General features: G+C 41.8%; 1 protein-coding gene across 5 annotated transcripts; it reads left to right on the top strand.

Moving 5' to 3' along the window:
- Window positions 1-142,452: 142,452 nt before the first annotated feature.
- Window positions 142,453-250,498, top strand: SYK (spleen associated tyrosine kinase). Of its 5 annotated transcripts, XM_059889078.1 has the most exons (15): window positions 142,453-142,580; window positions 148,277-176,125; window positions 192,656-193,084; window positions 195,382-195,542; window positions 212,118-212,253; window positions 215,502-215,583; window positions 215,966-216,009; window positions 217,678-217,746; window positions 226,778-226,865; window positions 228,574-228,751; window positions 232,481-232,690; window positions 233,549-233,738; window positions 243,234-243,374; window positions 244,513-244,625; window positions 247,874-250,498. In XM_059889078.1, the coding sequence occupies exons 3-15, from the start codon at window positions 192,683-192,685 to the stop codon at window positions 247,944-247,946; spliced, it is 1,887 nt and encodes a 628-aa protein (XP_059745061.1). In that variant the 5' UTR covers window positions 142,453-142,580; window positions 148,277-176,125; window positions 192,656-192,682; the 3' UTR covers window positions 247,947-250,498. The 5 variants fall into 5 exon arrangements, with proteins under 5 accessions (XP_059745061.1, XP_005210492.1, NP_001032542.1 ...); XM_005210435.5 differs by lacking the exon at window positions 148,277-176,125; XM_059889080.1 differs by lacking the exons at window positions 142,453-142,580; window positions 148,277-176,125 and adding an exon at window positions 142,638-142,725.
- The last annotated feature ends 30,816 nt before the right edge of the window (window positions 250,499-281,314 follow it).

Below are 281,314 nucleotides of genomic sequence, written 5' to 3'. Positions count from 1 at the left end.
ATTCTAATTTAACAGGCTCCTCTAGCAAAACCACCATAGGCAATCCGGGGCTAAAATTGTCTTTACACCAAGTAGTTTCACATTAGTATTTCAGGGAAATAACCAAGTATATTTTCTGAATTGGTAAACCGTGTTGTCAAAGAAGCATTGATCAAAAACAGGTGAATCAGCAAGAATTAGGTTTATGGCTAGCAATTCTGTGCTGAAACTTTTAAAGAAATGCTCTCCTATAACATGATCCATATTAAATGTAAACTACACTTAAGGAAGATTTCTTCTCGCTATTGTAACCCGCTCTTTTTTAATACCAAAATTTTCTAAAAGAATTGGATATTTTCATATTCTTTAAACTTGATTTAGCTTAAATAATCCCATTTATCAGTACTAAGACTGTTTAGAATTTACAGTTTCAGTCAGCATTACCCTATGATGCTTATTTCCAAAGTAAATTTCTACCTTGCTACTCACAGGAAATATATGGGTTTTTTAAATCTTACTTTAGTGTGATAAATATAATCAGGAAATTTTTTTCAGCTTGCCAGTCCACCCTAATTCTGATCTTAAAGCTATGGTCACTGGATTATGAATAAAATACCATTTTTGTCATGTAAGGCCACTATCAGCAAATCAACTCCTATCTTAAAGGTATAAGGATATAACTCTCTTCCCAGTTTCCTCTTCATTACAAAGGAGTGGATAGCTATTAGGAAAGCCATCCTAAACCTGGAGGAGGGCTCAGAGACCCAGAGACCCTGTGTGTCTGCCTCCATTTCTAGAATCTGCAAGAACCATTAAATCAAGGTGTTTTCCATGACAATTCCGAAATGTAGGTTATCAATTAAATGAAAAAAAAAAATGGAAGTTGAGGGCTGAATAGAGAAGGGTGAAAGATATAAAAAGGTAAAAATACTGAAGGCCAAAAGCCAATTCTGGCACCAAACTAGTAGGGAGAAAGAATCTGGAGGTGGTGAAGGAAGCCAATTTGATTCTGCAAACTCCACACTGCGGTGGAATCCTGCATTTCGCCACATATAATCATTATTTGTTTTGAGAATGTGAAGCAAGGGTTCCAGAGGGCCCATTTAAACAAGGAACAATACACTTCGAATGATGGCCCTGCTGTCTTGTCACTCTCCACAACCCCTGACTTTTCATCAGCCAGAAGAAACAGATTGCTCCCAGGATTACAGCCTCAGGATCTGATGAAATAAGATCCTTAGAGTTCTAGGCCTGTTGGAGGTGGGATGCTCTAAGCCAGTTTCTCTCAAACTCTAACACACATCAGAATCATCTGGTTGGGGGGAGCTTGTTAAACAGCCAGCTGGTCCACACCCCAGGTGTTCTGATTCAGCACTGCTGGGTTGGGTCCCAAAATGCATGATTCTAACAAGTTCCCTGGTGTCCCTGAGGCTGCCTACAACTGGGACCCACTGAGCTCAGCCACCCATCAGGTAATGCAGAGACTGATAACAAGTGGTAATGTGCTCAGGGACAAGAAGTGTAACATTCCTCTATTTTCTAAAGCACATCGAAACTCACTCAGCCCAATGTCCCTTACTCTGAGGAAACCTGGTTCTTCTCTACAGAGTCACACATGCACCCAAGGATCTTTTGGGGGTTTTAAAAAAAAACCTTTCCAGCTGTGTTCCCACTTTGCCCTTCTATGTAGGACTCAGCACAGGTAAACTAGGCCTCTATGCAAATTAGAAAAAAGACCCTGCTCTGGGCAGACTTGATCACTCTCCCCCTAAGACAGTACGTGGCTTGAGGGACAGAGGATGCTTTGTGCAAAGAATGTGCCGGGGACAGGTGCAACCCACTCCAGGTCCCCAGCTGAATGAGTGCGTCACCTGTTGAACCCTAGCCCCACTCTTGCCACCTATTGGTCAGTTTAGTACATTACTCAAACTGCACAAGCAATCACATCAATTTTACTTCCCTGGAGCCAGCATGGTCCAGGTGAGGGCTGGCAGCTCCGTTTAGGACCTGGGTCTACAGATCCAGAGTGCCAGATGCCATCAAGGAAGAGGTAGAGCCACATTCTAACAATGGGGTCCTGAGCTGAGGGATAAGGTGGGAGGCACTTCAGCTTGCAGTTGAGCAAGCAAATGGACTGAAAAGACAGCTTTGGGCTATGTTATGTGTCTTGTCTCACTTTCAATCTGTTTTCTCTAACACAATGGTTCTGGACAGCAGCATCAGAATCACCTGGGAAGTTTTTAGAAATGGACATTTTAGCTCCCTTTACTGTATCAAACTCTGAAGGTGGGGCTCAGCAACCTGTGTCTTAGCAAACAATCCAGGTGATCTGGTGATTTTGATGATGCAGACTTTGAAACACATCAAACTAAAGTGTTGCATTTGTGTGTGTGTGTGTATTTTTAACAAATGCCATGTCAACATATCTCCTTAAAATTTGTTGAAAGGGGAGCAATGCGCCCCCTCCCCAGATATTTCTGCTTCTTCAGATTCCCCCAGAAACCCACATAAGAGTGGGCTACAGGACTCCACTGACCAGAAGACACCCCCTTTCCCAGCAATCTTACCAGCAGTTGGGACGTCCATCTCTAAGGCTGGCTCTCTTCACCTCAAACTCCTGCCTCTATCTTCTCCCCTATAAAGTCAGGCAAACTAGCCACTGAAAATGCCAGGCCCTCCAAACTGTGACCTTAGCACTGAAATGCAAAAAGCTTTGCACATCTATGTGGAGAAAAGAAACACAGGCCCATGAACATAAGGAAGAAGAAAATAAATTTGACTTTGATTTTTGTTCATGAGTCCCCTAGCCTCAAAATAAGACTTTTGAAATTTGAAAAAAGGTCCCCCATTGAGAGCCACCCTGGATTAGTCATTGTATGTATGCTATCCTCCCTCCAGACCCTTTTGGGGGAAAGTCCCAGGAAGGAAATCAGCTGACAGCCTTCAACGGCAACACTCCAGCCACAGGGGAAGGAGGCTTCAGTCTCGAGTGGTGGTCATGGTGGTGGGTGGCAACACCCTCTTCAGAAGCTGAGGATGATGTGGAGAAAATGAAATCAATTTGTCATGAATGAAGAATTTCAGAGGCAGAACTTTTTACAGAGAATAAAAGTTCTATATTATTCCACTAGTTTTAATTATACTTCTGCATTTTTACTCATCCCTTCAGGCTCTGTACAACTGTATAAGATGCTTTTCAAGTGTAGGGAGATTTTGCCCCTCTCCTTCCTTGCCTCCCTCCATACTGTGTACAACCCAGTAAGGACAAGGCACCATGCTTGCTATCTGTTATTAATCTTTTCAGCTTACCCAGGCTACACAGATACTAATGCTGACATCTGTTTTCTGTAATCTCAGAGAATTTCACATCCCTGCCTTATCTAAGGTTGACCTAGTTCTCTTGGTCTACTAAAATATTAGTGAACACATACAGATGATTCTGTCCACAAAATGCAACCCTGTGCACTGCTCTGCACATCCCAGGATCCAGGCCATCAAACCCCTTGCCTTCCCTCCTCCCTAATCTTCCATTCTAGCTGATGGAACATTTGTGTCTTCTTCATCAAGTTCCTCTAAATCCTACACTGCTTTGTGGAAGAGTCTGCCACCCCCTTTTCCCTGTTTAAAAACTGATTGTTCTCCAGTCTCTACTTTTCCTGTAGCATCTCAAACAGAGACTGTTTTCTTTTTTCTCTCTGCTCCATTATCTCCTTGATCTCAGTGCATCATATCTTCTGAGCCTATCTTCCTATCTGGCTGCAAAACCCTGCCTTCTTTTACACTGTACCATCTTCACTTCATCTTGCTGTGCTTTGGGTCTGATGGCCTTTCTCTTTACCCGATCCAGTGCCACTTGAAAGATTCATCCTGCTCTCTGCTCTCTTCTTTCCATGGTCTCTTTGTTCCCAGTGACTCCCCTCCCACCCCATCCCAGTCATCTCCACTGATGGCCACAGCCTGCTCTCTGCGATCATGATACATTACAGGACAGTGAGATATTGGTTTCAAACATCCCCTTTTCCAGCCACTCCTCCTCCTGAACAGGCCAGTTTCTATACTGTGCTCAGGATTATTTTCTTCCTAAGCATTTGTCTCTTTCATATCATCATTTCTCCCTTTTCTATCTGTATAATACATAGTAGAAATATGTATTTTGTCCCTCTCACTTTTGTCCCCTTTGAAAAGTCAAAAAGACTGAAGATATCATTGAATGAGTCTGAGCTTCTAAGCTGTCTCCCCTCATCTATGCTTTTGATCTCTAGTCTTTTCCACAAGCAGCCAGGAAGATTGGAGCAAATACAGCCTAGAGGGGCATCCCAGAGTTTTTAGAATCAAGCCCAACATTTATGTTGGCTCACAAGGCTCTCATGATCCAGCTGCTTGCTGCGTTTCCAATTTCATTTCATGCCCTACATCCCGCTGCTGTGAAGTGCCAGCCAAACTGGCCTTCTTTCAATTTCTCAAATACACTGAGGCTTTCCTCCCATGAAGGCCGCTGCATGTATTCTGCACATCAGCTCCGTGAGCTTATTTTTCCATGGTCATTCCACTACATTTGTTGCCTCAAATCTAGTCCTAAATACGTTGTCTGGAGAGAGATCTTCCTTGCCTCCTCTGTTTAAACTTGCATCACCTCCTGTTGTGTGTTGAATTGTGCCCCTCCAAAAAGAAACATGAAGTTCTAATTTCCAGTAACTCAAAATGTCACTTTTTTTGGAAATAGGTTTGTTGCCAAAATAACTGGTTAGGTTAAAATGAGGTCATACAAGAGTAGAGATCAAACAAGTCAATCTTAAAGGACATCAACCCTGAATACTCATTGGTAGGACTGATACTGAAGCTGAACTTCCAATACTTTGGCCACCAGATGCAAACACCCAACTTATTGGAAAAGACCCGGGTGCTGGGGAAAATTTCAGGTAGAATGAAAAGAGAGTGACAGAGGATGAGATGGTTGGATGGCACCATAGATTCAATGGGCATGAACTTAGGTAAACTTCAGGAGATGGAGAGGGACAGGGAAACCTGGCGTGCTGCAGTCCATGGGGTCGTGAAGAATTGGACACAACAACCAGAGCAGAATGGCCCTTACTTTAATATGGTTGGCATCCTTCTAAGAAGAGAAGAGATATACAGGGAGAAAATAGCTATGCAATGATGGAGATAGAGATTGGAGAGACACACATACAAGTCAAGGAATGCCAAGGGTCACCAGAAAACACCAGATGCTAGAAAAGGCAAGAAGAGATTCTCCCTGAGAACAACTTGAAGCTTCTAGAACTGTGAACTGTAGCTTCTAGTCTTCTAGCCTCCAGAATTCTGAGACAACAAATCGCTGTTTCTTTAAGCCCCTCAGTATGTGGTACCTTGTGGCCACCGCAGCAAACTAATACACTTCCCATCATCCAGTCCTTAGATTCTGCTTCCTGTAGAGTCTAGATCATGATTAATTCACATTTTCTATTTATTTATTAGCTCTTTATATACTTACTTATTTTTGTCTTCCCTTTCTATAAAATGTAAATGAATGCAGGCATCATAATTACCTCATCCATCATTGTCCCAGTAACATTGGGTTAAAAAAATCTGAGGGTGAAGTACATAAAAACTACCCCCTCCCCACCCAAGTTCTAAACCAAGTAAGATTATATAGGAGTCAAAAAACGAGCAAAATGGTAAACTGGGAAGCTTCAGACCTTTGTTCACCCAGGGAAATATCAAGTAAAAGCCAACAGACCGAGTGAAGTAGCTCTGTTGGAGCTCTAAAAACCAGTCAAGAATATGCAGTAACCAAGTGAATACGCAATCAAGAAAAAGTCACATTCAAATTGGTAGGAAATTATCTTGGTGTTTCTGCTTACTCTGTCCCAGTCTGGAGTCAGAAGAAGGCACAGTGTGGTCCAATGGAAGGCCAATTCCTAGTCCCTCACTTGAGTCAAAGGAAAAAAAGTGAAATGTATTTGCAACATTCTATCTCATCTGGCAGCTACCCAAAGGACAAGGTTTGCCTTGTCTGATTCAGAAATCACATAGGACTGATGATGAAGGCATTCACAGTATGCCACCCCTAAGTATGCCACTTTTGTATATGAATTATTTTGAGCTGAAGGCAATAAGGAACCAACAAACTCAGGAAAACCTCTTTACCTCCCCCTTACCTGCCTAAAGTAGGTAACCTAAAGTAGACAGAAAGTCTAAATTTCCTTATTGGAAAGGAAATCCGCAAAGGAAATTTCCATTAGAAAAGATATCTATACCAGATAGAGAGCTATTTCCAAAAATAACTTTATTATCCTTAGAGAATCTTATCAGCATAATAAAACAACATTAATTTTAAATACATTTTCTTTCCTTATCTTCCTAAAATTTGCCTTCCTTACACCTAGAAGTTCCAAACCCTTACTCTTCTTATCTTAGGGTGGTATGTTAACCTCAGTCATCTGGCTGCCTCTTTGAGTCTCATATTTTTGTGAGACTCCTATTCATATATAGGTAATTAAAGTTGTTTTTCCTCCTTTAAATCTGCCTAATATCAATTTAACTTATAGATACAGAACCTAATAGAGTAGAAAGAAAATCTCTTCTTTCTCTATAGTGGCAATATTTGTATATCAGGTGCCAAAACATGTGGAAACCTCAGGAAGACCATAGATTACAGATAGAAGAACACAACAGAATGTCTAGTGCAATGAGAAGAAGCAGGGGTGACACTCTTTAGGACATTAAGACATTTAAAAACAGTCATGTATATGGGGAAACAATGGGGGAAAGCACAGAGAGGGAAAGTTCCAGAGAAGGTGCATGCCCACAAAAGCCTAGGAAGACGTTATGCCTTTATGTCAGGCTGATTAGCAAAGGCCTTCCCCTGCATAGAATCAATCTGCAAAGACAGGGAAAGTAGGCTGTTTTTTTTTTTTTTTTTCCCAAATGTCCAATTTTCAAAAAGAAATATACAAACCACAATAAGAAATAGGTAAATGTGGCCCATTCAGAGGAATAAAATGAATCTCCAAAAATGAACCCTAAAGAAATTTAGGCTTTAGACTTACTAGACAAAGACTTTAAAACTCCTACCTTAAAATTCTCAAAGAACTAAACTATAATGTGGACAAAGAACAAAAGGAAATCAGAAAACGATATATGAACAAAATAAAAATATCAAACCCTTGACAATTTATGAACAAACTCAACAAAGTTATAGGATACAAAATCAATATGCAAAATTAAGTTGCATTTCTATTCAGTAACAGTAAACAACCTATTAAGGAAATGAAAACAATTATATTTACAATAATGTCTGAAAGAATAAATTATATATGAATACTCTTATCCAAGGAAACAAATATCTGTAGACGGAAAACTATGAAATATTTCTGACAGAAATTAAAGAAGACACAAATAAAATAGAAAGACCTCATATGTTCATGGATTGGAAGACAATATTAAGATGCCAATACTACTCAAAGGGATTCATGAATTTAATGTACTTCTAATAAAATTATAGCAATGCTTTTACAGAAATAGAGAAATCATTTTAAAAATTCAAGTGGATCTCAAGATACCCTGAATAGATAAATCAATCTTGAAGGTCTCATACTTCTTAAATTCAAAACTTACTACAAAGCTATGATAATCAGAACAGTATGATACTGGCATAAATAGAGACATAGCAATGAAATAGAATAGAGAGCCCAAAGTAAACCCTCATATATATGATCAAATGATTTTAAACAAAAATAACAAGATCATTTGATGGATAAAGACAGTCTTTTTAACAAATGATATTTTGTTGTACATATTGAAAACTATGTACAACATAGTTGTACATTGAAAATTTGTACATACATATTGAAAACTATGAAGTTTGACCCTGGCCTTAATACAAAAAATTAACTCAAAAAGGACTTTAAAAGTCTAAGCATGAGAGGTAAAACATATAAAATTTTAGGAGAAAATATAAGGGGAGAGTGTCATGACACTGGATTTGTCAATGACACCAATAGATATGACATCAAAAGCATAGATAAAAAGTTAAAAATAGACAAGTTGATCATATGAGAATTCAAATATCCTGGGCATAAAACAAATAAACAATCAATAGGGTGAAAGGCAACTCAATGAATGGGAGAAAATATTTTACAAGTAATATTATCTGATAAGGAGTTAATACCCAGAATGCTAACAAACAAACCAACAACAACAACAAAAAAAAAACTCCTACAAGTCAATAACAATAAGAAAATATGTGAGGAATATATGGAGAACAATTTATGGGACTATAAAGCCCATAGCAACTGCTAGAGGAAACAGTATTATGGAACCTTAAACAATTTAGTATAATTCCAAATTGGCAAAGGAGTACATCAAGGCTGTATATTGTTACCCTGCTTATTTAACTTGTATACAGAGTACATTCTGAGAAATGCTGGGCTGGATGAAGCACAAGCTGGAATCAAGATTGCTGGGAGAAACATCAATAACCTCAGATATGCAGATGATACCACCCTTATGGCAGAAAGTGAAGAGGAACTAAAAAGCCTCTTGATGAAAGTGAAAGAGGAGAATGAAAAACTTGGCTTAAAGCTCAACATTCAGAAAACAAAGATCATGGCATCTGGTCCCATCACTTCATGGGAAATAGATGGGGAAACAGTGGAAACAGTGGCAGACTTTATTTTTGAGGGCTCCAAAATCACTGCAGATGGTGATTGCAGCCATTAAATTAAAAGATTCTTTCTCCTTGGAAGGAAAGTTATGACCAACCTAGACAGCATATTAAAAAGCAGAGACATTACTTTGCCAACAAATGTCCATCTAGACAAGGCTATGGTCTTTCCAGTAGTCATGTATGGATGTGAGAGTTGGACTATAAGAAAGCTGAGTGCCGAAGACTTGATGCTTTTGAACTGGGTGTTGGAGAAGACTCTTGAGAGTCTCTTGGACTGCAAGGAGATCCAAGCAGTCCATCCTAAAGGAGATCAGTCCTGGGTATTCATTGGAAGGACTGATGTTGAAGCTGAAACTCCAATACTTTGGCCACCTAATGCGAAGAGCTGACCCATTTGAAAAGACCCTGATGCTGGGAAAGATTGAGGGCAGGAGGAGAAAGGAACGACAGAGGATGAGATGGCTGGATGGCATCACCAACTCAATGGACATGGGTTTGAGTAGACTCTGGGAGTTGGTGATAGACAGGGAGGCCTGGCGTGCTGTGGTCCATGGGGTCGCAAAGAGTTGGACATGACTGAGTGACTAAACTGAACTGAACTGAATATAGAATTATTGTATGACCCCACAATTCCACTTCTGGATAAATATCCAAAATATTTGAAAGCAGGGTCTCATACAAATATTTGTACATCAATGTTCACAGAAACATTATTCATAATAGCTGAAGGAGCAAGTACCAAAATTTCAATGATGAATTATTGGATAAACAAAATATGATATACACATAACATGTAATATTATTCATTCCTAAAGAGTAATACATTCTGACACATGTTATAGCATTGGTAAATCTCAAGGATATTGCATTAAGTGGAATAAGTCAGACACAAATATACAAATTATATAATTCTAATTATATGAAGTACCTGGGGATCATCAAATTCATAGAAATGGGGACTGATAGCATCAAAATGATGTCATGGGACATTTTCAACTTCAGTCCTCATCACAAGAAAATCAACTAGAAACTGCCCACCAATAGGACCCTGATGTGAAAATCCTGGGAACCCAGGCATGAGGCTGGAATACCCCACTGTAAAACAGAGGCCAAGACAAAGCGAGTTAGAAAAGTTAAAGGGATAGTCTACACTCTGACTGAGTCACCAACCTGGGTGTAGTAAAGAAGCTCCCATGGGCCAACAGTTTCTCCAGTGGAAAACAGAGTACCCATTGTGGACATTCAGCATTGTAGGATGCTCCCCAGGAGTTCCATTTGGATTTCATCTCATGACAATTACTGGGAAAACTTACCAAGCTTGACCTCTGAGGATCATATAGAAATGTAGAAAGGGGCAGTGTTTATAGCAATGAATGCACTCAGATCTTGGCTTCTGCTTTCAGTGACACCCAATTAGACATCTCATCTGGTGGCCAGTGGCTTTATCTTGATATGGAACTTAGTTCAGATTTCTGCCTGATTTGGATCCTCAGCCAGTGAGATGTACTGGCATGGAGCTTATTTCATGGTCTCATCCAGGTAGGGAGGCACATTTGTACTCCCATCCAATGCCTCATCATTGCCTCCTGTTGCACTATGGCAATGCACCATAAAACATAGCTACAGAGTCTCGGCAGCTGTAGAGCACATCCTAAGGCCTGCCTAGGCAGGGGAGCATATTTGCACTCCTACCCAACTGCTGAGTCTAGCCAGCAATCCTGCCCCTCCAGGATATCTGACAGCCACAGAGTCCATTCTACTGTCCACCTGTAGAGAGGCAAATTAGCAGCCCTACCCAAGTGCCCAACTGTTAAGCATACCCCCAGATCCTACATAACCAGGAAACTTAATGAGTGACTCTGAGCAGCATCAGATCTTAGTCTTTGGTATCATCGGGCATGGAGCCCAGCTCTTCTTGATTCTCAACACAGCCTGTGTTCTTACCTACAAAATAGTTTGGGACTTTAATACTGTAGTCTCAACAATGGAAAGCTCATCCAGACAGAGAATCAATAAAGAAATAGTCGATTTGACCAAGACTATGGGCTTCCCAAGTAATGCTAGTGGTGAAGAAACAACCTTCCAATGCAGGAGATGTAAGACATGCAAATTTGCTCCATGGGTCAGAACGATCTGGAGAAGGAAATGGCAACTGGCTCCAGTATTCTTGCCTAGAAAGATTCAATGGGCAGAGAAGCCTTGTGAGCTACAGTATACGGGGCTGCAGAGTCAGACACGACTAAGCAAATGCGTGCACACACACACACACGCACACACACAGATCACATGATCCTAAAAGACATACACTGAGCATTCCATCCAGCAACAAAGACACACACATTTTCCTCAAGCACGCATGAAACATTTTCTAAAAGTGATCATATATTTGGTCACAAACCAAATCTCAACAAATTCAAGAAGATATAAATATCTTTTTCTGAACACATTGTCATGAAACTAGAAATCAGTAAGAAGAGGAAAGCAAAAAAAATCACAAATATGTGGAAATTAACACATTCCTGAATATCCAATGGACCCAGAACAAAAGGAAAAGAATATATTAAAATATATATCTTGAGACATGAAAATGAAACATACCACAAGTTGTGGTATAAAACAAAACCAGTTATAAGAGGAAAGTTTAGAGTTGATAAATGTAAACACCAAGAAAAAAGAAAAATCTCGAGTAAGCAACTTAACTGTCCACCTTAAGGAACTAGAAAAAGAACAAAGCATGAGCAAAGTTCAAAGAAGGAAGAGATAATAATTAGAGAAGAAATAAATAAAATAGATGATAGAAAAACAATAGACAAGATTAATATACTAAAATTTGATTCTTTGTGAAGATAAACAAAAATGACCAATCTTAACTAGAATAACCAAGAAAAAAGAAAAGACTCAATAGGAAAAAATTATAAATGAAAATAGAAACATTATAATAGATAACACAGAAATACAAAAGGCCATAAAATACTACTATAAGCAATTAAAAGATGGCAAATTAGACCTAGAAAAAAATGGATAAATTCCTAGAAACATATAGCCTACCAAGACTGAATCATGAAGAAAGAGAAAATCTGAACAGACCAATAATCAGTTAAGAGTATTGAATCAATAATCAAAAACCTTCCAAAAGTTCAGGACTGGATGGTTTCATTGGCGAATTGTACCAAAAATTTAAAGAAGAATCAATACCACCCCTCTAACTCTTCAAAAATTGAAGAGAAGGTAACACTCCTAAACTCATTTCATAAGGACATTACTTTAATACCAAAGCCAGATAAAGACATTATGAGAAAACTACAGGCCAATACTTCCAATGAATTTACATACAAAAATTCTCAAAAAAATACAAGAAGACCAAATTCAGCACATTCAAAGGATCATATACTATGATCTTGTGGGATTCATCCTGTGATGAATAAATTATTCAATATACCCAAATCAATAAATGTAATATGTCACATTAGTAGATTAAAAAATAAAAATCATATGATGATATCAATATATACATTAAAAATTTAACAAATCCAATATCCTTTCTTGATTAAAAAAAAGCTCAACAAAATTGGTATAAAAGGAATGTACCTTGACATAATAAGGTCATATTTGACAAACCTACAGCTGTCATCCTCAACAGTGAATGGTTGGAAGATTTCCCTTCAAAGTCAGGAACAAGACCAAGACCAGAGTGCTCACTCTCACTTCTATTAAATATAGAACTGGTATAATACCTAACTAAAGAAATTAGGCAAGAAAAATAATTTAAAGGTGCTCAAATAAAAAAGGAAAAAGTAGAATTATCTGTTTGCAGATTAACATGAACTTATATATAGAAAACCCTATCAACTACATTAAAAAAACTATTAAAAGTAATAAATTCAGTAAAGTTAAAACAAAATCAACATAAAAAAAAGTCAATTGCATTCCTGTTGCTGTTGTTGTTCAGTCTCTAAGTCACGTCTAAGTCTTTGCATCCCCATGAACTGCAACATGACCGGCTTCCCCATTCTTCACTATCTCCTGGAGTTTTCTCAAACCCATGTTTGTTGATTTGGTAATACCATCCAACCATCTCATCCTCTGTCACCCTCTTCTCATCCTGCCCTCAATCTTTCCAGCACCAAGGTCATTTCCAAGGAGTCGACTCCAGTACTTTGGTCACCTCACATCTGTTGGAAGGGCAGTTATCAAAGAGAAGTAACAAGTCCAGGCAAAGATGTGGAAGAAACAGAACCCTAGTGCACTGTAGTACTGTAAGGAATGTAAATTTCTATAGTCACTGTAGAAATTAGTGTGCTCTTTTCTAAAAAAGTTAATAGAACTACTATACAATACAGCAATTCCACTTCTGGGTGTATACATGAAGGAAATTAAATCACCATCTTGAAGAAATATCTGCACCCCCCTGTACTCTGCAGTATTATTTACAATAGTCAAGACATGAAAACAAGAATTCACCAATGGATAAATGATAAAGAAATCTTTAAAAGAAAAGTTACAGAAGATAAAGACCCACTCTTTAACATAGTCTTTGGCAAAGCAAAAGTTTTTAATTTTTGTTAACTTCAATTTACCAAATTTTCTTTTATGGATTAGGCTTTCAGTATTAAGTTTAGGAATTCTTTGCCTACTATCACATCTTAGAGATTTCCTCCTGTTTCTTGAAAAAGTTTTAATAGTTTTACATCTAAGTCCTTCATACATTTTGAGTACATTTTTGCATAATGTGTGGGACATAGTTCATGGGTTTTTTTTGTTTTTTGTTTTTTTTTGTGGGGGAGAGGTCAATGGATATTCGATTATACAACATCTTTTTTTTTTAATGTTCTCTTTTTTCATTTGATTTGTTTTTACAAGATGTATTAAAATGTCAACCAGACATATTCATGTGAGTGTTTTCTGGATTCTCTATTCTATTCTATCCCTCTACCCAATCCCATAATATGATTAGAGTAACTATAAATAAGCCTGTATCTTAACCCCTATAGTCCTTTTTATCAAAATCACTTGAGTTATTTTTATAGTTTGTCATTTTATATAAAATTTAAAGTAATCATGTCTATGTCTAATAATAAATGTAGCTGGAATTGTGACTGAAATTTTACTATGTCGGTAGATAATTTGGGGGAGATTGACTTCTTATTTATGTTGAGTCTGTATGGACAAAAGATGCTTCTCTATTTATTTGAGGTTTTTTTTTCTTTCAGCATGGTATAGCTTTCAGCATATAAGTTCTGTTTTGCTAGATTTACACCTTAGAATTTAAATTTCTTGTAATTATTATTGATGTTTTAATTGTGGTATCAATGTGTTATTGTTAATATAGAAATACAATTGATTGTTTTATGCTTGTCTTATATCCTGTGATGTTGCTGAATTCAACTATTAGTTCTAGATATTTTTTCTGGTCAATTCTTGTGACATTCTATGCAAGTGAAAAAAAGTTTTATTTTTTTCCTTCCTGATCTTTATGTCTTTTGTTTTCTTTTCTGGCTTTATTGCATGAGCTAAAACTCTAGTGCTATGTTGAATAGCAGATGTGAGAAAAGACATACTTATGAGAAAACATTATCTTTAACCATTAAACCTAATGTTATCCCTAGCTATTTTGTAGGTGCTGTTTATCAACTTGAAGAGGTTTTCCTCTATTCCTGTTTTTCTGGTTGTTTTTTATCATGAATGAATGTTGAATTTTATTGAACACTTTTTCTGCATTGATTGACATAATCATATTCTTTTCTTTCTTTTTAATATAGTGAATTACATTGACTAATTTTTGAATAGTGAATTACTTTCACATGTCTAATAAAAGCAGAAATTTTCCGGGGAAGCATAAGTTTTCAAAGCTCTTTGGGAGTAAATTTGAAAAACTAGTTTTCTGGTAAAATATTTTAAAATTAAAACTCACCCTAATTGAAATATTAAAACTTCCTTACCAGTTATCAAGGGGTAAAAATAGATGAAGCTCAAAATCTACCTCACTTTTTGTAAGGGTAAAACTATACTCTTCTGTGTTTCTCCTTTATTCTCACACTACTACCATACTTATATCACTTCTGACACCCAGTGCGAGTTTTACCCATTCTAAGCAATTCTGCCACACCAGCTGGTTATCTTACCATTTAACTCAGCTCTGAAACTATTTATCTTGAGATAGTATCAGAACCTACAGTTAAAAACTCAGACTCACGAGACTGTCCCCATCCCCTTTCAGACATCAATTGCAAGTAGTAAGTCCCTGCATTACCCATAACCCCTGTCTAATATGGCTATGAATTGGAAGTTCCTGTGACCACCCTCTTTCCCTGGATTTGATTATTTGCTAGAAAAGCTCAAAGGTCTCAGGAAAATACTTACAGTTACCAGATCATTATATAATAAAGGATATCATAATGGATACAGTTGAACAGTCAGATAAAGAGGCACATACAGTGAGGTCTGAAAGAGTTCTGGGCATAGGAGTTTCTGTCCCTGTGGAGTTGGGATATGCCTTCCTGGTACATGGATTTGTTCACAGTTTGGAAGCTCTCTCAACTCGAAGCTTTGAGACTTTTGTGGAGGCTTCATTGCATAAGCATGATCAATCAGCTCAATCCCAGTCTTCATTCCCCATCTTAAAGGATGCGGGTGAGGCTGCAAGTTCCACACTTCTAAATATGGCTTGATCTTCGGTGACCAGCTCCCAACCTGAAGTTATCTAGGAACCCACCTAGAGCCACCTCCTTAGAACAAAAGACACCCAAGAAATTCCAAGGAATTTAAGAACTCTGTCAGGAACTACAGTCAAAGACCAAATATTAGAACAAAAGACAGTCCTGGTACACTTATCATACAGTAAATACTAACCATTTAGGGACCTCTGTGACAGAAACTGGGGACAGAGACCAATATATATATTTTTCTATAATTTCACACTCTTTGAGGGTGAAGGGCTCAGATATCTTCACAGGTAAATTTTTTCAAACTTCTAAGAAATAGTTAATGCTAACATTTAAATTTTTAAGCTGAAAAATTATACAAATTTTGTACAAATATGGCTCACTTTCTAATATGATGCAGATAGAATAAAAAATAATATGGGAAAATTACAGACAAATTTCACTTATGCATGTCTATGTAAAAATGTCAAGCAAAATATTCAAAATCAAAGATAATTGAATGAATACAATCACATTAACTAATCAAAGTAGTAAAATAATATGATGATTTTATTATATGCCTAAAAGGCACTGAACAAAATCCCACAGTATTTTGGAATAATAAATACACAAATAAACATTACTAGAAGAGTTCCCATAAGACAAGAATGCAAATCCTCAGTATCATTTTACATTTTTCTGGACTAGTTTACTTTGGTAGATGAGAAATGGATGCAAAGAATAAAACTATTAAAAATGGAGGCAAAACAATCACTAATGGTAAATAATATGATTGTTTATCCAGAAACCCATGGGGGTTAACTAAAAAACAAAAAAATAGAATGCAGTAAATTGGTTGGATTCAAAATAAAAATACCATTAACTTTCTTACATACAAATCATAAGAAAATTAGGAATTGCAGTGAAATAAAATAGTTACTATACAATACCATTTACAAAAAGAATGAAGATATTTTAAATCTCATATGACTGAATTTATAGGTATTTTCAGGAAACAATTGGCTCAAACTGCACCACTTTACTGGGAGCAGGGAGAGGGAGGGAAGGAAGGAAGGAAGGAAGGAAGGAGAGCCTCAGGTAAAAAGACGCATTTAAAAGAATTATTAACCTAATATAAAAGCATTTATTTTCTCTAAGTTAATATAAAATTTGACAATTCCAACTTAATATACTTTTTAATTTAATACAATTATAAAAAATTCTCATAGGAAATTGCTCTTTCCCTGGATTCACAAACCATTTTAATATAGAATCTGCCAGCTGTTTACTCCACTATGTATTCTCCCCACTTTCCTTAGTAATAAAACCTATTTTATTCTGGACAACAATGTACATTGGCAGATTAGGACATTTGCCAGACCCTTTTGCAGCTTGGAATCCACAAGCAACACGTTCTGGAAAATGGCATCTTTCAAGTATTTTTTTTTTTAACTTTACAATATTGTATTGGTTTTGCCATATATCGAAAAGAATCCACCATAGGTATACATGTGTTCCCCATCCTGAACCCTCCTCCTTCCTCCCTCCCCATACCGTCCCTCTGGGTCGTCCCGGTGCACCAGCCCCAAGCATCCAGTATCGTGCATCGAACCTGAACTGGCGACTCCTTTCATATATGATATTATACATATTTCAATGCCATTCTCCCAAATCATCCCACCCTCTCCCTCTGCCAGGGTCCAAAAGACTGTTCTATACATCAGTGTCTCTTTTGCTGTCTCGTATACAGGGTTATTGTTACCATCTTTCTAAATTCCATATATATGCATTAGTATACTGTATTGATGTTTTTCTTTCTGGCTTACTTCACTCTGTATGATAGGCTCCAGTTTTATCCACCTCATTAGAACTGATTCATATGTATTCTTTTTAATGGCTGAGTAATACTCCATTGTGTATATGTACCACAGCTTTCTTATCCATTCATCTGCTGATGGACATCTAGGTTGCTTCCATGTCCTGGCTATTATAAACAGCACTGCAATGAACATTGGGGTACACGTGTCTCTTTCCCTTCTGGTTTCCTCGGTGTGTATGCCCAGCAGTGGGATTTCTGGATCATAAGGCAGTTTTATTTCCAGTTTTTTAAGGAATCTCCACACTGTTCTCCATAGTGGCTGTACTAGTTTGCATTCCCACCAACAGTGTAAGAGGGTTCCCTTTTCTCCACACCCTCTCCAGCATTTATTGCTTGTAGATCTCAAGTATTTTGTATGACTTTCTGCCTTGGAAAACAGCCATCCCGTGTACTTTCCCTTCTTTGTCCTGCATCCTGCTGACCTGAACACGTGTATACTGTTGGGAACACTAGAGACCATGAAGATCTGGAAAACACTCTGGATGCCAGAATGCATAAAAGGAGTTATGGGTCCCATATCATCAAAGAAAAAAGCACTCAGCTTAGGATAGTCTTGCAGTTAAGGTTCATTTTGTATGTTCACTTGAGAGAAACAAATTACTCTTTCTTTAAGTTACTGTATTTTCATGTTTCTGTTATACTCAGCCAAACCTAGTAATACTAACTGATACAGGATTCATGGAAATCAATAAGAAATTGGAAAGTGAAATCAAATAATTCAAATAACAACATAGATAGTTTCTTCAGTTGTGTCCTAGAAAAAGTACAGTAAGATACATGCAAAAAGATGTTCTTTGCAGTATTATTTGTAAAATCAAACATAACATCTGGAAAGAATCAAAATATCCATCAACAGGAAACTGGATATACCACTGATAATTGTATATGATAGAACATTGCATAGAAGCTGAAAAAATAGATTATAAATATAGTGCTAATGTCAAGGGTTCCCTAAGATTTTTTTTTCAATAAAAAATCAAGCTTTCAAAGTTTTCGTTGCTTTGAGGGCAAAATCACAGAATCCATCTACTTGAGCAAGTGCTAGATGATGTTAGATAAAATATTTTGAACTATCAATATTAAAATTGCATGAATGATGTAGAAGAAAAATAAAGGAGCTCTTTTGGAGTCAAAGAGCAAGAGGAAAGTGCAAATCTGTCACATAGATTTTCACTGGTGCTAGAACTAACAAGGGCTCTGCTAATTCCTGCTGACCCTGAGCTGAGGTTTTATTGGGCATTTTTACTGCATTTAGGGGATGGGGAAAACCTTGAGCTCTCACAGCCTGATTAGGAATGCTCACCAACCAAAGACTTCTTGAAAACCATTCCAGATTCAACATGAAATAAAACATCTTAAATAGAGAAATACTGTGGATATGTACTAGTCTTAGAGTAGGACATGAAAGAATTAAAAAAAAAAAAAAAAAGGATCTTATCTGAGAATTCTTAATGCAGTTGCACTTGTAAGTTTGGGGCTTGTCTTCATACTATGCTGCTGCTGCTAAGTTGCTTCAGTTGTGTCCGACTCTGTGCGACCCCATAGACAGCAGCCCACCAGGCTTCCCTGTCCCTGGGATTCTCCGGGCAAGAACATTGAAGTGGGTTGTCATTTCCTTCTCCAATGCATGAAAGTGAAAAGTGAAAGTGAAGTCGTTCAGTCGTGTCCAACTCTTCACAACCCCATGAACTGCAGCCTACCAGGCTCCTCCATCCATGGGATTTTCCAGGCAAGAGTACTGGAGTAGGTTGCCATTGCATTCATACTATAGGCTTGCCTAATAAACCTAAAGCAAAAAATGAACTTACAGTGGTTGCCGGTTACTGGTATTCCAGGTGACTAGTAATACATTAAACCCCTCTAGCAGAAAGCAATTTTTTAAATTTAAATTTATTTATCTTAATCAGAGGCTAATTACTTTACAATACTGTACATCAACATGAATTTGCCACGGGTGTACACTTGTTCCCAGTCCTGAACCCCCCTCCCACCTCCTTCCCCATACCATCCCTCTGGGTTATCCCAATGACCCCAAGGTCTAAGGAATTTCTGTAGATGGAGTGCCACATAACACAGAATGAAACGAGAAGGGATTAAGCACACATATAAACAGGGATTCAAGAAGACGATTGAGCAGCAGCAACATTACAGAACCGTATCAGCAAAGATTGAAGATATTGAAATGATTAGATATGGAATATCCCAGGAAAAATATCAACAACCTAACATATGCAGATGATACCATCCTAAAGGGACTGAAGAGCCTCTTAATGAAGGTGAAAGAGGAGAGGGGAAAAGCTGGCTTAAAACTCAGCATTCAGAAAAATGAAGGTCTTGACATCCGGTCCCATCACTTCATGGCCAATAGATGGGGAAAACATGAAAATAGTGACAGATTTACTTTTCCTGGGCTCGAAAATCACTACAGATGGTGACTGCAACAATGAAATTAAAAAACACTGGCTCCTTGGAAGAAAAGCTATGATGAACCTGGATGTCATATTAAAAAGCAGAGACATCACTTTGCTGACAAAGGTCCATATAGATAAAGCTATGGTGTTTCCAGGAGCCATGTATGGATGTGAGAGTTACCATAATTAAGACTGAGCACCAAAGAACCGATGCTTTCAAACTGGTGCTGGAGAAGACTCTTGAGAGTCCCTTGGACAGCATAGAGATGAAAACAGTCAATCTTAAAGGACATCAACCCTGAATATTCATTGGAAGAACTGATGCTGAAGCTGAAACTCTAATACTTTGGCCAACTTATGTGAAGAGCTGACTCATTGGAAAAAAAAAAAACAAACCCTGATGCTTGAAAAGATTGAAGGCAGGAGGGGGCAACAGAGGATGAGATGATTGTATGGCATCACTAACTCCATGGACATGAGTTTAAACAAACTCAGGGTGATAGTGAAGGACAGGAGAGCCTGGCATGCTGCAGTTGATGGGGTCACAGAGTCAGACACAACTTAGCGACTGAACAACAATGACATTCTATATTTAGTGAATTAAAAGAACACATTGAAATCTTATTTTAAAAAAGACACCATCAAAATCAACCATGGGCTAAAACAACAGATTAGATGAAGCCAAATGAAGCCAGAAAAAGACCAAGTGAACTGAAGAAACCAATTTTTCAGGATGATAAGAATGCACAAAGCGGTGGAGAACAAAGAAAATAATAAACTTGAATAATCTAAACAAACATTGACTCTTTTAACAACAGCTTCTAACTTATGTAGATTAAAAATTCAACATAAAAGATAATAAATAACAGTAGTTTATAAATCAAGGGGAAAGATAATGAGAGTTAAAGTTTCCAAGATTCTTACATTGTTTAGGACGATGGTCAATATAATGGTTAACTTTAGAACTTAGAAAATTTCTAGGTAAATCACTGAAAAAAATAAAAGCACTGTTTATAAATTGCAAATCAGGAGAGGGAGAAAAAAATAGAAACAGAAGGAAAATTAAATCAATTTGAAAGGGGGAAAAAAAGAAAGACTAGAAAAATAATGAGATAAATAGGCAAAATATAAATGAGTCTAAACATATATGGGAAAAGCACAGTGTGAAACTAGAGATCACATTTTGATGAATAAGGCAAAGAACTCAGAAAGAGATGAGTGAAGTTTGGAAAGGAAGAAATGTATTATTATCTGTGAATAATATGACTATTTAAATAGAAAATCTAACAGATTCTGTGGATAAATTATTCATATTGTTTTGTGAGTTTACAATGATTTCAAAATATAAAATTAATGTACAGAAATAAATTTAATATATTTTAGCACAAACACTTGGAGATGCAATGCTTGCAAAAATATCATTTACAGTAGAAATCAATAAGTAGGAATAAATCTAGCAGAATATTAGCAAGACATTTTTAGAGAAAAGAAGAAATTGTTATCATTAAAGTATAAAGATAATTTAGCATGGCAAATGTAATAGAAAAACATCTGCTCCTGCTTTATTGAATATGCCAAAGCCTTTGACTGTGTAGATCACAACACACTGGAAAATACTTCAAGACATGGGAATACCAGACCACCTGACCTGCCTCCTGAAAAATCTGTATACAGGTCAACAAGCAACAGTTAGAACTGGACACGGAACAGCAAACTGGTTCCAAATTGGGAAAGGAGTATGTCAAGGCTGTATATCATCACCCTGCTTATTTAACTTCTATGCAGAGACATCATGTGAAATGCCAGGCTGGAGGAAGCACAAACTGTAATCAAGATTGCTGGGAGAAATATCAGTAACATCAGATATGCAGATGACACCACACTTACGGCAGAAAGTGAAGAGGAAGTAAAGAGCTTCTTGATGAAAGTGAAAGAAGAGAGTAAAAAAAAAAAATGGCTTAAAACTCAACATTCAGAAAACTAAGATCATGGCATCTGGTGCCATCACTTCATGGCAAATAGATGGGGAAACAATGGAAACAGTGAAAGACTTTATTTTGGGGGCTCTGAAATCACTGTGGATGGTGACTGCAACCATGAAATCAAAAGTCACTTGCTCGTTGGAAGAAAAGCTATGATCAACCTAGCAGCATACTAAAAAGCAGAGCCATTACTTTGCCAACAAAGGTCCATCTAGTCAAAGCTATGGTTTTTCCAGTAGTCATGTATAGATGTGAGAGGTGAACTATAAAGAAAGCTGAACACCGAAAAACTGATGCTTTTGAACTTTGGTGTTGGAGAAGACTCTTGAGTGTCCCTCGGACTGCAAGATGATCAAGCCAGTCAGTACTAAAGGAATCAGTCCTGAATATTCATTGGAGTGATGCTGAAGCTGAAGGTCCATTACTTTGGCCACCTGATGCAAAGAACTGTCATTAGGAAAAAACCCTGATGCTGGGAAAGACTGAAAGCCAGAGGAGAAGGACATGACAGAAGATGAGATGCTTGAATGGCATCACCGACTCAATGGACATGAGTGTAAGCAAGCTCTGGGAATTGGTGATGGACAGGGAAGCCTGGCATGCTCCAGTCCATGGAGCACATGGGGTCACAAAGAGTCGGACACGACTGTGCAACTGAACTGAATATATGTGTTATATTTTATATTAAATTGTTATTTATATCACTAAATCATTATTATATCATGAAATATTTGTATCACTAAATTATAGAAACTAAAATATACATTCGAGCGTGCTAAGTCTGTTCAGTTTGGTTTGGTTCAGTCACTCAGTTGTGTCTGACTCTTTAAGACCCCAAGAATCACAGCACGCCAGGCCTCCCTGTCCATCACCAACTCCCGGAGTTCACTCAGACTCACGTCCATCGAGTCAGTGATGCCATCCAGCCATCTCAACCTCTGTCGTCCCCTTCTCCTCTTGCCCCCAATCCCTCCCAGCATCAGAGTCTTTTCCAATGAGTCAACTCTTCGCATGAGGTGGCCAAAGTACTAGAGTTTCAGCTTTAGCATCATTCCTTCCAAAGAAATCCCAGGGCTGATCTCCTTCAGAATGGACTGGTTGGACCTCCTTGCAGTCCAAGGGACTCTCAAGAGTCTTCTCCAACACCACAGTTCAAAAGCCTCAATTCTTCGGTGCTCAGCTTTCTTCACAGTCCAACTCTCACATCCATGCATGACCACAGGAAAAACCATAACCTTGACTAGACGGACCTTTGTTGGCAAAGTAATGTCTCTGCTTTTGAATATGCTATCTAGGTTGGACATAACTTTCCTTCCAAGGAGTAAGCGTCTTTTAATTTCATGGCTAGTCACCATCTGCAGTGATTTTGGAGCCCAGAAAAATAAAGTCTGACACTGTTTACACTCTTTCCCCATCTATTTCCCATGAAGTGATGGGACCAGATGCCATGATCTTCGTTTTCTGAATGTTCAGCTTTAAGCAAACTTTTTCACTCTACTCTTTCACTTTCATCAAGAGGCTTTTGAGTTCCTCTTCACTTTCTGCCATAAGGGTGCTGTCATCTGCATATCTGAGGTCACTGATATTTCTCCTGGCAATCTTGATTCCAGCTTGTGCTTCTTCCAGCTCAGCATTTCTCATGATGTACTCTGCATATAAGTTAAATAAGCAGGGTGACAATATACAGCCTTGACGTACTCCTTTTCCTATTTGGAACCAGTCTGTTGTTCCATGTCCAGTTCTAACTGTTGCTTCCTGACCTGCATATAGGTTTCTCAAGATGCAGGTCAGGTGGTCTGGTATTCCCATCTCTTTCAAAATTTTCCATAGTTTATTGTGATCCACACAGTCAAAGGCTTTGGCATAGTCAATAAAGCAGAAATAGATGTTTTTCTGGAACTCTCTTGCTTTTTCGATGATCCAGCGGATGTTGGCAATTTGATCCCTGGTTCCTCTGCCTTTTCTAAAACCAGCTTGAACATCAGGAAGCTCACGGTTCACATATTGCTGAAACCTGGCTTGGAGAATTTTGAGCATTACTTTACTAGTGTGTGAGATGAGTGCAATTGTGCAGTAGTTTGAGCATTCTTTGGCATTGCCTTCCTTTGGGATTGGAATGAAAACTGACCTTTTCCAGTCCTGTGGCCACTGCTGAGTTTTCCAAATTTGCTGGCATCTTGAGTGCAGCACTATCACAGCATCATCCTTCAGGATTTGAAATAGTTCAACTGGAATTCCATCACCTCCACTAGCTTTGTTCATAGTGATGCTTCCTAAGGCCCAGTTGACTTCACATTCCAGGATGTCTGGCTCTAGGTGAGTGATCACACAATCATGATTATCTTGGTTGTGAAGATCTTTTTTGTACAGTTCTTCTATGTAGTCTTGCCACCTCTTCTTAATATCTTCTGCTTCTGTCAGGTCCATACCATTTCTGTCCTTTATCGAGCCCATCTTTGCATGAAATGTTCCCTTGGTATCTCTAATTTTCTTGAAGAGATCTCTAGTCTTTCCCATTCTGTTGTTTTCCTCTATTTCTTTGCATTGATCACTGAGGAAGGCTTTCTTATGTCTCTTAAGTCTCTTCATTCATGTCTAACTCTTTGCAACCCTATGGACTGTAACCCACCAGGTTCTTCTGTCCATGGGAGTCTCCAGGCAAGAGTACTGGAATGGGTTGCCATGCCCTCCTTCAGGGATCTTGCCCACTAAGGGATCAAATACATGTCTCTTAAGTCTCCTGCACTGGTAGGCAGGTTCTTTACCACTAGCATCACCTAGGAAGCCCAAAACAAAATTTTTGAAAGATAGTAAAGAAAAAAACCTATCACTTCACTGAAAGATAGTAAATAAAAGCTATATAATTAACCATTGTTGGAAAGGAATATTAGCTTGGTGCAAATAATTGCAGTTTTTACATTGTTGAAATTTGCCATTTGATATTGGGATACATTCTTAAGTAAATGTGGTTATATTATACATCATTTTAATGCACATTTCTCATTTTATATTTTTTTCTAATGACATTACTTGCTGCTTATTTCAGAGAAGGCAGTGGCACCCCACTCCAGTACTTTTGCCTGGAAAATCCCATGGATGAAGGAGCCTGGTGGGCTGCAGTCCATGGGGTCGCTAAGAGTCAGACACGACTGAGCGACTTCTCTTTCACTTTTCACTGTCATGTATTGGAGAAGGAAATAGCAACCCACTCCAGTGTTCTTGCCTGGAGAATCCCAGGGACGGGGGAGCCTGGCGGGCTGCCATCTATGGGGTCGCACAGAGTCGGACACGACTGAAGAGACTTAGCAGCAGCAGCAGCTGCTTATTTTATTTTTATTTTACTTTTATTTAAACTATGGAAATGATGTTAGATAAAAAGCAAATTCGAATGTTTTTCTTGAGTTCAAAATGGGTCATAAGGCAACACAGACAACTCACAACATCAACAACACATTTGACTCAGGAACTGCTAATGAACATGCAGTGCAGTGGTGGTTCAAGAAGTTTTGCAAAGTAGATGAGAGCCTTGAAGATGAAGAGAGTAGTGGCCGACATCAGAAGTTGACAATGGCCAACTGAGAGCCATCATCGAAGCTGATCCTCTTACAACTATACAAGAAGTTGCAAATAACTCAATGTTGACCATTCTATAATCGTTCAGCATTTGAAGCAAACTGGAAAGGTGAAAAAGCTCAATAAGTGGGTGCCTCATGAGTTGACTGAAAATTTAAAAAAAAAAATTTTTTTTTCATTTTGAAGTATCATCTCTTATTCTAGACAACAACAACGAACCATTTCTTGATTGGATTGTGATTTCCAAGGAAAAGTGGATTTTATATGACAACCAGAGATGACCAGCTCAGTGGTTGGACTGAAAAGAAGTTCCAAAGCACTTCCAAAGCCAAACTTGTGCCAAGAAAAAAAATGTCATCATCACTATTTAGTGGTCGGCCGCCTGTCTTATCTACTACAATTTTCTGAATCTCAGTGAAACCTTATATCTAAGAAGTAGGCTCAGCAAATTGATGAGTTGCACTGAAAACCACAAAGCCTGCAACCAGCATTGGTCAACAGAAAGGATTGATTCTTCTTCATGACAATACCCAGTCTTGTGTCACACAACCAACACTTCAAAAGCTGAACCAATTGGGCTACGAAGTTTTGCCTCATCCCCCATATTTGCCTGAACTCTCACCAACCAACTACCACTCTTCAAGCCTCTCAACAACTTTTTGCAGGGAAAACACTTCCACAACCAGCAGAATGCAGAAAAATGTTTTCTAAGAGTTCACAAAATCCTGAAGCATGGATTTTTATGCTACAGGAATAAACAAACTAATTTCTCATTGGCAAAAATGTGTTGACTGTAAAGGTCCTTATTTTGATTAATAAAAATGTGTGTGAGCCTAGTTATAATGATTTAAAATTTATGGTATGAAATCACAATTACATTTGCACCATGATACTTTGCATGATACTTTGTTGGTTTAAAACTCAACATTCAAAAAACTAAGATCATGGCAGCTGGTCCCATCACTTCATGGCAAATAGATGGGGAAACAATGGAAACAGTGGCTGACTTTTTTCTGTGCTCCTAAATCACTGGAGATAGTGACTGTAGCCATGAAATTAAAAGACACTTACTCCTTAGAAAAAAAGCTATGACCAACCTAGACAGCATATTAAAAAGCAGAGACATTACTTTACCAGCAAAGGTCCATTTAGTCAAAGCTATGGTTTTTCCATTAGTCATGTATGATGTGGGAGTTGGACTATAAAGAAAGCTGAACACCGAAGAACTGATGCTTTCGAAGACTCTTGAGAGTCCCTTGGACTTCAAGGAGATCAAACCAGTCAATTCTAAAGGAAATCAGTCCTGAATATTCATTGGAAGGACTGATGCTGAAGCTGAAGCTCCAATACTTTGACCACCTGATGCGAAGAACTGACTCACTGGAAAAGACCCTGATGCTGTCAAAGATTGAAGGCAGGAGGAGAAGAAGATGACAGGATGAGATGGTTGGATGACATCACCAACTCAATGGACATGAGTCTGGGAGTTGGTGAGGGACAGGGAAGCCTGGCATGCTGCAGTCCATGGGGTCGCAAAGAGTCGGACACGATTGAGCAAATGAACTGGACTGAACATATTTAAAACTAAAGCCAAAACTCTTCTCCTTCATACATCCATTCTTCATATCCCACACTATTCTTTAATAATTCAAATTTCCCCTGACTCAGAACATCTTCCCTAGATTTTCTCAAATTAACTTTGATTCACTGTTAAAAGTATTTATCTGATTCTAGTAAGAAAATGAATGGATAAAAAATACAAAGCCTATCTTCTTTATTGTCTGAGCCACCAGGGAATCATTTATTAGATATTCCTTCTGAAAAACCAAGGGCTTCCCTGATAGCTCAGTTGGTAGAGAATCCACCTGCAATGCAGGAGACCCTGGTTCAGTCCCTGAGTTGGGAAGATCTGCTGGAGAAGGGATAGGCTACCCACTCCAATATTCTTGGGTTTCCTTTGTGTCTCAGCTTGTAAAGAATCTGCCTGCAATGCAGGAGACATGGGTTTGATCCCTGGGTTGGGAATTACATGGACAATATAGTCCACGGGGTCACAAAGAGTTGGACATGACTGAGCAACTTTCACTTTCACTTTTTAGAAAACCAAATGATTAATTCCAATAATCACTGCTCCCAATTAGACCAACCTAAAGAAGCACTTGACAAAAAGCATCTGGAATTAGTCAACACAGAATGCATAATCTTCCACCGGGATACCACAAAACCCCATGTTTCATTGATGACCAAGCAAAAATTATTACATTTTGGGAGGGAAGTTCTAATTCACTGACTCTATTCACCAGAAATTGCACCTTTGGATTTCCATTTATTTTGGTCTTTCCAAAATTCTCTTAATGGAAAAAATTTCAATTCCCTGGAAGACTAAAAAGGCACCTAGAACAGTTCTTTGCTCAAAAAGATAAAAAGTTTTTGGGAAGATGGAATTCTGAAGTTGCCTGGAAAATGACAAAGGTAGTGGAACAAAATGCTGTATATGATGCTCAGTGAAGTGGTTGATGAAAATGAAAAGCATGTCTTTTATTTCTACTTTAAAACTGAAGAAACTTTTTGGCCAACCCAATGCATAATAATACATACACACATATAATGATACACACATATACATATATAATAATACATATACATACATAATGATTCACATACATACATAATGATGCACACACATATATAAATGCATAATGTTACACAATATATACATATATGATACACACAAACATAATGATATAAACACATATACATAATAATACACCCATATACATACATAATAGTATACATATTTAATGATACACATACATATTCACACACATTTTGGCCTCCAGTATATTTCACTCTTAGACAGTCACCATTTCTAGAGAAACCTACACATCCATATGAACATATCCTGATGACTGTACTAATTTTATTTTCAGGACCAAAGACAAACCACATTTCAGCTGGCCAGCTACACTATCCTTCCAAGAGGCCAATATCTCCTAAGTGAATTCTTGCAAAGATTGCAAGCATTTAAAAATTGCACTAGAAATAGAAACAGAGTCATCCTTGCAGTAAAACAAATATAGAGATGAATTCCATAGGCACTGTGCAGACAGCAGGAAAATGTTGTTTCAGGAACAGTAACCAGCCTCCTTGGAGTTAGTTATTGCTTCTCAGACTGTGGTCATCTAAGTCCTCTGTCACTGACACAGATTGTTGGCAGATCAGATCTACCATGCTAGTGGGTTTCACCTGGTGGGTCAAGGCTCCTACCTCTACCTGTGGTACTGGCTCTTACCTGGTGGGATAGGGTGGGTTCTCACCTGGGGAGTCAGAGCTCATGGGAATACTGAACCCTTCCCACTGTGCCACTTAATAGTCATCAACAGGAAAGATTTATTTTTACTAAAACTAAGCCTACACATTGCTTGACAAACTATTACACTGCAGATTTTGTGATATGCATTGTATGGTCAGTGTAATGGAGAAAGAATCTTTTCTCTTGTATTTTTCAAGTGAATGTCTAAAGAAAAAAATCTGTAGCCTTTGGGTCCTAGCTCAATGAATCAAAAGATATAGCTGCCTTCAAGAAATGGGTAGTAATAACCTGGGAAAAGTTCTTGCCTAATTTCTAGTCTTGAAGCTGATTTTCTTGAGTTTCTAGACAGATGATTATCTCAAAAGCCAAGAATTGATTGGATTGTTTGTTCTGATGCTGTTAAGTATCATGAGCTGTTTGTAAATTTTGGAGGCTAATCCTTTGTTGGTCACATTATTTGCAAATTATTTTCTCCCTGCATGATCCAAAGGATACATGCACCCCAATCTTCATCACAGCACTGTTTACAATAGCCAAGACATGGAAGCAACCTGAATGTCCATCAACAGAGGACTGGATAAAGAAAATGTGGTACACATATACAGTGGAATATTACTCAGCCATTAAAGAGAATTAAATAATGCCATTTGCAGTAACATGGATGGACCTAGAGAGGGTCATACTGAGTGAAGTCAGACAGAGAAGGAGAAATATTGTATGATATTCCTTACATGTGAAATCTAAAAAGAAATGATACAAATGAACTTATTTACAAAATAGAAAGAAACTCCCAGACTTAGAGAATGAACATATAACTGCCAGGGGAAAGGAATAGTTAGGGAGTTTGGGATGGATATGTATACACTGCTATATTTAAAATGGATAACCAATAAGGACCTACTGTATTGCATAGGGAATTCTGCCCAATGTTATGTGGCAGCCTGGATGGGAAGGGTTTTGGGGGAGAATGGATATCCGTATTATGGCTGAGTCCTTTTGCTCTTCAACTGAAGCTATCACAATGTAGTTAGTTGGCTATTTGTTGTTACTGTTGTTTAGTCACTAAGTCATGTTCAACTCTTTGCCACCCCATGGGCTATAACCCACCAGGCTCCTCTGTCCTTGGAATTTCCCAGCAAGAATATTGGAGTGGGTTGCCATTTCCTTCTCCAGGGGTTCTTCCTGACCCAGGGATCAAAACCACATCTCCTGCTTTGCAGGCAGATTCTTTACCACTGAGCCATCTGGAAAGACCCCTATTAAAAATAAAAAGTTTTTTTAAAAAATCCAAGAATAGAGACAAAAAAGAGACTTCTAACTGTTAAAGTTATCTTTCATCTTGAAAGCACAGTTTGTAGGTCTGAGTTTAGAGCTTCTTATATGACTTTCTTCCTTGGGGAAAAAAGAACTCAGGATACAATGTAAGGGAGCCTTCATGTTGCAAGAAGTAAAATGGAAAAACTCTGATTCGAGGAGGTAAAGAAAGGGATGTATATATGATATTATACATGTTTCAACGAGTCGCCAGTCCAGGTTCGATGCACAATACTGGATGCTTGGGGCTGGTGCACTGGGATGACCCAGAGGAATGGTATAGGGAGGGAGGAGGGAGGAGGGTTCAGGATGGGGAACACATGTATACCTGTGGTGGATTCATTTTGATATATGGAAAAACCAATAAAATATTGTAAAGTTAAAATAAAATGAAATTAAAAAAAAAAAAAGAAAGGGATGTAGAGAGAGTGAGAAAACCAAGATGGAAAAAGCCAGATGGCTTTACGGATTTATGCAGGATCTTTGTGCAAGATGTTGAATATAGGAAAAATCCAATGTTGATGGATTTGGGCAGACAGGCTCCTCTGGGAACATTCACAATCCCCTTGACCATGTTCAGCTGTCCTGAGGGTGGTACAGCAACTGAGAAGGGGCTGCATTTGTATGACAGAGGGAGCAGAGGATTTCAGGGTGGTGAGCAAGAATAGGGACAAAATCAGGGCTTGGAGAGAGAGGGTTGCTTTCTCAGTGACTTTAGCAGACTCCCTCGTCTTCAACAAGTATAAATGCAAATTTAAAAGTTGAAATGGGTTGTGGAAGACAACATGGGAATCCTGAGCAATGCAGCAATCTGAGCAAGCCTCCATTATCCCCACCCCAAGTGTTTAGGAAGTAGCTCAACACTAGGAGAATGCCAGCAGAGCCTGGAGGGAACCCAGGAGCCCTGAGTTCTCCTCTGTATGAAGGGGAGAGATTTGGGAAAGGCTTTATTCTCTCCTCTGTCAGGGGAGAGTTGGTGGGGGAGGGCATGATCATTTTTCTCCCCTGACCCAAGAAGGCTCTCACAGTAGGGGTCCGCCTGTCTGGCAGTGCCCTGTGGTCCTTCCTCCACCTCCTGTATCCCCTTCCACAGTGCTGGCAGGAGAAGCCATGCCCCCTCCTCAGCAGAGAGGACTGCACTTTCATCCCCACTGGGTCTCCCCAGCAGAAGGTTCTGATCTGTCCACTGTTTCCAGCTTTGTCACTGCTTGAGAAAACCTAACTGCATTAAAAGCCACAGACAGGCAAAGTAAGAAATTTAAAAAAAAATTTGAGGAGAAACTAGGAGGGTTGGATGAGAACATTTATATTAACCCCAATCCTGCTCGGGGCCTTTTCCTCTCTTTTTCCTCCTCCTCTCTTCCCTGAACCAATACTAAATTAACAACCTGGTAACCATCTTTTCATAATTTTCTCTTTATTATATGCAAACAAGTATATATAGATATATATGTATATATATAATATGTATATAATATTTGAAAAAATGAAAACATGTAAAAATGAAAGAAATATATATCTCTGCAACTGTCTCTTTAGTCTAATAATACATTGTGGAAACATGCAGCTATTTATTGATTGTACCCCCAAACCTGTCTCCCTTGCAATTCATGCTTAGACTAGGAATGAAAGAGAGCATTACTTCTAACCACAAATAGCCATGCTGATCACTCTTTTAGGTGACGTTCTGCCAATCTGAATGTCAGTGACCCATTATTGGTACTTGAATTTTGCCTGCTGGTTTTTGGTGGAGCTGAGCACCCTGCCAAGGTTAGCAGATCACCCAGCTTTTTTCTTCTGTGCCCACTGGTCCACTAGCCTGTCTCTCCATGCCGCCTTCTCTGAGCTTCAACCCCAGTGATCATTGTTTGGAGGGTTTTAAATAGAGGAGATGTGTGATCTGCTCTATATCTTTTAAAGATGTCCCCAGCTGATGTGAAAAGACAGAACTATATGGGCAAGAGTAGAAACAAGGGCACCCATTCGGCAGGTTTGGTAGTTACACTTGCAGAAGGGAAGGCGGCTTGGACTAGTGTGAGGATTTTAATGGAAGTGTTAAACATTTCATGAAGTCTAGCATTTGTCACTGGATTGTTTTCCTTGTTTTTCCTATAACTTTTACTAAGAATGATTGCCAGATTTTATCTTTCAGTGTCAACATGATCTCATGGCTTTTATTTTTTAATTGGATGTCAAAAGTTGACTATTACTGAACTATCCTTGAAGTTATTTTATGAGTTGCTTTTAAAAACACTACAAGATTCTATTTTGCAACATTTTATTCATAATTGGGATTGACATATTTCTTTTTTAAAGTGTATTATTGTAAAATAACTTATAACAATAGTTTCTCTGGTAAACTGAGTGACTTTACAACTTCTTTTCTCTTCTGTGGCCTGGAATACTTTAAAGATCATTGGAATTATCAATTACTTAACGGTTAGGTAGAATTTAGTTGTGAAGTCATATGTCCATCGTGTCTTTTTAGAAAAGCAATGCGCTTCAATCATATTTTCAATTTTTATATGAAGAATATTATGTTTTCTTCTTCTAATTTGCATTTTGATGGGAAATTGTAAGTTGTATTACCAAGAAGTTGTACGTAGTATTCTCTTGTAATTGGTTTGATCATCTGTGTCTATGACAACACTCCCTTTTCTAATCTTGTCCGACATTTATACCTCCACCCTGTGTTCACTCATTAGGCTTATGAAAATTTTGTCTGTTTTGTTGGTCTTTTTAAAAAATTAACTTTCAATAAAAACAACCAAAAAAAAAAATGAAGGCATGTCACCAGCATGTTGTATGGAAAGAAAAATACTAACTTTCAGAAGTATGGGTACCATTCATTGGGATATTCATTGGAAAGACTGATATTCTTTGGGAGGACTGATGCTGAAGCTGAAACTACAAGACTTTGGCCACCTGATGCAAAGAACTGACTCATTGGAAAAGATCTTGATGCTGGAAAAGATTGAAGGCTAGAGGAGAAGGGGACAACAGAGGATGAGATGGTTGGGTGGTATCACTGACTCGATGGTGATGGATTTGGTGATGGACAGGGAAGCCTAGCATGCTGCAGTCCATGGGGTTGGAAGGAGTTGGTCACACGACTGAGCAACTGAACTGACTTAATAAACCATAGAGGAAAATAATAGGAAAAAGAATGTGTGTGTGTGTGTGTGTGTGTGTGTGTAATGAATCACTATATAGCAGAAATTAACATAACATTGAAACTCAACTATGTGTGCATGCCAAGTTGCCTCAATCATGTCCAACTCTCTGTGACTCCATGGACTACAGCCCTCTGTGCTCCTCTGTCTATGGGATTCTCCAGGCAAGAATACTAGAGTGGGTTTTTCCAGGAAATCTTCCCGACCCAGGTATCGAACATGTATCTCTTAAGTCTCCTGCATTGGCAGACATGGTCTTTACCACCAGTGCCACTTGGAAAGCCTGAAAATCAACTATACCTCAATAAAACAAATTTTAAAAATAATTAAAATTCTGAGCCTCTAGGAGAGGCACATGCAGAGCTGATGCTCTGTCTTTGTTATGATTTTACTCTCTTACCTAACTGAAAAATTCTAACCTGACTTGATATATCAAAAATTAGGAAAAGAAGTCAGTTCAGGGCTGCCCTGATGGCTCAGTGATAAAGAATCTGCCTGCCAATGCAGGAGACACGGGTTTGATCCCTGGTCTGGGAAGATTCCACATGCCGCAGAGCAACTAAGCCTGTGCATCACAAGTACTGATCCTGTGCTTTAGAGGCCAGGAGCCGCAAGTACTGAACCCATGTGCCGCAGTTACTGAAGCCTGAGCGCCTAGAGCCTGTGTTCCACAAGAAAAGCCACTGCAACGAGAAGCCGGTGCACTCCAGCTAGAGAGTAGCCCCCACTCACCTCAACTAGAGAAAAAGCCCTTGCAGCAATGAAGACCCAGCACGCTCATACATAAATAAACAAAAAGAAATTTCCAATTCACCAGTCATTTTTGCTGAAATAACTAAGTTCAGGCTACCATTAACACAGTAATAACAGAACAAAAGAATGATAAATGACTGTTACTGTTGAGCTGTACTCTTTCAAAAGGACAGTCTCTACAAGTTTCTCAATGTTGCATGCAGGAAAGGTTTCTAAAGAACAAAGAAGTGCTACAGGATGCCAGCAGACATTTATTTAAATGTCATTTATGCACTGGGTAATGAGAATTGAAGGAGTTCCATTTGAGATAATAAACCAATTTTTGCAAGAGAAGATGAAATAATTAATTATTCAAGGGCAATGGCTTCTCCTTCAACTTCATTTTCACAGACCACATTTACCCTTAGCTGTTTAAATAAGAAAACAGGCTGCACTCTACATTAACAAGTATCTGCTTAAAGAAGAAACCAACCTTAGTTAATGCAGGAACCCTGTCTGTGATTTTTCCATAAACTTTGCTAGTCTCGAGCACTATATCCAGGCAAGGCAAGATCCCTTCTCTCCCATTGTTAGGATGATGGTAGCCAGATGGGCTGTAGTTCCAGAAAGGTCTGAGTAACAGATAAACAGAGTTGGACCCCTCAGATTCAGCAAAGGGAAGCTTCCCACCAGAGAGATTATAGGTTTGCTTTCAAATAGTCCCCTTAGGAAAATGTTGCTGAATGGGAGACTTCTGGGACTTGAACTTGGTAAAAATTCATTTTGGCTCTTGCAACATCCTTCTAGGTTTTCTGGGAGCTAAGGGGAAACATTCATACACATATCTGGTGAAGCCCTATGTTATAATAAGGATACTGTCAAACTTTAAGGAGCAGATGATGTCAAGTATATTCTACTTTGCCAGCTGGTCTTGCCATTTACCTCCTCTAGGTCTTAATGTTCCAAAGAGTTATACTAGGTGGTTTCTGTGTTCTCTTTCAGTTATAAATTTAGGAATTTGGGATGATGTAAAATAGAGGACTTCCAGTTCAACATGACAGATTAGATGCATGTGTGTGTGTGTGTGTTTATTATAAGGAACTAGCTTATATGATTATGGAGGCTGACAAGTCTCAAGACATCCAGGAAAGCCTTCTTTCTGAAAGAACTTCTAGTCTGAAAGTTGGCAGGTTCAAGACCCATGAGGAATCTCTGTTTCTATTTGAGTTAAAAGGCAGGAAAAAGTCAGTGTCCAAGTTCAAAGACGCTCAGGCAGGAAAAATTCCCTCTTAGTCAGGGGATGGTTGACCTTTTGTTTTAGGTCGTCAATTGATGAAGGCCCATCTATTACTGGGTGGGACAAATCTGCTTTACTCAGTCTACCAATTTATGTGTTAATCTCATTTATAAATATTTTCTCAGCAACATTTTTATTTGGTCAACAATGCCTGACCAAATATCTGGGCACCCTGTGGCTCAGTCAAGTTAAAAATTAAAATTAACTGTTACACCCATCAAAGGCATCAAGAAATTCTAAGAAAGGATAGGAGTGTGAGGAGTTAGGTATGGATGATCTAGGGCTGATAGAATTTTATAGGAGGAGACTGGAATAGAAGGAAGAGAAGGTTCTTTCTGTGGTGACCCCTAGGGTCAGGTGGCACGGAGAATATGAATGGAGAGGAATAGCCTAAATCAAAACAGTTAGTTTAAAAAACACTCTCTTTAGATGGGTTGAAATGATAGTTTCCTCCATATTGGGTTGGAGTCGTGAGCTAAACCTAGAGATGAAAACAAATTAACAATCAATGCAGAAATGAAATTATTTTTGCGGAAGAGGACTGGTGTCAGAGTTTGTGCTCCAGAGTAGCATCCTCCTGGACTCAGCACCTGGAGAGGAGCCCAGGTTGCTTCTGTGATCCCTCCTGATACCCAATACAGTAAAGCCTGGCAGTTAACTCTCCCTGCCCACAGCCATAGAGCTGGGGCCAGCTCCCTCATCCATGGAGGAAGCTGAGGAAGATGGAGGAAACCCACAGGAAATACTTTTATTGATCAACCAAAGCTTCCATTAATGAAAATGATATCTTTGTAGAAAAAGAATCCAGTGGTCAACCTAGGGGCACTAGACACTGGAAGATGTGATACTCTGTTGTTTATGCCCTAATAAGGTATAGCACAGTCACTTAGGTGAGGCATAAACATGCCCACCTCTATCCAAGGTGGAAAGTTAACTCTCGACACTCCCATTAACTCAAAGGATAAGATCTGTAATAACACATTAGATTTGGGGGATTTCAGGCATTTGTATTAATACAAGGAGAGCTGCTCACTGAACTCTCATTATATTTTTTCCTGTAAACAACTTTATTTTTTAATTAATTTTTATTTCACTTTAATGATATTTCACTTATTTTTCTGTTTACTGTGAGAGGAGAGCAGAGAACCCTAGCACAAGATCAGTCATCTCCTTTCCCTTTTAGTTCAGTTGAGCCACTTTTTCATCGTCCCCTTTAACATAGAAGTTATTTTCATTCCTGCCATTAAGGCTTTTTACTCTACTTTACCTTGTGATCAATCCACATCCTTCTCATTCCTCAGAGCGCTTTTCCTAGGATGCCATTTCTGACCATACCCATTCTGGTATACCCAACAGTCCTGGGCATCTCTACATTGAACTATCTCAGATGCCCTTCTGTTCACCACAGAAAGTTCCCTATGCCTCCTGGACAACCAGATTCTCAAGGACAAGAGAAATGTTTCAGATTATTTTGTGTCCTTCCCAGGTTGTCAACCTCAGCAGTCAATAGAAATTGATTAGAGGACAGACAAGAAATTCAGGCAAGGTTTTACTGGGGCCCCTGTTGCACCAGTGGGGAATGAGAACAAGGAACACGGTCCCTTGCTTGCTTGCTTGCTCCCTGAGTGGGTGCAAGCTGGCTTCTTATATAGAATGAGGTTGAGTGTGGCTTCAGGGCTCAGACCAAAGGGATGGTTTAGGTGTTTTGCTCAGCCTTTGGTGGAGTTGAGTACAGAGGTCATGTGCAGTATTTTGCTTTTACTCCCAGCTCTTCAGAAGTGGCAACTGAGCTTTTTTGGTCTTTTTTGTGTCTTGTCCAGAATTTGCCCCAACTGCACATGTACACAATTATTTTAGGTCCTTTATAGTTCTTTTGTATTTTGTTGCTCAAGAAGACACTTTTCCAAATGCAAACCTTTAAACACTGCAGCAAAGTGTCCTAGGTTCCTGCCTATCTAGGACTGTACACAGTTATGGCCAGTTCTTGGGAGGCCTTGATTCCACAGATAGAGTGAGAATGTGCCCTGTGCCCTTCTCTGTTCTCATATTCCTACCTGCTCAGGAATGACCACTGTCCTGAATTTGCCTAAAATTATCCTACTTCTCTTTATACTTGAACTAAGTTAGTATCCCAAAATGATAGGATTCTTTCAACATTTTCAACATTCTATAATATCCGACCATTTATGTTCTTTTCAACTCCCTTTTCTCACATGCTAGTGAAATAATGTTCAAAATTCTCAAAGCCAGGATTCAGCAATACATGAACCATGAACTTCCAGATGTTCAAGCTGGTTTTAGAAAAGGCAGAGGAACCAGAGATCAAATTGCCAACATCCGCTGGATCATCAAAAAAGCAAGAGAGCTCCAGAAAAACATCTATTTCTGCTTTATTGACTATGCCAAAGCCTTTGACTGTGTGGGTCACCATAAACTGTGGAAAATTCTGAAAGAGATGGGAATACCAGACCACCTGACTTGCCTCTTGAGAAACCTGTATGCAGGTCAGGAAGCAACAGTTAGAACAGGACATGGAACAACAAGCTGTTTCCAAATAGGAAAAGGAGGATGTCAAGGTTGTATATTGTCACCCTGCTTATTTAACTTCTATGCAGAGTACATCATGATAAACGCTGGGCTGGAAGAAGCACAAGCTGGAATGAAGATTGCTGGGAGAAATATCAATAACCTCAGATATGCAGATGACACCACCCTTATGGCAGAGAGTGAAGAAGAACTAAAGAGCCTCTTGATGAAAGTGAAAAGAGGCGAGTGAGAAAGTTAGTTTAAAGCTCAACATTCAGAAAACTAAGATCATGGCATCTTGTCCCATCACTTCATGGCAAATAGATGGGGAAACAGTGGAAACAGTGGCTGACTTTATTTTTCTGGGATCCAAAATCACTGGAGATGGTGATTGCAGCCATGAAATTAAAAGACACTTATTCCTTGGAAGGAAAGTTCTGACCAACCTAGATAGCATATTAAAAAGCAGAGACATTACTTTGCCAACAAATGTCCATCTAGTCAAGGCTATGGTTTTTCCAGTGGTCATGTATGGATGTGAGAGTTGGACTATAAAAAAAGCTGAGCGCTGAAGAATTGATGCTTTTGAACTGTGGTGTTGGAGAAGACTCTTGAGAGTCCCTTGGACTGCAAGGAGATCCAACCAGTCCATCCTAAAGGAGATCAGTCCTGGGTGTTCATTGGAAGGAATGATGTTGAAGCTGAAACTCCAATACTTTGGCCACCTGATGCAAAGAGCTGACTCATTTGAAAAGACCCTGATGTTGGGAAAGATTGAGGGCAGGAGGAGAAGGGGACAACAGAGGATAAGATGGTTGGATGGCATCACCGACTCAATGGACATGGGTTTGGGTGGACTCCAGGAATTGGTGATGGACAGGGAGGCCTGGCGTGCTGCAGTATGGGGTCGCAAAGAGTCGGACATGACTGAGCAACTGAACTGAAATGAACTCCCTTTTCTCACTCATCATTGTAATTGTGAGATTTATCTGAAAATATCTTCAGATAATTCATTTTTGCTTCTGAGTAATGTTAGTTTCTTTCTACTTATATTGTTTCTATTTATTACTACTTTTCACATTCAGTTCAGTTCAGTTCAGTTCAATCGCTCAGTCATGTCCAACTCTTCACGACCCCATGAATTGCAGCATGCCAGGCCTCCCTGTCCATCACCCACTTCCGGAGTTCACCCAGACTCACGTCCATTGATGGACGTGTGATGCCATCCAATCATCTCATCCTCTGTTGTCCCCTTCTCCTCCCACCCCCAATCCCTCCCAGCATCAGAGTCTTTTCCAATGAGTCAACTCTTCACATGAGGTGGCCAAAGTACTGGAGTTTCAGCTTTAGCATCATTCCTTCCAAAGAAATCCCAGGGCTCATCTCCTTCAGAATGGGCTGGTTGGATCTCCTTGCAGTCCAAGGGACTCTCAAGAGTCTTCTCCAACACCACAGTTCAAAAGCATCATTCTTTGGCACTCAGCCTTCTTCACAGTCCAACTCTCACATCCATACATGACCACAGGAAAAACCATAGCCTTGACTAGACGAACCTTTGTTGGCAAAGTAATGTCTCTGCTTTTGAATATGCTATCTAGGTTGGTCAGAACTTTCCGTCCAAGGAGGAAGTGTCTTTTAATTTCATGGCTGCAGTCACCATCTGCAGTGATTTTGGAGCCCCCAAAAATAAAGTCTGACACTGTTTCCACTGTTTCCCCATCTATTTCCCATGAATTGATGGGACCGGATGCCATGATCTTCGTTTTCTGAATGTTGAGCTTTAAGCAAACTTTTTCACTCTCCACTTTCACTTTCATCAAGAGGCTTTTTAGTTCCTCTTCACTTTCTGCCATAAGGGTGGTGTCATCTGCATATCTGAGGTTATTGACATTTCTCCCGGCAATCTTGATTCCAGCTTGTGTTTCTTCCAGTCCAGCGTTTCTCATGATGTTTTCTGCATAGAAGTTAAATAAGCAGGGTGACAATATACAGCCTTGACATACTCCTTTTCCTATTTGGAACCAGTCTGTTGTTCCATGTCCAGTGCTAACTGTTGCTTCCTGACCTGCATACAGATTTCTCAAGAGGCAGATCAGGTGGTCTAATATTCCCATCTCTTTCAGAATTTTCCACAGTTTATTGTGATCCACACAGTCAAAGGTTTGGCATAGTCAGTAAAGCAGAAATAGATGTTTTTCTGGAACTCCCCTGCTTTTTCCATGATCCAGCGGATGTTGGCAATTTAATCTCTGGTTCCTCTGCCTTTTCTAAAACCAGCTTGAACATCAGAAAGTTCACGGTTCACATATTGCTGAAGCCTGGCTTGGAGAATTTTGAGCATTACTTTGCTAGCGTGTGAGATGAGTGCAATTGTGCGGTAGTTTGAGCGTTCTTTGGCATTGCCTTCCTTTGGGATTGGAATGAAAACTGACCTTTTCCAGTCCTGTGGCCACCGCTGAGTTTTCCAAGTTTGCTGGCATATTGAGTGCAGCACTTTCACAGCATCATTTTTCAGGATTTGGAATAGCTCGACTGGAATTCCATCACCTCCGCTAGCTTTGCTCGTAATGATGCTTTCTAAGGCCCACTTGACTTCACATTCCAGGACGTCTGGCTCTAGGTCAGTGATCACATCATCGTAATTATCTGGGTCATGAAGATCTTTTTTGTATAGTTCTTCTGTGTATTCTTGCCATCTCTTCTTAATATCTTCTGCTTCTGTTAGGTCCATACCATTTCTGTCCTTTATTGAGCCCATCTTTGCATGAAATGTTCCCTTGGTATCTCTAATTTTCTTGAAGAGATCTCTAGTCTTTCCCATTCTGTTGTTTTCCTCTATTTCTTTGCATTGATTGCTGAGGAAGGCTTTCTTACCTCTTCTTGCTCTTCTTTGGAACTCTGCATTCAGATGCTTATATCTTTCCTTTTCTCCTTTGCTTTTCTCTTCTCTTCTTTTCACAGCTATTTGTAAGGCCTCCCTAGACAGACATTTTGCTTTTTTGCATTTCTTTTCCATGGGGATGGTCTTGATCCCTGTCTCCTGTACAATGTCACAAACTTCATTGCATAGTTCATCAGGCACTCTATTTATCAGATCTAGGCCCTTAAATCTATTTCTCACTTCCACTGTATAATCATAAGGGATTTGATTTAGGTCATACCTGAATGGTCTAGTGGTTTTCCTTACTTTCTTCAATTTAAGTCTGAATTTGGCAATAAGGAGTTCATGGTCTGAGCCACAGTCAGCTCCTGGTCTTGTTTTTGCTGACTGTATAGAGCTTCTCCATCTTTGGCTGCAAAGAATATAATCAATCTGATTTCATTGTTGACCATCTGGTGATGTCCATGTATAGAGTCTTCTCTTGTGTTGTTGGAATAGGGTGTTTGTTATGACCAGTGCATTTTCTTGGCAAAACTCTATTCGTCTTTGTCCTGCTTCATTCTGTATTCCAAGGCCAAATTTGCCTGTTACTCCAGGTGTTTCTTGACTTCCTACTTTTGCATTCCAGTCCCTTATAATGAAAAGGACATCTTTTTTGGGTGTTAGTTCTAAAAGGTCTTGTAGGTCTTCATAGAACCATTCAATTTCAGCTTCTTCAGTGTTACTGGTTGGGGCATAACTTGGATTACTCTGATATTGAATGGTTTGCCTTGGAAACGAACAGAGATCATTCTGTCATTTTTGAGATTGCATCCAAGTACTGCATTTTGGACTCTTTTGTTGACCATGATGGCCACTCCATTTCTTCTGAGGGATTCCTGCCCGCAGCAGTAGATATAATGGTCATCTGAGTTAAATTCACCCATTCCAGTCCATTTGAGTTCACTGATTCTTAGAATGTCGATATTCACTCTTGCCATCTCTTGTTTGACCACTTCCAATTTGCCTTGATTCACGGACCTGACATTCCAGGTTCCTATGCAATATTCCTCTTTACAGCATCGGACCTTGTTTCTATCACCAGTCACATCCACAGCTGGGTATTCTTTTTGCTTTGGCTCCGTCCCTTCATTCTTTCTGGAGTTATTTCTCCACTGATCTCCAGTAGCATATTGGGCACCTACTGACCTGGGGAGTTCCTCTTTCAGTGTCCTATCTTTTTGCCTTTTCATACTGTTCATGGGGTTCTCAAGGCAAGAATACTGAAGTGGTTTGCCATTCCCTTCTCCAGTGGACCACATTCTGTCAGATCTCTCCACCATGACCTGCCCATCTTGGGTTGCCCCACGGGCATGGCTTAGTTTCATTGAGTTAGACAAGGCTGCGGTCCTAGTGTGATTAGATTGACTAGTTTTCTGTAAGTATGGTTTCGGTGTGTCTGCCCTCTGATGCCCTCTTGCAACACCTACCATCTTACTTGACTATGTTAAAATTTTTCTAAATTAAGCTATAATTCACATATGGCATCATATTCAAATTCACAATGTAATGATTCCATATTTGCAAATATTGCCAATTACCCATGAAAAGCCTAGGTGACATCCATTCCCATACATAGTATCAAAATTTGTTTTTTGTGACAAGAACTTTTAATATTTACTCTCTTAGCAGTTTTCAAATATATAACACAGTATTATTAGCTATAGTCACCATGCTATGTATTACCATACATGTTGTACATCCAGAGGACCTATTCAATTTATAACTGAAGGTTTGTAACTTTTGGCCACCTTCATCCAACTCTATCACCTCCCACTTCTGGCAACGACCAATATTTTCTCTGTATTCATTAATATAATAACAAGTCCTAATATTTAGCAGGGCAAAAACACCCTTGTATTTTTATTATTTTTTCCCAAATTGCCTTAAGACTTCACTGTGCATTTTGTTTATCAATTTAAGAATCTGTCATGCAAGTTTTTTGTGGACTTTGAATTTATGGATGAATTTTGGGGAAAATAAACTCCTGACAGTGCCTCTATCTTTCAATATGGTATATTTATTGCTCAATGGTTTAGACCTTCTGATGCTTTTTTAATAAAGACATTTTCTCTGTAGAGTTTCCTCAATACTTTACATGCTTCAATGCTATAGTAAATGGCAACTTTTATATTAAAATTTCAGATGGTTGTTTATATATAGAAGTGCCCAGTTGCTTCAGTCATGTCTGACTCTTGGGGACCCCATGGACTGTAACCCGCCAGGCTCCTCTGTCCGTGGTGTTCTCCAGGCAAGAATACTGGAGTGGGTTGCCATTTACTCCTCCAATAAATAGAAGTACATTCAGCCTATATTTACTGATTTTTGTATTCAGTTTTTTTCCTTTGATTCTCATATATATAAATCATAATTTTATTTTGTATGATAATAATACACATATATAAAGTTGGCTGTAGATTTATATATGTTTATATATATGTATTTATGCTTTAATGTTATTAAAGAATAACATTTTAAAATTATTTTATATAAAGTATGTTTTTAAATTGATTTCAAATATATGATTGCCGATTTTAATAAAAAATAAAAACACATGTTACTGTCTATTTCTGAAATGCATGCTTTTTTAACTGTTTTACACACACATACATGTATATTTATTTTTAACTTTTGAACAGAAGAAGATGCATAATCATCTCCCATGAAAATAGTCAAGAAAAAAAGATGAAAGAAATGTCAAAATTTTAAAATGGTGCTCCTGGCTGGAGGGTTCTTGCTGTCTCCTTTGTTCCACCATCAAAGGCCAGTTGCTACGTGGTAACTGTCAAAAGCAGTCAGAAGGGAAATCAGAGAAACTACTGGTGAAGTTTATCATTTTAACAAAATGATCTACAGTCACATCTAAAGCCTTGTTGGAGGTCTTTGCGTCATTTTGTGCAATTTCTCTTTGGTGGAGGGTCATTTTCTACTTCATTCTCTAGACCTACTCGAGAGGGGGTCCAGAACCTGTCACCTGTGGAAAGTCTGTTCTTAACACAAGTTCTCTCTTTTCTTAAGAACACATATGGAAAGAACTTTCAATTCAACTCCTCCTCTAAAAACAGATCACATTCGGAGATGTTAGTGAGAATGGTTGTTGGAATTCTGTTTCAAGACTATGCTGCATGCTAACAGGAAAAATGAAGGGAGTACTAAATTACTTGAAGACTATTTAAGCCCACAACGACAGAAATGTGTTTTCTGTCTAAGTTTAGTTCCTCTCTAGAATGTGTGTGAATATGAAAAGAGACACATGCCCTCTTCACAGTTGAACTGAGGTAAACATGCTGTTCCACAAGATGCTATTTAAGCCAACAGCACCCAGACTCATTTTTTTAAATGCTTTTTTCTGCAAGTTTCTGTGTGAAACCATAGTTGAGTCAGTTTTGAGCTGGAGAGGAAAAGCAAGTGGCCATTTTCTGTGAAGCTGTGCCCTTGTGCATGAAAGAGGGTCTTGGCAGGATATCCAGCTTGTGGTGTGACCTCATCCAGCAGTCACTGCTGTGGACGGACAGAAGTTCCTGGGCATACATCAGGGGAAGGAGAGAGAGTAGAGACCTCCAGTCTTCTGGGATGCAAGGTCAGTGCTGGATCTCAGATATGGCCAGGGAGCCTGGGCAAGGTAAAAATGATAAGAAAGCTCTGCAGCCCCTCCTGTACTTGGGTTCCTCTTCTGGTCCCCTCAGCCACTGCATGAAGGAGCAGCAGGCAAATGCAGGAACGTGCTGCAAGGTAGGAGGAGTGGCCAAGTGGAAGGAAGTCTTCCCTGCTTCTTATGACTCTTTAGTTCCCTGGACCGGCAGCCATCTCCACAACTTCCACCAATCAACCCACCCCACCCATCATCCAACTGCAATCTGGCTTCCTTCAGACTATGATGTGACTTTACCCAACTTTGTTCACCTGCTATGAGCCTAACTCTCTTTACTGGGCTCAGTAGAAACTAGGAGGCTATCTGATCATATATATTTATTAATGTGTGTATAGAACTTTCTTGTAGCATTGAGGGGTTTTGTAAAAAGAAAGGTTCATAGATAGGAATATAAGAAAGTTCTGTTTTTGAGGGTATTATGTTCTTTTTTCTACCTGGATAGCCTTGATGGATTGTAGCAGTCCCCAACATTTTTGGCACCAGGAACTGGTTTTGTGGAAGACAATTTTCCACTGACCAGGGTCAGTGGGGGGATGGCCTTGCAATGATTCAAGTGCATTACATTTATTGTGCACTTTATTTCTATTATTATTACATCAGCTCTACCTCAGTTCAGCAGGCATTCAATTCTGGAGTTTGAGGACCCCAAGGCGATGGCACCCCACTCCAGTGTTCTTGCCTGGAAAATCCCATGGACAGAGGAGCCTGGTAGGCTGCAGTCCATTGGGTCGCCAAGAGTCGGACACGACTGAGTGACTTCACTCTCACTTTTCACTTTCATGCATTGGAGAAGGAAATGGCAACCCACTCCAGTGTTCTTGCCTGGAGAATCCCTGGGATGGGGGAGCCTGGTGGGCTGCTGTCTATGGGGTTACACAGAGTCGAACATGACTGAAATGACTTAGCAGCAGCAGCATAGAGAAATCACATATATAAACATTTGCCATGAGACACTCACTGTGTAACCTGCTTTGATGTGTTGATTGATTTATTCTTTCCAAGAAGCTTGAGCAATTGTATTTTTCTTTGCTTTTTAAAGTTAAAGAAAAGCACTGGTGTGTTGTTATGCATATAGAAGTATCATTCTCTTATCCAGAAATGACCTGGACTAACATTCAGCATACTTCCTTGCACACCATTCCTGTTGACCTTATAGGTCTGAAATGGTTATTCATGTGCTGGGGTAAATTACTGGTCCTCTTCCTTTCTCAGTCCACCCACGTGTTCTCCCGTCTGCTATGAGACACCATGAATTTACTGGAGGAAAGACATTCCATATGTGTAGCTCAATGGAGATGACCTACTCTAAAGATAAGCAGGCATGGACACATGACCCAGCCTACCCAGTCAGACCATGGATTCAATCTGGAGACACCTGTCCGGATACACATCAGAAAGGCCAAATTAGGACCCCCCTCATCTTTACTTGAAGGTGGTAACAGGTCAGTTCAGGTATGAGGAATACGTGCCTTAAAACTGATTTCAAATAGTGGTTCTTATATCCAGATGTAAGAGTGGAGGTTTCCAGCTCTGTCTAGTATTGTTGGCTCTTTTTCATACTTCCTTCCATTTGTAAAGTAGCTCCATGTCTAGGTGATTAATATTTATATAGGACAAATTTGACACTTAGAAGTGTTGATCTGATGATATGCTTTTGTATAAAATGCACACTCCATGTTATAAACAAATAATACTAAAAGATGTAGGAATAGCTCCTGTGGATCATGTGATTTTTCAATAATTTTATAACATATATGCAGACATTCAAAGTCTTTGGAATTATTTGATATTGATACAATTAACTTTAGGCTTAGGGCTATCCACCACTGTCTGTCCATCTATTTCATTTATTCTCATCATCTCTCATCTTTATCATTATGACACTATTGCCCAGGTATGCATAATTAAGGCTTTCACCTTCAAGTCTATGCTTTAATGTGATTTCAGTGAGACCCACCCCGCTTCTTGTTTAAAATTGCAATTGCACTTCCCTGGCAGTCCAGTGGTTGAAACTCTGTGCTTACAAGGCAGGGGGTGTAGGTTCAATCTCTAATGGGGACACTAAGACCCCACATGTTGGAACAGCCATAAATAAATAGATGAAATTGCAACCTCTCCTTCTGTGCACCATCCCACAAATCCTACTGCACTTTTTCCTATGGCAATAATCACTGCCCCCTATATTATGTTATTTAGTTATTAATCACGGTATCATTTGTTATGGCTTCCTTCTCAAGAATATAAGCTCCTGTTCTGTATTATTCTACAAGGTAAGCCAAGGGTTTAAATCAGTGTCTGGTACATAACAGGTGCTTATTAAATGTCATACATTAATCTTTCAAGTTTTATTTATCTGCTGTCTTTTCTGTGCAAATGGCATTATATGTATGTTCAAGATTTAGTAGTGACCTTAATAGCTGCAAGGAGATCCAACTGAGATCTCCTTCAGTCCATTCTGAAGGAGATCAGTCCTGGGATTTCTTTGGAAGGAATGATGCTAAAGCTGAAACTCCAGTACTTTGGCCACCTCATGCAAAGAGTTGACTTATTGGAAAGGACTCTGATGCTGGGCGGGATTAGGGGCAGGAGGAGAAGGGGACGACAGAGGATGAGATGGCTGGATGGCATCACTGACTCGATGGATGTGAGTCCGAGTAAACTCCAGAAATTGGTTATGGACAGGGAGGCCTGGCGTGCTGCAATTCATGGGGTCACAAAGAGTCAGACACAACTGAGTGACTGAACTGAACTGAACTGAACTGAATAACTAGTTCCTGTGATGGTTGATTTTTTTTTTTTTTTTTAATAGATAATTTTTTACCGCCGCTCGCTGCCGCTGGCCGGCCGAGCAGCAGCCCTGTTGCCCCGAGCCGCGCCACGACCCGGAACCGCACCCCGCGCAGCGGAAGTCCCCGACCGGGAAGCAGCCGTTGGCTGGGGACGTAGTGCGCCGATGGTTGATTTTCACAAAGAGATTATATGTAATGTAAGTGTTCTGAAATAAAAATTACCTATTGGGTAAACATTCTCATAAGGACACAAATATGCTATATTAACTTTCAACTTAAAAAAGAAGTCCTTGACCTACTATCTCCTTTGGGTTACCATCTTATCTTTCCATTTTTTCTTATAAACCAGGATTCTCAAAGCAATTCTATATTCCTGCTGTCTCCACTCTCTCTCCTCTATTCACTAGTCAAAAGTTTTAGTCTGGTTTTGCCCACCACCACAAGCTAAGTGTGACTGTATCTAACGGGTTTTTCTCAGGTTCTCTTCCTCCCCAGATCCCAGTGCTGCATCTTGGAAGGCTCTATCTTCTGATTCCCTTGATGCTACACTCTGTTTGTTTTCCCTACCAGCTCATGGACTAACCCCGCTTCTCCATTGTCTGTGTTATCTTATCCTACCTTACATGACCTCTCCATATTCAGGCTCCTCACAGTGTGATTCTGAGTCTTCTAATCTCTTTTCTGTACTCTATTTCTTGGTAATTTCCAAAGATTTAAGTGCCATCCTTGTATCAATGACCCTAAAATATGTATCATTAAAGAGCTCTCTACTGGAATCCATGCTAGCATTTGCTCTCCATATGCCACACAATGTTGAAATATTTAACAAGAATCCTTGAGTTTTGTCCCCCCATTATTCATGCTCACTCCTTCTTCAGCTTTTAAGCCCAAATGCAAAAGTGTAAGTCACTCAGTCATATCTGACTCTTTGCAACTACATGGACTGTAGTTGGCCAGGCTCCTCTGTCTATGGAATTCTCCAGGCAAAAATATTTGAGTGAGTTGCCACTCCCTTCTCCAGGGTATCTTCCCAACCCAGGGACTGAATCTGGGTGTCCTGAATTGAAGGAAGATTCTTTACTGTCTGAGCCACCAGGGAAGCCCTCTTAAGCCCAAACCCTAGTGTTAATACCTGTTAAAGTGAAAACCCAAGGCCCCAAATGGCATCAGTTGTGCTGGCACCCATGACACCAAACCTAGACTTGATACTTGATCTAATTGCAGTTTTGATCTTCCTGATAAATGGAATTTTAATCAGTTAGCCTGGAATTTTCTGGTCAGTGATGTCATCTGCATAATAAGAAACCTGGCATTCCTTCCCCCACCCCCCACACCCCCAGCCCCACCCTCACCTCCACAAACAAGATGCATTGACCTGAAACAATGCATTCCTTTATTTTGCTCTTCCTTGCCTCACCTTCCTTTGGACTATAGAAACTTTCCCTTTCTTACAACTCTTCAGAATATCTCTGTTCTTAATAGATGGGATGCTAACCAATTTATGAATCTCTTAAGAAAACCAAGCATATCTCCAACTTTCCACGGCTGAACTTTTGTTCTTTAACATATCCATACCTAACACAGAGATAAGGACCTCAACTGTATTTCTAATAAATGCTTGGATCTGCTCAGGTTCCTCTGTCTCCACCACCCCACCTGAGTCTATATCATCCTCTCCTTCAGCTCTCCTGACATCCCTTCTTTAGTCCCTGCCTTTTTGCCTTTCTCCAATCCGTATTCCACCAGTTCCTTGAAAAATAAACACCAGGTGTTATGATTCTACCAACTAAAATACTTCTAAAGGCCAGCTTAAAACTAAATATTGAAAAAGTTTTAAAAATACTAAAAAAATCTATGATAATGGCATCTGGCCCCATTACTTCATGACAAATAGAGGGGGAAAAGGTAGAAGTAGTGACAGATTTCCTCTTGTAGTCTAAAATCACTGCAGGTGGTGACTGCAGCCATGAAATCAGAAGACATTTGCCTCTTGACAGGAAAGCTATGACAAACCTAGACAGTGTGTTGAAAAGCAGAGACATTTCTCTGCCAGCAAAGGTCTGTATAGTCATGGCTATGGTCTTCCCAGTGGCCACAGATGGTTGTGAAAACTGAACCTTAAAGAAGTGGAGTGCCGAAGAATCAATGCCTTACAACTGTGGTGCTGAAGAAAACTCCTAAGAGTCCCTTGGACAGTAAGGAGATCAAACCAGTAAATCTTAAGGGAAATCAACCCCGAATACTCCTTGGAAAGACTGATATTGAAGCTGAAACTCCAGTATTTTGGTTATCTGATGGGAACAGCTGATTCATTGGAGAGGTGACCTAGGTTTAAATGCCACACCACTTAGACCTAGATTTAAATGCCACACCACTCCATGCAGGGCTTTCTATATCAGCATGCATTTATGTCTCCCTTTTATCCCACAGATTACAATCTGTAATTGTTTCATCTGCTTATTGGTTTTGTACTGCTAAGCTTCATCTCTGGAATGTCAACTCCAAAGGACTGGGGCAGAGTTCCTGTCATCTATGTCTGCAGCTTCAGAACAGTGTCTTACACAGACAGGGGGCTTTCTCAATATTTATCAAATGAGTACATTTTCCAAGCACATCACTGTCAGGATACTAAGCAAAGTTCCATGCTGAACTTTGCATTTTAGAAATGATCTGAAATAGTTTAATATTTTAAGAGATAGCTATAGCTGCAGCAATTATAATAGCTCTCCCTATCATGAAAGGACACTAAACTTTTAGATGGTGAAAAGTAATGAACATAATTTAAGGTTGGAAAGTAAAAATAAATAAATAAACACAGCCAAGCAACAAGCAATCAGTGAGCTGAGTTCAGTTACTTGTGGTGGGATTTGTGATCATGCTATTCAGAACTGTTACTGCCTCCTACACTAGCCATGATTTATGACTTTCCACAAATACACAGAGTATGTTTCATAATTATTAAAATTATATAAGCACTGAGGTTAAAATGTGTGATATAAAAAAGATCGAAACCAGTCTCTTGGTTGATATTAATATATTCATACAATGGAGTATTATTCAATCTTAAGAAGGAAGAAAATCCTAACATAGGCTACAACATAGATGAAACTTGAGGACAAAATGCTAAGCAAAGAAGCCAAATACAAAAAGACAAAAACAGTGTGATTCTACTTGTATGAGGTATGTATTTTAGACAAATTCATGGACACAGAAAGGTTGTCAGGGACTGTGGGGTGGGCGTAGCGGGGATCTGGGGAGTTGTTGTTCATTGGGGATAAAGTTTTAGTTTAGCCAAACTAAAACTGGTAATGATGTTGGTATAACACTGTGAAAATAATGTGGCTGAACTGTACACTGAAATATTGTCAAAAAGGTCAATTTTATTTTATATAAATTTTTATCATAGTTTCAAAAAGAAATCTCTGACCTCATTCTTTGATCCATACTCTCATTTTCCCTTGTCTCCTTGCCCTCATTCCCTTAATCTTATTTGGCCTTATTGTATAATATATATTTATGTGACTCAGCTTAAATCTTTTCTGGAACTAAGCATGGAATACTTTTTTTTTTAATTGCACTGATGTGATGTCAGACTTGATGGCAGGGTTCAATGAAGCTGGTTACAACAGCTGCCAGCCCCTCTGGAGGGGCTTTTTAACCTCTGTCATGCCAGCGTCAGTCACTGTGTGTGTAGTTCAGACTAAACCTCAATACAGGTTTGTTGATTAATAAATCAATAGTAGGACAGTCTCTCAGAGAAGGCGATGGCACCCCATTCCAGTACTCTTGCCTGGAAAATCCCATGGACGGAGAGCCTGGTAGGCTGCAGTCCAAGGAGTCGCTAAGAGTCGGACACGACTGATCGACTTCACTTTCACTTTTCACTTTTCACTTTCATGCATTGGAGGAGGAAATGGCAACCCACTCCAGTGTTCTTGCCTGGAGAATCCCAGGGATGGGGGAGCCTGGTGGGCTGCCGTCTATGGGGTCACAGAGTCGGACACGACTGAAGCGACTTAGCAGCAGCAGCAGCAGCAGGACAGTCTCTTAAGACATGAATGATGATTAGGAGATTCAGATGATTAGAAAAATATAGTAAGTAGTTAATACAGGTGATGGCAACTGAAGTTATTTTCCCGTCATAAGTAATTAGGCCTGGACAGCTTCAGGTAGAGAGGGATGGCTGCAGAGAGTGTATGTTGCTATGCTGACCATGATGCCAAGAGACCCTGAGAGAGCCTCCCACCCTGATGCTCAGCCTGGCTTCTTCCTTAGCAGGGATCCCTTCAACTCTTTCTCCTCTCTCAGGGCTGAGCTCCATGCAGGAGCCAAAAAGCCCAACCATTGCTCTCAGTGTGAATACGGCCCTTACTGTGCATCAGGCCCCTCAGAACTCGGCATCTTTATAACAGTGTGTGCCCCTGATAATTTGGTTTCCTCCCTGTGTTTGCTCTGTGAACACTGAGAAGCCTCAGAAAAGAGTCACTGGAGCATAGAATGGCTTTTGTTGTTGTTGCTGTTTAGTTACTAAGTCATGTAAAACTCATTAGAGACCCCATGGACAGTAGCCCACCAGGCTTCCCTGTCCATGAAATTTCCCAGGCAAGAATGCTAGAATGGGATGCCATTTCCTTCTCCAGGGGCTCTTCCCCAGTTAAGGATGGAATCTGCATCTCCTGCATTGGAAGGCGAATTCTTTACCACTGAGCCACCAAGGAAGCCCAGAATGGCTTTTATTTGGTATAAACGTGATATCTGGATATAAAATCATCCTTCATCCTTTTTTCATTAGTTATGGCAATTAATTCTGCAGTACTTGGCTAACAAATGCAATGATTAAATAAGAATGTGGGCACTGAAGTTGTGCAGCAGTTCTACATGGCTGCCCAGCTAATCCAGAAGATAAAGAAAGTACAACCTGGAAAATATTTTTACCTCCTTATTTAAATTTATTCCTAACTATTTTACTGCTTTTGATCCTTGTATCTGAGGGAAAGTCTCAACTAGAGGACTTGCCCTGGAGCCCAGGAGCTTCTGCCCATGGTTCACTCCCAACAACCTACATAAGGTGGAGGGTTCCCTACCAGGAGAGGGCCAGAGCAATCATGAGGAGGTCATAGCCTGATCTTTACAAGAGGCAAAATTGGGAAGTTTTCTACAGTTGAAAATAAATAAGATGTTATTTAGCTGTCTTTGCTTTCTACTTTTTCTGTTGAAAAATTGCTTAGAGATTAGTGGCTGTAGGCTTTCTGAATAGATTATCTAAAAGACATCACTGGCATGTCCAAGTGGCTCCTCTGATTTGCACTTTCTTTTCAACCACGATGTACCTCTGGCGACCACGCTATTGTTGCTGCCAAACTCTGCCAAGCAAAGGAGATGTGAAGAAGATGTTCAAGGCCTACATTCTTAGGGTGTCAGTCATCAGCAAGCTCAACTAAGATACTTTAGAAGTGTGACATCCTCTTTAAGGTGATGAACATGCAAATATAAGCTGGGAAAACTAAGATACAGAGAAAACGATGGATACCAAGATAGGAAGTTACTCAGGGCTGGAGGGTGGAGGATGGGGCTAAAAGGAGAGTTGCACTAATTTTTCTTACAAATTTATTGAGGAATAATTGATATACATCACTGAATAAGTTTAAGGCATACAGCATAATGGTTTGATTTGCATATGTTTTGAAATGATTACTTACCACAGTAGGCTTACTTAACATTCATCCTCTCATAAAGCTACAATAAAATAAAAGAAAAAAAAATTCTCTTTGAGGTGAGAATACTTGGGTTCTACTCTTGTAACAGCTTTCCTATATATCATACAGCAGTGTTAACTATAGTAATCATTGTGTACATTATATCCTTGCCACTTATTTGTCTTATAACTGGAAGCTCATACCTTTTGACCACCTACCTTCAATTCCCCCTCTACCCACCCTCATTTCTGGTAACCATCAAACCTATATGAGTTTGATGTTTTCTGTTTGTTTATCTGTTTGTTTTTAGCTTCCACTTATAAATGAGGTCATACAGTATTTGTCTTTTTCTAACTTTTTTCTCTTAGAATAATGTCCACAAGTTTCATCTATGGTCTCACAGTTGGCAAGATTGTATTCTGTTTTATGGCTAAGTATTATTCCACTGTATGTATTTGTACCACATCTTCTTTATACATCCATCTCTTGAAAAACACTTAGATTGGGTCCACATCTTGATTATTGTAAATAATGCTGCAACAAACATGGTACAAATGTCTTTTCATGTTAGTGTTTTTGCTTTCTTTGAATATATTTCTAGAATTATTGCTGAATCATATGGTAGTTTCATTTTTAATTTTTTGAGGAACTTCAATATTGTTTTCCATAGTGGCAGTACCAATTCACAATTCCATCAGTAGTACATAAGGGTTCCCTTTGTCCACATCCACACCTGCATTTGTTATCACTTGTCTTTTTGATGATGGCCTTTACAACTGTCATGAGGTAATATCTCACTATTGTTTCACTTTGAATTTCCCTAATAACTATTGATGCTCATGCTCAGGTACTTCAGTCATGTCCAAATTTTTGTGATCCCATGGACTGTATCCTGCCAGTCTCCTCTGTCCTTGGGATTCTCTAGGCAAGAATACTGGAGTGGGTTGCCATTTCCTACTCCAAATGGCTATTGATATCGAACATCTTTTCATGTACCTATTGGCTATTTGTATATCTTCTTTGGAAAAATGTCTATTCAGATTCTTTGCCTATTTTCCAATTGGATTAGAGTTTCCCAGGTGGTACAGTGGTAAAGAATCCACCTGTCAATGCAGGAGATGCAAGAGATATGGGTTTGATCCCTGGGTTGGGAAGATGCCCTGTGTTTTCATGTTAAGCTCATTCCTGAAAGCCTGCTGGGCCCTGGTGGGAATCATAACATCTCCCTCATGGACACACTGGATATTCCCATACCAGGAAGTCCACAGTGTAGAGGAGTTCTCCCGATGGCAGTTATAAAGCTATAATTTGTGTTCATTTTTGCTTCTCAAGAGAGGTTATAAGGAATAAAATTCATCATCAACTGTGATTTGGTATTCCAAGTTCTGGTTCTCAGATTGGCCAGCTGGGAAGACATTCATGGACTCGAGAAACTCTCTTGACCTCAAGCTTCCTTCTGTCTTCCTCAGAGAACTTTTATAAAGAAAGATATCAGCTCTTAGCTAGGGACTTGAGAAATCTCCTGGCTTATCTGAGTTAGTGGGTGTTCAACAGCACAGGCCAGGGGTCTCACTGCCCTGCCTTCTGTAGGTGTCCCCTCAACTCTTCTGGAAGGAGGATCCTGGTACAACCCCAAGCCCAATCCACTGTGGGAGGTCCTCAGGATATCAAGAGGAGTTCTGTGACAGCATTTCTTCTGCAGGCTCTGAAAGAGAAACCTGCTCTTGTGCACACAGGGAGCTTCCACAGGCACCTTTGTGGTGGGAAGCTATGGTCTTGCCATGTGACCTGCATCGACAGCATTACAAGCCTCACACTGGAACTTGGTAGGAACGCAAGTTGTCAGGCTTACTCACATCTACTGAATCAGAAACAGAGAGTTAATTCCTAGGCAGATTGATAAGAAGTCCAGGGTCCCCAAGGAGCAGAAAGGGATCTGGGGCTCTTGAAGTGGAGATTGGGGGTCTGGAATTCTCAAGGAGGAGAAAAGGACAATTATTTTTTTCCCCTCTACATTCCTGCTGCTGCTGCTGCTAAGTCGCTTCAGTTGTGTCTGACTCTGTGCGACCCCACAGACGGCAGCCCACCAGGCTCCCCCGTCCCTGGGATTCTCCAGGCAAGAACACTGGCGTGGGTTGCCATTTCCTTCTCCAATGTGTGAAAGTGAAAAGTGAAAGTGAAGTCGCTCAGTCGTGTCCGACTCCTAGCGACCCCATTGACTGCAGCCTACCAGGCTTCTGAGTCCATGGGATTCTCCAGGCAAGAGTACTGGAGTGGGGTGCCATTGCTACATTCCTTAGTCTTAGTCAATTACACAACTCAGTTTAAACTCTGTAGTAAGGATTATACAACAACAATGTATCTGGCTGGAGCACAGTTTCCTTCCTGAAAACCTTCTGACTAATCCTGATATTTTAGAATGTACATTATGGGAGTGGGTCTAGAGGATCTTTCTATCGTTAAATTCTAATCTTGTTATCCTAAAATGTAAATTGTGGGAGTGAGTCTAGTAAAATTTTCACAAACTTGAGACATTCTTTTGATTCATTGTAATAACTAATTAAAAGGTAAATAACTCCATTGCTAACACTAGCAAGGGGGTACTCTTTCTGCCCCTTTCTAATGCCTATGTCAGAGGCTTTCTCAATCCCTTTTATACTTTAATAAAACTCTCCTGCACAAAAAGCTCTGAGTGATCAAGCCTTGTCTCTGGCCTCGGATTGAATTCTTCTCTTCCTGAGGTCAAGAATCCTGGCATCTTTTCGTGAGTCAGCAACAACCTTTCAAAACTCTGGGATAGGGCCCAGCACTCAGTGTTTCAGCAAGTCCTCCAAGTGATTCTGATGCGTGCTCAGGGTTGAGCGCCACTGTGTGGGGTGGCAGGAAGAGGTGGAGACCCCAGGGAGGTGAAGAGACAGAGAAGGAGAAAGATGAGGTAATAACCAACCTTACATGCTCAAATGAGGCTGAGTCTGTGTAGACTAAAACTCCATAGAGCAAAATCAAAGTATGTTTTCATGCCATCCCTTAGTTTCTTGGTCAATATACAATTTGTCAGGATAAGCACATATACCTGTGTACATTCTTGATGTTACTGGGTTGGGTTAATATCTGATTAGGAAGAAGGAACAAAACTGATTTCCCTTCATCACTAGGTGTCTGTCACCCTGCCTTACAGATAAGCTGGTCTTTGGTTGCATGCAGGACCTAGAGAATCGTTTCCACCAACTCACTCCACCATCTATCCTTGGTGGTTCAGACAGTAAAGAATCTGTCTGCAATGTGGAAGACCCAGGTTCGATCCCTGGGTTGGGAAGATCCCCTGGAGAAGGAAATGCAGCCCACTCCAGTATTCTTACCTGAGAATTCCATGGACAGAGGAGCCTGGGGGGCTACAGTCCATGGGGTCACAAAGAGTCAGACACAACTGATTGACTAACACACACACCTTCCTTTCATGGAAAAGGTGCTTTCTATGTGGCAAGCATGGTTCTAAACATTTTGTAGATACTAACTCACTTTTAGTCATTCAAGTGTATAACAATCCTATTTGTTTGACAATATTATGATTCCTGATTTATATTAGTAGATGAGGAATATGACTAAACTGCATCAATTCAGTCACTTGGTTAGAGTTGCAGAAAATTTCATTCCTAATAGATTGCTTTGGCCTTAGAGCCCTACTGCCCATATCTGCTGCATGCCGAGGGGTCAGTCACATTCACTACGTCATCTGTAAAAATGAGAAGACACAAAAAGATCTCCCTCACAGGCTTTCAGGTGAATTAAGTGGATTCAAACAATACCTGGGACTCAATGCATATTGACTACACTTAAGAAATCCAAGCACTTGTCTTGTTTTCAAGGATTCTATTTTCCTCATTGCTCTTCTACTCTTACAGTAAAATCTACAAATTATCTGACTTTCTTCATTCATATTTATCTGTGTCTACAGAGGAGACAAAAGCACCACACTCACACACACACGCACACTGTGCATATCATTTGCATATACTTTATATAAACTATGTTTAGTTGTCAATTTTCGGAAAATACTTCTTGGGTAGGAACTACACTGATGCCCTTGCCGTAAGTGTTACACTACAGAATAAATTAGTTTCTAGAGTTAAGGGAAGTTTTAAAACTTTCTAATTTATGAGGTATGCTTTGTGTTGAGAGAATATTCTGAATTAATTGACCAACTATATTTTCAATAACCACTGACTGATAACTGCTATCTAATTATTCTGCAAAAACCATGGGATTACAAAGTAAGAAGATAACTTCTCTAGTCATAAGACTAAAATTGTATAATCTTATCACATTACCCTGATGATGGGAAATTTTTTCCTTAAAAGACTGTTGTTTTTGTTGTTGAGTAATTGCCAAGTCCTGTCCAAATCTTTGTGACCCCATGTACTGTAGCCCACCAGTCTTCTCTGTCCATGAGATTTCCCAGGCAAAAATACTAGAGTAGATTGCCCTTTCCTTTTCCAAGGAATCTTCCAAACCCAGGGATCCAACCCACATATCTTGCAGTGGCAGGTGGATTCTTTATTGCCAAGCCACCAGGGAAATCCAATTTTAAGGACAATAAAAAGAAGTTGATGAATTTAATATGATGAATATTTATATTGAGTTGGAGTATAAATCTTAATGTAGCAGCATAACCAAAAGGAATAAACTATTTCAAAATATTACAGAGGTAAATATATAATTTACTGATAATTTCTATGATGTTGTTGTTCAGTCATTAAGTCATCTGTTTGTGACCACATGGACTGTAGCTCACCAGGATCCTCTGTTCTCCACTATCTCCTGGAGTGTGCTCAGATTCATGTCCATTCAGTCACTGATGCTAGCTAACCATCTCATCCTCTGCTGTCCCCTTCTCCTTTTGCCTTCAATCATTCGCATCATCAAGGACTTTTCCAATGAGTCAGCTCTTCGCATCAGGTGGCCAAAGTATTGGACCTTTAGCTTCAGCATCAGTCCTTCCAATGAATATTCAGGGTTGATTTCTTTTAGGATTGACGGGTTTGATCTCCTTGCTGTCCAAGGGACTCTCAAGAAGCTCCTCTAGCACCATAATTTGAAAGCATCAATTCTTTAGTGCCCAGCCCTCTTTATGGACCAACTCTCACATACATACATGACTACAGGAAAAATGATAGCTTTTACTATATGGACATTTATTATACAGCCAAGTGATATCTCTGCTTTTAAATATGCACCAACTTTATGGACCAACTCTCACATACATACATGACTACAGGAAAAATGATAGCTTTTACTATATGGACATTTACTATACAGCAAAGTGATATTTCTGCTTTTTTTTTTTTAATTTTATTTTATTTTTAAACTTTACAAATTGTATTAGTTTTGCCAAATATCAAAATGATTCCACCACAGGTATATATGTGTTCCCCATCCTGAACCCTCCTCCCTCCTCCCTCCCCATACCATCCCTCTGGGTCATTCCAGTGCACTAGCCCCAAGCATCCAGTATCGTGCATCAAACCTGAACTGTCAACTTGTTTCATACATGATATTATACATGTTTCAATGCCATTCTCCCAAATCTTCCCACCCTCTCCCTCTGCAACAGAGTCCGTAAGACTGTTCTATACATCAGTGTTTCTTTTGCTGTCTCGTACACAGGGTTATTGTTACCATCTTTCTAAATTTCATATATATGCATTAGTATATTGTATTGGTGTTTTTCTTTCTGGCTTACTTCTGCTTTTTAATATGCTATCTGTGTTTGTCATAGCTTTCCTTCCAAGGAGCAAGCGTCTTAATTTCATAGCTGTAGTCACCGTCCACAGTGATTCTGGAGTCCGAGAAAATAAAATATGTCACTGGTTCCACTTTTTCCCCTTCTGTTTTCCATGAAGTGATGGGACCAGATGCCATTATCTTGTTTTTTTTTAGCTAGCTTTTTCACTCTCCTCTTCCACCCTCAAAAGGCTCTTTAGTTCCTCTTCAATTTTTGCCATTAAAGTGGTATTATCTCCATATCAGAGGTTTTTGATATTTCTCCTGACAATCTTGGTTCCAGCTTGTGATTTTTCCAGCCTGACATCTGGCATGATATACTCTGCTACTGCTGCTGCTGCTGCTAAGTCGCTTCAGTCGTGTCTGACTCTGTGTGACCCCATAGACGGCAGCCCACCAGGCTCCCCTGTCCCTGGGATTCTCCAGGCAAGAACACTGGCGTGGGTTGCCATTTCCTTCTCCAATGCATGAAAGTAAAAAGTGAAAGTGAAGTCGCTCAGTCGTGTCCAACCCTCAGCGATCCCATGGATTGCAGCCTACCAGGCTCCTCCATCCATGGGATTTTCCAGGCAGGAGTACTGGAGTGGGGTGCCACAATATACAGCCTTGTTGTACTCCTTTCCCAAACGAACCAGTCAGTTATTTTATATCCAGTTCTAACTATCGCTCCTTGACCTGCATACAGGTTTCTCAGAAGACAGATAAGATGGTCTGGTACTCCATCTCTTTAAGAATTTTCCACAGTTTTTTTGTAATTCACATAGTGAAAAGCTTTAGCATAGTCAATGAAGTGGAAGTAGACATTTTTCTATAATCCCCTTGCTTTCTCTATGATCCGGCGAGTGTTGGCAATTTGATCTCTGGTTCCTCTGCCTCTTCAAACCCAACTTGTACATCTGGAGATTCTCAGTTCTCATACTGCTGAAGTCTAGCTTGAAGGAATTTGAGAATAACCTTGCTAGCAATATGAAATGAGCTCACTTGTGTGGTAAGTAGAACATTCTTTGGCATTGCCCTTCTTCGGGATTGGAATGAAAAAGACCTTTTCGGGTCCTGTGGCCACTGCCGAGTTTTCCCAAATTTGTTAGCATATTGAGTGCTACACTTTAACAGCATCATCTTTTAGGATTATTTGAAATAGCTCAGCTGGAATTCCATCACCTCCACCAGCTTTGTTCATTAGAATGCTTCCTAAGACTCACTAGACTTCACACTCCAGGATGTCCAGCTCTAAGTAAGTGACCACACCATCCTGGCTATCCAGGTCATTATGATCTTTCTTTTATAGTTTTCCTGTGTATTCTTGCCACCTCTTCTTAATATCTTCTGCTTCTGTTAGGTCCTTACCACTTCTGTCCTTCATCATGCCCATCCCTGAATGAAATGTTCCCTTGGTATCTCCAATTTTTTTGAACAGATCTCTAGTCTTTCCTATTCTATTATTGTGCTCTATTTCTTTGCATTATTCACTTAAGAGGGCTTTCTTATCTCTCCTTGCTATTCCCTGGAACTCAGCATTCATTGGGTATATCTTTCCTTTTATCCCTTGCCTTTTGCTTCTCTTCTTCCCTCAGCTTTGTAAAGCCTCCTCAGACAACCACTTTGCCTTCTTGCATTTCTTTTTCTTGGGGATGGTTTTGGTCACCATCTCATGTACAATTTTATGAGCCTCTGTCCTTAGTTCATCAGGCACTCTGTCCACCAGATCTAATCCCTTGAATCTATTCATCACCTCCACTGTATAATCATGAGTGATTTGATTTGGATCATATCTGAATGGCCTAGTGATTTTCCCTACTTTCTTCAGTTTAAGCCTGAATTTTTCTTTTTTTTTTAATATAAATTTATTTATTTTAATTGGAGGTTAATTACTTTACAATATTGTATTGGTTTTGCCATACATCAACATGAATCCGCCACAGGTGTACACATGTTCCCCATCTGGAACTGCCCCCTCCCTCCTCCCTCCCCATACCATCCCTCTGGGTCATCCCAGTGCACCAGCCCCAAGCATCCAGTATCGTGCATTGAACCTGGACTGGTGATTCGTTTCATATATGATATTATACAAGTTTCAATGCCATTCTCCCAAATCATCCCACCCTCTCCCTCTCCCACAGAATCCAAAAGACTGTTCTATACATCTGTGTCTCTTTTGCTGTCTCACATACAGGGTTATCATTACCATCTTTCTAAATTCCATATATATGTGTTAGTATACTGTATTGGTGTTTTTCTTTCTGGCTTACTTCACTCTGTATAATAGGCTCCAGTTTCATCCACCTCATTAGAACTGATTCTTATGTATTCTTTTTAATGGCTGCATAATACTCCATTGTGTATATGTACCACAGCTTTCTTATCCATTCTTCTGCTGATGGACATCCAGGTTGCTTCCATGTCCTGGCTATTATAAACAGTGCTGCGATGAACATTGGGGTACACGTATCTCTTTCATTTCTGGTTTCCTCGGTGTGTATGCCCAGCAGTGGGATTGCTGGGTCATATGGCAGCTGGAGGAATCAAGCTGCCTGACTTCAGGCTCTACTACAAAGCCACAGTCATCAAGACAATATGGTACTGGCACAAAGAGAGAAATATAGATCATTGGGACAAAATAGAAAGCCCAGAGATAAATCCATGCACCTATGGACACCTTATCTTTGACAAAGGAGGCAAGAATATACAATGGATTAAAGACAATCTCTTTAACAAGTGGTGCTGGGAAAACTGGTCAACCACTTGTAAAAGAATGAAACTAGAGCACTTTCTAACACCATACACAAAAATAAGCTCAAAATGGATTAAAGATCTAAATGTAAGACCAGAAACTATAAAACTCCTAGAGGAGAACATAGGCAAAACACTCGCCAACATAAATCACAGCAGGATCCTCTATGACCCATCTCCCAGAATATTGGAAATAAAAGCAAAAATAAACAAATGGGACCTAATTAACCTTAAAAGCTTCTGCACATCAAAGGAAACTATTAGCAAGGTGAAAAGACAGCCTTCAGAATGGGAGAAAATAATAGCAAATGAAGCAACTGACAAACAACTAATCTCAAAAATATACAAGCAACTTCTACAGCTCAACTCCAGAAAAATACACGACCCAATCAAAAAATGGGCCAAAGAACTAAATAGACATTTCTCCAAAGAAGACATACAGATGGCTAACAAACACATGAAAAGATGCTCAACATCACTCATTATCAGAGAAATGCAAGTCAAAACCACTATGAGGTACCATTTCACACCAGTCAGAATGGCTGCAATCCAAAAGTCTACAAATAATAAATGCTGGAGAGGGTGTGGAGAAAAGGGAACCGTCTTACACTGTTGGTGGGAATGCAAACTAGTACAGCCACTATGGAGAACAGTGTGGAGATTCCTTAAAAAACTGAAATTTTCAATAAGGAACTCAAGATCTGAGCCACAGTCAGCTCTTGGTCTTGTTTTTGCTGACTGTGTAGAGCTTCTCCATCTCTGGCAACAAAGAACATAATCAATCTGATTTCAATATTGACTGTCTGGTGATGTCCATGTGTAGAGTTGTCTCTTGGGCTCTTCAAAAAGGGTGATTCCTATGGCCAGCATGTTCTCCCGAAGAAATTCTGTTAGACTTTGCCATGCCTCATTTTGTACTTCAAGGTCGAACTTGCTTGTAACTCCAGGTGTCTCTTGATTTCCTACTTTTGCATTCCATTCCCCTATGATGAAAAGGACATCTTTTTTGGTATTAGTTCTAAAAGATATTGTAAGTCTTCATAGAATCAGTCAACTACAGCTTTTCTGGCACCAGTGATTGGGGAATAGACTTGGATTATTGTGATGCCATATGGTTTGCCTTTGAAATGAACAGAGATTGTTCTGTCATTTTTGAGATTGCACCCAAGTACTGCATATCAGACTGTTGTTTGTTTGTTTGTTTTTACTATGAGGGTTACTCCATTTCTTCTAAGTGATTCTCACCCATAGTAGTATATGTAATGGTCTTCTGAATTAAATTCTCCCATTCCCACCCATTTTAGTTCACTGATTCCTAAGATATCCATGTTCAGTCTTGCCTTCCCCTGCTTGACCATGTCCAATTTACCTTGACTCATGGATAACATTCCAGGTTCCTATGCAGTCTTTCTCTTTACATCATCAAACTTTACTTTCACCCCCAGACACATCCACAACTGAGCATCATTTGCAATTTGGCCCAGCTGCTTCATTCTTTCTGGAACCATCAGTAATTGCCATCTGCTCTTCTCCAGTAGCATATTGGACACCTTCCCACAGGGCAGGCTCATCTTCTGGTGTCATATCTTTTGGCCTTTTTGAGGTAAGAATATTGTAGTGGGTTGCCATTTCCTCCTCCAGTGGACCCCATTTTGCCAGAACTCTTCATTATGAGTTGTCAGTCTTTGGTGGCCCTACATGGCATGGCTCAGGGCTTCATTGAGTTATTCAAGCCCCTTCAACACAAGGCTGTGATCCGTGAAGAAGAAAGTTTCTACAGGAGACATGAAAAAGCTTTTTTTTAAGAAAGACCACACGTTGTGTGTGTACGATATGCTGATAAAATTATGTGCATAAATTTCTTCATCAAAAATTATAATATCACCCTAGGTGAATGCTTATTTTAATTTAACACCATCATTTGCATTTGCGAATAATCCAATTACATAAATTCACTGATTTGGTTTCATTCTTTAAACAAGTTTGGTTGTTTCAGTATGAAAATGGTTAATTTTACTGGTAATTCAGAAGCCAGTAAAAAAAAAAAAAAAAATCACAGCTTAGGTTTGATTAACAAACAAACCAAAATGTATTTATTTTTAACTCAAAAAAAAATGCTTTTATTAGTTTTAAACTTAAGCATGATGTATAGCTCAGGAGATTTGGATAAACTATTTCCATTCCAACAATGGTTTATACCTGAGATGAGTCTCTTCATACTCAGTCAAAAGCTTTTATGATTGTCTATTTTTAAATATATACACATATGTATGTATATACATTTATGTATATATGTGTATATATACATATATGATTTTCCTAGTTGTTAGGAGAGTCAGAAAACTAGGGGATATTCTACATTCCTAATTGGTTTGCACTTCCAATTAATATAAAGGATTGTTTCTGTCTGTGGTCTTGTTTCACCCACGTCTCAGAAACTGGTGTAGACAGGAAAAAGTATATGCTACCTCCATCTTGGGTTTAAGACCCATTGTAGCTTTTAACATAAAGTAACATTTTCATTTTAAAATATTTAAATTGTTGTATTTTGTAGCTGATTGGTTTGTGCTGCAGAGCTAAGGAAACAGAAATAGGAAACCATGGCCTGAGCTTTTCAATGTTAGAAACATTTTAACTTTATTTATAGTTTATCAGAGGGCTTCCCAGGTGGATCAGTAGTAAAGAATCTGCCTGCCAATGTAAGGGGTGCAGAAGTTGGGGATTCAGTCCCTGAGTCAGAAAGATTCCCTGGAGGGGGAAATGGCAAGCCACTCTAGGACTCTTGCCTGGGAAATCCCATAGACAGAGGAGCTTGGCAGGCTACAGTCCATGGGGTTACAATAGTAAGACATGACTCAGTGAGCACTCACGCACGAGCAACCATGGTTTATCTAGGTGACTGATTCTTCTAAAGAGAAAAAATGAGACCAATAAATAAACAAAAATATCTTATAGTTTACACAGGTGAATGTTTTATAATATGACTTTCTTTCCTTTTAAGCTCACACTTAAGAGAAGCAACTTGCCCACACCTAAGAGTAGTTTTAATAAGATAGTCATGAAATCAAAGAAATAGGTTCTATGTCCCTGTATTCCTAGAGTCTTCTAGAAACTTCTAGATCCTCTTGTTAATCTTCTCAAAACTTTACAAGGTTCTTGTTCTGCTTCTGAATCTTTTTACCTATACCCATTTCCCAGGTCTCTTTACCTGCCTTGAAGTTCATATATGGCAAAGGATCAGAGAAATTGATGTTTTTGAATGCCAACTGTGGGGAGAGAACAAATTAGCCAAGATGTCATGGTCATGGTCAGGCTGTCTTGTCCCATTTTTGTAAATAATGACTATGTAACAGCTGACTTCATTTACAACACTGTACATACATGTCACAAGATACTCACTTGGTCACAAGGTACTCACTTGGTAATGAGTTGCTTTGTGCAGTACACCTCCCAAAGCTTCACCACGAAAGCTCTGGCTGCTACAGCATTGGGGCTACATTGGAATGGCATCATGGTTATGTTATATGAGGTCATGTCATGGCTATGTTATTGTTATATTATGGTTATGTTGTGGGTGCTGCTATGACTGCTGTGTCAGCCAGGAGAGAGGCTGTGTTATGGCTGCCTTGCCAACCAGGAGAGAATAAATGTGTCTGCAGTTCCTACAGCTCCTCAAATCTCATTCTATCTTCTTAGCTCATGCCTTGCCTACCCTGGATTCAGTGAACAGTGTGGACAGTGTAAACAGCGAGACAATTGGCACTATGAACAGGATGAAAAGTAATACACCAACTGTACCAAAGTAAGACCAAATGGACTTTGAGGATGTTATAGTGCAATGATTAAGCTCTGCATCTTGCAAGCTGAGAAGATTTGGGCAATTACTTAATCTCACTGGCCTTGTTTTGCTCATCAGTAAAATGAGATGGCAATGGTAGCTTCCTCATATTGCCTTGGTGGAATTTAAATGAGGTAACAGATTCTTAGAACAATGTCTGGGCAGAGGATAAACTGGTAAGGATAGCTATTTCTCTCTTCATTCTTCTTGACTGCTGCCCGGAAGGAATTTCAAAAGCAGAAACAGTAAGCCTTCCTTCTGGGTGCCTCATTTTCTGACCAGGGTACAATGTACTTATACAGAACAAAAAAGGCAGTTAGATGCCACTGAAGGGCATGGGAGGAAGGAGACCATAAGGGAGCCAGTTCCCTTCCTCCTGAACCCTTGTCATCTTTCTCAAATGAACACTTGCTGAAGGCATAAATACCATGTCCTGATTTTTGCACTCACTTATAAATAAGGCTCTCAAAGCCACCTATAGAGAGGAGACATATTAGGACATCAAACGCTTCAGAGCATAAAACATTAACTGCAGGGAACTGCCAAATTCTCACATTCATAACTGAACCATATAAAATTAAAATATGAAAGAATCCAATTTGGGGCCATCTTTCCAGGTCCTAACACTTTTCACTGGTGTTATTGATCAACCACATTCTTCCTGTTAAAGGGACCAACCAACACACTATTACTGAGAATCATACAAATGGCTATTGAGTTTTGTAATTCATTTCCATCAATGTGGATTTTGAATGTTCTTCAGCTTTTAAAGAAATTTTTCTGTTTTTCAAAGCATTGTTGAAAAGGTTTGTCATTTTGGGCTATTAATACAACAGGGGCCCTTAGCAAAAACATTGACAAAATTTTAAATGAAGAATAAAATGGTAGGGGATGACATGGAGCAGGGCTTGTAGGGCGAGGTGGGGGATAAGGGCAGTGGTGTTGATGGTCAGCACAGACTGGCAGTGGCCGGGACTATAGGTGGGCAAAGTAAAGCCTGGCTCAAATACTCAAAATATTTCGAGCTGGAGTGGGGGCAGTCCTGCCATACCAGCCTGATCTGTGTCCCAGCTTGCCTCCATCTTTGATTTTAAAGCAGTTGCAAAGATTATCATAATGGTTGCTTATCTACTGAGGTCAGTTTTCTTGTGACAAACAAGATGTTATTTACATTAATTTTAGCTCTTCATTAGAAATTGCCGTGTAATTCCAAGGCAACATTATTGGTTCAGATGACAATGTGATTGCTGTGTGCATTCTCTGTGAAGAAACATGAAGGAAAAGGGTATGTGTGTCATAGATCATTAACAATACGTGAGGCAAAAGCAATCTACTTTGCACGTTTGCACGCAATCACTTATATGCCTTTGCAGCACTTTGTGTGCCTGTCTGTGTATGTGTCCTCTTGAAATTGTGCTTCTCTACCAGAGATTTCCACTTGTGTGTCCTTGCAAACCCTGCTCCAGCATAATGGTGTAGTGGCCTCAGGCAAAACATTTCCTCTGAGCTCAGTTTTCTAATTTGAGAAATAAGAACCAGAAGGATTCTAAAGGCCTTTCCAAATCCCAGAGTCCACGCTTTACTGGCTGCCCTGCCTGCCCACACAGCCATGTGAAAGCTGAAACTCGTGTCCCACAATCGTTAGGGAGAGCTGTCCAGTTATAAGCCTGTCTGCAATCTTAAAAGGTTTCGTTCGCAAATTGTAGCTTTGGCAAACCATTCCACCCAAAATTTGACAGATGATTCTATCCCTGAGGTTTCAGTAAGGAGAAAAATGGAGAAGCAAAGGTAGCTGAGTCTACAGCCTGAATCACAGAGCATCCAATGATTCCAATCCATAAATGGCAGTTTTTAAGGCAGAGCTTGGCACCTGCTCTTATCCTCAGTTCTGCCCCCTGGAAAAGGTGTAGGCACAGTCTTGTGACATCAGCCAGTCATCTGAATATATCTCTGCTCTGAAAGGGGATGTGACTTGGGACCACACATACTTAGTTCCTGGCAAGACATCAGTATAAGCCTTGCATCTCCTAATAAAAACCACCTATCCAATATATAACTTTTGTACCCACCAGGAGAGGCTAGTAGAATGTTGGCAGGAGCCCTCCATGAGGAAATGTGAATTCAGGATAGAAAGCAAAGTTTCCAGTTGAGCCCTCTGTACCACAGGAGATTTCTTCAAGTCACCTCCTTGATTTCCTCCACTCTGACCTGGCAGTGGAAGCCTAGGCCCTCTGCACTGCCCTACCCCACAGAGGGAAATTCATGTCCTTGTATCAGTAGTTATCTTGCCATTTTTTGTGCTGTCTCAAGTCTGACACACTGCATTTGGTGCACAAAGATGCAATGAGCTCTCCCACTTCCTCTTTACAGTCTTGCTTCGATGGCCACCTCCCCAGCATCCTCGGTGCCCACCTGGCTTTCTTGGGCATCCCTAGTGCACACCTGCTCTCAAGAGCGTCTCTCTTGACTGTCTTGGTTGACCATTGTGCTCGTAGCCTCCTGGGCTATAGACAGCTCACAGTTAGTTACTTTCATATTCAGTTTGAGCAATTTTTAAAGGGGAGGGGTTTATTTTTATCTTTTATCTTGATATTCTATTATATCTAGTTACATTTATTTACATGACAGATATGATTAGCCTTCTATCATTTTATAGGATTTTCATCTTAAAACTTCCATTTTCATGTCTTTGCACTTGATCTTTGCTTTATATATGAGTGCTCACCTGTGTCTGACTTCTGCATGTTGGAAATTCGTATGTCTACTGTCAGTTCTTCTCTTGCTTAATTGACTGTCCTTATAAAACTGATATAAGCCTCATTTTATTGCATTTTAATTCACGATAGGTCTGAAATATCCTCTGACTTTATAAACAATGAGGAAATTTTCCAAGAACTCTGCTAATTTTCTCTCCCCATCACTTCTGCATGTTTATCAATTGTATGATGATTTTTCCACCCTTCTATTTTGTAAAATTTACCCTTCATTCTGTAACCATAGTTCCCATACAGTTTAGCTTGAATTCTATCACCCTAGTCTTCTTACCACAATTTCCCAACTTATCTCTTGGTTTTCTGGAGTTCCCCATTCCTCTGCCATAAGGTCTTATGCTAGCTAATATTTTAATTTTGCTCTGTGAAAATATTTGGGTTATGTCATTTTGTGTATGTGTGAGTTACTGACAGTATATCTAGGGGTAATAATCTATGTCTAATTTTATTGAACATTGTCCTAAAACTCTTCTATAAAGTTTCCATTTTCTACATGAAATGTGTTGTGGAGAAAGTCTACAGCAGCCAACCTAAATCCCTGCATTTCAGGGGGTTTTGCTTCTGCAGGAAGGAGCAGGACCAGATATTTATCAGATTAAATTCTTTATTTAGAAGACAATAAACAGTTCATGTTCAGGGTTAATTATTCTGTGTTTGCCTTTCCTAGGACATGTCATGTCTTTTAAATACATAATTAGCTTATTTGTTTTAGAGAAGTGTTTTTCATTGCATGTATGTTTAGTCATCTTTTTCTAGGAAGACCTTTTATATCTACATCAGTATTCCTTTCCTTATCTTCCATATTTGTACACTTCTCTCCATATTGGAGGGCATGGTTTCAGTGGCAAGAAAAGTAATACTCACAGAAAATGAGTAAATATAATAAGACACATTCCTGTGCCAAAGTATTACATTCACTGTTATGCCCTCTTTCCTCTTCTTCTGTCTTCTTTCAGGGACTGCCAAGAATGCACCTTGCTCTTTGTATCCCATTCCAGTGCAGAGTATATCTATCAATGGCAGAAGAAGGTAAATCCAGAGAGGAGATCTCAGGTGGACAGGGTCTGGTCCTGCACAGCAGACCTTCCATATCCAATTTTCCCCATGTCCCCACTGTGTTCTCCAACTCATTGTAACTGAGGAGAGAGTGAAAGGGAGAACCTTCCTTTCCTCTCCCAGGGCATATCTGGGAGATTATTTCAACAATATCACAAATTCAAATTATTTAATCACTTGTGGTTTTTGAAGTACCCTTTCTGATAGGCAAGTAGCTAAAATTCCACCCTGTCTGCACAGCAGCTGTCGTTCTATCTCAGCAGGCAGGTGCATTACAGCCCACATGAGGGACGCCCATAGACTGCCTGACTCTGGTGACCACGGCAGGTAGGGGGGATTATGTTTCTGGGCCACATGGAACAACTCTTACACAAGACCACTCCTCAAAACTGAGAAAGGCAGCTGTTTTATCTAATACATACTGACAAACACACAGAGACAAGCAAAATGAGGAAACATAGGAATAAGTTTCAAAGCAAAGAACAAGGCAAATTCCCACCAAAAAGAACTTAATGAAATAAAGATAAGCAACCTAGCTGATGAAGAGTTAAAAGTAACAGTCATAAATATGCTTAGTGGTCTTGAAAGAATAAGTGAATATAGTGAGAACTTCAATAAAGATAGAAAATACCAAATAGAGGTTATAGTTGAATTAGAAAATACAGTGACAGTGAAAGTTGCTCAGTTCTGTCTGACTCTTTGTGACCCCATGGTCTATATGGTCCATGGAATTCTCCAGGCCAGAATACTGGAGTGGATAGCCTTTCCCTTCTCCAGGGGGTTTTCCCAACCCAGGGACCGAACCAGGGTCATCCTGCATTGCAGGTGGATTCTTTACCAATTGAGCTATCAGGGACACTCAGGGAAATTACAGTGGATGTGTTCAAAAGACTTTTTTTTAGTGAAAAGAAGTGAGGACAACTTCAGTTATCTCTGAGACAATATCAACTAGAAGTAGATTCATATTATGGGAGTCCCAGAAGTAAACATAGAGAAGAAGAGCCATAAAACTTACTTGAACAAATAATGGCTGAAAAATTCTCTAATCTGGGGAAGGAAACAGACAATCCAGGAGCATCAGAGAGTTACAAATAAGAGGAACCCAAAGAGAAACACACTAAGAAACATTAAACTTTAAAAGGTGAAGGTTAAAGAAAGAATCTTAAAAACAGCAAGAGAAAAATACAACACATATCCAAGTTTATTTATATACAAAGGAAATCCGATAAGTCTGTCAGCAGATTTTGCAAGAGAAAGTTTACAGACCAACAGGCCAGACAGGAGTGGCATGATATTTAAAGGGCTGACAAATACCACATGATCATCGCAATTGACACAGAAAGGCATTTGACAAAATTCAACATCCATTCATGATAGAAACTCTCACCAACATAGATATAGAGGGAACTTGCTTCAACATAATAAAAGTCATTTATAACAAATGCACAGCCAACATTATACTCAATGATGAAAAGCTGAAAGCTTTTCCATTAAATCTAGGAACAGATATTCATATTTATTATTTTATTTTCCTTGCTAATTATATTATTTGTTCTGTTGTTGCCTTTAGTTACTTGAGTCAGTCAGTAGTTAACTGACAATGAAGACTTGATTCCACCTTTTAATATTATGTTGAAAATTCTGTAAAGCAATATCCTTCAATTAAAAAAATAAATAAATTTTAAAAATATTATGTTGAAATAGATTTCCTATTGTATTTCCTGCTATTTTTTGCTTTATTAATTCTGAAGTCATATTGTTTGGTGCATAATCATTTATAACACCAGGGATTTAAAAAGTTTGTCTTTCCTAAATACTGCTTTTGGTCTTCTTTAACAATTTTTTGACTTGAATACAAAATTGTTGAACAGAATTGAAAACATCTCAGGCCATTGTTGTTTTCTTCTCATTCATCTTCTTCCTCCTCCTTTTCCTCCTCCTCCTCCTCATTATCACAATCCTTTTATTTTTCCATGATTTTCTTTTTGTACCAATTGTCTAGAATCTGTTTTTTACCTTCTTAATGATCAACCTCTTTCAGGAACAGGAGTGTACCAAAAGGTTGATCTATATACAAATAGATAGATAGACTGATCGGTATATATATAAGGGTTTCCTAGGTGGTGCAATTCATGGGGTCGCAAAGAGTCAGACACGACTGAGCAACTGAACTGAACTGAACTGACTGAGATGGACTGACCAGTATATATATAAGGGTTTTCCAGGTGGTGCTAGTGGTAAAGAATCTGCCTGCCAATGCAGGAGACATAAGAGATGCAGGTTCGATCCCTGGGTCAGGAAGATCCCTTGTAGTAGGAAGTGGCAACCCACTCCAGTATTCTTGCCTTGAAAATTCCTTGGAGAGAGGAGCCTGGCAGGCTATAGTCTATGGGACCTCAAAGAGTCAGATATAACTGAGTAACACAGCACAACATAGCACAACAAAAATATGCCTTATTTTTCAAATTGAAATATTTCTTTAATTGTGGTTTATTTAAATTATATTATTTTTATATTCTTTAATTGTAGTTTACTCCAGTAAATATTTTCTTTAATAATGATATTTTGAGATATTTTCTTTGTTTATGATATTTTCTTTAATTGTAAATATTTTCTTTAACTGTGAATTGAGATATTTTATTTAATTGTGGTTTTAATTGTGGTTAATTATGTTATTTTATATCATTTTGGTTATTTTGATATGGCCTAATTCAATCAATTTATTTGATGGTATACTGAAACTGCATATTCATTTTTGATCAATAGGCTGTATATTGTCACCCTGTTTATTTAACTTACATGCAGAGTACATCATGAGAAACGCTGGACTGGAAGAAACACAAACTGGAATCAAGACTGCCGGGAGAAATATCAATAACCTCAGATATGCAGATGACACCACCCTTATGGCAGAAAGTGAAGAGGAACTCAAAAGCCTCTTGATGAAAGTGAAAGTGGTGAGAGAAAAAGTTGGCTTAAAGCTCAACCTTCAGAAAACGAAGATCATGGCATCCGGTCCCACCACTTCATGGGAAATAGATGGGGAAACAGTGTAAACAGTGTCAGACTTTATTTTTCTGGGCTCCAAAATCACCACAGATGGTGAGTGCAGCCATGAAATTAAAAGACGCTTACTCCTTGGAAGGAAAGTTATGACCAACCTAGATAGCATATTCAAAAGCAGAGACATTACTTTGCCAACAAAGGTTCATCTAGTCAAGGCTATGGTTTTTCCTGTGGTCATGTACGGATGTGAGAGTTGGACTGTGAAGAAGGCTGAGCGCTGAAGAATTGATGCTTTTGAACTGTGGTGTTGGAGAAGACTCTTGAGAGTCCCTTGGACTGCAAGGAGGTCCAACCAGTCCATTCTGAAGGAGATCAGCCCTGGGATTTCTTTGGAGGGAATGATGCTAAAGCTGAAACTCCGGTACTTTGGCCACCTCATGCGAAGAGTTGACTCATTGGAAAAGACTCTGATGCTGGGAGGGATTGGGGGCAGGAGGAGAAGGGGCTGACAGAGGATGAGATGGCTGGATGGCATCACTGACTCGATGGACGTGAGTCTGAGTGAACTCCGGGAGTTGGTGATGGATAGGGAGGCCTGGCGTGCTGCGATTCATGGGGTCGCAAAGAGTCGGACACGACTGAGTGATTGATCTGATCTGATCTGATGTGTGTATATGCCGATATATAAATATGTTGTACTGTGTCTTCTGTGAAGTTAGAGGTTTGTATCCTGATTTCTTTTATTTTCTACTAATTATTTTTACAATTCTAATTAGTATAAAAAATGTGTGTGTCTTTAGTAAAATTTGAGGCTGCTGACTCTCTAGGAAAGATGAAGAAGCTAGCACAATTATACTTTTTTTTTAATCCTGTACTTTGCTATTTTAATTTGACTATTATTATTTTTGTCTCTGGTAGTTACCTTTCATGCATTGGAGAAGGACATGGCAACCCAATCCAGTGTTCTTGCCTTGAGAATCCCAGGGACGGGGGAGCCTGGTGGGCTGCCGTCTATGGGGTCACACAGAGTTGGACACGACTGAAGCGACTTAGCAGCAGCAGCAGCAGTTACCTTTAGAATACTGAATAAGATACCTAATTTTCTTCTGCTTTCACTTTCTATTAACATGGATGAGTAAAAGGATATATTGATATTAGATGATATCATCCTTCACCACCTTGGGGCTTGTGTTTATACTGACACTTATTTAATACTTTTAAAGCATATTCTTTGTACCTTTTTAGTTTTTTCATGTAAGTAAGTGAAGTGAACTGAAGTTGCTCAGTCGTGTTTCACTCTTTGCTACCCCATGGACTATAGCCTACCAGGCTCCTCCATCCCTGGGATTCTCCAGGCAGGAATACTGGAGTGGGTTGCCATTTCTTTCTCCAAAAGATCTTCCCAACCCAGTGATCGAACCCAGGTCTCCCATATTGCAGGCAGAAGCTTTACCATCTGAGCCACCTTCTCTTGATCCTCTCACATTTGTGCTTATCTGAGGAATAAGGCACTGATTGCACCTTATCTTGAATTGTGTTTCTATGAAAACTTGTATAGCAAACAGCCTTGGAAGATAAAGACTGGCTTGGGACATTAGGACGCAAGAACCAACACAATGGTAATTTCCAAGGGTTTTTTTCTCAGCCTTTTATGTCCCAGACTAGATGCTAAAGAAACCAGCAGCCAGAAACACCAACAAACAAAAGCCTCCGAACAATCTTGCTGTCTCTCTAGTCAAATGATCAGAAACATGGGCACCAAGCAAGCCAGAAAGTTTTCAGATAATCACTCTACTCCACCCAGACACCTCAGAAACTTCTGAACTCCCATACATAAACTCATCAGCAAAGTCTAGTCTAGTAGGAAGCCTAGATGTGTACTCTGGCGTGCAATAATGAAAAGTATCTCTTCTCCTTTCCTTCTGAGTGGTGTCAGAGGGGGCCAAGCACAGAGCCTAGACTTCCATCCCTACCCAGTAGTAATGAGGCACTTCTCTCTGCAATGTAAATAAAGGATATATCTGCAGCAGCAGCAAGGCAACCTAGTTCTCTCAGGAAGAGTGGTATCTTCAGAGGCCTGTGGCAGGGCCTGAACACCCACCTCCATCCAGCAGAAATGAGGCACCCCTGCACTCTTGGGGTACCAGTGGAGGCCAGCAGGGAACAAATAAATGAAAATTAAATTTAAAAAATAAATGAAATAATTTAAAAAAAAATGGAAAGCCTCTCCACAGAGATAAAAATATGAAGATAAGCCAAAAAGAATTTTTTTTTTATTTCATGCTTAAGTTTTGTGTCTTTTTTTTTTTCTCCTTCTTTTCCTTTTTTTTTTAAATTTTATTTTTAAACTTTACAGTATTGTATTGGTTTTGCCAAATATTGAAATGAATCCGCCACAGGTATACATGTGTTCCCCATCCTGAACCCTCCTCCCTCCTCCCTCCCCATACCATCCCTCTGGGTCGTCCCAGTGCACCAGACCCAAGCATCCAGTATCGTGCATCGAACCTGGACTGGCGACTCGTTTCATACATGATAGTATACATGTTTCAATGTCATTCTCCCAAATCTTCCCACTCTCTCCCTCTCCTACAGAGTCCATAAGACTGTTCTACACATCAGTGTCTCTTTTGCTGTCTCGTACACAGGGTTATTGTTACCATCTTTCTAAATTCCATATATATGCGTTAGTATACTGTACTGGTGTTTTTCTTTCTGGCTTACTTCACTCTGTATAATAGGCTCCAGTTTCATCCACCTCATTAGAACTGATTCAAATGTATTCTTTTTAATGGCTGAGTAATACTCCATTGTGTATATGTACCACAGCTTTCTTATCCATTCATCTGCTGATGGACATCTAGGTTGCTTCCATGTCCTAGCTATTATAAACAGTGTTGCGATGAACATTGGGGTACACGTGTCTCCTTCCCTTCTGGTTTCCTCGTGTGTATGCCCAGCAGTGGGATTGCTGGATCATAAGGCAGTTCTAGTTCCAGTTTTTTAAGGAATCTCCACACTGTTCTCCATAGTGGCTGTACTAGTTTGCATTCCCACCAACAGTGTAAGAGGGTTCCCTTTTCTCCACACCCTCTCCAGCATTTATTGCCTGTAGACTTTTGGATCGCAGACATTCTGACTGGCATGAAATGGTACCTCATAGTGGTTTTGATTTGCATTTCTCTGATAATGAGTGATGTTGAGCATCTTTTCATGTGTTTGTTAGCCATCTGTATGTCTTCTTTGGAGAAATGTCTATGTAGTTCTTTGGCATATTTTTTGATTGGGTCATTTATTTTTCTGGAGTTGAGCTGTAGGAGTTGCTTGTATATTTTTGAGATTAGTTGTTTGTCAGTTGCTTCATTTGCTATTATTTTCTCCCATTCTGAAGGCTGCCTTTTCACCTTGCTAATAGTTTCCTTTGTTGTGCAGAAGCTTTTAAGTTTAATTAGGTCCCATTTGTTTATTTTTGCTTTTATTTCCAATATTTTGGGAGGTGGGTCATAGAGGATCCTGCTGTGATGTATCTCGGAGAGTCTTTTGCCTATGTTCTCCTCTAGGAGTTTTATAGTTTCTGGTCTTACATTTAGATCTTTAATCCATTTTGAGTTTATTTTTGTGTATGGTGTTAGAAAGTGCTCTAGTTTCATTCTTTTACAAGTGGTTGACCAGTTTTCCCAGCACCACTTATTAAAGAGATTGTCTTTAATCCATTGTATATTCTTGCCTCCTTTGTCAAAGATAAGGTGTCCATATGTGCGTGGATTTATCTCTGGGCTTTCTATTTTGTTCCATTGATCTATATTTCTGTCTTTGTGCCAGTACCATACTGTCTTGATGACTGTGGCTTTGTAGTACAGCCTGAAGTCAGGTAGGTTGATTCCTCCAGTTCCATTCTTCTTTCTCAAGATAGCTTTGGCTATTCGAGGTTTTTTGTATTTCCATACAAATTGTGAAATTATTTGTTCTAGCTCTGTGAAGAATACCATTGGTAGCTTGATAGGGATTGCATTGAATCTATAAATTGCTTTGGGCAGTTCCAATCCATGAACATGGTATATTTCTCCATCTATTAGTGTCCTCTTTGATTTCTTTCACCAGTGTTTTATAGTTTTCTATATATAGGTCTTTAGTATATTTAGGTAGATATATTCCTAAGTATTTTATTCTTTCTGTTGCAATGGTGAATGGAATTGTTTCCTTAATTTCTCTTTCTGTTTTCTCATTATTAGTGTATAGGAATGCAAGGGATTTCTGTGTGTTGATTTTATATCCTGCAACTTTACTATAGTCATTGATTAGTTCTAGTAATTTTCTGGTGGAGTCTTTAGGGTTTTCTATGTAGAGGATCATGTCATCTGCAAATAGTGAGAGTTTTACTTCTTCTTTTCCAATTTGGATTCCTTTTATTTCTTTTTCTGCTCTGATTGCTGTGGCCAAAACTTCCAAAACCATGTTGAATAGTAATGGTGAAAGTGGGCACCCTTGTCTTGTTCCTGACTTTAGAGGATATGCTTTCAACTTTTCACCATTGAGGATAATGTTTGCTGTGGGTTTCTCATATATAGCTTTTATTATGTTGAGGTATGTTCCTTCTATTCCTGCTTTCTGGAGAGTTTTTATCACAAATGGGTGTTGAATTTTGTCAAAGGCTTTCTCTGCATCTATTGAGATAATCATATGGTTTTTGTTTTTCAATTTGTTAATGTGGTGTATTACATTGATTGATTTGCGGATATTGAAGAATCCTTGCATCCCTGGGATAAAGCCCACTTGGTCATGGTGTATGATCTTTTTAATGTGTTGTTGGATTCTGATTGCTAGAATTTTGTTAAGGATTTTTGCATCTATGTTTATCAGTGATATTGGCCTATAGTTTTCTTTTTTTGTGGGATCTTTGTCAGGTTTTGGTATTAGGGTGATGGTGGCCTCATAGAATGAGTTTGGAAGTTTACCTTCCTCTGCAATTTTCTGGAAGAGTTTGAGCAGGATAGGTGTTAGCTCTTCTCTAAATTTTTGGTAGAATTCAGCTGTGAAGCCATCTGGACCTGGGCTTTTGTTTGCTGGAAGATTTTTGATTACAGTTTCAATTTCCGTGCTTGCGATGGGTCTGTTAAGATTTTCTATTTCTTCCTGGTCCAGTTTTGGAAAGTTGTACTTTTCTAAGAATTTGTCCATTTCTTCCACGTTGTCCATTTTAGTGGCATATAATTGTTGATAGTAGTCTCTTATGATCCTTTGTATTTCTGTGTTGTCTGTTGTGATCTCTCCATTTTCAATTCTAATTTTATTGATTTGATTTTTCTCCCTTTGTTTCTTGATGAGTCTGGCTAATGGTTTGTCAATTTTATTTATCCTTTCAAAGAACCAGCTTTTGGCTTTGTTGATTTTTGCTATGATCTCTTTTGTTTCTTTTGCATTTTTTCCTGCCCTAATTTTTAAGATTTCTTTCCTTCTACTAACCCTAGGGTTCTTCATTTCTTCCTTTTCTAGTTGCTTTAGGTGTAGAGTTAGGTTACTTATTTGACTTGTTTCTTGTTTCTTGAGGTATGCCTGTATTGCTATGAACTTACCCCTTAGGACTGCTTTTACAGTGTCTCACAGGTTTTGGGTTGTTGTGTTTTCATTTTCATTCGTTTCTATGCAAATTTTGATTTCTTTTTTGATTTCTCCTGTGATTTGTTGGTTATTCAGAAGCATGTTGTTCAGCCTCCATATGTTGGAATTTTTAATAGTTTTTCTTCTGTAATTGAGATCTAATCTTACTGCATTGTTGTCAGAGAAGATGCTTGGAATGATTTCTATTTTTTTCAATTTACCAAGGCTAGCTTTATGGCCCAGGATGTGATCTATCCTGGAGAAGTTTCCATGTGTGCTTGAGAAAAAGGTGAAATTCATTGTTTTGGGATGAAATGTCCTATAGATATCAATTAGGTCTAACTGGTCTATTGTATCATTTAAAGTTTGTGCTTCCTTGTTAATTTTCTGTTTAGTTGATCTATCCATAGGTGTGAGTGGGGTATTAAAGTCTCCCACTATTATTGTGTTATTGTTAATTTCTCCTTTCATACTTGTTAGCATTTGTCTTACATATTGCGGTGCTCCCATGTTGGGTGCTTATATATTTATAATTGTTATATCTTCTTCTTGGATTGATCATTTGATCATTATGTAGTGACCGTCTTTGTCTCTTTTCACAGCCTTTGTTTTAAAGTCTATTTTATCTGATATGAATATTGCTACTCCTGCTTTCTTTTGGTCCCTATTTGCATGGAAAATCTTTTTCCAGCCCTTCACTTTCAGTCTGTATGTGTCCCCTGTTTTGAGGTGGGCCTCTTGTAGACAGCATATGTAGGAGTCTTATTTTCATATCCATTCAGCCAGTCTTTGTCTTTTGGTTGGGGCATTCAATGCATTTGCGTTTAAGGTAATTACTGATAAGTATGATCCCATTGCCATTTACTTTATTGTTTTGGGTTTGAATGTATACACCGCTTTTGTGTTTCCTGTCTAGAGAATATCTTTTAGTATTTGTTGGAGAGCTGGTTTGGTGGTGCTGAATTCTCTCAGCTTTTGCTTGTCTGTAAAGCTTTTGATTTCCCCTTCATATTTGAATGAGATCCTTGCTGGGTACAGTAATCTCGGCTGTAGGTTATTTTCTTTCATCACTTCACAAGTATGTCTTGCCATTCCCTCCTGGCTTGAAGAGTTTCTATTGAAGATCAGCTGTTATCCTTACGGGAATTCCCTTGTGTGTTATTTGTTGTTTTTCCCTTGCTGTTTTTAATATTTGTTCTTTGTGTTTGATCTTTGTTAATTTGATTAATATGTGTCTTGGGGTGTTTCGCCTTGGGTTTATCCTGTTTGGGACTCTGGGTTTCTTGGACTTGAGTGATTATTTCCTTCCCCGTTTTAGGGAAGTTTTCAACTATTATCTCCTCAAGTATTTTCTCATGGTCTTTCTTTTTGTCTTCTTCTTCTGGGACCCCTATGATTCGAATGTTGTAGCGTTTAATATTGTCCTGGAGGTCTCTGAGATTGTCCTCATTTCTTTTAATTCGTTTTTCTTTTTTTCCTCTCTGATTCATTTATTTCTACCATTCTATCTTCTAATTCACTAATCCTATCTTCTGCCTCTGTTATTCTACTATTTGTTGCCTCCAGAGTGTTTTTTGTTTCATTTATTGCATTATTCATTATATATTGACTCTTTTTTATTTCTTCTAGGTCCTTGTTAAACCTTTCTTGCATCTTCTCAATCTTTGTCTCCAAGCTATTTATCTGTGATTCCATTTTGATTTCAAGATTTTGGATCAATTTCACTATCATTATTCGGAATTCTTTATCAGGTAGATTCCCTATCTCTTCCTCTTTTGTTTGGTTTGGTGGGCATTTATCCTGTTCCTTTATCTGCTGGGTATTCCTCTGTCTCTTCATCTTGTTTAAATTGCTGAGTTTGGGGTGTCCTTTCTGTATTCTGGCAGTTTGTGGAGTTCTCTTTATTGTGGCATTTCCTTGCTGTGTGTGGGTTTGTACAGGTGGCTTGTCAAGGTTTCTTGGTTAGGGAAGCTTGTGTCGGTGTTCTGGTGGGTGGAGCTGTATTTCTTCTCTCTGGAGTGCAATGAAGTGTCCAGTAATAAGTTATGAGATGTCTATGGTTTTGGGGTGACTTTGGGCAGCCTGTGTCTTGGAGCTCAGGGCTGTGTTCCTTTGTTGCTGGAGAATTTGCTTGGTATGTCTTGCCCTGGAACTTGTTGGCCCTTGTGTGGTGCTTGGTTTCAGTGTAGGTATAGAGGTGTTTGATGAGCTCCTGTCAATTAATGTTCCCTGGAGTCAGAAGTTTCCTGGAGTCAGGGTTTGGACTTAAGCCTCCTGCTTCCAGTTATCAGTCCTATTTTTACAGTCATTTCAAAACTTCTCCTTCTATATAGCACCATTGATAAAGCATCTACGTTAAAGATGAAAAGTTTCTCCACCGTGAGGGTCACCCAGAGAGGTTCACAGCATTACATGGAGAAGAGAAGAGGGAGGAGGGAGTTAGAGGTGACCCGAATGAGATGAGGTGGAATCAATAGAGGAGAGAGTGGGCTAGCCAGTAATCACTTCCTTATGTGCATTTCACAACTGGACCGCTCAGAGATGTTCACGGAGTTATACAGAGAAGAGAAGAAGAAGGAAGGAGACAGAGGTGGCCTGGAGGATAAAAGGGGGGAATGAAAAGGAAGGAGACAGATGCAGCCAGTAATCAGTTCCCTAAGTGTTCTCCACCATCTGGAACACACAGAAATTCACAGAGTTGGGTAGAGTAGAGAGGGGTTAGAGAGGAGACACAGGTGACCTGGGGGAGAAAAATGAGAGTTCAGAGGGAGAGAGAGCAGTCAAGCCAGTAATCTTGCTCCCTAGTGAAAAATGAGTACTGAAGATTGGGTTCTTAAAGGTACAAAATTGGTAACAAATACATAAAAGCATAAATTAAAGATCTAGGGTAGAGTTTGGAATTTCAAAAATACAATGTTAAAGAAAAGAAGAAGGAAAAGAAAGAGAGAAAAAAAAACAAAGTCATAAAGATTATAAAGAAAATATAGGTACAAAATTGATAACAAATACCAAAAAGCAAAAGTTAAAAATCTAGAGTAGAGTTTGGAATTTCAAAAATACAATGTTAAAAAAAAAAAGAAGGAAAAAAAAAGAGAGAAACAAAAAAACAAACAAAAACAAACGAAGTCATAAAGATTATAAAGAAAGTTTAGGTACAAAATTGATAACAAATACCAAAAAGCAAAAGTTAAAAATCTAGAGTAGAGTTTGGAATTTCAAAAATACAATGTTAAAAAAAAAAGAAGGAAAAAAAAAAAGAGAGAAACAAAAAAACAATCAAAAACAAACGAAGTCATAAAGATTATAAAGAAAGTTTAGGTACAAAATTGATAACAAATACCAAAAAGCATAATTTAAAAATCTAGAGTAGAGTTTGGAATTTCAGATATACAATGTTATATAAAAGAAGAGAAAGAGAGAAAAAAGAAAGTCACAAAAATTGTATTAAAAAAAATATAGGTACAAAATTGATAACAAATACCAAAAACCTAAAATTAAAAATCTAGAGTGAGTTTGGAATTTCAAAAATGCAATGTTAAAGAAAAGAAGAAAAAAAAAAAAGTCAAAAAAAGTTAAAAAAGTTTAAAAAGTTAAAAATATATATATTATGAAGTTTGCTTTAAAAAAAATAGGGTCTTTTTTTTTTTTTTGCTAAGTAATAGCAGGTTATAAAAGTGAAAATTAAAGGAATAATAGAGGACTTAAAATTCTTTAAAAAATTTTAAAAAAAGAAAGAATGATCATAAAAATAGTAAAAATATATCTAGGACTTTCTCTAGTTTTGTTGTGGGTATTGTGGGTTCAGTTCATTTTCGGCTAGTTCCTTGGTCCGACTTACATTTCTCAAGATCTATAGGCCCCTTCCTATGCAGTCGGTACTAACCACAGGGTTTTAATCTATTGCTTGTAGCTTCCAAGGCGGTTCCCTCTGTTACAGATTCTTCTGTTTCCTGGTCTCTTCAGTGTCTGGTTTCCACCCTGACACAAAGGGGACGGTGGAGGACACTTTTTTTTTTTTTTAGGCTCACTTGTGCAGTCGCACTGTGGGGAGGAAGGGACGCTGCAAACAAATAACACTGGCGTGTGCTCTCAGTGCCTCAGCCACACTGGGTCTGCCCCCGCTCACAGCGCGTGTAGCCTCCCTGCCCACAATGCTCAGGCTCTAGGCTGCTCCGCTGGGAACCATCTGTGGCCAGCCCTGGGCTGTTTGCACCTTTCAGGTTCAGGCACTCGGGTAGTCCTCAGAGGCACAGACTCGGTTGGGCCTGTGTTTTGTGCCCTTCCCAGGTCCAAGCAGCTCAGGTGATGAGGTGTTTGGCGAGCACGATTGCTGCGACTTATCGCCTCCCCGCCACTCAGTTATCTGGGTGTACAACTGGCGCACCTTCTCAGGCAGATGTTGACTGTCCAGACCCCCAAGAAGTTTTAGTTAGCAAAGAAGCCTGCTTACAGTTTTATAGATAATGTCTCTCTGGGGCTGCAAATGCCCCCTTCCGGCTCTGGCTGCCTGTCACGGAGGGGTATGGTCTGTAGCCGGCTATCTCTGTTTAGTCCTTTGTTCCATGCGCGGGCCTGGCGGTGTCTTAGGTTAGGGCTGGCTTTTTGCGTGGTAGATATCCCACAGTCTGGCTTGCTAGCCCAAATTATTACGCTCAGATAGTGCTCGGGGTATTCAGGCCAGATCCTTACTCTAAGCGATGCAGCCCGCGCCGCGCCTCCCTGCCCAGCCCTTGCTTCTAGTGGCATGTGCAGGCGTCTGTGCTGCTTCTCCGCTGGGGGAGTTACCGTAGGGCTCGTAATCTGCGGTTTTTAATTGTTTATTTATTTTTCCTCCCTGTTATGTTGCCCTCTGTGCTTCCAAAGCTCGGCACAGATTCGGCAGTGAGAAGGTTTCCTGGTGTTTGGAAACTTCTCTCTTTTTAAGACTCCCTTCCCAGGACGGAACTCCGTCCCTCCCTCTTTTGTCTCTTTTTTTGTCTTTTATATTTTTTCCTACCTCCTTTCGAAGACTTGGGTTGCTTTTCTGGGTGCCTGATGTCCTCTGCCGGCATTCAGAAGTTGTTTTGTGGAATTTACTCGGCATTTAAATGTTCTTTTGATGAATTTGTGGGGGAGAAAGTGTTCTCCCCATCCTACTCCTCCACCATCTTAGCTCCTCCCCTCCAAAAAGAATTTTTAATCACTCTCACTTTTAGTGCTGTAATAATGGTGTTAGGAGAAAGGTCATGGTAAAGAAGAGTCATGGAAACCAAGGATAATTTTTTTCATAGAAAATAGTCAATAATATCTAAAAGATAGCAGTAAGTACATGAACTCTAATTCCTGGATATAGAGCTAAGCCACATGGGTAGGATAACATGTTTCTTAAAGATGGATATCATAAATATATATAATTGATATGGTCCATTTCACCAGCTTGAGATACAAATGTAAGCATTTCTCACTTATTTATGCATCCTTTTCTTAATACCATATGTTTCCATTAACAAGAAATTCAGTAGCTCCCTTTGGGGCCTTTCTCTGGTGCCCATTCCACTAGTCCAACAAATCTAAGGTTAATTTGGGTTTAGACCTACTCAGTTCAAAAGGGATAGAGACCAACTTCAAATTCCAAATTTACAGGGAGAACTGAGAAGTTCAACCAACCCACTAGCACTGCAGCTTCTGTTACTGAAAAAACTTGACTATCAGAGACCTACAACACTTGTGTACTGCTGTGGAGTCCTCACTGGCCCATACCCCTGTGGGGTGCCCTGCTTAGACTTCAAAGTTATAACTCTTCTAATTCATATCCATGTGGTCAGTATCCTATCAAAGCTTGCTAGAACATCAGAGTGGCTAGTGTTAAAAGCATACACATGATTGGTGGAAGCCTGCCTCTCAGAGTCTCATGCCTGCCCTCATTCCTAAAATTTCTTTCCTCCTAGAGTTGCACCTGGGGCATAGGAAGTGTTTCAAAAGCTTTGTATCTCCTGGTGGTATAAGTTAAAGTCTTAGACTTGTTATTATGTATTGTATGTTGTTGGGAGCCCTGTTAGGCATTACTGACAAAATGGAGGCACGGTCCCCAGCCCCCTGTCCTCATTCCGCAGGCACAGATCCCAGGATGAAGGAGTTAGGCCTTGTAATTCTGACTTGTCTTTTTCTCTCCTCGACTGAGTTGACTGAAAAGGAATATTAAGGTACTTATTGGTCTTGAGAGAAGTATGAGAAGGCACAAAGCCTTCTGCAGCATTGCTCAGAAAATAATTCATAAAGTTAATCATTGACATTTGTTCAAGGACTTTTACAAAAGAGTGTTACAGGATGAGCACATAAGCCGTAGCTAGAGGCCATGGGAGGGATTGATATCTGAAGCCTCTTTGTGAGGAGAATGTTTATGGCAAAGGAGTTTACTGAATTTAGGGCTTAGAAATAATTAAAATAGTTAGAAGTTAAAGATTTACGGAATGTTGTAAAGTTAGCATATTTTACTATAGCTTATAGAAGTTAGGAATTTTTAGAGACACTATAGCTAGAAGCCTTTTTAAGAGATAGTGAGCTCAGGATGTTAGGGGCAAACAGGATTTAGGAAGATAAGTAGTAAACTGAGGGATTGTAGCATGATTTACAATGTAATCACAAGCTAACTATAGGACACATTAGAGGAGGTAGATAATAGATGATAAGGCTGATTCCGAGAGAATCACTGAAGCAGGAACTCTGTTTGAAGAGCAACAATGATTTATGGAGATAATAAATCTGGGAGAGGGGGAACTGAAAATGTCAAATCTCTGGCCTAATGTTTTTGTAAAAGTATAAAAAAGAATCTTAAACTTGGAATAAACAGGCAGTCCATAGAAAAACGAGAGCCTGTCTCATCGCCGACACCGTCCATCTCTTCAGGTTGAATCCCTGGTTGCTGGAGTTGGACTCTGGCAGTATGTGATAGGCAGAATAATGGCCACCCAAAGATGGCCACCACACAGGCATCCTAGTCCCTGGAAACTGTGAATATGTTGTGCTATATAGCAAAGGATAGTTAAGTTTGCTAATCAGTCGATCTTAAAATAGAGAGATCATACTGAAATAGCTAGGTGAGCCCAATGTAATCACAAATATCCTTAAAAATAAAAAAGAGAAACAGAAAAGTTGGTGTGATTTTATGTGAAAAGTATTTATCCAATCATTTCTGGAAGAAGGGGTCATGATCCAAGAAATAGAGGTAGCCCACAGAAGCTGGAGAGAGCAAGGAAATGGATTATTCTCCCTAGAAACTCCAGGAAGGAATGTAGTTGTGCTGACTCCTTGATTTTAGCCTCATGAGTCTCATGTCAGACTCTGACCTACAGAGCTGTAATATAATATATGTGTGCCTTTTAAGGCCACTAAGTTTGTGGTAAATTGTTGTAGCAGTAGTATAAAACTTAACACACCTTATCTTTGCATAATGAAGAAGTCACAGAGGGCCTCTTTGAAGAACAGAGTGCTCCCAAAGTGCCTCACCACCTCTGCTCATAGAGAAGCAGCTGGCAGATAATCTAGACTAACAAAGGGCTCCCTTGTCTACAACTGGAAGTAAAGTGGCCATTCTTACCCATGAGCATAGCTTCCAGTCTTCATACATGTACATATGTTGCAAGAAAGGGGAACACTTCCGGGGTCGAAACTGGGCTCTTGTCTAACATCCAGAAATGAATTGTCCGAGGAGACACATGTGCTGACAAAGCAAGAGATTTTATTGGGAAAGGGCACCCAGGTGGAGAGCAGTAGGGTAAGGGAACCCAAGAGAACAGCTCTGTCACATGGCTTGCAGTCTCAGGATTTATGGTGATGGGATTAGTTTCTGGGTTGTCTTTAGCCAGTCATTCTGACTCAGGGTCCTTCCTGGTGATACATGCCTTGTTCAGCCAAGATGGATGCCAGAGAGAAGGATTCTGGGAGGTGTTCAGACATGTGGTGTCTCCTTTTGACCTTTCCCAAACTGTTCCAGTTGGTGGAGGCTTATTAGTTCTGTGTTCCTTACCAGAAGCTCCTGTCATAAAACTCATGCAAATGGTTACAATGGTGTCTGGCCAGGGTGGGCAGTTTCAATCAGTGTGCTTCCCCTAACACACACATGCTTATGTTGAGGTGGTTGTAGATGCTTTTTTTCCCCCAGTAAGCATTGAACAAATACTAAAAGAAAGAAAACTTTAGCATTGAAATCCCAAGTTTACAAATTTTATCTTCCTGCCAAACTCTAAAATTGAATTTTACTTAAAAGGATCCCATGCTATTGTCGGGCCTGCTTTCTCTGTGACACCTGCTAAACCACTTAAGGAGGAGTTAACATTTTACCCTAAAAACTTCTTTGTAAGAAGTCTTCAGAATTCACCAAGACAGTCTGCTCTTACACATTGTGCAACTTTGGTTTTCAAATCATTTCAGTAGGCAGATAGGAAGTATTTACTCAGCTAAAATTGAAAAATTTGCATAGTAAAGGGATAGAAGCCATGCTATTACCATAATAATACAGAATTGTTCTGCAAATATAAGCGGGGTTGTGAATATAGGAGTCTTCTTAGTCTGAAAGGGTAAGTTTATATACCCAATTAATATCGGAATTCATCAGACTTCTAAGGGAAAAGGGGGGAAGTTGTTTCTTACAAGAAATGTATTTTACCAGAGAAATTAAGGAACTGTTTTTCAAAAGTTTTGAATACAAAGACATAATTAATATTGATGAGCCCATGCCTTTGTTAGAAAGCAAAATGTAAGAAACATTAGGAAAAACTGGTGGCTATTAAACTGTTAGGTGGCATTTTGGGGGCTCCAGGAGGCTCTGGTCCTTTATGTCTCAGGGCAGAAAGAGTTCAGTGAGAGGCAAAATGATAGTTATACAAATAGGATGTGATTTATTCAATTTATTTATTTATTCAAACACTGATTTATTTGAATTGGATGCTTGCGAGGCTTACAAGTGAGTAGGTGAGAACTTAGATCTTAGTGGGCTACAGTTTTATAATCAAAGGAAAAGTGAAGAGGAGAAGACCACCTTCTTTCTCATTCTTTATTCGGGTGAAGGAGTTTGCTAGTCTCTACGTGGTCAAGCCAAGACAGTCATGGCACAATGAAAATGAACAAAACCTGGTAACATATGCTAAAAATGGTAAGCCATCTCAAGTTTTAGTATGAAGTGAAGTGAAGTCACTCAGTCGTGTCCAACTCTTTGCAACCCCATGGACTGTAGCCCACCAGGCTCCTCCATCCATGGAATTTTCCAGACAAGCGTACTGGAGTGGGTTGCCATTTCCTTCTCCAGGGGATCTTCCTGACCCAGGGATCGAACCCGGGTCTCCCGCATTGCAGGCAGATGCTTTTACCATCTGAGCCACCAGGTTTTAGTATAATGTCCCCTTTTCCTTATATTTTTGTTTTTAGTGTACTGAGAGGAGGGTGTCCTAGGAATAATTAACTTAGTGAAGTCACTGGGCAGGATATGGGTCTCATGCCATCGTTGTTTTATTGTTTGAGGTCATGTCTCATGATTCTGCTGCATGGTTTTGTTGCTAACCAAACCTGCTTGGTTTTGTGGTTAAGCAAACCTGCATTCTTATTTATTGTTCAGTCGGTCAGTCATCTAATTCTTTGTGACCCCATGGACTGCAGCATGCCAGGTGTCCGTGTCTTTCACTGTCTCCTGGAGTTTGCTCAGACTCATGTCCATTGAATCGATGATGCTATCTAACCATCTCATCTGCCACCCCATTCTCCTTTTGCCTTCAGTCTTTCCCAGCATCAGGATCTTATCAGTGAATAAGCTTTTTGCCTCAGGTAGCCAAAGTATTCTTGAGTGATCATTAACTTATAGGGGTCTCCATACTTTTTTCTCTACTTACAGTCTCCTAGTGGGATTAGCTATTTAATTATCTACTTTGTGCCTTTCTTGTTGCTGTTTAGCTGCTAAGTAATGTCTGACTCTTTTTTGACCCCATGAACTGTACCCTGTCAGGCTCCTTTGTCCATGAGATTTCCAAAGCAAGAATACTGGAGTGGGTTGCTATTTCCTTCTGCAGAGGATCTTCCCAATCCAGGAATCAAACCCACATCTCCTACATTGGCAGACAGGTTCTTTACCACTGAGTTTACTTTTCCCATTTACTCTGTCCCTATCAACTATGGGCATCACTAGAAGATCTGTGTGTTTTTTTAATTTATTGGAATAATTATGAGATACTTTTAAATGAGCATGAGTTGAGTAAAGAATGACCAGACAGAAGGTCTGAAGATTTCTCAGGGCTTCTATTTAAGGCATGTCCTCACCAGTCATTTCAGTGAGTGACCTAGAGGGGGAAAGTATAGAGAAGGAAGGGGGTATAGGAAGGGTATTATAGACAACAATTTTCAGAGAGATTTAATTTCAGAAAGAAAGAATAAGGAGACAGAAAGGCAATGTTGAGTCAGAGAAAAGGAGAAAGAAATGGAAAGAAAAAAATAAGACAAATGCAGAAAGTGAGAAAGATACTGGCACTCCTGGCTGGTGCTGCTCAGGGTGATGATGTCCTCTCCAATCCTGGCCTCTTGTCCAGCATGGATGTGAAGAACAGTCCATCAAAGCTTGTCATACTACTGCCTTGTCATCCACATTGAGGAATTGTCTGAAAAATGCTTAGAGAAGACTCAGTATGATGGGGATAGTGGCATAGGCCTCTTTCTTAATAGGAAATTCATGTCTCACCTTCCCTTACCAGTGAAATTTTCAGAGAGAAGAGACATCGCAGCCAGCACTTCTTTGGCCTCTGAGAGAGAGAGTTTTTCATACCTCATTCTTGGTTTACCTCTATGTGAGGCTGGGGTGTCCCAGACTGCTCATTATTTCACCAGCACTTGTATGTTCTTATTGATGCAAATAACCAGTAAACAATCTATAGTAAAAATACATGGGCATTTTATTCCAACCAAATGTAGCCTAAGAAGCATCCACTCAGCATCTCTGAGGGGACTGCTTTGAAAAGTAGGGGACAAGTAAATACTTATGAAATTTCTTTTGGCTGGGGAAATATATGTAGTCAAGCAAACATCCTGGTAAAACATTACTGCTAATCATGAAGAACAGATATCTCATGTTAATGAATTTAATGCCTTTCTTTTTTTAAATTAAACTTTTTATTTTGTATTGGCATACATTCGATTAACGATGTTGTGACAGTTTCAGGTGGACAGCAAAGAGATTCAACATATACATGTGTCCTTTTTCTTCCAAACCCCGCTCCCATCCAGGCTGCCACATAACACTGAGCAGAGTTCCATGTGCTATATAGTAGGTTCTTATTGGTTATCCATTTTAAATATAGCAGTGTGTACCCATCCATTCCAAACTCCCTAACTATCCCTTCCTCCTATCCTTCCCCCTGGCAACCATAAATTCATCCTCTAAGTCTGTTTCATAAAGAAGTACATTTGTATAAATTTTTTTTTAAGATTCTTCATATAAGGGATATCATACAATTCTTCTGCTTCTCTGTCTGACTTACCTCACTCAGTGTGACAATTTCTAGGTCTATCCATGTTGCCGAAAATGGCATTATTTCATTCTTTCTGAGTAACCTTGCATATATGTACCACATATTATTCCTTCATTCTTTGTCTGATGGACATTAGGTTGTGTCCATGTCTTGGCTATTGTAAACAGTGCTGCAATGAACATTGGGGTGCATGTATCATTTTGGATTATGTTTTTCTACAGATGCATACCCCTGAGTGGGAATGCAGGGTCATATGGTAGCTCTAATTTTTGTTTTTTAAGGAACCTCCATATGGTTCTCCTTAGTGACTCTACCAATTTACATGTGTAGGAAGGGTCCCTTCTCTCCACACCATCACCGGCATCTACTGTTTGTGGAATTTTTTTGATGATAGCCATTTTGACTATTGTGAAGTGATATCTCAGTGTAGTTTTGATTTGCATTTCTCTAATAATTAGTGATGCTGAACATCTTTTCATGTGCCTCTTGGTCATTCATATGTCTTCTTTGGAGAAATGTCTATTTAAGCCTTCTGCCCATTTTTTGACAGGGTTTTTTATTTTAATGATGTTGAGCTTTAAGAAATGTTTGTAAATTTTGGAGACTAATCCCTTGTCATTTGCTAATCCCTTGTCACAGTAAAAAAAAAATCCCTTATTTTCTTTCAGTCTATGGGTTGTCTTCTTGTTTTGTTACCTGCTTCTTTCACTGTGCAAAAGCTTTTGAGTTTAAGTAGGTCCAATTTGTTTAATTTTGCTTTTATTTTCACTATTCTGGAAGATGGATCAAAAATATATTGTGGCAATTTATGTCAGAGAATGTTTTGCCTAGGTTTTCCTCTCAGAGTTTTATATTGTTTGGTTTCACATTTTAGGTCTTTAATCCATTTTGAGCTTATTTTTGTGTATGGTGTTAAAGAATGATCTAATTTCACTTTTTTACTTGCAGCTGTCCAATTTTCCTAGCACTGTTTGTTGAAGAGACATTTGACCACAGGTGTGTGGGTTTATTTCTGGCCTGGCTATCCTGTCCCACTGAGCTACAATTCTATTTTTGTGCCAGTACCATACTATTTTGATCACTATAGTTTTGTAGTATAGTCTGCAGTCAGGGAAACTGATTCCTCCATATCCAATTTTCTGTCTCAAGGTTGTTTTCACTATTCAAGATCTTTTGTGTCTCATACAAATTTTAAGACATTTTGTTCTAGTTCTGTGAAAAATGTCATTGGTAATTTGATAAGGATTGCATTGAATCTATAGATTGCCTTCAAGGGTATAGTCATTTTGACAATATTTATTCTTCCCATCCAATAACATGGTATATCTTTCCATCTGTTTATGTACTATCATCAGTGTCTTATGGTTTTCAGAGTAAAGATCTGTTGTCTCTTTGGTTAGGTTTATCCCTAGGTATTTTATTCTTTCTTAATGTGATGGTACATGGAATTGTTTTTTAAGTTTCTCTTTCTGATTTTTTGTTGTTAGTGTATAGAAATGCAACAGATTTTGGTGTGTTGGTTTTGTAACCTGCAGCTTTAAAAAATTCATTGATGAGTTCTAGTGATTTTACCAGTTTTCTGGTAGTGTCTTTAGGATCTTCTACATACAGTATCAAGTCATCTGCAAACAGTGACATTTAACTTCTTATTTTTCTACTTGAATTACTTTTATTTCTTTTTCTTCCCTGATTGCTATAGCTAGGACTCCCACAGCTATGTTGAATAAAATTGGTGACTGTAGACATCATTGTCTTATTCCTGATTTTAGAGGAAATGCCTTCAGCTGTACACCATTGAGTGTGATATTAACTGTAGGTTTGTTGTAAATGGCTTTTATTATGTTGAGGTATGTTTTCTTTATGCCCACTTTCTGGAGAGTTTTTATCATAAATGGGTGCTGAATTTTGTCAAAACCTTTTTCTGCATCTATTGAGATGATCATATGATTTTTTTACTCTTCAATTTGTTGATGTGGGGTGCCACACTGATTAACTTGAGGATACTGAAAAATCCTTGCATTATTAGGATGAATCCCATTTGATTGTGATGTATGATCCTTTTAATATATGGTTGGATTTGGATTGCTAGTATTTTGTTGAGGATTTTTATATCTATGTTCATCAATGATATTGGCCTCTAATTTTCTTTTTCTGTGGTATCTTTGTATGGCTTTAGTATTAGGGTGATGATGGCCTCATAAAATGAGTTTAGAAGTATTCCTTCCTCTGTAATTTTTTGGAAGTGTTTCAGAAGGATAGATGTTAGCTCTTCTCTAAATACTTGGTAGAATTTGCCTGTAAAGCAATCAGGTCCTGGACTTTTGTTTGTTGGGAGTTTTTAAATCACAATTTCAATTTCAGTGCTTGTGACTGATCTGTTCATATTTTCTATTTCTTCTCAATTCGGTCTTGGGAGACTGTACCTTTCTAAGAATCTGTCCATTTCTTCCAGGTTGTCCATTTTATATGCATACAGTTGCTTGTAGTAATATCTTTTGATCCTTTGTATTTTTGTGGTGTCAGTTGTAATTTCTTTTTCATTTCTAATTTTATTGAGTTGAGTCCTCTCCACCTTTTCCTTGATGTGTCTGGCTAAAGGTTTATTAATTTTGTTTATCTTTTCAAAGAAGCAGCTTTTGTTTTCTTTTTCTCTATTTCTCTTATTTCTGCTCTGATATTTATGATTTCTTTACTCCTACTCATTTTGGGTTTTATTTGTTCTTTTTTCTCATTGTTTTAAGTGTAAATTTAATTTGTTTATTTGAGATTTTGCTTGTTTCTTGCTATAAACTTCCCTCTTAGAACTGCTATCACTGCATCCCATAGGTTTTGGATCATTGTGCTTTCATTTTCATTTGTCTCTAGATATTGTTTCAGTTCCCTATTTAATTTCTTCAGTGATCCATTGGTTAGCAGTATATTGTTAAGCCTCCACATGTAACCTGTTTATAGTTTTTTCTTGTAGTTTATTTCTAAACTTACAGCATTGTGTGGAAAAGATGCTTGATATTATTTCAATTTTCCTAAATTTACCAAGGCTCACCATGTGGCCCAGCATGTGTTCAATCCTGGTGAATGTTCTGTTTGCACTTGAGAAGAATGTGTGGTCTGCGGCTTTGGAGTAAGTCCTTCTGGTCTGATGTGTCATTAAAGCCTTGTGTTTCCTTATTAATTTTCTGTTTGGATGATCTGTCCATTGGTGAAACTGGGGTGTTAAAAGTCCCCCACTATATTGTGTTACTGTTAATTTCTCCATTTATGGTTGTTAACATTTCCCATGTATTGAGGTACTCCTATATTGGGTACAGGTTGTATTGTCACCCTGCTTATTTAAATTATATACAGAGTACATCATGAGAAACGCTGGGCTGGAAGAAGCACAAGCTGGAATCAAGATTGCCAGGAGAAATATCAATAACCTCAGATATGCAGATGATACCACCCTTATGGCAGAAAGTGAAGAGGAACTAAAAGCCTCTTGATGAAGGTGAAAGAGGAGACTGAAAAAGTTGGCTTAAAGCTCAACATTCAGAAAACTAAGATCATGGCATCTGGTCCCATCACTTCATGGGAAATAGATGGGGAAACAGTGGAAACAGTGTCAGACTTTATTTGGGGGGGCTCCAAAATCACTGCAGATGGTGACTGCAGCCATAAATTTAAAAGACGCTTACTCCTTGGAAGGAAAGTTATGACCAACATAGATTGCATATTCAAAAGCAGAGACGTTACTTTGCCAACAAAGGTCCGTCTAGTCAAGGCTATGGTTTTTCCAGTGGTCATATATGGATGTGAGAGTTGGACTGTGAAGAAAGCTGAGCGCCAAAGAATTGATGTTTTTGAACTGTGGTGTTGGAGAAGACTCTTGAGAATCCCTTGGACCGCAAGGACATCCAACCAGTCCATTCTGAAGGAGATCAGCCCTGGGATTTCTTTGGAAGGAATGATACTATCATTCCAGTACTTTGGCCACCTCATGTGAAGAGTTGACTCCTTGGAAAATACTCTGATGCTGGGCGGGATTGGGGGCAGGAGGAGAAGGGGATGACAGAGGATGAGATGGCTGGATGGCATCACAGACTCGATGGACGTGAGTCTGAGTGAACTCCGGGAGTTGGTGATGGACAGGGAGGCCTGGCGTGCTGTGATTCATGGGGTCACAAAGAGTCAGACACGACTGAGCAACTGAACTGAACTGAACTGATATTTACAACTGTTATATATTCTTAGATTGATATCTTGATCATTATGTAGTGTCCTTTGTCTCTTGTAACAGTCTTTGTTTTAAAATCTATTTTGTCTAATATGAATATTGTTACTCCAGCTTTATTTTGATTTCTGTTTTTGTGGAATAACTTCTACTATCCCCTCACTTTCAATCTGTGTGTGTTCCTAGGTCAAAATTGGGTGCCTTGTAGATAGCACACGTGCGAGTCTTGCTTTTGTATCCACTCAGCCAGTCAATGTCTTCTTGTTAGGGCATTAATCTGTTTACATTTAAGGTAATTATTGATATGTATGTTCCTATTGCCATTTTATTAATTTTTCTTTTTTTTTTTTTGGTAGCCTTTTTGTTCTCTCGTGCTTCCTGCCTACAGAAAGCATTTGTTGTAGGCTGGTTTAGTGTGGAATTCTCTTATTATTTGCTTGTATGTAAAGCTTTTGATATCTCCATCAATCTGAATGAAAGCCTCACTGCATAGAGTATTCTTGGTTCTAAGTTCTTCCCTTTCATCACTTTAAATATATCATGCCTGATCCTTCTGGCTTGCAGAGTTTCTGCTGAGAAATCAGCTATTAACCTTATGAGAGTTCCCTTATATATTATTTTTCTTTTTTCCCTTGTTGTTTTTAGCATTTTTTCTTTGTCTTTAATTTTTGTCAATTTGATATCTATGTGTCTTAGCATTTTCCTCCTTGGATTTATGCTGCTTGAGACTCTCTGTGCTTCCTGGACTTTCTTGACGGTTTCCTTTTTCACGTTAGGAAAAATTTCAGATTTCAGCTATTACCCATTTAAATATTTTCTCAGGTCCTTTCTCTCTCTCTTCTCCTTCTGGGATCCCTATAATGGAAATACTGGTGCATTTAATGTTGTCCGAGAGGTGTTTTAAAGCTGTCTTCATTATTTTAATTCTTTTCTCTTTATTCTATTCTGTGGTAGTGATTTCCACCATACTTTCTTTTGGGTCACTTTTCTATTCTTCTGCCTCAGTTATTCTGCTATTGATTCCTTCTAATATATTTTTCATTTCAATTATTGTGCTGTTCATCTCTGTTTGTTCTGTAGTTCTTCCAAGTCTTTGTTAAACATTCCTTACATCTTCTCAATTTTTGCCTCCATTGCTTCCATTCTTTTCCTGAGATCCCAGATCATCCTCACCATCATTATTCTGAATTCTTTTTGTGGTACGCTGCCTATCTCCACTTCATTTAGTTATTTTTCTGGTGTTTTACTTGTTTCTTCATCTGGGACATAATCGTCTGCATTTTCATTTTGATTAACTTTCTGTGATTGTGTTTTTCATTCTGGAGGCTGCAGGAATGTAGTTTTTCTTATTTCTGCTGTCTGTGTTCTGTCGATAAGGCTATCTAAGAGGTCTGTGTAAGCTTCCTGATGGGAAAAACTGTTGGTGGGTAGAACTAGGCCTTATTCTGGTGGACAAGGGCACTGGCAGCAGCACTCCTAAAAAATACCCATTGGCATAAACCCTCATGGAAGTTATTACCATTAGCCTTACCATAGAACCTGTAGCTCCAGGGCTGGGTTGCCTCAGGTCAAACAACTAACAGGCAAGGAGTGCAGCTCCATCCATCAGCAAACAAGTAGATTAAAGCTTTACTGACCACAGTTCAGTTCAGTCACTCAGTTGTGTCTGACTCTTTGCGACCCCATGAATTGCAGCACGCCAGGCCTCCCTGTCCATCACCATCTCCCAGAGTTCACCCAGACTCACGTCCATCGAGTCAGTGATGCCATCCAGCATCTCATCCTCTGTCGTCCCCTTCTCCTCCTGCCCCCAATCCCTCCCAGCATCAGAGTATTTTCCAAGGAGTCAACTCTTCACATGAGGTGGCCAAAGTACTGGAGCTTCAGCTTTAGCATCATTCCTTCCAAACAAATCCCAGGGCTGATCTCCTTCAGAATGGACTGGTTGGATCTCCTTGCAGCCCAAGGGACTCTCAAGAGTCTTCTCCAACATCACAGTTCAAAAGCATCAATTCTTCAGCTCTCAGCTTTTTTCACAGTCCAACTCTCACATCCATACATGACCACTGGAAAAACCATAGCCTTGACTAGACGGGCCTTTGTTGGCAAAGTAATGTCTCTGCTTTTGAATATGCTATCTAGGTTGGTCATAACTTTCCTTCCAAGGAATAAGCGTCTTTTAAATTCATGGCTGCAGTCACCAACTGCAGTGATTTTGGAGCCCCCCCAAATAAAGTCTGACACTGTTTCCACTGTTTCCCCATCTATTTCCCATGAAGTGATGGGACCAGATGCCATGATCTTAGTTTTCTGAATGTTGAGCTTTAAGCCAACTTTTTCACTCTCCACTTTGACTTTCATCAAGAGGCATTTTAGTTCCTCTTCACTTTCTGCCATAAGTGTGTTGTCATCTGCATATCCAAGGTTATTGATATTTCTCCCGGCAATCTTGATTCCAGCTTGTCCTTCTTCCAGCCCAGCGTTTCTCATGACGTACTCTGCATATAAGTTAAATAAGCAGGGTGACAATATACAGCCTTGACGTACTCCTTTTCCTATTTGGAACCAGTCTGTTGTTCCATGTCCAGTTCTAACTGTTGCTTCCTGACCTGGATACAGGTTTCTCAAGAGGCAGGTCAGGTGTTCTGGTATTCCCATCTCTTTCACAATTTTCCACAATTTATTGTGATCTACACAGACAAAGGCTTCGACATAGTCAATAAAGCAGAAATAGATGTTTTGCTGGAACTCTCTTGCTTTTTAGATGATCCAGCGGATGCTGGCAATTTGGTCTCTGGTTCCTCTGCCTTTTCTAAAGCCAGCTTGAACATCAGGAAGTTCACAGTTCATGTATTGCTGAAGCCTGGCTTGGAGAATTTTGAGCATTACTTTACTAACGTGTGAGATGAGTGCAATTGTGTGGTAGCTTGAGCACTCTTTGACATTGCCTTTCTTTGGGATTGGAATGAAAACTGACCTTTTCCAGTCCTGTGGCCACTGCTGAGATTTCCAAATTTGCTGGCATATTGAGAGCAGCACTTTCACAGCATCATCTTTCAGGATTTGAAATAGCTCCACTGGAATTCCATCACCTCTATTAGTTTTGTTCATAGTGATGCTTTCTAAGGCCCACTTTACTTCACATTCCAGGATGTCTGGCTCTAGGTGAGTGATCACACCATCGTGATTATATGAGTTGTGAAGATCTTTTTTGTACAGTTCTTCTGTGTATTCTTGCCATCTCTTCTTAATATCTTCTGCTTCTGTTAGGTCCATACCATTTCTGTCCTTTATCGAGCCCATCTTTACATGGAATGTTCCCTTAGTATCTCTAATTTTCTTGAAGAGATCTCTAGTCTTTCCCATTCTGTTGTTTTCCTCTATTTCTTTGCATTGATCGCTGAGGAAGGCTTTCTTATCTCTTCTTGCTATTCTTTGGAACTCTGCATTCAGATGTTTATATCTTTTTTTTTTTTTTTCCGTCTTTGCTTTTCACTTCTCTTCTCACAGCTATTTGTAAGGCCTCCTCAGACAGCCATTTTGCTTTTTTGCATTTCTTTTCCATCGGGATGGTCTTGATCCCTGCCTCCTATACAATGTCACAAACCTCCATCCATAGTTCATCAGGCACTCTATCTATCAGATCTGGTCCCTTAAATCTATTTCTCACTTCCACTGTATAATCATAAGGGATTTGATTTAGGTGATACCTGAATGGTCTAGTGGTTTTAGTGACCACAGCCCTGTTCAATCCCTGGGTTGGGAAGATTCTCTGGAGGAAGGCATGGCAACCCACTCCAGTATTCTTGCCTGGAGAATCCCCATGGACAGAGGGGCCTGGTGGACTATAGTTCATGGGGTTGCAAAGAGCTGGACAGGACCGAGTGACTAAGCATAGCACAGTACAGCACATAGGCATAATACACAGAAGAACTGTACAAGAAAGGCATTAATGACTAAGCACAGAACTTTTGGTGGTCTTTACACTTCCCATCATGGAGCCAGTGGAATGTAAAGCATCAGGACTCCACCTACACTGGGTCATGTGTAAGCCCCAGGCCCGCTCTTTGCTTGTGTGATATCTACCAAGGTTCTAAAACCTTAAATTTCAGTTCTTCCTCCATGAAATAGGAGTCATGGTGGTTTACAGGATTAAATAAAAGAACATATATAAACCACTCAAGACCAAATAGTGTATAACCTATGGACAAAACACCCAGAAGACTTAGTGGTGGTGCTGTATGAGTTTCCTATCGTTGCTGTAACAAGCTTTCAACAATTTGAAACAATACAAAAATTATCATCATACGGTTCTGAAAATCAGAGATCTGAAACAGGTCTCACTGGGCTAAAATCAACGTGTTGACAGAGTTGTGCTCTTTCTGGAGCCTCTAGGGAAGAATCTTTTTCCTTGTCTTTCTGGCTTCGTAATACCACTGTGTTCCTTGGTTCATATGACTCTGGCTCCCTCCTATTCTGACCTCTGTTTCCATCACATCTTCTCTACTCTGACCTTCCAGCCCCTCTCCTTCCTTTGTGAGGACACTTATGCTGACATTGAGCCTACCAGGATAATCCTCCTAATTTAAGATTTCCTTAACTTAATCCCCGGAGAAGGCAATGGCACCCCACTCCAGTACTCTTGCCTGGAAAATCCCATGGATGGAGGAGCCTTGGTAGGCTGCAGTCAATGGGGTCGCTGAGGGTCGGACACAACTGAGCAACTTCACTTTCACTTTTCACTTTCATGCATTGGAGAAGGAAATGGCAACCCACTCCAGGGTTCTTGCCTGGAGAATCCCAGGAACAGGGGAGCCTGGTGGGCTGCTGTCTCTGGGGTCACACAGAGTCGGACACGACTGAAGCGACTTAGCAGCAGCAGCAGCAACTTAGCAGTAACTTAATCCCATCTGCAAAATTTCTTTGTTATACAAAGTAATGTATTTCCAGGTTTTAAAAAATTGGTGTGGGTGTTGTTGGGCACCATTGTTCCAACTACCTCAAGTACTAGAACACAATGCAAGTGCTGTGAGTCTCAATCAAGCAAAAGCAAAGATGTGGTTGGAGAGACCTGAGAGGGAGCAGGAAGAGTGCAATCCTCTTGTCCTATGTGGGAGGGGGTGTGTCCAGAGATAGATCTAAATGGACCAAATAAGAGAGTCTGAATGCTACTTAAATATACTAGAAAGCTAATAGAGAAATTGGAATAATTCTTGTCAAAAATTAGAAGGTTGTGAGGACAAGTAAATAATAGGTTAGAAGTGAGCTAAAATATATAGTCATTTTGTGAAATCTAAAGGTATAATATGAACTTAAGAAATAGGGCAGGTAAAGCAATGGAAATAACCAGTGGCAGAATTTAAAATATTATTTTTTGTGTTACAATATCCATATTCTTTCTCTCAATACCTCTCCTCTCTCTCTCTCTTTAGTTTGCCTCTTTTTAGTTTTCTTTTGCTTGAGTGAAACATCTGGAGAGACAAAGCATCTTTTGAGGCCTGTGCTTATTGAAAATTCCCTTTGGCTCTCATAGAGCAAAGTTACATCTTCTGGAAATAGAAGCTCTGGTCTGCTGGCATTGCTCATCCAGTGTTATTTGCTATAATATGCTGTCCTTTTTCTTCAAATCCTGGTTGATGGACTCTCAGGTGGGTGGAGGGTTAAGCACATGTGCTCAGCCAACTGCATTCAACCAGACATTCTGGAGCTGTATCTGGGCAGGCCTATAATGTCTTCCCAAAACCAAGGGCATGAACCTTACAAAGAGCAGCTGGGTGAATTATTGCCCTTGACACCTTCATGTCATGTACCCTGGAAACATACCACAGCACCAGCTAAAGGAGGCAATCCCTGAGGGTGTGTATAAAAAAACTGCTATTTTTTGTACACTGATTTGATTTTTAAAAACTATGAGGCACAGATGTTTTGCTGGAGAAAGAACTGTGTAAAAGACATCAGTAGAGATGTTACTGGAAAGGGGTCATGCATGAATAAGAAAAAGAAGAACTTGGGAACCCTCTTCTGCCGGTGTCCAGCCCCGGTGGATCCAGGGAATTCGAAGCGAGGACGGCGTCGGCGAGGACCAGGAAACAACTGCTTAATTAAACGTTAATTAAGGATATAGAGTAATAGAATAAGGATAGCTCAGTAGGAAAATTCAGTGAAGAAAAGAGCCTGAATAATTCAGCCAGAAGGTGAGAGAAAGAACATGGGGAGACCCAGTTTCGGTGAACAAGGCCCGCACTTTATTTTCCAAAGTAGTTTTTATACCTTAAGTTATGCATAGAGGATAATGGGGGAAGGGGTAGAGTCATGCAGTAAGCCAGGCTTTCTTCCTGCAAACTTATCATATTCAAAAGTTTAGGTGATTTGCATCATCTTCTGGCCCAGAGGCCTGTTAACATTTTAAGACCCTTTCTTCAGAAAACTTATTTTTCTCTAAAGGTGATTAGTCAAGTGCCACCCTCAAAAGCATTAGATAAAGTTGCATTCCTACAGAGCAAAGGTGTGGTGAGCTATAACAAGAAAAAGAATTAACTCAAGGGTCCCAGGTTGCAAACATTAAAGCTACTACTTACACCAATTATATTAATCAATACACTGCCAGGGACACAGCAGGTAAGGGATATGGAGACTTAGCAGCAAACATTGGCCCAACAAGTGAAAAACCCTTCACCAATACAATTTCTAATCAATCTTTTAACTGCTCAAAGGATTCTGTATTAAGACAGTTTAAAACAGCTCATGCCTCTCACAGTTGGGAGGCTCTGAGCAATCACATGTGGCCGGAAAAACCTATTCAGGCAGGCTAGAGGATTTCCAAAGGAGTTTGTAGGTTGAAACACTGTCACACCCAGGAATTATTAACTGGAGCTGTAAGCTAACTCTTTTTTTCAGAGAGAGGTAGTGGGGGACAGCCCCCCATAAAGTCAGAGGTGTAGGTGAGAGCACAAAGCAGAAAGTAGGCAGACTCTGGTTTTGGGAGTAGATGCTCGAGAATTTCCAGGGGGACTCCTGAGGCTCGATCCCGCCTTTGCATATGCCGAGCCTCCTTCCTCATGACCTTTGCCATGGGCGGAGTTCCTCACGCTGGCTTCTGGCAGTGATAGAATTCCAGTTGAGCCATTCCAGATCCTGAAAGATGATGCTGTGGAAAGTGCTGCACTCAATATGCAGTATGCACTCAATGTGCAATATGCCGGCTCCCGGCACTCTTCTATCTTTGGTTTTGGTTCTGTCATTGGAAAGTATAAAACAAAAGGTAGCAGAAAAGTCGTTACAGGTTGGGGATCTGACACAAGGAGTCTGGGTTTGTGAAGTCCTGTAGGCACCACTCACACATTGTAATTCATGTAAGCAAAGCACTGATAATCATGCCTGGCACATAGGAAACAGTCAATTAAGCTATTAGAAGGACCCTCAGTTCATAGAATCAATTGATTAACCATTAGCATAAATAGAGTGCCCTCCTTCAAGCAGAAAAGCAGTCATCAAAGGGAGTCTGCCTTTCAGCTTTAAATCCAAGCAGAAGAGATTCTTCCTCACATAGACTGTAAACTGGGCCTAGCCCCAGGAAGGTGGGCACAGATGTGAGAATAGGGACAATGTGTACGGAGCAAGGCCACAGTCATTTGTGTTAGATGCGGACACTCAAACCCCTTACTGTCCTTCTTCCCCCAGAAGTAGACCTGGAGATAGAACCCCAGTTTATCCAGCAAGGATTAAAGGAGGGGTTTATCCAGCAAGTGTGGCAGGCAGTGCAGTGAGAAGGGGGACAGGAGACAGGAAGGGAAAAGGACAAGAAGGCAATCATTAAGGGGCCATGATCAGGTTAGCATCATTGCAAGCCATGGAGCGCCACCCAACCAGGAAACTGTGGAATCACATCTTAGAGGGGTGAGGAAGGTGGGCATTTATACACCAACCTGTCAATCATGGTGGAGGCACTGCCAGGATTACTAATTCCCAGCACTGAGACCATTTGGACATGGGCAGAGAGGCTCCTGAGTTTTAGGAGATGTTCTCAGGTCATGAAGAGATGCAGACAGGAGCGGGGGCAGAATCCACAAGCCAGACAAGTGTGTTGGTGATATATACCAACAGCTTCTGCAACATTTACATTTAAGGAGAAGGTTCTGGAACCCGCCAGAGATAGATCTAGGTAGAGATCATCCCATCCAGAAAGCAGCTTGGATATGCCAATCCTCACAAGAACTTGTTGTTCCTGATGTTGAGAGCAAGAATGGTGGGCGAGAAGAACACAGGTTTGGAAGACACACTGTCTGGAACAGAAGCTCTGCTCTGCCACCTGCTAGCTCTGGGCTCTTGAGTAAGTCACTTACTGTCTCTGTGCCTCACTTTCCCCCTCTGCCAAATGGGAATGATAATCAAAACTTCCTTGATAGAGTTGCTGCAAGGGTTCTCTTTTTAATTGGAAGATAATTGCTTTATAATCTTGTGTTAGTTTCTACTGACAACAACGTGAACCAGCTGTAAGTATACATATATCCTTTCCCTCTTGAGCCTCCCTCCTACCCTGTCCCATACCACCCTTCTAGCTCATCACAGAGCAGTGAGCTGAGCTCCTTGTGTTATACAGCAGTTGCTGTGAGGGTTTAATGTGTTCATATAGATAAAGCATTTAAAAAGTGCCCACAGTAAGTGCTCAAACATTTTTTATTGTATTATCCTTTGTGAATTGCTTATAAGTGCTTTGAAATAACAGGTGCTCAAAGATTTTAGCAATCATTTATCCACTATAATGCACCAAGAATTGATGGAGTAATTGCTGTGAAGAGAAGGCCTCCATTCTATATGAGCTGATCTCCAGAGAATAAGGGAAAGTATGTGGCCAATGAGCTGGCTCTAGAGGTCACTTAGACAGAGTAGCTTGTTACCTCACGAGCCCTTGCTAGTTTATGGTGATAGTCTGACCTTCCATTCAGAATGCTAGTAGCTTAAATATCTAAAAGAAGTAATCTAGAAAATAAAGTTCTAAGGTTGTGACATGTGCAAATTCTTTCCAGTTCCAGTTCAGTCGTGTCCGACTCTGCGACCCAATGAATCACAGCATGCCAGGCCTTCCTGTCCATCACCAATTCCCAGAGTTTACCCAAACTCATGTCCATCAAGTCGGTGATGCCATCCAGCCATCTCATCCTCTGTCGTTCCCTTCTCCTCCTGCCCCCAATCCCTCCCAGCATAAGGGTCTTTTCCAATGAATCAACTCTTCACATGAGGTGGCCAAATTCTTTAAATAGGTAATTTTCAAAACATCTGACCATATCTAATGCTAGGCAGCAGCGGACCCTGTGCTCTGTCATTTAGTGTCACGATCCGTTCCAGCAAAAGTGAGATGGCTTCTGTTAAAGATACAATAATAAAGTTTATACATAGAGATGAAAGAAAGCACAAAACCTTTATCACTTTTCTTTCATGCAAGGAATAAAAGGAAAATGCTATTTTTTTAATGCTTATCTGGTGCCTTCCAAAGAACAATGTTCAAATTGTGCCTCCTAATCAGGTAGGATTTCATCTGAATCTGTTGCTATGCGCTCCTCAACGTCCTCTCCAGGTAGATTCAGTGCTTTCCAGCTGAGACTGGTTTCTGTTAGAAGTGGTTAGTTTTCCACAATCCCACCCAATGGAAGGCAAGGGCACTGGCCTGGGACTACAGCACCCTCTGCTGGACGACAGAGGCCAAGTCAGGCAGGGAAATTCTCAAAAGTGTCATTCTTCATTTTAAATAAATCTTATAAACATTATACAGGAGGGTCACACTGGAATCAAATTTGAGGCTGTTACAGTTGGAAAAGCCTCCCACTCTTCAGAGGTAAACTTAGGTGGTCAGTGGTGTATTTGGAAACCAAGGGGCTGTAAGTGTTTCAAGGACAGCTGGATCTCAGCTCTGGTGGTCCCAGCTGTGCCATCTATAGCAAAATTGGTCAATCCCTCTAAGTCTGTTTTCTCATCTGTGGAATGGGATAATTGATAAGGATAGCTAAAAATTAAAGAAGAAAGTATATACAAAATAATTCGTTAGCAGAATGACACATATTATTTCAATAAAAGTTGGTTATCATCAACCTCCTCCTTTAAGATGGAGAAATTCGAAGGTCTTGACTGAGGCTTCCAAGGTTATGTGTCTGCTTAGGTATGGAGAAAGGGCAATTCTAGACTAGAACCTCCTACCTTCCCCCAGGTGTCCTGGACTCCAGTGAGCTCCTTTTGATTCACCCGACCTAGGTGCTGCTTCAGCGGACACTTGGACTTGACCCTTGCCTGAGCAATCACATCACCCCACAGAAGGAAGAAAATGTTGAAATGTTGCTTTCTCCCCCAGCAGAGAAGGTCACTGGTAGGCACTACAGGCTCGGTTCTGCAGAGAACAATGTGAAGTGAGCACAATTCCCAAAGTGGATGGAAAGTTCCCTATGACATGAGCAACTGGATTGGAGCAGCAGGATCCAAGACCAGAGACAATCAACTGACTGACCTTACCGAACTATCCGAATGTTCATTCATTAATTTTGTATTTATTCATTTGCAAGTATTTACTAGCACCACTTGTAAGCAAGCCTTCTCAGAACTCACAGAGCAAAAAGAAAAACAGAGTATGAAAATGGGGCTCGAGATGTGTTCTGAAACACCCTTGAGCACCTGGTTGGGCGGACTGGTTCCCCTTTTGTGTGGTTTGTCACACTCCCAAGACTGCGACTGAAACCCCTACCACGGTATTTCCATAAGATTCTGCAGAGTGAACAGTCCCTCCAGTAAACAAGTTTGAGAAGATGAAGGTTCACATTGCCTTAAAACAGTGTGCTACCAAAATAACATATGTGCTAACCAGGGCAATCAACACTATGGTTGTCCTTTTAGGAGATCCCGGTAAAGAATCTGCTTGCAATGCGAGAGACCTGGGTTCGATCCCTGGGTTAGAGGAGAGCATGGCAACCCACTCCAGTATTCTTATCTGGAGAATCCCCATGGATAGAGGAGCCCAGGGTCACAAAGAATCAGACACTACTGAGCAATTAAGCACAGCACAGCACACAGGCATGATACACAGAATAACTGTACAAGAAAGGCATTGATGACCCAGATAATCATGATGGTGTGATCACTCACCTAGAGCCAGACATTTCGGAGTGTGAAGTCAAGTGGGCCTAGGAAGCCCACTTCATAGTATGAACAAAGCTACTGGAGGTGGCGAAATTCAAGCTAAACTATTTCAAATCCTAAAAGATCCAAAAGATGCTGTTAATGTGCCGCATTCAATATGCCAGCAAATTTGGAAAACTCAGCAGTGGCCATAGGAATGGAAAGGATCAGTTTTCATTCCAATCCCAAAGAAGGGCAATGCCAAAGAATGTTCAAACTATCCCACAAGTGCACTCATTTCATACACTAGCAAAGTAATGTTCAAAATGCTTCAAGCCAGGCTTCAACAGTACATGAACCAGGAACTTCCAGATGTACAAGCTGGATTTAGAAAAGCAGAGGAACCAGAGATCAAAATGCTAACATCCATTGGGTCATAGAAAAAGCAAGGGGATTCCAGAAAAAAAAAATCTACTTCTGCTTCATTGACTACGCTAAAGACTTGGACTGTGTGGGTCACAACAAACTGTGGAAAGTTCTTAAAGAGATGGGAATACCAGACCACTTTGCATGCCTCCTGAGAATCCTGTATGCAGGTCAAGAAACAACAGTTAGAACCAGACATGGAACAATGGGCTGGTTCAAAACTGGGAAAAAAGTATGTCAAGGCTGTATATTGTCACCCTGCTTATTTAACTTATATGCAGAGTACATCATACAAAATGCCAGGTGAGATGAATCTCAAGTTGGAATCAAGCTTGCTTGGAGAAATATCAATAACCTCAGATATGCAGATGATACCACTCTAATGGCATAATGTGAAGAGGAACTAAAGAGCCTCTTGATGAAGATGAAAGAGGAGAGTAAAAAAGCTAGCTTAAAACTCAACATTCAATAAACTAAGATTATGGCACCCAGTTCCATTACTTCATGGCAAATAGATGGGGAAACAATGGAAACGTTGACAGACTTTATTTTCTTGGGCTTCGAAATCACTGTGGATGGTGACTGTAGCCATGAGATTATAAGATGCTTGCTCCTTTGTAGAAAAGCTATGAGAAACCTAGACAGCATATTAAAAAGAAGAGACATCACTTTGCTGACAAGGGCCCGTATAGTCAAAGCTATGGTTTTTCCATAGTCATGTATGCATGTGAGAACTGGACCGTAAAGAAGGCTGAGCACCAAAGAATTGAAGCTTTTGAACTGTGGTGTTTGAGAGTCCATTGGACTGCAAGGAGATCAAATGAGTCAATCCTAAAGGAAATCAACCTTGAATATTCATTGGAAAGACTGATGCTAAAGCTGAAGTTCCAATACTTTGGCCACCTGATGTGAAGCCCCTACTCACTGGAAAAGATCTTGATGCTGGGAAAGTTGAGGACAGGAGGAGAAGGGGGTGACAAAGGATGAGATGGTTGGATGGCATCACTGACTCTGTGGACGTGAGTTTGAACAACTATGAGAGACAGTGAAGGACATGGAAGCCTGGCGTGCTGCAGTCCATGGGGTCACAAAGAGTTGGACACGACTGAATGACTGAACAACAACAGGCATAGTTGAGCATCAGGCCCTTCGAGTCATTACACAAGGACAGATCTAAATCATTACTGCTAATGGGTTTGAATCGAAATTCCGCAAAAAACCCCAGCTGGGTCACATTAAATAGAATATTCAATCTTCCCTGTCTTTAAATTCTTATTGGGTCATAGGAATGATCATATTAATCTTGAAAAAATCTGGAAAAATTAGAGAAAGTTAATGTCAAGCTCCTAGTTTCCTAAATAGTATGGACGTTAAGTAAATGGTTATTATTTTAGTCATAGTAAGCATATTTATGGAGAAGGCAATGGCAACCCACTCCAGTACTTTTGCCTGGAAAATCCCATGGACGGAGGAGCCTGGTAGGCTGCAGTCCATGGGGTTGCAAAGAGTCAGACACAACTGAGCGACTTCACTTTCACTTTCATGCATTGGAGAAGGAAATGGCAACCCATTCCAGTGTTCTTGCCTGGAGAATCCCAGGGACGGGGGAGCCTGGTGGGCTGCCGTCTATGGGGTCACACAGAGTCGGACACGACTGAAGCGACTTAGCAGCAAGCATATTTATCCCTTGTAGTATCAAGAGTACCGTTCTTTCCTCTTTTCTAATATAGACTAAATATTTTTCATACAGAAACAGGAATCAGCATGCATGTTTTTACATGCACCAATATGCACATGTAAACTTACATATACACACTTCACATGTGTACTTTGTTTAGGTGTGAAATAATAACAAGGGCTATGTATACCCATTTTTGTATGTAAAATATTTATTCTACATTGGAAAAGAGGAAAGAATAGTACTCTTGATACTATAAGGGGTAAATATGCTTACTCAGCCAAATGAAAAATAAAAAGGACCCTGCTTTGAGTAATAAAGATAGTTATTTTCTCATCCTTTGAGGCAATGAAAAGACATATTTTAAGGAAAGCTGTGGAGATAGCCATTAAATTAAAATGTGATTTAAAATTTTGGGGAGTATGAAATAAGTGTTCCTACTCATTTGTTTTCTTAAGTATTTTGAAGAAATAAAAGAGGAATTATGTCTATGTAAGTATGTACTTTGATTTACTTACATTTTTGTAATGCAAGAAGTTATAACCATGCTGTAGAAATGCGCTGCTACTATCACATTAAGCAGTCATCACCTTTCCATCCCTAAAGAAGGTACTGTTCACTAGCCTCTGCTACTTTTGTATGAGCCAGTGAAAGTAGAAGGGAGTTCCAATGACAGCGACCCCACACACGAGGTTATAGGAGCAGATCTTCAAGTAGGAATCACAGAGAATCCCAAACAAGATGAACCCAAAGAGATACACACCAAGACATATTTAAAACGGTAAAAGTTAAAGAGATGAGTTTAAAGACAGCAAGAGAAAAACAAAGAGCCACATACAAGGTAACCCTTATAAGGTTGTAAGCTGATTTCACTGCAGAAACTTTACAGGCCAGAAGGGAGTGGCATGATATATTCAAAGTGCTAAAGGGGGGAAAACCTACAACCTAGGTTAATCTATTCAGCAAGATTATCATTCAGAAGTGAAGGATAGATAAAGAATTTCTAGGACAAGAAAAAACCAAGAGTTCATTAATACTAAAACAACCATATAAGAAGTGTTAAAGGGCCTTTTCTAAGTGGAAAAGAAAAGGCTATGACATAAAGTAAAGAATTTATAGGAAAGAAAAAGCCCACTAGTAAAATGTAAATATATAATAAAGGTTGTGTATCAACCAATTAAACAAACAACTATAAAGACTACAAGATAAAAATTGTAAAATTAACTATAACTACAATAAACATTAAGGGATGGACATAAGAGAGACAGAAGTCGCTCAGTCATGTCGGATTCTGTAACCCCATGGACTGTAGCCTACACAGGCTCCTCCATCCATGGGAATTTCCAGGCAAGAATACTGGAGTGGGTTGCCATTTCCTTCTTCAGGGGAACTTCCTGATCCAGGGATGGAACTCAGGTCTCCTGCATTGCAGGCAGATGCTTTACTGTCTGAGCCACCAGGGAAGATAAAGATATACAATATAATATCAAAAACACAAAACATGGAGGAGGGGAGTAAAAAATGCAGAACTTTTAAAATATGTTTGAACTTAAATGACTAGCAGTATAAAAAACAAGTACATATAGCTATAGGTCAACAAATACGAACTCCATGGTAATCACAAATCAAAACTTCAAATATATACATAAAAACCAAAGAGAAAGGAACACAAGCATACCACTAAAGAAAATCATCAAATCACAAGGAAAGAAACTAAAAAGAACAAAAGAACATAGAAGAACTATTTTAAAAAATCAGAAAATAACTAACAAAATGGTAATAAGTATATAATTATCCAAGATCACTTTAAATGCTAAAGACAATGTTTCTGTCAACAGACATAGGGTGTTGGACTCATAGAATGAGTTTAGAAGCATTTCTTCTGGAATTTTTTGTTTGGAATAAGTTTGAGAAGGACAGATTTTAACTCTTCTCTAACATCTGTGTTTGGTAGAATTTACCTGTGAAGCCGTATGATTCTGGACTTTTGTGTGTTGGGTTTATTATTATTACTGATTAAATTTCTTTACTGGTTATTGACCTGTATTTTCTATTTCTTCCGGGTTCAGTCATGGGGGATTGTACATTTCTAATAATTTGTCCACTTCTTCTAGGCTGTCCACTTTATTGGCATGTAGTTGTTGACAGCAGTTTCTTATGATCTTTTGTACTTCTACAATGTCAGTTGTAACTTCCTTTTTTCATTTCTGATATTATTAATTTGGGCCCTCTCCTTTTTTTTCTTAATGAAAAAAAAGTTTATCAATTTTGTTGATCCTTTCAAATAAGTAGCTCTTAGTCTCATTGAACTTGCAATTTTTTCCCCTTAGTCTTTATTTCATTGATTTATGCATGAACATAAGGGCAAAATCCTTGAACAAAATACTATCAAACCAAATGCAACAATACAGTAAAAGCATCATACATCATGATCAGTGGGAATTTATTCCAGGAATATGAGGATTTTTCAATATCTACAAATCAATCAATGTGATATATCACATTAACAAATTGAGTTTTAAAATCATATGAACATCTCCATAGATGCAGAAAAAAGTTTTTGACAAAATTCAACATTCATTTATGATTTTTAAAAACTCCAGAAAGCAAGTATAGAGAGAACATACCTCACCATAACAAAGGTCATATATGACAAACCCATAGGTAATATCATACTCAACAGTGAAAAACTGAAAGCATTTGCTCTGATGAGGAAAAGACAAGGATGTTCACTTTAATCACTTTCATGCAAAATAGAATTGGAAGTCCTAGCCATAGCAATTAGAAAAGGAAAAGAAATAAAAGGAATCTAAATTGGAAAGGAAGAAGTAAAACTATCACTGTTTGAACCTATACATAGAAAATTCTAAAGATGACACCAGAAAACAGAGCTCACCAATGAATTTGATAAAATTGCAAGATACAAACCTAATGTACAGAAATCTATTGCATTTCTATATACTAATAGTGAACTATCAGAAAGAGAAATTAAGGAAACAATCCAATTTACCATACCATCAAAAAGAATAAAATATCTAGAAATAAACCTACTTATGGAAGTAAAGTACCATTACTTGGAAAACTATGAGACACTGATATAACAAATCGAAGATGACACAAACTGGTGGAAAAGTATACTGTGTTCATGGATTGGAAGAATTAATATTGTTAAGATGACCATACTACCTAAGGCAATCTACAGATTTAATGTAATCTCTGCACTGTGCTGTCCTTAGTCACTTCAGTCATGTCTGACTCTTTGCACACTATGGACTGGAGCACACCAGTCTCCTCTGTCCATGGAATTTTCTAGAAACAATCCACTGGAGTGGGTTGTCATGCCCTCTTCCAGGTCATCTTCAAAACCCAGGGGTTGAACCTGCATCTCTTATGTCTCCTGCATTGGAAGGTGGGTTCATTACTACTAGCGCCACCTGGGAAGCTCAATGTCATCCCTCAGTTGAGTTCAGTTCAGTCACTCAGCTGTGTCTGACTCTGCCACCCCACGGACTGCAGCACACCAGGCTTCCCTGTCCATTACCAACTCCTGGAGCTTGCTCAAATTCATGTCCATTGAGTTGGTGATGTCATCTAACCATCTCATCCTCTGTCATCCCCTTCTCCTCCTGCCTTCAATCTTTCTCAGCATTAGGGTCTTTTCCAATGAGTCAGTTCTTTGCAGAGAGGGAAATGGCAACCCACTCCAGTACTCTTGCCTGGAAAATCCCATGGATGAAGGAGCCTGGTAGGCTACAGTCCATGGGGTCGTGAAGAGTCGGACACAACTGAGCGACTTCACTTTCATTTTCACTTTCTTGCATTAGAGAAGGAAATGGCAACCCACTCCAATGTTCTTGCCTGGAGAATCCCAGGGATGGAGGAGCCTGGTGGGCTGTTGTCTATGGGGTCGCACAGAGTTGGACACAACTGAAGCAACTTAGCAGCAACAGCAGCAGTTCTTTGCATCAGGTAGTCAAAGTAAATTGGAGCTTCAGCCTCAGCATCAGTCCTTCCAATTAATATTCAGGACTGATTTCCTTTAGGGTTGACTGATTTGATCTTCTTTCAGTCCAAGGGACTCTCAAGAGTCTTCTCCAATGTCACAGTTCAAAACCATCAATTTTTTGGCACTCAGCTTTCTTCATAGTTCAACTCTCACATCTATACATGACTACTGGAAAAACCACAGCTCTGACTAGATGAACCTTTGTTGGCAAAATAATATTTCTGCTTTTTAATATGCTGTCTAGGTTGGTCATAGCGTGTCTTCCAAGGAGCAAGTGTCTTTTAATTTCATGGCTGTAGTCACCATCTGCAGTGATTTTGGAGCCCCCAAAAATAAAGTCTCTCACTGTTTCCATTGTTTCCCCATCTATTTGCCATGAAATGATGGAACTGGATGCCATGATCTTTGCTTTTTGAATGTTGAGCTTTAAGCCAACTTTTTCACTCTCCTCTTTCACTTTCATCAAGAGGCTCTTTAGTTCTTCTTTGCTTTCTGCCTTAAGGGCGGTGTCATCTGCATATCTGAGGTTATTGATATTTCTCCTGGCAATCTTGATTCCAGCTTGTGCTTCATCCAGCCTGACATTTCACATGATGTACTCTGCATATAAGTTAAATAAGCAGGGTGACAATATACAGACTTGACGTACTACTTTCCCAATTTGGAACCAATCTGTTGTTCTATGTCCTGTCCTAACTGTTACTTCTTGACCTTCATACAGCTTTCTCAGGAGGCAGGTAAGATGGTCTGGTATTCCCATCTTTTTAAGAATTTTCCACAGTTTGTTGTGATCCACACAGTCAAAGGCTTTGGCGTAATCAATAAAGCAGAAGTAGATATTTTCCTGTTATTCTCTTGTTTTTTTGATGATCCAATGGATGCTGTCAATTGATCTCTGGTTCCTCTCCCTTTTCTAAATCCATCTTGAACATCTGGAAGTTCATGGTTCACATACTGTTGAAGCCTGGATTGGAGAATTTTGAGCATTACTTTGCTAGCATGTGTGACGAATGCAATTGTGCAGTAATTAGAACATTCTTTGGCATTGCCTTTCTTTGGGATTGGAATGAAAACTGACCTTTTCCAGTCCTGTGGCCACTGCTGAGTTTTCCAAATGTGCTGGCATATTGAGTGCAGCACTTTCACAGCATCATCTTTCAGGATTTGAAATAGCTCAACTGGAATTCCATCACCTCCACTAGCTTTGTTCATAGCGATGCTTCCTGAAGCCCACTTGACTTCACATTCCAGGATGTCTGGCTCTGGGTGAGTGATCACACCATCGTGGTTACCTGGGTCATGAAGATCTTTTATGTAATCCCTATCAAAATGCAAAAGAAATTGTTCACAAAATAAGAATAAATAATTTTAAATTTTGTATGGAACCAAAAATACAATCTTGAGAAAGAACAGATCTAGAGGAATCACACTCCCTGACTTCAGAATATGCAATTAAAATAGTATGATCAGATCAAATCAGTCGCTCAGTTGTGTCCGACTCTTTGCGACCCCATGAATCGCAGCACGCCAGGCTGGCATAAAAACATAGATCAATGGAATAGGATAGAAAACCCAAAGCTAAACCCATGCACTTATCGTCAACTAATACACAACAAAGGAGGCAAGAACATAAAGTGGAGAAAAGGTCATCAATAAGTGGTCCTGGGAAAACTGGACAGTTAAAAGTAGAAGAATGAAATTAGAACATTATCTAACCCCATAGTATTAGTATTAGTCGCTCAGTCGTGTCCGACTTTTTGCAACCCCATGGACTGTAGCTGGCCAGGCTCCTCTGTCCATGGGATTCTCTAGGCAAACATACTGGAGTGGGTTGCCATTTCCTCCTCCAGGGGACCTTCCCAACTGTACATAAAGGAGACGTCATTAATGTGCATTAGAGAGGATACCCCAGGTTAACTGTCATAGAAAACTGTCTCTTGAGCCTTTAAATTCTATACCAGTTACACTTCTGGTTGGCCAACTGTTTGTTTCTTTACTTAGGTTTTAAGGTGAATGACCTGGGGCTATTTGTTTCCATCAACCTGACTGTGAATCTAAAGGCACAGTTGAAATGTCTATTTTTCTTGCCATCCTCAGAAGAGATTGCTGCAGATCTACTCTATGATTCTCATTCTTTTCCACTTACAATACAAATAGCTTATTATTTTTTGCAACCTATGTCTTTTAATAAAGCAGCGCTTAAAAATTAAATAGAAGAATGTTCAGTTGCCATATAGGCTACAAAAATGATTTGCTGGTGGTGATTTTTAAGCTTGATTCTAAATAGATTTATGAAGAATGGCACTTGGAAGACGTGGTTCAATTTTTTCTACTTAAGGTATCTTGAAATTATAGGCTCACTCTCCCTAAAATTTCAAAAAGCGTAGAGCTGAGGCTCTTAAGGGTATAGCAGTGATAAAAGCTTTCATAGTCATTTCTCAAAAGCAATATTTCATAGTTTTCTGTCTCCAATGGTTCTCTAATATACTTGTAGAAGGAAGGCAACAGAAAACCAAGAATAAAAATAGCTGAGCTCTCCACAATTGGGCTTCCTGCTTACTTTCCCTGTTCAAAGAAAAGAGGAGACACCATCTCAATCGAGGCTTCATAGACAACTGGGCTTCTCCAGTGACAGTCAGCATTTGACGCCCCATATCCAACACCATATACAAAAATAAACTCAAAATGGATGAAAGACTAGAAACCATAAAACTACTGGAGAAAAACTTAGGCAGAACACGATTTGACATAATTTGTAGCAATGTTTTTTTTAAACATCTGTCTCCTTAGGCAAAGGAATCAAAAGCAAAATTTACCAAATGGGACCTAAAAGCTTTTGCACAACAAAGGAAATCATTGATGAAATGAAAAGACAGCCTACTGAATGGAAGAAAAGATTTGCAAATGATATCATTGGTAGCATTGATCAGATCAGATCAGATCAGTCACTCAGTCGTGTCCGACTCTTTGCGACCCCATGAATCGCAGCACACCAGGCCTCCCTGTCCATCACCAACTCCCAGAGTTCACTCAGACTCACATCCATCGAGTCAGTGACACCATCCAGCCATCTCGTCCTCTGTCGGCCCCTTCTCCTTCTGCCCCCAATCCCTCCCAGCATCAGAGTCTTTTCCAATGAGTCAACTCTTCACATGAGGTGGCCAAAGTACTGGAGTTTCAGCTTTAGCATCATTCCTTCCAAAGAAATTCCAGGGCTGGTCTCCTTCAGAATGGACTGGTTGGATCTCCTTGCAGTCCAAGGGACTCTCAAGAGTCTTCAACACCACAGTTCAAAAGCATCAGTTCTTTGGCGCTCAGCTTTCTTCACAGTCCAACTCTCACAACCATACATGACCACAGGAAAAACCATAGCCTTGACTAGACGAACCTTTGTTGGCAAAGTAATGTCTCTGCTTTTGAATATGCTGTCTAGGTTGGTCATAACTTTCCTTCCAAGGAGTAAGCATCTTTTAATTTCATGGCTGCAGTCACCATCTGCAGTGATTTTGGAGCCCCGAAAAATAAAGTCTGACCCTGTTTCCACTGTTTCCCCATCTATTTCCCATGAAGTGATGGGACCGGATGCCATGATCTTCATTTTCTGAATGTTGAGCTTTAAGCCAACTTTTTCACTCTCCACTTTCACTTTCATCAAGAGGCTTTTTAGTATTGATGGGGGGGTTAATATCCAAAAAACAAAACAAAACAAACAAACAAACAAAAAAAAACAATAAGCAAACAACCTGATTAAAAATAGACTGAAAAAATACATAGACATTTTCCCAAAGAGAATATTCAGATGGCCAACAGGCACAGAAAGAGATGGTCAATACTGTTAATCATTACAGCAATGCAAATTGAAGCCACAATGAGATATCACCTCACACTTGTCAGAATGGCTGTTATCAAAAAGAACACAAATAACAAATGTTGTAAAGGATTTGGAGAATAAGGAACACTCATTCACTGTTGGTGAGAATGTAAATTGGTGCATCCATTGTGGAAAACAGTATGCAAGTTTCTCAAAAACCCAAAGATCGAACTATCATATGATCGAGCAATTCTACTCCAGAGTATGTATCTGAAAAAAATGAAAACACTAATTAGAAAAGATATATTCACCCCTCAATGTTCCTAGCAGCATTATTTACAATTTCCAAGATATGGAAGCAACCTTAATGTTTATCAACAGACGAATGGATAAAGAAGATTTGGCATATATATATGTATATACACAATGGAATATTATTCCACCATAAAAAAGAATTAAATTTTGCCATTTTCAACAATATGGATGGATCTGGAGAGTATTAGGCTTAGTGAAATGTCAGACAGAGAAAGAAAAATACATGTTTTCACTCATATGTGGAATCTAAAAAATAAAACAAATGAATTTAAATAACAAAACAGAAAGAGGCTTTCAAATATAGATAAAATTTGTGGTTACCAGCAGGAAGAGGGATGGGGGAGTGGGGGAAGGGACAAGACACAGACAGTAGATTAAGAGGTACAAACTAGATAAATATAAGATACAAGATAGAAGGATGCAATGTACATCACAGGAATGTAGCCAACATTTTATAACTTTAAATAAACTTTAATCTATAAAAATATTGAATCGCTCTATTGTATACCTTAGAGATTCCCTGGATGAGGGTATGGCAACCCAACCCAGTATTGTTGCCTGGAGAATTCCATAGACAGAGGAATCTGGCAGGCTGCAGTCCATGGGGTTGCAGAATCAGACATGACTGAAGCAACTTAGCATGCATTGTATACCTTAAACTAACATAAAATTATAAATCAATTATGTATGTGTACATTAATTTTGAAAATAATAACAGAAGTGCCGTTATGCATATAAAATATGTTTAACAACCATTGGTTGTCAGAGTAACTAAAATCACAGTGAGATATCACTATACCCCTACAAGAATAGTTCAAGGATAGTCACGTGACATTAAGCATTGGCAAAGATGCAAAGCAACTGGAATTCTTTGCACAAATCTTTTACATAAAATGGTACAATCACTCTGGAAGTATTTGGCAGCTTCCCTTAACTAAACAAAATCCATGATTCACCAATCCCATTCTTGATTCTCTGAATTTTCTCAAGAAGAATAAAAACATAAATCCACAAAAAAAGAGACTCATACAATAATTTTCATAACAGCTTTATGTAGAACAACCAAAAACTGGAATCAGCTCAAATATTCACTAATAGGACAATGGACAAATAAATATATACCCAATAAAAATAAATGAACAAATAATATGGATTGATCTTCAGAAAATGACAATGAGGAAATGAAGCCAGACACACAAGAATACATTAAGCATATGATTTCTTTTAAATAAAGTTCAAGAACAGGGAAAACTAAGGTGACAGAAATGAGAATTTTTGACTCTGGGGGAACAGAGACTTGCTGCAATGGGGAAACTTCTTGAGAATGGGAAGTTCACTATGTCATCCTTGTGGTGGTGGTTACTTAAGTGTGTACATTTACACACACTTGTCAAAACTAATCAAAACATGCCTATGAGATTTGTATATTTATCATATGTGAATGATGCCTTAATTTTACAAATAGATGAGGGTCAACTCAGTGAAATTAAAGTTTTGCAATGCAATAGTTTCCTATGTCCATTAATTTAAAAATAACCCAACAAAGTCCCTCTTGTCATCAAAATTTTCCTATGGCCTCTTTTGTCTTTTCACAAAATCAAAGCGATTTCTATGATTTACAAGATGGACCTGATGTGGCCTCTGTCTTGTCCACAACTCAGCTATCACGCACCCTAATGCTCACTTCGTCCCAAACACCCTGGCTTAAACAGTCCAGGTCCTCTGCACTTCCCTTGTCTTCTCTTTAGAACACTCTTGCTCTACATCTTCCCATAGAGTATTAACTCATGAACCCCTTCATTTATTCATACCCCAGATGTCTTTGCTTCAGAGATACCTTCACTAACACAGCATTTATTCCTTCCCATTTTTTATAATTCTTCATAGCACTAATTTTACCTGGGATATAACTGCTTATGTATCAGTTAGCTTATTGGTCACTTATCTTCTCCTGGACTGTCAGCTTCTGGAGACAGAGACCTTGCCCGTCTTGTGTCTCAGGACTTAGAACTGCCTGGTGCACATTAGATGTGACGTATATACATACACACATGTCCAATAAGAAGAGTGGGCAGAGTCATGTAAGACAACTTCTCATGATTTGTACTTACAAGGTACTTATTTCCACTAGAAAGACAAGATCATATAAAGCTCAACTATCTGGCTTGGGTCATTTTTCTTGAAAAGTAAGAATATTGTTTCAATTATATCTCAAATTTAAATAGGTAAATAAAAGGGTAAAACAAACTTCAATTTTAAAAGAAAGAAAGAGGAAGAGAAGGGGCAATGGATAGATAAATAAATAAATTTGTAAGAATTAAACTAGGAAAGTTAGATAGTAAATTGTAAAGATATTGAATGTCACGCTAATTTGTCTTGCTGGCTAAATGCATGAATCCAATCAGTAGCAGTCTAATCAGCTACACGTTAATAATAGCATTCCTTTGTCAGCAGTACTCAGGACCTTTCTAAGGCCAAAGTTGCTGAATTTCACACAGAAATAGCCTGCTTTCAATAATGCTCCCAAATCTTGACAAATCTAGAAAATTTATTCCCCAGGCACATCTCTGAATTAGCTATGTGAAAATGGCAGTAATGTGACATGTAAATATGACTGTCATTCTAATTTGGGAGTTTCTTTGAACCCATAAGAAGAATGATAATAACCTCTCTCCCCTCAGCTCTTCTTTTACTATCCCAACATGCACCCTGGACCTCAGGGGCCATTTCTGGTTCCTACATCAGATGAAGGAAGATCACAATCCCTGGTGGCTGCTGTGCTCTGGACCTGTGTGTTTCTCCCAAGTTGAGTGGCAGCCTGCATGAATGATCACATGAAGGACTCAAGGAGTCACCATTGGTGACACTTGTCTTTTCTCATTTTGCTGGGATCCCCAAAACATCCTTAAAATTTGGTGGACTAATACAATGTCATTAGTCTGTGTTTTGAACTGTGAAAATGCATTACAGAGGTTCTGAAATAATTGTACCCTTACTCCAGAAAACTATTCTCTGGGTTGGAATGTATACTCTCTGGTCCCTGGAACATTAAAGATGAAATTAGGAACAGGGGTCCAGAAACAGAGAGATCTGGGTTCAAATTTTGGTTCTAAAACTTCCTGCCTATGTGACCATGGCACATTACTTCACCTCCTCTTCCTCAGCATCTCCATCTATAAAACAGAAGTAATAATAATCTCTAATTCACAGGCTATGGTAAAGAAAAATATATAGATAATATGTGTAAAGAATATATTATTAAGAAGCCTAGAGCTTTTTAAACATTTATTTAGAGATGGCCAATAAACACATGAAAAGATGCTCAATGTTGCTCATTATTAGAGAAATGCAAACCAAAACTACAATCAGGTATCATTTCATTTTATACTAGTCAGAATGGCCATCGTCAAAATGTTCATGAATAATAAATGTCAGAGAGAATTTGGAGAAAAGGGAACCCTACTGCACTATTGGTGGGAACGTAAATTGATACAGCCACTGTTGTGAACAGTATCAGTCAGTTCAGTCCAGTTGCTCAGTCATGTCCGACTATTTGTGACCCCATGGACTTCAGCCTGCCAGGCCTCCCTATCTATCACCAACTCCCAGAGTTTACTCAAACTCATGTCCATTGAGTCGGTGATGCCATTCAACCATCTCATCCTCTATTGTCCCCTTCTTCCCCGCCTTCAATCTTTCCCAGCATCGGGGTCTTTTTAAATGAGTCAGCTCTTCGCATCAAGTGGCCAAAGTATTGGAGTTTCAGCTTCAACATCAGTCCATTCAATGAATATTCAGGACTGATTTCCTTTAGGATGGACTACTTGGATATCCTTGCAGTCCAAGAGACTCTCAAGAGTCTTCTCCAACACCACAGTTCAAAAGCATCAATTCTTTGGTGCTCAGCTTTCTTTATAGTCCAACTCTCACATCCATACATGACTACTGGAAAAACCATAGCCTTAACTAGACAGACCTTTGTTGGCAAAGTAATGTCTCTGCTTTTTAATATGCTGTCTAGGTTGGTCGTAGCTTTTCTTCCAAGGAATAAGTGTCTTTAAATTTCATAGCTGCAGTCACCATCTGCAGTGATTTTGGAGCCCCCCAAAGTAAAGTCTGACACTGTTTCCACTGTTTCCCCATCTATTTGCCATGAAGTGATGGGACCGGATGCCATGATCTTTGTTTTCTGAATGGTTGAGCTTTAAACCAACTTTTTCACTCTCCTCTTTCACTTTCATCAAGAGGCTCATTAGTTCTTCTTCACTTTCTGCCATAGGGTGGTGTCATCTGCATACCTGAAGTTATTGATATTTCTCCTGGCAACCTTGATTTCACCTTGAGCTTCATCCACCCTAGCGTTTCTCATGATGTACTCTGCATATAAGTTAAATAAGCAGGGTGACAATATACAGCCTTGACATACTCCTTTCCCTATTTGTAACCAATCTGTTGTTCCATATCCAGTTCTAACTCTTACTTCTTGACCTTCATACAGATTTCTCAGGAGGCAAGTCAGGTGGTCTGGTATTCCCATCTCTTTCAGAATTTTCCACAGTTTATTGTGATCCACAATAAACTGTGGATCCCAAAATCAAAGGCTTTGGCATAGTCAATAAAGCAGAAATAGGTGTTTTTCTGGAACTCTCTTGCTTTTTCGATGATCCAGCAGATGTTGGTAATTTGATCTCTGGTTCCTCTGCCTTTTCTAAAACCAGCTTGAAAATCTGGAAATTCACAGTTCATGTATTGTTGAAACCTGGCTTGGAGAATTTTGAGCATTACTTTGCTAGCATTGAGATGAATGCAATTCTATGGTAGTTTGAGCATTCTTTGTCATTGACTTTCTTAGGGATTTTAATGAAAACTGACCTTTTCCTGTCCTGTGGATACTGCTGAGTTTTCCAAATTTTCTGGCATATTGAGTGCAACACTTTCACAGTATCATCTTTTAGGATTTGAAATAGCTCAACTGGAATTCCATCACATCCACTAGCTTTGTTCGTAGTGATGCTTCCTAAGGCCTACTTGACTTTCCATTGCAGGATGTCTGGTTCTAGGTGAGTGATCACACCATCGTGATTATCTTGGTCGTGAAGATCTTTTTTGTATAGTTCTTCTATGTATTCTTGCCACCTCTTCTTAATATTTTCTGCTTCTGTTAGGTCCATACCATTTCTGTCCTTTATTGAGCCTATCTTTTCATGAAATGTTCCCTTGGTATCTCTAATTTTCTTGAAGAGATCTCTAGTCTTTCCCATTCTGTTGTTTTCCTCTATTTCTTTGCACTGATCGCTGAGGAAGGTTTTCTTATCTCTCCTTGATATTCTTTGGAACTCTGCATTCAAATGGGTATATCTTTCCTTTTCTCCTTTGCTTTTCACTTCTCTTCTTTTCACAGCCATTTGTAAGGCCTCTTCAGACAGCCGTTTTGCTTTATTATATTCCTTTTTCTTGGGGATGCTCTTGCTCCTTGTCTCCTGTACAATGTCATGAACCTCCATCCATAGTTCATCAGGCACTCTGTCTATCAGACCTAGTCCCTTAAATCTATTTGTCACTTCCACTGTATAATCATAAGGGATTTGATTTAGGTCATACCTGAATGGTCTAGTGGTTTTCCCTACTTTCTTCAATTTAAGTCTGAATTTGGCAATAAGGAGTTCATGATCTGAGCCACAGTCAGCTCCTGGTCTTGTTTTTCCAGGTTCCTATGCCATTTGCTCTTTACAGCATTGGACCTTGCTTCCATTGTGAACAGTATGGAGATTCTTTAAAAGACTAGTAATAAAACTGCCATATGACCAAATTATCCAACTACTGGGCATATACCCTGAGAAAGCCATAACTCAAAAAGACACAGGTACTCCAATGTTTGTTGCATCACTATTGCCAGGACATGGAAGCAACCTAGATGCCCAATGACAGATGAATGGATAAAGAAGTTATGGTACCTACAAATAATGAGTAAAGAGATTGAATCAGTAACTAAAAACCTCCCACTAAAGAAAAGCCCAAGGCCAGATGCCTTCACTGGTGAATTTTACCAAACTTTCAAAAATTTAATGCTGTTCTTTCTTAAACTCTTCCAAAAACCCGAAGAGGATGAAACACTTTATAATTCATTTTATGAAGCCAGTATTACCTGTTATTAAAACTAGGAAAACATACCACAAGAAAACAAAACTATAGACCAATATCCCTGATGACTATAGATGGAAAAATCCTCAATAAAATACTAGCAGACTGAATTCAACAGCACATAAGAAGGATATACACCATGATCAAGTGGGATTTACCTCTGAGATGCAAGGATGGTTCAGTATAGGCAAATCAATAGATGTGATACATTACATTAACAAAATGAAGAATAAAAAATTCACATGATCATCTTAACAAATGAAGAAAAAGTAATTGACAAGATTAAGCATCCTCTCATGATAAAAACTCTTGGCACACTACGAACAGAAGGAAATGATCTCAACAAAGACCTTGTATGAAAAGCCCATGGCCAACATAATAATCAGCAGTAAAAAAAAACTGAATATTTTCCCCCTCATACCAGGAAGACACTCTTACCACTTCTATTCAGCACAGTACTAGAAGTCCAAGCCAGAGAAGCCCAGAGTCTATGCACTTGGGTCCACTGATGACATCTCCAAACTAGACTTTCGTGACAATAAAAGATTAAGTCTTAGTTCCTGAAGGCATCCTTATCACCAAGAGGTGTTAGGAAGAAAAAGTATTGAACAATGTGAGAAAGAACTTTATACAAATTGGGTTCTCCAAAGATGGAAGAGACTCTGGGACTGCTCTGATCCTACATGCAGGAACCTAGGAACAAAATGGCGGCCTTTATGGATGTATCAAACAGGCCCCAGAGCAGAGTCAAGTTTCTAACGGGCACCACTGTAGGCACACATGCTCAGGTGCAGAGTTCCTGCCACTGGACGGAGTTCAGAGGTGATCACATACTAAGCAGAAACACAAATCTCCTAAGACAAGCCTGCTCCTGGTGGGCTGGGCTCTCTTAGTTCCCCCAGGGAAGGGGTGTCTCCAGCACAGCTAAGCCTGGCCCTGGGAGAATCATTTGGAGGCAGAAATGGAGCTGCCTTTCCCTGTCTTGACCTGGCACACTGGCGATTTTCCTGGAAGCAGAACCAACATCTTGATGGAATACAAGTGAATTCAACTGTCTCTCCCCAAGGTCATCAACAGAATGGTGTTTTCTGGAAACACAAGAGCATGTGGTTTCTTCAAACCAAAAAAAAAATGGAAACAATCTTAAATACAAAAGCACATGTTCAGTGTGAAGCCTCAGCTGGCAGGAGGAAGCTGATATGCTCCCTGTGGTGTAACTGCCACTTTTTCTGACAGGTTTTCGGGGGGGTTTTGGCAAGGTTTTAGGTGTTTTGCTCCTGACTTTGATTTCTAGTCATCGGAAACTAAATAAACCCTGATGCAAATATTCACTCAGCCGAGACTCTTGTAAGGTAGAAATGCTGACAGCTATGACAAGAGACTCAGTGAAGCCAGGGTGGCTGGGGGCACACCAGCCTCTGGGGTCTTACCCCACACTCAGTTGGTGAAAAGAAGGGGTGTCCTGGCAAAGCCAGCAGCCCTGTCAGAGGGAGCTCTTCCGTCTCTCCTGCCACAGCAAGGAAACTGTTCTGTGGTTCTTGACTTACTTTTTCTCTGATGGCCCCCAAACTCCCCACCAGGACCCTGATTCTCATGATGAGTTAAACCAAACAACCATTGATTCTACTTTTAATGATGACAATGATAAACTCTTTGTTGTTTCTGCTGAATTAGATTCCCACAGAAAGAATTTAATTTGGAATTTAGGAAGAATTTTCTATCAATAATTATGAGAGTTTTGAATTTCTAAGAAAAATTACTAAGGGTTTCTTTCTGTCAATATGGTGTCTGTCCAAAAATCTTTGTTATTTAAAAGCACTTGAAGGTAGAGGAGTTTTTTATCTCTTTCTCTCGTTGGTTCTTACATTACAGAATGAAGGAAAATCATATCTTAAAGGAATCTTCAAAAGGAGAAAGTCCAGCCTTTTCATTAAACACCTAAGTCTGAATGTGATATTGTCTTAGGGGAGTTTAAACCCAAAAGGGCACCGACCACAGCCTTGAACCTTGGTATGAATCCTGAAACAGGAAAGCTAGTAAAGTAGGATAAAATCTTCAGTTTAGCTAACAACATTGCACCAATATTGCAGCAGTGGTAATCCTTCTGTTTTGATGAATGCTTCATGGCTATATAAGATGTTAATGCTGGGGAAGTTGGGAGAAGGGTACATGGCCACTCTCTGTAGCTTTTTTGCAACTTCTCTGTAATCTAAAATTATTCCAAAATTGAAAGTCTTTTTCTTTAAAAAAAAAAAATAAAGGACAGATTTCCATTTATTAGTATGTTTCTCTGAGTCAAATTTATTTTCTGAATTGAGTAATAATACATTTTTAATATTTTAATGTGTGATTAAATCAGGATCTTTATTAAAGATTCCCTAAGTTAAACAAATGAACACTGCTTTCTCATTGCCATCCATAAAGTAAAATGAAGATATTCAGAAAGTTAAAATCTTTATAAATTTTAAAAAGAACTTAGAGTGAGCACCACAAATAGATACAAAAACGTTTGAACCTGATACTTCTATGTAAATCAGTTTGCATCCTAATTTTTCGAACAGAATCATTCTTTTAAAAGTTTGCATAAAACTTCAATGAAAGGTAACAGAACTTTCTTTTTTCCTTTCATATTTTTATGCTTTCTTCCTTTCATTACTGGGCTTCCCTAGTGGTTCAGTGGTAAAGAATCCACCTGCAATACAGGAGGCGCGGGTTCAATCCCTGGGTCAGGAAGATCCCCAGGAGAAGGAAATGGCAACCCACTCCAGTATTCTTGCCTGGGAAATCCCATGGGCAGAGAAGCCTGGCAGGATTCTCCCATCGGGGTGCAAGAGTCGGACACAACTTAGTAACTAAACCACTATCATCACATTTCATTATTATATGTAAAAGAGCAAGAGTGGGAAAGCTTAAGATAAATGTTTCATATTTATTACAAGATTTATTATAAGCTTAGACATAACCTCTGGCTTCTGGAGGGCTGTGGGGGGTGGGGTAGTGTAGGGGGTGATCAGGTCCTTGCAAAGGTCACACGGAAGAAGAAGGCAGGAGTCGGCAGACTTGTGATTAGAGGCAGCCTCGGTGTGCTCTGTGGGTGATGAGACCCTTTTTTTCTTTTTCCTGACTATGACCAGGGTAAACCAGCTCAGAACAGCTGGCTATTCAATCCCAATGACTTGAATGTGCTTTTCCCAGTAAAACCTAACTTCCGGTTAAATAGTCTCCATCTCTTAGACCTACTTAGGGCTTCCCAGGTGACTCAGTGCTAAAGAACCCACCTGCCAATGCAGAAGATGCAGTACACACAGGTTTGATTCCTAGGTTGGGAAAATCTCCTGGAGGAGGAAATGGCAGCTTGATCAGGTACTCTTGCCTGAGAAATCCCATGGACAGTGGAGCCTGGCAGGCTACAGTTCACGAGGTCACAGAGTCAGATGTAATTGAATATGTGAGCACATAGTACCCAAACTTAACGTGTTCTCTCCGAAAATGCACTAAGCCGCCCATCTCTGACTTAGTGTAAGGAATCCATGCAATGTACAGAAGGACCATAATACTCTTACTTAATAAATTCCTTGAATAATTTAGATTATCTATGTCACGGGGGAGAAGGAAATGGCAACCCACTCCAGTACTCTTGCCTGGAAAATCCCATGGACAGAGGAGCCTGGGAGGCTACAGTCCATGGCATCCATAAGGGTCGGACACGACTTCACTTTCACTTTCACTTTTCACTTTCCACTTTCATGCATTGGAGAAGGAAATGGCAACCCATTCCAGTGTTCTTGCCTGGAGAATCCCGGGGACTGGGGAGCCTGGTGGGCTACCATCTATGCGGTCACACAGAGTCAGACACGACTGAAGCGACTTAGCAGCAGCAGCAGCATGTCACAGGTCCACACACTTATTACAGACAGCCAGAGAGTAAAAATGTTAGGTTTTAATGTTAGCAAAAATGCCCAGGTCACAAGGAATCTCTGAGGCATAGTCAACACTGTTTAGTTGTACTTTTTATTTTTAAAAGATAAAGTTTATTCTCATCAGGAGAAGCACACAGACTATATATAATACACTCCAACAGAAGGAAAAACAAAAGTACATTATGCATCTTTTTCTGAAAAATTAAAGTACAAAAGATACTGCCTTTTAAGTATACAATATAAAAAAAACAACAACAATATAATTTTTAAAATCATTGATATCATAACACAACACACTGGAACCCACTGGCAGCTTCTGAAAACCAAAAGGCAGCACATCTCAGGGACTCCTGACTGGAGGAGTAGTTTGTACCTGTATTTTCTTGCAAAAGAGAGGAAAACAGGATGGGCTAGGGGCAATAAAAACTCTACCAAACAGGAGAACAATTGTGTGATGGGGAGATAGGGGAGGGACTAGGCTGCAGTCCAGTGTTTAATTCTTGTATGAGTTTTTAAACACCCTTTAAACAGTCCGTTAAAATTGTAAAAATCATCCTTGGTGTGGGAGGGCATATACAAAAGAGGCCACTGGACAAATCTGGTCAGCTGTTGCAGTTTACCGATCTCCGACCGCTGTTCACAGCATCTTTAATTTTTACTTTTTATAAAGTGCCTCAAAAACAAAAAACAAATGAAAAGAGCTGTCAAAAAAAAAGTAAAAAAATTTTCCCCGTGATGACAAACATTCCTAAATTTACAGCGCTGTTCCCTGAGTCAGGGTTTGTTCAGACAGCACCCTCTGCAGGTTCCAGGCAGGAGGTTGTGGATTGAGCCAATAAGCAGAAGCTCACACAACCGCTGGTTAAGGATATTCCTCCCAGGTGCAGAAGGTCCTGGAGGGCTCACCAGGGCCTGAGAGTCCAGTCCCTGGAGGATCAGCTGGCAGCCTCTGATTTCAGGTATGTATATGAGTCTACCTGATGACTGCTCACCTGATGTCCGCTCATCAAAGTTCAGTAGCTAGCTGCCTTCCCAACTTCCTCTCCCCTGCATTTCATACCCACTTCCCTCCACAACCTGCTCAGACAGCACTCCCAGGAAGCTCTAGTCCTGCTTCTCCTCTGAGATGTCCCTGTTCTACAAGGACACTAAGACCAGGTGGACAGCAGAGGACGGTCCAGTCCTGATGGAGCCATCATTAGCTTCTCACCAATCATGAGTTTTTTTAATGCTCTGGTTGCTCAAGATGTTTTCAGTTCTCAGCGTAGCCTCTGACAAGGAGAATGCAGGACCTATTTTGGGTCACTCCAACCCACACCTTCCGTGTTACTGAAGTTGATGCCCTCCGTGGCTGAGAACTCCACATGGCTGGAATGACAGCTCCCCTGCTCCCTGAGACACTAACAGCTCCCCTGAGACACTGACAGCTCCCCTGCTCCCTGCTGTCTCTAGATGCCCATCCTCTGATTGTGACCACAGACACAATTCCTTCCAAATCCTCAATGGCCCCAGCCATGTTCTAACATTTACCTTCTTTAATACAGAAAAGATAGAGTAGGGAATGTGTCTACATATCGCCTTACAAACTATAGTCCTCTTAACTATAGAAGAAATAAATAGCAGAAAATTTTAAGTTCTTAGGTTCTATGTAAGTTTGTGTGTCTGTTTAATGTAACAGAAAGGGTGTCCAATGTATACTTTCTGTTAAGGATTCTCTCCATAACATCAAACATATACTGAAAGGGGGACTTTCTAGTTATACCAGTCATAAAAGAAACTGTTGTCAACAACCATCAGCCTCTAAATTATAAATTAACATAAACATATCCTATAGCATAAATTATAGTTTAATAAATTTATATTAAATACAAATATGTCCAGCTGCATGTGTGGAAAGACAACAAAGTGTAGAGTGACCTACACTCATTTTTTTAGCAGTTCACTCTGCTGCAAGTCACCAGATATATCAGAAAAAAACAGTGTAGACCACTGTTAGAGAAATGTGCTGTATCATTATACCAAACTTGCTTTTCCATTTAATAACCATGAATTGGAGAACAGCTTCCCTCTGTTTTCCTCCTTTGGCGCCTCAAAACTGAATCAGAGAATCTGTGATCTAAGAATGTACACGCATATGTGTTTTCTCAGCCTACTGATAATAAAAGTAAACATCCTATCATGTTGGGGGAAGGGCTATTCCTAGCAAAGAAGACATTTTCAAATCTTGAAAAAGAATCAGAATGAAGCAAAATTACAAAACATCAAAATTACACAGGTAAAGCAATTAAAGAAGTACTGTCCTAGCATATTAGACAGATAAATGAAATAGAACAGAAAGAACAGAAATAGGTCCAAGTATTTAGCAATTCAGTATTTCATAAAACTTAATTACTAATCTTTGAAAAGATGGACTGTTGAATGAACTGACTAACCATTTGGGAAAAGAGATTGAATATCTATTTCACTCCTTATGGCTAAATAAATTTCACATGGATTATAATGGATTCTAAAGATTTAAATGCAAAAACATGTGAATATTTTTATATATTTTAAGATAACAAAGGCATTAAAGCTAGAAACAATAGGTAATTCTTCTATATAAGATACTGAAATATTATTTTGGTATAGATACATAAACAAATGAAATATAGAAAGCTGAAAGACAAAGTATAAATGGGAGGAAACATTTACAACATAACGGGTGAACATAGATAGAAGTAAGGTTTATAACCTACAAAACTTTTTATAAATCAACACAAAAATTAGCACCTGGTGAAAATACTGTGAAATGTAATGAATAGGCACTTCCCCAAAGAAGTAAATATTAATAATCAATGAACCTATAAAATTACATTCAATCTCTTTAGTTAAAATGATATAAATTAGAAATTAAAATGAGAGAACTTTCACCTTTCACATTACCTGGTATAAAGGTATCATTAAGCAGAGTGCATGCTAGACTTTGGCTCCACCCCAACATGTTCTGAGTACCACCTGTACAAGGTGGAAGTATAATATTATCAGAATCACATCTCAGTTCAGTTCAGTTCAGTCGCTCAGTCGTGTCCAACTCTTTGCGACCCCATGAACCACAAGCAAAAAGCATCATAAACAAAACTACACCTCTTCTGACTAAGTCAGTTTGTAGGAATTTATCCCAGAAAGATCCATTAAGGATCAAAGATGTACAAACAGGGATCTTTATGGCAAGGCAGTTCATAATAGCAAATCTCTGGAAATAATTAATGGTATATCATCAGGGATTGGTTATCACTCATGGTCCATGCATTACAGAGTCAATAGGAAGATAAAAAAACATTTCCTGACATGCTATCTAATCCTACAATCAAGTAATAAAAAACATAAATAATCACACATTTATATGTATGCAAACAAATGACTAAAACCACAACAAGAAAAGTTTTAGTTACTTCTAAATTGCAGCCATGAAATTAAAAGACGCTTACTCCTTGGAAGAAAAGTTATGTCCAACCTAGATAGCATATTCAAAAGCAGAGACATTACTTTGCCAACAAAGATCCGTCTAGTCGAGGCTACGGTTTTTCCAGTGGTCTTGTATGGATGTGCGAGTTGGACTGTGAAGAAAGCTGAGCGCCAAAGAACTGATGCTTTTGAACTGTGGTGTTGGAGAAGACTTGAGAGTCCCTTGGCCTGCAAGGAGATCCAACCAGTCCATTCTGAAGGAGATGAGCCCTGAGATTTCTTTGGAAGGACTGATGCTAAAGCTGAAACTCCAGTACTTTGGCCACCTCATGTGAAAAGTTGACTCATTGGAAGACTCTGATGCTGGGAGGGGTTAGGGGCAGGAGGAGAAGGGGACGACAGAGGATGAGATGGCTGGATGGCATCACTGACCCGATGGACGTGAGTCTGAGTGAACTCTGGGATTTGGTGATGGACAGGGAGGCCTGGCGTGCTGCGATTCATGGGGTCACAAAGAGTCGGACACGACTGAGCAACTGAACTGAACTGAACTGAAATTGTAACTATATTTTACCCCTTTTATTAAAGCTTCTATGGCGCAGTGGGTAAAGAATCTGCCTGCAATGCAGGAGATACAGGAGATGCAGATTCAATTCCTGGGTTGAGAAGATACTCTGGAAAAGGGCGTGGCAACCCACTCCAGTATTCTTGCCTGAAGAACTCCATGGATAAAGGAGCCTGGCAGGCTACTTTCAAAGGGCCACAGAGGATAGGGCAGAACTGAGCGATTACACACACACACATTAGATATATATGTGTGTGTGTGTAATCAGAGTTACACACTGAAAACTTTGGAAAATCAGAGTTCTTTCTTGAGCCATTTCTATTTATTAATTCTGTCTTCATTTAACCCCGCCTGTCTAGTGGCCCCCTGTCATTCTTAGCCATCTATTTTGTCTTTGTCTCAAATCAAAGAGCCACCATTTAGAACACAGGGAGACTTGAGGACCCACAGACTCACAAGCAAAGAATGTAGATAATTTCAATCAGTCATTCCTTTCTTCAGTTTCTATATGGCAACAAATTTTACAACAAACTGTATTAATAGTTGCAAAAGATACATTAATTTGAAAACTTTTCATTTTTAACTTTAAAAATAAAGTTTATTTAAACAACAAAAAAAGACGAAAACAGCTAATTCATTTCTCTTACCTTCCCACTTCCTACCTCAGAGACCACCACTCTGTTCTCTGCATGCCTATATATATATGTGTGTGTATAAATCTAATATATATATTAGATTCCACATTTAAGTGAGATCATATGGTATTTGTATTTCTCTGTCTGCCTTATTTCACTTAGCATTATGTTCTTGAGGTCTGCCTATGTTTTCACAAGTGGAAGGTTTTAATTCATTTATATGGCTAAATAATGTCCCACTGTGTATATATGCCACATATTCTTTATCTGTTCATTAATCAATCAACACTTAGGTTATTTCTTTATCTTGGCTATTGTAAATAATGCTGCAAAGAACATGAGGGTGCAGATATCTTTCAAGTTTATGCTTTTATTTTCTTTAGACGAATACTGAGAAGTGAAATTCCTGGATGATATGGTAGTTCTATTTTCAATGTTTGGAGAAATCTCTTTACTCTTTTCCATAGTTGTACCAATTTAGTGCCCACTAACAGCAAAGAAATGTTCCCTTTTCACTACATTTTCACCAACACTTGTTATTTCTAGCCTTTTTGATAATAACCATTCTAACAGGTGTAGGGTAGTAGTATCTCATTATGGTTGGATTTGCATTTCTCTGATGATCAGTGGTGTAGAACATCTTTTCATGTGCCTACTGGCCATCTGTATGTCTTCACGGACCTATTTGCCATTTGTATGAATGAAAAGAATCACAATTTTTCATTCTTAACTGAGTTTCAAAGTGACAGCTTCAACACCAGATCAAAACTGAAAATTCAAATCAGTCAAGATTTTCAAACATCAGTGGAAGAGTTGTATGGCCAAGAAGGAAGTGCCCATTCATGGAACTGAAACATATTTTGGATCAGAAAAAAATAGTTTCTATTCTTTGTTTCTAAGAATGTTTTTTCTAGGTAAAATTGAAACAGATTATGATTCTCAGGGGGAATGCAGGCTAAGTTGCTCCACTTGTGTCTGACTCTTTGTGAGCCTATGGACCATAGCCCACCAGACTCCTCTGTCCATGGAGTTCTCTAAGCTAGAATACTGGAGTGATTCTCATGCCCTCCTCCAGGTGATCTTTCTGACCCAGGGATAGAACCTGCATTTCTTATGTCTCCTGCATTGGTAGGCAGGTTCTTCATCACTAGCACACTGGGAAGGGTAATAATATTTAATAGGATTTCATACCAATATGCTTAATACTTTATATTAGAATATTTTTTTAAATACTATATTTTTCAAGTTATTTACTTTTATATTTAACTTAATTTCCTCCACAAATCACTCACCATCTCCCTAAGACCACATATAGACTTAAAGAAACAAAATTCACTTAAGTACTGCTTAACTAAAAGAAAAATACCAGTGATATTTTAGAAAGTGTCAATTTTATAAGTTTAATTTTCTACTGTCTGATATGTATATATATATAATCTCTAGCAGAAATGTTGAAGAGGGTTCAACAATTATTTGTCTGGGTCAGGGGTGAGTAGGTTCATAAGGACCAATGTTAGTTAATGAAAGTAGAACATAAGGAAGTTCACATCATGTTCTTCTATGAAAACCAATCAAGTGATACACTATATTAACAAATTGAAACATAAAAACCATATGATAAACTCAATAGATGCAGAAAAAGCTTTTGACAAAATTCAGCATCCATTTATAACTAAAAAAAAAAAACTCTTCAAAATATGGGCATAGAAGGAACCTACCTCAACATGATAAAGGCCATATACTACAAACCTACAGCAAACATTATTTTCAATGGTGAAAAACTGAAAGCATTTCCTCAAAGATCAGGGTCAAGACAAGGGTGCCCATTCTCACCACTATTACTGAACAAAGTTTTGGAAGTCCTAGCCATGGCAATCAGAGAAGAAAAAGAAATAAAAGGAATCTAGATTGGAAAAGAAGTAAAACCCTCACTGTTTGCAGATTACATGATACTATACTTAGAAAATCCTGAAGATACTATCAGAAAATTACTAGAGCTAATAAGTGAATTTAGTAAAGTCACAGGATATAAAACCAATATACAGAAATCACTTGCATTCCTATACACTAGCAATGAAAAAATTAGAAAGAGAAATTAGGAATCAATGCCATTTATCATAGCAACAAAAAGAATAAAATATCTAGGAATAAACCTACCTAAAGAGACAAAAGAGGTGTATACAGAAAATTATAAGACACTGGTGAAAGAAATGAAAGATGACATAACCAGATAGAGAGATATTCCATGTTCCTGAATTTGGAAGAATCAATATTGTGAAAATGACTATACTACCAAAGCAACCTACAGATTCAAGGCAATCCTTACCAAATTACCAGTGGCATTTTTCACAGAACTAGAACAAAAAATTTCACAATTCGCATGGAAACACAAAAGACCCCAAATAGCCAAAGCAATCTTAAGAAAGAAGAATGGAGCTGGAGGAATCAACTTCCAGATTTTAGACTATACTACAAAGCTACAGTCATCAAGGCGTATGGTACTGGCACACAACCGAAAATATAGACCAATGGAACAAGATAGAAAGGTCCAATATAAACCCATGCACTAATGGGCAACTTATCTTTGACAAAGGAGGCAATAATATACAATGGAGAAAAAAAAAATCTTTTCAATAAGCAATCCTAGGAAAACTGGACAGCTGTACATAAAAGAATGAAATTAGAACACTTCCTGACACCATACACAGAGATAAACTCAAACTGTATTAAAGAACTAAATGTAAGACCAACAAATATAAAATTCTTAGAGGAAAACAGAGGTAGAACACTCTATAACATAAATCACAGCAAGATCCTCAATGACCCACCTCCTGGAATAAAGGAAATAAAAAAACAAACAAAAAAAAAGTGGGACATAATTAAACTTAAAAGCTTTTGCACAGCAAAGGAAGCTATAAACAAGGTGAAATGACAAACCTCAGAATGAGAAAAAATAATAGCAAATGAAACAACTGACAAAGGATTAATTTCAAAAATATACAAGTAGCTCATGCAACTCAATACCAGAAAAACAAACAACCCAATGTGGGAAAAAGACATTTCTAAATAGACATTTCACCAAAGAAGACATTAGGATGGTTAATAAACACATGAAAAGATGCTCAACATTGCTCATTAGAGAAAATAAAATCAAAACTACAATGAGATATCACATCAGTCACAATAGCCATCATCAAAACATCTACAAACAATAAATGCTGGAAAGGGAGCAAAGGGAACCTTCTTGCACTGTTGGTGGGAATATGAATTGATACAATGACCATGGAGGACAGTAGGGTGATTCCTTAAAAAACTAAGAATATAACTACCATATAATCAAACAATCCCACTACTGGGCATATACCCAGAGAAAACTACAAAGGAAAAAGATACATGTATTCCAACATTCATCACAGCACTATTTACAATAGCTAGGACATGAAAGCAAAATGTTATACACAGTGAGGTAAGTCAGAAAGAATAAAACAAATAGCATATGTTAATGCATAAATATGGAATCATGCACTATATGAAGAGCAGCAGTAGAGATGCAGACATAAAGAACAGACTTGTGGGATGAATTAAGAGACTATCATTGAAACATACACGTTACTTACTATATGTAGAACAGATAGCCAGTGGAAAGTGGCTATTTAAAACAGGGGACACAACCTGGTACTCTGTGACAACCTAGAGTGGTGGGATGGGGTCAGGAGTGGGAAGGAGGTTCAGGGGGGTGGAGACATGTGGAGACATATGTATACTTATGACTGATTCACACTGTTGTATGGCAGAAACCAAAACAACATTGTAGAGCAATTTTTCTCCAAATTAAAAAAAAAAACTTAATATTGTTAAGATGGAAATGTTCCCAAATTGATCTACAAAGTCAACAAAATTCCTTTCAAAACTCTAGCTTACGTTTTTGCATAAATTGATATTAGTCCTAAAATTCATATAATAAAAATGCAAAAGGAACTATTACAGCCAGAACAATCTTGAGTTAGAACAGAGCTGAACGCAAACTTCCCCATTTCCAAGTTTACCACAAAATGATAGTAATTAAGATTGTCTGCTGCTGCTGCTGCTAAGTCGCTTCAGTCGTATCCGACTCTGTGCAACCCCATAGACGGCAGCCCACCGGCTCCCCCGTCCCTGGGATTCTCCAGGCAAGAACACTGGAGTGGGTTGCCATTTCCTTCTCCAATGCATGAAAGTGAAAAGTGAAAGTGAAGTCGCTCAGTTGTATCCGACTCCTAGCAACCCCATGGACTGCAGCCTACCAGGCCCCTCCGTCCATGGGATTTTCCAGGCAAGAATATTGGAGTGGGTTGCCATCGCTTTCTCCGTAAGATTCTCTAGTGCTGGTTTAAGGACAGATACATAGATCAATGAGATGGAAGGGAGAGTCCAGAACAAACCTTTACATTGATCTTCAACAGGGTGTTGAGATGACTGTGGATGGAATAGCTGTTTCAACAACTAACGTGTAACAACTGGATATGCCCCTGCCAAAGGCTGAAGTTGGACCTCAGCCTTATTATTATATGTAAAAATTATATGCTGAAATTTATATGTAAAATAAATTTATATGCTCAAAGGTATATGTAAAAATTAACTCAAACTGGAACTGAAACATAAATGTATGACCTAAAGCTATAAAACTCCAGAAACAGAATGAAAACAAAAGAAAACAGAAGAGTAAAATTTTAAGATCTTGAGTAAGACAATGGTTTCTTAGATACAACACAAAACTATAGGCAAAAAAATAGAAAAACTGGAAAAATTGAACTTCTTCAAAATTAAAACTTATGTTTGGCATATGATATAATTAAAAAGTGACATACAGATGCTCATAGCAGGTTTATTCATAATAGTCAAAGAATATCCAATGTGTGGATAAATAAAAGTGTGTAGGTATATCCATACAAAGTGATATCACTTGGCAATAAAGAGGAATGAGATACAAATATATGCTACGAGAACATAACTTAAAAACATAATAAAGAAGTCAGTTACAATGAGCACATATTGTATAATTCTATTTGTATGAAATGCCCAGAATAGGCATAACTATAGAGACAGAAATAAAGATTGGTGCTTTCCTAGGGTGTATGTGAAGGGGTGGAATGTGTGAGGTGGGGAGAATGGAGAGGGACTACTGATGGGTATAGCATTTCTTTTCGTGGTTAAAAAAAAAGTCTTAATATTGAATTTGGTGATGGTTACACAACTTTGTGAATATACGTAAAATAATTGAATTGTACATTTTAATTTGTTAAACTATGTAAATATCAATTATATAAAAAATAAGTTTAAAACTGAATTGCATTTTTATAAAATAAGAATTGAAAGATCTTCCTATGAGAAAATCCATTTGATTGAAGTGATTTTGATTAAGTCAAAAATAGTTTGAACTTCCTTTCAATTAAGTAATTATATTTTTTAATTAATTCATTTATTTTAATTGGAGGCTAATTACTTCACAATATTGTAATGGTTTTTGCCATACACTTACATGAATCATCATGGCCATACATGTGTCCCCCATCCTGAACCCTTCTCCCACCTTCCTCCCCATCCCATCCCTCAGTGTTGTCTCAGGGCACCAGCTTTGAGTGCCCTGTTTCATGCATCAAACTTGGACTGGTGATCTATTTCACATATGGTAATATACATGTTTCAATGCTATTCTCTCAAATCATTCCATCTTGCCTTCTCCCACAGAGTCCAAAAGTCTGTTCTGTACATCTGTGTCTCTTTTGCTGTCTCACATATAGGTCATTGTTATCATCTTTTTAAATTCCATATATATGCATTAATATACTGTATTGGTGTTTTTCTTTCTGACTTACTTCACTCTGTATAATAGGCTCCAGTTTCATCCTCCTCATCAGAACTGATTCAAACATGTTCTTTTTAATAGCTGAATAATATTCCATTGTGTATATGTACTACAGCTTTCTTATCCATTCATCTGCCGATGGAAATCTAGGTTGCTTCCATGTCCTAGCTATTGTAAACAGTGCTGTGATGAACATTGGGGTACATGTGTCTCTTTCAATTCTGGTTACCTCAGTGTGTATGCCCAGCAGTGGGATTGCTGGGTCATATGGCAGTTCTATTTCCAGTTTTTTAAGGAATCTCCACACTATTCTCCATAGTCGCCATATTAGTTTGCATTCCCACCAACAGTGTAAGAGGGTTCCCTTTTCTCCGTACCCTCTCTAGCATTAATTGTTTGTAGACTTTTTGATAGTAGCATTCTAACTGGCGTGAGATGGTATTTCATTATGGTTTTGATTTGCATTTCTCTGACAATGAGTGATGTTGAGCATCTTTTCATGTGTTTGTTAGCCATCTGTATGTCTTCTTTGGAGAAATGTCTATTTAGTTCTTTGGCCCATTCTTTGATCGGGTCGTTTATTTTTCTGGTATTGAGCTGCATGAGCTGCTTATATATTTTTGAGATTAATTCTTTGTCAGTTGCTTCATTTGCTATTATTTTCTTCCATTCTGAAGGTTGTTTTTTCACCTTGCTTATAGTTTCCTGCACTGTGCAAAAGCTTTTAAGTTTAATTAGGTCCCATTTGTTTATTTTTGCTTAGTAATTATATTTTTAAAGAATAGCCTTCTAAGCAAATGCATGCCTACCTGTTCAGACTTGTGAAGAGAGGACTTATTTTTGAGCATAAATTTTCCCATCCTTTTAAATCTTCAGTGCTTAGGATTATGTCTGACAATAAATGACACACAATACCTGCTTGCTGACTTAAACTTCATGGAAAACAAGCAACCAGAAATTCTCACAGAAGACCTGATTTTCTCAGAGCCACAAGAAAGGGGGAGCACTGGGATGACAGCCCAGGCTTAGCAGCCTCTGCTCAGTGTTATCACTAGCTTAGATGCTGGCATCCAAGTTCCAATGCTTTACTTGGTTCTTAAGTAATTTTTCTCTTTCTCTGTCTGTTCAAAACCTCACTAACTATAAAAAAAGAAGGAAGTCTGTAATTTGTAGGTGAAAAGTCACACTGAGATCATGGTTGAATTGGCAGGGGATCCCAGCAGCAGAAAGAGGCTCTTCCTCCTGCCATGTTCAGTGGCATTTTAGAAGAGAGATGGATGTGGCCAGGTTGGGGAAATCACTGAGATAAAGGAATTCATCTCATTACTCTGCCAGTGATTCTGGCTATTTAACCAAAATTGACTTGTCTTCATAAGATAAGAAAGGGCTGAGCTATAACATTTTTAAAAGTTTCACCTACATTTTAAAATTATTACAATGGTAAATTTTGTGTCATGTGACTTTTATCTCAACTTAAAATAATTTGTATAAAAGTACACCTGATAGTGTCCTAATTCCGGGATTTTTCTCCTTTATATGTCAGCAAAATTTTACTCTTCAATCTTCTTATTTCATTTTTAAGTATTTATTTATTTGGTTGTGCTGGGTCTTATCTGTGGCACATGGGATCTTTGGTCTTTGCTGTCACATGTGGGATCTTTAATTGAGGCATGTGGGATCTAGTTCCCTGACCAGGGATCGAACCTGGGCCCCTTGCATTGGGACCTCAGAGTCTCAGTCACTGGACCCCCATAAATTGAATTACAGTTGATCTACAATGCTGTGCTAGTTTCAGATATATAGCAATGTGATTCAGTTTATATATATATATATATATATAGTTATAAATAAATGTTCTTTTTCAGATTATTTTGCCTTATAGGTTATTACAAGATATTAAGAATAGTTCCCTGTGCTGTATAGTAGGTCCTTGTTGGCTATCTATTTTATATATAGTTAGTATGTATATGTTAATCCCGAACTCCTAATTTATCCTTCTCCTTTGGTAAGTATAAGTTTGTTTTTTATATCTATGAGTCTATTTCTGCTTTGTAAATAAGTTCATTTGTATCATTTTTTTGGATCTCACATATAAGTGATATCATATGATATTTGTATTTCTCTGTCTGGCTTATTTCATTTAGTATGATAATCTCTAGGTTCATCTATGTTGCTGCAAATGATATCATTTCCTTCTTTTTTATGGCTGAGAAATACTCCATTGTATATGTATGCCAAGTCTTCTTTATCCATTCAGGATGTGGAGAAAAAGGAACCCTCCTACTCTGTTAGTATGTATTAATCTAACATCAGTGTTAGAATGTATTAATAAATTGGTACAGCCACTATGGAGAACAATATGGAGATCCCTTAAAAAAATACAAATTGAGCTAACATATAATTCAGGAATCCCATTCCTGAGCATATATCTGAAAAAAACTAGAACTCCAATCTATGCATGCACTCCAGTGTTCATAGAAGCACTATTTACAATAGCCAAGACATGGAAGCAATCAAAATGTCTGACCGCAGATGAATCAATTTTACTGTTTAAGCAGTTGTAGTTAAATATTATTTTATTTGCAAACTAAAGTGTCATGTGTAACTGTGTATTTTTTATCTGAAAGAGAAGAAAAATGAGGACCTTGCATTCTAAATTTTAAAATATATGATCTATACTCTATAAGAAAAAAAAATGTGTGGCATTAAATTTTGGATAAAAGTGGTGAGATATTCAGGGATTATCAAGCTTATACCATCTAGAAAAAAGATAAAGAACCCTTCCTTCCCTTTCAACCCTACCTCTCTTCTACCTCACCCAATAAAAAAAGGAAGGGGGAGAAATAAAAATGTAAAAGTTACCAACAGTAACCAAATGAGAAAAGGAGAAAAGGAGAAGCCCTTAATGGCATGAACTTAGAAAAGTGCTGGCTCATCCACAAAACAGAACTTTGAGAGTGTCACGATGAGGCCATGTCCCCACCTCCCAGAAACCTCATCTTGTGAGTCTACAAAATCCTACCAATTCTCGCTGAAATCTTGAGAGAAGTAAAAAGGACTGTTTGTTCTTTTTCCCAATTTTGACCAAGAAGTAGTGAAAATAGTTGCTGTGGAGATGAGGGTAAAAAGAAAAACGTCAGCAATCTGGCATGACTCTGTCATGCATGTAAAGAGTTGGGGAACTGAGCGAATGCCCCAAAGTGCTCCCCAAATAGTTAACTTTCCCTTCTTCCTCTGCCAAGGAGGATTGCACACGCTCACTCAGTCATGTCTGACTCTTTGTGACCCCAAGGACTGTAGCCCGCCAGGCTCATCTGTCCATGGCATTCTCCAGGCAATAATACTGGAGTGGGTTGCCTCCTCCAGGGGATCTTCCCTTGTCTCCTGAATTGGCAGGTGGATTCTTTACCACTAATGCCACCTAGGAAGTCCCAAGGAGGAGTGAACTCTCATATATTTATTATGTGGGATATGGGAGAGAGGAGCCCAGTTAGTACAACACGACTCCAGCTAAACATCCCCACCTTCCCTGTGCAAAGCCTATAGTAAAACAGGCATTAAGTGAATAAATATTAATATTTTATTATTCATATCAATAATATTATTTTATTATTAATATAAAACTACCAATATTACCCAGACAGAGGAAAGAAAAAGATTCTGATACAAGATTCAAGGAGCTATCTCTCACAGGTGTGCTAAGTCACTTCAGTCAGGTCTGACTCTTTACAACCCCATGGACTGTAGCCCTCCAGGCTCCTCTGTCCATGGAATTCCCCATGCAAGAATACTGGAGTGGGTTGCCGTGTCCTCCTTCATGAGATCTTCCCGACCCAGGGACTGAACTCAGGTCTCTTACGTCTCCTGCATTGGCAGACTGGTTCTTTACCTCTAGCGTCATCTGGGAAGCCAGTCTGGCACAAAGAAGCAGAACACAATGAAGGGTTGCTAGCGTGGGCAAAACAATAAACTAGTAACAATGCCAAGAAGATAAAGAATCAGAATAAAAGTTGAAGGATGCAAGATGAAGAATCAGAATGGTTTGGAATTCTCAACAGCAACACTAGAAGCAAAAACGCAATAGAATAATAACTTTAAAATGTGAGGAGAAGTCATTTTTGAACTACTATTTTCTATACAGTCTAAACCATCAATCAAATTTGACAGTAAAAGCATTTTGGATGTGGAAGGTCTTTAAAATACCTATTTCCACTTCCTTATCTGGGATTCACATCCCCGTTGGCAGTCAGCTAGAGCTCTAACCGCTTTGGAGGCCACCACTACACGGCTTATCTTATCAGTGTTAAGATACCCACCACAGGTATTGATAATTACCATGAGAGATATTAAATATAGAAATATATGACTGCCTAAAGTATTTTAGAGACATGCATCGCCCTTGAAGATGAATTGTGCTGTATTTTCTTGTTATTATGTTTCTTTTTTAAAATAAATATCTATGTAGAAGATTGTGTTCTACCAAAATGATCAAGTGAATTAAAGGAGAAAAAAACATGGAATACAAAAAATATGGACTCAAAGATAGAAGAAATGTGAAAAGAAGCACAAAGCAGAATCAGAGCAAATGAATCCTTGAGAAACTGCAGCCACAAGTTGACCATAGAAAGAAAGAAAGTGAAGTCGCTCAGTCGTGACCGACTCTTTGCAACCCCATGGACTGTAAGCTACCAGGCTCCACTGTCCATGGGATTTTCCAGGCAAGAGTACTCAAAAGTGGGTTGCCTTTTCCTTCTGCAGAGGATCTTCCCAACCCAGGGATCAAGCCCACATCTCCCTCACTGTAGCCAGATGATTTACCATCTGAGCCATCAGGGAAGTCCAAGTTGACCATAATAGTGCCCAAATTTCCAGTCCAGATTCATGTTCCCTAGTTGGTCCCTAAAGACATAAGCTGAGAATTTACCTTAAATTGTTGACATACTAGTTGCACTCCAGATTGCTGACAGAAGCAAAGGCAAACTCTCTCTGAAATAACAGACAAACAAACAAACATACTTTCACCCTGCTGCTGCTGCTGCTAAGTCACTTCAGTCGTGTCCGACTCTGTGCAACCCCATAGATGGCAGCCCACCAGGCTCCCCCGTCCCTGGGATTCTCCAGGCAAGAACACTGGAGTGGGTTGCCATTTCCTTCTCCAGTGCATGAAAGTGAAAAGTGAAAGTGAAGTCGCTCAGTCGTGTCCGACCCTCAGCGACCCCATGGACTGCAGCCTACCAGGCTCCTCTGTCCATGGGATTTTCCAGGCAAGAGTACTGGAGTGGGGTGCCATTGCCTTCTCCTGGGCCTCAACTAATTTCCATAAATAACTTTTCAAGGACAAGGACTGGCTCACAGTCCAGTGTAACTAAGTACAACTAAAAAAGCCAGGCACTGTAACACTCAGACAATATAAGTATATATTCAAGACTTTATAAGGTGGAATTAACACAGTAAAACCATATATATATATATATATATATATATATATATATATATTTAGTTTTTGAAGAAATAAAAAATAAAGAATCTATAAGGAACAGGAGATTTTTTAAAAGTAACTGTGTCTGGAGTCTGTAGGACCCTTTGGGTACAAGGCTTTGTTAGGAAGGATTCCATAATCATAGCTAAGATTTATCTCAATGAAAGCTAAAACAGCAGAGTCAGCAAAGGGAAATGACACATTGCAATGAAGGAAGAAAGATTGGAAGAAACATGTTGACTTTTAGGAAGATTTTTTTTCCCCTAGGTATTTCCGTGATGATTTTTTTTTTTTTTTTTCATCTATTTATTTTTGGCTGCACTGGGTCTTTGTTGCTACCTGAAAGCTTTCTCCAGTTGCTACAAGCTGAGGCTGCTCTCTAGTTGAGGTCCACTGGCTTCTCATATCAGCACTGGCTCTAGCTCACACAAGCTGGTAATTGTGGTGCATGGGTTTAGTTGTCCTTCCTCCCCCTCCCCAGGTGGAATCTTCCCAGACTAAGGATCAAACTCATGTCCCCTGCACTGGCAGATGGATTCTTACCCACTGGAAAACCAGGGATGTTCATAATTTTAACATTTTTTTTAAAAAAATCATGAAAAGCAGGCTAGTTAACTTTAAGATGACTCAAAGGTGGGAAGGACTGTAGCAGTGCTAAAAGGTAGCTTAGAGATGGATGGAAAAACCTCATCTTATCTCCCATAATCATTATCTAAGGAAACATTGTAATCTTAGTAAAAAGCAAAACAGATTCTGTAGCCTCTGTTTAGACAACAGTGGCTATTTCCTTGGCTATTTGCAGTAAAATTAAGTCCTGTGGTTAACAAATAAAGTGAAAGTCGCTCAGTCCTGTCCGACTCTTTGCAACCCCATGGACTGTACAGTCCGTGGAATTCTCCAGGCCAGAGTACTGGAGTGGGGAGCCTTTCCCTTCTCCAGGGGATCTTCCCAACCCAGGGATAGAACCCAGGTCTCCCGCATAGCAGGCAGATTCTTTACCAGCTGAGTCACAAGGGAAGCCCTAACAAATAAAACCATAATAAAAATCCTTCACTTGAGTTAAAAATTTAGTGGTAAAAATAAATGGAAGAGAATGTTTCAGTGGAAAAGTCTGAGGGGTCCCACTGGAGTCTAAATGCCTCTTATTAACGTTTTTTTCTCCATGGCAACTTTAATCTAACACCCTATATATTTTATTTTATTGATTATATTTTGGTTCAGCAATGGTAGGCAGAGTTACCAGGGCAGCCAGGGTTTGGAAGCTGTTTTACGGGAAGATTCTAAAGAGGGCTAACAGGAAAAAAAAAAGGGGTGGGGGGGGGAGGAGAGAGAACCAGGTAGGAGTTTTTAAACCATTTTAAAGACTACAGAGAAAGATGAAACTTTAATTAAACGTCAGAACCGCTTGTGGTTAAGAGGGAAGCAAGTTTAACTCATTGTCAAGAACCTTGTAATAATTAAAGCCATCAGACAACGGATCGGTTGGACAGGCTGGGCTCACCCAAAGGTGAGCTGTGAAATCTGATGTTCGCTTATGTCAGGAGACCACCTGGGACGACGACGTGGGCCTTCTGACCACCAGTCAGCAGGAGCGTCTTGGGCTGGTGATTAGAAATAGACCACACTGTGACGAAGATTCTCTTCTTAAAAACTGCACCGCAAATGGGCGTGACCCTGAGTGCCTGTTGGTCCTTGGAAGAATCACGCAGCAGGCAGGACAGGTGGCCAGAGGGTCCAGTTGTTGGCCATGCCCCCTTTTTGCATATGAAGCCCCCTCGTCTGGGCTTTCTGCGCCCGGGGAGTTGGGACCGAGCGCCCACCTGGCTCCCTTCCCTGCTCCCCTCCGGCCTCCTGCCTCTCAGGCCGACCCCGCGAGCCTGGTTCCGGAGAGCTCTGGCCGCCGATCCCCTGCGCTGGGCGCTGGGGGCGCACCGGGCACACGGGGCGCACGGGCGGCAGGGCGGGCCTGGGGCAGCGGGGCGCGGCAGCTGGGAGGAAGTTCAGGGCCTGCCAGGGCGCGTTAAGGAAGTTGCCCAAAATAAGGAAGCGTCGTGCACTGGGCGACTGAGGTGACTCCGGCGATTGGAGCAGCGAGGAGGAGCGGGTGGCCCGGCACTGTGCCCGAATTGCCCCCGCGATCTCGCCCGTCCGGTTCTCGGAGCCCCGCGCCCCGCCCTCGCCTCACCTGGCACAGGTAGGTGGGGCCGCGCGATCCCTCCGCTTTGGCTGCCGGGCTTGGGAAGGCGGCATGGGAGGGGAGAAGGCGCCGAGAGAGGGAAAGATGCGGCCCTTCCTCCTTGGCCCGCACAAGACCTGTGCCCCCAAGCACACCCGGGCAGGTACGCTCAGGGCCTTCCTGCTTTGAAAATCGGAGGGAACGTTTGATAAAATATTTCGATTGAGAGTTAGTCGGTTGTGCCAGCTTTTCTCCTAAACCTAGTTAGTGTCTCCTGGGCTCCGGTTTCTGTACGGGAAGCCAGGGGCTGGGCCTGGGGGCCTGGGGGCCTGGGGGCTGTGCGATGGGGCCCCCAAACTCCAAGTGCTGCCGCGTGCGCAGCAAGTGCGGCAGCTGCTGGGTCCTGGAAGACTAGCTGGAATCCTCAGGCACAAGAAACTCGGTGTCGGGTCTCGGAAAGAACATATTTTCGTTTGGCCATTTACAGAAGTCACTGGAAAATTCCACTGAATTTATGGAAGTGACTCAATGTAGAGATGTTCGTACGCATGCAAAGGTTTTATTTATACTTTTACTACAGAAAGAGCAGTTGCATAAAAACATGACAGTTTCTGAACCTTTACTAAAATGTAGCATGATTGCCTTTTTTTTTCTTCCTTCACATTCTCATGGTAAAATAACTTAATTAGCCAGTGAATGACTTGAAGAGCAGGAAAGTTTGGTGTAGTAAAATGCGTTGATTTTGAGTTAAAGATTTTTTTGCACTATGGCAGTATGGCTTTAAAGGGCTTCCCCTGTGGCTCAGCAGTAAAGAATCTGCCTGCAATGCAGGAATCTCGGATTGGATCCCTGTATCAGGAAGATCCCCTGGAGTAGCAAATGGGGTCTTCAGTATTCTTGCCTGAAGACTCCCCATGGACAGAGTCAGACACGACTGAAGCGACTTCACGCATGCATGCACGGCTTCAAAACTTTAAACCTAACCTACGTAATGATACAAAGGCGATTCATTTTTTGGTTTGTTTGGATATCAAGAACTAAAAAGACAACCACTGGAGAAGTTAGAGTTTGAATCTTTGGCCGTTTGCAATGCAGTTGCTTGGCAAATAGACTCCTTCATTGTGCAGTATATTCACAGGAACCAACCCAAGACACTCCTGTTGACTGGTGACCAGCTGGCCCTTACCATCTTGCCAGGTGGCCTTTGGAAACTGGATTGCAGATTATTTTAATGAGTTTGCCTGACTCCATCAAAGATTCCCATTGACCCAAATAAAACTGTTGGCTGGAGTTGTTCTTTTTCTTAAACCCTAGAGGTAGTTCTGCTGCTGCTAAGTCACTTCAGTCGTGTTCGACTCTGTGCCATCCCATAGACGTCAGCCCACCAGGCTCTCCCGCCCCTGGGATTCTCCAGGCAAGAACACCCAAGTGGGTTACCATTTCCTTAGAGGTAGTTCAGTATGTAGTTAAAAGACTTGGAGATATCTCACATCTGAATCTTTGTGTTTAAAAAAAAAGGGGGGGGGGGATGATAGAGAATTCCTGAAAGAAATGGAATTGATTCTAGTATGTGTTTTCTTTGTTGTAGTAAGAACAAATTCATTGCTGTTACTCAGGCAATATTTTCATTAGATGCAACTAAATTCCTTGATGTGCACACCTCTCTCCTGTCCCCGGATAACCAAAACAATGAATTTCACCTTTTTCTCAAGAGCACACGGAACCTTCTCCAGGATAGATCACATCCTGGGTCATAAATCTAGCCTTGGTAAATTCAAAAAAATTGAAATCATTCCAAGCATCTTTTCTGACCACAATGCAGTAAGATTAGATCCCAATTACAGGAGAAAAACTATTAAAAATTCCAACATATGGAGGCTGAACAACAAATGCTGAATAACCAACAAATCACAGAAGAAATCAAAAAAGAAATCAAAATATGCATAGAAACGAATGAAAATGAAAACACAACAACCCAAAACCTGTGGGATACTGTAAAAGCAGTGCTAAGGGCCAAGATCATAGCAATACAGGCATACCTCAAGAAACAAGAAACAAGTCAAATAAATAACCTTACTCTACACCTAAAGCAACTAGAAAAGGAAGAAATGAAGAACCCCAGGGTTAGTAGAAGGAAAGAAATCTTAAAAATTAGGGCAGAAATAGATGCAAAAAAAAAGAGACCATAGCAAAAATCAACAAAGCCAAAAGCTGGTTCTTTGAAAGGATAAATAAAATTGACAAACCATTAGCCAGACTCATCAAGAAACAAAGGGAGAAAAATCAAATCAATAAAATTAGAAATGAAAATGGAGAGATCACAACAGACAACACAGAAATACAAAGGATCATAAGAGACTACTATCAGCAATTATATGTCTTTGAACTAAAAGATTTAAATACGTGTGAAGTATTAGATGTTTTAAGTGAAAAATCTTGTCTACTAAAATTATTTTATCAAATTGTTTTGTTTTATCTACACTGAACTTTTGCTTTGAGCTGTTTAGAGAAATGTTGCAGATAGAAACTTTATATTTCTTTATTTTACTTTTATATAAATAAAAAATTTATTCTTTGTATTTAGAGTGCTTCAATATGTAGGATTTTAGGAATCATCTAAATAACTATAATGTTTTTAATGTTTTAATCCAGAAATAAAAATAAGGTGTTTATTTTATTTTATTTTATTTTTACAAGATATTTTTGTTGTTTATTAGACTTGTTTGTATTTGTGTGATTTTGGTGAGTTAATCAACAATTTTCATTATCTTTTTTTAAATATAAATTTATTTATTAGCTCTTTACCTTTCCTGAGGGCTAAAATTGTCAGAAAGTTCATTTTATCGCTAGATTTGCGTTTCAGAAACCATTCACCTTAGCCTTTTTTAGGTTTGTATTTATTGTTCTAAGTGCAGGTTTGATTTCTCTGTTTTTAAATCAAAGACTTCTTAATAGAATGTAACTTATGCAGCACATAGCACATCCATAATCATTATCCAAAACCCTGTGCCAAGATGATGTTTTGGAATTCAAGATTTCTCAGAATTTAGAATTCAAATTTAGAATATGAGTTTCAGCCTTGAGAAATCCATTTCTCAGAATTTAGAAAGGTGTGCAATGCAAACTGACGCCATATACAGCACACCACTCCAACACAGCCTGGGCAGCCTCCTGTAATCCCACGTGTTAATATTTCTGCACCAATAGTGTGAAAAGTCTCACTAAGTGGAATAAAGAGAGGCTACAAATACTGTGTGCCAGTTCAGGGCAAATGTTGTCACTTATGAGGTTCCCTACAAAACTCACCCCAAACCTTGTTTTTCAGAGCTTTGTAGAATTAGGGCTAAGGAACTGAGACGGTGTTAGACTTCATGGAGCTACTGTTTGGTTTTGAAAGCAACTTGCATTTCTGTTGCCCAACAAGTCATACTTTCCAGTAATTAGACAAATAGTTCCCCCGCCTTTACAGAAAGTTTGAAATAGCAAGACTTCCCTGAATTTTCAATGATAATTAAAATACAGATCTTCTGAGTGAGAATAGGATGTTTCATCCTTTCTTAGAGACTTTTCAACAGCAAAGTTTCTGCCACTCTGATTCTAAAAAAAGAATGCAAGAGTTACTTAAAGAGGAGGTATTATCACCCTTCACAACTACAGCCTGTCTTTGGAAGAAATATTGCTTCCTGTTCACTTTGTTCTATCTGTCTCCGTTATCTGTGCCTAAGGAATGGCCCAGTATTTTGTACAATCTAAGCTACTGTTTGCTTTCTCAGCCTTCCACCATATAGATTTTTTTCTGATTCCCTAAGTCACCCCCTGCCCCGCCCCACAATTTCTTCCACTTCTGGACTAATTTAGCAGCAGCAGAGTGGAGAGAAAATTAGGAACTTAGGCCAGTGAGTGAAATTTTTAAAAAAACATATATACGCTGAACATTGCTTTTCTTTTAAAGCAACTGAAATCAAAAGACAGAGTCTTAAAGAGAGACTGGAATTAAATTGCTTGACTTAATTATGTCTCACCATCTTACCTTTTACTTTGGAACTGAACAAGTTGGGTTTGCTTTTTTTCATTCAGGAAAAAAAAGAGACTTTTTTTTCCCTTCTCTTTAAAAGTGGGTGAAAAAGAGAGGAATTGTGGGAAGATTAAAAAAAAAAAAAACTCAGCTGATTGGATTTTAAAGGGACAGTTTTATTCATTCATTGTGGCTTTGCATCAGCAGGAATATTTTCTATTAGCTTAGAATTTTTTCTGGCAAAATGTTAGCTTGTATCAATTTGATTTTTTTCTTTTAAGAATTAATTATGTAAGTTTTGCCCTATGAATCCTGAAAGGTGGTTAAATTGAAATCTTAAATATAGTCAAATTTAGCCACTGCCAAAGACACCAATAGAAGGAAGAATATTTAGTTTTTATTACAGTAGGTTTAACAAATCAAAAAGGACACTGTCTTGATTCTTTTGTTTCTGGGAAATTATGTATCTATTTGTGGTGGCTGCTAAAGGCTGAAGATAGGAAGAGAAAGGTGAGGATGATGTAACACCTCAGTTACCAAGGGAAGTGTACTGAAAACTTATGATGGACAGTTTCTGGTAAGTAGCTTTCTCTGTCCTGAGGGTACCTGGCTCTGACACTGGAATTCTAGCTTCTGTTGCTGGAGAAGGCAGTACCTCTCAGTGCTGTGCTAGAGCCCTGGAGGGGAGCACAGATTTGAGAGGACATTGGGCTTCCAGATTGGCACACTGTGTGTGAGGTATTTGATCTGAGCAGAGGCTGGGCAGACTGCAGGATTGACAAGGAGAGTGTAGGGCTGATGTCACGTAAGTGAGGCTTAGGCCTGGATACAGTCAGTGGGGCAGTGTGAAAGGATGGAAGAGGGCTGAGCACCAAATTTTAGAAAAAGTCACAATTTAAACATTGGTTTCTTTAGTTATACTCAGTGAGGCTACAAAGAGCATTTGAATATGCAACAATTAACCTTCTCCTTTCCCACTCCGTCTTCTGTCTTAAATGCTAAATCTTCATGCTGTGCTGGTCAGTCTGACAATTTATTAAATCTATCCATTTCTGTTCAGTTGTCATGGAAATGTTTTGGTGCAACCAGAGTTAATCTTTTTATTTAATTTCAATATATAACAATACCTTCCCATCCTCTAGTACTGTTCCCCAAAAGCAATCTTTTAATATTTTTAGCTATTTCTTCTAGAATTTTCCTTCTTATTTCCTGACGCTGTGTTCACTTGCTTTTTATATATATATCAGTTTAGACAATGCTGACTTCCTATTCTGAGAAGTAAGGACATGGCAGTCCTAGGATAATTATTATTATTACCCAAGATAATCTTTCTGTGTGCTTCCCCAGTCGATGGCTCAAGGGGTAAAGAATCCGCCTGCAATGCAGGAGACACAGGAGACATGGGTTCAAACTCTGGGTCGGGAAGATCCCCTGGAGGGGGAAATGGCAACCCACTTCAGTATTCTTGCCTGGAAAATTCCATAAATAAAGGAGCCTGGCAGGCTACAGTCCGAGGGGTCACCAAGACTCAGACCCTGCTGAACACATGATGAATGGATGGCTGGAACCTTAGCTGATATTTACCTTCAGATTTTGTTTACTAATAGAGCATGTTGTATAGTATAGTTCTATTTTCTTTCTTGTACCTCAAACTGTTTTTCATGGGGTAAATTCTTGTTTCATTTTTGTGTCTTCTCAGTTGGTCCTGTGCCTGCGGTGGTTCGCTCCCCAATTCTCTGACATGAAGCTAAACTGCATCCCCCCCTCCCAACTCGGACTCAATTTCCTACTGAGGCAAATATATCAAGCACTCTATGAGTTCCATTTCTTTCTTTTTCTAGAAACCCCTGCCTCTTTGCATCAGTCTGACAGTTTCTTTTCAGTCTTGCTACTCACCTATTAATAACTGAAGCATATTTGGGGGTGTTGGTTAGCTAAATATATTTTCTGCAAGTTGCTGTCCTGTACGCATTTTGGAGTCTTAACTCTTATCAACATTCATGTACTTTTTAAATCCATTGTCATAATTGTTGAAAACATTTCCCCCAAACTTTTGATTTCTATGGTTATTTGCTTATTTGTGTAATTTATTACTTTTTGTAGTTTTTGGAATTTTTATACTTTCTCAGCTCGGGGCATATTCTGAATCATGCTTAGTGAAAGATTATTCTTAGCTCCAATTTAGCAGTTAGCATCTATATTTTAAATCAGTCTCAGTGTCACCTCTGTATTTGCTCTGACCCTGATGTTTTATTATTTGATTAATGGGAATATGTACTTTCCTGGGAATGGGGACTCCACAGATTTTAAAAATCAGATGACTGGCCTCAATTCTCTTGATTTCTGAAGTGGGTGCTATGCAGTTTTAAATGGTATTTCCTAGGAAGCTTTCCTTGCTTAACGTTTCCTTGTTTCCTTATTCTTAGACAGAATAAAGCTGAGTAAGCAGGATCATTGTCCTGGGCTTGCTCATGGCGTTTGTACAGGTGGTGTGCATGGTCAGGGCACATGTCACTAAACTCTCACACCCGTGTGATCATGGGATACACTGGTTCTTGGAGCATCTTGTATACCGGGGCTCCCCAGGTCTACTTTGGGGAAAAGCGGGTAACCTGCTGCCCCTTTACAAGATCCTCAGGCTTTGCTTAGACGGAGGCAGAATGCTAAGTTTATTTTCATCTCAAACACTAAGAGTATTGGAATCACTTGATTGCCCTAATGCTTCAGTCACTGAATATTTTTTATCAACAGTGGTTGAGAGTACGGGGCCTGAAGTCTCATCGGGTTCAAATCCCACTGTTTTCAAGCTACTCTTTCAGTCTTTGTAGATGGAAGGATTACAGGGGATTTCCTTGTGGTGCATGGTGGAGACAACATATGCAGTAATCGTACCTGGCCTGTGGTTAGAACTGGCATAACGGTCACAGTCTTTCCCAGGTGGGTAGCTCTGGGAGTCTGCCCTGTAGTCTTGGCTGGAGACTAATAATAGCAGTCCCAAATAGGTCACAGATGAGTAAGTACTGTCTCTGAAGCTTTTTTATCTGACCTCCAAGATGGGAGAACTTTCTATCATTTTCTTTTTGAAAGGTGTTGATTTGCATAACTGATGTCTGAGTACATACCCATTGGCGAAGAATTCAGATATGACAGGTGACACTGGAACCCTCATTGACCACCACCCTTCGCCCCAGCCCACCCCAACTCAGGGAGGGCAGCTTGATGTACAGTGTTCTAATCTAGCATCCTGTGCATTCATGTGTGTATATATATGTGTGTATTTTTAGAAGATATAGTGTGTGTGTGTGTGTGTCTTCTTAATACCAGTGTCATCCTGCAACTAACTTTTTTAATCAACAGGCTTGAGGGAGCTCTTCTTATCAGTGATCCTTGTGTCTTATTCCAGAGCAGAAAATATGATTACTTATTGACAGACATTTAGGATTTTTCTCTAATTTTTGATATTATATACAAAGCTGCAGGGGATGCACTTTTTCTTTCATTTGTTCCCTCTCTTTTACCTTTTTCATTGCACTTCATGGAACTGACAAGTTGATCATTTGCTCAAGAAAGATCTTCAGCCCTGTCCATCCTGTTTTTCAGTCCAACTATTAAGTCATTTGTATTTTAGCAAATAGGCGGGCAAGCAAGGAAGGAAGGTAGTTAATTCTTTTATTTTTTAAGTGATACTTTAGGCTCTTCCAGATACTTGTTTTTGTTACTGCTTCCAGCATGGACATTCTCTTCATGCTTCGTGAGCTCTATCTCCTTTGACACCTACTCATTTGTTTGCCCATTTGGTTCCTTACCTTTGTGGGGTTAGCTTTCTTGTTGTGCTAGGATGTGTGCTGGTCTTATTTCAGAGATGCCTTTGGAGTTAGTTTTTAAGGCTGTGTATGTTGCATGGCCCTCTTTTTACCTGTCACCCATGAGGTGGGTCTGGAGAAGGGAATGGCAATCCACTCCAATATTCTTGCCTGGAGAATCCCAAAGACAGAGGAGCCTGGCGGGCTACAGTTGGTGGCGAAGCAAAGAGTCGGACACGACTGAGCGATTAACGCACACACACACATGAGATGGGAGGAGCGTGAGATGTGAACAGGACAGGATGAGCCAGTAACCACGGTGTGGGGTGCAGGCACTCTCTGTTCTTTGCAGATGTGGCCATACTCTGCCTCTCCAAATGCACGTCTTTCCTGCGGAGGGCCTTCTGCTGCTCTTAGGGGTGCCAGCAGCTGAGGAGGTGTGGAGAGGGTTTGGCTGCCTGCCTGCTTCCCACTCTGCTTCTCCCACGCCTCACCCACCCCATCCCACCCAGGCTTTGTCCTCACCCACCCCATCCCACCCAGGCTTTGTCCTCACCCACCCCATTCCACCCAGGCTATGTCATTTCCAAGGCACCACGCCCTTGACTCTTTGTAGCCATCCCCAACTGCCTGCACTTAGGCTGTGGTTTCCTAAGTTTGAGCCCATCTTTCTTTGAGTCCTTCAAGGGTAGTGAGAGTTTCCATTCCACTAGCAATCTGCTTCCTTTGCTCCAGCATGGTTATGGATTTATATTCTATATTCTTGTTTTTAGTGCTGTTTCTTTTCTTTCTCTGCATTTTTAACTGCTGTTTATACTTGAAGGGGAAGTCCAACACTTCCTTTTTTTCAGCCACACCAATCAGCTGATGGTCATAGCTGTGAAGGAAGTAACAGGAAGGAGGAGGAAGGGGAGCTCCCTAGAGCAGCCGTGAAAGGCAGACTTGGGGGTTCTTTCATCTTCCCTATTGCTCTGGGAGCTGAGCTAGCCCTTCTACAGCTTAGGCAGGAACTGTTTCTAGAGAAAGGGCTGCATTGTCAAGTCTCTACTGATCATTAGGCAATTGCTAGTCCTGAATCATGTTTCTTAGAAGTGTGTATAAGGATGCCTGGTATGTTAGAGGGGGGAGGGATCTTAGGGACCATCTAATTCAACCCCCTGAGAAGCAGTGAGGCCCAGAAAGATGATGTCACTTGGACTTGTCCAGCCGCTAAGCAATGCTGCTGCAAGTTGAAACCTAAGACCCAGGTGTTTCTAATCCAGAATTAGACTCTGTATCCAATTCTCTAATGAGGAGCCTAAAGGGACCTGCTGTCATGCCTGGTGCTAAGATTTAAAGTCCTATCAGTGGAGGCAGCCAGAGGACAGAAGCCCAGTTTGACATGTCGATTTCACTCTTTTACCAGCAGTTTTAGAAAACTTGTTATCTTCACAAGTTTGCGTTGAGAAATTAAGCAAATTCAGTAGGAATAGGATGCAAAATTCCTGAATCCATGTGAGGTTAACGTGGGAATGTCTGATGCTTTTGCACATGCTGCTATCCAACTGAGATTGAGCTGACTTTCAAATCTACCACCCAGAGTGAACTAAAGTAACGTGAGAAGATTTAAGTAAGGTGTAAAAGGATACTTTGAGCCTTTGTCTGCTCAGATATCAGGCTGATATCTCTGCCACTGTCCCCACACAGGATAGAATCACTGCTCTCTGCACATGTTATTGTTGAGAGGGTTGGGAGGGGGCATACATGGTGTCCTGAAGATCAGAATGAAGCAGGAGATAAAGGAAAATTTCAAGGGAAGTTCTGTTCCATGGTGGAAATATTTGTGATGCAGGTGGGATTTCAATGGTTAGAGTCAAAGGAAGGCAGGTTGAAAACTGCAGGGGAAGGATGCCTTCTAGAAAGAAGATAGAAAAGTCATGCATGTTTCCCCAAGAAGCCAATACCTGCAAAAATATGTGCAAGATATTCCTTCTAGCTTATCCATTTTCCACAGAAAACTCTGGAAACTATCCACATTCATTAATAGAGGAATGGTGTATTAGTTTTCTAGGGTCCCTGGAGCACAGTACCACAGATATTTATCACATCACAGTCCTGAAGGCTGGAAGTCTGAGATTAAGGTGTGGGCAGAGATGGTTTCTTCTGAGGCCTTTTTCTTTGGCTTATGGTTGGCGTCTTCTCTCTGTATCTTTACATCTTCTTCTCTCTGTGCATGTATCTGTAATTTCCTCTTTTTATAAGGATATCAGTCATAGGGAATTAGGTCCCATGCTAATGACCTCATTTTAACTTACCTCTGTAAAGGCCTGATTTCCAACATCCCATTCTGAGGTACTGGGGGTCTGGACTTCAACATATGTATTTGCAAAGGGAAGTAGTTCCTCCTACAACAAGTAGTTAAGTGGAGCCTGCCACCTCACCCCCCACCCCGCCGCCCCCCCCCCCCACCCCACACCGTGGACTTGCTATGTAGCCAGAGGAGCATGAAGGAGCTCTCCATTATCACGATGGAGAGATTTCTCAAGCCAGCCAAAGTGAGCTCTGTGCACAGAAGGTTATGAAACAAGATGTACATCACACATAAAACTAAGCAAGTTAAAATGTTCACAATACACTCTTCCTTCCACCTTAGACTGGCAATTTTATTTTTTAAAAAAATGAAACCTATGAGACCCAAAGGAAAAAAAAAAGAAAAGTAAGAATGATGAAGAGAGACAAATTCCACAAGATCTTAAGGGAAAACTGCAAAGGAACGTGGGGCAACAGACGCAAACTCCACATGGAATTTGGTGCAAAGCAAGGGTGGCCTTTCCCATCAGTCAGGAAAGGGAGCGTAGGTTATTAATTATTGGTCGTGAGAAAGTTGACTGATGATTTGGGAAAAATAAAGCTTTGCTCTGTGTACAAAAATAAGTTCTGGATTGAACAAAGAATAAAAATATAAAGTGCTAGAAGAAAAAAATTGAGTTATAAAATAACTGGAGTGAAGGCCTCTCTAAATATGGTAGAAAATATGAAACCATAATAGAAAAAGGTTGATGAGTATGATTTTCTAAAATTGCAAACAAGTCCTTATACAAAGGGAAAATATAAATAAGTGAGGGAAGAAAAACACAAAAGATACATTTATTTTCAAGGTCTGTGGTAAAGGATTAGTAGCTTTCATAGGCAGTGCTGTGCTGTGCTTAGTTGCTCAGTCATGTCCGACTCTTCAACCCCGTGAACTGTAGCCTGCCAGGCTCCTCTGTCCATGGGATTCTCCAGGCAAGAATACTGAAGTGGGGTGCCATACCCTTCTCTAAGAGATCTTCCCAACCCAGGGATTGAACCCTGGTCTCCCACATTGCGGGCAGATTCTTTACCATCTGAGTTACCAGGGAAGCCCTCATATGTAGTGAGTTCTTATCAATGAGAAAAATAAACACATTCCAGTAGAAAGATCAGTCAAGGACACAAACAAGCAGCCCAAAATGCAAATGAGCCAAAAGCATGAGAATATGCTTTGCCTCTCCGTAAGCTCACGTTGCTTTAAGGGTTTACTGTATGGTGAGACGTGGGGAGGGACACTCCCACAGGTCAGCACCTGCAAGGCGGCTGGGTAATGTCTTTGGAAATATAAAACACACATGTGTTTTGACTCAACAATTTCACTTTTAGGAACTTATTACATGCATAAATTGATAAAACTGGGGAAATATATATATGCATACTGTAACTCATTGCAACATTTTATTTTGCAATAGGAAAGAAAGAAGGAAGAAAGAAATTTGTATCAGGCTTGATTAAATGAACTGTAGTCTCTCCATATACTGGAATCATATGTGGTCTTTTTCTTAAATGTGGAATCTTATAAAGTAAAATATAAAAATGTTCAAGTTAAAAGCAAGATGTAGTATGTCACTATATTTTTAAAAATGCATGCACATAGCAATGTAGGCTACATTGGAATGTTATTTGCTATAAAAAGATGCAGGTCTGCTTATACCTGTGTGTGTGTGTGTGTGTGTGTGTGTGTGTGTGTAAATATGTAGAGAGATTCTAAAGCAAAGGCACCAAACTGTGAGCAGCAGTTATCTAGTGAGGGCAGCAGGGGAATTGGTTTGGAGAAAAAAATGTGAAATGTGCATTTTTACTTTGCATACAGATGTTTTAGTGATTGTAATGAAATGATGAGGTTTGTTTATGGGGCTGGAGGATAAGTAGGAAAGGACTGGAAAAAGAATTAATTCAAAAACAAAGTATCAGTTATGGCTGTTGGGACCGTACTGTCTCCGAGGTGTTAAGTTTGGAGAGGTTGGGCAGTTTGCCCAGAGATGTACAGCCAAGGTTTGCAACATGCCTGTACACATCCATCATCTGAGCTTGTCTCACTCACTGATGCCCAGGCTGCCTCCAAGGTTTCTGACGTGGTCTGGCATGTGACCTGCCTTGGATATTTATTGTTAAGGTCTCCTCACCCCTCTGGCACCAAGTGCAGCAGCCAAGGTTGAGAACCACTGGTTTAGAATTAGTTTGTGGGATTGTATAGCACACAAGCATAGCCTGACACAGTTCCACCAAATGTGATTTTACTGGTACACTGGGTATTGTGGCAGCTATGTGTGCCTCTGATTGAAGAGACTCTGAGCATATTAGGTGGTACATCCCCACTTTGTGTGTGTGAGAGAGAGAGAAGGGGGAAAGGGAGAGAGAGATTGATTGAGAGAAGAATGATTGAGATAGAGAGAACTCACATATTTTTATGCTTCAAGCACTCTACTCTTTGGAAACTTGCACTCATAACATCTGGAGGCCTGTGGAAGTTTGGGAAGCATGAGTGAGAATGTGAATGTGCTCTCAGCACCCTGCTGTGAGACTTGTAGGAGGTGAGAGCACCTGAAATGATTGTCCAAGAAAGAATGTGTGCACTGGTCCAATTAGACAAACCACTCATCACATTTTTTACCCAAGATAATGTGAACGATTATCTTTCAGACCAGTTTTTCGTTACTCCAAGTCCACTGGCCTTATTTACTCTCAGACAGTGTTTTGTCTGCCTGTTTCATGTGAGATGGTTTTTTTCTCATGAGAAGGATGTAAATAGTCTTGCTCTGGGTGAAGAGCTGGGGCCTGGGTTTCCTGGTGGCTGTGGCTGCTGGGCTTTGAAGGCTACAGCAGATGTTGACGGAGGGGCCACTCTCTGTGTGGACCATTTAGGGACTTCCCAGGGGCTGGCTTCCCAGGTTCTGGGCTTCCTGGTACTGACTCTGTCCATCCAGGCATACACGTGGGAGCACTGAGCAGCACCCACATGGGAAGCCCCAGGGGCTCATACGTGCACTCACATTTATATTGTGTAATGAAACTTCTAGGACCATGACTGTGACCTATAAATGTCCAGCTCTGAAAGTCTGTCTGGGAGGCGGTGTGGGTGATGGGAGCAAGCCAAGCCCATAGCTCTGATTCTGTTACCGACCAGGGTTTGTGGCCTCCTTAATCAATGGAAAGTGGTCAGAGCCCAGACAAGAAATTCAAACGAAGCTTTATTGGGGCACCCACAGCAGTGGGGAGTAAAAACAAGGAACAGTTTTCCTTGCTTGCTGCCCTAGTGAAAGTGCTTTACTTCCTTATATGAAGTGAGGGTAGGGGTGGGTCCAGGGGTCAGACTGGAGGGGTGGCTTAGGTGCGCTGCCCATTCCTTTAGTGGTGTTGAGTGCAGGGCGCATGCACAGTACCCTACTTTTGCTTTCAACCCACAGCTTTTGTTCCTGGCACTTCAAAAGTGATGGTTGAGGCTTGTAGGTCTTTTTTGTATCTCATCCATAATTTGCCCCAACTGCACATGCACACAGTTATTTTAGTCCCTTACAGCTTCTCTGTAATTTTTTGCTTAAGGAGAGGTTTGTCCAGGTACAAACACTGCAGCAAAGGGTCCCAGGACCCAACCTGGGCTAGGTGTCCTCACCTGAGCTAGATGTCCTCACCTGGGCTAGGTGTCAGAGGCGAGCAGCAGGCAGTGCCCAATTCCATCATTCCTTGAAACTGCTTCAGCCCTGGCCACCTCATCACCAAAACAAGGCTGGAAAGACCTCCCCCAGAGTGACTGTGGCTCCAGAGACACTCTGTGCAGAGCTCTCAGCAGACTGGCTTGCAGACAGGTAGGTGCTCTGCAGAGCAGTCATGGTTGGGTAAAGATAGTCAAGGAGCTATGTAGCCTCTGGTTGCCTGGGGATTGAAAAGGAGGGTCTGTCAGGGGCAAAATGATATTAAAAGACTTTATGGGAAGGTCACAGAAAGAGTCAAACCTGGGAAACGTAGTAAAAAGTGGAGACATCACTTTGCCAACAAAGGCCTGTATAGTCAAAGCTATGGTTTTCCAGTAGTCATATACGGATGTGACAGTTGAACCATAAAGAAGGCTGAACACCAAAGAATTGATCCTTTTGAACTATGGTGCTGGAGAAGACTCTTGAGAGTCCCTAGGACTGAAAGGAGATCAAACCAGTCAGTCCTAAAGGAAATCAACCCTGAATATTCATTGGAAGGACTGATGCTGAAGCTGAAGCTTCAGTCTTTTGGTCACCACCTGATGTGAAGGGCCTACTCAGTGGAAAAGACCCTGATGCTGGGAAAGATTGAGGGCAGGAGGAGAAGGGGACGACAGAGGCTGAGCTGGTTGGATGGCATCATCAGCTCAATGGACATGAGTTTGAGCAAACTCTGGGAGATAGTAAAGGAGAGAGAAGCCTGGCATGCTGTGGTTCATGGGGTTGCAAAGAGTCAGATGTGACTGAGCTACTGAACAACAACAACAACACAGAAAGAGTAGCTCTGGCCCAAGTGTCACTTGACTCTGAAGCAAGTGTGTGTCTATTCTTTGGTGGTGCCCTGGGGAACCCTGCTGGGTTTTAACAGGCAGCTCTTATGGTGTGTTCTCTCCTGTCCCCAAGTAACTGGACAAGGACAACCAGCTCAGGGGGTCCTGGCAGCACTCTAACCCTGAAGCTCTAAAACACAGTATGGCATTATTTTGGACCCCAGTCGTGTACTTTTACATTGGTTTGGAGACCATGCTGAGGACATTGTTGTGAGCTCTATGCTTCCAGCATGGGGCCCTCTGCGCATGTGTAGAGACTTTTAATGTCCCCTCCTTACATTTCAATATGTCACATATAGTTTGAATACAGTAAGCTAGGTATTTGGAATAAAGTGTGTCTCTTGTTAATTAAGAGAAAACCTAGAGCCCCAAGCTTGGCCCAAGTAGAAAAAACATCTGGAAGGGAGAGGTGTCTGGACCACACAGTGTGTTCCTTGGGGTGAATTTATGAGATTCCCATTGCTGACCTGCAGTCCTATCGCATTGGTCCGATGGAGGAACTGCCTGCTGCTCACCTCTGACATCTTGCCCAGTTGAGGACACGTGGCCTCTCTCCAGCTTCCCTGGAAGGGATCTAGAACTGTGCTGCTCAGAGCATTGCTACCAGCCACATATGGCTGTTTATACTGCAAATGCTTAAAATGAAATAAAATGTAAAAATCAGTTCTCGATCACAGTGGCCACATTTCAGGGGTCACTAGCCTCATGTGGCAGGTGGCTCTGTGTGGGGCAGAGTAGAACTAGTATCCCCACTGCAATATAGTTTGGGGACAGATTAACCACTCTGTGTTATACCTGAGCCCTATGGGGTCCTTCCTGGGGAGTGAGGAGACACAAGGTTCTATCCCCCACACACCGTTCCTCAGTCTTGATACTGCTGTGTGTCAACAGTGCATTGTTGCACTCTTTTCCATGTGTGGATCCTGGGTGCTTCCTGTTTCTTTAAAGGACTCTAGCCTCAGAGGTGATGGTGTCAGCAGGATGCCCACATCCCTGAGATGAGACCACAAGAATCAGGTCTGGCCCTTTCATTCCCAACACAGCAACCTCCATCACACAGATACACACACAGCACACATACATGTGCATGCACACACATGCACACGTGCACACACCATGACAGTCTAGTTTAGTGACAGGTCACTCACATAGGGCCTGAAATGGTTCCCAGTTGTGCTCTTGGAGCAGTCTAATGGGAACCCCGTCTTGGAGAATACTAAGTAATATATCCTGGAGTTAAGCACGCTTGGTTCGGTATAGTTTCTGAAAGAATAGGCTCGTTTTTTGTTCAAGAGGATTTAGAGTTAATGGGGAAAATTTTAGTACTGATTAACTTCTCTGCAGTAAAATAGAAAATCCAATGCCATTTCCTCAAAATACCTGGAATCCAAAGTCTGTCCATTTTAAAAGAAAGATTTCAAGAGGGAATGTATTCTTCCTCAAGGCAAAATGAGGAATACTGCAATGCTGATCACATGACCATGTTCTGTTCCTGCCAATACAAGAAAACAAAAGACTCGCTTCTGGGAATGGAACGTGACCACGTGCATTTGAGAGCTCCGAGGGCAGTGGAAAGGGCAAGGCGGGCTGAGAGGCAGGTGCATCCTGTGGCAGGCAGCACCCGTGGAGCCTGTGATGGGGAGGGGATGGGCGGAGGGACCCACCCTGTGCGGGGGACCCACCCCAGCTGGGCACCTGCCCGGTCCCCAGGCTCCATCTTTGCTTCATCCTCATTCTGGGCGGCGTTAAGAGAGACGTGACATTTGCCTGTCTCTGAAATTCCTGTGCTGCTCAATTTCGGGAGAGATAAAACACCACAAGTGAAGCAGTTGGACGGGTTTGCGAATTATAGAACTTCCTTTCATGATTCAGCCCGACATCAGGAAGCGCGGCAAAACGTGTGGATTCCCAGGCGGACTTCATGCCCCACCCCGCCCCCGGCCGTCACGCACGCGCGATGGGCTAGGAGGACTTGGGGGCAAGACACTTCTACCTGAATCGCTGAGTTAGCACAATCAGTATGTCTAAAAATCAGTGTGTGCGGAGGCTGTACTGAACTAAACATGATTTCCTGAGTGCCTTTCTTATTTCTTCTTTAGAATTCTGTGTAAACCTTTGAATTTTCTACTCTTTCCATTTTTCTTCCATTCGGTAGCCCAGCTGTTGCTCACGTCATCAGCCAGCTCTGTTTGGGCCAGTTTTGAACCTTCGGTACAGAGGCAATGATTCTAGAATAGTGGTTCTCTGTCCCCGCTGCTCACGAGAATCACTTGGAAAATTAAACAGACAGTGCTATCTCGGCCCCACCTCTGGAAGTTCTGAGTTTGGGTTAAGGCACGATCACCAGTACTTAAGGTACCCGGCTGGTTGTTACCTGAGTCCACGTGAAGAATCACTGTTCCTGCCTAGAGCTTTGCTATTGAACTTACTGCTGAAAACATTCTTCTGTGATTTTATGTGCTCACCCAACACTGGGGCCAGCAGCACAGGCCCTCAGACTTTAGACTCTGTAGGCTGCTGTACCGACCTCTGTCCTCCCACCCCCATCTGTACAATAAGAAGCATCTGGAGTGATTTTGAAGCAGTCTTGGAGGTGTAATGGGCCTGCTTGGCCTTTGGACTCTTGGCAGAAGCATTAGAACCTGTCTACCACCCACAGTAATTTTAGTCCCTGTCCTGAAATTGTGATGTTTGTAACCAGCCCTTAGCCCAGCTGAACCTTTTGTTTCTGGTCTAGACATGCCCGACCCCTCTGGGAACATCTGCCCTCTGTCTGCTTGCTTGGAGCGTGGCTGACAAGAAGTCTAAAGCCCAGAACTTTCCTTCCTTTCCTAAGATCCTGGATAAGAGAATCCAGGGGAAGTTGAAATTTAATTGAAACTCTAAACATCTTTCCCACCCCTTTATTTAAATTCTCTACTTCAGGAATGTCAATCTTACACACTTTGGTTCTCCTCTGTCCTTCTAGTCTTCTTCTGTTGTATTCTTCCACTCTTTGTTCATTTCATTCTTTTCAAGCTACTCCATCCTGTCCATGGTCTTATTCACAGTGTTAGTATCTGTTCTCTTTTTTTTCTGTTGGAAATAACAGACATCATTTCTTTCCTGTGTTTCCCCCTGATTGCTGGCTTATTTCCCATGACTTTTCTTGCCTCCCCACCTCATCCTCTGCCTTTTGTGTCTCCATTTAGAGCTACTGTTTCTAACAGTGGCTGTTCTGTTAAGTCCTTTGGCTCCATGGTGGTATGTGTGGCTGTGATTTCATCTGCCCCTTGGGACGATTTTCCAGCCAGTGTTCTTTGTGTGCTGTTTGTTTCTCTTGTTGCTTCTCTCCTTTTTTTCCTCTTAGTGTCACTGTACAGACACAAGGTAAGTTCCTCATCTCGGAAATGAATCATGTCAGGGAGAGGCCTAGGATGTGTTCTAGCCTAACAGAATCTTTTCCTCATTTTCAGTAATGCTGTGTGTGTTTCTGTGTGTGTGTATGTGTGTGAGAGGGAGGAGAGAAAAGGAAGGAAAATGGAAGGAAGGAAGAAGGAAAGAAAGGAAGGAAGGAAGGGAGAGAATTGGCTAAACCTTTACTTCTTTCAGGGTGGCTGCCAGCCATTCAGAATCTCCTCTCTACCCCCAGGGGATGGCTGGCTGCCCTCCACCTGCTCAGTAGAAGCCCCATCTCTGCAGGCTTTGGGGTCTGCAGAAGCACCTCTGCTTCCTTGACCATCTTCCTTAAAGGAATTCATGCTCCCAGGACAAAACTTTGCTGCATTTTCCTGCTCCCCTCAGATTGTTGTTCAGGGTGAGTGGGGTCTATTAGTTTCATGGCATTTCTCTTGTTTTTTCTAGAGGGTGATTTTAGAATGAAGGGAATTGTGACATCTTTACTCTATCAACATCCAAGCTATCTGATATTTTGATATTTATCATATATGACAACCTAGCATGTTTGGCATTTTTATGGAGCAACTACATTTCTACAGGAACAGTTAAGAACAAACACACAGAAAACAACTTCAGAATGACCAAAAAACTTCATGTGGCACTCTTTGCTTCTGCCAGCCTCTCCAATCTACCTGTCCAACCGAGGCTGTTTTGTTGGCTGGTTTCTTGATCTGTTCATTATATTGATTCACTGAATACCTCTCACCAGCCAGGAACGGTGCTAGGTGCTGGGGCTATTGCAGTAGCCAAGATCCCTCTCTGCACTTAAGCTGTTTCCAGTCAAGTTGAAAGAAGGAGCAGGCCCAGCACCAGGACTTGATCAGATATGATCTCATTTATTCTTCACTGCAACCATTTAAAAACTTCAGAAAAGTGCAACATCACTCATAATTAACAAACACTGCTGATTTACCATTTTTTCCCTTTCTTTCCTCTAAAAGAAGAGCATCCCAAATAAAGTAGAAGTTGTACCCTTTTTGAGGAGAGTAACTTCCTAAGGCTGGAGAGCTGGTGAGCAGCAGAGCCCTCTGAGTGCAAAGTCTGTTTATTCCCTTACTTATTTGCTGCATTGCCTTGTGTATATGGCATTGATTATGACATGTGAGCTGTACAGCTCATCTACAGCAAACATCAACACCTACGATAGTAAACCAGACAGACTTTTTTTTTACACAGTAGACTGATTTTTAGTAAATGTAATTACTGCTTACATTTTTTGAGAGTCCCAAGACACATCTTATTCGAGAGCCAGCAAAAAAAGGAAAATGTGGTTATCAGGAGGGAGCTGAGATGAATTGAGATATAAATTTCCAAATATTAGTATCTCTTAACCCTTGTGTTGATGTTTTACAGTAGCCTGTACTTTCCCATCTACTTTGTGACCACTGAGCCCCCTTGTGAATAAAAAATGAATCTAAGACTTATATTTAGCTTTCCACAGGTTCCATATTTGTAAATTTGCCTGCTCACCAAATTTTTTCTGTGACCCCTGAATCAATACCCATGATGCTTCTGTGGCCCTTTGTGGACACATGCAGAGCAGCAGAATACTTCAGTCATCTGATGTGCTTGTCCCTAGCTTAGGCTGAAAAAGGTGAAGTTCTGCCTTCTAGTCTCAGCTCACCCTAAGAATGGTGCTCTTTTTGACATCAGTTGAGTAGTGTATTTTTTGTGCTTTTTGTTGATGATTTTACAGTTTAAATTGATCCCCAAACACAGTGCTGAAGTGCTAACGTGCTGTGCACAGGAAGGCTGTGATGTACCTTAACAGGGAAAACACGTGTGTAGGGTAAGTTTCCTTTTGGCATGGGTCATAGGGCTTTTTTGTGAGTTCAATATTAATGAATCAACTATATATATATATATATAATACAAGATTTCTTTAAACAGGAACATCCAGAAAACAAGGTTATGTATTATTTGGTTAATGAAAAGATAACATGAGACTCTTAGGAACTTAGCCATGTATTGCCCCTTGTAGCAATGGGTTCAATATTTGCTAATTCAGTGTTAGTGGCAACTTTATAAAACATAATTACCACAAATAACTAGGAATGACTGTTTTATTTCATTTTTGTACAAATCAGGGAAATAATTTTTAAAACCCAGTTAAATGTGATTGTTTTATGAGACATGGTTTTGAAACAAATGGACTATTTTATAATCCAGTGAACATCTCCTTAGCCTTGCATTTTGTATAGTTATTAAATTAGCAGGTTTTTTCTTGAACTCCTACCGTGCGCCTGTCACTACTCTGGTACCAGGAGGACATTGGTGAACAGGTTCAGAGGTCAAATGAATCCTTTTAATTCATCAGAATTTAAAGTCCTAACACTAGGACTTCCCTGGCAGTCCAGTGGTTAAGTCTTAGCCTTCGAGTGTAGGGGTGCAGGTTCGATCCTTGGTGGGGGAGCTAAGATCCCACATGCTGTGCAGCCAAAAAGCCAAAGCATTATTGTAACAAATTCTTTAAAGATTTTAAAAATGGTCCACATCAAAAAAATCTTAAAAACAGAAAACATCCTCACGTTTCGCCAAGGTCATTTCTGTTTAAATTTGATAGCAAACCTAGTGATTTCTCAAAATAAGAATCAGATTCTTACATTAGTGTTTTTCTTATGAGAGATTAATTTTTCATAGCCAGTATTTTTAAGTAAATATCTTTATCATAACCAGGGACTGATTTTATGCCAAGTTCCCTCCCAGCTAGGTGCACAGTGGGAAGCTGGTAATAATATACAGTAATATGAACCCACCAGAAGGTCCTTGTGTCTCACTGTATTCAGACCCTCAGTCATCACAGCTCATATTTGGCCTAGGCTGACTCAGAGGCTGTCAGACAGAAACCCCTCTGCACAGCAGGGTGCCAACAAGCGTTTTCCTCCAGTGATGTCTTTACTGCATCATACAGCTTAGGTGCAAAAAGACAGGTCCACGCCTGGAACATGCCTGGGGAGCCAGCACTCTCCTTGTACAATACTCAAGACAGCTTCAGGGTCCCACTGGAAACAGGCCAAAGATTTGGTTTTTGTCAGAAATTTATAGTTCCCCCAGTCCAGATGCAATTTATAAAATAAAATGCTAATTAGCATGAGTATAAGCAGTGCTGCCTAAATAGGTGGGCACCACCCAGCCAATAGGAGAAGGGCATCTTCTAGGGGGAGCAGAACTTATTTTTTAGGTGGGAAATGTTGAACCTAAACAATTCTTGTGATAAAGGTCATCTGTTCCTTGGAGGGTAAAATGGTAGTCATTTTAACAGTTGGAGGTTTCTGTGAACAAAATATTTTAGGTAACATCATAATAGAGAATATTTTGTTTCAGGCTCTGTGTTTTCAAAGTTTCTTGTACCTTATTCTTTGATACGCTCCATCACTTTATGTGCTTGGAGAGGGGGTGTTTGGGTCTAGCAGGCTGTGGTCATCCCCACTTTTTCCAGTAAGACCCATGTGCTGTGCTTAGTTACTCAATGTCCAATTCTTTGAAACCCCATAGACTGTAGCCCAACAGACTCCTCTGTGCATGGGGTTCTCCAGACAAGAATACTGGAATGGGTTGCTATGCCCTCCTCCAGGGGATCTTCCTGACCCACGGATGGAACCAAAGTCTCCCACATTGCAGGCGGATTCTCTACCATCTGAGCCACCTGGTTAGCCCTAGTAAGACCCATAAATCCACACTTTTTCCAGTAAGATCCATAAAGCCCAGAGATGTCCTTGTGGATAATCATGGACCCTCATGCCGTCAAAGTGGTGGTTGATAGGGACAGGCTTAAAATTTGTCTTTAAAGCCCATATTATGCAAGATGGGTTTTATGCTCTTTTTTAAAAAAATTTTTGCATGAAAAAACTTACATTTTTATCTTGAATATTTTCTAATATGCTCACCCGTGTATTATGCATATACTCAAAGCTTAGTTGTGGTACTATTTTGCCATATTTTTTTCTGAAGTGCACTCCAAGTAAACTACAGATGTTATGAAATTTCACCCCTAAACACCTCAATGTTCCTTTCATAAAAAAAAGCATGATAATAATAGAGTTATCCCCCTCCCACCACAGTTAGCATTAGGGGAACACGTGTAATTACGGTGTCATCTGAGCCTGCTGACAGCCACAGAACCATGGAGACAGGTGAACATGCCATCCTAGAAGTGAAAGGATGAGAAAATCTACCCAAGGAAGTCATTTCCACCAAGAGTGAAGGTGCACGCTGTTGTTACCCTGACTGCCACTAGGCCACCCTCATTATCAACCTGGGGCGTGTCCCAAGTGCCAGGCCGTGCACTGTGAGCACTTCATACACACTGACAATGGAATCTCCACACCGCTATTGGAAGTGGGTTCCAACATGATCCTTATTTTGCTAATGAAGAAAGCTGAGGCTCAGCTGCCTGGTTTAAAAGCAGTGGAGTCAGTGTTTGGACCCAGGGACTCTGTCTTGAGCTGGGTCCCGTGACCATGTCACAGACCACCTCTCCACCCCAAGAATGCAAGGCTTTCTGTGACTCTACAAGAAGGTTCTGCCTAAAATAAGGCATGGAAAATGCAGCTTGATCTTACTATTCAGGTAAAAGGGAAATGTCAACATTGCTTTCAAAGCACAAGGCCCTTAATTTTGCAGAGTTATTGTAATTTTCTTGGTTTAGGCCTCAAATGTTTTTAATGGTTAAGCAGAAGGAAAAGAAGGGAATTAAGACAATAAGGTCCACAATGTCCCTGTAATTTGCCACAAGATTATGATTTATTAATTAACCAGCGCTTCCCAGGTAGTGCTAGTGGTTAAGAATCCACCTGCCAATGCAGGAGACTTAAGAGACGTGAGTTCAATCCCTGGGTTGAGAAGATCCACTGGAGGAGGAAATGGCAACCCACTCCAGTATTCTTGCCTGGAAAATCCCATTGACAGAGGAGCCTGGTGAGCTACAGTCCACAGGGTTGCAAAAAGTCAGACATGACTGAAGTGACTTAGCACACATGCATGCAAGTAACACGGGACAGTATCTAAATGGGACATACGAAGGTTTTCTAACTATCATATTTGGGGAAGAGTAATTTTTTTTTTCCTTCTGCATTCCAGATCTGCATGAAAAAACAAGACAGTCAGTTGAGGCAGAAGTAGTTTAGGACTGGTCTCAGAGTTCCTGGGGAGAAAGTAGAGAAGGGGTATGCACTGTATGTCAGAGGATGTTGGGTTCTCTAGTTATTTAGAGTGAAATTGGGTGGACCAGACTTAGGACCCTGAAGTACCTGTGGGTTGCCTTAGATTTGAGATGGGTCACCTGTCTGGAAAAAACTGCAATCACACATCTCACTCACTCACTCATTCATTATTCATTCGACAAATGTTTATGGATCAGATAATCACATCTGAATCATTTATTCATTCATTTATAAATTCATAGGTATGATGTAGTTATAGACCATCTACTATAGAAAAATCATATCTGATCATTCATTCTTTCATTTGACAAATGCACATGGATCATCTGTTAAGGAGTAATCATATCTTATTACTTATTCATTTATTTATTTATCTGACAAATATTTTTGGGCCATCTCTAATAAGACAGACACCAGGTAAGGGTGAAAGAAAAGAGACACCATCTTCCAGTTTCAGCTCCAACAAGTAGAACTTGTTGGAGTGTTGTCAACTTTTATTCTTAGACTATTACAAAGCTGGACTAATTGAGAATCAGTGATACTTTTTTAGATTTGGGAAACAGAGGTCTTAGGACATATTGGCACCTAGAAATTGTAGATTTGAGATGAACTATTAGGGCACCCATCTGGATAAAACTGCAGTTACATCTCACTCATTCATTCATTATTCATTTGAGAAATGTTTATGGACCAAATGTTATTTTTCGTGCTTCCAGAAACACCAAATCCTGCTTACCTAGAGCAGAAGCTATTGGAGCCCTAAAGAGACAGAACTCTTAAATGATCATTTTGGTGAGGCCAATTGTGGACTAGGTTGAAAGACAGAAATTTCAGTGAGTCACAGTCTTAGGAAGGTCTCCACTTTCTCTGGCTTTATCTCTAGAAACCTTATTTTAAGGGTACCTGGGGCATGGTAAGACACACAGACACAGAAATAACTGTCATGAAGATAAAAGTTTTTATATCCATCAGATCAGATCAGATCAGTCGCTCAGTCGTGTCCAACTCTTTGCGACCCCATGAATCGCAGCACACCAGGCCTCCCTGTCCATCACCAACTCCCGGAGTCCACTCAGACTCAAGTCCATTCAGTCAGTGATGCCATCCAGCCACCTCATCCACTGTTGTCCCCTTCTCCTCCTGCCCCCAATCCCTCCCAGCATCAGAGTCTTTTCCAATGAGTCAACTCTTCACATGAGGTGGCCAAAGTACTGGAGTTTCAGCATCAGCATCATTCCTTCCAAAGAAATCTCAGGGCTGATCTCCTTCAGAATGGACTGGTTGGATCTCCTTGCAGTCCAAGGGACTCTCAAGAGTCTTCTCCAACACCACAGTTCAAAAGCATCAATTCTTTGGCACTCAGCCTTCTTCACAGTCCAACTCTCACATCCATACATGACCACAGGAAGAACCATAGCCTTGACTAGACAGACCTTTGTTGGCAAAGTAATGTCTCTGCTTTTGAATATGCTATCTAGGTTGGTCATAACTTTCCTTCCAAGGAGTAAGCATCTGTTAATTTCATGGCTGCAGTCACCATCTGTAGTGATTTTAGAGCCCAGAAAAATAGTCTGACACTGTTTCCACTGTTTCCCCATCTATTTGCATGAAGTGATGGGACCAGATGCCATGATCTTCGTTTTCTGAATGTTGAGCTTTAAACCAACTTTTTCACTCTCCGCTTTCACTTTCATCAAGAGGCTTTTGAGTTCCTCTTCACTTTCTGCCATAAGGGTGGTGTCATCTGCATATATGAGGTTATTGATATTTCTCCCGGCAATCTTGACTCCAGCTTGTGCTTCCTCCAGCCCAGCGTTCTCATGATGTACTCTGCATATAAGTTAAATAAACAGGGTGACAATACACAGCTTTGACGAACTCCTTTTCCTATTTGGAACCAGTCTGTTGTTCCATGTCCAGTTCTAACTGTTGCTTCCTGACCTGCATACAAATTTCTCAAGAGGCAGATCAGGTGGTCTGGTATTCCCATCTCTTTCAGAATTTTCCACAGTTTATTGTGATCCACACAGTCAAAGGCTTTGGTATAGTCAATAAAGCAGAAATAGATGCTTTTCTGGAACTCTCTTGCTTTTTCCATGATCCAGCAGATGCTGGCAATTTGATCTCTGTTTCCTCTGCCTTTTCTAAAACCAGCTTGAACATCAGGAAGTTCACGGTTCACATATTGCTGAAGCCTGGCTTGGAGAATTTTGAGCATTACTTTACTAGCGTGTGAGATGAGTGCAATTGTGCGGTAGTTTGAGCATTCTTGGCATTGCCTTTCTTTGGGATTGGAATGAAAACTGACCTTTATACCCATAGATCCCTAGAAATAGGAGCTATAGCATACCATGCAGGGCTACATTAGGAAGTGCCAGGGTTTGCCAGGATGCAGAGGGAGAGAAGAAAATGCTTACAAGAGCCTTGGTTGTGGTTTCTGTGGGAAAGAACAAATGAGATAGAGTAGGTAAGCTTGGAATTGGCTAGTTTGAATAATCTCAGTGGACTCTAGTGCATACAGGCTGTTCCTAGTTGCCTGGCACCTGACCCTGGGATGACTGGGGAACACTGGCTTGGCATGTAAATGAGGAGGGTGAGGGACTGCTTGTTTCAAATATAAAGGATACACTTGTAGGAGAGTCCAGTTGAAAAAACAAAACTGAAACTCTTACCTACAGAGGAATAAGGATAATAATCAGAGCATACGTCTCATCAAAAACAATGCAAATGAGAAATGGTGTGGTGAAAGATATGAAGTGTTGAAAGGAAAGAGAAAAAAAAGCAACAACCTAGAATATTATATCCATCAAATTTACCCTTCAAAAGAAGGATAAATAAGGACTTTTCAAAAACAGAAAATTCGGGGACTTCCCTGGTAGTCCAATGGTTAAGATTTCACCTTCCAATGAAGAGGATGCAGGTTCAATTTCTGGTAGGAGAGCTAAGATCCCACATGCCTCATGGCCAAAAGAACAAAACATAAAACTGAAATACTATTGTAACAAACTCAATAAAGACTTTAAAAAAAAATCACCATTAGCTGACTGCCCCTACAGCAAATATTAAAAGAAGTTCTTACTATTTAATAGTAGAAGGAAAATGATATAGGTACAAAGCTTGGATCTATGTGAAAAAGGAAAAAAATAAGTTATTTTGCTTTTCATAATCATAATTGGTCAGAAGGTAACTGTTTAAAGCAATAGAAGTAACAGCATATTGGATTATTATAACATATGGATACACAAAATGAAAGACAGCATTGTCTTGAAGACAGGATGGAGGAATTGAGAATACCCTGTTATGAGGTCCTTGTATGTGTAAAGCAGTATAGTGTTATTTAAAGATGGAATTTAAGTTTTAAAATGTATAGTGTAAGCTACAGGACAATCACTAAAATTTTTAAAGGACATGCTGAGAAGATATAAAATGCTTGATTAAAACCACAGAAAGCTGAAACAGGAGGAAAAAAAAGAAACAACAAACAGCAGTGAGTTAAAAAAAAAAAAAAAGATACAAGCGTTGTAGATATTAATCCAATTAAGTCAATAATCAATTTAAATGCAGATGTTATAGTGAAGTCGCTCAATCATGTCCCACTATTTGCAACCCCATGGACTGTAGCCTACCAGGCTTCTCCGTCCATGGGATTTTCCAGGCAAGAGTACTGGAGTGGGGTGCCATTTCTTTCTCCAGGGGATCTTCCCGACCCAGGGATTGAACCCAGGTCTCCCGCACTCTAGGCAGACGCTTTACCCTCTGAGCCACCACAGATGGTATAAGCCTACAAATTAAAGCACAGAGATTGTCAGAATGGTTTAAAAAACAAGACACATCTACTATCTACAAAAAACCCACTCTAAATGTAAAAACACATATAAAGTAAAAGTAAAGTGATGGAGAAAGATATTCCATGCTAACACTAATCAAAAGAATATCAGAGTAGCTATATTAATTTTAGACAAAGCAGATTTCAGAAAATGGAAGAGTATCAGAGATAAAGAAAGAGGCATGTTACATAATAATAAATGGATCAACCATCTAAGGAGACACAACAGGCTTAAACATGTGTGCACATGTTTAAGCATCAGAATACATAAGCCAAACACAGAACTGAAAGGAGATTAGACAAGTCCACTATTACAACTGAAAATTTCCATCACCTCTGCCAGTAATTGATATATGAAGTAGATAGAAAATCAGAAGTATATATATGACCTGAGCAGCACTGTTTCATCGACTTGATACTTATAAGATATCCAATTCAACAATGGAAAAAATCAAGCAGACCTTATTTTGTTGCACTTCGCTTTATTGGGCAAAAGCCATAGCTCAGATAGTAAAGCGTCTGTCTACAATGTGGGAGACCCGGGTTCAATCCCTAGGTTGGGAAGATCCCCTGGAGAAGGAAATGGCAATCCACTCCAATACTATTGCCTGGAAAATCCCATGGACAGAGGAGCCTGGTAGGCTACAGTCCATGGGGTCGCAAAGAGTCGGACACGACTGAGCTACTTCACTATTGCCTTTCCTCCCTTGAAATCTTTGATGTTAGTACCTGGATCTGAAGTTCTGTGTCTCTGTAGGAGGTTTTCTGAGAGACTGTATGCTTGCATTTAAGGGCTTCCCTGGTGGTGCAGAGGTTAAAGCGTCTGCCTGCAATGTGGGAGACCTAGGTTCGATCCCTGGGTCGGGAAGATCCCCTGGAGAAGAAAATGGCAACCCACTCCAGTATTCTTGCCTGGAGAATCCCATGGATGGAGGAGTTTGGTGGGCTACAGTCCACGGGTTGCAAAGAGTCGGACACGACTGAGCGACTTCACTTCCATTTTCACTTTATTGTGCTTCATGGGTATTGATGCTTTTTACAAATTGAAGGTTTGTTGCAGCTCCATGTCAAGCGATTCTATCAGTGCAGTGTTTGCAACAGCATTTGCTCACTTCATGTTTCTGCGTCACATTTTGGTAATTCTCAAAATATGTCAAACTTTTTCATTATTATATTTGATATGGTGATCTATGATCAGTGTATCTTTGGTGTTACTATTGCAAAAACTTTATGACTCATTGATGGTTGATGGTTAATATTTTTTAGTAATAGAGTATTTTAAATTAAGATATTTATATTATTTTTAAAACAATGCTACTGCTCACCAGTATAGTACATACATAATATTTATTAATATATGCATGTACTTCTTGAGAAACAAAAAAATTCATGTGATTAGTTTTATTGATATTTGCTTGTGTGCCAGTACCCGTTCTTCTCAAACTCACATGGAACATTCACCAAGACAGAACAAATTCTTGAAAAACACGTAAACAAATTTAAATGAAAAAAATATGCAAATTATGTTCTCCAAACATAATGGAATTAAACCAGAAATTAGTAACAGAAAGTTATAAAATCCCCAAATGTTTAGAAATTGAACAACTAACTTTGAAATACATTGTGGGTTCAGAAAAAAGTCTGAAGATAGATTTTAAAATACTTTGAACTGAATAAAAATGAAAATACAACTTAACCAAAATTCACAGGATGCATCAAAAGCAGTGCATACATTAGAGCATTAAGTGCATATGTTAGATAAAAATAAAATATAAAATCAGCAAACTGTTTTTCAACCTGACAAAACTACAGAAAAAAAGAGTACATTTCTCTAAAGCAAGAAGAAGAAAATAATTAAAATTGGAATAGAAATAACTGACATTGAAAACAGGAAGACAATAGAGAAAGTTGATAAAACTCAAAATGCGTTCTTTGAAAAAGATCAATAAACTTAATAAACTTTTAGTTAAGGTAAACAGGAAAAAAGAGAGAAGACACAAATTAGCAATATCAGAAATAAAAAAGAGGTCACTGATTCAGTGGATAAGTGGACAATAATGAAATAGGCCTGGCATGCTGCGATTCATGGGGTTGCGAAGAGTCGGACACGACTGAGCAACTGATCTGATCTGATCTGATCTGATAACACAATTCGGTTCTCACTAATGTGGTAAATTAAGTGAAACAGACTGTCTTGAAAGACACAAACCGTTGAAACTCATAGAAAGAAAACTAGCTTGAATATCCATGTCTTTTCAATTTAAATCAATAATTTGTAACCTCCCTTCCAAAAAAGCACCCAGAAAAGACGGTTTCATTGGTGAATTACTTAAGGAAGAGATTATATTAATTTTCAAAAATTTTCTCTTCCAGAAAACAGAGGGATGGAGAGACATCAGTAGAAACTCTCATGTGGATTCATACAGATACAGAGGGATATATACAGAAATATTTTAGACATGTATTACATATACAGGTTAAGTATACACATGTATTTCTTTGCTCTGTCATGTAACAAGGTCTAGAACAGTGACATCCTGGTAGCAGCAAGCATGCCTAGTGCCCAGATCTTGAGTGCCCAGATCCTCAATAAAAAGGAATACAAACCACAGATTTTGTGATAGGAACAAAAAACAAACAAGATAAGCTTGGAGTAGCTTGTCATGCCAAAGGTAAAGAAAACAAAACAAAAAAAGTCCCCCAAAAGCCCCACAGTGATGCAGGTGTGTCAGAGGAACACGGGAGCCAGTTATAAGTGTTCCCATAACCAGGCTGGAGTAATTTAAGCCACAAAATAAAGTAGCATTAGATTACAACCTAATGGATAAAAAAATAAATATCCACGAATCCATACTTACCTAATAAATGGAGAGAATAGACAAATCTACTCTGCAGGAGAATTTCAAACAATTGATATAGATACTCTCCCCTCAAGGAGGTATCTCAGCTGTCCTTAAGTGCAAGTCATGCAGAAATTCTTCCTTCCAAGGAGAGTGATATGGAAAGGGGATGGGGTGGGAGAGCAATGTTGCGGTGGAGAAACCTGACAACCACCACCTCTGCCAAGGATCAAAGATTAACATCAGTGGTTACAAGTCGTGTTGATAGTACGCAACTTACGTCTGTGTTCTTCCTCCCCAAAACACATAACCCCCGGAATAACCATGAGAAAAACATCAGATAAACCTCAGCTGAAGCACATTCTGCAAACCACTTGACCAGTGTTTCTCAAAACTGTCAAGATTATAAAAAACAAGGAAAGTCTGAGAGCATGTTGTAGCCAAACAATTGCCTAAGGAGGTATAACAACTAAGTATAATATGATATGTTGGCTGGGTTCCTGGAACAGTTAAAAAAGTTACAGTAGGTAAAGACTAAGGAAACCCAAAGAAAATAATGAAGTATAATATAATAATTTGTCATTGTTGGTTCACTAATGGTGAAAAATGTACCATACTCATGTAAGATGTTAATAATAAGGGAAGCTGGATGTAGGGGTATAGGAAAGCTCTCTGTACAATCTTTGCAACTTTTCTGTAAATTTAAATATATCATAAAATTAAAAGTTCATTTAAAAAGTGAAAAAGAGAGAGAGGGATGAATAGATATCTCAGCCCGCATTTTTCAAGATAGGAATTCATCAAATAATCACACACATTTAAGTAAAGGTAAATTAAAATTAAGTCAGAACTGTGGTCAGTATTACAACAGAAAGGCACATGGTATCTTGAGGGGAGGTGGATGGTCTGAGCACATCCAGGATGCTGTACAGAGAAAGCCAAGGGTAGTAAGATCTGAGGGTAACTGATGTGGATGCTAAGAAATTGGTGTTCATCCTGAGATCAGAGAGCAGACAGTGATGAATCTTTAGCAGAAAAGTGGTGTGATTAGGTTTTGATTGAAAAGTGGATGTGTTTGGAAGGTTAGAAGATAAGGTGCATGAGATTGGTGATACATTATTTTCAGGAATGAGGAGGGGAGAGAACTGTCTGAAAGGGCTTAGTTTTTTTGTCTGCAGCAGTTACATGGATGGAGTTCTTAAGCCAAAATTCTTGCAAATTGCTGGTGATGCTCGTGTTGCAAAGCCCTGAGCTTGCATTTGGATGTGTTGATAGAAGCATCTTTTCACATTCAGCTGAGGACCGGAAGGCAGTAGCTAAGAGAAGGGCTGGCTTCCCACACTGGCTCTCCCACTAATACCTGTGCGTGTTTTGAGAAGCAACTGACTTTTCAGAGCCCAATACCCAGATGTGTGAGTTGGGGATTACAGCAGCCACTATCTTTAGGGATATTGTGCAGGTCAGCCGACACCCTGCAAGGGAGCTGCTTCTGCTTGCCATCCTTGTCATCATCCATCTCACAGTCATCAGATGTCAGCACTAAGCTTGTTTGTGCCTTGGGTTTATCACTCGTAAAATGGTAATGCTTTTTTGCATTGAGCTGTCATTTTTGCTAGCTTTAGGTACAGATTGGCTACTGTTACTTTTCTGAACACATCCTTGTGAGTGTCCTGGCCTCACCCAAGTAAACCACCCGCCGAACTCCTTCCAACTTCAAGTGTCTGGAGAGGGTGTTTCTCCATCTTGCCTTTCCAAGGATATTTCCTCACCTGTTTCTGGGTGAAGCCTGGCTAGGCTCCTCCACCTGTTTTTCCAGGTGAAGGGAATGGCACAGCCTGGAGTGAGACATTCAAATTTGTGCTTCCTGCAGAGTGTGTGGGTGTTTGGTAGATCCTTGGAAAGCACCGCCTGTCTCAACTTGAAGGACCTCACAAAAGGCCCTTTGTGAAGTTGTGTCTCCTGCTGGTACTACAGGTGGCTGTCTGCCAGGAGGTCTGAGAGCAGAGTCAGAGATGGCTGGCATGGGTACTCTGACGCTGAACTCTGGCCTTCCTGCCATAAAGACCATATCTGCTCACCTCTCCAATCTCCAGACAGAAATTAGCATCCTGAGATTGCTGATAAGTCCTTTCCTAGGATTTCTCTCTTATTTGATCCAGAGTTCAGGTGGAATTTGATATTTATAATGTCCTAGGGCTGTTTATGGCACCCCACTCCAGTACTCTTGCCTGGCAAATCCCCTGGACAGAGGAGCCTGGTAGGCTGCAGTCCACGGGGTCGCTAAGAGTCAGGCACGACTGAGCGACTTCACTTTCACTTTTCACTTTCATCCATTGGAGAAGGAAATGACAACCCACTTCAGTGTTCTTGCCTGGAGAACCCCAGGAAGGGGGGAGCCTGGTGGGCTGCCGTCTATGGGGTCACACAGAGTCGGACACGACTGAAGTGACTTAGCAGCAGCAGCAGGGCTGTTTAAGGGATTTCCCGGGTGGCACTACTGGTAAAGAACCTGCCTGCCAATGCAAGAGACCTAAGAATTGCAGGTTCGATTCCTGGGTTGGTAAGATCTCCTGCAGGAGAACATGGCAACCCACTCCAGCATTCTTGCCTGGAGAATCACATGGACAGAGGAGCCTGGTGGGCTATAGTCCATTGGGTCTCAAGGAGTCAGACATGACTGAAGTGACTTATCACATACGCATGCATGCAGGGGCTGTTTAAAGTATAAAACAACCAAGATGACTTTGGTATACCCCAGCTAGCACTTCGGGGCTTCCCTGGTGGCTCAGATGGTGAAGAATCTTCACCATCCTGCAATGCAGGAGGCCCAGGTTTAATCCCTGAGTCAGGAAGATCCCCTGGATAAGGGACTGGCTATCCACCCTAGTGGGCTTCCCTGGTGGCTCAGCATAAAGAATCTGCCTGTAATGCAGCAGACCCTGCTTCAATTCCTGGGTCTGGAAGATCCCCTGGAGGAGGGCATGGCAACCCACTCTGGTACCCTTGCCTGGAGAATCCTGTGGACAGAAGAGCCTGGCAGGCTGCCTCCATAGGGTCACACAGAGTTGGACACAACTGACGTGACTAATCAGCAGCAGCAGCAGTATCTACTCCAGTATTCTTGCCTGGAGAATCCCCATGCACAGATGAGCCTGGTGGGCTACAGCCCTTGGGGTCACAAAGAGTCAGACACAACTGAGTGACTAACACTAACACACACCTAGCACTTCAGGACATAGTTCCTTCAGTAAGAACCCTTGGGAGAGTGAATTTCCTGACTGGCTCAACACAAGCAGGCTAAGCCATTGGCGCGCTCTGTTCTGGTGGGTTCCATGTCCCTGGGGGGTCCATTTGTGCAAGTGAACGAGGCCAGTTGCGTGGGGATCTGCACTTCTGCTTTCTGGCTGGTTCGCTGAAATGGGAGGAGAAGGCCCACTTCCCTAATTGCAGACACAGCGCAGACAGGAAGGACTCCAGTTGGTAAGACTTGTCTTCTGCTTTCTCTCCATATCTGCTGTTTCCCCTTTAAATACGTCTCTCCGTCTTGGGCTTTTTCACTTTCCACACTCCGTGCTGTCCTGGGCTTCTAACTGCAGACCTGCACTTGAATCCAGAAAAGGAAGGTAGGTCAGATGTGTGGGAATCAAGTAAATCCAGAATGGTGACCTTGGAGCTCTCCCCTCTGTGACTGCCCACAGGAACGGTGGTGCACTCATATTTCAGGGAGTTCGTGTCTGTGCTCGTGCGCTGTGTGTTCTCTGCCCTGTGCAGGCAGTCTTCTCCCACTGAACCCACACCCAGAAGAGCAGGACTCTGGTCTTTGCCATCCTACTTCTTGCCTATAGTTACTGTGTAGTCAGACCATCTCTCTCTTTCATAGAACCCTTTGCCAGCTATGTAAGCACTGGATATATTTATGTCACAGGTTTATGACATCTAAGGATACCGTCATATGTTTCTATAGTATTTTGCCATCATGAATCACCCATAATTATTCTTTCACTTACCAGAAAAAAAGGGATGGCAATTTTTCATGTATGCCTAGGAAAACTTTTAGTAGTTGTGATCCTTTCATTTGTGTGTCTATGTGTGTGTGCTCAGTCATGTCTGCATCTTTGCAACCCCATGGACTGTAGCCTTCCAGGCTCTTCTGTCCATGAGATTTTCCAAGCAAAAATACTGGAGTGGGTTGCCATTTCCTCCTCCAGGGGATCTTCCTGACCCAGGGATTGAACCCTTGTCTCTTGATTCTCCTGCTTTGGCAAGTGAATTCTTTACCACTGTGCCCCTTGATTTAAATGTGGTCTGGTTTCTGCAGCAGCTGCAGGTCCCTGTGAATATCGTGTGGATGAGGTGGGGGTACAGGAAAGTAAAATAGTGCTCAGAAGCTAAAAACCTTCTCCAGGTACCGCCAGAGGGGACAGGACAGGCCAAGTCACTGTGAGGTAACCATGGCTTTGCCAACAGGTCCAGACGTTCTCTGAGTGGGAAGGGGTCTTGGAGGGTCATCTGGATCAGGATCAGGGAGAACTCAGTAATTTTACTACCTGTTCAAATTTCCTGTGGGATATGCCCAAAGGAAGAGAAGGGCAGTGAGGGGTATCAGCCACCAACAATGTGAATTCTCTCATCTATGACTTTATCTGTTGTTTTTAAATTTCCCAAGAGCAGAGTGGGTGACCAGGTGGTTTTCAGGACACAATGGTTGAGTGAGGTCCATGGTGGGGGTTGGAGGTGGGGAGATGTCCTAGGAACCACTCTGGGTTGACCCAGGCTTCAGCCCACAGTCAACAACCCCAAGAGAGCATGAGAGGGCATCACTAGTGACCACTTGGATGTGTTCCTGTGCTCACTGATTCTTCACTAAGTCTAGCTCACTTTTAACAACTGAATCCTTGTGCATAAATCCAGCTTCATGACGAGCATGCCTCTGACCCAGTGCCCTGGCAGAGGAGTGTCTGGATAACCTTCCCTCCCTAAGGGAGTTGGAGCTGGATTTTCATGCCTTGAGGTCAGCAGGCACAGTGTGGGGGACTTTAAACTTCTTCCCTGGTTCCCTTCCCAGCTGTGGCAGCAGGCAGCCCAGTTTCACCCCATCTCCAGACTCCCTTCTTCCCTACATCCTGGAGGGAGACAGCTCAATTCCCTTTTCTCTCTACCAGCTCTACTTGGGGAATGAAATATTGGATTATGGTAGAGGTTCTCAAATAAGAAAGTGCTTGAAAATTGCCAGGAAGTTATTTAAAATCCAGACTTGCCTTCTGTACGCTGTGTCTCTGGGCCCAAGCTGGGTCGGGGACCCCATTTCCAGGGCTGAGCCTCAAATGCACAGTATAGTGAATTTCCACCAAGAAGTTACATCTGTAGTGACTCTGGCCAGTCACACTGGGAAGCGAGGAGAAGTGTAGACAGTAGAGAATCAGGGTCTTCACAGTCCTGGGGATGGAAGCAGGGCCCCTGGAGAAGATTCCACCACCCATGAGCCACTTCTGCTTTCTCATTGTCTGGAGGCAGGGAAGTCCCCTTCCTATTCCATGGGGTCCTCAACAAAATGAATTGCACATAGAAGATGCCCAACAAACATCCTAAATGAATAAATGATTCATATTTTGAAATTAAATTCACAATGGTGGGCTGGTTGCTTATTTGTAACCGAATATATTGAGAGTTAGAGAAGGCAATGGCACCCCATTCCAGTACTCTTGCCTGGAAAATCCTATGGATGGAGGAGCCTGGTAGGCTGCGGTCCATGGGGTCACGAAGAGTCGGACATGACTGAGCGACTTCACTTTCACTTTTTACTTTCCTGCACTGGAGAAGGAAATGGCAACCCACTCCAGTGTTCTTTCCTAGAGAATCCCAGGGACGGGGGAGCCTGGTGGGCTGCCGTCTATGGGGTCGCACAGAGTTGGACACGACTCAAGCGACTTAGCAGCAGCAGCAGCATATTGAGAGTTAATGTTTATGTTAAGTGTTAACGTTTCTATAGGCATTGATTGTATCTGTGATTTGTGTTAATCATGTTCAGGCAGTACTGGGTGGATATAATAAAGAAGTTCTGGAACATCTTTGTGGAGCCTGAAAATCCAGATGTTGGCTGAGATACATCAGTATTTCCTTGATGCATTTTCAGCACCTTCGGGGTTTTGAAGGCAAGGCAAAAGAACTTGGTTTTGAAAGTTTGGATAACATTTTCAAGTATTGGAACATCTCATCTCTTCTAAATATCAGTGTAACATCGTGTTCTCTCCAGCCTCAGACTTACTTTCTGTGTCTTAAATGTGTGTCTCTGTATCTAAGAATCTCTGTGCTTTACCACAAATGCAGAACAGGGACCACTCGGCAGAAGTTGTGAAGTATGCCTCTGCCTTGGGAGACCCGGTCTGAGGCAGTGTGACCAGCCCAGCAGGCCTCAGAGGGCCTGGGGACAGCCCTGCAGGGTGGTCTCCCAGAAGGCCAGCTGGTATCACTCAGGAAACTGGACGGATATGGGGCCAACTCAGGCTGGGGACTTGGGTTCTGTTTCTCCGTGTTGCAGCCACAGGTCTGTTCACCTGTTTTTTTGTTTTTTTGTTTTTATTGCAGCCAAATCCTATTGCAGAAGGTAGTGCCCAGAGCCCTTTGCAGACTGATGGAGTGCAGTCATCTGCTGGTGTTGTTTGGGATGGTCCCCCTGCGTCTCCCTTTGCCTGGTCATTTCTCATAACTCATCAGCCAGAGCCTGACTGGCCCAGGAAGAACTCTTCTTCCCCCCGGGCCAAGCTCTGTCCTCTTACTTATGAAAATTAATCAAACCTACAGATGCGGTTTTGCCTTTTACCCAAGTCCAAGTACTTAATTTTCTCAGCTTGAAGCTGCAGAGGGAATTCCCAGGCCAATTTTATCAGGGTTGCTTTGCATTGAGGTGCCTGTGTGGCGTTGAGCAAGATATCTTTTTCCATCTTCCTGATTTTGTTCCCCTCCGTGGTAGGGCTATGACAGAAATTGTCCCTAGATGGTGTCCCCTGGAGCACCATTAACTGTTGGCACTGTCACCTCCGTCCATATTATAAGGGGAAACTGACCCTATGATGAGAAATCAGCCTACCTTTAATGTGCTAAGGTTCTCCACAGGAAGTAGAAAGGGCTGAAAGCTTAGTCAGGGGCAGCACCTGCAGTAGCCATGGTTTGATGGGTCTTAAAAAAAGCCGTGAAGTGCAGGTCAGGGCTGATGATAACCAGGGCAGATGGGGTTTTTTAAAAAGAACTTGAAAAAGAATAGACACATGCATATGTATAACTGAATTACTTTGCTGCACACTTGAAACTAATATAATATTGTTCATCAACAATACTAAAATATACAATAAAAATTTAAAATATGAGGGGGAAAAAGAAAAAAAAATACAAATAAGCAAATGATCAATTTGTAACTGAAATTTTTAGCACTAAAATACTGGGGTTTTTTTATGGAATCTATGATTAAGATAGACATTATGATCAATAAAAATATTCCACACTCTAAAAGATAAAATTAAAATTTTTTAAATTACAAAGATGTAGGCTACCTCTTCTAGTTCTACATCAAGTTTAAAAGCACTGAAATGAACACAGATTTAGAAAACAAGAATAATACATTTAAGTACACAATCTTATGTTGCTACTGTTTATGCACTAAGTCATATCTCACTCTTGCGATCCCAAGGACTGCAACCCACCAGGCTCCTCTGTCCATGTGATTTCCTAGGCAAGAATATTGGAATGAGTTGCCATTTCCTATGCCAGAGGATCTTCCTGACCCAGGGATCAAACCTGAGTCTGCCGCATTACATGCAGATTCTTTACCACTGAGCTACCAGCAAATCCCTTATACCAAGGCATCATTGTGTTTCTACCCATGAAGTGGAGGCTCTTCGGGGCAAGTGGGAGAGAGTGGAGGAGAGTCACACATAGCCGATCCTCATTATTCATGGATTCCATTTTTACAAATTCACCTTCTTGCTAAAATAGATTTGCAACCCCTACATCAATACTCACTTTGATTTTGTGGTCATTGGTCTACATGCACAGGACAGGGAAAAATGTGAGTCACTCAAGTCGTTCCCAGCTGAGGTTGAATGAAGGGTCACTCTGTCCTCTTGTCTCAGCTCATCCTGCAAACAGGTATCCTTTCCATAGTCTCTTTAGTGCCATGTTTTTTGTATATTTTTGTGTGTTTTTGTTGTTGTTGTTTAAAAGGGCCCCAAGCATAGTGCTGAAGTGCTGTCTGGTATTTCTAAGGGCAAGAAGGCTATTAAGTGACTTATGGAGAAAACACACACTAGATAAGCTTCCCTCAGGCATAAATTATAGGGTTGTTGGCCATGAGTGAGCTGTTGATGTCAATCATATATACGAAATGAGTTTCTTTAAACAGGAACACACATAAAATGAAATTATATATTGATCTGTTGACAAAAATATCATGGATCAGAGGCTCAAAAGAACCCAACCCAATCTTTCTGTATGAGCAATAGTTCAGCATTTGAAAATTCATTGTTCACAACACCTATATAGAACATATATATGCACGCTAAGTTGCTTCAGTCGTGTCTGACTCTTTGCGACTCTGTAGACTGTAGCCTGCCAGTCTCCTCTGTCCATGGGATTCTGCAGGCAAAAATACTGGAGTAGGTTGCCATTCCCTTCTCCAGAGGATCTTCCCAACCCAGGGATCAAACTTGTGTCTCATACATTTCCTGCATTGGCAGGTGGGTTCTTTACCACTAGCACCACCATAGAACATAACTAGTCACAAATAATGACAGTCAACTATGGTTTGTTTCATGCATTGGATGAAAAGAGAATAGAGCCAAGGGTAGCAATATTGACATGATAGAGAGAGGAGGAAGAAGGGAAGGAAAGGATGCTATGAAAGTGAGTGAGTTACAATGTTGTCAGAGACAGTAACTTACTCTCAACTTTAGGGTCTGCCTCTGATCCCGGTTTCCAGGCTTGGATACCAAGGCCTTTGCAGGGCTTGGGGTCAGTGCCTCTGATGGTCTTCAGTGTGTAGAAGTGGGGATAGAGGAAGACAGACTGGGGTGGCAGTTCCTAGGGGCACTCACTAGGTACGTGTATCTCAGTTCCCTCCCTCCTGACCTTAGGGGTTCATCTCTTCCGTCCTCAATACCTGGAAGTTTTATTCTGACTCTGCCAGAACCTAGCCTCTAGGTACTTCCCTCACTCAGTCCAAGACCTGGGGCCTTGTTCGTCAACAAGTCATTCAAATATTTATGAAGCAGCTTTGTTCCTCTCATCTGACCCTATTCCACATGCTGTATTAGTGATCTGTTGTTCTACAACAGATTTCCCTCAGCTTAGCAGCTTAAAACAGCAATAATCATGTAGTAACCCTCACAGTGTCTGTGGGTCTGGTTTTGAGGTGGCCTGGCCTGGCTCACGGTCTCCTGTGAGGCTGCAGTCACAAGTGCTGCATTGTCTGAAAGCCCATCGGGGCCTGGAGGACCCTCTTCTGAGGTGGCTTTCCCTCCTGGCAAGTCCATGCTGGCTGTTGGCTGGAGGTCTCAGTTCCCCAAAGAGCTCCTTGAGCATCCTCATGACTCGGTATCTGGCTTTCCCCAGATTGGGACTTCCCTGGTGGCTCAGATGGTAAAGAATCTGTGTGGGTTCAATCCCTGGGTCAGGAAGATCCCCTGGAGAGGGGATTGGCGACCCACTCAAATATTTTTGCCTGGAGAATTCCATGGACAGAGGAGCTTGGCAGGTTCTAGTCCGTGGGGTTCCAAAGAGTCAGACATGACTGAGTGACTAACACTGTCACTTCTTTTTCCCCAGGGTGAGTGATCCAGAGACGGGAAAATTGTAAAGGCCTTTATAGACTAGCCTCAGGCATCACACATTATCACTGTGCAGTCAGCCGTCAGTCAGGGTAGGAGGGCTGGAAAGGATCTGTGGAGCCATCATGTAGACTGGCTGCCACGTATACATTCTAATTTTCCACCAAGCTTTGCAAGGTGGAAGCCCATTTTTAGGGGTGTCTCTGTTCTAGACAGGGCTTCCCTGGTGCCTCAGATGGTAAAGAATCTGCCTGCAATGTGGAAGACTCAGGTTTGATCCCTGGGTTGGAAGGATCCCTGGAAAGATCCCTCTAGTGGCAAGCAAAACCCACTCTAGTATTCTTGTATGGAGAATTCCATGGACCAAGGATCCTGGTGGGCTACAGTCCATGGGGTCACAAAGAGTCAGACACAACTGAGTGACTAACACTTTCTGTTCTAGGCAACAGGAAACAATACAGAAACACACTGACACTTATGAAATATCTATTCTAATGGCTTTCAAGATGCAGACAAGGAAAAAATAGGTTTTAAAAGCTGAGGTGGATGAGCGTGCAGATCCCAGCCCTCCTTTCTCATGCTGAATTCACTCCGAGTGTTCTCTGCTAGGGAAAAAATTTCCTTCCACCTGAGTTGTAGGTTCTAAACAGCTTTTGTAGCTGCTATCCTGGGTGTGAGCGGCTGTACCTAACCTTGCACGCAGGCTGCTCCTAGAAGGGTGACTTTTTCTTTTAACTTTGCTAATCTTATCTGAGACATTGTGTTCATGATGACAAGCATGGGCTATTCCTCTTAATCTATGAAACTGCTGTATGATAAGCTAGAACTACACAAGTGATATTTTCCAAGCTAATTGCATTGTAAAGGGCAAAGGTTGTGCAGGCAGCCTTGGCGCTGGAACTGGGGAAAATGGACTTTGAGAGGTTAGTTGGAAGGGAAGACTGTAACATGTCAGAAGTGCAGAGCACAGTGCTGCTGAAATGGAACGAGACAGTCAGGAGGATGCTCGTTGGATTCCAGGGGTTCATCATCTATCCCAGGAATCCGTTTCTGTAGGCTCAAGGCGGGGCTGCTGATGGGGCTCCTTAGGTGAGGCAGCCAGAATCAAAGCCCAGTGATGAAATAGTCTCTATTCTAGAGATAACTCCTCCGAGGGCGTTGAATGCAGGATGAAGCCTTAGCTGATTAGGCAGGATTTAAAGTAAGGAATCATTGTCTGTGGTTCAATTCGAGCTTTGCTCATCCTTGTGTGAGAATGTCTGTTGCGGGTGGTGTGCGCACATGCACATACACAAAGATACACACTCACATCACACAGTCCTTTCAAGTGCGGGCTGCCCATACCTCCCCCTTCACCATCCTGCCACGAACCATTCCTTTTGTTTTTTATTCAGAGCCTCCGTTCATGGAGTCCCAGTTGCCATGGGCAGCCCCCGCACCATCCTTTGTGACTGTAGTGAGTTACGGTGACTTTGGTGCTACTGCCACCACTTTCATAGGTACAGAACTGTGGCTCTAACGGGCCTGGGAATCAGGAACTGGGATGGGATGCCAGCCTGTATGGCGCTCAGGCTCTGCTCTGCACCCCTGACTCTGCTACCTTCAGAGTCAAGGCACACTTACCTCCACAGGGCTCTGTTCCTTTCCACCCCTCCCTGTCCTGTGCTCAGAGTGATCATGGTAATAAACGAGAGAGTGGGATATTCATTTATCTAATTTATTGGTGAAGATGCTCTAGCAATGGAAAGAACACGCAGATTTGTGGGCAGACCTAATGATTAACACAATGACTTCCAGTCAGGGGACATTTGGGGACTGTGTCCAGGGAACTTTTGGCAGTGTCTGGAGATGGTTTTCATGATTAGGGGATGGGAGAAAGCTGTTGGCATTACTGGCAAAGGCCAGGATTCCTGCTACCCGGCCTATAGTTGATAAGAAGCCCCAGAGCAGAGAATGATCTGGCCCAGATGTCAAGTGTATGAGGTTGAGAAGCATGGTGCTGATGCATTGAGAGGTGACAGATGGAAATGGGTGATACCAATCAAAAGAGTATGAGTTGGGCACATGCAGCCTTCTTAGTATGTAAATAGAGAGTGAAGGACGTGCTTTGATCACATGCGATAGGGCAGCTTTTCACTTGCCAGTAGCCCAGTATGGCTACCAGGAGCTGAGGCCAGCCAGGGCCACGTCTATGGGCCGCTGACAGCAGCTCCAGAGGGACCTGTGCATTTGTGTGTTTAGATCTCGGCCGTGGTGTCACAAAGCCAGCTACACCCTTAAGAGGGTCTTGGGCAAAATGGAATTGTGTGGATCTTGAAAGAGGTTGGACGCGTGTTCTCCAAGGTTCTCTCACTCTGGCACCATGCTCTCCACCTGGGCAGAGCAGCAGCTGCACAGTGAGAGTTTATATACTAAAGTAATATGTATTCACTGTGGAAACTCTAAAAAGGAGTGAACAACGCATTTCCCTTTATTAGGTATTTTGTGAGCACCTGGGAAGCCCCTAAGTGTTCAGGATGCGGGTCAACTGTTGGGGTTGCAGGTCAGTTTGTGGACCTCGGAGCTTACATTATACATGGGCCTGCTTGTGGTTAATGGATTCAGGAAATAAACCTTTTCAGGAGATGAAGATAAAGGGGGTCATGAAGCCACCTTAGACTCGGCCATCAGCATCACCCCTCTGAGGAGGTGACATGAGCTGAGACCACAGGCTTGAGAAGGAGGAAACCAGCCAGTGGTGGGAGGGGGTGGGCGGGTGCAGGGGGAAAGCGCCATGGCCAGGACAGGAAGAAGGGTGGCGTGGCTGGATGTGGTGAGCACGGGTGAGATGGGCAAATGGGCAAGAGAAGGAAGGGGCTTGGGCCAAATCAAGTAGACTTTGAAGGTCAGGGAAGGAGGATGTGTCTGAGAGAGGGTGATGCTTCTGCCTGCTGGCGGGGGGCGTCACGGTGGACCAGAAGAAGGGTCGGACGGAAGGGGGAACTGACGAGGTAAGACTTGCATTCGCATGAGCGAGAGCTGATGAACATTCCACCCAGGGAATGTCAAGGGAAACAAAGAGAAGCCATGACTTTGGGATACCTTTTAGAGGAAAACTGATGAGAGCTTCCTGGAGATCAACTGGTCCAACTTCCTTCAAGAGTCCTTGATGGAGACCCCAGTCCTTGATGGAGCCCCTTTGGTCTTTGAATGAAGCTCACTGTTTCCCAAGGGGACACATTACTGGGTGGGCTGGACCCATCTGAAAGAAAAGATGTTCTTTTTCTTAATTAATTTTTAGTGAAGTATAGTTGATTTATAATGTTGTGTTAGTTTCTACCATATAGCAGAATGAATCAACTATGTGTATACATGTATCTCTTCTTTTTTGGATTTCCTCCCTGTTTAGGTGACCACAGAACCCTGAGTAGAGTTCCCTGAGCTATACAGTAGGTTTTCATTACATATCTGTTTTATATATTGTGGCATATATATGTTAATCTCAATCTCCCAGTTCATCTTGCCTTCTCTTTTCTCCTTTGTATCCATATGTTTGTTATCTGTATCTGTGTCTCTATTTCTGCTTTGCAAATAAGATCATCTAGTTAGCAGATTGGGCTTCCCAGGTGGCTCAGTGGTAAAGAATCTGCCAAAGCAGGAGACGCAGGTTCCATCCCTAGGTTGGGAAGATCCCTGGATGAGGGCACAGCAATCCACTCCAGTATTCTTACGTAGACAATCCCGTGGACAGAGAAGCCTGCCAGGGTACAGTCTATGGAGTTTCAGAAGAGCTAGACATGATTTAGCAACTAAACAGAAGCAAGAAGTGAGTGGATTAAACATGCATGATGAGTGAAAGGGAGGGATCCTGAGTCTTTAGGGTCTTGTCCTGAGCAACTGGTTAGAGTTAATGTCATTTTCTTAATTAAGAGAGGCTCAGGGAGACCATACATGAGCAATTGAAAGCCCATTTTGGGCATCTGAAGGTTGAGTTGCCTTTTAGATTTTCAGTGGAAGCATCAGATAAGCAGTGTTTAGTTCAGAAGCTCAGCCAGGAGAGGTGGATGTGGGATCCATGGGCACATGGGGGCCATATGCAGGGAGAAGACGCAGATGAAGACCCCACACGGGGCTGCAGAGTAAGCAAAGGAAGGAGCCATGGTTGGGGGAGGAGTTGGCCAAGCAGAGGGACTGACCCACTAAAGTGTGGGTTCTGGGCAGCACCCACTGCTAACAGGAGATCAGGAAGGACAAGGCCCTCGGAATGACCTTGAGTTTGGCCATGTAAAGATTGATGACACTGGTGAGAGTAGATTCATGGAGCATGGAGTAAAGGCCAGGCAGAGGATGGTAGGCAGAAGAGGAGGGGGCAGAGTGGACGCTTTGACAGAAAATACAGAAGAGGCCAGTAAACCCAGCCACAGCCCTTCCTCCATCCCCACCGTCCCCTCAGACCTTCTCTCTCCTTTCCCACTCTCCAGCTGTATATTATTATGTACTTTCATACATACAACCTTTTAAAAGCAAAACTGGATTACTCTGGACACATTATTTTGAAAGCTGCTTTCACTTAATCATACGGTTACCAAGCCCGAGATCGCCACACCGCAGGCCAATAAGTTGAGCACGAGGTGTAGGGACAAGGAATAGCAGCTTTATTCAGACCGAGAAGATGGTGGAGTACTGTCCCCATCTTGCTGGGGTTTGGATGCTAGTTTCTCTTCTAGAGCAAAGCGGGGCGGTGAGAAGATAAAAAGAAGTTGGCGCTAAGTTGTTGCAAATATTTCTTGGTTCCGGTCAGACTGCAGGGGGTGTGCTAATTTCTTCTTTCCTGTAGTCATTCACAGGTTGACCAGGTCAGGATATTTCCTGTGAGCTAACCAAAGATATTTTAGCTTAATGTTCAGGCATGGGAGGTAGGGTTCCCAGAGGTGGGTTATTATGTGTACATTAAGCTATTGGGCTTCCCTTGTAGCTCAGCTGGTAAAGAATCTGCCTGCAATGAGGAAGACCTGGGTTCAATCCCTGGGTTGGGAAATCCCCTGGAGAAGGGAATGGTTACCCAGCCAAGTATTCTAGCCTGGAGAATTCCATGGACTGTATAGTCCATGGGGTCAAAAAGAGTCAGACACAACTTTTACTTAAGCTATAGGCAGCATCCTTTTAGAGACTGCTCAAAGCCAAAGCAACAGAATACAAAGGTTAAAGAGAAATAGATCCAATATGGAGTCAGACTTGTTCTTCCCATTATAATACCTGGGGCTTCCCTGGTGGCTCAGCAGTAAAGAATCCACCTGTCAATGCAGGAGACACAGGTTTGATCCCTGGGTTGGGAAGATCCCTTGGGAAAGGAAATGGCAACTCACTCCAGTATTTTTGCTTGGGAAATCCCATAGACAGAGGAGCCTGGTGTGCTACAATCCATGGGGTCACAAATAGTCGAACATGACTTAGCAACTAAACAGCAACAACATCACAATGCCTGCTGCTGCTGCTAAGTCACGTCAGTCGTGTTCGACTCTGTGCGACCTCATAGACAGCAGCTTACCAGGCTCTGCTGTCCCTGGGATTCTCCAGGCAAGAACACTAGAGTGGGTTGCCATTTCCTTCTCCAATGCATGAAAGTGAAAAGTGAAAGTGAAGTCGCTCAGTCATGTCCGACTCAGCGACCCCATGGACTGAAGCCTACCAGGCTCCTCCATCCATGGGATTTTCCAGGCAAGAGTACTGGAGTGGGGTGCCATTGCCTTCTCCACTTAAGTCTCCACTTAAGTCACAATGCCTATTAGTCAACAAATAGTTTGACCACCTGCCGTATACCAGGAGCTGTTCCAGGCATCAGGACAGGGCAGTGAACAAAATCTTTCTCTTCTCACCTCCCAGAGCTGGCACTCTGGTGGGAGGACCAAGACAAGAATCTGTCTTCAATAGCAGATTACCACATAATAAAAGGTTGTCACCCATGGAGATGTGCTCTGGAGAGCAACTTAAGCTGGGAAGAGGAATGGGCTACCCCAGGAATCACAAAACATTATTTCATGTTATAAAACATTTTCTTGGTGTGAAATCCACCTTGAATGTGTCTCATAAAAAAGCCCCAAGAGCCAGTGATGCTGCAGTGTTTTGAGGTTTTGCTTTAAGTTGAAGTGTAGCTGATTTACAATGTCGTATTAACCTCAGGTATACAGCAAAGTGATTCAGCTATACTTATATACACACTCTTTTTCATCTTCTTTTTTTATTATAGTTTACTACAGGACATTGAATATGGTTCCCTATTCTATACAATAGGGCCTTGTTGTTTATCCATTCTACATAGAATAGTTTGCATCCACTAGTCCCAAACTCCCAATCCAACTCTCCCCAGTGCTGCAATGTTTCGAGGCTCTCATCTGGTAATAGCATGAAGCCTCACCTTACTCAAGAGCTACCTATGCAGGTATGCACCAGCTGAGGTGATGGGGGTGTTTGGGAGGAGTTGAAGGGCCTGGTGGAGAAGGAAATGACAACCCACTCCAGTGTTCTTGCCTGGAGAATCCCAGGGACAGTGGAGCCTGATGGGCTGCCATCTATGGGGTCGCACAGAGTTGGACACGACTGAAGCGACTTAGCAGCAGCAGCAGCAGCAGCAGCAGAAGGGCCTGGTCCATGGAGACCAATGGCCTTTTTCGTTTCCCAATTTTTGAACTTTAGAATAAAGTGGTTTCACACATGGCAAAAAATAACTGGGAAAGTTGAAATAGACAAAAAACAGGTAGCAAGTTCTAGGCACTGTCGAGGAGAATATTACCCTTGTTGTTATTTAGTTACTCAGTCGTATTTGACTCTTTGTGGCCCCATGGGCTGTAGCCCACCAGGCTCCTCTGTCCATGGAATTTCCCAGGCGAGAAGACTGAAATTGGTTGCCATTTTCTCCTTCAAGTGGATCTTCCTCACCCTGGGGTAGAACCCGCATCTCTTGCACCTTCTGCATGGATTCTTTACCACTGCACCACCTGGGAAGCCCCAGGGATATTATCCTATTACCCTGGAAGGCATATTATTCTAGTGGGTGTTAAACAGAGTTTGAGCTACAGATTTCCCCTGGGGTCCAGGGAAATAGATTCAAGCAGTGCCTGTGAGACAGTGCAGGCGGAGAGGGGAGCATCGAAGCAGGGAAGGAGCTGTCTGTACCGCTTTAGCAAAGTGAACGAGAGCTACTGTCTGAGGAGCAGGGCTGAGAACAGCAGGGTGGGGATGCAGCTTCTGGGCACAGTGGCTACAGCTGAGGTGACCATCGCCCGTCACCACAGCCTGTGCTATGGAGAAGGTGTCAGGTGGGTGCTGGTGGGACCTGTCTGAAGAAGGCATAAGAAGAGCATCACAGATGTTGTTCACCCTCCAAATTAAATAGCCCAAGAATCTTCCTTAAGCTGTCCTTGCAATAAACCATCTCTACTGTCAAAACCACCACCGAGAGCAACGGCCCAGTGCATCTTCGTCAGGCCCTCGCCCAGTGTCACCTCTAGCACAGGAAATCACACCATCAGAAAAAGGCTACTCGGCCAGACACTGCTCACACTGAGGGCAGCCAGGCTTTGCTCTCCCAGGGAAGCCAGAGAAGTGCCACCTGCTGAGGCTGAACCTGCCATGCTCCATCGGAGCCATTCAGGAGCCTCCCACTTAGGGCCTGGAGGATGGGCCTGGCAGGCTGCCTTTCTGCCTGTCTCCTGTCTTGTCACATTCATTCACTTCAATGTGGGATTCGCAGCAGAAGGCCAGCACTGATGTAAATGTTAGTTGCAAACTGATGAATTTTAAAAATGATAGTGGTTAAAGGTTTATATAAATTAAAAATACTTATTAACACTTACAATATTGTTTTTGAAGACTTAACGGTTTTCGTTGAGCCTAATGCTGGGTGGCAGCTCTGTAAAAAGTCCCCAGAAGTAGGAACAGCTGAGAGTAAGGGTGCATCTGAGGCAGGTGTGCAAGATGGTGTGTGACCCAAGCAGAGGGAGTGTGTGAGCCAGGAAACAGGAGGGGGCAGCCATGGGCTGTGGACTGAGCCTGCTAGGAATGAAGCTGACAGGAAGAGACGGGTAGGGTGAGCTGTAGGGAACTGTGTGGATATGGGGCAGATGAAGCAGGAATAAGAGGGGAGAGCCTCGAGGGGAAGGGGAGGGCAGCGATGCTTACAGCTGTGCAGTTGGGGAGATGTGTTAAAGAGCCAGTGGGAAGAGATACAGGGGGCTTCCCAGGTGGCGCTAGTGGTAAATAACATGCTTGCCAATGCTGGAAACATGAGATGTAGGTTCAATCCCTGGGTCAAGAAGATCCCCTGGAGGAGGGCATGGCAACCCACTCCAGTATTCTTGCCTGGAGAATCCCATGGACAGAGGAGCCTGGAGGGCTACAATCCAGAGGGTGTCAAAGAATTGGACACGACGGAAGCAATTTTACATACATGTATAAGGGATACAGAGAAACAGAACACTTGCCAAAGCCACTTGAAAAACAAGCCCAAGAGAAAAACAAGTATTCTCAAAGGCTGTGGGTTCCTGGCTGGGGTAACGCCTGGGCTTTGGAAGGTAGGCAAGAGGTACCTGGAAATCGCAGCCTCAGATGCAGTCAGAGCCAGCTTCGACATCACCCAGATTGCTGGCACTGCAGCGAGGCTGGTCCCTGCTCTTAACGGAGTTCAGGTGATGTGCAGGCGTATGGAAGCTGGAAAACTGATGGGCTGCAGGGGACAGGAGCTGGAAAGGCAGGTGGGCCCACAGCACATGGCAGGTGAGGACCTGAAAGCCCCATTGCAAGAACAGAGCAGAGCATGAGAAAGGAGTGCGAGGGCCATCACCGTGGAGAGGGGGCTGAAGTTGTAACACAGACGGCACAGACATCTGTGAAGGAGACTTAGCCTGAGAAGGAGAAAGAAGCAGAAGAGAAATATTGTTCTGGAAAGACATGTCTACTCACTGTCTTTCCAGAGAGTGCTTTTGGTTAATAGCAGATGTCTTTGCCTTAAGAGAAAATATGAGCTGTACTTTTAAGAGAAAACAAAACCTTGCTGAGCAATGAATGTTTAGAAACTTCCACAAAGAAAAAATAATGATAGTCAAATATTAAGAGAAGTAAGCAAGAAAATTATTTGTACAACCAAATTATAATAAAACCTATCTCTTTTTCGGGGAGAGGGGGAGGTGCTCACTGAGAAATATTGATTTGGCAATATTACCTGGAGAAAATTTTTACCTCTACCAGGCAGGTATTATGTTTTATTGTCCTTTTAAGGTAATTCCTATTGAGAAGAAACTGTTTCATGTAATCATGTGTGCGTACAGGTGTTTGTGTATCTGCGTCTCTGAGTGTGTCGTGTGTGTGCATGTGTAACATGAAGGGGTATGTGCTTTGCTCTCTCAGTGTACAGATGTAGTCATCTAGATACTTTTCCATTGACGACAAGCCGCTTTTGGATTACCCTTTTGTATACTTTTTAGACTGGTAATTTAGATTCTTCTCATCTACAACCACAACTGATCAAACAATCTTCCTGTCAAATCATCTTCACATTTCTCTTCTGAAGTGTGTGTCTGTTTAGTGCAAGAGGTAGCTTTTTTGTGACAGATGTCTTTATCAAATGTGGAACCTACACGATGTGTTCAATATCAGCCATGTGTTTGGTACAAGGTGGGTGCCAGGAAGTGGTATGGAGGAGAGCAGGGAGGGGTCTGCATGTTAGTGAGGCCTGGGGTTTCAGGAGGATGACACTTTTCATGCCTCAGGGCAACTGCTTGCCTGTCCTACCTCCCACCCAAAGGTTTGATGTGATATATAAACATGGCCAGTGCTCAGCTCTCTGGGGTCCAACTACAGTATATGACACAGTAGTCCCTCAGTGTTTACGTAAAAGGAGTCCAGTAACATCTTCACTGCACGTAACTGACCAACATGAGTGGTCTTGACAGCCATCTCCATCTCCAGAGAGCAATGGACTCCTCTGGGTTCTGTCCCTATGTCCCGGTGACCGGAGTGAGAGCTCCTGAGTCTTATTTTGCAGGATAACTTCTCCTTTTAGTTTGTCTCTTATAATTCTTTGTTTACAACAACAACAACAAAAAAGAGAGACAGAGAGCTTGATGTGGCCACATTGGTCCAATGCTGTTTTTTGGTTCAATATTGAGAGGATGTGTTTGAAAATCTAATGGTTATGTGGGCAGAAAGGAAGAGGGCAGATTAGCTCGGGCTCTAGACCCAAGTCCCAGAAGGAAGAGCATCCCGCTGACTGGAGGACTTTCCTCCAGGGCTGGAGGGTGGGTCCTCTAACAATGTCTTGCCATTCGGGTCTTGACCACTGCCTGATCTCTGTTTTGCCAGGTGGACACCTGAAGGAAAGGCGCAGGCATGGGTGACGGCGCCAACAACCTGCCCTTCTTCTTCGGCAACATCACTCGGGAGGAGGCGGAAGACTACCTGGTCCAGGGGGGCATGAGCGATGGGCTCTACCTGCTGCGCCAGAGCCGCAACTACCTGGGTGGCTTTGCCCTGTCAGTGGCACACGACAGAAAGGCACATCACTACACCATCGAGAGGGAGCTGAATGGCACCTATGCCATCACGGGTGGCCGGGCCCATGGCAGTCCAGCCGAGCTCTGCCACTACCACACCCAGGAGCTGGATGGCCTCGTCTGCCTCCTCAAGAAGCCCTTCAACCGGCCGCCGGGGGTGCAGCCCAAGACTGGACCCTTTGAGGACTTGAAGGAGAACCTCATCCGAGAATACGTGAAACAGACATGGAACCTACAGGTGGGTGGCGGGCAGTCCTCTGGCAGGTGTGATGAAGGGTCTTATTGCTCACAGGGGCCCTGGAATTCCACACGGGCACCCAGTTGCATAAGAGCTATGCAGTGGTGCTTCAGATAAGCAACCTTCTCCTTAGTCATCAACATGGGCCCCCAAATGTCTCACTCCAAGAAGGCAGCCTTTCCTCTTTTGTGGTCACGCTTGAGAGGGTGGGCCCCTTTGTGCCAGCAATGTGGGTTTCTCCACCACAGGAAACCACTGTCACCCAATTCATGCTGGGCCCTTTCAAAGCAGGATCACTGGGCAAATACTTGTTTTTATTTACCTAAGAGGGTCATACTGAACACACTGATTGGCACTTGATTGTACCCCTTCCTAACATCTCTTCCAGAATTTTCCATGTCAACAAGCACACAGCTAAATCAGCCCCTTACTGGCCATCTGATAGTCCCTCCTGTGGACTATAATTCATTTTACTAGCACATATTGGTAGACACCTTCATTGTTTATAAACAGTGCCCCCCCTAACATTCTCCTAACCTTTTATCAATATCAGCAGGGTAACCCCAAACTGGTTGGATTGAACACAGTGAGGGATTTGGATGTGATGACAGATTGTCATCCAAAAAGGTCCCGGAGGTTGTGACAACTTACATTCCCGCCACACACTCTCCATAGCACTTGGTATCAGGAGGCTCCAGGCTGGTTGACAGTCTTCTGATCGGACTCACGTGTTGAACCATTTCCTTGCACTTTTTGAATGTATGCTTTTTATATATACAGGTGGATAACAATAAAGGCTTTTTGAAGATTCTATCCACTCACTCCTTTACTCCTATAATATGCTCTGCACTGAACTCAGTCTTGCAGACCAATACGATGGATTCTATAGTTTTCACTAGTATTTATTGGATATGATTTATACCAGGGGTCCTCCAGGATCCAGTGCTTGATGATCTGAGGTGGAGCTGTTGTGGTAATACCAGAAATAAAGCTCACCATAACTGTAATGTGACTGAATCATCCAGAAACCATCCCCCATGAGGTCAGTGGGCAAATTATGTTCCACGAAACTGGTCCCTGGCACCAAGACTTAGACCATCCTTTTACTCTTTTAATCAGTGAGGTATAATTTACACACTATGAAAATTCATCCCTTTTGAGTGTACAGTTCTATGATTTTTTTTTTAACAAACAGGTGACATCACGTAGCCCCATCCCCAGCCCCAATCAAGATACACAACAGGTCCATCACCCATCAAGCACCCTCAGGACCACCCCCCACTCCAGCCCCTGGCAACCCCTTACCTGATTTCTGTCCCTATAGTTTTGCCTTGTCCAGAATGTCATGCAAATGGACTCACACAGCATGTAGCCTTTTCAGACTGGTTGCTCACACCCAGTATAACACATTTGTGAGCCAGTTATGTGTCAGTGGTCCCTTCTTTATTGTGGCTGAGTAGTATTCCACACTCTGTTGCTTTTGCCCTTTGCTAACTTTGAACCGGTTACCTCCTTTGTATGTAGCTATTACTGCTTTTGTTTTTCCTCCCATCATGAAGCATGACAAAATGTTCAGATTCACCTTCTCTTCTACCTCCCCTCATCTTTTCCCTCGCCTCAGGGGTTGGTTATGTTTTTATTTTCACTTCTTCTGGTTCTTTTTATAACTTTGAATCATCGACTTGTGTTCTTCATTTACTACTATAATAGGTATCTATTTCTCTGCTACTAAGTATGATTAGGAAGTTAATTCACCCAGCTGTCAGCCTCCTTCTCATTCTTGTTTTCCATGTTGTCATTTCTGCATTGTCAAGATTTATCTCTTTTTTCTGTGACCACATCTGCAGTTACAGGCAGCAGCATGTGTAAACACTTAGTGTGAAGCCTTTTAGGGGAAGACAGGAAAAAAGCACGTCTCTTTGCTTGCACACATCTTAAGTCTTCCAGATTATCATTAAATGATCAAGGTCTAATATAAAACAGTCAGTTCTAGGAGGTGATTGATTGGGAGAGGGCAGGAGGCCCATTCTCTAGACTTCATGGATTATTCCTGATGGTTTCTAAAGCCCGATGTGTCTTTGCAAAGGCCAGCCTCTGTATTCTAAAATCTATTTTTTAGTTATACACTTGAAGATACTTTAACATACAAGGTCTATTAACTTTCTTTATTGAATGAACAAACAAACAGATGTGATTTCATTTTACCGTTTTCAGGACTTAGGCCAGATTGGACCTGCTTCATGTGTCTTTCTTGTCACTTTCACTTATTATGGCTCCATCTCCTCTCCTTGTGACAGGGTCAAGCTCTTGAGCAGGCCATCATCAGCCAGAAACCTCAGCTGGAGAAACTGATCGCCACCACAGCTCATGAAAAAATGCCCTGGTTCCATGGAAAAATCTCTCGGGATGAATCTGAGCAGATTGTCCTGATAGGATCAAAGACGAATGGAAAGTTCTTGTAAGTATTGTGTCTTTTCCCTTCAGCCACTGGCACCAGGCCTGCTTGGACAGTTAGGAGTCACTCAGCCCTCCCACCCCTGAACTCCTGGTGACCTCTGAGAGGGATCATGTGCTATCAACTGAGACACGCATGTTGGTTGTCATATGAAATTGACAAATTTCATATGACATCTCAAATTGAAGCCATCTCATGTAATTCAGCATTTGTTTTGCTCAGTCTGGCCCCAAAGTGAACCCTCTTCTTGGGCACTGAGGGACATTAGTTAAGAGAATCTTTTCAGCCACATATTCTGCTTTTAATGACAAACATGGGATGTGTAATAGTATGCATCCACCCATGTTAAAAAACAGTGCAATATGTTTGCTCACATTTGCCCCAAGATCTCAGACTTTGCTTCTCTTTTTACTTGGAGAGACATGCCAATGGGGCAGATAGAAAAGAAAATTTTCTGATAGTCACTCATATGAAAGGTTAGCTCAGGAACTTGATCACAAGCAGGTGTGTGAACTCTGGCCTCATAATCTCAGAAATGAGGTGTGCATCCAAAGCCCTGCTCACTATTATTCTCAATGGTCAGTGCACCTCAATCCTGGAGCTGCTGGAGATGCAGGTCACCTCAGGGCAGGGTTGGTGGTCCAGAGAAGGCCAGGAGCTGTCTCAAACAGGTGTTGATCTCATTCCCCTGAGATGCTGTGATCAAGGGGATGGAGGTATGCTCACCTGTGCTTGTCGCTACTCAGTGATCACACCCTAGCTGTGCTGACTGGGTGCCCCATCCTGGCCTTGGACAGTTACATAGCAGTGTTAGCCCTGTAACCAAGAATGTGGAGACACACCCAGCTGGTGTTTTAAATTTTTCCTATAAATAAAAGTGTTTTCTCTGAGTATCCATCTATTTAAAGAATCAAAGTAAATTTAGTTGCTCGGTTGTGTCCAACTCTTTGCAACCCGGTGGACTACAGCCCACCAGGCTCCTCCATCCATGAAATTCTCCAGGCAAGAATACTGGAGTGGGTAGCCATTCCCTTCTCCAGGGAATCTTCCCCATCCAGGAATCAAACCCCAATCTCCTGCACTGCAGGCAGATTCTTTACCATCTGAGCCACCAGGGAAACCCGACTTTACCATAATCCCTTTTATTTAAGAGGTGAGGTGATCTTAAACACAATACTTTTTTTAAAAAGTGATCCTAAAAGCAAGCATAGAGCAGCCCGAGTGGGCACACAAGGTAACTGGGATGATACTTAGTGGATGCAATAACAGCCACTGGTAGAGATCCTGGAGCAGGAAGACATTTTCCCCTCAGTGTGGCACCTCTTGGCTCATTTCCCATGAGGTTTGGACTTTTACCACCTTCTTAAGAGTAATTTCCAACACACGTGTCATGGGACTGGGCCTATGGCCGCCTGTGGGTTAAGTCAGCCCTAAGTTGTATTATCCAGACAGCAAGGCCTCCTGCCTTCTTGCCAGTTCAGAAGCTTGCTCTCAGGCTCACTGGGGAACAGCTGCACTCAAGGAGGCTGCCTTCTTCCGACCTAGACAAGGGGGTGCTGCAGGGGACACCCACCGTGAAACAGCCCCACAGCTGTGGAGTCCTTCCTACTGAATCTTCTCGGGCCTCATTCAGGTTTCCCTAAAGAATGTGTCTCCTCCACACTTTCCCATCATTTAAATGAACTTGTCCATCTGTGGACCAGCATTTAACAGTGTCCACAGCTGTGTGTGTTCTTGGGCTTCCCTCATGGTTCAGATGGTAAAGAATCTGCCTGAAATGCGGGAGACCTGGGTTCGATCCCTGGATCAGGATGATCCACTGGAGGAGGGAATGGCTACCCACTCCAGTATTCTTGCCTGGAGAATCCCATGGACAGAGGAGCCTGGTGGGTTACAGTCCATGGGGTCACAAAGAGTAGGACATGCCTGAGTGACTACACTTTCAGAGTTGTGTGAGGATCTAGATGTTGACTCCATCTTGGACTTTGGAGATGGAGATCTCTGCCTTGTGAAGTCCACATCTCACTGGCAGAAGTAGACACTGAACAATTGAACAAGGCCTGCCCAGTGCATTGGCGCATTTAAGGAAGGGACTAGAACTTGCTGTGATTGGCGGTCTGGGATTCTGTTTTATGCTGGGTAATCAGGAGGGGCCTTGCTATGAAGGAGACATTTGAGCAGAGACCTGAGGGCAGCCAGGAGCCATCCTGATTGAGGGAAAAGCCTGTGTGGGTTCCCAGAGGCAGGAGTGTGCTTGGAGAGTGAGGCCACCATGAGGCCACTGTGGATGGTACAGAGTGTGGGGGGTATGGATGGAGGATAGGGGCCAGGCCACTGCGGGCTCTCCAGTATTAAGAAGACTTTTCTTTGGGCAAATCAGTACATCTGCTTTTGGGGAGATGTTAGGGCAGATACAATTGAAGTTCATGGGGACCCATCTGGCTGGGTGTAGAAAGAGCCAGTGCAGAGGAACAAAAGTGAGCAGGCTCACCAGGCCCACTTGTATGCGATTATATACATTTAAACCAAAGTATGATGTCCATTTTTCTGCAGAGATTTCAAGGCCTTCACCTTCTCATGTCTGAGCACAAGAACTGCCTTTAATGAATGTTGGAAGGGGGAGTGACATGGGTGTGGTGGCTGCACCAGCGTGGCTGGGCTCTGTGTCTCTCCTGTGCATTCGGGCCCTTATTATTGGGAGCAGCAGTTCATTTGCTTCCTCTCTTGTCCCCAGTGACCCTGGGGAAGAGGCCAATTTCAGCACCAACCTTCTCTTACCCTAATGTTTACAATTCCTTGTCCAATCTCATCTTGCTGCTTGATTTTATCACTCAGGGCTGATGATCCAGCTCATCATTACTTGCAGTTCTTATGCAGGTCCATTCCCAGCCCTCTGGACATGGTTTGACTCCAGTTGGCCGCCCATGACCACCATGTGCTTCTTATACCACCACCAACCTCTTCATACCGGCTCAGAGGTGCTTGTTTCCTGTGCCACCCTGTCTAAGACTTGCCAAGACTGGCAGATCTTACCTGGAACACGCCCACAGCACATGGAAGATGTTGAGAATGTAGGAGGTTTTCAGATTCAGAAACAGAACCCATCCTCTGTGATTCCTAATAATGGGCTTCGTTGTGGCTCAGACAGTAAAGAATCTGCCTGCAATGCAGGGACACGGGTTCAATCCCTGGGTCAGGAAGACCCCCTGGGGAAAGGAATGGCTATCCACTCCAGTGTTCTTACCTGGAGAATCCCAGGGACAAAGGAGCCTTGTGGGCTACAGTCCATGGGGTCAAAAAGAGTCAGACATGACTGAGCAACTCATACATACATGGATAGCGCATGAATAGGTCACACGTAATGTTAAGTACTTCATAGAAGGTTAATACATATAAGTGGATGTTGAGTCATTAATGAACATAGGATAAAAGGCCAAGGGACACCCATGGCTAATGTTGAAAGTTTCCATTTAGGAATATCTTGGAGAATCGAGTATGAAAATATTAGATTCACTCTGGAAGCTCTGGTCTGCATTGTGGTTCAATGAAGCAGATCCCCAGCCTTCATCGTAGAAAAACAGTTTTCTTGCCACCCACAGAAACCATAACTTAAAATGTCTGAGACCTAAATGAGGTTATAAATCCTCTCTAATTCAGTTTAAAATGCAGAAGGTATGGTCCAAAGACTCTTAACTGTTGAGATGATTGTGTCTGGGGAATCTGGCCAACTCAGATTGTAGTTTTTCCTCTTCTTGAATTATGGTATGAAGTACATTTGTGGTGGCAGAACTTCTGAGCCAAGAGGGACCTCACTGCTAATGGTCTAAATCCTTTCATTTTCAATCAAGGACTTAGGTGGAGAAGGCAATGGCAACCCCACTCCAGTACTCTTGCCTGGAAAATCCCATGGATGGAGGAGCCTGGTAGGCTGCGGTCCATGGGGTCGCTAAGAGTCAGACACAATGAGCGACTTCACTTTCACTTTTCACTTTCATGCATTGGAGAAGGAAATGGCAACCCACTCCAATGTTCTTGCCTGGAGAATCCCAGGGATGGGGGAGCCTGGTGAGCTGCTGTCTATGGGGTCACACAGAGTTGGACACAACTGAAGTGACTTAGCAGCAGCAGCAAGGACTTAGGCACAAGGGAACTTGCCCAGGACTGTCAGGCAAAGAGGAGATGAGGGCTGGAATTTAGGGTCTCTGATGTGTTTGGACGGAGATATTGCTATCGTTCAGTTGCTCAGTCATGTCTGACTCTCTGCAACCCCATGGACTGTAGCACTCCAGGCTTCCCTGTCCTCACTATCTCCCAGAGTTTGCTCAAACTCATGTCCATTGAGTCAATGATGCCATCCAACCATCTTATTCTCTGTCACCCCCTTCTCCTGCCTTCAGTCTTTCCCAGAATCAGGATCTTTTCCAGTGAGTTGGCTCTTTGCATCAGGTGGCTAAAGTATTGGAGCTTTATTATCAGTCCTTCCCATGAATATTCAGGGTTGATTTCCTTTAGGATGGACTGGTTTGATCTCCTTGCTGTCCAAGGGGCTCTTAAGAGTCTTCTCTTTTGAACCATAGTTCAAAAGCATCAGTTCTTTGGCACTCAGCCTTCTTTATGGTCCAACTCTTATATCCATACATGACTACTGGAAAAACCATAGCCTGAGAGGAAGCAGCAGCAAAATCCATTTCCAGGGCCTCTCCCAGGCCCCAAGCCCCACTGCTCTCCCCATGTAAGGCATGGTGCCAGGGTGTGTCACTCAGAATGCACACTCTCTGCCTTGTCTCCTGTCCACATAGCGCTGCTGGGGCTGCTCAGGAGTGGCTTTATGAAGAGTGGCCAAGATAGACATTATACTGTCCTTGGATAATAATGGATGTAAGCATAAAGGCTCTCTACAGAGGGAATAGACAATGTGGTCTACAGAACCCCCCACCCCCACAGTCACCTGCGGCATTTCTAGAGGTAGCTTTTCATCACCTGCTATAATGGGCTGAATGCTGTGTCCCCACAGATTAATATGTCGAAGCCCAAGCCCCCAGTGTAAGAGATTTGGAGGTGGGGGTTTTGGGAGATGATTAGGTTTAGACAAAGCCACAAAGATGGGTCCCCATGATGGGATTGCATACGAAAAGGAGGAGACAGGACTTTCTCTGCCTGCGCACACTGAGGCAAGGTCATGTATGTGAGTGTACAGCCAGATGATGATGGTCTACAAGCCAGGAAACAGGCTGTCACGAGACATGGGCTCAATCAGCATCTTTTTAAGAAACGTTTTATTTTGTATTGAAGTCTAGTCAATTAGCAATGTTGTGATAGTTTCAGGTGGACAGCAAAGGGACTCAGCCGTACATATACATGTATCCATTCTCCCCCAGACACCGCCCCCGCCCCCAGGCTGCCTCATAACATGGAACACAGTTCCTGTGTTATGCAGTTAGGACCATCATCTTGATCTGAGAATTCTACTCCAGCACTATGAGAAAGAAATGTCAGTTGTTTAAGCTCTCCAGGTGTGATGTTCTAAGGTACTTGTCCATGTCTGGGGTCTAGATGGCCAAGGACCATCTAGGGACCCCCAGCCAGGTCCTGTGAATGGCGGCCAGAGCTCTGCCTCTTTCATGACACCGGGGACAGAGGCAGAGTGGACAGGCTATGTTGAGAATGTATCCCCTCGGCTCTCTGAGGCCTCATTTGACAGCATGGTTTGTGATTTTGAGAGATTAGTCACAGCTCAGGTGTGACTACAAAATGAGTTTGTTAGGAAAGGGAAACAAAGCTTACTTTACAAAAAATGTGTATCCTCTCCCCAAAAGGAAAGATCCAGAATTGGTGGGGTTCAAAGCCTGTAAAATTTGTAGATCTTCTTTAAAAAGAACACAAAATTAGGTACAAAATACAGTATTTTAGAGTCAGAGAAAAATCACAATGAATTGCAAGCTTCTAAAAAACTGGTAAATACTTCAGACATACAAAAATTTGAAAAGTAATATAATTTTTTTAGTTAAAGCCTGACATGTGTCTATAGCACTTTTTATTTTCTGCGTCTTTTGACTGCATAGTGCTTGGTTGCCTCTTCATTTAACAATAATTTGGCAATATTTCCTGCATATTGAAAAAAGAAAACTTGGTCCTTCCTCTTGGGTCACAACTCATTCTAAGTAACGCATGTCCATTTTTAGGATTACTCTCAATTCTGGAAAAGGAAGTTGGAGTGGAGGAGAGAGCGGTCTTCTCTGGCTATGATGAAATAACTTTTACAAATTATATAAAACTCTAAGGCCATGTGGTCACACTGCTGGACCTTGCTTGGGCCAGATGAGCCTATGGGGATGGGCTGTGGTCAACAGGCCTCTGACCATCTCGTGTATAAATATCTCACCACGTGGTTCATGCAGGGCAGCTCAGAGCTCTCACACAGGCTGCCCCCAAGAGCACATCATGTCTGTTGAAATGTAATGTGCTGGCCCCTTCATGTCATCATGGAAGCTATCTCAGAACAAAAATGCTCTACCCATGCCATGTTCTGCAAATATAAAACAATGGAATTGTCACTTTCTTTGTATTTAGTCTCCAGGTAAACATTTTATTGTTTTTGGCTAAAGATCCTTGCAAGTCTTAAAGAGTCGGGAGGGAGTTCAGTGACCTTTAAAACACACAGATGGTGGCTTCTCCAAATGGCTGAATTAACCTTGCACAGAGAAGGTAGTAGTTTAGATCTATCAAAGGAATCATCACACCAGTAAGTCGCCAATGCCATTTTCACTATGGTTCTTATTGTCTGACTTTAAACAGAAGTATGCTGTTTAAAAAATAGCCTTTCATTCCACAGAATAATGAATTCCACCAGATATATACCAGGCATTGTGACAGCACCGTGACAAACGAGATAGACTTTGATCCCTGCCCATACCGTGCTTGCCTAACTGCATATTGTTGCTTCAGTCATGTCCAGTTCTTTGCAGCCCCATGGACTGTGGTCCCCCTGCCTCCTCTGTTCATGGGATTCTCCAGGCAAGAATACTGGAGCGGATTGCCATTTTCTCCTCCAGGGGATCTTCCTGACCCAGGAACTGAACCAGAGTCTCCAGCATCTCCTGCATTGCAGGTGGATTCTTAACTGCTGAGCCATCAGGCAGGCCCTTACAGCCTAAGGGAAGATGTCAAATTTAGAAAGACATGCTGCAAAATGTGTCATGTGCCCCACCCATCATCACAGGCTTCCTATTTAATGATACCAGGGACACTGACTCTCAAGCATTATCTTTATTATATTTCTTTTCACGTGTCTATTGTCTATCAATCCACTTATTATGAATGCCTACGGCAGGGCCTGGCATCTTCTCAGCTGGAGCCCCAAAACTCAGAACAGGGGCTCAGTGGTAAGACTCTGGGGAAAAGGACGTTTAAGCTGTGCTCTGAGCAATGAGAAGAAAATTAGTGGAGAAAGAAAAGACAAGAAACTGGGGACTTCCTTGGTGGCCCAGTGGTTAAGAATCTGCCCTCCAATGCAGGGGCTATTGGTTCAATCCCTGGCTGAGGTACTAAAATCTCATATGCTGCAGGACGACTGCCTGCACACCACCACTAGGGAGAAGTCTGCTTGCCTCAGCTAAGACCCAACACAGCCAAATGTTAATTTAAACAGCATATTATGTTTTGAAAAATAAAAGAAAGTGGTCCTGGGCAGGAGAAAGTGTCAGTGCAATGTCTTAGGGGTCAACATTGTGACCCGAGTGTGACTTGGCCAGGAACAAAGCAAGAGTGACAGGGAGCTCATCAGGCAGGGAGGTCATCAGGCCAGACTGGAAGTCCCTCCAGATCCTAAGGGGTGGGCCAGGGAATGGACTGTCCACTCAAGGACACTTTGAGAGTAAGAAGGAGCCAATGACAAGATGGAAAGGGGTATAGCAGAGGATAACAGGACTGTCTCAGGCCAGATGGTCATCCTTTTTTGCACTAAGTGTAGGATTTGCCAAATGATCCTTAAACTGTCTGATTAGATTTAGCTGAGGCTTCTCAGGGGGCACCAGTGGTAAAGAACCCACCTGCGAGTGCAGGAGACATAAGAGATGCAAGTTTGATCCCAGAGTTGGTAAGATTCCCTGGAGGAGGGTATGGCAACCCACACCAGTATTCTTGCCTGGAGAATCCCATGGACAGAGGAGCCTGGTGGCTATAATCCACAGGGTCGAAAAGTGTCGGACATGACTGAAGTGACTTAGCATGCACACACGCACGAGATGGTGAAAAGGCAGGCCTGACCTCCTCCATCAGGAGGGAGGAAAAGACACAGTGGGACAAGTGCTGGGCAACTGTACCCAGAGCTGCTGGGCGAGAACGGTGGAAGGAAAGGGATGGGTTGCAGGTGCTGACTGCAGGTCTTATTTTTGGAAATGCCTGGTGAATGCCAGGCCAGCATTGACATGGGGCTGGGAGGTAGAGGGGATTGAAATAGAGATCCCAGGAGAGTGGTGGGTTTGAGCACTGCCAGGTCAAGTCTCCAGGGTCAAACCAGTTGGGCTGTCAGGTCTGGAAGACTTGTGAGGTCCTGAGGGAGACCCTGACCTCTGGGCTTGCCCCCTCCCCAAGTGTAAAGAGAGAGGGGGATGAGGCTTCTGTGGGGAGAGAGATGGCAGAGAGTCAGGTCTTGGACCAGGCACAGTAGTTTGCAGAAGTCAAGAGCGAGTGTGGCCTATGTGGTAGCTGGGTTGGGCGGGCAGGGGCAGGAAGGTGAAGACTGAGGCCAAGAGGAAGCCCCGGGGAGCTGGAGTCCAAGGGTCTGAGAGGCACCTGTGCTGGGGAGCGTGTGAGGAGGGCGAGACTTGTGGCCTGTGGGCTTCCCCCGTCCTGAGGTTATAGAGCGGTACAGCTCCGGCACTTGGGGTAGGCCCCAGCACCCTGCGCCGGCCTGTGGTTGTTGCATGTGATGGGTGGGACCCCTCCACCTGCTCCTTTCCCATGTCAGCTTTTTAATATGTCAGAAATCATCTCGGGTACCCCGGGGCCCTGTATGCCGAGGAAGAAGAGAGTGCACAGGCCTCTGAGCAGGTGCCAAGTAGTGGTGCCAGTTGCCCTTCTCAGGCCCTCCACCATCATCTTCTCACCCAGCCCGCTGGAACAACTGAGTCCTCCTATGTGCTCTGCATCTGAAATCCAGGTGCCCCAGACCTTCCTTCTTCATACCGTTCGAAAAGTAAGCCCTTTGACCTTTGCGTCGTCCCTTCCTCATTAGCCATTTTCCAGGAGTGTCGCCCGCTCATCATTTCCTCCCTTCCTCCCTTCCACTGCCCACTGAATTGATTTTCATTATAGCCCCACGCCCCTCACACCCTCACCTCCCTTACACACATGGGTGCACAAATTATGCACACACATACACATTCATTTATTCATGCCTCTTACATTTCGGGGCCCTGTGGGAAGCCCTCCAGGAGAACTTACAGGTAAAGAAATGAGCAGCGTGTATAGATGGTCTGATGAGGGTGTCCCCCATTCTGTACACAGCTGGATCCTGGAAGATTTGGTGACAATGCCTTTCTAAGGGAAAAGGTTGTGACCACCCAGAATCAGAGGTCTACAAAACCGCATGGTCCTTGTCCAGGATGGACCTGGCTTGGGGACACCAGATAACATATTACCTGCCACCCCTGAATCTTAGAACAATGCCCTCCCCCCTCCCCTGCCCCTGTCCCACCAGGTGGACTGGGAGGCAGGTGGATGTCTCTCTTTGGAAAGAGCTATGAGATATCTTTTTCAGCGTAAGTACAATTCAGTATAAGGTAGCCAGGAAAAAAAAAAGTGTATTCAGAATGTGACACATTTTTCAGAGACAGTGAGAAAGCTTGTAAGAATACACACTTGTATTCCCTATGAGCAAGGAATAAATGTGAAAGGATGAAGAATGAGGTTCCACAGGATGGATACGAAGTCCAGAGCATATGATGTAAGCAGTGGTTCTCAACATTCTGTTTGTGTGCAGATCACCTGCAGGCTGGTTAAAGCACAGATTGCTGGGTCAAACCACAACCCCCTCACCCAGTTTTTAACTCACCAAGTTTGGGTTCTGACTCAGAAATTTGGATTTCTGACAAGTTCCCAAGCGATGCTGGTCTGGGGACCACATTTGAGCCTGTTCAAGATGCCCAGTGCCTACCTAAGCAAAACTAAGAACAGTGATAATTTGAGATGTTCCAGGTTCATTGGAGGATCTGTAAGTATATGTGCAGTAAGGAATTTTTCTGTTTTATTTGATTGATTGAGACACTGTTAACCTTGAAACTGCTTCTGTTTGTAGAAACTTAAGTTCAGACAAGTACAACCATTTAATAGCTCTGTGACTGACAGCCTAATTAATCTCTCTGACGTCAGTTTACTGAATGATAAAAAGGGAAAACTAATGTGCTATCTGGCTTGTTAATCGAGATGAACAAGGTAATGTGTTTAAAGCTCAACCTGTGGCTGTCCTGTACTTGTGCTTCCTGCAACTATGAATCTTTTTCTTTCATCAATCCTGGAAAATACTCTATTTTTTTCAAATATTACTATCCTTCTTTCTTATCATTTCTTCCTTCATAGCTTGCTATTAAACATATTTTAGCCCTTACTCCATCCTCAATTCTTTCTTATTTTCTGTTGCCTTTTCTCTATGTGCTGCACTATTTAATGTCCTTAGATTGTCTTTTGGTTCATTAATTTTCACTTCATCTGTATCTAATCTACTTTAAACTCATCCACTGTTTTTTTCCATCAGTTATACATTTTAAAAATTTCTAGCAGTCCTGTTTGTTCTGGTTGTTTCCCAAATAGTCCTGTACATTTTTTAGAGCATCTTATTGCTTGCTAGTTTTTGTGAGTCCCTCATTTGTTTTTTGAACATTTCATGCATAATTAGCTTATATTCTAAATCTAATGATTTCAATACAGAAAGTCCTTAGTGTATAAATCTATGTCTCTCCTGCTCTCTTTCTTTTCCTGCCCTCTTTCTCATAACTCCTGTTTCCTTTGGTTTGGGGTGATCTTTTGAGCTTGTGTTTGATTGATATTCATCTGTGGGACTCCTGAGTGTTCTGTGCCAGGGACACTGTCCTCCGGGGTTGAAGAGGTTTTCTTCTTCATGGTCCTTGCTTCATTGTGGGAATCCTAGGTTCAGATGCTCACCTTGCTGCTGACCCCAAGAATGGGATGTTCTCCCTGTGTCCACACCAGTACTGATATTGGTATTTGTCATTAGGTGAAACACACTTTTTTTTCTTATTTGTCACTCACTTTTCCCTGCTCAAGTTATAGCTCACTTTTTTCTTATATACCTGCATTTCAAAAGCAATCTGTGGGTTTAGGGGAAAAAAAACAAAAACCTTACTTTTGTTCACTGATGAATGAGACTGCATGACCCTCATATGCCCACAGTAAAAGCTGAGTTTTTTGAGTGCTCTCGTGTGCTGCCATCAGGGATCAAAGTGTGCCATTTCATTCGACACATGTGGCTCTGCAGCTATAGGTCAGCAAAAAGAGTCACGGCCTGTCTGAAGTGAAAAGTTTAAAGAGGGTTATGGACTGATGTGAGTATCTCTTCATTGGTCTGATCAAAGTCCCCATGAAGCTGGAGGAGAAGCAGTGTGACCTGTTTCACCTCATGAGTTAGAGCAGAGGGAGAGAGAGGGGAGTTTGTGATAAAACTTTTAAAAAGGCAGATGTGTGAAAGAAGAGCTTGGCGTGGCCCTGTATTTGGACCTGTGTTCCATACTGATTTTGCTTTCACTGCATGAGTGGAAGTCTCACGTGCCTAAATTTTGCTCAAGTGCAAGACAGAAGCACCCAGAAGTTGCATTTTCTTTTCTGTTCTGTGGATCATTAGGGCTGGTACCTCTCCTGAGTCCAAGGATGCTCTCGGCATGATGCTGGCAAGCACACTACTGAGCAGGGCTCCCAGGTGGTGCAGTAGTAAAGAATCCATCTGCCCAATGCAGGAAATACAGGAGACATGGGTTCAGTCCCTGGGTCAAGAAGATCCCCTGGAGTAGGAAATGACAACCCACTCCAGTATTCTTATCTGGAAAATTCCGTGGACAGAGGAGCCTGGCTGGCTACAGTCCATGGGGGCACAAAAAGTTGGATGCAGCTGAGCACACATACTACTGAGCATGCCACTCCCACATCTTCTCCCCCACTCCCAGCTCCTCTCTTAACAAGCCACCGTCAGGCCCCATGCTGCAGTATCTGACCACCTGATACAGCATCAGCTCTGGAAGGGAACCTCCCCACCATGTCTCTCTGAACTTCCCATCCAGGCCATAGATATACAGCTCATCCCCAGAGCCCTCCTTTCCCCCGAGCCAGCCATGCTCTGCTCTGCCATGGGGAAAAAAAAAATACTCAGACAGTGAGAATGCCTGGTGGGCCAGGCTGTGCCCCGGCTGTTCTGTTCTGTCTGCAGCAGACACGATGCCACTGGTGGGTGAGGGTCACCTTGAAGGTCCTACCACCGCTTGGGTCCTTACTTCCCTGTGAATGTCTGGGCATCATTACTACGTGTTTTCTCTGATCCAGGAAGTCATAGGAAGCCCTCCAGGCTGTGTCTGGCAGAATGAACACTCTCCAGACCTCAGTTTTGCTTGTGCCTCATGTCTGTGATGTGCAAAACCTGCTCATGGCAGAGCCTGAGACGGTCTACCCTTGGAGAAAGGTGGATCTCCTGCTGTCTCAGCAGGGACCTCAAGTCAATCTTAAGGCCAATTAGGACAGCGTCACAGTTTGAAAGCACTGAAGTCCCACACCTTGTAATAGCAAAACACAAATCTGTCGTGAGCCAAGATTTGTCTTGGCTTCTTCTATCTGCTTCTTCCAAGAGACTCCCTGGAAAAAAATTCTTCTGGGGCTTCTGGGAATGTGCTGAAGATAGCTAAACTGGAAGGTGGTCAACCTCAAGAGAGGCTGCAAGACTAGCCTTTTCTCTTTCCGCTTTGGGCATCCATGTCACAAACCCGGTGGGTGTCCCAGGACACTGGGGGTCTTTCTGAGGAACAGGAGGGGGCCAGGAGGAGGAGGAGCTACTTCAGCTTCCAAACCAGTATTTTCCGTATGTTAGATTAAAAATAGCCCAGCCCAGGATCTGCCTGCAGCCAGCCAGCAGACACCTCACAGTTGCTGGCCGTTAGTGTCACCAAGCCTCTGGTCTTTGCCACCTACAGATGCTGGGCCTGTGGGTTTCCCTTCTTTGCCTCGTTTCCTGCCAGCTGCCTTGGGGGCCGCTGAGGCTGCATGTCCATGGTCTGTCCCTGTGCCTGCTGGTCCTTAGACTGTGCTCACCAGGTAGCTGTTGCCACTGGTGTCAGGAGCTCTGCAAGAGACAGACTCCTCCAGGGCCTGTTCATGGGAGGATCCTCAAGGAAGTGCGTGCCTTTACAGAAATTGCTGATCTATTTCTGTCTCACACCAGCTCTCTTTTAATGCCATTTTTCTTATGAAATATTCAATACTCACAAGACTGCCTCACTCTATACGTGTATCTTAGTGGATAATTATAAAGCAAATGCCACCAAAGTCAAGAACTAAAATAGGAGAAGCATCACAGAAGGCCCCTCACTCACACCCATCCCAGAGAGGACATCACTTTCTGTATCCTTGTGTCCAGCATGCTCTGGCTCTTTTCTTTCACTTGTTACCACCTAGGTATACATTTTTCAATGAAATTGTTCAAATTTACCTATCTGGGAACTTCATACAGGTAGAATCACAGTGTCCATTTATACTTATGAGAGTCACTTGTGCTTTGTATCATTTGATACAAACATTTGAACATTTGTATCATTTGAACAAACACTGTCCTTTGTTCATTTTATTCATGACATTCTGTGGCATGAATACCCCAAGACTGACTGACTCTGTACTCAGCAGATACTTAGCTTGTTTACAATTTTTGATAATGACAAATAAAGCTGATATAAACATCCCCACACACATTACAGGTGCAGAATGCATGCATTTTGTATATCTTGGAGTGGATCACTGACTCAGGGAATACATAGGTTCAGTTTCAGTAGAGAATTCCAAATTGTTTTCCAAAATGATTGAACCAATTCATGCGCCTGCTGGCAGTAAATGAAGGTGCCTAATGCCCTCATTCTCAGCAATTTATTATGTCCAGTCTTTTTAACTTTTGCCAGTCTGGAAGGGGCATAATGTTATTTCCATTGTGGGCTTCATTTCCATTTACCCATTTCTAATGAGGTGATTGCACCATTTCCCTGTCATTCTGCGATCCTCTGTCTGTTTAACAATAAAAGATCAATCAAGACCTAAGGCAAGATAGAGTGGTGGGCACTGGACGTGGATTCAGAAAGTCAGAGTTCAGATCCAGTTAATTGTCTCCAGGACCCAAAGGTCCAAGATACAAAGGTAAAGGTAAAGTTAGTTGCTCACTCGTGTCTGACTCTTTGTGACCCCTTGGACTAGAGCCCACCAGGCTCCTCCATCTGTGGGATTTTCCAGCCAAGAATACCAGAGTGGGTTGCCATTTCCCAATCCAGGGACTGAACCCAGGTCTCCAGCATTGCAGGCAGACTCTAAGCCAGCAGGGAAGCCCAAGACACCAAAGACTTGAAATCAAAGAGAATGGTATTTTGGAATGGCCTATGGACATCGTTATCTGGAGTTAACCTTTTATATGTATTTGCATAAAGTCTTAATGCTTCGTATTTAGAATTTGTATAATTCTTTGAATCTTCAAACTATCCTATTTGTTTGCCACTGATGCTTATAAACTAAGCAAAGCAGGGGTGAATAATCCTGCCTTATAAAATAGCTTCCCTAAGAGATAAACTCAGTTCTTCCTCATATAAAACTGTTTTTCCTTTTCTGTGTGGTTGTTTTTCGATTTGACAGCAGCCAACTGGCCTTAATGGGCCATGTGACCATGAAAGGGAGCTTACACTTTGGGGTGCAGGCGACCTGCTTGGGTTTGGGGGAAGGGCTGTTTTCACAGTGCAGAAGGTTTCAGAAGCAGTCCTGCAGAGGTCGAGGGGAGTCTGGGTGTGTCCCGCCACCCACACCAGCTGCCCTGAGCACTGAGGCATGGAAGGAACCTGTTCGCCGCGCACAGCCAAGCACAACTTAAAAGAAACTTATTTTTAAAACAAAGTTCCAACCCCATGTGACGCAGCTTAGTTCTCATGTCCTGGGTTCACTTTTTGAGATGAATCTACAAGGCCAAAAGTGACTGTGTCAGCTTCCAAAGCTGGCCCTGTGGATGTGGTCTCTTACAGCCAAGGAGAGGCATCAGAAATTTCCCCACAACAGGGAAATCCCACAACAGTTTTGGCACATTTGGGCATCTTCCCAAAGTACAGTTGACTGGACACATTGCTTAACATTTGCGGGCCTCAGTTCCCTCATTTTAGAAAATGACAAGGCTGGCAAGGCTTTCTGGGACCTTCTGAGATCTCGGTGACTTACCCTCTCACATCTTGTGATCCCAAAGGTTTGAGTTGCTGAGAGGGGAAGATGGACTGAGGATGGTGATGACTAAGGAGTTCAGTTGGGGGAGGGGATTCACCTCCATTCTGTGCCTTTGCAGCCCTCACCTAGACTGCACCCTCCCACAGTCCCACAGGTCTTCCTGGGCAGGGCAGAAGACCTCCCCCTACAGTGCAATGGGTGTCTCTGTTTGGCATCAGGCTCACAAGTCTCATCCCTGGATAAGGGAAGGGAGTGGCATCAAGGAGGGGACCAGGAGGCAGAGCCTGGGCAGCCAGCACAGCCCGGGTCCTGCTCATTGGTCCCCAGCCCCCAGTGAAGGACATTTTCTTCTCCTGGTGACATCATCTGATGCTATCGCATGGTGGTTTAGTCACCAAGTCGTGTCCGACCCCATGGACTGTAGCCCCACAGGCTCCTCTGTCCATGGCATTCTCCAGGCAAGAATACTGGAGTGTGTTGTTATTTCCTTCTCCAGGGGATCTTCCTGACCCAGGAAACGAACCCAAGTCTCCTGCATTGTAGGCAGATTCTTTACCATGGGACATTTTAAATCCCAGTCCTGCTTTCTCCTCCCTGTAAAAGGGAGGGTGAGCTTGACGGAATGAAGAGGGTCTTAGGAAGTGGGAGCCTTTCCTGGCCTCCATCTGGGGTCAAGAATATTCCTAGTTAAAATGCCCACCAAACACCCCCTCCAGTGACATACCCTGGGCTGGGCAGGGGATCTGCACTGTCTGGAATCTAACCCAAAAGCAGACCTCATGGAAGAGAGGAGCCGAGTGCAGAGGGCTGCACAGACTCCACTGTTCCGGGGTGCTATGGGATTCATGTGCCCGTGCTCTGAGCCAAGTGGTGCTCCAGGTGAATGGAGGACTCACCCCCAGAGCCTGGGCCTCTCCTGACATCCCGTCAGTGCTCCCAAGCCCGCTGGGTGTTCCTTGTCTGGGACTCGAGGTGTCATCGAGCTGTGAGCTGGGCCTCCCTGGGTACGAAGCCCTTGACCCAGAGGTCAAGATGCTGCTGCAGGCGGCCTGCCCAGGGCGCTCCTCCCCACCCCTGGCAGGCAGTAGGAGTGATGGTGCCGCACTGTCTTCTCTCTTTCAGGATCAGGGCCAAGGACAACGGGTCCTACGCCCTGTGCCTGCTGCACGAGGGCAAGGTGCTGCACTACCGCATCGACAAGGACAAAACGGGGAAGCTCTCCATCCCTGGCGGGAAGAATTTCGACACACTCTGGCAGGTACATGTCCTCCTGGACCTTTGTAGAAGACCTGGGTCCTTACTGAGACCTGCCCAATCAGAGTCTATGGTGCACCCTCCAGGTTCCTGGATGCTTTGGTCTAGGGTTACCATGTTAGGTGACTGAGGCTCCCATAGCTTGTTCAGGGCCCCTCAGCTCTTGGCACCAGGCAGTGGTACCTAACCAGGACTACACGTGGTTTAACAGGAGATCCTGCCTTAAGGCACTAGATTCTGCCTTAAGGCACTCTACCTGGAGCCCAGAGTAGCCTTTCAGACAAATACACAGTAAAAAAAGGCATAGATGGCTGGGAAGGGAGTCTTAGAGGTGGCTAATCAGACTATTCTTTGAATTGTGAAAGGCCAAATTTAATATGAAATGTCAAGTGCCATTCTCGCTGCAAAATGAATCACTGCAACATTAAGGCAACCTAGTGGTCATCATTTCCTGCGTGTCAGGCCGCCACTTGTATAGGATTATACACGCCTGGCCTAAAAAGGGGTTCTTCTTAACCTGCTACTGCTGCTAAGTCACTTTAGTCGTGTCCGACTCTGTGTGACCCCATGGACGGCAGCCTACCAGGCTCCTCCATCCATGGGATTTTCCAGGCAAGAGTACTGGAGTGAGGTGCCATTGCCTTCTCCGCTTCTTAACCTACCTGATAGTAAAGCCCGAAGCAATGTGTAATATGAGAGTTACTTAGGCGCTAGTGAGCTCTAATCTGGTGTTCACCCCTGCTTTCCACCAGGTACGAACGACTTGGCTTCATTCTAAATCACAGCTCCATGAGAAAATGGCAGAACATCCTATAAACTGTAGTGGGCCCAGAGGCAGAGAAAACCAAAGGACTCTGCCACCCCAAGAACGACAGCTACGTTGAGTTTTTGTAGGTGCAGGATGTCACTGGGGAAGGGTTCAAATGTCCACACCAGGCCCCACCAGGAACTTCATGGGTGGCACCAGCAGGAAAGTACCAGGCTCAAAAAATCTTGTCTTTTTAAAACCTGAGATCAGGGATCCCCGTTACCTTTAAAGCACTCAGAGTTACCACCACATGATGTATTTTGGCTCTTAACTGTAGCTGGAAGAAAATCTTTTTCTTTGAATGCTGGGTATTTTAATATTCATGCATATTAGTCATAACGCTGACATTATCTTTTGGTTTGTAGCTCATTGACGTGTAGCTCATTATTGACCACAGGCTTTGCTTTATTTTAATGGTATCGTTTTGAAAGGGTGTTTGCCCAGTGCAAATCAGAGAGATGAGTAGGGAATATTGCCTTCTGGATTAATTTCCCATCAGAAACTCTCACCTCCTACAAGAATCGCTGAATGTGTGCATTGAAAGGCACTGGCCTCCATCCGTCAGTCTGATGCTTGAAGGTCCTGGGCTCCATCACTGCTACACAGCCATTGGATTTCTCCTGAATGACCATTTTCCCTGAGTGAGTCCACTCACAGTCTCCAAGTCTGCATGCTGACTTTAATGTTAAACATCTTTAATTGTTGGAAAATTCCTTCCCAGGACTTTTTCCCGTATTTACTGATTCCGCTACCATATCGTAGTAGTCAGCCTTAATTAAATCTTTTCCTTGTATGTTTGTTTAAGAAAGAGCCTCGAAAGTGCCAGCAGTACCTTCCATTTTCATGAGTGTGATTTCAGTGTTCTTTCTTGACAACAGTAAGGTTCCACGGTACCCTTCCCCTACCCAGGAATTTGGTGCTGTTTTTCTGAGAGTTGGTAATTACTTCACTACTCTAGTTTTCCTTTCTGTAGAGAAAGAATCAACACACTTATGGATCACGTCTGGCCCTGAGCTGCTTTTGTGTAGTCCTTGAAGAAAAATGGTTTCTATATTTTAAAAATATATATATATTTTTTTAAATAAAGAACTATGTGACAGAGATGATATGTGGAATGAAAAGACCTAAAATACCAGTATCTGGCCCTTTACAGAAAATGTTTGCATACCCTTGCCCAAGAGGGAAATCTTTATGTATATGCCCACCTCCCACCCATCCTTTTGGAGTAGATTGTCTGAAACCATAAGCATGTAAGGAGATATTTGAATGATAATGGAGAGATGCATGGGATATTTCAGCTGTTGTAGGGATCTCAATACTATGTCTGAGAACACACTGTTGCATTTAACAGAACAGAGAGAGCTTTGCTGTCCATTTCAGTAGTGCGTTAGGGCTGGTCATACTGGAATATTTACAAAGAGGGTGTATCTCATGTTGTGTTCTTTCCACAACAAAATAAAATTTAAAAGAAGAATGCTCCCTGGAAGGATAAAATATATTCACTCAATGAACATTTACCCAAATAGGTAAGTTTTGAGATAAAAAAAGGTTTAGGAGCCAAGAGTCCATAAATGGAAAAGGAATCAATAAATAGATATGAAAGAAATATCAGATAGAAGGATTTTAGTTTGTCTGAAGAGGAAATATCTGTTTGAGAAAAGAAAATGTGAAAACTAAGGCTGTCTTCGTATTGCATAATTTTGATTAGATATAAATAAATCTACTTACCATTCATTTCCTTTTTAATGTAGGAATCAGACATCATGATTCATAGTTTCCTGGGCACCATTAGCCAAGGGTGTCCATGTTCTGTGAACATAAGGCCATTCTCCAAAGGGTCAGCTTTCTCCATGGCCTAGATCTTGTGTCACTTGTGTGGTGATGTCTTCTCTCCGAAACTTTTGGGCTGAGTTATTTGGTCCCTCCAAAGCCTTTACCCGAAGCACTAATACAGAATCAATTACTCTACCTTATAATTCATTTATAGCCTTCTCCACCAAGGAAGTAAGCACCTCAACAGTAGGAAATGTGTCTCATTCACCATAGTCTACCTTTTGTCCTCTCTCAGGGCCTACCAAACAACAGAATGTTTGTTGAAAGACTGAATAAATGAATTCATTGTTATAGTATCACATGGATATAGAAGAATATAAACAAAGACATGCAACTTATCACCAAAGAAAGAAGGAAGGAAGGAGGGAAGGGAGCAAAGAGTAGAATAAGGTTAAAAAGGGAAGGTGGCATGTGGACTTCTGCCGGAAGTCTGAGGGTGGCAGAAAAGAGGTGTGGGGAGGAATCAGGAAGATCACCAAGGAAGCAATTTTTGTTGTTTAGGGCTGTCCTTGAATCACTTTTAAAATCCAAAAGGGGAGTCAGCTGCTCCAGGTAAGGAGCATTTCCTGCCCCCATTATTTATGATACTTTCTTACTTTTTTCTTTTTCAGCTGGTCGAGCATTATTCTTATAAATCAGATGGTTTGTTAAGAGTTCTTACAGTTCCATGTCAAAAAATTGGCGGGCAATCGGGTGAGTAGCCAAGACATTGGAGTCTCACTCCTTCAGATGCTGATAATAATCAGCCTCTGATTTTAGATTTTAGATTTGATCTGTTGCAAAGTCAAACCAGATGGGATGAGACTTTGGTTTTACTGATTGATTAAAATGATTACTCCAACTGTATATTTATCATTCATCAAAAACTAGTCAGTAACTTTAAAAATGGATTTGTTTTTATTGCTTGTATGAGAAAATTGAGGGAAAGAGGATAACAAGAAATGTATGCAGAAAATATATCTGCTTCTCAAGCAGTAATATTTTACAGTCATGTTGATTGATCTGCAGTGGAGGAGGGGATAAATAGATGGTTTTCACTGACACAGCAGTAATTGTGCATTTTTTTTCTAACCAGGAAATATTAACTTCCGTCCACAACTTCCAAGTTCTCATCCTGGGGTAAGTGTTACTTAGCCAGGCCATTAAAGATGAAGCAGTTGTATATTAGCACAATGAAAAGTATTTTTAGACAAAGGAGTAATGGTCATTGCTTTTATCACACTTGATAAACTGGGATTGCTGGTGCAGCTAGAATCAGCCTATTTTCAGTTCTGAGCTAGCTAAGTTAGCTTCTTTGGTAGGTTAAAATCCCTCCATTTTCTAAAAGTATATGAAATATCCATGTAACCCAATGTTAAATCAGAAATATACCTCCTGGTAGATTTTGGAAATGGTAACATATTGTTCAGGCTCAGCCCTGACCCATCCATGAGGAGTCACGTGTATGATCCTTGTGACCACATGCATGATGGGTAGTAAGCTGGGTATATAAATTATCTCAGTGAGGTTGACTGCCAAACTCTTTTGGTTAAATCAACCAAGACATTGTTATCAGAAAACTCACCCTTTCCAGGGGAGCTGCTTTGGCCATAGCTTGGTGGAGGAAGGCTTGGAATGGGGGTGCTTGCTGCTATCACTTGAGAGAAGAAGCCTCTAGAAAAGGATGGAGTTGAAGGCTTGGCAAGAACCCACCACCCACTCCACATCAGTGGGTGGTGAGAATGTGATCTCTCCACACTTCTACATGTGGGTTTGGCCAACACATGCCTGATGCTCCTGAAGAGAGAGAATTCCAGCTCTCTCTTCCCTCCAGACTATTAGGAGCTGACACACAGATTTATACTCCAAGCAGGAATGATGTCCTGCTACTTTGAAGGGGACCTTACTGTGGACCTTTGATGCCCTTTAATGCCATTTGTGAGGTCTAAAAATTCCCCCAATATGAGCTATGTGCTCTATACCTCACTTTCTGCCCGTTAACCCTTAAAATCTGCAGAAGATGAAATGAACCCTCCACCCATGGTAGGGGCTATTGACTTGTTCAGAAGCTGCACCTATGCTAAACCAAGCAGTCTGTCTGAGGCAGCTCTTGTCCCCAAATCAAGAGAACTGAAATGCCAGTGAACTTTGGGATCAACTTCTAAAGTAAAGCACCATTATGGAGTCATCATTTCGTTTTACCCTTTACACGATTCATGGGCCTGGCAAGTCAACTTTAAGATTTTATCCACCATGGGACAGGTCCATTTTGCTCTAAGAGGCAGGTGGGCTTAGAGGTGAGAACTTTAAAAGAATATCATGGTTTCTCTTTAGTTGTGCATCACGTAATGGCTTCAAGGAGTTGGACATTTTGGAAAAACTTTTTACTGACTATATAAAAATATGCATGTTCCCTAAGGGTCCAACTCAGTGAATTTCCACAAATATCATAGAACCAGCACCCAGAAGTAACAAAATTGGGCTCTCAGAATTAGTTTCTTTAGGATGATTTGTCTTCAGTTTGACAGTAATTATATATGAAAAGTGGGCTATTTAATATGAAAACTTGAATCTTATAGCCTTTCATGGAAAATATTGCCAAAATATTTTTCCAGATCCTTCTACTCAAATAGTAGGTTTTTCTTGAAGCCTTTCTAATGATCACATGTTGCCTCTAGTGCATTTCATCAACAGAATCTGGAGGGGGTTACTGTAATTATGGAACAGCTGAAATAACATGTCATGTAAGGCAGCCTGTATTTGTTTTCTGAAACATTTACTATTCCTCTTTGCCATTATGGTTTCTAGACTTGGTCAGCGGGTGGAATAATCTCAAGAATCAAATCATACTCCTTCCCAAAGCGTGACCACAGAAAGGTGCTAAAGAGTCCCCTGCTTGCTGTCCCTGACTGAGTGGTAGGACAGACCCGCACTCAGCACCCACGCTCTGCCCTGTGGCTGCCCCTCCGTGTGCACTGCTCCCGACCCTCCTGCTGCTCTGGTCTCATGTCCCTGCCATGTGTAGCCCTCATGGGCAGCCCGTGCCCAGTACTCATTGTGCTTTCCATGTGGGTCCAAGTCCCTTTGCTGCAAAGTCCATCACCGTGAGCACGCTCTCTCTGCTACAATGCGCACTTGGAAGTCGTCTCTGCCAGTGTAATAAGTGGGAGGGAATTCTCATATGGGAAAGTCTTTTCAAAGGAAACTAGAATCACATGCTGCAGTGTTATGGTAATTGACTAGATAAATTACACATTGGTGGAAGGAATAGCCAAAGTAGAGTGGATCCTGCCCAATGACTACACAAGGTCATTGATTTTATAAATATCAAGTGCCATAGTAACTTCATTGTAGCTGTAGAGTTCCAACACAGAACCTGAAGTATATCATATATAAAGACAAGGTGGAATTTGAGGATTAAAGCATCCTTTTTACTTATGAGACAGTAAAGCTGACAACATATGGGCTCTCCTGGTGGCTCAGTGGCAAAGAACCCACATGCCAATAGAGGATACACGGGTTTGATCTCTGGCTCGGGAAAATCCCCTGGAGAAGGAAATGGCAACCTACTCCAGTATTCTTGCCTGAGAAATCCCATGGACAGTGGAGCCTGGTGGGCTACAGTCCACAGGGTTGCAAAAGACACGACTTAGTGACTAAACAACAGCAACAAAAGCTGAAGTATAATGCATATTCATATTTTGCTGTATGATTGAATTATGAGGTAAATAAAAAGTTTTTTTAATGACTCAGTTTTAATGAATCACCTCCCTCAAGAAATATTTATAACATGTATATGGATTTCTTATTTTTTTAGTTTTATCATTGTGGTATAAAATTATTTTATTAATAATTCTTTCCACTTTCATATCCAGTTAGTACTTTTCCAGACATATGTGCTTAGTTGCTCAGTCGTGTTCCACTCTTTGTGGCCCCATGGACTGTGGCCCACCAGGCTCCTCTGTCCATGGGGATTCTCCAGGCTAAAATACTAGAGTGGGTTGCCATGCCTTCCCCCAGGGGATCTTCCCAACCCAGGGATCGAACCCAGGTCTCCCACATTGCAAGTGGATTCTTTACCATCTGAACCATCAGGGAAGCCCAAGAATAATGGAGTGGATAGCCTGTCCCTTCTTCAGGGGAACTTCCCAACCCAGCAATTGTATTGCAGACAGATTTTTTATCAGCTGAGCTGCCCATGAAGCCCCTTTTCTAGACATGTCAGCATACAATCAAGCATCAGTTCATGAAGCAGATTACCTGAAGTACTTAGCAGAAACAACATAAATGAAAAGCATAAAAGCCCTGAGATTTTCTTTCCAAGTGGGCTGTTATATTCTAGATATTTTCAATCTTGTTGACTACGAAAAAGAGAAGTGAGTTTAATGTAGTGTTTGAGGGGGAAAGTTAGGTGATAAATCTGAATGGAGGAACTATCTGTTTTGAGGCCACATTCTCAGTCAGGGTGGATCAGCTCATGGGAAACATCAATTATGTTGGGCTATTGCTCTTAGAGGACTGACCCTGAGAGCGTGTCCATGCCATGTTAGGAGCTGGAAGGCTGGGAGGTTGTCAAAGGAATGCATACTCTATACCAGTACCCCTTTTGCCCCATGACTTGGTGTTTGTTTCAAGCCACCAGGGCCAATAGGTGATTGAGGCTTTGGCCTTGAAGAGGTCAGTATTCCCCGTGGTCCAAGGTGAAACTATCCACGGCTGCCACCTTCTGGCCCTCCTGGCCCTCAACCCCTGTCGGCACACACCCCTTCTCCTTGGGGAGGGTGCACCTAGTTGTCAAGATGGCATCTCATAGGACCATTTTCTGGGGAAAATAGGCCAGATGGTGCCCCATCAACTGAGGTGATTCAAAATATGCTCTGGTTCAGGGTGCTTTTCAACCATGAGTCATCTCTTTGAGTCCTTAATCAAACACTGCAGTGACAAAACTTCATATTATAGTACAACCTGGGGAAGGACACTGAGTTGCGCGTTCATGGAGCCCCATCGGCAGGCTTAGAACCTTTCGCGCACCTGGCTTCCTTGGCCCCTTCGTGCATGGAGTCTGTGTGGCAGCCATGGAGGAGTCCCTGTGGACTTGGGCCACACTCTTGACTCCCACCACTTGGTTATCCATCATTCTCTTTCTGACGGCCCAAGGCCCGTGTGCTGATGCAGAGTCCTCCATCCATGTGCAATCCCAGACATAAGCTATTTCACTGCAGAGAAGACACAGCTTTCCACATTTACCTTAATTCTGTAGTGTCCAAGGGCATCATTCAGGGTTCAACCAGGAGAATGTGATCAGTCAGAGATGTATGCATGAAACACCCACATTGCACTCATACACATACACACACATAGGTAATTTTTAACACACTTAAGTACATATTTATATACACATCTGTATACATGTACACACACACATATATATATTGACTTATCACTAGGGCTTGCCTTCCACAACTGTTGGGGCAAGTTCAATGTCCATAGGGCAAGTCATCAGGAAGGGAGGATAAGCAAGGTGGAACTCTCATTAACAGCCAAGGGTCAGTCACTCCCCCGCCCCACCCCTCTTAGAAAAGTCTCAACCTCTTCTAAGAACTCTTGACTTACTAAGTCAAGCCAACCCAGGATAATCTCCCTAAATAAAATCAACTAATTAAGAATTTTAATTACCTCTCCAAAATCCCTCCACAGCAGTACCATGATCATAGCTTGAGTCAATAACACAGCACTATCATTCAGGCCAGTCAGGGTGACACGTCAAGACGCTATCACCCCAGGAAACAGTAACCCAGCGCTGTGAAGAAATAAGCCCCTCTCCCACCCCTGTCCTTATTCCGAGCAGCCCGAACCCACTCACCCACAGTGATACAGAAATATGCAGAAGATAAGATCTAGTAGGCCTTTAGATTAAAGAAGAATGTCTAAAGAAATTGAAGAAAATATCAGTAAGACTACAAAAAAATAAAATACGTGTGTGGATAAGAATCAAAACATCTTCCAAAGAAACATAATAAACTTGGAATAAATATTAGTAGTGATCATATATGTATATATACACATATACATATATAAGGTCAATATCTTTACTATATAAAGAAATTATATAAAGCAATAAAAGTTTTAACTATCTAATAGGTTAGTGGGCATAGGATAGTTTATAGGAAAGAAAATATAAACACTTCTTAAGCATAGGAAAAGCTGTTGCATTTCATAAGAGAAATGAGAGTTAAAACTATGGTGCTCTCTTATGTCCATCTGTAAAACTAGCCCAAATAAATAAGCTTGGTGACACCACACAACAAGTGTGTGGTGAGTAAGCTGTACTTTATTGGAGAAGTGTGAAATGGTACATGTCTAACATTGCATCATTGACAAAGTCTGGAAATAATTTAAAAATCAATGGGAAATAAATGAAATCAGTTGTAAAATTCATACCACGATGGGTAGCTGAGATATAGAGTCATTTCCAAAATGCAATGTTAATTGAAGATGACAAAGTCGGGCACAAATATATGTGCAGATACAGTGTAGAATGTTCTAGAAGAATATAGCAAATACTGATAGCACTAGTTGCCTTGGGAGTCAAGGAGACCCATTTTTTCATTGAAACCCTGTTGTGCCTTTTAAAATTTGCCCCTCTTAAATTACTTAATCACTTTTAAAAGACAATTAAATATTAGAAGCTAATTAATCTGATTAATACTGTGGAAATACTTTTCTGGCTAAAAGAGGGCTATTGACTATTTAAATTTATAACAGCTTTGAAGTATGCATTGAGCTTTCATAAAAGCCGAAAATATCAGTAGTTCATTAACAAAGAGAAGCATTGTATGATTTAAGCAATGAATTAAAAATATTTTAATTGCTCACCAGAAATATTTTAGGAGAACTAATACTTAGGTCTTAAAAAATAAAAGAGGAATTTTCCATTATTTAACCAGTCATGAAAAAGACTTGTGGGAATTATGTCAAATATCCCATCTGTTAAGGTATAAATGACTTTCTTGAATTTGTTTATTTGTTCAATATGAATAGTTGTTTTTTAAATAATTCAGGCACAAAATGGATGTAATAGAGCCTGAATTAACTCTAGCATGCAGATAGTTAATGACAAATGTGTTATGATTTGCAGAATATTATTAATCAGATAATTTGAAATGTTATGACAAAAACTTAAGGGCAAGAGTATTTTTCTTTAGATATTAGTAACATTTTAACACTTGAAAACATGAATGAATTTAACTGAAAATAATACAAGCATAATCTACCCTCTCCTTGCTTCCTGCCATCACTTACTCTAAGGACTGGTAATCCTTACATGAATAAAATCCCTCCTATTGTTAGCATTGGAATATTTTTCTTTGCTGCCTTAAGTATGTAAACCAATCCTTCTATTGAGGATGACTGTCAGTTTGAACAACAGCAGCCTTAAAGACTGTGCTTCTGTTTCAGAGTTCAAAGGCACGTTCTCTAAGATGAAACATAGCGTTCACATTTGTCTTCGTTGTGGAAAAATGTTCTAGAATTTCACATTCAAATCCATTTTTCATGTTTTATTCCAGCACCTACATTGCTGACTGGAATACTTTTAGACATTTTAACACGATTCACGAAGAATCAGCTAGGAGAAAGAAAGAAGGAGTTCTTAAATCATACCCATGTACTTGGTAATGTGGAAGCAGTGGGCCACACCCTTGAGAAAATGTTTCCACATCATTATAAAGGACCAGCTCTTAGAGCTTTGCTTCTAAGGTGAAGGAAGATTAATTAGGACAGCCAAGTGCTTATTTTTATGGATCTGAAGCAAACGGAAGGTTATTTCATGCCCTGACCAAGGAGAGTCTGCCTTTAGCTCTGGGCCCTTGGACTGGGACCAAAGTCATTCCACTGAAGACCAGAGCTGTGTCTGGTTTGGGCAGCTGCAATTTCTGAAGCCTACTGGCTACTTTTGTCATCGCAGTGGTTGAATATATTGTCATCATTATTACTGCTGTTACATGACTTGAAAATGTGTCTTAAGTCTAAAAATTAAGGTCTAGAAATGAAAATCAGAATACCTGGCAAAAAATGTTCCCGAGTCAGGAAACTCTGAATTAGCTCCGTAAAAGCAATGTATTTTTCTTTTTTGTTCACTTCTGAATCTGTACTTCTTAAAAATAGGCACTCAAAGGATATTTGTCAAATATATTTTCTACTTGCAGCTAAGTAGCCAACAAGAGATCAGGGATCATAATTTATAACCTGTGCTTAGTCACTCCGTTGTGCCTGACACTTTTCAAGCCCGTGGACTGTAGGGCGCCAGGCTTCTCTGTCCATGGGGATTCTCCAGGCAAGAATACTGGAGTAGGTTGCCATGCCCTCCTCCAGGGGATCTTCCCAACCTAAACAAATCCTATTTTTATTATTGTGGAGTGATCTGTTTTTACAATTTTTTGAAAATTGTAAAAATACAAGTTTTGAATTTACAAAACTTAAAACTCACAAATTGCGCTTTGGAAGGTGGAAAGCTAAGGTAGCTAGTACCCTCTAGTGGTGTCCTGTGGTTTGACTTCGGTTTCAAATATCAGCAAAAGTAGAGGGAAAGCAACAGTCAACATTTCATTTATACCTTGTTCTCTATGCAGAAAAGGGGATGTTATTGATTAGGGCAGAATAAATGATAAAATACAGAGCAGAAATAATAACTACAGATGATATAATGGATCAGCAATATATTTTTCATTAAATTAAAAGGCATTTCAATTCTAAGCATTAACAATACTTTGCTAATTTATCATTTTGCCTTAGAGTTCATTGTTTACAAAGTCCTCAAATCTTATTTTCAATCAAGCATTTGATTCCATAGGGTTTTGTTGTTGTTCTACTGAATGGTAGAATCACCAAGTGCTTTGGGAAAGATGAAACTTGCATTTGTAGCTTCATCTTCAAATAAAGTCAATACGGCCTTTTTAGCAGACACAGTAGAAAAACCTCCCATTTCTTCCAAAGAGCATTCTCTTTGGAGTGTATTTCCATTCTCTGTCCCAGTCAGGGTAGGGAGGGCCGAGGGGTCCAGGCAGGGAGCTGATGTGGTTATTGAGGGAAACTCTGGGTTTAGGCTACAAAGTCTGGTAACCACATGGGGGTCTAAGTGGGCAGTGTTGAAATGAAGCCCTTGAACCACCTTGGCTTAAAAGATGGGGCTCAACCTTCTCGAGAGGAGACCCACAACCCATTTTCTTATCCATAGACAAGACAGACAAGGGATGGACACCACACAGCCAATGAAAGTATGCATCACTCTGTCCAGGGCTGTAGGCAAACTGTGGCCATCACTACTGATTCCTACTCCTCATGCCTAGTGTCTTTTTCAGTACTTTTTACATCCCCACCTCTGTTTTTAAATTCTCCCTGGCAGGATTCATATCACAGATCATTGCATTCTGGCTTCAAATGTAACAGCCTTTATGAAGTCTTTCTGCTCCGGAGAACATCCCATCAGGGTGGAGGGGCTGCAGTCCTGGGATACATCCCTAAGTGGGCAAAGAGTGGGAGGCCTTCCAGTGCAGAGAAGGGGTATCGGTGCCTTCTCCTTGTCCATAATGGCTGGTCCTGGGGTCATGGTTTTGCTTTTGAGTTCAGAACCTTCCTACCTCGAGGGAAAAAATTAGAGAAGTTGAAATGATAGTCAATGCAAACCTAAAAGAGAATTTATTTTTTAATTTGAAAACTATTTCAATCTTGTAGTTTGATTACCGGAGGGGACTAAGCAGAGCAGGAGTATGGCAAGCTTTGGGAATTACCTAGTTTCTCCTAGGACAGTTCCGTTGAGACAGGGTAATTATAAATAAAAAGTGAACTAACTGTATATCCAAGAGTCTTATAATCATATGTTAATTTTTTAAAGTGGTATATTGTTATTTGGAATTATCCACACCTATTAATAGAACTTGAGAGAGAATTCATTTTTAAATCACATTAAAAGTGTTTACATTTCACACCTCCCAGTTTGAAGTTTATCTCCATTCACTCGTTCATTCATGTTGTTTGTTGAACACATTTTTATTTAGCAGTGGTTGAATGAACAATTTAGCAACAAAGCTCTGGTGCAGTGAATAAATGATTATATCCCCTGTAACTTATATTCTATTTTCATTCTTGATACATCACAGCTGTTTCTATTAAACTGTTTGATAAGAATGCTGAGATAGTCATCAGAAAATGGATACAGTGGCATTCCATTGACACATAAGAGTGGATGTCCTTTAGCTTGTCAGAAGGGCCTTTGCAATGGTGAGCCAGGGCTCTATAGAGCTCGGTAAGCAGCAAGAAGACAGTTTCAGGCACAAGTGACCATGTCGCAGAAGTGATGCACTGTGACTTCATTACTGTACTTTTGGATCCCGAGCTGGGGATGTCAGGAAGGCAGGTGAACATTCTGTGTGTGCCAGTAGATAAGCGACTGTGTAAAATTCAGCTTACTGTCTGTTTCTCTAAATTTCTCCAAAATATGGCAGTATCTCATTTCTTCATGGCCAGTGTTTGGGCACTGCTAAAAAAAAAAAAAAGTGGGTATATAAAATTTCTTTCTACTCAACTCATGCCAAAAAGATAATTTGAACCATGGTTTTTCTGTGAACCAAATTTAGTAGCAATATTCTTGTTTGGGGGCTTCCCAGTTAGCTCAGCTGGTAAAGAATCCGGTTACAGTGCAGGATGACCCTGGTTCGATTCCTGAGTCAGGAAGATCCCAGGAGAAGGGATAGGCTACCCACTCCAGTATTCTTGGGCTCCCCTGGTGGCTCAGACAGTAAATAATCCACCTGCAATGTGGGAGACCTAGGTTCAGTCTCTGGGTTGGGAAAATCCCCTGGAAGAGGGCATGGCAACCCATTCCAGTATTCTTCCTGGAGAATCCCCATGAACCGAGGAACCTGGCGGGCTACAGTCCATGGGATAACAAAGAGTCAGACATGAGTGAGTGACTAAGCACACACCTTTGTTTTTAGTTGAGGAGAAAGGTGGATCTCCACTGAGATGGAGACTTTTGGAAGGGAAAAGATATAGAAATATAACAGTGGATTTCCCTCCATTATTTCCTGCTGCACATTGATGCAAATCAAATAAATAATAAGGAAAGGTTGCCATTAATAATGGCCAGCAAGGCTTTTTTATCTGCGTCAGTTACCTGCTCTGAGTACAAGGAAGAAATACCTGCCTTCAGGTTAGCAAAATCAGGCTTCCCTGTCTCAAAGGGTTGGTAGATGAGGATGATGACAGTAGTGACAATTAACAGGGGAGCACTAGACCCTGGGATGCTAGCAGCCGCTTCATCTTGGTACCTCTAGCTTACTGACCAGACCCACACTACCCTCTGGCATCTACCCAAATGTTGCTAGATCTCCACAAATTGTAAAGATACATGTGGATACTGGGAATTCATGGATGCTTTAAAGTTGGGAAGTGGGCTGAAGCAGCTGGTGGATACTTAATGTTTGTTTTTCAATAACTTCTCTGTAATATTAGAAAGAATTAATGGAGGAGAATGAATCCAAGGGGATAATGAAAATCCTCAGCATCTTTTAGCAAGTGGAAGTAGGATTTGAAAGGGCAAGTAAGTAGGCGGGAATTCCACCGAAACAGTTCTGGTTAATTCTCTCACACACCCTCTGGGATCCCTGCAGGCCCCTTCTGTTATAGAAGCATGAGCTTTATTTAGCCTTCACAGCATCCCATCAGTTGCCCGGGGAATGAGATAAGCCGTGCTGTTGTTGTTGTTTTCCTGTCTCTTTTCCTGGTTCCTTCCTTTGTCTTCCCTGCTTAAGTTAAGATGTGATTATTTGAAAATAAAAATTAGTATGCAGGCCAACTCAACAGTGTTATTCATGAAGAAAAATGAGCTGTTATCATTTGTGTGCCTCAGACCCGCACATCCTCAGGGAACCAGGTGGATAGTTCTACAACATTCAACCCTTACGAGCCAGACCGAGGACCGTGGGCCAACGAGAGAGGTAAGAGCTGCCCCTTTGGTCCTGGGCATTCACAGCGCAAGGATGCCTCCCACAGTCCCTTGCGAATGGCAGGGCAGGCTCACCCTGCTGTCAGCAGCTGTTACAGGCCCTGCTTAGCAGTGAGTGATCCTGTCATCTGGGGGCAGGTGGAATATGCCATGTGTCTACGAGTAGTGGTGTCTGTTGGATGAAATGGTCTGTACAGCCTCCCTCACAATAAATCAGCCATGTTGAAAATATCCTTCCAACCCCCTGCTTCAGAATATTTCACCTTTTCCAGTAATAACTGACGCTACTTAAAGTTTCCATTTCTAAGATCTGTTCTTGGAAAGATGTCTGTGTCCAGGAGTAAATTCAGATGGAGGTCCAGCAATGGGTAGCTGGTAAAAACTGAAGAAACGTCTAAGTTTTGGGATTCTAGACATGTTCAGGGAACTGCAGTGATTCTGTGAGGGCAGGAGAGGAAGCACCCCTTCAAACTCACGAGGCCTCTACAAGACTGGTCAGAAATGGGGCCTCTGGACCAGCTTCTTAGGTTTTCTAGGTTGCCAAAGGTTTTTGTTTTAGTTGGTAAATCTGATCTATTTAATGCTACAAAAAGTCAACCCCAAAGTTAGTAGCTTAAATCAGCAACAGTTATTTAATTATCTCATGCAGATCAGGAATCTGGGCAAGGCTGAACGGGGCCATGGCAGCATGGGGCCTCTTACAGGCAGATAGGGGGTGGAGCTGGGCTAGCAGGAGTGGAGACCATGGTGGGACTAGAACCAAGGCACTGGAGGCCAGCCAGCATCTTTCATCTCCAGGATATGGAGCCTCAGAGACTCTTCATCTGGTCTCTCCACCTGGACTGGCTGGGGCATTCTCACAGCATAGAAGGAGCCAGGGCAGTTAAACAACTGCATGAAGTCTGAAGCTTCAAGAGTCCCAGCAACCCAGACAGAAGGTGCATGGCCTTTAGGACCTGGCCTGAGTATATCACAAGCATCACTACTGATGTACTCTATCGGTGGACATGATTACAGAAGCCATGGAGGGGAGGTGACGTAGAACCCGCCTCTCAGTGAAGGAGGGCCAGGATTTTCAGACGGAGTTTAAAGGCACCACAGTCCATTAGGAGTGCTAATGGTAAAGAATCCACCTGCCAGTGCAGGCGAGGCAAGAGATACAGGCTCAGCCCCTGGGTTGGGAGGATCCTCTGAAGTAGGGGGTGGCAACCCACTCCAGTATGCTTGCCTGGAAAATTCCAGAGGAGCCTGGCAGACTACAGTCCATGGGACCCCAAAGATTTGGACATGGCTGAGCACATCTGTCTCTGCTGCTGACAGGAAAACTCTTTCTTGATGTACTTTAGTGCAAGAACAGGGGTCAAGAACAACAAAGATGAGGGTCTTTTTCCTACCCTGCCATCGCTGGGAAAGGCTGTGCTCACAGGCGCTATAAATGCCCAAGATAACCAAGGTCATGAAAGGCAAGGCATGACCCCAGGAGGCAAGAGCAGGGGACAAGGTCATGAAAGGCAAGGCATGATCTCAGGAGGCAAGAGCAGGGGACAAGGTCATGAAAGGCAAGGCATGACCCCAGGAGGCAAGAGCAGGGGACAAGGTCATGAAAGGCAAGGCATGACCCCAGGAGGCAAGAGCAGGGGACATGGCAATTTCACGTGGGATCAAGTTCACAGGCTGCCAGCTTCTTAACTCCTTTTCAGAAGCTCAGAGAGAAGCCTTGCCCATGGACACTGAGGTCTACGAAAGCCCCTATGCAGACCCCGAGGAGATCCGGCCCAAGGAGGTCTACCTGGACCGGAAGCTGCTGACCCTGGAGGACAAGGAACTGGGCTCTGGGAACTTTGGGACTGTGAAGAAGGGCTATTACCAGATGAAAAAGTAAGTCAAAAGTTTGCACCATTTCCCTGCACTTATTCTCACGTGAGCTTACATTCTAGAAACTACCATATGTACATGTATCGTGTTCTTTTAATCCCAGACACAAAATGTAATGTGGCATGGCTAAATCCTTTGTGGTTGACTGTATAATTTTTGTTCATTTCTGGTACAATTACAATGAAAGCGTCCATTATATATATTAACTGTGTATGTAATAGTTTAGATGTATTGTGTGTCCTTTATTGCAAATTAAGAAATAGAGTCAATGAAAACATAAGAAAATAAAAACATCATATTTTACCACTCAAACACTGCAACCGTTAACAAACCTGAGTGTCTATAATTTTCAGGTCTCTATATGCACATGCATGCACATATGTATTATTTAAGATGCAATCATTCGTTGATAACAGTGTTTTCACTTACTTTCTTTGATTTTTAAAAATTGTGTCTCATTTCTCTTAGCCAGAAAATTCTTGATGACAAGTATCATTAGTATAATTATTTATTTGCTCTAGTCTATAATTTCAAAGAACAGTATGTATTATGTGTGTGCATGTGCGTATTAAGGTGCTCCAGTCGGGTCCGACTCTTTGCAACCCTATGGACTGTAGCCCGCCAGACTTCCCTGTTCATTGGATTCTTCAGGCAAGAATCCTGGAGTGGGTTGCCATTTCCTTCTCCTGAGGCTCTTCCCAACCTAAGGATTGAACCCATGCCTCTTATATCTCCTGCATTGGTAGGAGGGTTCTTTACCACTAACACCACCTTGGAAACCCTAGTATGTAGTATATAACAATTAAATTGCTAGATTACTAAAAATCTCTTTGTACTTTATTTGGTGCTTAGAAGGCATCTGTCATGGAATTTTCAGTAAAATTATTGGTTTCTAAAGTCCTTTGAAACAAATCCTCTGAAAATCTATGTCCAAGCTAGGAAGTTACTGATATGAATATAATTGGGTTTGGTTGTTTGATGCTATTTTAAATTTAAGGAATTTGTATACAGTTTTTTTCTTGAGCAGATAAAAGGGTCAAAAATACAAGCAAGAGTAGGCACAGAAACATGCTTTTAATCATACGCCTTTCACCATATGTGTTTATATATGTATATATATATGTTGTTGTTCAGTCACTAAGTTATGTCCAAGTCTGTGTGTGTGTGTGTATATATATATATGACATATGACAGATATATAAAGTCATATATATATAGATATATGACTGCTATGCTTACTTTTAAATAAATTAATATATGTCCATTATTTTATAAAATGAATACAAATTATCCTGTATTAAGGTATAAATTTTCTCAACTTGTTTGTGATACTCAATTCCTTGCTTAATTAAATATACAAATTGACATGGACATGACCATAGATACATAATTTCAACTAGAGATGTGGGGAGAGGAAAGGCCACATAGGTTAACTGGGGGCAAAATGATGTTTTTACAGTATTGAGTCTTCATATCAATAAGCATGACTCATCTTTCCATCTACTTGGGTCTTTAATTTCTCTGAGCAAAATTATTTAGTTTTTTGTGTAAAGGTCTTGCACAGCTTAGTTGCTGGATTCATTCATAGGTATTTAGTATCTTTGGTTTTATATGTGGTATAATTTTAAAATTTTTACTTGCTATTCCTTGGGCTTGCTTGAATGCAAGAATATGATTTTGTCTGTTTCCCTGATGTCCAACAACTTTTCTTAAAGTCTTCTATTATTTTTCACTCATTATTTCCAGTAGTTTATTTGTGTATTGTTTGACCCAGAAATATATCATCTATAAATAACAAGAGTTTGATTTCATCCCGTCCAATTCTCATACTTCTACACTTCTTCCTTGCCTTATTGTATTAACTAGAAACTGTGGTTCAATGTTAAATAAAAGTGCCAGTGGTCACATTCCTCATTCCTGATTTCAGGGGGAAAACTTTCAATATTTCACCGGTAGGTTCGTAGCTGCTCTTTATCAGATTATGGAAGTTTCCTTTTATTTCTACTTTTCTGAGAGATTTGTTTTTAATTGTAAATGTGTGTTACATTTTTGGTTTACTTTTTCTCCTCTGCTGATAGTCTTTTTCTCCTTTGTTGTGTTTATGGATGAATTACACTGATTGATTTTCAGATGTTTCACCCAACTTGCATTCCTGGATCAGATCAAATCAGATTAGATCAGTCGCTGAGTCATGTCCGACTCTTTGCGACCCCATGAATCACAGCACGCCAGGCCTCCCTGTCCATCACCAACTCCCGGACTTCACTCAGACTCACGTCCATCGAGTCAGTGATGCCATCCAGCCATCTCATCCTCTGTCGTCCCCTTCTCCTCCTGCTCCCAATCCCTCCCAGCATCAGAGTCTTTTCCAATGAGTCAACACTTCGCATGAGGTGGCCAAAGTACTGGAGTTTCAGCTTTAGCATCATTCCTTCCAAAGAAATCCCAGGGTTGATCTTATGAATTATATATTCATTATATCCTTCTCATAAAGCACTAAATTAAATTTTCTAATATTTCCCTTTGCATTTTTGCATCTACATTCATGGGAGATATCAGTAAATTATTTTCCTGTAATTTTTTTGTCGGTTTTGGCATCAGGCTAATGATAACCTCATAAAATGAGTTGGGGAGTTCCCTTCCTCTTTTTGTTTCTGGAAAAGTTTGTGAATGTTCTTTCTTCCTTAAACATTGGAAGAATCAAGAGGTTTATGCTTGTTAATTTTGACCCTTACCTCACACCATACGTGAAACTAATTCCAGATGGATGGTAGACTGAAATGTGAAAGGTAAAACAATAAGCTATCTAGAGATGGCATAAGATTATATTTCCTTGATCTCAGGAGGAAGATGCAGAGGCTTCTTGGGTACTGGATAAGTTCTATACTTCCATCTGTGTAGGAACTGCATCTTGTGTGTAATGTGTAAATACTCTTGAGTTCTACACTGCAGCTATATGTTCTTTTCCAAATGTATGTCAGACTTACTCTGTTATTATGTTTTTTAACCTATTTTATTTGATACTTCTGTTTTTATTTTCTACTTTTGAAGTTCAACAAAAGAGTTATACTTCCTGCATTTGTGGAAACTTTATCATGAAAAGATGCAGTTTTTCAAACTGTACATAGTTAAGTGCTATTTATTTATTTAAGCCCCACTATGTCAGGATATTTTCAAGACTTTAAACACGACTTAGATGATGCTTTTATTCAAAAATGGAAAACAATTAGTTTTTTTCAAACATTTTGAAGCATGCTTGAAATGAACAAAACTCAGTTTTTAGAAGTGTTTTGTAAATTATAAGCTTCAACAGTGCATGCTTTTTAATTCTGCATCTGGAAATTCATTGTAACACATATTAAAGGCATGTTGCAATTACATACATTATACATAATAATGTGATAAATCTCAAGATGTTACTGGAATCCATGCATGTCATAGTTTTTAAAGTTTATTTAAAAGTTATTTAAATATTCTACAGTGTGTCAGCTTTCTGGTTGGTTGGGATATTCTTCGGCACTCTCCCATTATTTTCAGCTAATTAGGTATTACTCCCTGTCTACAAAATGAGAGAACATGATTGAAGAATTAGCCATGTACAACAGACACATTTCCACTCTGTGGCAGGTATTTCCATATCATCATTTCCAGCACAGGAATTATGCTTCATGGAAGATAATTATACGTGAGCCACTTTGAAAAGTGTCTTATGTGTTCTGATTTCTTTTGCAGAGTTGTGAAAACAGTGGCTGTGAAAATCCTGAAAAATGAGGCCAATGACCCTGCTCTTAAGGATGAGTTATTAGCAGAAGCGAATGTCATGCAGCAGCTTGACAACCCTTACATTGTGCGCATGATAGGGATATGTGAAGCTGAGTCCTGGATGCTGGTCATGGAGATGGCAGAACTTGGTCCACTCAACAAATATTTACAACAGAACAGGTATCCTTAGGTGCCTCAGCAGCTTATATGTGAGGGGCAGGGCCTGTCTACCCAATGAACATCATAGCCTGATTTCTTCCAGAACCCTTGTCTCCTCTAGTGCCTTCCCAGAGTTGGCCCACAATCAGGGACCTTGAGTGGGGAGGTTTGAGAGCTGTAGTCTTTGGATTAAGTGTTCTTTAGCTCTTAATTTATAAAGAAAAACTCTAATTCAACAATGTGGTCTCCTTTGCTCATGTCATACTGGCCTGGTGATAGAGTCAGCCCTAGACTATCTTGGCAAGCATTCTCCCCTTACCAGGCAGAAAGAATGTGCTCTTTTAAAAGAAACAATTAAATAAACATTTTATATGGGAAATCAGTGATATTTTACATATCTGGCTCACTACTGCATTCCCATAAGTAATTATTTTTGAAAATACCCATTGCTGTTAATTCATTGCAACCATCAATGGAGTAATCATGCTATGCTCATCTCCAGCCATGGTTGAGATAGAGAGTCATGAGGAATAAGTCGTAACAATAGCCACTGATTACTTTATCCCATTTGCACCTGTTTGTACTTCACTGGGACTCAAGGTTGCTGTTCTTACCTTTTCAATATTGGAAAGAGGGTTCTAACTGAACCCTGGCTCTCCATGAGACAGGTCTGACCACCCTGTTATACTGCTTTTCATGTAATTCAAAGCACATGTTGAAAATTCTAGCAGCTGAATACCAGTCACCACCACTTATGACTCTTGCTTTAGAAGAATAGGAAATAAGTTGGTTCATATTCTCTCTGTATAAGAAGCATGGTTGGTTGTTCTGAAATGGACTCCTGTTCACTATCATTAATGACATATGTGTGACTTTCAGGCATGTCAAGGATAAAAACATCATAGAGCTGGTTCATCAGGTGTCTATGGGAATGAAATATTTGGAAGAATGCAATTTTGTGCACAGAGATCTGGCTGCAAGGAATGTCTTGCTGGTTACTCAACATTATGCCAAGATCAGTGATTTTGGACTTTCCAAAGCACTTCGTGCTGATGAAAACTACTACAAGGTATGAACAACTTACCCACCACTGAGAGCAGCTGGTAGTAAAAATCTGAAATGCAAATATATGGTTCTTTATTTTATTTTGGTAAGATTTCAAGAAGCAATTTCCCCATAGAAAAATAACTGTGTAAGAAATGTTCTTCTTAAGCTTTGATTCTATTGTTAAAAAGATGGAAATAGTCTAATATGTCACAACTTGAGATTTACTCAGAATAGTATGTTCCAAACTATGTTCCTTAGAATAATGGGGAATCAAGGTATTAATGAGGATTCAGCTGGAAAAAACAAGAATAGAATTCATTTGTTAAATTACTTTGGAAAACATGTATTGGACAGGTTGACTCTAGTAGGATTTTTCAAAGCTCTTCTATGAATCCTCAAATGAACTAATAGCAAGTAAAAGAAGGGAAAAAAGTAAAAAAAGCCCCATCCTCATATGAACTTAGTCACAGAGTGTATGTAGAGTCTACCCTGGCCAATTGGAAAATGCAACAGAGACCAGATAGTAGAAAAGGGTGTCAAGAACACATTCTCAACTCTTCATGACCCTGGGAATGTCCAGAAGTCTCAGGAATAGATGACATACCCTGATGATCTAACTAGTGAATGGCAGGATGAGAGTTGTGGAGTTTCCCTGAGTGCCACACCACAAAGTGGCTGGAGAAGACACCTAAGTGACCACATACACCCACCCATGCTTTCTCTGAGAGACAGCAGTAGGTATGGCAGCTGGTGATGGATAGCAGATCTTAGTCAGTGAAGGGTCAGCACAAAGGCTGAGAAGCAGAAGCAGAGCTCCCATCACAGCTCCTCACTCCATTCTTCATAGACAAGCTGGCCCCAGAGAAGCCACTTCAGAAATGAGACAGAATGTGTAAAGCATCAAATGATCCCTTTGATGGGACTGCTAGGAGATGGAGCAAAGGAAACAATAACCTTCAAATAATAACCACACATACACACCAGAAAAAAATAGATTTTAAAGTTAGAGACACTTTGGAACATGCACTTCATGATATAAGTAGGAAGAAGAAAATACAGACTATCTAAAGCAAGGGCTTAAAGAGGAGACAGAGAAGTTTAGATAACAAATAGTCCCAAAACTTGTTGCATTAAAACAACACCAAGCATTTATTTACTCACAGTTCTGCAGTGTGGGCTGGGCTTGGTGGAAATGGTGCATCTCTGCTCCATACAGTGTCATGAGAGTGGTTCCAAGAGGTCAGGAGGATTTATTTCCACTCTGCTCATTCACACCATTAATGACTGATTTGGCATGGGCCATGATCTGGGACTTTCACTGGTCTGTATCCATTTAACAATAACTTATCTACATGTGGCTTCTCCATGTACCCCTGGGCTTCCTCACAGCATGGCAACTGGGTCCTGAGACCAAGTTACTCAAGAGGCAGGAAGTAGAGATTGTCACACTCTTAACTTCAGGGCCTAGGAACTGGCTAGGAGTCTTGTCCACTTATTCTATTGGTCAGAGCAACCCCAGATCACCCATATTCAAGGCAGAAGGGAGGAATGTCCAAGAACATGAGGGTCAATTTTTTCAACTGCCACAGATATTAAACAGCATATTTTGAAAAGGGAACAAGCAGATCTCTGAAAGTCTGTAAAGAAGGGAAAGAAAAGGTAGAAGATAGTGTAGTAATAAAAGGCAAAGCATCAGGAACAAGACAGTGGGGTAGGAGATCCAGATTCTGTCCTCCAGAAATGATCAATGGTCAAATAGCTATCCATGAATGAAACAGCTTTGAGAGCTTGTTGTTCAGTCACTCAGTCATGTCTGCCTCTTTGCAACCCCATGGACTACAGCACGCCAGGCTTTCCTGTCCTTCACCATCTCACAGAGCTCCAGAGAGAACTCTGGAGTCCACTTAAAAAGCTTTAGCAACACAGCAGAATGAAAAACATGAGAATAACTGCACTAAAAGGAAAGAACAATAACTTCATTTTGCCTGCATCATCCCATCCTTCAGGTCAGTACTACTCAGTGCCAGGCGAGAACCCAGCTAGAAAGAGTTCTCTTCACCAGGAAAGGGAAAGCCTCAAGAATTCCAGACCCCTGTCTCTGCTTCAAGAGCCCCTGACCCCTTCCTCCTCTCCTCAGGGACCCCACACTTCTTATCAACCTGCCAAGGAATTGATTCTCTCAGAATTTCCCCAGTGGTCCAGTGGTTAAGAATCCACCTTCCAATACCAGTAACATGGGTTCAATCCCTGGTCAGAGACATACTTCAGGGTAGCTAAGCCTATGCACCACAACTTGATAGCCCATGCACTGCAATTGGAGAAAGCTTGCACACCACAACAAAGGCTCAACACAACCAAAAAACTGTCTTAAAGAAAGGAATGAGGAAAGCCTATGGGACTTATGGGGCACCATAAAGCGAAACGAGTTATGTATTATTGAAGTCCAAGAAGAGAGAATGAAAGGGGCAGAAAGCTTGTTTTTAGAAATAATGACTGAGACTTCCCAAATCTGAGATTTGGGCATCCAAGTTCATGAAGCTCATAGGTCCCAGATAAATTCAGTTGAAATAGATCTTCTCCAAGACACACAATAATAAAACTGTCAAAAAATCAGAAAAAGAATTGTAAAAGCAGCAAGAGATAAAAAAATCTTGTCACTTACAAGGGAGCTCCCCCTAAGGCTACCGACAGAATTCTCAGCACACATCTATAAGCCATAAGAGAGTAGAATGATACAGTCAATGTACTGAAAGAAAAAAAAAAAAATGCCAACCAAGAATACTATATATCCCAAAGAACACTTTATGTCCTTCAGAAATGAGGAGATAAAGACTTTCCCAGCCAAAAAAAAAAGCTGAGGGAGTATATTACCACTAGACCTATATTATAAGAAATTCTGAATTCTTCAAGCTAAAATAAAAGGATGCTAATTAGTAACATGAAAAATATGAAAATATAAAGCATACTGATAAAGGTAAATATCTAATCAAATTTAGCATTCCCCATTACTGTAATATGGTGTTATGTTAATCACTTAATGCTGGCATAAGGGCTAAAGGACAAAAATATTAAAAATAGCTATGGGTACAATAATTTATTAATGGATATATGATATAAAAAACTTTAATTGTGATATCAAAAACATAGCATGTATGGGGAAGAGTGAAAGGGTTAGAGTATTTGGATACAATTAAAGTTAAGTTGTTATCACCTTAAAATAGATTTATATTTGTAAGATATTTTATGTAAGCCTTAGGGTAACCACAAGGAAAAAACCTGCAGTAGATGCATAAAGGATAGAGCAAAAGAAACTAAGTATACCACTATGGAAAATCATCAAATCAGAAAGGAAGACAACAAGAGAGGAAGAAGTGAACATAGGAAATCTAAAATATCCAGAAAACAATAACATGATATTAGTAAATCTTTACCCGTGAATAATTACTGTAATTGTAAATGGATTAAATTTGTCAATCAAAAACCATAGAGTGACTGAAAGGACCAAAAAAAAAAAAAGACCCAGCTAATATACTGCCTACAAGAGACTCATTTCAACTTTAAGGATACACAAAATCTCCAAGTGAAGAGATGGAAAAATATATCCCTTACAAATGGAAACCAAAAAGTAGCAAATGTACCTAGGTTTGTATCATACAAAATAGACTTCAATCTAAAAACCTTAGCCAGAGACAAAGGAGGTCAGTCATCCTATAATGGCAAAGGGGTCAATTCATAAAGAAGGCATAATAATAGTAAATATACACGCCCCAACATTGGAGAACCTAAATATATTAAGCAAATACTAACATATATGAAGGGAGAAATAGATAACAATATAATAATTGTGGGGGCTTTCAATACCCCACTTTTAACAATAGATAGGTCATACAAACAGAAAATCACTAAGGAAACATTGGACTTGACCTATACTTTAGACCAAATGGACCTAACAGAATTCATAAGAGAATTCTATCAAACATATCAAGAAGAATTAATGCCCAAAATGGAAGAGGAGAAAATATTCTCAAATTCATTTTACAAGGCCAATGTTATCCTGATACCAAAGCCAGATACAAGGAAAGAAAACTATAGACCAATATCCCTGATGAACTTAGATGCAAAAATTCTCAACAAAATACTAGCAAACTAAATTTAGCAACACGTTACAAAGATCACACATCATGGTCCAGTGGGATTTATTTTTGAATGCAAGGATAGTTCAATATATGCAAATCAGTAAATGTGATACCTCATATTAATAGAAAGAAAGATAAAAATCATATGGTCATCTCATTAGATGCATAAAAGGCATTTGACAGAATTCACATCATTTCATGATAAACAGTCTCATAAAGTTTGGTGTAAAAGGAACATACCTCAACACAATAAAGGGCATGTATGCAAGCCCACAACTGATGTTAAACTCAGTGGAAAATGGTTGAAAGCTTTTTATCTAAGATCAGGAATAAGATGAGTGCTTATTAAACAGTACTGGAAGTCCTAGCAAGAGCAATTAGGGGGAGAAAAGGCTTATGTATCAAAGTTACCTCAAGTTAAAAAAAAGAAATAAAAGGCATCCATACCTGAAAGGTAGAATAAAGTTGTCTTTATTGACAGATGACATAATCTTATACAGTTGACCCTTGAACAACACAGATTTGGATTGTGCAGATCCACTTACACACGGATTTCTTTCACTAAGTATGTACTATAGCACTACATATTTCATTATTGGTTGAATCCACAGATGCAGAACCATGAAGATGGAGAGCCAACTGTAAGGTTATACATGGATTTTTGAGTATATAAAGTGTTGGCACCCTGAACCTCCACATTGTTTAACCCCCACATTGTATATAGAAAACCCAAAGACTGCATCAAAAAGCTGTGAAAACAAATAAACAAATTCAGTAAAATAGCAAAACACAAAATCAACATACAAAAATCAATTGCACGTCTATACACTAACAGTGAACTATCTGAAAAAGACATGAAGGAAAAACTTTCATTTGCAATTGCATCATAACAATAGATATTTAGGAATAAATTTAGCCAAGAAAGTTAAAAGATCTACTGACTGAAAAAAGATATTGATGAAAAATTGAAGAATACACAAATAAATGGAAAGATATCCTGTGTTCATGGATAAAAAGAGTTAATATTGTTAAAATTACCATACTACACAAAGCCATCTACAGATTCAATACAAATCCCTACAAGAATTCCATTTTTCACAAAAATAGAAGAAATAATCCTAAAATTCATATGGAACCCCAAAGACCCTGAATAGACAAAGCAATCCTCTGAAATAATGAAGCTGGATGCATTATGCTTCCTGACTTTAGACTATACTACCAAACTATAGTAAACAAAACAGTGTGGTACTGACATAAAAACAAACATGAAATCCGATGGAACAGAAGCAAGAGCCCATAAGCCTACGCATACATAGTCAAGTAATATTTGATATGGAGAGTCAAGGATATCCAATGGGGAAAAATACTCTTCAAAAATTGGATATTCACATTCAAAAGAATGAAAGTGGACCCCTGGACTATAACACTCACAAAAATTAACTCAAAGTGTATTAATAAATTTAAATGTAAGACTTGAAACTATAAAACTCCTAGAAGAAAACATATGGAAAAAGCTCCTCAGCACTGGTCTTGGCAATGATTTTTTAGATATGAAACCCAAAGTACAAGCAACAAAAGCAGAAATCAACAAGCAGGACTATATCAAACAAAAAAGTTTTCTGTATAGCAAAAGAAACAATCAACAGAATTAAAGGTCAACCTAGAGAATGGGAGAAAATATTTGAAAACCATCTATCTGATAATTGGTAATTACCAGAAATATATAAGGAACTCATACAACTCAATACAGCTAAGTAGCAAAAAAACCCATATAATCCAGTTTTTAAATGGCAAAGGACCAGAATGGAAAGATTCTATTTTTCCTATATTTCTATAACAAAAGAAGATATACAAATAGCCAACAAGTACGTGTAAGGGTATTCAACATCCCTAAGCAACAGGGAAATGCAAATCAGAACCACCGTATGTCTCCTCATACCTGTTAAAATGGCTGTCACCAAAAAGATAAGAGATAGAAAATGTTATTGAGGATGTGGAGAAAGAGGAACCCTTGTGCACTACTGGTGGGAATATAAATTTGTACAGTCACTATGGAAAGCAATGCAGAGTTTCCTCAAAAAATAAGAATAGAACTACTGTTATCATTCAGCAATCCCACTTCCAAGTATATATTCAAAGACAATGAAATCACTATCTGGTAAAGATATCTTAACTCTCATGTTCATTATGGCATTATTCACAATGGCCAAGACATGGGAACAATCTAATATCCATCAATAGATGATGGATAAAGAAAATGTGATGTGTGTGTGAGTGTGTGCATGTGTGTGTATGTGTGAGTAGGCTTAAAACTGTAGACAATACATGGGAAATATCCAGCCATAAAATAGGAGGAAATCCTGCCATTTGAAACAACATCAATGTACCTTTGGGGCTTTCCTGGTAGCTCAGCTGGTAAAGAATCCACCTGCAATGCAGGAGACTCTGGTTCAATTCCTGGGTTGGGAAGATCCCCTGGAGAAGGGATAGGCTACCCAGTCCAGTATTCTTGGACTTCCCTGGTGGCTCAGATGGTAAAGAATCTACCTGCAATGAACCCAGGGAGACCTGGGTTCGATCCCTGGGTTGGGAAGATCCCCTGGAGGAGGGCATGGCAACCCACTCCAGTGTTCTTGCCTGGAGAATCCCATGGACAGAGGAGCCTGGCTGAAGTCCATGGGGTTGCAAAGACTCGGACACAACTGAGCAACCAAGCACAGCACAGCACACAGACATACCTTGAGGACATTATGCTAAGTGGAAAAAGTCAGCGAAAGATAAATACTATAAGACCTCACTTGTATGGTAGAATCTAAAAAATGCCAAAGTCATAGAAACAGAGAGTAGATTGTGGTTGCCAGGAGCTGGGAGGTGGGGGAAATGAGAAGATATTGGTCAAAGGGTACAAACTTCTAGTTATAAAATAAATTCTGGAGCTCTAACCTACAAGCCTAGAGTTAAGAGCACTACATTGTATGTGCTCATACTCAGTTGTGTCCAACTCTTTGTGACCCCATAGACTGTAGCCCACCAGGTTCCTCTGTCCCTGGGGTTCTCTAGCCAAGCACACTGGAATGGGTTGCCATTTCCTTCAGAGGATCTTCCTGACCCAGGAATAGAACCCACATCACCTGGGTCTCCTGCATTGGCAGCTGGATTCTTTACCACTAAGCCACCTGGGAAGTCCACTACATTGTAAACTTCAAAGTTACTAATAAAGTGGATCTTAAATGTTCTCACCATTTCAACAACAACAACAAAAAAATGGTAATCTTGTCAGGTGAAGGATGTGTTAACTAATTTTATTGTTGTAAATATTTTGCAGTATATACATGTCTCAGTCATCACACTGTATCCAAAAAAAGCCATGTGAGAAGCAGCCGAAAGAAACTGAACACATGTGAAAAAATGAGAACATGAAGAATTTCTTTAAGAAAACAAAGTGAAATGAAAAACTTTAAAAAGTTAAGAAAGATTAAGGAGAGATGATAGTGGCAGAAGCGAATTAGCTGGGCTCCTGGAGAACTGTGCATGGCAGCATGGACCTGTGCAGCACCAGGACCATAAATACAGATGCCCTTTGATCCAGCAGCTCCTTACAAGTACTCCATACAGAGGGCAAATACACACTGTCAGTAATGTTCACTCCAGCGTGATGTGTAAGAGGGAAAATCAGGAAAAAACTTAATGACCTCTCAGCAGGAGGCTGGCTAGATGAGTCATAGCAGATTTATGGAAAGCATGCAATTAACTCTTCTAAAAGTGACTTCCTTTGCAAGTGCTGACAGAAATATATCTATGACACATGGCTAAGTAGAAAAATTAAAAAGTAAAGTATAAGAAGTATATGCCTGTAGCTTGATTACCTCTCAAAAAAAGCATGTATTACTTATTTATACTTGTATATAGATTTTTCTGGAAGGACTCAAGAAAAATAATCAAATGTGCTGTCTCTGTTGATGAGACTTGGAGTCTGTGGTGGAAAGAGACTCATTTTCCCTCATGTTTAGGATTTGTCAAAGGTTTATCTTGTAATCAAAATTCAGAATAAACTTCAAATAACATACATGACTAGATTGTTCAAAAAAATCTGAAATCAAAATCTAAAAACAATGCATAAAATGAATGAGGCAAAAGTATAAGCAATGTGCCATTTAGAGAAGATCTCAGATTAAAATCCCTGAGTTGTCCCCCTCTGGCCACCATAGGGCAGCTGGCCTCCCTCTGTCCACCCCAAGAGATGCCACCAGGGTTATAGTGACTTCCAGGGGAGGTAGTAAGACTTGTCCATGTCACACTGAACCTCATGTCCCTCAGAAAGGGTTTTTCTGGGCAAAATTTTGATCTTTTTACCACCACTTGCTTTTTTAAATTAGAAAGTTTGCAACTTTGTTTTAAATGATACTAGGAAATCTTCTCCCCCAAAATAATCAGGGCTGACTTAAAACTGTGGACAAATGTACAATAATAGTTAAATATATTGTAAACAGCCCAAAAACCATTAAGTAATACTCAGGCCTGACTCCTGCATTGTCATGCCAAACTCCAAGAAGCTGTGAGCAACCAAAGAGGTGAGAGAAAGAGACTTTGAAGATACAAAAACTTCAGTCCGAATCTTAAAAATACATATTTAAACCTTAAAACTTTAAGATTTAATCATATTTTAAGATTCAGACAGAATATATATATAAACACAGGCATTTGTGAGTCGTGATTGTATTGATTTTTAAAATTGCAGTAAAATATACATAACGTCTGGAGGAAGAAATGGCAACCCACTTCAGTATTCTTGCCTGGAGAATCCCATGGACAGAGAAGCCTGGCAGGTTACAGTCCGAGGGGTGCAAAGACTCGGACACAACTGAAGCAGCTTAGCACGAGCATTTGTAACATAAATTTTACCATCTTAACCATTTCAAGAGTACAGTTCAGTAATGTCCATTCATGTTGCTCACAACTCGTCTCCAGAATTCTTTTCATCTTCCCAAACTGAAACTCTACCCATTATAACAGCTGCTCTCCATCTCTCCCCCTCCTCTGGCCCCAGGCAACAGTTATTCTACTTTCTGTCTCTGTGACTCCAGAGGTCTCAGTTGTGTGGAATCATGTATTAGTCCTTTAGTGACTTGGCCAGCTTATTTCACTGAGCATAACACAAGGTAACTGCATGGTTCATCTATGTTATGGCATCTGTCAGAACCCCCTTCCTTCTTAGATGTGCATCCGCTATATCAATATACCCCGTGTTGTGTACCCGTTTACTTGTCAATGGACACTCGGGGAGCTCACGCCTTTGGCGGTTGTGAATAGTGCTGCCGTGAACAGACACGGTGTCCATCACTTTATTCTTGATGGAACATCTCCATTTGCCTGGTTTTCAGGCCCAGACCCACGGAAAGTGGCCTGTGAAGTGGTATGCTCCGGAATGCATCAACTACTACAAGTTCTCCAGCAAGAGTGATGTTTGGAGCTTCGGAGTGTTGATGTGGGAAGCGTTTTCCTACGGGCAGAAGCCATATCGGGTGAGTTACTTGTGCCTCGTGTCCTAATTATCAGGCTGTCAGAACAGATAAGCACCAGATTATCTTTACAGGACCCTGAAAAACATCAAATTTGGTCACCCTTCCTGAGTCTGTATCTTTTGAGAGTGCAGAGCTAATGTGATCTCAGTTTATTCTAAACTGAAAGAAATATTTGAAACTATCTGGACAATATGTGGTTTTTTTCATTGTCTATTATACACATAAATATGCATTCATATGTCAACAAAAATTCAGTTAACTATCAAGTTCAGAAGGAAAAAAGGGAATTTTATCTGAGCCAAACTGAGGCTCATAACCCAGGAAGCAAATTCTTAGAAGGCATTGAGAGTTATTCCACCTGTTAAAAGTCGAAGGCACAGTCTTAGAGACAAGATCTTTTGAGACAAAAGATTATACATCAAAATGACATACTCGTTCACTAGGGATACACAGTCCAGGTGAGCATGTAAAGAGGGAGCAGCAAGTCACCACGACCCCCTCAGAGCCAAGAAAGAGCACTATTTTTTAAAGAAGTGACTTTGCCAGTGTCAAAAGAAAGAAAATTGATCTCTATGGTCAAGCAGGTACTCCTGTCTTTGAGGAGCTCTGGTTAATGTGTACTGCAGATACACACTGCCCATTAGGGAGGGAGAGAGAAGGTCAAAACACACAGAAAGGATTTTATATTTAATTCTTTTTGTCCTGCCTTAAAATACGAATATTACTTAAACATGTACCCAAATCAACATGCATTAGAGTTGAAATAAAAATAATGGCTGCTCTCATTTGCAAATGTGCAGTTCAGTAATCTTTTCTAAGATTTTTTTTTTCACATCAAAATATATATACAGAAAAGTGCACAAATCCTAGGCTACAGCTTGATGGAATTTCATAACTGGGACATGCCCATAAAGCCAGCCCCTCAAAGCAGACACTGAAGCTCCCTTTTCCCCCTACATGCACAAGACTTACCCCAAGGGTCACCCCACCCGATTTCTGGCATCATAGGTTAGGTGCTTCTGTTTCTTGTACTTTATATAATTGAAGTCACACAGCATCTACTCTTTCGTTTGTTTTCAGGGATGGGTTCTATTTGTTTTGTTTTGTTGAATGCTGTGCTTGGTTTTGCATGGTTTAGGGAATGAAAGGCAGTGAAGTTTCTGCTATGCTGGAGAAAGGAGAGAGGATGGGGTGCCCACCAGGGTGTCCGAGAGAGATGTACGAGCTGATGACCCTGTGCTGGACCTATGAGTGAGTACCTAGCCCTTCCTGCCATTTAGCCCAATCCTCCGGAGGCCGATGGAATTGCCAGGCACTAATAAGGACCATAAATGCTATCTTTTCATGAATCAGGGGTCGGCTCCCTTCAAACAAACAATCGGGGACGGGTCTTGCTTCCTGGACCATACACTTCTGTTCTTTAGTCCAAAGAGTATACAATTACTCTAATTCCAGGTATAAAAATTTAAACGTAGATGATATCAGTCAGGGTTAAGGGGTGTTCAAAATAAAAAACAAATGTTCTTAAGTGTCTGGTCTGGGGATACATGCCATGTTTGGTAAGAGAAGATGATGGAAGTATTTAGCAGGGAGATGTCATACTGTCCTAATTCCTGATCACCTTTCAGCCTGAGGCATGATCACGGATGGATTGGCTCAGGTTGCACTCCCCCAAAGTGACTCAGAACTTGAAACAGTGGCCCTAGAGTCTGCCCCAGTGGCCTTCCAGGCAGAGCACATGTGACATTGTAGGCAGGTGATGTGCAGGGGAGCTCAGCTGGCCAGGGAAACGCATTGCCCCTGAGAATCAGGGACATGGCCTTTGACCTTGCCTGGGTTTGGCTGCCTGGATGTGCATTGTGGAGAAACCCAGGGCCAGGGTCTCCATCCCTCTGGCACTAAAGTGTGCTGCAGAGCCCTTGTAGCTTGGAAAAGATGCAGGTCTGTAATCAGGAGGAATTCATATATCTGCCAATAGATTTAATATTTTGAGGATCAGGTTTCTTCTCAGGTATGACATCTGATGCTGCAGAAGCATCTCCAAGATGATGGATATTCTAAGTGCTTTCAGATGTAACCTGGAATTCTGCAACATCCCAGGAAGCATCTTCCATGACTGTAGCTGGGAATGGAAGTTAAGAATCTCTTTATTATCTAAAAATGACCCGGGGTCAGCCAAGGGAAAGAGCAACTTTCCTCATGGAAGTCAACAATTCTGGGCTGGGCGAACAGGAAACAAATTAACCAAGCACTTAAACACACGATTACATATTGTGATGGTGCTACAGAGCAAACCACAGGGAGCTTTGAGTGAGAGTAGAGAATTTCCACCCCTGGGTGGGGAAGATCCCCTGGAGGAGGAAATAGCAACCCACTCCAATATTCTTGCCTGGAGAATTCCATTGACAGAGGAGCCTGGAGGGTTACAGGCACATAGACTTGGACACTACTTCGACTGGTAGTAGTCGAACCCTACTACCATACAGTCGCCAAGAGTCAGACACGACTAAGCAACCGAGTACAGTACGGCACACACACACAGAATTTGCCAGGGGTGGGGATTATACTTCCATTGACAAGTCCATATTGGCCTCTTTTAGGAAGGGGTGTTCCAACTGAGAACTGCAGGCTGAGGAACTTGAGTGCAGGAAATGAGAAGAGAAGGAGGCTGCTGGGCACCAGGGTCAGAGCAACAAAAGCACCCCAGACTGGGTACACAGAAGTGGGCGGGACACCGGCAAGCACACAGGACCCTTGGCCACACTCCTCTGCAGAAGCTCAGAGTTTCCCTGGCCTCCTGGCAGCAGCCTGGCCCGTAATGTAAAGGAGAGATTCTATGGGAAACCTGGCCAGGCATCTTTGCTGAGGGTCATTCTTTATTCCTATTTCCCAACACTAGTTCGCTTGGCGTGTCAGGGGATCCCTGGAGAAAGGATAGGCTACCCACTCCAGTATTCATGGGCTTCCCTGGTGGATCAGACGGTAAAGAATCCGCCTGCAATGCAGGAGACGTGGGTTTGATCCCTGAGTCGGGAAGATCCCCTGGAGGAGGAAATAGCAATCCAGTCCAGTATTCTTGACTGGAGAATCCCATGGACAGAGGAGCCTGGCGGGCTATGGTCCATGGGGCTGCAGAGTCGGACACGACTGAGCAACTAAGCACGGCACCCAGTACAGGCTATTAGGTGGATGAAACCCTCACAGTAAGACTCTTAGGGACTTTTTGTGCATTCGGTCAGAGGAGAGCACCCTGTTTGGCAAAGATGATGAGGTTGTGCTCTTTAGTTGTAGAAACTTAGTAGCAGGAGGGACGGTTTCCCTCTGTGTGGACACATTTCCACTTGTGGTTCTGCATCCCAGGCTTGGCCATCACTTCCACTCCTGCACACACCTTGGTGGCTGGAGACACATCTTCCCACAGTGAGACAGAGGAAGCTTTTGTCTCTAACCATGACCACAGATGACATACTTCAAGCAGCTTTATTGCTTGCTCTTGAAAACCATAAGTGCAAATGAAAACCATGAGTGCAACCATTTATTTTGATGCCATTTGCTAGAACAGCCCATTTTGGTTCTGTAGAAACCACTGCTCTTACAACAGTGAGTGAGTGATTTTTGGTCCCCATGTGGGGTGCCTGGCTATTCTCTCATATCTAGACTGAACCAAGTGAAGTTGCAGCTGTTGTTGGTCAAAAAGGTTGAATGTGGACAGTGTATGCAGTTTAACCTCAAGTTCTGTGTCACTTACTAGGCAATTTTACCCACTTGCAATATTGCCAAAAATCTTGCAAAATAAAATAACTTCCAAGCAAGGACATATTCTCAGAGTTTTAAGAAATACTTGCTTTCAGCTGATCCTGTTCAGTATGCCCATGTTAGAGGAAACAGAGATGCCTATAAATGTTTGTTTAGAGGCTGCAGATTGTTAAAAACGTTTACCCATGGTTTGCATACACCATCGCCTCACCTGCTAACAGTGACAAAAGTAAGACCTTGCCACATTACGGTGTGTAATAGCAGCATGTTTTCAGAAAATCTAGAGCCATCTACTGGGGCACAACCTTAAATTGTGCCCACATTTTTGTCTTAAAAAGATTAGGAGCTAAGTGTTAAATGTATATCTACAGCACACTGATCAACTAAGTATTTTCAGATGCATTCTGTTTTGCTAGATCATAAAGAGACCATCTCTGAAAGTGGGGTTTAAAGATCCTGACTCTGAGTACAAAACTTTCCCACCTTATGTGGACAGGAGTCACCTGGGTACTCTGTTGTATGCAGGTTAGTTCTGTGGGTCTAGGGTGGGCCTGACACTGCTCCCCAGAGACTTCTGGTCACCTGAGCCCAGAGAAGGGGTGTGCTGTGACTGCGGGTTCCTGAGGAAGCCAGCAGAGGGCGCTTCCACTCCACTCGCACTTGGCCTGCAAAGGCCCCAGCTGTGATCAGCGCTTTTTCACAAGCATTGATAACAAACAGTAATACCTCTCTTCCCTTTGCAGCGTGGAGAACAGGCCTGGATTCGTAGCTGTGGAACTGCGGCTGCGCAATTACTACTACGACGTGGTTAACTAAAGGCTCCCACGCCTTCTTTCAGAAGATGAGCGGCTGCGGGAAGACTTTTCTAGTGCGTTAATTTTGAGCCTTCATCTCCCTCTGCCCACTGGGAGAGACGGCTCAGGTGGACTGTGTCCATGACTGTTGTTCCCCCAAAGCCTGTCCTGGAACACACCCTCCACAAAGTAAACCCGTCCCAGAGAAGCGGTGGGAAGACAGACAGACAGGCAGCAGGACTAAGGAACCTATGGATCCGTGTGCGTTTCTTGTCCGTGTGGCACGTTGTTTGCAGGATTTGTTTGCAAATTCCTTTCTCATTTTCCAGTTCTCAGGCTCCTGGGTTGCATTTGAACACCAAGCATCACCACGGCGTGCTGAGCCTTCTTGCCCACCTTGGCTGCAATTTCTGGAGGACGCCTTTGGCTTGTGACACCTGCCAGGGAGGGAAAGGAGAGGAGAAGGGGTTTGACTGCCTCTAAAACATGGCTCTGACAGGTCCTGAGACTGAGTCCTGCCACTGAAAAACTTTCCCCAATAAAAGTGCTTTGAGGCTTAAAAACAAACAAAAATCAGGCTGCATCAGTGCTATTTCTAAGCCTGTAGCCCAGTTCAGGGAAAATCTGCTTTTGCTCTGTGTGTTCTGAGGCAGAAAGTTTGGGTCTACGTGGAAAACAGGGCCTGTTAGAATGAATTGGCTTGGCCTACTCTCCCCGCAAAAGCCTCTCTCCTTCAGACTCTCAGAAGGCTGTACTTGACTGAAGACTAATAAAGAAGGTTTTTTGTAAAGATCCAGTAGAGGAGAAGGTGCCCATCATCTCAGGTCTGACCAAGGACAAACAGCAGGGTGCTGCGGGCTGCTGTCTGCTTAGCCAAGCTTCCTCTTCTGCAGCTGGAATTCCCTGACTTTCTCTGTATTCATGGTAAGGGACAACCTGTTGGCCAAGGCCATCTAAAGATAAGTTTCTGAAGCAAGTATTAATTCAAAATAAAGCCAAAGACCCTGCCCTGCCCACAAGTAAGCCTCATTGAGTATGATTTTCAGTTGAAGCTACAAGACCCAGGAAATCTTTTCTAGTCCCCTACTTCTTGTTAATCCTGACTATTGTTTGATCATATGTAGGGCATCAGCTCATTGATATCAGGTTTGCTGTAGCCCTTGATGGTAGGTGTTAATTGGCCATCCTTCTTAGGTCTGTCAAGACACATAAACTCAGACCATCTCATCATCAGTTGCATCTACATCCAGCTGATGGCCAGAGGAGGAGGCCCCACTTCCTAACAGGGGAGCTGGAAACAGAGAAAGGCAGCAGTCAGCACCCCAGCTTAGCCAGGCAAAGACATGACTCCCCTGGTGGAACTTGTGTTAAGAAACTTTCAGAACCTGCCCATGCTTTTTGGAATCGTGCCACCTCGTGGTTTATTCACTGTGTTAAAGAGAGGATCCCTGTGTGCTGAGCAGATACTCAATGCACAGCACACTGAAATTATAAAGATGGTCAGGCTGTGTAGAGTTATCAGAGGAAGATGTGGATAAAGCGAGGATGGCATCTAAGAAAGAGGCCATCCATACACACTGCTGGACTCCCAGGGTCCTTCTTCAGCCCTAAAGTGTGTCTGAGCTGAGGCCACATGCATACAGGAATAAGGGACGTGCATGTAGTAAGTGTGCGGAGCTCTTTCCTTCTTTCTGGTGGGATTGTCCACTGCCTAGCATCTCCTCACCCCTCCCCGGAGTCCGGGGAGGAAGACCATCTAGAATGCTAGTGGGCAAGAGAAACCCAGCCTGGGAGGCAGCCAGTGCTTCCCCCTCCCGCTCTGTCCTCTGCTTCGCCCCCAGTGGAGAGAGACCTGAGTGTAGAATTCCCCCTGTGGCCAATGTCCATATCTTATCTAGTGAAAACTGTGTCCTGTGTTATGGATAACTCTCCTTTCCCCTGGGGTCACAGAGGAGGGGACACAGGGAGAGGCAACCTTGTAGAAGAGGGATTTGTGATGTAAATGAGCAAAATTTGGAAGGTTAGAGCCTCCTCTGGGGCATCTGGCCTGGGCTGGGCTTTCACATGCACACTGCCCTTCTGATGGTTCTGAGCGCATCTTTACCCTGATATGGGCTCACTCCACGTGCCTTCACCTTTCAGTCCACGTTTAACAGGAACAAAAGGACAGCATGATGGACACATTGCCCTGGCCGGCATCAATTGTCTGCTGATGCCACAAACACCTTGTTCCTCAGTGGGACCAAAAGTTTTTGTAAAAGAAACATAATTCATTCTGTGGTTAAAATAATAAATGCTTTTTGTCTGAACCTGTTCTTTCCCTGCAATTGCTGGTATCAGCCTTGCCTTTGCCACTGGATGGTGACTTCACATCTACTCCCAACCGATGACTACAGAACCCCACCTGGGTTTTCACATGTGGGGCAGACTGCTGGATTGTCAGGCATCCAGCCTCCCAAGGAGCACAGCTGACCAGTTAATCTGGGCGTCGTATTCTCCATTCATTTCAGAAGAGCAATCTTTTGTCACTGGACTTTTTTTCAACTGTAATTTTTAATAAAACATTTAAATGAGCTTTGTGATGAGTTGCATGGATGTAATTAAAATATGATAGGTGTGCTCGGTCACTCAGTCATGTCCGACTCTTTGTGACCCTAGGGACTATAGCCCGCCAGGCTTCTCTCTCAGTGGGATTTCCCAGGCAAGAATACTGGAGTGGGTTGCCATTTCCTCCTCTAGGGGATCTTCCCAATCCTGGGGTCGAACCTGTGTCTCTTACACCTCCTGCACTGAAAGGTGGGTTCTTTAGCACCAGCACCACCTGGGAAGCCCCAAATAGGACAGGTATACTGTCAAATACACTGTCGAACAGCATGTCCAACGTGCGGCGTGCTTAAAAACAATGTTAAGTCCCCAGCCATGGTCTAAAATGGTGGATGTTTGCAGGCGGTGGGAGTGGATCTGGAAGTTTCTGCCATGCACAGAAGGGAAAGGCCTATTAATGAGGGCCCTAAGCCACTGAGCTCCTCTGTTCACGGGCAGGGGTCTGCCCAGCAAGAGCCTTGCAGCTCACAATGTACCCTAATGGGATGTGGGCCGACAAGACAGAAATCCCAAAAGGGGCCAGAGCAGGGCTGTGGGTGTGAACTTTCCCTTTCTCTGTACACATAGCTTAGGGAGCACTGGGGGTGACAAGGAAAGAAGCCCATTCCTGTTTTTAAAGGAGGTTACACACACATGCATGGCCATCACATAGACACATACCTTGCACATAACATACCTCATAAACACACATGCCACACATATACACTGAACCTTATTGCAAACGACCACTTCATTGGAATTCAGTGCAAGTGTAAGGCAGACATCCTGCCGTGGGAGATATAATGGTGGCTCGTCATCTCTCTTCTACCTGCTCTATGCCAGGGTCAAGTACCAGAGTCTCTCCTGGCTGCCAGCCTCCCTCCAGGCCCACTAGAATTTCTCCGGCTCCTGGCAGGCAGAGGTTTGAAGGAGACCTGGGTTGACTGGCCTCACTCTCCCTTGGTGAGCCCTGAGGTCAAGACGGCCCCAGGACAGGAACAACACAGACCGCCAAACAGCCCCTTGGCGGGTTGCCCCGAAGCAGAGCATGACAGGTGGTCTCCAGCACTAACCTTGGGGGAGTCATACAAACTCAGCCTCCTGATGTGCAAAACTGCAGCTGAGGGTTACCCACTGACTGCCCTGGCACACTTAAGTGCTAGGCGCAGAGGCGGGATCGGGGGCGGGGCTGCATATTCTAAAAATGCCCGGGTCACCGCAGCACCTGGCCTGTAGGAATTCTGCCGGCCAGCAGGTGGCGCTGAGTGATGGCGCAGGAAATGACTTCTTCAAGCTCAGGGAGAGAGTAGAAAACTAGCAATCCCGTTTGTGATCACTGTGAGGAAGCAGAACCCAAGCAATCACATGTTTGTGACCACTGGAAACGGTGACGTGAAGTGGCTTTATCACCAAACTGAGCTTGGGCTGAAAGAGATTTTAAGACCTGTGGCTTGACCTTCCAAAGGCAGGAAGAGACTTCAAAACCAGTTAATAAACACTTTCTCACTTCAGAAAAAGCGCCTGTTAGACTTTGTCCCGAGCTGCAGTTAGGATGAGAGTTGCTGGGGCCCAAGGGAAAGGGGTTGGCAGAGAACAGCCGCCTTCCTGTAAGCTGGGGTGACTTCTTGTCCACTCACGAGTTCCACTGAAACTGTCGACTTGAGAAAGAGAAGGCATTTTCCCCATCGCCCCCACACAGGCCAAACTGAGGAGCCTGAGAAGTAACCCCCTTTATGGAAAGTCCTGTGATTACTATAAAGAAACATACCCAGTGACCACCTGATAGAAGGAAATGACAACTCCTCATGTGATCCTGAACTGCCCACCAACTGAACTGAAGGCCAGGAGTGGCGATGGCTCCCAGCTTCTGAAACATACAGCTGATTTTCAGAAAAATAAAAATACCTGAGAGAGCCAGAATGAGATCTTAATTCAGGACAAACGATGCCGGCATTTCCCACTTTAGGCAGTAATTGCTTCCTTCTGGACATTGGCTTGTAGCCTCAGGATGGAATTCATCCAAACCTTTAGGGAAAACCAGTCCTCTTCAATCATGGCCTTTTTCAGGCACTGGAAGCCCAGCAAAGGCAAAGTGCACTCAAGCACTCAAGCCCTACCCCTTCTCCTTCTCCCTGCCATCACCCAAAGAGAAGCCCAATAAACAGCTCACAAATGTCTTCCCTACAAATATGAGTCTGGAGACAAAGCTGTCCTGTGCACGCAGCAGTTCCCTGGTCAAATAGCATGGCTAGGAGCATTTCCACATAAGAATCCCAGTGTCCCCTTAGCCCAAGGTTCAAGGAATAGCGCAGCAAAGAACTTTTCACACATTTTTTTCTAGCTCATCATTTTCCTGACTTCTTTAACCATAGAGCCATCATTGTGCTCAAGGACTACTAGCAAGACGGAGCTGGTGCTCCTCACAGACTGGGAAACACCACACTTAACACTCAAGAGGGAGGGATCTCTACAGCAGATGCAGTGTGTTTGTGGGAAGGTGATTCTGTCCCTGAAATCAGCCAGGGAAGCTGTTGTTGTCTAATTGTTAAGTCATGTCTGACTCTTGTGTGACCCTATGAACTGTAGCCCCCTCGGTGCCTCTGTCCATGGGATTCTCCAGGCAAGAATACTGGAGTGGGTTGCCATGACTTTCTCCAGGGGGTCTTCCTGACCCAAGGACTGAACCCGTGTCTACTGTGTTGGCAGATGGATTCTTTACCACTGACCACTTTACCAGGGAAGCTCAAGGAAGCAGTTACCATGTATTTATTGCTGAAAAACTAGCCCCATCCTGTTCTCAAATGTGGGTTATTTATACACCATATTCTCTCTCTCTCTCATTCACACACACACAATGCCAGGACACATATAATCACTCTTTCCTTTGAAGAAAAAGAAATCAAACGATGACATTTTCATACAGAAGGAGGGCGCAGGGCATATAACTTGATGTTTCATCACATAGAACTCTTTTTAAGACCACTTATTGTTTTGTAGTTTTACAATATTAACCTACATTAAGAAAGAACATGGACTTTCCTAGCAGTCCAATGATTAAGACTCTGCACTTGCACTGCAGGGGACACAGGTTCAATCCCTGGTCAGGGAACTAAGATTCCACATGCCACACAGTGTGGCCAAAAAATGTAAGAAAGAAAGAACACATTCCCAGAGCCACTACCCCAAGTCCAGCAAGCATCCACCTGGATAGCCAGCACATCCTGAGCTGTGATTTGGCCCATCTGTGCCTGTTTGAACTCGTGATCTCACCAGACTGGCACTGCCAGTCACTGCCCTCCTATGGGGTATTCGCTGACCAAGCGATGCTCTCAGCCCACATGCCACTCAACTGAGGCCATTTCCAGGAGCTATTTTTTCAGCTAGGCATTATTTTACCAAAGCCATGAGTCATGAGACTTGATGCCTTTGCAGTCTTTGAGGTCTTTGAATGACTCAGTTTTCCATGACTACCATTCAGCTGTGGAACAGTGAGTGGAAAATGAATATTGTTCACAAACAACTCTTTCTCATTCATAAAAGTAAAGAGCCAGTGTCTAGCTGCTGTTTATTCTCCACAGCACATATGAAGTAATGACATCATGAATTTTCTATAAACCACCAAGGTTGTCAAAGCTGTTTGGAAGATGATGCTGTAAATACTCATGGCCTGTGAACAGCTGCTCAAGTCCCTTCTTCCCTGACATGGGGGGCAGGGTAGAGGCGTCAGCATCATAGGCAGTGAGCAGGTGAGGAAAGGAAGGAAAGATTATTGATCAAGAAAACCATTTTGGTAAGTTCAAGCCCTTCTCAGGGGCCTTGGGCCAGAAAGAAAATGATTTTCACCAGAGTAGGCGAGTTACCTGCATTCTCTGCGCAGGAAGCAGTTTTTGATTGCGTGATGTACCTGGTGATGCTTGGAGAACATCAGGAGTGGCATCTCTCATCCTGAAGTCACCCTGGAGAGCATGACCTCTGGGTACTGGATGTGTTCCCAGGGAGGCCAGGGAGCTTTCTGCCTGCCCAGGTGCCCAGTGGGCAACCTTACATAGCAGTGTGCTGCCCCCCAGCACCCACCAGAACAAAGGCACATGAGCTGCCCAGTAAGCCCCCATTTCGCCACCTTCCCCCTCCTCCTCTTGCTTCTGTCAACATTCAACCCTGAAGAAAATAAACAGGATGCTTGATGAAGCCAAACCCACTTATCTCTCCCTTTACCTCAAGCGATTATGTACAAGGCAGGAAAACCAGACAGAAAGAAGGTGACCTAAATACACAATCTGTTTCAGGACATCAGGACCTGAGCAGACTCCACTCGGCTCAGAGATGAAGCCAACCTTCCGAGACAGACAGAATTGAGCGGAGGTGATTGCTCCCAAGAAAAGGGCTGCCCAGCTAAAGCACAGCACAGCAGAGAGCCATGGCAAATGATTTGCTCTGCAATCAGAACATTTAGACATTTGTTCCATCTGGGACATTCAAGTCAGTACGATGTCTGCTCCTGAATGTCCTGCAATGAGATTTTTCTGTATCTTTCCTATGCTTCATTCTTGGGCACTAAGTCATCATGTCCCCCAGTCTGCTTTCTCATTTAAGGTGAGGGTTCGCCTTAAAGTGCCGGTGAGTTCCTTCTACTCCAAAACCCTACTTCTGTATGTCATAATTTTAAAACACAGAGTCCAAAATTGGCTCATGGGGCCTGTATTCTGTTGTAATGTTCCCCAGGGATTCTGTGTGAGTGTGTGTGTGAAGCTGTGTCAAACAGGTGTTCAGCTTTTTTCCTTTTTTTCAGATCTGCTTGTACTTAAAAAAAGAAAGAAAAAAAAAAACTTTTCACTTTTTATTGGAATATAGCTGAATAACAATGTTGTGATTGTTTCAGTGGACAGCAAAGGGACTCAGCCATACACATACATGTATTCATTCTCTCCCAAACACCCCTCTCATCCAGGCTGCTGCATAACATTGAGCAGAGTTCCCTGTGGTATATAGTAGGTCCTTGCTGTTTATCCATTTTAGTATAGCAATGTGTACACATGGATCCCAGACTCCCTAACTATCCCTTCCCCACATCCTTCCCCCTGGCAATTGTAAGTTTGTTCTCTAAGTCTATGAGTCTGTTTTTGCTTTGTAAATAAATTTGTTTGTATCATTTCTTTTTAGATTCCACACACAAGGGATGACACATGCTATTTCTCCTTCTCTGACTTTCTTCACTCAGTATGACAATCTCTAGGTCCATCCATGTTGCTGAAAGTGGCATTATTTCATTCTTTTTAATGGCTGAGTAGTATTCCATTGAATGTATGTACCACATCTACTTTATCCATTCCTCTGTTGATGGACATTTAGGTTGCTTCCATGTTTGGGCTATTATAAATAGTGTTGAAATGAACACTGAGGTGTATGTATCCTTTCAGATCATGTTTTTCTCTGGATATGTGTCCAGGAGTGGGATTGCAGGGTCATATGCAGACTTTCTTATACTTTTAATACTCTTCTCAACAAAAATAACTGTTCATTGTTAACAACCTGATCATTGCTTTCCCCACTTCAGTTCTCAGTGTGCAGAACTGGTTTCCCCCACTTAGCAGCATGGACCAAGGGCATGTTATTGATATTTTTATAAGAGCCTAATGTCTCAGTGCACAAGAAAAGCTGCTTTGCCTGCACTGCACAGAGACTCGCCTGCTGCTCTGCAGTGAGAGGGTGGCGTGGGTGCTGGGGAGCCCCATTCAGCAGAGAGGCAGGGCTACTGAGAGCACATGGCACCCTTTCCACACCTGCAGGTGCATCCTCAGTGGAACTTAGGCTTTTGCTGTGACTCCTTGTCCCCCTGCCCCTGAGGAACCAGCCCACTGGTAGAGTGGGCTTGCACGGCACTTGGAAGCTAGCCAAGTCCCAGGTTGTCTCAAAGACAATTCCCTGCATGGCTAACAGGGGCAAGGACCCTTCCTCAGCCTCGGTTGAAGCCTCAAGCCACTGTTGATTCTTAGAGACTTCACCGGGAGAGAAAACAAAGTTAGCCCACTCATCCATGCCACTTGAAAGTGACATACAGCTTTTGGATCATGCCCGGTGAACACACGTGGGTCAGAGGAAAGAACTCCCACTTGATGCCTTCTGGCAACCCATGGCCTGCACCTTTGACCACTGGGACAACCAGCACGCACAGGGCTTTAAAATCGATTTTTAAAAAATCAAGCAAAGTATGAATGCCCAGAACATCGCTCACACACACCTGGTTCAGCTTGCTTTGGTAGACTAGCAAATGTGTGTGGTGTCATTTTTGAGCACTCTGTAATAGAAGCTTCATTTGCATAATGTAGCTTGCAAAGCCTTTTGAGGTACATCTTCTATTTTTAGTCTAAAAACAATCAACTTTTGAGATGATTATGATCACTGATTCCTCATTTTACAAATGGGAAGTTCCTGACTCAGAAAAGAGCTGCCCAAAAGAGGCCAACCCAGATGTCTTCATCCAATACCACTGGGTCCTAGGCCTGACTGCACAGTAGAGTCAGCTGGAACCTTAAAAATGCTGGTGTCCAGGCTGCATTCTCTACAGCGTTCCCACAGCAATACTCCACTCATCTGGAGTGGAGCTTCAGGGGCCAAGGCATGGATAATACTTAACAGAGCAACCCATCCCCTTTGTGTGGCCCATCACTGGTGCTCCTCTGTATCAGGGCTCTAACTTGGGCGACTTGGAACCATTTGGCGCCCTGGGACAGGAAGTTCAAGTCAGAGCCCCACCTGAGTTCCAGGAGGTTGGGCTTCTTCAATGAAGGCCAAGTGGCATTGACCAACGTTCTCTATGATGGGTCATTGAACACCCACCAGGACAGTTCTCTAAGGGGCCCCGGCAATTGCAAAGCATCTCATTGAAAAGCGAAGGTCTTGAATTCCCTTGACTGATAGAAATCTGACTTGGTGGTTTTGACTGTTAAACCTCATCACTTCCCTGTGATTTGGGTTCCAACTTTTCACGAAAGAACTGAGAAATCTGTGGCATGAAGAAGTAAGTGTCATGATCAGCTTGTCGGTGTTGGCCAGCAAATTGGCAAACAGCCTAGGAACTGAACTGCCTCCTTCACTGCCTCTCTGTCTGCAGAGTCTCACAAATAGGACGATAGGGTGTCAGGGGGCCTGAGAAGGTGTCAGGAGCTGTCATCAATCAGCAGAGGGTGACTTGGAGGAAACTGTGAGGTTCAGGCCTCATCCAGGAAAAGAATCTGGGGACCTCAGCCTCAAAAGCACAGCCAGCACCTGTGTCCCAGATGAGTTGCAGGATGCCCAGCAATGAGCAAAATCCATGGTGATGTCAGTCTGAGCCATTCCCGTACACACATCCTGGTGGAGACCCGCAACCTGGAAGGCTTGGCTGAATAACTCCCTCAAACAGGGGGACTAAATATCTTTTATGTTTATCCTGGAGGGTGTAGATGGTGTAAGTGGGGGTGGATGGACAGTGCCTAAAAAGAGGAGAGAAGTCACCTTCCAGGACCACACTCTGAGTTCTGCCTGGATGCTTACCACCTGCTCTGCACCCCCAACCTGGGTCCCCTGGAGCTCAGCCCTTTCGGGACATCATCAGGGTCCCCCTGGCCCCCACATTCTCTGCTTCCTTTTCCCAAGATCACACCATCTGTGGATGAAACCAAGGCTAGATTCATAAAGAAGATGGAAACGTCCTGATCCCCGGCATCTGTGAATGCCCCCACCTTACTGCTGAGCATCCTGGGATCTCACGTGTAGCTCCAACAGACTTTGTGATCCCTGGCAGGGCAGCCTGCCCTGAATCGATGCAGACACCAAGGCCCAGCAGGACTGTTCCTGGCCCATGTCTCACGGGACAAGAACAAAGTCAGGTTCTTCAGACTATGCCTGCTGCATCTGCCTGCACACCTAGGTGTATGTCTGGAGCTGCGTGTGGCCATCAGGCCCTTCCCCAGAAAGCATGTTTTACATGCTCTTCCCTGTGCCCAACCATTGTCTGAAGCCAGCAGCTTAGAGTCCTCCCCAGGTCAGCATCCCTGGGTGCGGCAGTGTCCCAGAGCTGCCATAACAAAGCACCAAACACAGGGCAACTTATATAGCAGACATCTCTCGCCTCACAGTCCTAGAGGCTGGAAGGTCAAGGTCAAGGCATCAGCAGGGTTGGTTTCTCCTGAGGCCTCTCTCTTTGGCTTGCAGACAGCTGTTTTCTCCCTGAAAAACGTGTTAGTCCTTCTGTGAACATCTGTCTTTGAGACCAAATTTTCCCTTCTTTAGGATTTTAACATGGATTTGGGGAACATGACTCAGCCTATAACACTGTGCAGATGGACTCTTCTGTCACTGTGCTCACTGGTTCATCTCAAGAGCCTGGAAATAGCTGGGTCCCCACTGGAGTCCAACCAGAACCTCACTCCCAGCACAGAGAGATTCTAGCTGACCGACCCCATAGTTCAGAGATGGGCCCCAAGCCCATGCCGTGTCTTTCTGAAGATGACAGGGGCAGCCGAAGCCAGGCTGGGCCTTCTAAGGGACTTGCTGTGTTTCCTTTGGCTGAGGGTGGCTCTAGCCAGTTAGGAGGAGGCTGCAGCACCGACCTCGCCCTGAGACACTCTTGGAAAGATGTGGTTGAGCTGTGTCCCCAACAAGATGCTGAAATACTAGCCCAGTACCTGTGAGCACGATCTTACTGACAGATGAGGGTCTTTGCACATGATTTAGGTAAGATGCAGCTTTCCTGGTGGCTCAGACAGTAAAGAATCCACCTGCAATGCAGAATACCAGAGATCGATTCCTGGGTCAGGAAGACCCTCCAGAGAAGAGAATGGCTTACTCCAGTATTCTTGCTTGGAGAATCCCATGGAACAGAGGAGCCTGGCGGGCTCTCTGAGTCAAAGAGTCAGACACAACTGAGCAACTTTCACTTTACTTTCCACTTTCAGGTAAGATGAGGTCATGTGGGTGGGCCCTGGTCCAACATTACTTTGTCCTTATAAAACAGGAAATTGGACAGAGAGACATGCACACCAGGAGATGACTTGTGAACCTGAAGACAGTCTTTTCCAGGCCAAGGAGAGAGGCCTGGAGCAGATCCTTCCCTCACAGTCTTAGAATGAACCATCCCAGCCCATGGTTTGATCTTGAACTTCCAGCCACCAGGGCTGTGAGGCAGTATGTTTCTGTTGTTTAAGGTGCTCAGTCCGCAGTGCTTTGTACAACGGTTCCAGGAAACGACCACGAGCATCCTCAGGGAAACCCAGGGTCCGGCGGCCTTGCCCGCACTAGGCGCCCTTTCTCTCTGTGGAGCGGAATGAGTGCCAGGGAGACCCGAGAGGGGACCAAATGGCTCCCAGTCACCCTTCTCAGTGCCTTCCCAGGCTCATGGATCACACAGATCTGGTTGAAAAGCAGATTCTGAAGCAATGGGACTGGGAAAGCACACTTCATGCCTCCCAGCTCCCAGGTGAGGCTCATGGGGCCCCATGCAGAGTAACAAGGGGCCCGGGCTCTGGTGGTTGACTTGCTGCCCTCCAGACTTGCCTGCAGGGGTATGCGGTGCTGGTCTCCTTGGGTCTGGGCTGTGGCCTGGGTGTTGACAATGTTTAAAGGCCGGTGGGTAAGTCTGATGTGTGGTCTCCAGGAGGAACAGGCTCCCAAGGTGTTTGGGGCGGGGCGGGGGGAGCAGAAGCACTTCTAGTTCTGTGGGGCCTGAATCCGGTGCAGCCTGGGAACCGCTTGTAAGAATAGACAAGTATGGATACACTGGGAAGGCCCAGAAGGGAGACCACAGTCTCAGGCACTGGGGTCAAATTGTGTCACTTTCACTTCCCCCGTGGCTCAGACAGTAAAGAATCTGCCCGCAATGCGGGAGACCCAGCTTCAATCCCTGGATTGGGAAGATCCCCTGGAGAAGGAAATGGCAACCCATCTCAGTACTCTTGCCTGGAGAATTCCATGGACAGAGGAGCCTGGTGACCTATAGTCCATGGGGTCGCAGAGAGTCGGACATGACTGAGCGACTGACATGTTCACTTTCACTTCACTAGAACACAGGGTTACATGAGCAAGTCATTGAGGTGCCTCCCTGTCCTAGGGGGGCAGAGAGCGAGGCCCATCCTGACCATTTTCAGCTGTACAGTGACCCCCTCTCTGGTCACAAGTGGAGCCACAGGGAGGAGCTCCCAGGACTGAGCCTGAAGCTGTCCCAGAGGGAAGCCCAGGGCCTGGAGGTATATCTTGGGTTTCCAGGAGCCCCATTTCAGCCAGAGGGTCCACAAAGCTTCCTAGCACAGGCGGACATCCTGAGGGACGAGGGACATCACCTCGTCCAGGTGGGCTGTCCAGGTCTGTGCAGGTCTGGTGTCTGGCCCTCCTGGGACAGCTCTGCTGGGCCACACGAGCCCCGTGGGAAGGCGGCTGTGGCCCTACCTCTCTCCACTTCTGGTGTGGAACCCACGCTCTAGCTGATAAACACTTGCACTGACGTTTCCTTAGAGTCGGCTTCTCGGAGGACCACCTGCTTCCAGACTCTTTCCAAATAACCCAGTGCCCCCAGGACTCCGGTCCTGCGTGTCCTGTGCTGCCATGCGTGTGAACTGCTGGGGGTCAGAGGGCGCTGCACTTCACATGCTGACAGCTGTGGCCCGACTGTCTCCAGGACTCCACCACTTTCTCTGTGAGGGTACTTGGCCTGACCCCTTCTGCTCCCTGCAGCACTAGGCAGGTTCCTGATCCCTGAGCCAGAGGAGACCGGACTCTGTTCCCACAGAGTCCACAAGTCTGCAGGGGTCGGGGAAAGGGTCACAGGCAGGAGGGCAGTACCAGTCTACCAGGTCCTGCTCACCCTGGGTCCCAGCACCCAGACCAGCACAGGGTCAGAACACAGTGCTGTGTAACTGAGGACATCTGTGGGCAGGTAGCTGACCAGGACTGGTTGTCCCTGCCCTGAGGCTCTCCCTCTTTCTGTAACATGGGCTTGCCCACCTGCAACAGACCAGCCTCTGGCCATGTCACCCCAGCAAAAGCGCAGGGCCCTGAGAGTCCTTTGAGAAGCCAGCTGCCATCGCTGTGTACCCGTGTGTCTGCTCCTGTGTCCCTGCAAGGCCCATGGGCTCAGAAATGCTGACCTTAGAGGAATATTCTCACTCAGAGAATCTGTGATCCAGCTGACTCATGGCCCAGATAGCAAAGAGTTTGCCTGCAATGTGGGAGACCCAGGTTTGATCCCAGGGTCAGGAAGATCCCTTGGAGGAGGGCACAGCACCCCACTCCAGTATTCTTGCCTGGAGAATCCCATGGACAGAGAAGCCTGGCAGGCCGGAACCCATGGGGATAGCAAAGAGTTGGGCACGACTAAACTAACACTTTGTTTCAGACATGATTATATTTGCATAAAGAAATACTTTTACCACGGGTCCATGCCTCCAATAGCCTGGCTGGGCACTGCTACCCCCAACCTAGGCCCCCCCTGCTTCCAGATCAGGCAGAGAAATGGGAACCATCTGAGGCACCCCACTATGATCTCTGAACGGCTGTGTTTAACAGCCTAGAGACTTCACCCATGTTCATGGCCACAGATTCTTTCTCTGGCCCCAGCCTTCACCCCAATTCTGGCCAGTCAGAACAGTGGGCATGGCGGTGGTGGTGGTGGGGAGACAGCTGTCAGAAGTCGTCTGGACAAGAGGGAGCTCTGCTAGAATCCAGGTTTCCTTCCCCCCTGCTCCCCTATGTCCAGCCCATCCCATACGGCCCCAACAACTTTTCATATACAGGGCCAGCCACAGGGAGACACAGAATTGCTGGGAGCTGGGGGAGGTCAGGCTTACCTGGAGAAAGTGCCCAGGCATTGATAGTCGGTGTTAAACAGCCACTGTGTTTACCTGGTGCCGGGCATGGGCCACCCAGGTGGGCAGCAGGCAGGTAAAGACACTGAAAGAGGTTTCCCAAGACCCTCACCCACCTGGAAAAGGGAACTGTGACACGGTAGACAGGCAGGTCTGCCCAGGGCCATGTCCCCACAAGCTGCGGCTTCCTGGCTCTCATCAGGGCCTCTCTGTGGGGGTTTGTTCAGCCAGATCTGAGGAGGGATTGTGCCCAGTCCAGCCCCTATGTTCTGGCTTTGCCCTATGACCCCACAGAGCCTTGGACATCACAACCCCAAGGTCATCAGTTCTAACCCGGAACTGTAGGGCCTCAGGGTGGAGCCCCTCCACTCTCCAGCCCCCTCCCAAGTGAAAGAGCTCAAGGACTTTGGAGGTCAAAGGCAAGTGTCACCCTCCCACCCACTGTCATCCGGAGGGACAGAGAAGCGCTGGAGAGTTGAGATTACATGTGGGAGACAAAGAGAGAGTGATTAAAAAGCTGAAGAGAGAAGAAAAAGCCCACGGGTTTTCTACAGCCCAGAGTAGCCCCAGAGCTATTACCTGAGGAAACATCCCAGGCAGCATTTTGCTCTAGTAAAGGTGAATTCCAACCTCCCAGGTAGTCGTGGTTTAGTTGCTAAGTCACGTCCAACTATTGCGACCCCATGGACTGCAGCCCACCAGGATCCTCTGTCCATGGGATTCTTCAGGTAAGAGTACTGGAGTGGTTTGCCATTTCCTTCTCCAGGGATCTTCCCGACCCAGGGATCAAACCCGGGTCTCCTGCATTGAACCTCCTAGGGAAGGACCATTGTGGAAGAGGAACCCAGAGCCTGTTTGTGAGGTTGGACCAGGCCCCAGTTCCCTCTGCCTCTCTCACAGGAGAGAGGAGAAAGCCTGGAGAAAGCCACCTCCGCCCTGGTGCTGCTTTAGCTGCTAAACCAGTGATAATCATCCCACCTCTACAGAGGGCTTCTTGGGGAGGAGCTGATGGGAAGTCTCTGATCAGGGCAGGAGGCAGGAAGGGAACCGGGTGTGGGACCCTGGGTTCCTGCCACCCGGAGTCCACCACCCCTTGGGCCCACAAGCCTGTCTGAGGCCTGTTTCTCAAGCCGTCTGAGAAGCCCACAGGCACCAGCTCCGGGCCCTCCCAGGAGGGGGATAGCATCTCTGTGCAGTTCATATTCGGGAAGACACCCACATCCCACAAGCGTGAGCCGCTCTGAAGCCACCAAGTGACAACCTGGAGAGGTCGTTCTGGGCTGCTCGGCACCCTGTTACAATGACCTAGTGAACCAGGGGTGCCAGGGCAGAACCAAGATCCCCAAGTAAGCCATAATCCTGAAACTGAAGATTAGGGGTCTGGTCCTCCTGAATCTAATGGTGTCATCCTAACCTGCTGGGGCTCAGTCAACCTGTGCCAGGGCCAAATCCAGGGTGATTTCTGAGACTTAGAAGCCTCCTCTCCAAGCAAAAACCTTGCCATGTGCTGCAAGGGGGTGTGGGTGGGGGGTTATTTCATTGGATTGAACCCCTTTTAAGAGATGGGAGGTGAGGAAAAGAAGGGAAAGACAAAGATGGGAGGAATGACCATCCCATCAAGTCAACATAGGCAGTCTGACCAGACCATGCCAGGAAGGCAGTAGGCTCCTTGGCTCCCCTCCAGGAGCATGGCTGACAGGGGAGCCCTTGGCTGCCGGACAAACACCCTTCGGGGCCGCTCCCCAAGCGGCCACTAGGTGGCAGCGCAACACCTGGGAGAGAGTTTACCAGTCCTGGAGGCAGCAATTTGCATGCCTGCGGGCGAAGTGACTTCAGTCCAGTCTTGACTCTTTGCGACGCTGTGGACTGCAGCCTGCCAGGCTCCTCTGTCCATGGGATTCTCCAGGCAAGAGTACTGGAGTAGGTTGCGGTGCCCTCCTCCAGGGGATTTGCCTGACCCAGGGATAGAACCCGTTTCTCTTAGCCCTACTGGGTTCTTTACCACTAGCGCTACCTGGGAAGCCCCAGGGGCAGTGGTTTAGGTTCCGCCTATTTCCACAAAAGCCTGAAAGTCAACAACAGGTTGCAGCATTGGAAATCACATTTTGGCTGGTAAAAAGATGTAGTGAGTGATTTACTTCAAATGTAAGTGGTTGGCAGCTGGCTACTCTATTCAGGGAAGCAATTTCTAATCTTTGCCATTAGGTATTGACCAGTAGCAGAGAAGGCGATGGCACCCCACTCCAGTACTCTCACCTGGAAAATCCCATGGAGGGAGGAGCCTGGTAGGCTGTAGTCCATGGGGTCCCCAAGAGTCGGACAGGACTGAGCGACTTCACTTTCACTTTTCACTTTCATGCATTGGATAAGGAAATGGCAACCAAATCCAGTGTTCTTGCCTGGAGAACCCCAGGGATGGAGGAGCCTGGTGGGCTGCCGTCTATGGGGTCTCACAGAGTCGGACATGACTGAAGCGACTTAGCAGCAGTAGCAGCAGCATTGACCAGTAGAGGGGATTTGAAAGGCTTCTTTATGCCCTCTTGTTAAAGATCTGCCTGGTGCATGTTCATTCCTGCTGGCCTTACCTTGAGATAGGCTCATTTTGAGGTGGGAAGCTGAATGGTTGAGGTGGAAGGGCCCCTCATTCAAGCCTGTGCTTCCCCAGTCTAGAATCTTTGGGAACTAAAGGACTCACCACATATTCCTGGAGAAGGCCACTCAGACTTCAGAAATACTCAGATTGCTTAATTCAGGCTTGTATAGTCCAAGCCTTTGATTAAAAGAAATCTATAAACAATGTGTTTGCTATGTAGTCAGCATGGTTTGAATGCAAGTTCTAAGGGGGTAACACAAAGAGTCCCAGGTCTAACCCACCCCGTTTTACAAGGGGAGCAACTAAGTCCCCAAGATGGGTGTGGTTAGAATCCGTGGAGTTCATAAATACTTACTTGAAGCTCTTTCTATTCCACCCAGGTCACCGATCATCAGCAAGTGGAGGAACTCCCACTGCAGGGCTGAAGTGTCGTTTTCCCGATTCCCAGACATGGAGCAAAGCCAAGGATGACCCGCCTCCTTGACACACCCCCAAATATCTGAGAAATGTCAAGAGTGACAGATCACTCTTCTAGGTTGGTGTTTCTACATTTTCTCTTACTTCCTTCTAGTTAACTGACTCCTGATCTGCGGATAACACTCACACAGAGGGCAGGGATTTAGACCCCAAACAGATGTGCTTTGTGGTCCAGTTTCCCCTGCACTTGGGCACACCACCATGAAGAATTTCAAGTGAGCCACTCGGGAGCTGCGTCCCAGCCCTCCCAGCACAGCACCTCCAGGCAGAGTCCTGGTCCACACATGGGGAGATTCAGCTCGAGAAATAAGCTCCAACCTGTGCATCACGCCTTATCACATTTTTCTGTAGCATGAGAGGGTGAGGCTAGAATTAGAACTTATGTGCATGCTGAGGAATGGATTAGAGAAAGAAGGACAGGCTTTGAGGGCAGTGGGGGGTTGTTGTTGTTGTTCAGGCACTAAGTCATGTCCAACTTTTTGTGACCCTGTGGACTGCAGCACTCCAGGGTTTCCTGTCCTTCATTATCTCACAATTTGCTCACACTCATGTCCATTGAGTCAGTGATGACATCCAACCATCTCATCCTCTTCTCCTTTTGCCTTCAATCTTTGCCAGAATCAGGGTCTTTTCTAATGAGTTGGCTCTTTACATCAGGTAGCCAAAGATTGGAGCTTCAGCTTCAGCATCAGTCCTTCTAATGAATAATCAGAGTTGATCTCTTTGCTGCTGCTGCTGCTGCTGCTAAGTCACTTCAGTCATGTCCGACTCTGTGTGACCCCATAGATGGCAGCCCACTAGGCTCCCCCGTCCCTGGGATTCTCTAGGCAAGAACACTGGAGTGGGTTGCCATTTCCTTCTCCAATGCATGAAAGTGAAAAGTGGAAGGGAAGTTGCTGAGTCGTGTCCAACTCCCAGTGACCCCATGGACTGCAGGCTCCTCTGTCCATGGGATTTTCCAGGCAAGAATACTGGAGTGGGGTGCCATTGCCTTCTCCATCTCTTTAGGATAGACTAATTTGATCTCCTTGCTGTCCAAGAGGCTCTCAAGGGTCTTCTCCAGTACCACAGTTCAAAAGCATGAATTCTTTGGCAGCAGTCGGAGGGGGGGGGGGGTCTCCCTAAACTTTGCCTCCTGGGCATCTACAGAGCCTGGCCTTACACAAGGAGTCCAAGAGGTCCTCAGCACCCAGGGGGCAAGTCTGGGACCAGATGCCAAAGCTGGACACATAAGAGCAAGGGCAGCCACCACATGGTCTTCTTTTGTCCAGACTTGCCAGGATCAAGGGCCAAAGGCCTCTCTGTTCGCAAGTAGACCCTAAGGCTGGAGGGTTCTTTGTGCCTGGGAGGTACTGCTAAAACCCAGGGCCAGACTTGGACTTGGCACCCTTGGATGGTCCAGAGTGAGTCTCCAGGCCTCAGCCACAGCATGGAGTCTGCTTCTACAGTGTAGATGCTACCAGACCTGCATCACCCACTCCCACAGGAATCCCCATTATCAATATACACTTGTCTCTGTTTATAAATGACTGGACTTGAAAATTTCTCTGTGCACTTTCTCTTTCCAACCACAGAGAGAACAATCAACTACGACCCATTCCCTCACCTCTTATTCAGCCCCTCAACCCAGGGTCAGTCCTTTTTAGCCAAGAGCAACTTTCCAGCTCCACATGCCATTGATCTAGCAGACTGGATTAACTCCACTGGGCATTAGAGTCAGGACCCACTTGTCCTATCTTCCAGCTACACCTGTCACCTCCTCATAACCCTCACAGCTTCCACCATCTGCTCACATCAGGATTTACAGGCTGCATCCTGCTGAGCAAAATAGAGTCTGTGGTTGAATTCTTACAGAAACCTGTCTAGATAATAGCCCCCTATCAGAGATCCAGAAAGCACATTCAAAATGCACAGAACTAAGTGGATGAACCTAGAGCATGTTATACAGAGCGAAGTAAGTCAAAAAGAGAAAAACAAGTATCGTATATTAACAATATATGTTCTTATATTAAACTAGTATCAGATATTCCACATATATATGGAATATAGAAAGTGGTACTGATGAACCTATTTGCAGGGCAGGAATAGAGACTCAGACAGAGAACAGACTGTGGACACAGCGGGGGAAGGAGAGGGTGAGACGAATCGAGAGAATAGCCTTGAAATACACGCATTACCATATGTAAAATACATAGCTAGTGAAAAGCTGCTGTATAACACAGGGAGCTCAGCCTGGTGCCCTGTGATGACTTAGAGGGGTGAGATGGGGAGGCAAGTGGGAAGGAGGTTCAAGAGGAAGGGGACATGTGTATACCTACGGCTGATTCATATTGATGTATGGCAGAAACCAACACAAGTTTGTAAAGCAACTATCTTCCAATATAAAATAAACTTTTAGAAAAGGCATAGAACTCCTGCAGCATAAGAACCTGTTAACATGACTCCATGTGTCCCTGGGGTCCTTGGCCAGAAGTTTCCCTTCACGCCAGCCCAGTGAGGGTGCCTGTGTGCCTACCCTGGCCTCACTCTCTGGCCTGAGCCCTTCCAACCAAAGAAGTTAGCCCATGCCCCTTTCCCCATAAATCTTCCCCTCCTTCCACTGCCAAGCACCCACTCCCTTGCATCCCCTCTCTCTCATGGTCCCTGAAACACAATGTACCATCCAACTTGAGATGTATGTTTTATGGACATCCAGCTATAAGTCCTTTGAAGTAGGAGCTGTATTTTGTTCCTTTCTGAGCCTGGACCAGCCCAGCAAGGATGGGAATGAGTGCTCACCTAGGGGATTTCCAACACCCCAGCCGACTGGGCTTTTTTGCCCTGTATCGCTTCTCCTGGATGGTTTGGCTGCATTTGTTCATTACTGCCTCTACCAAGGGATGAAGGGGAAGGGATGAAAGAGAAACCCAACTCCCTGTATAGTTCACCAGCTCCTAACATTGCCCAGGAGTTTGCTTGGCCAAAGTGAATTGTTTGTATATTTCCTTCCCTGGTTTCTGTATTTAAAGAGCCAAAGGAGAAATTTTCATCCTGTGTGTGTGTGTGTGTGTGTGTGTGTGTGTAGATGTCTCTGTGTGTGTCTGCATATGTGCATGTCTGTGTGTATTCTTAAGTATATGTCTGCATGTGTCCATGAGTTTGTGTGTGTGTGTATATATATATCTGTGGAATGTATTTTAGTATTTGTGTGTTGTGTGTGTCTAGGTGTGTGTGTGTGTATGTCTGTAAATGTGTGTGTCTCTGTCTGTCTGTCTGCAGATGTTTACGTGTGTCTGTTTGTAGTTGTGTGTGCGTGTGTCTATCAGTGCGTGAACTTAGGGCACGGACTCAGAGTTAGTCCTGGCCATCCTGACGCGGGTCACAGCAGTGCCCCAGGTGATTCAAGTGTCCTCCAGTGCTGGCCGCGTCTGTCGCAGCCTCCCCCACCCACGCCATCCTCCTGGGCTTTCTGCTGGGCCCCAGTGTCCAGGTGCCAGAGAAGTGGGCGCTTTGTTCCAACCTGTCCTGAACCACAGCCCAGCCTACAGCCCCACGGGGACAGCCCAGCAGGCTGCGTCTCTGCACGTCCGGGAACCTGGCCCGGATCCAGAGCCAGCCCTGCCGGTTCTGCGAGGAGACGGCCCTGGGGATTTCACAACCAGCCACCTTACTGCCCTGGGATGCTGGCTTCTCCACCTCCTTTGCTTTCTAGACCAGATGAAGACAAGGTCCCGCCTGGGCCACCCAACTGTTGAGAGGCCGTGGGCCTTGCCGCACGGCCTCACCGAGTAGGGAGCCCTGAGGGGCAGCCACAGTGCTCACATCCAAAGTGGCACCATCTTGATCAGCGACAACATCCTTACCCAGCTCAGCCTTCACTTGTCCTGGTCACTCTCATTTCTTGTCATTGAACTCTCTTTCTGTCTCTGAAAAGCTCAAAAAATGCCCCTTTACCTTTGAATTTCCAAAAGAAACATGTTTAAAGTATATTCTGCTGTGACTCTATCAGGCCTTTTAAAGAGGGCCTGTTACCTCATTCACAGCACCCCGTGAAAAATGTAAATGCGGGGCCCTGTAAGACAGCATACTTACAGACACCATAGTATAAAGCGTTCCTTTCCTTCACGGACTCTCTTGACTTGAATGGTGTTTTGGTGCTTTTTTTTTATTTTTTGGATGTAAAATAATTCATTTATATGTTTCCCTTAAGGACATTCTAATATTTTCCCATACTTGTGCCAGTATTTCCATTACATTACATTTTTTAAACTTTTTATTTTGTCTCAGAGCACAGTTGATTAACAAACAATGTTGTGATAATTTCAGGTGAACAGTGAAGGGACCCAGCCATATAAATACATGTATCTCCTCCCCCAAACTCCCTTCCCATTCAGGCTGCCACACATAGAGAGCAGAGTTCCATGTGCTATACAGTAGATACTTGTTGGTTATCCTTTTTAAATATAGCAGTGTGTACATGTCCATCCCAAACTGCCTGTCTTTCCCCCTATCCTTCCCTCTAGCAACCATAAGTTTGTTCTCTAAAGCTCTGAGTTTGTTTCTATTTTGTAAGTTCATTTATACCATTTTGTTTTGGATTCCACATACAAGGGATGTCAAATGACATTTCTCCTTCTCTGTCTGACTTGCTTCACTCAGTATGACAATCTCTAGATCCATCCATGGTGCTGCAAATGGCATTATTTCATTCTTTTAAATGGCTGACTAATATTCCACTGTGCATGGTGTTTTTAATGTTGTTCCAAATAAAAGTTAAAATGTTTCATTATTAGCATACATTTTAGCATTCACCTTCATCCTATGCAATGTCACTTTAAATGTAAATGCAAGAGCATCTGAGCCACGTGAAGAACCATTGAAATTACATAGCTTATTTGTGTAATTCATGCAGGTGTATTTCTTTCTTTAAAGAGAAAAATTATTTGGCTGTGCTGGGTCTTAATTGCAGCATACAGGATCTTTGTTGCCATATCGGAGAACTAGTTCCCTGACCAGGAATCGAACCTGGGTCCCCTGCATCGGGAGCACAGAATCGTAACCACTGGACCACTAGGGAAGTCCCCATGCAGGTGTATTTCATTCTTACCTGAACAATGGAAATACTGCACAGAACTAACTCAAGCATTTTTAATTCACTTATTGACACTTTGGCCTGATGAAAGAAGGAAGAACTAGATAAGAATGTGCTTCCCTTTCCTGCTGTGTTAGCGCTTTAGAGTAGTGGTTGGCTGATACACAGATGTAAATGGGTAAGGGAGGCTAGGCCAGGGTGCCTTGGTGCCATGTTGCTGAGACGGCCACTGCCTTCCCTGTGCATCTGAAGCAAGTTCTGGTCCAAGTAGAGGGTGGCTTCGCAGAGCTGTCACCACCCCTTCACTTGGCTGTAAAGCTACACACTTACCTGTACTCACTCTGAGTCTTGCTGAATGAACTCCATGCATCCTGGTGCACAATTACTCTGTTTATGGGGCACTGTGAATTTGAATCAGGCAACAGGAGACCAGCAGATGCCAGTTCTGCACAAATGTCTCCTCTGTCACATGTACGCTCCATTATTCCCATTTGACATAAATTCAAAGCTTAAATTATTAACAATTTCAAGTCAATGACAGCAAGGTATTAAGTCAAGTCGACCGCCTTTCAAGCGTAGGGCCCCATAGACTACAAAGGCCACACAGCAGTAAGGCTAGTCCCGCTTAGAACTGAAAATATCTGGTAAAGATTCTTTTGTTTTCCTCCCTGGATTCTGTCTGTTCTCCTCTAACTCTAGGAAAATAAGTGATGAGGCTTCTGACTCTCCCCTTTATGTGTTCACTATTCTCTCCTATTCTGATTTTCTTGTCCTCAGGAATATTCTGCAAGAAATGACTGGTCTTTTAGTTCACTAAATCATTCTTCAATCATGTCATTTGCTACTGAACCTACTTATTGAGGGTCTTTTTTTTTTAAGCAATCATTTTTTTTTAATTTCCAAGTTTCCTAGTTCTTTTCCATAACAAACTGTTCTTGTTTTATGAATAGTTTACATTCTCTAATCTCCTTGACTATATTGTGATTACCTTTAAGACTTTGCCAAATGGGCTCCTTCCATATGTTGAATTGTTGCCTTTTCATAATGTTCAATTTTCTCTGATGTTTGAGAGTTCTCAGTTATCTGCTAATCTTTCTGTTTGGGAATCCTTGATCAGCATGCTTCTCTGTGCCTGGTTTTTCTGTTTGTAAAATAAAGGTCATAAGTAACTGAGTGGTTTTCAACTCTTTTTAACTTTGGTAAGTGTTGTCAAATGAAATCTTAGCACAATGTGTAAATGGAGGTGGTGTGGCAATACTCACAGCAGGTGCCAACCCTGGAGGCACCGACTTGGAACTCCCTCTGGCAGCCCCACCTCAAGATAGGCTTTGATGGGACTCCTGGACCTGATGATCCAGATGGCCGTTTCAAACTCAAATGTTGTGGGATTCCTTGTGTGTGTGTGTGTGTGTGTGTGTGCAGCTCACAGCGATATTTATTATCTCACTTTTGGTGGCTCAGGAATCTAAGTCACTGCTAAGCTGGGTCTTCTGATTCTGGTCACTCACAAGGCTGCCTTCTAGATGCCAGCTGAACCAGCATTGTCTGAAGACTACCAGTAAAAGAGTACTCCCAGGCTCACTCCTGTATGGAGGATTCAGTTCTTTGCACACTATTGGCCAGACTTCTCCCTTTACTCCTCACTATGTGGGCATCTTCCTAGAAGACTCACACAGGGCCACTAGATTCATGAGACTGAGCAAATGAGAAGACAAAAGAGAGCAAGATGGAAATCACAATCTTTTGCAACTTAGTATTGGAAATAACATCTCATAACTTTTCCCACTATATATTTATTAGAAACAACTCACTAGTCCCTGCTTAGATTCAAATGGAGGGTAGTACAGAATAATATAAATATCAGTGGGTGGGGATGATTGGGACCCATTTCAGAAGTTGCCTACCACAGAAATTACAAATGAGAAGGTGGCTTTCCCAATGTCTACACTCTCCATACAATTTTCCAAACTTCATGTAAAAGTGACTTTATTTTAAAAATTTATGTTCTAAGTACTTCATCTGTTTCTTGATACATTTTCTTTTTTTATATTTTAACTTTTTAAAAATTTATTTATTTTAATTGGAGACTAATTGCTTTACAATATTGTAGTGGGTTTTGCCATACATTGACATGAATCAGCCATGGGCATACATGTGTTCCCCATCCTGAACCCCCCACCTTCCCCATCCCATCCCTCAGGGTCATCCCAGTGCACCAGCCCTGAGCACCCTGTCTCATGCATCAAACCTGGACTGGTGATCTGTTTCACATATTTTAATATAGATGTTTCAATGCTATTCTCTCAAATCATCCCACCCTGGCCTTCTCCCACAAAGTCCAAAAGATGTTCTATGCATCTGTGTCTCCTTTGCTATCTCGCATATAGGGTCACCATTACCATCTTTCTAAATTCCATATATATGCATTAATATACTGTATTGGTGTTTTTCTTTCTGACTTACTTCACTGTGTATAATAGGCTCCAGTTTCATCCACCTCATTAGAACTGATTCAAATGTATTCTTTTTAATGGCTGAGTAATATTCCATTGTGTATATGTACCACAGCTTTCTTATCCATTTGTCTGCCGAAGGGCATCTAGGTTGCTTCCATGTCCTGGATATTATAAACAGTGCTATGATGAACATTGGGGTACACGTGTCTCTTTCAATTCTGGTTTCCTCAGTGTGTATGCCCAGCAGTGGGATTGCTGGGTCGTATGGCAGTTCTATTGCCAGTTTTTTAAGGAATCTCCACACTGTTCCCCATAGTGGCTGTACTAGTCTGCATTCAAACGTTGTGGGATTCCTTATGGAGAACACTCACACTTGGAATCTGTGAAATCCCTTCCTACATATTCATTCAGGCATGGTTCTAGAAATAGAAGCAACCCTCTGGCAGGTACACTTGCAGTGACTTGAATACCACCATACTTCGGATGGGAACAAACCTCCCACGAGAAGCTTCCAGATAAAGTCTTGACAAGGAAAGCTGCATGTAACAGCAGTGACGTAAGTTACCAGGGAACAAGCAATTCTGTTTCTTTTCTTTAAGTGGCCCTCCTGATTCAAAGGAATCATTTCCAGAAAAGACTAGGCTCCAATCCTGACCTCTGTGTGTCATATCACAGTAGATGCTAAAAGCTGTACATTCTTGCATTCGATCATGAAAAAGACAAAACTGCCTTTCTGGCTTGACCCCACGCTGCTCTTTCCCATGCCCCGTGAAGAGCAAACGCCAGGTGGGACAGGGCTCTGTGACAGGACCTGCAATCCAGTTTCTGGTCTAGAAATAAGTCAAAGCACCAATGTGGAAATACCTGCTGTTCTTAAAATAGAACCGGGTATCTCAGTGTTTTGTTTTTTCCTTAAGTTCCCTTGAGATTCAACAAAAGAAATGAGGAAGTGAAAGTTTTGAATTGGTTTGTCCTCTTTTATCTCAAAGAGGATGGTTCTGTTTTTAAGGGTTTCTGAGAGGAAAACTGAATTTATTCCTCTTAAGAGGTCAGTTTTACATGAATCAAACAAATAACAGCAACAACAATAATAATAAATCCTGGATTATACTTACAAAAGAAGTTTGCCACTGGAAACCCATTTCCTTGGCTCTGGGAGGTTTTCAGCTCTCATCCTCTCCCAGGCTTCTCGTCCTAGAGCTCTAGGACCAAGAGCTGCCCCTCACACCTTTGCTTCTTCTTGTATTTTTATCTATTTCTCCTTCTGCATACATTCTGGAAGAAACCTGGATCTTCAACTTCAATTATCAAAATGCTCTTTAGTGTTTTCACTGTTCTGGATAACCTGGAGTCTTAATGTTAAAAGCGGCAATAACGATTCATATATTTATTTATTTTCACTTTTGTCAGCCACCTCAAAGCCATGATCACACAGTGGGTGACACTGGCGGATCCCACTTCAGTCTGTACTGGCCATCACCTACTATAACCCCAGCTTGTCACTCACATCCCCCGGAGAGGAAGCATAGACCAGAACACCAAGCAGGAGGGAAGTGCCATGGACGAGGAGAGTGGTATCTGTGGGCCTCTCCTTCCCAGAGACCCACATGGACCTTCTGAACTCCCCACTCCACACAGATGTGGCCCTTGAATTTTTTTTACTTTTAAATGTGAGATACACATACATACACACACACACACACACAGCACATTTCATAAGTGCATGATTTATTGAAGTCTCACTAACTGCTCAACCCATACGTCCAGCCCCAGAACAAGAGCAAATGTCAGCAGCCCCAAGGAAGGACCACCTGGTTAGAGTGGGACTGTTACCCTAACTTCCATCAGCAGAGCTTAGTTTCCTGATTAGATGGGAATACCAGACCATCTTATCTGTCTCCTGAAAAACCTCTATGTGGGTCAAGAAGCAACAGTTAGAACAAGACATGGAACAACAGACTGGTTCAAAATAGGGAAAGGAGTATGACAAAGCCATATCACTCGGTTTATTTAACTTCTATACAGAGTACATCATGTGAAATTTCAGGCTGGATGAACCACAAGCTGAAAGCAATATTGCCAGAAGAAATAGCAACAACCTCAGATAAGCAGATGATACCCCTCTCATGGCAGAAAGCAAAGAGGAAATAAAGAGCCTCTTGATGAAAGAAGAGAGTGAAAAATCTGGCTTGAAACTCATTGAAATCTAAGATCATGTAATCTGGTCCTATTACTTCATGGCATATAGATGAGGAAAAAGTAGAAGCAGTGACAGATTTTATTTACTTGTGCTCCAAAATGACTGAGGTGACTACAGCCATGAAATTAAAAGATGCTCGCTCCTTAGAAGAAAAGCTATGACAAACCTAGTCAACATGTTAAAAAGCAAAGACACCACTTTGTCAACAAAGCTCTGTTTAGTAAAAGCTATGATTTTTCCAGTAGTCATGTATAGATATGAGAGTTGGACCATAAAGAAAGCTGAGGGCCAAAGAATTGATCCCTGAAAATTGTGGTGCTGGAGGAGATTCTTGAAAGTCCCTTGGACTGCAAGGAGATCACACTAGTCAATCCTAAAGAAAATCAACCCTGAAAATTCATGAAAGGGACTGATGCTGAAACTGAAACTCTAATATTTTGGCCACCTGATGTGAATGCCAAGGCTGTATATTATCACCCTGCTTATTTAACATCATGCAAAATGCCGGGCTAGATGAAGCACAAGCTGGAATCAAGATTGCCAGGAGGAATGTCAATAATCTCAGATACACAGATGACACCACCCTCATGGCAGAAAGAGAAGAAGAACTAAAGAGCCTCTTGATGAAAGTGAAAGAGGAGAGTGAAAAAGTTGGCTTAAAATCCAACATTCAGAAAACTAAGATCATGGCATCTGGTCCCATCACTTCATGGCAAATAGATGGGGAAGCAATGGAAACAGTGACAGACTTTATTTTGGGGGGCTCCAAAATCACTGCAAATGGTGACTGTAGCCATGAAATTAAAAGGCACTTGCTCCTTGGAAGAAAAGCTATGACCAACATAGACAGCATATTAAAAAACAGAGACATTACTTTACCAACTAAGTCTGTCTGGTCTGTCTAGTCAAAGCTATGGTTTTTCCAATAGTCATGTTTGGATGTGAGAGTTGGACTACAAAGAAAGCTGAGCACCAAAGAATTGATGCTTTTGAACTGTGGTGTTGCAGAAGACTCTTGAGAGTCCCGTGGACTGCAAGGAGATCCAACCAGTCCATCCTAAAGGAAATCAGTCCTAAATATTCATTGGAAGGACTGATGTTGAAGATGAAACTCCAATAATTTGGCCACTTGATGCAAAGAACTGACTCCTTGGAAAAGACCCTGATGCTGGGAAAGATTGAAGGCAAAAGGAGAAGAGGGTGGCAGAGAATGAGATGGTTGGATGGCATCACCAACATGATAGACATGAGTTTGAGTAGGCTCCAGGAATTGGTGATGGACAGGGAAGCCTGGCATGCTGCAGTCCATGGGGTCCCAAAGAGTCAGACATGACTGAGCGACTGAACTGACTGATGTGAAGAGTCACATTATTGGAAAAGACCCTGATGCTGGGAAAGATTGAAGGCAAAAGGAGAAGAGGTTGGTAGAGAATGAGATGATTAGATAGCAACATTAACTCAATGGACATGACTTTGAGCAAACTCAGGGAGATAGTGAAGAACAGGGAAGCTTGGTGTGATGCCGTCCATGGGGGTCACAAAGAGTCAAACACAACTTAGTGACTGAACAACAAACAGCACAAATGGAATCACAGTTTGTACTTTCCTGTTCAGCTTATTTGGCTCATGTTACATTTGCAAGCTCGTCCCCTGTGTTGTCTCGTGAGCTTGTAGGTCACTGTGTCCCAGTTCCAGTGGCATTCCCTCTCTGGGAAGAGTGGGGTGTCAGGTGATGCATTCACGCATTACTTTGCTGATGGGCACTTGTGCACGTACTCGCATTTGCTTGGATGAGGGGCCAGCGCATTCAAGCGCATTCTTTAGCCATCTATTGTCTAAAGAATTGAGAAATAAACCAATCCAAGTCCCACTAAATGTACAATTCTATCTGTACATAAATGTGTGGGGGAGGGGTGGGAGAAGTTACTTCTAGACCCCTGGATCACTGCCTCTTTCCTGCATTCTCTGGGACAGGCAGTGTTGACTAAGCTTATAAAGATCTTAGATAGCTGGTGAAACCTGGGAAGCTGCTCACCAATCCCACCCTTGGTCCACTGGAATATCTCATCAGAGAAGGAAAGATGAGTGGGTAGGAGAGGAAAGAAAGGAGGAGCAGGTGACTTCTTTCAAAGGGAACATTTTTTTAGAAACAGCTGTTTGCTGGACTCCAAAGATGTCTTCAGTCTTGCAGGTTTTGTGAAAAACACGACCACTTTATATTGTCCCACTAAGAAGAAAGTACAGTCGCAAAGGGTCAGACATGACTTGGTGACTGAACAACAGCAACAACTTCTAACTGTGCCCAGGATTTGAACTTATTAAGGAGACAAAATAAATAAGGGGAAAGAGGAGGCAGAGGACTGACTGCACATTTGAGAGCCCCTCCTTTTCCTTTCCTCTGCCTGTTAGATATGTTCTCAAGGAGGGTGAATGTTGTGGAAGGAATTTATCAAAGAAAGAGCCCCACATACAACATTTAGCCTCTAACAGAGGCTGTCTTTATGGAGACCATAGTATCAAAAGGCAAACCTTTCAATCTGCAAGAGAAAAGTATTTTGATGCTCAAAAAATAATTATTTAAAAGGATTTAAAAACTCAAAGACTGGTGGGCAGGGTATCATATTATCCATGAATAATATATTGAATATGTAACTGGCCTATCCAAGACTGGGGAAAGGTAGGAGAAAGGAGGATAACCCAGGGTTGTGGTCACAGCATCAGAGGGAGGAGGCCGTTGGCCCTGGGGGACATGAAAGGACAAGGTTGAAGTAGCCAAGGTAGGGCCACTGGCCTTGAGGAAGAGGAGCTCATGCCTGCCAACCTCCCTCTGGTCCAATGAGCCTGGAGTACATATTCCATGGAGAGGGCTGACATTAGCAGCCTCCTGGCTGTTGACCAGCATCACACCCCTCAGCTGTACCCCTCAGGTTGGCTGTCCCACAAGAGTGACTCTCAGGTTTGCCCAAGGACAAGTCTCAGTTTTTCTCAATAATTCCATGTGTCCCAGATGCTTCTGAGTTCCCCCCCACACACAACAGTGGTGAGTCCCAAGGCACCCAGACATCATAACTATGCACAGAAAGGTTAATTTTATGTGTCACTTAGGCTGGGCCATGGGGTGCCCAGGCATCAGCTTCAATGTGATTCTGATTGTGTCTGTGAGTATAATTCTGGATGAAATTCACATCTGAATTGGTGGACTGAATGAAGCAGATTGCCCTCCTCAATGTGGTGGGCCCCACCCAATCAGTTGATGGTCTGCATAGAACCAAAAAAAAAAAAGTGGAGAAAGGGAGAATTTGTTACCTATGCCTATCTTGAAGTTGTTGCATAGTCTTATTCTGCCCTTGGAATGTGGCCTTCAGCATCCCTGGTTTTCAGGCTTTTAGACTTAGACTGTACTATTCTATCAACTCTCCACCCTTTCAGAGAGTAGAGAGTATAACTTCTCAGTCTCCGTTATTATATGGACCAATTCCTCATAAGAAATTCCTTTATATGAATATCTATCTACCTATCTCCTCCTATTGGTTTTTCTCCTCTGGAGAACCCTGATGAAGAGAGCCTCTATTTTTTGTCTGCTGATTGAAAAAAAGAAGATATGATTTAACTGTCTCTTTGAAGAGAACAATCAGTTTTCTCATCTCTCCCCATTCCCCCATCCTTTTGCTCCCCTGGAGAGAAGATGCAGAAAGGAATTATAGCAGAGGAGTACTACTAGGCTCATTGTCATGGGGGGTTAAGTTCTTTAGGATCAGGGTTATTGTTGTTGTTTAATTGCTAAGTGCTGTCTAAATTTTTGTGACCCCATGAACTGCAGCATACCAGGATTCCCTGTCCTTCACTGTCTTCTGGTATTTGCTCAAAGTCATGTTCATGGAATCAGTAATGCTATCCAACCATCTCATTCTCTGCCGCCCCTTTCTCCTCCTGCCCTCACTCTTTCCCAATATCAGGGTCTTTTCCAGTGAGTTGACTCTTCACACCAGGTGGCCAAAGGATTGGAGCTTCAGCTTCAGCAACAATCCTTCTACTCAGGGCTGGTTTCCTTTAGGATTGACTGGGTGGAAGTCCTTAAGTCAAGAGACTCAAGGGACAAGGGTCAGGATAGCCAAGCTTAAGCCTTCACTCTGGAGTCCCATCCAGAAACTACCAAAGGGGCCCAGAGACCCCTCTAAGAAAGAAGGGGCCAAGAAAGTAAACCCGGAAGGCTGAGTGACTAGAGTATTTGGTGCATGGCACTACTTGCTACTGGGGCCAAGATGAGGGCCCATGCATGAATGTGGGGAAGAGAGCACAGGCCAGAGGGCTGACCAATGCAAGATGGGGGTCTGGAGAGGTGAGTGGTGTCATACACACAATAGAGGTCCCCAAACACCCTGATTTGTGCAGAGGCAGTACTTTGGGGAACATCCTCAGGATCAGTACCTGTGGGCATAAGGGAGCAGGACCAGACAGAGGGAGAATTTTAAGTCTGGAGGCAGCACCAATGAAGGGTATCATCCCAGCCCTTCAGTCTTGCCCCAGTGGAGGAAATGGAGCTGGGCGTCAGGGGTCCCCAAAAGCATGGGGGCAACCTCAGGGCATGGCTGTCTCTCAGGGAGACAGCTCCTCCTGGCTGAGTACTGGGGAGGCTTCAGCCAGAGGCCTGCAGCAATGTGGGGATCTGTGTGGGGGTCCATGCAGAACCACAGGGTCTAGCACTGGTGGGAACAGCCAGAGTCCTTGATTGGCAGTGACTGGAGGTCCTTGAGCAGTAATTCTCATATAAGTCTAGAAACACAGGGGCAGAAAATCCCAATAGTGCCAACTGGCAACGTTTGTGTGGATATTAACCAGGATCTGGGCTTGCAAATAAAGACATGCGGTGTGAGAGTTCAATAACACAGTGACAGTTGCAACTTAACAATAGAAAAAGCAGCAGTTCGTGTAATATAGCATATATATTTCAGGTTTAGGCCAACCACATGCAGAAAAATCAAAAAGGGCTTGGATGTCCACCCCAGTCAAGGTCCAGTGGAACAGGCCGGGTACCTTTACATCCAAGACAGATCCTTGTTAACACTCATTTCTTAGTGAGATGAAACTATTGCCTATGATAATCAAGAAGCAAAATGTAGTCTACATAGGAACCAAAATCTGAACTTACCAAACAAAAATACTGCACTCAGTTCTAAGTTACATCCCTGCATGGAATTTTATACACAAACAAAAATGCAAACTGGTCACTTTGAGGAACTCAGTTCTATTTCTTCATCATTTCTTCCATTACTGAGCAGTATGGTGCACTTCATCAGCTGTTTTGATGCAGGAACTCCCTAGAACTGGAGACCCCAAATATGCCTGAAGTGAGTTTGAATGGTCAGAGCCCTTAAGAGCATGCTTTCACAGCCAGAGGGTAGCTGTATCTGAGTGTCCAGGACCAAGAGCTGCCCAGAGTCCTCTGACCATGTATTAAAGGGTCAGAAATGACCACACGCTCGTCTGCAGCTGACATCACATCACCAAGGCTCCGGGAACTGCAGCAACGTTTCCAGACCTGCACTGACACAGATTTTGGGGGGAAAGGGTGTGTCATCACTGACCTTGTTTAGAATTCCTAGTGCATGGTGACCATAAAAATATTTAGTAAATTGTTTTGAAAGTCTCTGCAGTCAATGACCACCTCCCAAAGTCAGCAGCAGGGTAATCATCCCCTGCATACACCACGCCCTTGGTACACTGCTGCCACGATGCTTTTCCCACATAGAATGCCAACATTCTATGTAAGGTTTCTAGCAACCTTACAAGTTTTTGCCCCAAAGTTTTACTAAACATGGACCTGACCTCTCCAAAACAGAGCAACATGTCTCAGGAATGAAAGCTGAAATGATTTAGAATCATACCACTGTGAACCCAAAATTTCCTTCCCAGTGTCTAGTGAGGGGTGTGTGGGTGTGTGTGTGGGTGTGTGTGTGTGCATGTTAGGTGTCACTGGAGAACCGAGACTGTGAAAGAGGAGGTCAAGAGGAAGAGCTGTTATTGGAAATGTGAATTCAATAAGCATCTGGAGACCTTGCTTCGTCTTTTATTAAATGGGGACCATAATTGCACCAGAAAGGCAGGAGGCAGAAGAGTGAAATAAGGTAACCCTCCTGAAGGAACGTGCTCAGGAACTGCTAGCCCTGTAACTC

Source organism: Bos taurus, chromosome 8 (assembly GCF_002263795.3).
Source record: "Bos taurus isolate L1 Dominette 01449 registration number 42190680 breed Hereford chromosome 8, ARS-UCD2.0, whole genome shotgun sequence".
Lineage (NCBI taxonomy): Eukaryota > Metazoa > Chordata > Mammalia > Artiodactyla > Bovidae > Bos > Bos taurus.
This window is presented reverse-complemented; position numbering and strand designations above follow the sequence as displayed.

Bases quoted from the DNA above. Each gene is read 5' to 3' on its own strand.
- SYK (XM_005210435.5), top strand. From the start codon at position 192,683: ATGGGTGACGGCGCCAACAACCTGCCCTTCTTCTTCGGCAACATCACT. The intron at 217,747-226,777 runs GTGCTAAAGAGT...TGTGTGCCTCAG, and splicing joins CAAAGCGTGACCACAGAAAG to ACCCGCACATCCTCAGGGAA. The intron at 228,752-232,480 runs GTAAGTCAAAAG...TTTCTTTTGCAG, and splicing joins GGCTATTACCAGATGAAAAA to AGTTGTGAAAACAGTGGCTG.